Source organism: Manacus candei, unplaced genomic scaffold (genome assembly GCF_025592945.1).
Source record: "Manacus candei isolate 608988 ecotype Guabito, Panama unplaced genomic scaffold, ASM2559294v1 h1tg000126l, whole genome shotgun sequence".
Classification (NCBI taxonomy): Eukaryota; Metazoa; Chordata; class Aves; order Passeriformes; family Pipridae; genus Manacus; species Manacus candei.
This window is the reverse complement of record NW_026138174.1, coordinates 963768-1252125: the sequence shown is the minus strand read 5'-3', so window position 1 is coordinate 1252125 and position 288358 is coordinate 963768. Positions and strand designations below refer to the sequence as shown.

Below are 288358 nucleotides of genomic sequence, written 5' to 3'. Positions count from 1 at the left end.
GAAGCAAGTCATTTGCTAAGAAGAAAGCTACTGTGAAGTCATGAGCACCTTTTGGGTTGAAGTAAACTTTCTGGATTTGGTCATGAACTACTGAAAAAGTGCCCTTTTCACCCTCTTCTCTTTGAGCAAAATTTCCTTCCTTGCTCTCCAGCTTAACCACAGACACAAATCTCAACTACCAGAATCACCTTCCATATTCCAATAGAATATCTTTATACATTAAGAGAGTAGATTTATATTTGGGGGGGGGAAAAGTGCTAAAAAGTCCACATGCAGTTTCCAAGTTTCAGACACTAAGAGTATGACCTTCTGTGTCACGAGGAGTCAAATGGGGTGGGGGGCAAACCACAGTCACTGACCCCAGCTCTGCATCCCTCAACTGGGTTAGCTCTGATGAGCTTCATCTGATAGCCCAGTTTTGAATGCAAACAGCAGCTGAAAAACACTGGTGGAGCCCAGCCCACAGCAATACCGTGGGCCTACATTCCTAGCTCTTCCTCACACCCCCCTGAAAGCCTTCATCCTCCAAGGTCTGAAAGCCACCTGGTTTTCAGCAGCAGTGGCCGTGGAGGGCAGGCAGTTATCCAGGAAACAGCTCACACATGGAGAACCAACCCAGGCCATAATCCTCTGCAGCTTCCACGTGTCCCAGCTATTTGCTGCAGGGATACAGGGGGCTGGAGGAGCAGTGGGAGGGCTCCCAGGCTCACCAGGTGCCAAAACAGCTCCTCCAGCAAGTGCTGTGCTGCACACAGTTACCGGGACTCTTTGATTTCCACCTCTCGTTGCACATTCTTTTCCCCTTTAATTTCTCTCCCGCTCCCACGCGCCATGACCTTGGTGCAAAATGAACACTCTTAATCAAAAAGGAAAGACAAAAAACAAGTGCAGCCTGGTGCCACCACCTATAAGCTGCCCTGAATATATTACCTGTACGGTGCCAGACAGTGACGCTCCCAGCCACCCTGAGCGAAGTACAAACACTACCTCACACCAATGGCATGTGGGTAGGAACAAAAAAAACAACAACAGAATTCCTGTACACGTTACTTCAGTCTTGCAGACTTTCTTTTTTTTTTTTTCTTCATGTTATTTTGCCTCAACATGGGCATTAGAGGCACGCTCTTGATTTATTTTGTTATTTCTTCAGATAGGCGTGCAGTTTGTTGGCCGGCTCAGCTGCTTTCTAAAGCTCTTCACACACTTTAAAACAGCTGAACAGGTCTGCAAAATTGTAAGCAAGGCTCCCCTGCTGTTTTAAAACTTAGGAAATATTAGAAGATGGTAAACACCAGATCATGTCCTTGCCTTCCAGCTTCTGAGCTCCTGAGGTGCGTGCTATCAAATTGCTGAGCTTCCCTGTCATGCTCCCAAGGGCTGGAAAGTCATTTATCTTTTGTTTTAATCCTGCAGTTCCCCCTCTCCTCACCTCAGCAACCGGGTGGCAGACCTGCAGGTGGCTCTTGTTCTGTGAAGGAATTGCACAAGAGTTTAAAATACAGGTAGCTTTTTAAACACCAACCAAAGTAGTAGTAGTAACGTGTTTGGCCAGGTTTCAGGAAGATTATTTTCACAGCTTATCTAATGGAACGTGTGCCTCACTCACAAAGGCAGCTACTGGTTTTCCAGGGGTGGGGGCATTTAGCAGTAAAATGGCACCAAGAAACAGCTACTTTCCAGCTCCCCTGTCCTCATTTGCCAGCAGGACCAGGATCCCTTTGGAGAGAGTTTCAGCTTTCTGTAATTTAAAAAGCCAGAGCTGCAGTGGGTGAGTTTTCTGGGCTGCATTCAAGCTGTTGGTGCTGACGCCAATCCCCGTTGTGAAACAGGCCACCACAAACAACTCAAAAGCAGAAAAAACTTCAAGTTGTGCTGAAGCCTGCACAGTTCTTTGTGCAGATGGGCTCTGGCTGTGCGGCCCATGCAGGGCACCCACTCCATTCTCAGCATCCTCCAAGGGCTCCCTGGGAGGTGGCCGAGGTCTCACGGGTTGCTCCCACCTATGAAGAGGCCATGATTTATAACCTGGACCACACCAGCCAGGGACAAGGGACCTGCTATCACATTTCCATTCCTGGGGCACGCAGGCCCCACGCTTGCTGCTGTTTAGCTTTGCCTCTCGAGGATGTCGGGTAGTTTCAGGTTCAGAGCAGTAATAAATTTAAAGGAAAAAAAGCCACACTTTAATTACAAAAATACTCTTTTTTTTTTTTTTTTTTTTTTCTTCACATTTCTAGTTTTTTGTTTTTCAATGTATCAGTCTTTCAGGGATCATATTTTACCATGTCTCTCTGCTATTTCCCAAGCCAAGGTCTGGTCAATGAAACACAAGATCATAATGAAATAGCAGCACTTACGTGCTCAGAAATGCAAGAAGCCCTTTTTGCTGTGGTTTTGCTCTTATCCAATTTCAAAGATTCACTAGAAGACTTGTGAAACTAACCCACTCAAAGTGTGAATCAAAAGCTTGGTCTGAGCTCATAAGCTGTGCTTGGAGAGGAAATCTGTCAGCCCTCTATGCTGAGTCAAGTTATTAACCCACCCAAAACATATGTACAGGGAATTTAGGAAGCATCCACTTACTTCTTACCACGTCTCGCCTTGCTCCTGCCAGTCTGACACAGATCCTGGCTTCCACCCCCTCTTGTCTGCACCTCCCGTTTGTTTTTCTCTAACTCCTCTTTGCACTCTTGCTCTGGCGTGGAGGGGGGAATTCGGCTGCAAGACAGAGGCAGCCCAGTGCCCACATGCTTCTGAAGTTTAAGTGCTGGCCTTCTGCACCTTCTCCAGCCTCAGAAGCTCCCCAGACTCTCTACATAACCCCTAATTCTGCAATCAACCCACTTGTCCCCAGTACCTCGAGCCCACCACTCGATTACTCTCTCAGCCCCGACTCTCTGCCCTGCCTGCAACAAAGTCAGCACCTTCCTCTGGGACTCCCATTTTACTGTCATTGTCCAAGGCCAGAATTTGGGAGCAGTGGTGGGATTTGTCACCTGCAAAGCATTGATCTGGTTGCCTTGATAGAAATAAATTTTTTTTATAATGCAGGAAAAAAAAAAAAAAAAGAAAAGCGATAATTATAACTGGTCATCAAACCTCCACACTTCCTATGACTGGATGAAAACCCCCACACTCTTTTGGCCTAAATTATCACAATTGTGCAAAAAGTGCTTGTTATTACCAGTGCTTTCCTGAAAGGTCAACATTCAGGGGATGATTTTCTGTGTTTGGTTGAAAACCCACAAAGCATCTAAAATATTCTTTTCAAAGTTTTCATGTGAAAAAAAAAAAAACCACCAACAATCAGACTTTATTTTTTTCACTTTTCTTTCTTCTCCATCAAATGAGTTCCACATAGGGCCACATCACAATTATGAAGTCATGTTTTGGGGCAAAATTATTTGCTGTGAGTAAGGCAAGGCCAGACCTCCTGTTTTGTTTCTTACCAAGGAGCACAACACTCTGTACTGAGGGCAGACCACCACATCTGTGGTCCCAGATACATACAAGAACTTGAACAACTACCAAACAGAGCTGAGAAAAAGTTTTTTTAAGCATGATAAATAATAAAAGTGGAAATGGGAGAGATAGGTGTTATTTACATATTCAAATACTTACATATACTTACAAACATATACGTATGTCTATTACATATACAAATACTTGAATCTGGTTGACAAAATATATTTCAAACACATTTGAGGGGAAAATAAATTCAGGAAAGACATTGATATTTTAAAAGGTAGGCAATTTGTTAACTTGAGCATAGAGCTTTTGTTTCAAACTGTGTACATGTGAAATAGGAAAGGTGCAGGGGAAAACCTTGCCCTGAAGAAGGAACACAGTCTTTGGCCTGAACTTGTCTTTTGCTGACTCAGAACAAAGCAGAGTGTGTGGAGGGGTCACACTGGAGGAAAATAAACCCAGCCCCTGAAACATTTCACACTAGGATTTTGCTCTTGGGTTTGTTGGTTGTTTTATTTTTCTTCTTCTTTACTGCAGCTCAGCTACCAGATCAAGGATGCATCACTTACACGTTATTTATACTTTTGTAATTAATGGGTATGAGCATTATTAGTGACCTCTTGCATCATCACAACCGCATGCTTTCATATTTAAAGTGTATCCGACCAGGCAAAGAGAACGAGTTGTTTGTTGTAGCAACAGCTCTTTCATTTTTGCCGGGAAAACTCCTCGTGGCCTCCAGACACTGCATAAACCAGAGAAACCACCTTGGACGAGGGGAAGATGCTGATTCAGTTTCCTCCCCCCAGAGAATGAGAGGGTGAAAATATCCCGTGGTTATACGGGGAAAACACTAAATTAAACATCTTAAATGTCCGTTCAATTAGGCTTGAAGGAAGGTAGCTTAGTATTCGAGGATAATGGGAGCTGTTTACAAGGAGCTGTCAGTTATACAAGTATTCCCAGGCTGTTACACAGACCATTCCCCATTAATCACTCCGTTTTCCTTCAGCTAACTCTTGCGACCGCCCCACGCTAGTTTTTTAGCCCTAGACACACGCGTTCAGCCGCTGGCTGGTTAATCCCCTGTGTCCACGTTAGCTTCAGTGTTTCCTTATTGCCTTTTCCTGCTGCTCCCAGCGCCCCAGTGCTCGACACACCCTCAGACAGACTTCGCGACGACTGTCTGCTCCTGCTGCTGCTCCGGGTACTTCGCCTGTGCTTGTCCTCGCGGGAAGAATCCAGCCCCGACCGAAAAACGCACGAAAGCCTCGGACAACGACCCCTCCATTACTCAGTGTAAAGCACAAAGCAGCTCATCTGCCGCTCAGAGGTCCCAGCTCCCCCTCCTTCCCACCCGAGAGAGCTTGGCTTTCCGTGGGACTCCTCGGGCAAGAAGGGAGTCGATGCTGGAGATTGCTGTCAGAGATTGTGTGTTTGCCCAAAAAAAGGAGAAGAAGAGGGTTTGAAAACCTCCCCTCCTCGCCCTTACATTTATATTTTTTACAGAAGAGCAGGCCTGGGAAGGCGAGGGGGGTGGCACTCAGAAGTTTCCCAATTGTCACACTGGTGTGAGAACGCAGCCGAACTCCTCATCCAGCAGTGACCCACCTACCTCCAGGCAGAGAGGGAGATCTCATTAGATACATCTCACTGCTTTTTTTTTTTTTTTTAATTTTTTTTTTCCTTCTCTGAAAAGTGATCACAGCCTTAGTCAACTCGCCCGGGTGTTCAGAAGCCTTGAGTTGTGAAAGCTGTATTCTCACCTGCTTCTCTGGCTGTGCTGGATTTGCACCTTGCACTGCTTCTTTCTACCAGCAAAATCAGTAGTTTTGAGGAAATCTGTCACACCAAAGTGGGCTGATAAGCCATTGAGATGTTTAAAGGTGCCTGTTAAAGCTTTAAGGGAATAAAGTTGTTTCCAACAATTTTAACAGCAACAACAAAAAAAAAGTCTCTGACTGCAAGACCAGTGGGCTGGTGAACAACCAGATTTCTGTGAGACCCATTTTATAAATCTAATTTACCTTCACTTCTGTAAATCTCTCTTCCTTCGTTCTTTTGTTTTCTTGACAAAGGTTTTCTGATCCTAACAGAGCATTTGCTTTCAGGTGAACAAACATGCTGCAAGAATCGTGACAGCAACGCTCTGCTTGGGGTCAAAAGGAGGGAGCACAGGGGGAAAACAAGGTGAAACACCCACATTTGGGAGAGGAATCATGGCAACAAGGAAGAATTAAGCCTTAAGACTTATTTTTGCAATAAATGAAAGGAGAAAAGCAGACAAGTCAGGTGTTGGGCTGCAGAATGGACAGGCTGGACAGCTGGTGCACAGCCTGGCCAACCCCAGGGACAGGGTGGCAGCTCCCCTGTCTGGTTTCCAGAACATTCCCTTCTTTCTTGACAGCACAGCTGGATTCACCAAGCACCAACCTAAAAGTTATAAGGAGAAAAAAGCTCATGGCAGTACTGATCTGACCAGTTCACATCTTTGTCTGGAGGAACGTGCTGTTCTTCTGCTCAAATAAAGGATCTCTTTCACAGGAGTCTGTTGCAGCCAGCTCATACCAAGGATATCCAGCATCCACCCAACTCCAACAGAGTTCATGAGCTGAGAAATGTTGTTATTCAGCTATATAATAGTTCATGTGATACCAATAAAGTGCTACTGTGTAGTTTGGGATTTAGCAGCCAGGGTTTCCACATGCTCTGTGCTTGTAAGGGGGGTAATTTTTAATTGTTTCTTTTCAAATGAAGCTCATGAGTTGGTTTCTGAGGCAGTTTAGACTGAAGAGCTTTGATACAGATTCTGATAAGAGACTTCTTGTCACTGAGAAGTTTGAAAAGCTGAAAATTTCAGGGTTTCCGATGGAAATGCAAAAAGTTTCATGAAAAAAAGAAATGCAGCTCACTGTACCTGGAGGCTTTATGCACCTACCCCAATTATTCCAATTTAAAGCAAACTTCAGAGAGGGTTCTGCTTACCTTGGCAGAACAGTTGGTAATCTGAATTCTAATAAAGCTCCTCTGTCCCAGTCACTCAGACCTGTAAAGATGCTTGCTGATCTCCTCCCCATGGGGATTAATGCTGTCAGGTGACTGTGATCCTAAAAATGCAATGAAGAACAAAGCCTTGGGTGGTTGTTTTTGTTTCTCTTGCAGAGTGAAAATACCCCAGAGACAGCAGGCTGAAATTTCTTCTTCAACTTGCATCCCAGTAGAACTACCTTCTAAAATCGTCCACAGCAACCCTACCCTAGAAAAGTCTGGGCTGATGACAATATGGCTTCTTCAGGTGTCACCAAAAACCTAATTTATCCAGCAATTTATCTCATCACTGGCCAGGTGTCCTAAGAGAAGGGTCCCCATATTAGACTGAGACAGAAAAACAGCTGCATAAATACACCTGTTGTCCCTCGTCACCCACATGGTCTCCACAGAACTTTAATTTTCATATCAAAAGCCCCCTTTTCAGAAATGAACTGCTCGGTGGAGAATCACAGCATGTTTTCAAGTCACTTCCCCAGCTGAAGGACACTCGCTTGGGAGTATGATCATGAAGCATTTAGCTGCACTTTTGTGGTTTTGAATCCAATCCTGAGATTTTCAGAAGCATTTCTTTTCCATAGCTCCTCATCTTTTATATTCCCTCAGTATCCGTTAGCAAGGATACTGGCTAAAGCACAGTAGATGCCATCAGTGAGCAGCTATTCCTATGCAAAACTACCCAAATTCCTTTGGATCCAAGCAGTTTGATAGCTAAGACCTGGAAAGATTCACTGAGTAAGCATTCCAGCACCTGCTAGGTCTGATCTGGTGTTCTTCTAATAAGCCAAGCAGATGTGGCTCCACACTGACCACAGCAGGGAGCAGCTTGAGGGCCAAGGTCCACCCTCTGCCTGACCTTGGACCAATGTCATAGCAAAGGGGGAGAGTATGGATCTTCAGGAAATGATGAAAGTAAAATGATGAACTTTCCACAAACCAGGTTATTTTTGAGAACATTCATTCTTTATGTGTGTTACAGCTTCATCACAGGTCCCTGCAAAGCCCTGAGGGAATCCTCTGCTGTGTGAGGTCTGAGGATGAAATCTAGAGATCCCCTTCCAAGAAGTTCCAGATGTCCCCAGTGTGGGACAGCTGCTCCAGACATCAGTTCTCCTCAACAGGGCTGCCCACCACATATAAGGCAGGTCAGACACATTGGAGCAAACAAAACTTTACTTCTTTTAAGCTGAATTTGGTTTCATTGCCCTTCTCCAGACTTGTAGAGCCAAAACAATTTTCTCCCCTTTTCTAATTCCATTGCCATGTTTGTGCTTCAGGACCAAGAGGACTGAGAAAAAAAACAAAACCAGCTGGATTTTATTCTGGGCCTTTTATTCAGAGTAAGTTTTTCAGCATAAAACAAGCAAAAAAGTTCTGCTTGAGTCTTGCTCCATGTATTATGTACAATTCCCAGTCCTTCTTCCTCCAGCTTTGAGGCAAGGGCTGTTTTGTTCTCTGTGTTTGGGCAGCACGTGGAGTATCTGAAACTTACAATTTTAAAAATACAAATTCCAGGCACCTGAGGCAAACAACTGCAATCCATGCCCACGTGAGCACAGGCAACTGGCAAGTCCATAGTAAAACCAGCCAGGTTGGTTGGAAACTGGCCAGATGGCAGCTACTGCAAGCTAAAAGGATTAATTATTTGGGGATCATGCCTGGAGAGCAGGCGTGATGAATGCAATACATAATTCCTCGTCACAACTGTATGTCAGCACTGGGAAATAAGGAACAGCCTGTACCCTGGGATTCAGTCACAGCCATCTTTGGGCTAACTGAGGAATTTTTTTTATAAGACCCAGAAGATGAGAAAGGTCTCCTTTTTAGCCTGAAACTTTACATGTGAACGGCTATTGTTTAGCAGCCTTCGCTTTCCTGCAATTACATCGATGTCATGTGTTTTTATTTATTTTATTATGTGTTTCACAACTGTAGTGCTAATTAACTATTTTATTGGCTCTGTGTAATTAACCATGTCATGACCCAAATCCCTACAAGGCTGCTCTGGGTTTTTTCCCTCCCCTTTCAACTTATCAGACAAGACCCCGTAGCTGCTTTTTCTGACTGTGTGTTTCACAAGGTAGCCCCTACCGCTGCTGGCCAAAGAAAACTGCCAGCCGACCTCTGAGAGTTCCTAAAATTGTCCGGTCTAATTAAGAGCAGTTTGTGTAAGTGGAAAAATCCACTTAGGAGTTTGCTGCCAAATGTCCCCCGCAGGGCTCATCTGGGGTTGCCTCTTGTGCTGTGGCTCAAGGCGGGGGTTTGGTGCCCTTCTCCCACCGCCGCCTCCCGCGCGCGGCCGAGGCCGGAGTTGGGAGGGCTGCGATCCTCCCGGACGTGCCAAGTGGGGAAATTCCTCTGCACAGAGCAAAGAACACCTCTCCCTGGCTTTTGATCTACGTATCCTCGGTCCAGAGACAAAGGCAAAGCTCCGACACGGCTGGGCAGCGAGGTCCTGGCTGCGCTCCCGTCCGAGCGGCACCGGCGACAGCCTGTTTTTGACAGCTATGCATAAGCACAGTTATTTCTAGCACAGTTTCCCTGAGCTGTGCCAACAGAGAGACTTCTTTTTTTTTTTTTTTTACAAATATATTTTCAGACCCCGTGAAGCCAAAGTGTGCTATATTCTCCACCTAAACACGAGTATAGTGTTACAGACACTCTGGGCGAAGCTGTGGGGAGCTTCAGGATGAGCTGAGTTCTTGTAAGGCATTCCTACCATGATCTCTGGGGCTTTACCATCCAACCTGGGCTTAACTGCGCATGGTAAGAGCACAGACAGGGCTCCAGCCACTTTGGCCCTGCTGCCTGCACCCCTCCTTGTCCAAAATGCCACCTTGCTCCTCAGGTACTGGTATGATGGGAGCAAAAGCTGCATCTGAAGGAGATGTTTGCTGAACAGGACTTGGTGCACATGTTTGTTAAGCCTGTTCCTCCTCCATCAAACTGCCCTAAGTCACAGCAGTGCCCTGACAGGGCTGGACTGAGATGAAATGAAACAAATGGGGCTCTGTATCTGACCAGCTGGCTATGCTTGCCTTTCCTGACTGCCACCTCTGTTCCAAACACCTCAACTGCCAGAGCCCAGGACTCCAGTGCTGCTGCTCTGCTTCTGGGCTTGGTATGGACATCCCCCACCCTCATACAAACACCCCTTGAGGATTCTTGTGAAGGTACATCTCTTGGTGGAATAAAATGTCCTCTTTCAGTAAAGCTACATCCTTTTATCTGGACTTTGATGATCCTTGAGGGTCCCTCAGCATATTCTATGTTCCTATGATGTCATGATTTTTCAATGACACAAGGACACATCACTGGATGTCTGCCAGTTGCAGGAATTCTGCAGAACAGATCCAGCTTCAGCCACTGGATTGAAGGAATTTCTGACTGGTTCCATTTTTGTGAGATCTGAATGTGGGAGAACGGAGCCCATATTTACAGGATGCTTTTGCATCACTGAGAGTTTTCCCATGGAGGCCTTCCCTCAACCCTTCTAGCGCCGTGTCCCTTTATTTGTGTGTGACTTCTTTAGCTCTAATCTGCCAGTTTGCTGTCATGGAGCTGGAGCTAACACATAAATAAGGCGAATAAAACAGGGAGAGTCCTTTAATGCCTCTCTGCAGTGTTGCTCCTCAAAGCCAAACTAGATTTTAGGAGCTTGTCCGTGCCCATTGACGTTTTCTCACCTGAAACCATAATCTTCTCTTTGTGCTTTTCTGCTTTCCGTCACTTCCATAGCAACCAGTTGTGATGGCTCCGAGGATTATCGCTTCAGGAAGGAAATAAGCGGTGATGGAAGAAAGAAAAGACCTGTTTTTTGCTCTGATCCTGCTTTTATGATGGTGAAGCGAAATAAAGGATGTCCTTAGCCCTCAACCGATCTCCAAACAGTCCCCAAGCTGAAAGGGTAGCCACAAAGTTGGGTTTGTTTCCTCCTTTTCTGTGAGTCATTGTATTCAGTTCTAGCTGAGCCAAAGCAATCTGAGAAACACGTTCACCAAGAGCCTGCTCACCTTGCTTGGCTGACCTGTCCAGTTAAATCAGTTCATGCAATCAAGTTGACTTTCCTCGGAAAAGATCACTAGTCTGGCACTAATGCACCACAATGTATTTGTGCAAATTCCTGGGTAATAAAAACATTCTGAGGAAAGGACCTGGGTAATACATGCTCAGCAGTCACACCAGGAAGCCTGGGAAAGCAAACAGAGAAGCTTCCTGAGCTTTTGGCTGGAGCAAACCGACAGAAAAGTCCTTTAAGCAATAAAGTAATTGTATTAACTCAGGAGAGACTTTTAGAGATCACGAGGAACATCTCATTTCTCTCCAGTGCCTCAGTCAGATCAAGCATCCCAAATATCTGGAGTCATTAGGAACAACACAGAGGATTCTGCAGGGAAGAAGTTGTAGTGTGAGTCCAACAGGGACAGTCTGCCAGAAGAGTACGGACCAGCACAACTCCCTCAAAGTGCTGCAGGAGGATCAAGGGTAGCTGAAAGAGATGTGAGTAATCAGGTCCTGTGAAAAAAACATAGGGAGAGAGAGACCCTTCCCTGGAGGAGAAGGATGGGAAAGGGGAGAGAGCAATGGAAACCTGTAAGTCACCAGGGGGATGCTTTAGTCTCTGAGCCTCAGAATCAGCACTGCTGGTAGGGCTAATGTGACCAAGATACAGAGTCAAACAGGGACAAAACCTCCTCCTTCTCGACTGCCATCCCTCTGCTGCAGACGTGGCCCTGCAGGGCAGCAGCCTGACACACCTGGGTCTCCAAGTGGCTTGTGCCTCCCCTTGCAATACTGGGCACTGATCCCCACCAGGAGATCAGCACAAATGGCTCTTTGTGCTGCCCTTGTTGTCCTGAAAGGTCTCTGTAATTTTTATTATCGTTTTCTCGGAAGTGATGGTGTGTTCTGGAAAAATGCAGGTTATTTGAGGTGCTCAGTACACTGACTTTTTTTTTTGTCATCACAGATGCAGCGACAAATGAAATGGAAAACAAGCTCATTCCTTCAACAGAGTCCTGTTACTGGTAAGCCTGACTAATCACCCCCTGGCTGCAGTGGGCAGTGTGCTGGGGAAGGACCTCTGACATAGGAACAGCAGAGCCCATATCCTCTCCTCCTGGCTGCTGGAGATCGGGCAGCCCTCGGGGAGCTGTGCTCTGCCCACTCCAGGGGGAACACGCCAGGTCTTGGTCCTCCAAGCCTGCTGCCCACTCACAAAGAAGTTGCACTTGCACAGGCACAGCCTGGTGTATGTCATTAATGAATGCTTTCTGAAGGGCACAAAACATCTACCAGAGAGAAGTCTCATGATGGATCCATGTTCTGGTTCAGGGCTATGGAGGAGACTTGATTTTTTTTGTCTTTTCTTGGATGGAGGTGGTTTGTTGTAAGGACTTCCCTCCAGTGCTGGCCCCCTCAGCCACAGCCAGTCTGGCTTCAGGACTGTGGCATGCTCAGACAGGGCAGCAGGGCTGGCTCCCTCTCCCCCTTCAGCCTGCTTTCCCAGGGAAGGGCCCCCTGTTCCTGGTTCAGGGCACCTGTACCCTGCTGCATTCCCTGGGATCCCTGAGGAGCTGGGGGACTCGCTGGCAGCTGGTTCTGTGGTCCCCAGGAAGCCCCATCCTGCTGTCCTTTTGTGTCTACTCATGAGTTGGGGCAGTGGGAAGGGGTCACAGGTACACCACTCCACCACAGCCCTGTGCTGGCAGCTCTGAGCAAACTGGCTGAAGGCAAGAGGCTTTTTGGTGGGGAGTGAGAGGAGGGGAGCACGGTGGGCTGGTGCTGCAGCACCACTCGCGATTTCATTGCGACTCCTGGGTTTGACAGGAAAGTTCCAGCTCTGGTGTGTTCAGCAGAGGGCACAAGGTGCCTCCACTCTGGGCATCTGTGGGTTTGGGGCAGAGCTCCTAATGTGGGTCTGGCTGCTGTGCCCATTCACGTGTGGCTCTGGACAGGAGGTGTCACGCCTTCCCCACCACCCAAAGTGCTGCCAGACCAAGCTGACAGCAATGGGTTAGGAAAGGTGAGGTGAAGGTTTGTGCAGGTGACCTTGAAAAGCTGGAGAGAAAGCTATTTGCATGTGTACTTCAGGAAATATCACCAAGAAGTCTAAGGAAAGCTCTAATCTCAAGCTACCTTCAAGCCTGAAGTGATGACAAAGGGGAACTCAGAACCATGAAGAGGGTAACGTGCTGAACTAATACATATTCACCACCTCTCACGTGGAGGTTGCATCAATTAGATCTGCTTCATTCTTCATAGCCTGATCCAAGACAGGTCATGCATAGTCTTTTTCTTTTTGCTCAAGTCTGTGCTGTAGACCAGTGGTTACCAGTTCCATTTACCAGGCTGTGCTGCAGAGATTATTTAGCTGATGACTTTGGTGTGGTGTGTTATAAAGGAATTAGTTTCTTTGTGGACATGTGCACAGGTACATATAAAATTAATCTTTTTCTTGTTGAAAGCTTCTGAGACAAAACTATACTGGGATATGTTTAGCAGAAAACTCCAAAGGAACATTTTTCAGAGTTTGTTTTCCCTTTTTGCTAAACCTTTTTTTTTTCTTAAATTAAAAGGAAGACAAGATGAGAGAATAAGACAAAAATGGGGGAAAAAAAGGGACAACAAAAACTTGCTAGGATTAGTAGGTAGGAAAACCTACAGACTCAGGGCTGCAGGGTCACATAAAAGTGAGGCTGGAATGGAAATATTTAGGCTACATGGTCCCACAAAACCAGACCAGCTGGACAGAAACCTTCTGTATTTCAGGTCTGAAACAGTCTAAATCTGTGGTGAAAACTCCCCCAAGCCCCTCACCTCCACAACAGCTTTCTTTTACCATTCACTTTTCTCAGTCCCTTTGGTTACAAGATGGCAGAGACCTACAGAGCACAGGTGGAGAAACACAGAAAGCTTGTGGTGCATGCTGAGAAAAGAAACAAAGGAAAACACACACAAAAAAAGGCTGATGATGTATGAAGCCAATAACTAAAGCTTTTCACACAAACTTCTTCCTTAATTACTGTATTTAGCGCCACTGGCGTAATCAAGGACGTGGAGCTGTGACTGTTCAGTCAGTCGTGACAGACCCAGCACGGTATAACCTCATCCCCACTCCTCACTGCATTCCCTGAAGCCTTTCCAAAGGCATCCTTCATTCTCCAGCCCTGCAGCCTAGAAAATAAATTAAGGACGGATACTGAACTGTATCAGGATGCTCTGTGTGCTGAAACAACTACTGTCAATATGCCACATTACATCAAATACCTACAAGCCACACAAATCCCCAAAGCTAAAACTGACCTGGCAACCTTAACTATGACTATATTTCCGTATTACAATTCCTTGGGTAGCAGGTGTAGCTTAAAAGGTGCCCTCCTGGTCTCCTTTCTGCTGCTGTACACGCAGCTCCCTCCACCCAGCTGTGACCATCTCTGTGTTTGCCTCTCCCTGCTCTAAACTAACTTCGAAAAATGGCCTGGTTTAAAAATGTTTTTTAAAAAAATCTGTATTTTGGTTTGGTTTTCCTTCTTCCTTTTTTTTTTTTTTTGTAAGCTAAAACAATTTAGAGCTCTTGTTTCCAGCACGCTCGCCAAAAGCATTGGGCTGGTGCCCCAAAGGCTGTGGGAGTCACCTTTGGGAGCAGGAGTGGTGGTGAGCTGCTGGAGAAGGGAGGACACGGAATGCGCAGCAGGGATCAGAGTGTGAATTCCTATTCATCCATTCATTTCTATTCATCTGTTCCTACTCATTTGACTTAGAAAAGTCAAACCTTTGCACATCAAGGGCATGACTGTCCTCCAAGTGGAGGCCTTCTCCACCATTTTGACAACGTAAAATGTCTTCCAAGGAACAAGTAATGTTCCCGTTCCCTTTAAATTGAATGCTTTGGTTGCAGAGGGATTTAGTTCTGCAAAAACAAGGATCAGATAGTAGCTTTCATCATAACATGAAGTACTTGTGCTATGGATTAATGCCAAGTTCATGTTGTTTGGGAAACCCCAGTACTATTGCACTCCTTTTGATTTCCTGACTTCCTTGTGGCTCATCTTCCAACCTGAATTTTGCATTCTTTTCTCTCTTTCCCACCATTTAGTTGACACTAATGAAAGGCTGAAGCAGTAAATGTTAAAGAGAATTTCAGTAGAGCATTGAAATTCCTTACTAGTGGTCATTATTTTCCAATTTCCACTCAAATTTAACAGTCTCATTCTCAAATATCATTGCAGTCGCACTACATTCATGCCAGAGCTTAAAGGATTTGTTCAGCATGAAAATGAGGTGGAAAAACTGTATCTGTGCAGCTAATGCCTCCATCCTGCCCCCTCCAAAGTCCACAGACACCTCACCAGCCATCCCAGTTGAAGCTGGGCCTCACTCCCAAGAGAGGAGTGCGAGGTGATAAACACCAGGAAGGACAGGACTGGGCAGGGCCATCAAAAATAGGATAACAGGAATTAGCTGAATAAGTAAGGCATAAATGTCCTCTTTCTGCAGTCCTGTTCCTCATCAGTGCTCCACAGAAAGAGTAAGTAACTAAATTAAGCAGAAGAGCCTTTAGGAGGAATATGACGGGAAACGAAATAGTGGCAGCAAGGTCTGTTAGGTTCCGAAATGTCCCTCAAGGGAAGCAGCGGAGGCTTGAGTCATTTGAACAATAGACTGGACCAAGTGCTGGAAAATATACAGGAGGGAATAAATCTGCATTAGCAGAGGGACGTCTCGGATGACCTAATAGGCTGTTTCCATCCATAAATCTGGGATTCTACAGCAAGACCTCAGCCAGAAGAGGGCTGGGGCAACTTCACAAATGGATACACCCATATTATGAGTGACCACGCTGGCCTACGTGTTGCAGGAATGAAAACTCGTATTTTTGGAACATTTTAGTACAGAAACTGCTTTCCATCACCCATAGATTCGAGATCTGAATTTGTGCACCTCACCACACAGTCCATGTTCTATTTACAGGGCGAGGGAAGAGAGTTGGGACATCTGTGCCACTTAGTTGTTCTTCATAGCTAAAATACTTCATCTAGACCGAACTCACAGGCTTCTAGGGCCTTCCAGGTTCACTCTTTTCTTTTACAAGTGTTTGATTTTTGGGTGACTACATCTGGGATTTTTTGAGGGAAGGAAATACTCACAAGTCTACTGATCTTAACCAGGATCAACAAAATGTAGGTCTTTCTCCCTGCACTCCAAATTAAAATAATCATAATACAGAAGTAAATAAACAAGCTACAAAGATTAAATTACTTAAAAAAACAGGGATCATCTTGGTTTATAATAATGCACACAATCCACCTGATAGCTTTTAATACTCTTAGTATCAATGTCATCCCTTCAAGGATTTTAATTCTCAAAGAAACCATCTTCTTCTCACGAGTACAATATCATTATGAGGAAGCAGAGACCTGCTCCCCAAAAGGTGGGAGAGTTATCATTAGACATTCACTGCCTTACCTCCTTAAAAATAAAGCTCTTGTTCATACCCATGCATGCACACACCTGCATATCACTTCTGATGGCTCAACCAAAAGTCAATCCCCTAAACAGAAATGAGTGCTCAAATTCAACTATAACTTCTCTGAGTTCCTATTCCTGCTCTCCTTCACCTCTCCAAGGAAAAGGGATGGAGTGCCCCACTTCAAGCCTTTCTCTGCTCTGTGTCACCACCTCTCTTACCCTCCATCCATCTGAAAGCATTGGAAACCACTGGTACCAACAGCTGCCCATCACACTCCAGCAACAGGATCCATCCTGCCTGTGGTTCCTGCTCCCATCACTCACCCCTGCAGAGAGGGAAGAGCTCAGTGGTGGAGTCTACCAGGAAAAGTTTCCCTCATTGAGTCTTGAAAAGCCTTATCAACCCCTCATTACCGGGCAGGACTGACAATGCGCAATAATCAATGAGTCATTTAGGCAAAGAAAGAGCTCCTGAGAGTGCCATTATTAATGCTGGGAATATAATTTTGTGTGGTACCGAGAAATCGCACTAATTCAGGCTCTGAATGCAACACAGAGAGTTCAAAGCACACCATGTACCTGTGTATTTGGGCACAGAGGTGCACGTGTGCATTCCCTCTCCTGGTGACGCCTGTCAGCCAGGGGAAGGGAGGTGAGCTAGTCTGTACTGCTGTGCTTTGACTGGGCATGTCTAAAGCCATAATCACATCTGATCCCTCACCCTGCCCTGCCACACACCAGCCCTGACCAACATCCTGGAGTGGCAGCCGTTGTTTTCCCTTGCCACAGCCACCTCCTGCCACCAGAACACAAGCACCCGATTGCTCAGGCATCTCAAAACTCAGCCCTTCCCATTGGGCCTGATGGAACAGCAAAGTCTTCTGCAAGTGCTTAAAAAAACAGAGGTGGGCATTTAGCAATATCAGCAGCCCTTTGGAATTGCACCCTCACCTGCCTGGGTTACAATCCAGCTCCAAAAGTCCCACCTGTCTGCAATTTTGAGAGCTCTGGCCCTTAAAAAGGTGGTCCCATCTAGACCAGCCACCAGCTTGGCCCCAGGGGTGAGTGGCAGGAAGACAAGGTTGGGGAGCTCTCCCTGGCTCCTGTTGCGGCACAGGCCCTGCTTCTGGCACATGAGGATGTCAGGAAGCACACAGCTCGTCTCTGCAGAGAGAGGGAAGGCTCCTCTTTGACACTCCAGCCAAGTCCTATTCCGATGACGCAACTGGGTTTGAGCAGACAAGGGAGTGACTGGGATGGTCTTGACACGCAAGGTCTTCTGCAGAGTGCAATTAGGAGCTGCTGTGATTTCCTCATCAGCTTTGGTAACAGCTCAAGTGACAGGGGAAAAAACTGGTAACGCAGGAAGCTTTTATCCTTTAAGTGAGATTTCATTCCTCCAACGAACAATATGCACCTGAAAGTATGATCTCAGAGATCACAAACTCAGGTGAGAGCCAGCCCAGTTCACAAGGCAAGGCTTGGTGGTGGCATTAGAAGCTCATCAGACTCTCTGCAGTGAGCTTCAAAGCAGCCTAACTCCTGGACAAACATGCTGGACACCAGGAAAAAGCCAAATACTAACATACAGCAGGGGAAAAAATAACCCCTGGCCTGCCCATGTGGCTGTGACATGCAGAGCAGGCATTTGTGCCACCTCGAATTCAGCAGCCAGCAAAACCAGTGGGAGAGGTGCTACTGGGGTGCCTGGCTCTTGCTCTGCTCTGTGGAGAATCCATGTTTCAGGGCACATCCTGCCCTGAGGAACTGGTTAATCCTGCTGGCTCAAGGGCTGAATGCAGCCAGTGACTTGATTGCATTTACAGTGTTAAGCCAGTTATTGAATCTAATTAGTGGGGTCCTGCATGCAGAGAAGTGGATCCAGAGACCAGGAAGGTGCTTATGGGCTTTCAAAACAGAATCTGTGCTGAAGAATGACCAGGCATTGCTGCATCCCACAGTCCCCTGACAGGGAGCTGGACCTGGCAGAAAGTGCATTTCACACCTTGTCAATAACCCCAAAAAGTGCCAAGGTGGGCCTCTGTGCAGAAAAATGCCTCACTTCCTTTTGAGGACAAGCAGCAAGGTTGTGACAAAAGCCCTGTAGTCCCTGGCAATTTACCCTTGCTCCCAAAGGTCCAGCAGCAGGTACAACCTTGTAGCCCAGTTGCACCGACTCCTCCATCACAGGTTCCTCCTCCTGCTACCTGGGACCAACCCAGCATCTCCCACCACCTGTGCAGTTGGTGACAGGTTGACTGGCAGTAGAAGACACACCGGTATTAAAGGCACTAAAGCTGTCCAGAGAGCTGCTTCCACCAACAGTGGGCATGAGGGGGAGACCAGGATTCCTGTTTCCCTCCTGCAGCTCTGATGTTCATCTTCCCAGGCTGAAACACAGCATCTCCTCCCTTCCCTCTGGGGAGCACCTTGGACTCTGCTGAATGGGACCTCCTTCCAAGAAGCAAAGTGGGCCAAGTGGCCTCAAGTCACTGAAGTCATCAGTCCTGTCAGATCTCCTGTTCCTCTCTGCTTCCCACCACTCTCATGGGAACACAACCCACTGGGCCACATCCTTTGGATGCCTACGACTCATCAAGTCTATCTTTGGTGATTTACAATAAAGATCTGAGTAATTAAGAACCAAAGCCACATTTCCCTGTCAAAATCATTATGAAGACATAGCTGTAGCCTTTTAAAACCATCTTACCTCAACTAATCCATAGAGAAACCTTTCCTCCCTCCAGGGCAGAGAGACACCATTTCGCTTCTATATGTCATTGAATTCAAAGTGCATGGGGAGTTTTTAACCTCCCTAGCCCAAAATTGAGTACCCTGGGTTTTCTCAGACATACCAATAAAGGGAAAGCAGTAAGAGTCATATAAATATCTGTCAGATCTGTCCAGCATTGCAGTCAATTTGGTGTCTCCATGTCCTCGTTCCTGTTGTGCTCACTTTTCACAGCAGAGAGCAAAAATTTTCATGGAAAATGGATTTCAAAGGCATGTGCATAAGTGTTCCCAGAAATCTAATTTTGTATTTTCAATAAAATCATCTGCTACCATACAAGGGTTGAGCAGGAAAAACCCAAGAAGACACTTAGCTGACCACTGCACAACTACTTTTACTGGGTCCAAAGAACAGAATGTGTGAATATATCCCAGCAAATATAAGAGTAATCCTGTTAAGCAAGTAGAAAAAACCAGCTAATATCAAATGATTAATGACTTTCCTTTTTCGTTTTTTATTTTTTTCTGGCATGAACACGAAGGTTTAAAGCTCAGTTTTTGCAAGATGTTGCTTGCAGGAGATCTGTTTGGAAATCCAACAGGTGCCTGGGGATAATGGGTGTGAGAAGCCCTAAATACCCACCTGCCTATTGAGTGTGTAGACGAGCTCACCAAATGAGAACATCATGTTACCTTACCAGGAAATGGGAAAGAAGTGATCAGCAAGGATAGACAAAAAAAAAAGATACTTAGCTAGAATTTCTAAAATCCCTTCCAGCTCTCGAGTAAGATATTTTTCTTGTCACAGAATAAACCAAGGACTGTTAAAAAAAAACAAAACCAAAACAGTTGCCCAGGGTAGCGGAAAGGGACGTAAGACAGAAGAACTAAAAAAGCACCCCGGCATGATACAGGAAAAGCTCCATCAAAAATAATGAACCTAAATTCACTGCCTCAGTGGCTGAAGAAACAAAGGATGAGGTTGTGTGGCTCTGGAGGTTGGAGCCTTAATGTGCTGTTAATAATGTTTATATCATAAAGCAGCGTCGCTGCATTAGCTTTGATTTAGCAACCCCAGTTTACATCAGCTGAGGAAGAGATCCATAAATTCAACTCCACGTCTGTAAACACGGGGAAGGGAGAAAGGCTTGGTCATCCCTGCAGGGCACAACAAGGGGCCTGCTGGGCTGATCTGGGCACTCTCTGGTGCCCACCCATCTGTCACGGCTTTGTCACCTCTTTGAGGTTCAAAAGGGACACGTGGTCTGTGTGCTCAGCCTCTGGCCCTGCAGACCCATCCATTCACTCGTGGTGGTTCTGCTCCACTTCATGTCCCACTCCAGCTGCAGAGAGGACGAGCCTCAGAAACTCTCCGAAACTCCGGGTGTCAGTAGAAGAGATTTTAGGATAAAACAATAAAAAGTAATATTAGCATATTGCTGGGACCAGACGGTTTCACTCAAGAGCTCTGAGGGAACTCAGACTTGAAACTGCTGACCTATTCAGCACAATACCACAGCAGCTGTTGAAATGGCGAGGCACCACAGGAATGGAAGGTGGCAAATGTTACATTCATTCTTAAAAAGGGCTTTTAGAGGTCATCCAGAGACCTGTGGGCTGGAAAGCCAGGCAAGGCTTTTTGACAGAAAGTATAGCAAAGAGCAGAATAACTTAGATAGAATGGGAAAGAGCAGAGTTTGTTGAGTGAGAGCTCAGGCATTGCAAATCCATTCATGTCAAGATCTGAGCAACTCGACATACTCATAAAAAGTCCAGCTGCAACCAGGTAGAGATAAATCTCAGAAAACTGAATGACAGGATGGTGAAATAACCTATGAAATTTGCCAGCAGCAAATTAAAAGTGAGGAGAGTGAGAAATGCCAACCCAAGCCATACAAAAACCATCCAAGTTAACATCAGGCAGGAAGGAAACCTCAGTCACTGAGTTTGCTGAAAACTCCAGCTCAACAGGCATCAAAAAGGCAAAAAAGAGCCTTAAGAATGACTAGAGAATGATGAGAGAGTGAGAAAGTGACTCCTTCTGGGGTATGCTGACTCAAACACAGGGTGCAGCCCTGCATACACTGAGGAGGATGTAGAAGAACCCACGAAGACACAGAAGAGGTGGCACAGGAACATTTAATGGTTTCCGTAGGCTGGCAGGCTGACTACAGCAGAGTTCTTGGTCACCTCAACTGAGGAGGGATGTGAGAGAGATCCTGACAACTCATGAGCAGCCTGGAAGTGTGAACAGGAGATCATTACTTGTTGTGTCTTCTGTCACAAGGGAAAGGCAGCACAACCCAATCTGGATGTCTAATGCAAAGAAAAGGAAGCACTTCTTTCACACAACACAAAATTGAATTATGACACTTGTTGCCACAGGATGCTGTGAAGGCCAGAATTATAAAACAATTCCAAAAGGGGTTAGCCAAATTCTTGGAGGCTCGACCCATCTGCAGCTGTTAAACACAATGACCCAGATGCCAGTCAAAAATTCTCTCAACCACAGTCTGCTCTCTACTGAGCTGGTATTACCACAAAGGAATTGTGCTATGCTTGCCCTGTCCTCACACCCTTTACCTCAGAGTCTGCTGCAGAAATGAGCTGCCTGATTAGCTGGGCCCTCGGTCTGAGCCACTATCACTGCATAAGACATTGTATACGAAATGTTTATTAAGAAACTGGAATTTATTGCAGGTAATGATCACCTCACATGAAAGTTTTGCCTTTGGCAGGCGCTAATATCTGATGCCTTGGGAGAAATGCGTTTCTGTCCTAAAAATCTATCATGCCCCTGGCAGTCTATACCAAAGGCCAGCTCTTTCCTGATCTCCCACAGCTGCTCTGCTAAATCCATAAACCATGACAGTGGATTACCTTTATCATTGATTTAACTGTCACCACTAAAAGTAGTTAGCAGTCATGAAATAAGCCAGCAAGCGCATTTGAAGCAATGTCCTCCCGGGGCACATATTTCCTTTTATCAGTCTTAAATTAATTCTCCCTCGTTGCATGACGTGTGCCTTATTCTCACTTTGCAGGGTGAGTAAAAAGGAAGCACCCATCACTTCCCATCTCCTGCCCCATAATTTTGTACTCTCAGCCGCTCTTCCCTTCTGCTGCTTCTCCTTCCCAGCTGACACAGGCCGAGGTTACACAAGGGTGGCTTTTTCCACAAGGAATTCCTTTCCTCACTGAGGTGTGGCTGCTGTGCTGGACACAGCGAAGGAGAAGGTCGTGGATCTGGGGGTTGAGTTATGCATCAGCTGCCAGAGGGCAGGAGGTGAGAATCCCTTGCTCCCGTGCCTGGACCGCACTGGCACCAGAGTGCTCAGCTCGGTGTCTGTGTTCGGCTTTCTGAGTGCAAAAACAGCCTGTGTTTTTCATTACTGCCAGTCTGGCATCTTCTGCCAGCTCTAAGTATTTCCTTTTTTTAAAAAAAAAAAAAAAAAAAAGTTTTGATCATTCACTTCTGGGGTTGTGCTAAACTTGCCAGCATCTGTTCCATCTGAAAGGCAGGGAAAAAACACTGATCCTGGGCTGGGAAGGAAAGGAACTAGGTACCAAGTTGTAATGTGAGAAATGAAGCCAAGAAAAACAGCATCTTGAGAGATGTTAAAGACAAAAACAAACGCTGTAAACAGGAGCAGAGACAGATTTCAGAGGAAAGGCAGGAAGACAGTGACTAAAGCACTAAGAGTGAAACAGTGTACACATGGAAGCCGAGTCCAAAATCTCAGGGTTTCTTTGTCCTTGTTTTTCCTATCATTTCACAGAAATTATGATGCTGTCAGGATCCCTCTATACCCAAGGGTCAGTGATGTCAATGAAAGTTGGTGGAGCTGCATCCATTAAGAAGCAACTTTCTCAAATTTCTCAGAATTACTGGAGTTTAAAATAATGTCCTGAGAACCAAGTTGAAAACAGCAGTTGGGGTTATCCTTAAATGAGGTCATACTAAAGCCTAATAAAAGACAATTCAGAGTACCTCCATTTTAAGAGGTATTTATATTTTAAGAGTTGCAAAATTCCTAGCTTTGGATGGTCACATTGAAAACAAAACCCTGGAAAAACATGTGCATGACACTTTTTTACCTGTTCAAGAGTCCCGGCAAATGCACAGACAGCTCTACAAATTCTATCTCAGCAAACAACTCCTTTAGAAAGCAAAATAAGTAAATATTACTTCTGTTCCCCCCTAAGCTTTTATTTAGCTTTTTGGATTTACCTTTGCATCACTCTCCTTTCCTTCAAAATGTGGTAGGTGATTTGGAAATAAAAACATCAGAATAAGGATCAATTTTTTAAATTATTTTTTAATTTTTTTATTTTTATTTTTAAAAAACCCCACCATTGTTTGGTTGGAAGATTTTTTTTATTTTTTTCTGAGTTTTTGCCAGGTCAAATTAAAGCTTGCAAATCTTTGGGGGTCCCTTTGCAGGTGAAACCCTTCCTTGCCCCTCATTCTGAGTGCACAAGCTGAAATGCAAAGCCTTTTCAGTAGCTTTTTTAACTCTCGAGTTATATTTTACAAGAGAAAAGCCACTTCCCCCCCTCCCCCTTGAATCTCTCCCTCCCTCCCTCTCTCTTTCCCTTTGCTCTCTTGCAGTGACTGCCTTAATCTGGCTGGGGCCTCTCTCAGCTGAAGGTGACACGGAGGGAGTGCCCATCTGGTGACAACTAAACCGCGCTCGACCATCTCTGTTACTGCCGGCTTTTATAACCCGATTACCACAGACTTGGGTTAGATTCAGACAGATTGCCTACCAGCGAAAGGCTCAATATCCCATTATCAGATTTGTGAGCCTGCCATTCCTCTCCGTTTAGGACGTAAAAGAAAGTGTCAGGAACGTCCTACGGACCTCGGCTTTAAAAACCGGTCTTAACCGCGCGAGTTACGCGAGCGTCGCTCCACAGAACCACGTGCAGGACACAGGATTTTAAAACATTTTTTTTTTTTTTATTATTTAAATATTAAATAAAACACATCAACTAATCATTTTGGTGTACGCCTCTCATTTTAACATAAGAAATAAAACGATTGTTCGGTCATGATAAAAAATAAAATATACATCTCAATTAAACCAATCACGTAGTGTCTTTAAATACCCTATTGCATTGCAGTCTGCAGAACAGCACTGTCGAGATATCTACAAAAGAACCCAGACTTTTAAAATGACCTCTTTCTGCTCCAGCAATAATTCCAAAGAGGTTCTACAGCAATTGGAAAAGAAAAAAAAAAAATACTATGAAAGTAAAGTGCTTGTCATTGCTCAGGACAGGAAACTAAAGAATCTGTGGCCTTTAGATCCATGGCATTAAACAAAACACATATTGAAGAGGAAATTCTGTGGTTTAAGTACGTGTGCTACCCCTTGCAAAACTGAAGGCAAAGTTGCTGCTTTGTGACGAGCTGGTTTCTTCTTGCCCTCCTCCTCAGCCATCCCCATGCACTCTTTTTTTTTGGGTTGGGGTTTTTTGGAGGGGTTGTTTGTTTGTTTGTTTTAAACCCACACTACTAATGAGCATGAGACTTTGGTGTTTTCTCTGCTGCAAGGCACCACTCATTAACAGGAGTTCAACTCAACCAGTTTTCTCTCACTTTGAAGCTTCCAGACCATGGAGTAGCAGTGGCAAGCTGGGCATGCACCAATACAGACACACAGGTACAACACACAGATAAAGAGGTCGTTTATGGAGAGCCACAGACAGAGCCACATGACATCTTCAACCCTTCCTACTCCCACCAATTAACCTGGTCAGTCTTTGGCTTTTTTCTTAAAAAAAAAAAAAAAAAAAGAACAGAACAAAACAAAAAACCCCAAACAAAACAACAAAACAAACAAACAAAAAGGTCTCTATATTATTTGCAAATGCGTAATACTGCAGGTTGCATGAAGCCAAGGTAACTTGAAGGCACCCTGTGTCACACTAGAGAGATGGGTCCTTTAAGCATTTAGACAGAATGCAGCTATTTTCTGACATTCAGATGGCAGCTTCCAGCCAAGCTGGCTCACTGTCTGCTCACCTGCTTCCAAAGTTCGCACGCACTCCCTGACTCATTTCTGTAGGAGCACGGCCTGCTCTCCCCTTTATACCCAAGCAAAACTTCTATTGACACCAACAGAAGTCATGGTCTGCCTTGGAAGGGGAGCTGGGGTTTATACCAGAAACACAACATAAGCATATTACAAAATATAAAAAATAACTAGTGTTATATAGTTTTCTGCTTCCTATTTATATACATATACAGCATTAAAAACCATATGAAAAAACACCTATCTAATCCAAAACCTCGTTTTGCTAATATGCCAAAAACAAACCAACCAAAAACAAACACACCCAAAGATTGTGCTGTTTTACTCACTTTTTAATACAGTTTTGTTCAGAAAAAGCTGTACTCTGTTAGAGCAGAATTCTGTTCTAGCCTATTCCTTTTGTCTTTGTCAATATATAATTATAACCTCAATATTGCACATTTCCCCAAGAGTCAGTTCTGTTTGGACCCTGATAATGAAATGCATAAAAACATAATTAGCAGCTGAAATAACAATGTGCAGCACTAAGAAATACCCCTCAGGCAACTTCGTAGTCAACATCCAGGAGGGACTTTTTAAAAAGAAAACCCTTCCCATCACCCCACCGGTACTGCTGCTTCCCTCCTCAGTGCCTCTGCAAGAATATGAATAAACTTAGAGTTTATAAAAAGATTCCTAAAGATTATCCAGACCAACAAAATATATGCAAGTGTGCACGTGTGTATATGTAGACACACACCACTCCCAAACAAACATCCCTGCAAAAGACCAGGCATTATGCAATTTGGATCCTGATATCAAGGAATACATTTTCAATAGTTACTGCTTCTGTACTAATTAGAAGCGCATGTTAAGCTTTTCCAGCTGATGTATCAAGCAAGAAGTTCACAGTTTTCATTTAAAGTGTATGTATCTGGGAGGTGTGGAATGGGGATGTTGGTTCCTTTAAATAAAACGAGTGTTAACAGGAGGGAAAGAAAAAACAACAAATGGCAATGCTTCCATTTTTGTCTCCTATGAATGCATAATGCTGCATGCCACTGGTTTTCTGTTTATTTTCTTTAAAAGAGGTAATCATCTTCACAAACCCATAAATGAATATTGTGAAAAAGGGAGGCTCTGGTCCCTTCTTTGAAAAGCCTCTCCCTGCTGTGTCACCACTACTGACAGCTGCTAATCTTGCATAACAGCAGAGCTGTATTGGTCTGACTTGAGTACAGTACCGAAGAGTTCTTCCCCAATCACATCCCTCCCTGTCCCCACAAATGCCCCACCCATCTTCCCCATCATTATTTTTCCTTTAAAAAAAATTTCAGTTCCTATTCGTATTTGTTCAGTGCAAGAATAGTAGAAGCAAAAAAAAAAAACAAACAAACAAACAAAAAAGACATACATATTGCTTGTTTCAGTCCTATAAAGTTGCCAGCTTTCTGAGCCAGACAGCCTCTTCACATACTTCAAAATTTATTGCTTCTGAGAGTCACTCGTCCGCACGACGCCAGCCAGCCACGGAACAGCGGCGAAAAGTTCCTTCCCCACAGGAGCAGCCAGGGCTCTCATTTGACCAGGACGAACTTCCCAAGCTGGCTGGAAGTCAGGTCCTCCATCTCACAGTCCCCGTGCTGCAGAGCGACGGCGTCGTAGCCCGGGGACTGCACAGAGAAACTCTGCTGCTGGGAGAAGGTGGTGCCCACGGGGGAGGCGGTGCCGCTGATGTACAGGTGCGTGTCCAGGAGGTGAGCGGCCGAGGACACCGGGGAGACGCTCACCCCGAAGAAATGAGGTTGGAGCAGCTGGCTGCTGCCAGCAAAGGCCAGCTCAAAGGAGTTCTCTCTTTGCAGCTCCGACAGCAGGATGGAGTTGGACGCCTTGCAGGTACCTGGGCTCTCTGAGGAGGGGACGCCGTTCGCTGCAGGTGCCTGAGGAGTTTGGGGGCAAGCTGTCTGGAGTAGTTGGTGATGCTGGAACTGGAGCATTCTGAAAAAAAAAATACCAGGTGGAAGAGGTTAATTTACATTGCTAGGATGGTTTAATGCCCTTCTCCTCCGTTTCTTTCCCCTAACACTGACCATAATTTTCCCCTTTGTTTCCTTCTCTCTATCAAACCTCTCCTTTCCCAGTCAGTCCAATCAAATCAAGCTGCCCGTGCCAGGCCAACCTGTTTTCACTTGGCTTTTCCTCAGGCTGGAGGGGGCCACTATCAACAGAAAGTTTATCTAGTCACCATTTGGCCAGCTAATAATAGATGTTCCAGAGACAACGTATGCAGATAAACCGGAAGCTCAATTTTCCATCTTGCTTCTATGGGAATGAAGAGGTGCCACCACACATGACATTTGAGGCCACTGGAACTGTGCCTCCTTTGTGGCCTGTAACTTTTCCAAATTACAAGGTCTCACTTCCCTGCCATGAGAAAATTACAGGAGGAGGCAGAGAAGGAAAGAAATCATTCCCAAAACTAACAAAGAAAAACACAGCTTGCAATGGGGAGAGGCAGTGCTTTCCCCCCACAATACCAAATTGCTCCTGAATTCAGCAACCTCCAAATATTTGGACGTTGAGATTTTCTAAGTGGAATTGCACGTCCTGTGTTACGTAGCCAGGGCAGGAAGCCACAAAGGAAGCCAAGCAGTTTTACCTGCTGCCACACAGCAAAGGTGGAGGATAGGAATCCCCAGCGACCAAACCCCCAAACTCTTTGGCTTTACTCCTCCTCGCTTACCCCAAACCAAAGTAAACCCATCGAAAACAGGAAAGCTCCTCCCTCACCTCTGCTGCTGCAGCACCTCCTCCAGGAGGCTTCTCCCCTCTCTGCTGCTCCCACTGCTGCTGTACATGCAGGTGTTGGGCTGCGTGTGTTGGAAGGGGCTCATGCCACTCCTTGCTGCCCGAGAGGAGGAGGACTGACACACCTGCCGAGCAAAGCCTTTGATTTTATTCAAGCCGAGAAACCCCTTGGCTCGAGCGTTCTTCCGCAGCTGCTGCCTAAAAGCCTTCAAGCCTGTGGGACACGAGGAAAAGAAATGCACTTTAATCCCCCTCAGCATTTGCCTAGGAGCACACTTTACAGATCAGCCTTTCGAGAGGGCAGCTGCCTTCATGTGAGTGAGAACAGGGCTAGAGGAGACCATGACTCTTCAGTTCGCGTCCACCCCTCTGCCTGATGGTCAGGGCAGGATTTAGGTGACACAACAGGGGTTGGGACAGCTGCAGATGGACACACATGGCAAAGGAGAAACCTGACAGAAATCATGACGTTGTGCACTCCATATTTTAGGAGGAAGGTGGAGCCTGCCATCCCACTCACGGCAGCAGAAATATCTCCATGGGCAGGCTGAATCAGTATCTGAGAACCTTTCCTCTAGGCACCTCCCTCAGGGCACCCAACCTTCCTTCAGGGACCACGAATACAAGAGGCAGAACGTCCGGCCTCAGCGTAACACCGACACGGACAAGCAAGTATCCCTGCATCCTGCCCTTTCCTAGAGGCTGTTGGAAGGCTGCAATTCCCCAGCAACGAAGCAAGGAAGGCATTACCTTGAGTTAATGAGGTATCAGATGCTCGCCTTCCTTCTTGGAAGCTGACAGGCAGGAGAGAAGCACCTCCCATGCAGCCCTGGGCTTGTAACACCGGAGCGTCAGACTGGGAAGTTAGGAAGGGCGACGTCATCCTCACTGTGGCCGGGCTCCCCGTCATTACCTGACCTGCCAAACAGCTGCTCAGGGCCACTGAGCTGTCATTTGAAGATGAAGTAAGGCAGCTGTCTGAACTAGTTCCCTCTGTGGGGCTGGCAGAAGAGGAAATGACTATACCTACGGAGGGGAAGGAAGGAGAGAAAGAGCATTCCCAGGATGAGTACGGGAAGGAACGAACATGACATCAGAGCCTCCTGCCCACCTACACTGGCACTAATAAGCAGGTGCGAGCTGGAGAGGTGTCCAGTAACTCGTGTTGTTGCAGGGCTTGACTCCAGCAAGGGGTCATCAACAAATAACCTTAGTTTGGGCTCCTGTCCAGCTGGCAGGGCTCTGCCAGCAACTCCAGCCTCACCAGGCTATGCTGGATCAGGCACACAGTGTCTCTTGAGCAACACCAGGATTATTGTCTTGTGAACAGTTGTGCTGGTTTGGGTGGTTCACAGCGCCCGAGTATGTACCAAACACAGTTAATGATGAGTTTTTTGTTAAGTTCAGGCACTCCCTCCTCCCCTGGAACAACAGCGGGAGTAAGCAGACAAGGCTTTTGTCCTGCTTATGAGAATGCCCCCTGCTGAAGTGATTTAGATGAAACACAACAGCACAGCTTCTCTTCTTTAAGGGATATGCTTATCTGTGGGAAGACAGGACTGCGGAGGGCAGAGTACAGACCTCTTTTCTGGGCTTTCCTATCCCAGTCAAGGTAAAATCAGCACACACTCCCTGGGCATTTGGCCTCTATGGCATTCCTTCTCTGTTCTTTTCCTCTGCCTACGGACACCCTTCATCTCTCCCAGACTTACTTACATGGAGGGGCATGCTGGTAGAAATGGGTGGTCACTTCAGCCAGCGTGTGCCTCCTGCTGGTGTTGCTAGGGATGCGGATGGGGTGGTCATATGCCTTGATTTCATCCTCCAGCTCCTTCTCTTGCCTTACTTCTTCACTGATGGTGGTCTCCAGCAGGCTGTTGGGGGAGATGGAGCGGTTCCGGAAGAGCCCGTTGAAGTTGTTGTCCACAGGGAAGAACACAGGCTGAAAAACAGGGCAGATCACAGACTTAAGGGTGTTTTGCTTATTTCTGCACTACCTTTTAACACTCTTCACAGTCCTTCATGCCTTCAATAGGAGTATTGTCTGAGAGGCTACAGTGACACCAGGCCCAAATGCCAAACAAAAGATCGAAGGAAGAGAACAACAGTCACAACCCCTATTGTTTTGGATTAGCAGAACAATGGGAGGGGAGAAAAATAACACACAGTTTAGCTGAGAACACCAACCTGTAATGGATTGCTTATGTCACAGTCCATTTCTGCCTGCAAGGATGGCTGAATCAGGCTCTGAGGTTGCTGGTAAAGCAGAGATGATCGCAGGGTTTCGCTAGAGAGACTGTCCTGAGGCATCTGGAGAAAGAGAGTGGTGCACAGAAGCCATCACATACACTGCAGTTCCACGTGACTTTTGAGACATTAGAGGCTCCAAGAATTTCAGAGCCACCTTCCCTGCAAGCTTTTTCTTCCTACTTCCTATGAAAATTAACAAAGCTAATCCATCAATGCCAACACAAACACAGAACTCCTTCTGCTAAGTTAGGCAATTTAACTGGAAGTGCAATTTGAAAAGGCACCCAGACCACACTTCAAAGGGGGTGGGAGTGAGGAAAAGAAAAAGAATGTCAGAGAAACACACAAACTGACTCATGGAGTACTTCTGAGCATCCTACAGGTTATGTAACAAAGAAGTGTTACCGAGCCATGCCCAAGAGGACAAAAAATGAGAAGTCAAGTCTTCTGGTTCGTTAATGACCTGCACTGGAGGCAGACTATTCTTTGGCCCATGACCCACAGTCGCTTCTTAGGAAACAGGCCATTAGTATTCAATCAGCCTCTTGCTGAAGAACAGCAGGCTGTGTCCTGTCAGAGGGCACCAATACCAGGACTGGTTTTTCAAGAAGCCTGACAGTGACAACCTTGTACTTTCCCGTAGCGAGCAACAGAAAAAAAGCAGATCCAAAGGACACATCTTCCCAGTAAGCAAGTGCCTTTCCTCACCTCAACATTGCTGATCTCGGAGCTCCTGGGCCGTTGCTGGCGGCCGGTTGCCGGACGACTGGACAATTGGCTGCTCCGATACTCCTTGAGGCGCTCCAAGAGCAGGTAATAAATTGCGGCAAAATGGTTGTAGCTGCTGTTCTGCAGAGACTGGGAGACATTGAAAGGACCCTTTTGAGTTACAGGTCACTCAGGACACACAGGCAGCCAAAACTCGTCACTTGTGCCTCGTAACAGCACACTCAAAAATCAAGCAAAAATCCAGGAGGGCAGATTTTACTATGAAGATTTTACTATGCTGTGACACCAGATCAAGGCCAGTCACTGCATGACACACATATGACTGCACCACTGGAATTCTGGTAGTCACTGAAGATGTATCTACAGGGCAAGCACTTCTCACCTCCACAGTCCTCTGCCTGTCGATGCCAAGCGTTTGCATGATCCCAAGGACCTGTTCGTTGTAGTCACCCAGGTTGGAGTTGTAGTTTTGCATGGAGAAGGACAAGGACTGCTGCTGCTGAAGGGATGGGTCAGCTTGCATCCACTTGTGCTGCTTTATCTGGGAAATGGTTATCCGCTTGGTTGGGTCCACAACCAACATCCGCCGGATTAGTGTTTCACAGTCTGGATGACAAAGACAAACTCGTGAGCGAGGCGTAAAAACAACAGCCCAGCCCGGGGTCACTGCTAAGAACCCTTCCCAGCAACAGTGTGTGATGTCTATGAAAACACGAATTAAAGGTTTCTGAGCAGCTGATGCCTGGTCTGACCATCAGATATTCCAAACAGCACAAGAGATGTCCCCACATACACCACAAAAGCAACATGTCACCGCAGGAAATGAGGCTGTACTGGGTATTGGCACGTTTCAGGTGGCCTTGCACCTTGCACAAGAGCTAGTTTTGAGAGGATGCAAGTTTAATGTTGTTACATCCACATAAAATAGGTGGGAATTTAGTACAGAACCCCATCACATACAACTTCCTTATCCATATATACTGCTTACTCATTTATAACCAGGAAATCAAAGCTGTTCATGGCTATAAATGATAAAGGTCAGACTTCATAAGATGATTTTCACGTGAAGACAGAGGCGTGTTCACTTGTTTTGAAATCAAATCAGAGAGAGGTGATAATAATCTTCAGTTCCTTTTTCTCATCAGACTGTTGGGAGTGCTCAAGAAACGGTGCTAAGTCCCACTATTTCTGCTCTCCTTGGCAGCACAGTCACACTGGAATACACCCCTTCTGCATAGTTAAAATATCTTAGAACTACACCCATCTCAGCACTGCAGGCTAGCCTCATTAAAATCCTGTTTTCTCTCTTTTGTGAGTGATTATTTCTCCAGCTAGGATGTCAGGTATTTTTGTAATCCATAGGGATACTCTAAGAAAGGAAACGCCAGCCTTTTAGATGCACCATAAAGCAGATCCCAGAAAAGAAAACATGTGCAACCAGCCCCTCATCTCTAAGTGCTGCCCCACAGAAATCACTGGCTACATAAAGCAATTCCCAGCTGCAAACAGGGCAGCTATTCTTTTATTTGTAGGATCTGTTCTAACATTAAGGGTCTGGAAAAAAGCACCTTCGGACATGAAGTATGGGATGCGGAACCGCCCCTCCAGCACTCTTTGCCTCAGAGTTGGCAAATTGGGTCCATCAAAAGGCAGAGAACCGCAGACAAGGACATACAGTACCACCCCAAGGCTCTGTCAACAGAAAACAGCACAGCATATGAGTGACTCCAGGAAAAACAATGATTTTGGAAGCCCACAGACCCTCACGCAGTGTGAAATGCGGTTTCTGATGAATAGCAAGCTCACCCATATATCAAGGTGAGGTCCTTCATATTCTTTGCCTTCAAAAACTTCTGGAGCTGCATAGGGTGGGCTTCCACACCAAGTGGAGAGGGGCTCTCCCGACTTGTAGAAGTTTCCAAAGCCAAAGTCTGAAACAAAGGTAAAAGTCTGGGGTGAGACAACATTCAACCACATACTAATATTTCAGAAGTAGTAAAAGATGTAGAGAAAGGAATGGATGTGTTGTTTTGTTCTCTGCCTATTCATTTAAGCTACTTTCTTCTGTTTGGAAAGCATGTTCTGAGAAATATCAGCAACCTTTGTTTTATTTTCAGTTAGCATAAATACATTTACAGGATCATCCTAGGGATACTAAATTTGACTACATGCCTAGAGTTGTTTATAGAGTGTAATAGTAATATTTCTTATTACCTGCTAACTTGATATTCATGTTAGCATCTAGCAGAAGGTTCTCTGTTTTGAGATCCCTGTGCACTATGTGGTGGCTGTGACAATATTCCACTGCTGAAAGAATCTGCCAGAACTTCTTCCGCGCTTCACTTTCACTCAAGTGCCCATTGGAGGTCAGATGATCTGCAAGACAAAACCAAAGAGGCACAGGATTTAGAAACGCCTGGAGGAAATTTTTCATAATCCTGCAGGTGCTGTGCTTGCTGTTTGACAGCTGATAATGCCAACCCTGGGTTTTCAATCAGAATATATCTGTAACTCAGGAATTACGACAATAAAGCCAAGACTTCTAAATCTAAAGAACTGCTAGATCCAGCAGTGAGGACTTACCAAACATTTCTCCATTCTTTGCAAACTCAGTAACAATGTACAGCATATCCTTTGTCTCCATAACCTGTGAAGACACAAAAGGACATGATTTAAAAAACAGCAGAGGTCTGTAATTTCATTCATTTTTCTACGCGTATTCTCACACATATCAGTTCAATTTTTTAGTTGCTGCAGCAGCTGGTAGTAAAGGCAGCTAATTTTGCACCACGGTGTTCTCTCCAAGCACACTGGTAATGAAAAAGATAACAAATCAATCCTTATGTGCCTACACTACACAATGGCTTCTCAGGCCATTGTTCTTCTCACCATTACCATGCCACCTAATCTCCATACGGTAATAGATGAGCATTTCGATAATTCCACACACTTCCCTGAACTCCTCTTTTGCTAAATACTCACATACAGTTTTACACTTCATTTGATGTATTTTGAACGTGCAAAGAACACTTTATCTAAAGTTGTCTTTGTTTCAGGGCTAGTGGGGGCTCAGATCAGCAGAAATAGCTGCAACTTGGACAAATCAAGAAGGAAGATCAAATCCCCCGCTCCCGTTTGGAGTTGGCAGGGACACGTCCAGCCTCCTGTGCAAGTGACAACAGGCTGCTGTTTGTGTAACAGCAGTGCTTGATGCACATCAACAACTGTCAATGTATCAGCCAGAGTTCACCTATCAATCTAGTATTGACTTGCTTTGATATTTCACAATTTTCTCCTTTGGAGGAAAAAAAAAAAGAAGAACCAAAGCCTTAATGATGAATGAGAAGTGCTGAGCATTTCCAAATTCATCTTCAGTTACCACAGCACACCTTTCAAATGCTGCATTTCAGATTTTAAAAAAAACAACATTTCCCCGGAAACATTTCCCTCTTAAGGAGCAGATACTTTGTTTTGGAACCGGGAGGCTCACAACAGGTTAACAATCAAAAAGAAAAAGCGTCAATGCTACTTCAAAGGCTGTAATTTCCAGGGTCCTAACATGTAACCTTTTTCAAAGACTCTTGTCCTCCCCTCTCTGCAAGTACACACAGACACGAAATGAAAATAAACAAACAAGGAGCAAAGGAAGAGAGGTTCCCAGTTTAAAAAACTGAAGGAAAGTGTTCTGGGAAAGTTGCCAGCTGGATGAAATTAAGACGCGGTGCTGAAACTAAAACAATGATGAAATAATACAAGAACGCACACCCTACATTGGTATGTCATCTAATTCCATCCCTGCTTCTCAGCCTCCACCAAACAGGTGAAGCATCAGTTACAACAACAAAGAAAAGAAAACTTCACTGAAAAGAAATTATGGTCCACTACCAACGTCATTTGCTCCATCAAGTGAAGTGGTTCAACTAGATGGAATTTAACCTGCTTTTCTAAATGCTTCAAAATAGTATTTTCACCCACATCATTCCACTGAAATGAAATCAACTGAACTGTTAGAATGTTTCTGTATATCCTATGCTGCCCCATGGGCAGCCATGACGTCAGCTGTTAACACAGAACCACTTTTGTTATGATGGTTAATACTACAAATACAAACACTGCATGTGTGTCAAGGTCTTCAGAAATAATGCCTTGCCAAAGCACCTGCCTTACTGGCTCTTCAGCCTTACACGTTAATTAAACTTTTTTTTTTTTTAATTTCTTTTTAAGCTAACAAGCCCAACGGTAAGATCACAGCTGATAATAGTATTTACTACTCCACACAGACTTTCAGACCTGCTGCTTCATCCACATCCCCCTCTCTCCCCCCTGCCCTTCCAGACAGGTCCAGACAAGCTGATATCTCATCCCTGCTAACAGCACAGGCTTGGACTAGATGACCTTTAAAGGTCCCTTTCAACCCAAACTGTTCTATCATCTTCTTCTTAAATCCACACGGCATTATTTAAGATGATTAAGAGGAACTTACACCAAAGGCTAATTAGATCGAATATTTAGAATTTGCAAAGCAGTCCTCGTGATCCTTGTGATCCTGTTTTCTGCACAACACAATAATTTGCTCCTATGGTTAAAACCACCCATTAGTGCAGAAACTGAACAGCTCTACAACAAAATTCATGTTATGAAACTCTACAAGGTCATAGATATTTAAAATTCACTTTCAAAACTACACAAAGTGGAAAAGAATAACCAAACAGGTAATTTTTTAGTATATTCTAAGATATACCAACATTTACTGCCTTTTAATTTTTTTACTAATTTAATTCTTACATTAGAATTTCACTTAGAATTTCTACTTAGATTAATTAGGTTTAATTGTTGTTGGTTTAAATCCCTTCCACTTAAGGCAAACTCAACTTTTGTGCTTCCTTCTCTACCACCCTACACGAGTCTAAGCCTTCCTCTTATCAAAAGCACGTAACAAGTTCCAGTCTTCTAAACTATAAAAGCAGAGGAGATAGGAAAGGCAAGTTAATCATAGAAGTTCAGATAACCTGCTCCGCGATCCGAAACAAACATCAGCCTGGTTTAAACTGTAAATTTTACAGTGCATTTTGTCAAAAAGGCTGTCTAATGTACCAGGGTCTTGTTCAAAGAATGAAGAATTTTAAAATACCCCTCTCATTTCAAATGGTTTTCGAAAAATATTTCAATATGCGTTCTCTCTGCAAATATTAGATGTAAAATCATGTGCAAGAGAAGAGCACAAGTATATCTCATCTACGTGCTGCACTCCAAAGCTGAACTCTTACCTGATATAGCTTGATAATGTGGGGATGATTCAAAAGCTTCATTATCTGAACTTCTCTATAAATCTTCTCCAGATTGCTTGGGTCTAACCTTGTTTTGTCTATTATTTTTATTGCAACCTGCAGATTTAAAAACAACCCCAGGTATTACAAAATAGGTACTCTCACTGTCCAGATACCTTAAAAAAAAAAAAAAAAGAAAAAAGACACCCCCCGCACAGACACGCCACTTACAAAATCCAAGTAAAGTAGCTTTTAAAGTAGCTTTTTAAGTATGGACTTGACAAAGCTGATTCTGTTTTTCTGAACCACACAGAATTCCCGACACAGAACGTTTTCGTTTTTCTTTTCTACGTCAAAGGATTACACATAAGGTAGTGAACAGAACTGCAGAAATTAGCACTGGACAGGATTCTGCAAATCTTTTAATCCGTCCCATGCCAGTGAAAAACAGATTCCTCCAACAGAATATTTCCTACTGTGGTGACTGATACGATTTAAACATGCACTAGAAATATAGAAACGTCTGCACTACCCATTAATAAATTATTTCTGCGAATAACACCCCAAGTTCTTTGTTCTTGAACGAGAAAAAAACTAAACCCACAAAAAGTCTTTCGAAGACCCTTAATGTGTCGGGCTTTTCAGCAAACTGAGTGTGATTCAACGAAGCTACCGTAACACTCAGAAATGGGGTGTTTTCAGGTTGGTTTTTCACATATATTCTCGCTCGGTTTTAATTTTACACACAGCGGGAAAACTTGAAGATCCTCAGAGGAGGAGCCGCATCAGCCGCGGGTTCCGCAGCTCCGCGGAGCCGCCGCGCTCCCACCGCCATCCCCGGACCTCCAGCGCACTCACCTGCGTCTTGGTCACCCTGTGCCGGGCCAGCTTGACCACGGCGAAGTTGCCTTTCCCCAGGGTCCTCTCGATGTCGTAGAAGCCGACTCGCAGGGGCCGCTGCGCGGCCGCGGGCGCGGAGCCGTACTCTGACATGATCACCATGGCTCAGGGCGGGGGGCGCGGGCAGCGCTCGCCGCGCCTTTAGGACGGGAGCATCCGCGCTGCCCCGGGCTGCTCGCACCTGCACGGAACACGGCACGGCTCACACGGGCTGTCCCCGCCCCGGAGCCCCGTCCGAGCCGCCGGCAGTCCCGCTCTCGCCCGCCGGAGCGGCCGTACCTGGCGGTGCGGTGCGGGCGCGGTGCGATGCGCTGTGTGCGGCGCAGGGTGTGCGGGCGCGGGTGCGTGTGCGGGCGGGTGTGTGTTGTGAGCCTGTGAGCGTGTGTGTGTGTGTGTGTGTCTGTGTGTGTGTGTGTGTGTGTGCGCGCACCGGGGGGCAGGCGGCACCACGCGGGATGTCCCGGCCCCCCGCCCTTTCCCGGCGCCCTCCTCCATCCACGCACACCCCGCCTTCCCTGCCTCCCCGCCCGCCTCCTTCCCCCCGCCCACCGCCGAAAGCCGAGACGGGCCCATTGACGTCACTTTGACGCCAGAAGGACGCGGTCCCGGGCGCGGGGCTGAAGGGGAGCGAAGGCACCGGGACGTTGCCAGGGAACGGGCGGCGCTGACGCGGGCGCTGATGGAGCCGTCGCCCGGGAGACCCGGGGGGGCGGTGACGTCAGGGCGGAGGGAGGGAGGGATGGGGTGGGATGGGGTGAGGGGTGGGGGGGGTCGTCGGGGTCTCCTGCCCACCCCGCCCCATCCCATCCTCCCGCCGGGGTCGCTCCCCGCTCCCGACGGCGCGTCCCCGCAGCGCGGCTGCGACCACCGCGCCGGCCCGGCGACAGCACCTGGCCCTGGTGACCCCCGGTGACCCCCGGCGGGGGTGCCGGGTCCCGCTGTCCGCAGCTACAGAGGCAATCCCAGCCCCGTGTCTCGGGGACACCGACAGGGACAGTCCAGCTGGCGGGAGGAAAAGTGCGGCTGCAGAGCTGCGGGGGACATTTATCCCTAATCCCTGTGAACGCCCACCCTTCGCAGTAGTGCCGGCGGTGGGACACTGACCCGCCTTCCCCCGTGCAAGGACGGTTTCCCTGCCCGTGTTTTCCAGGGTATGATGGAGTGGGAAGGCTGCTGCCGACCAACCCTCAAGGGCTGAGGCCACCCCGGTGTGGGGACAGCAGCCCTCTGGGTCCACCAGCTGGGCACAGGCAGCAACACAAGTAATAATAAAGAGCCCATATGTTATCCTAGAATTATAGAATGCTTTGGGTTGGAAGGGACTGTAAAGATTATCTTGTTCCAAGCCCCCTGCCATAGGCAGGGACACCTTCGAAAGACCAGGTTGCTCAGAGCCCCATCCAACCGGGTCTTGAACACTTCCAGGGATGGGGCAGCCACAACTTCTCTGGGCAACCTGTTCCAGTGCCTTGCCACCCTCACAGTAAAGAATTTCTTTCAAATATCCAACCTGAACCGACTCTCTTTAAGTTTGAAGTCATTCCCTCTTGTCTCTCAGTCTTTACTTGGAGGAGAGGTGCTCCATCCCTCTAATGATCTTGGTGGCCTCCTCTGGGCTGCCTCCAGCAGTTCCAATATATATACATGCAGCCTTGTGATACTATTGCAACTTACTGCTACATTCAAAATATACCTGCAGTACTATTAGGTCTGGCTAGTCTGGAAGTGAGGCTTGGGAAGTTTCCCTTTGGCACACCAGGGCTGAAAGAAGTTGTTTGGGATTGAACCTCAGCATCCTGGAAGCTGAGACTCCTCTCAAGGTCAAATGTGAAGCAGCAGATGCACAGGGTTCAAACAGGCAGGTCTTCAGCCTTCACCCAGCAGGTGACTAAAATATTTGTACATTTGGAGTCAAATTCCAGTTTAGCCACAAAAATAAGTCTTGAATGATTCCAGCCACATCTGTTAATCTTCTGTATTACAGTCAGTCAAGGCTCTTTTCAGGCAGGTAATTCAGTCATCTGTTGGGTTTCTGACTGGAAAACTGTCCCTCTAAGTCTGAGCCCCTCGCCTGACTGTCACAGCCCGTGGCACACTGGGTAGTGACCCTTCTCTTCCACCCCAGGACACAAAATCTGGATTTGTCAGACTGCTTGAAATAAGGTGATGCTTTGGGTGGAAGAGATGTAGCTCTGCTTCACACCGAAGATTTCAAATCAATCAGTAAAAATCTCTTCAAAGAGAAGACTGAGAGGGGATCTCATCCATACATATAAATATCTCCAAGGTGGGTGTCAGAGGCTGATACCGGACTCTTTTCGGTGGTGCTCAGTGACAGGACGAGGAGCAATGGCCATAAAAAAAAACACAGGAAGTTTCACCTCAACATGAGGAATAACTTCTGTACATGGAGGGTGGCAGAGCACTGGAACAGGCTACGAGGGAGGTTTTGAATTCTCTCTCTCTGGAGACATTTCCAAACCCACTTGGATGTGTTCCTGTGTCACCTGCTCCAGGTGACCCTGCCTTGGACTGGATGATCTCCAGAGGTCCCTTCTGACCCTGACTATTTTGTGATTCTGTGATTGTTTTCACATGTTCGTGGTGGTCTCCTTAAGGCACATGGATGACTCCTAAACAGGCACCCACTAGGGGAGGAAAGTGACCTTTTTGTCAGCTTTTGTAAATTTAAAGATGGGATGAGGAAAATGTGGTGCTCTATATAAATCAAATACGTGAGCTGTGCGTCATCAATGCACTTGAGAGAGATCCATCAGGACGTTTTAGCGGAGCAAGCAGGACTTCCCCTGCTTCCCTATATATATACATACATATACGTGTATATATATATATATAACATTAACTCTTCTGCTTGTGATACCTGCTGTAATGTTAGTGCTAGTCCTTTGGCAGGCCAATTACACTACAGGCTCTTTCTCCTACAAACACAGAGAAATAACACCTGAAATTAACCCCCAAACTTCCTTAATACACAAAAATCACGCTGTCTCAATGCTTGTTTTCTGTGAGCAGTCAGGCTGCCAGTCTGCAGGGCTTGAATGGTTCTGGGAGAGGCAGTGGCTTGCAGAGCTGGTGGTCAGGAGCTGAAGGACAGGAGCTGCTTACATGGTGTGACCCAAGTCATGGGACTGCTATGGCATGTGCTGTAAAAGGGGTAATAGCACACAGCCAGCCCGGGCTATTGTAGCATTCAATTAGTGCTTACACAGTGCCTTGAATAACTCACATGAAAAGCTGACTTATTATTATTGTTATTATTAAGCTAACAGTATATTCTCTGTGGAGCTCGTGAGGAGAAGCTGACGCACAAACAGCACATACAGTAGCAGCTGCATGTGAACAGTGCCCCAGGAGTTATAAAGGAAAAAATTACCTTAATAATGGCTCCTCTGCTGTGGTGGGATTTTCCTCCCTTTAATTATAGTTGCTGCTTTCATTTGAAATTGATTAAGTGTTTTAGGATGGCAAACAGAGCTGGTCTTTTTGGAAAGAACGCTCAAAGACAGCCCCAGCTAGGAGTGCAACATTTTTATTTCTTTTTAAAGGACTCAGAATTTCTTTCTTCCCAAATGGGAAGAAGAGGACTGGATTTGGTGCTTGTGGACACCTGTGCCACAGGACTGCCTCGAGAGTGTAAGACCTCACCAGAGGAGAATCCACCATCCTGATTTTAATTAACTGCAGTAGATGGAAGAGGCAAGAAGGACTAGCAAGTGTTGCTGCCTGTGGAAGGTACTTAAAGTGACCTCTGTTGCAAGGGGACATTTAACGTCTGCAGTGAAGGAGAGAGCACCAAATTTTTAAGAGTTATAACACTTTTATGATTTGCTGAGAGTTAAAAGACCCCCTGCATCTATTATTCTCGGCAACCTTTTTGTATTCCTCTTCCATTTTCATTCATATGTGTCACAACAGCTTTCACCAGCACTGCACAATTTTGGTAGTGTCATATTTACATGGTTTTTCTACCACTTTCACTGTGAATACTATGGAGGAATCACAAACCTCTTACACAACCGTGTTCTGTCGCTTCACAGAGGTGCTTCTGTTGGGAAGGTTGAGGCTTCTGCAGTTTCTGCTTTAACATTTCTGCTGCCCTCTGGTGTTTCGGATATCCTGAACGAGGAATCACCTTGTATGATTCTGTGATATCCATGGTCGGGAGAGGTGTAATTACAGAGCTGGCTTGTACATAACCAGGGTAGAAGAGCGAGGAAAGTGAGGAGGACATTCCAAAGCATATCCACAACGATGTTCCTTTGATTTCTCTCGGAAGACGGAGAAGCTGGGAGGATACAGCTGCTCAGTTTTTCCATTGCAGCAGCAATGTGCTCCCTCCCTAAGGGTGGCATGATCTATGTATGGCAATATACATGGAGACTGATGCCTTCCAGAACTCATCTTGCAGATATTTCCAGCAATTCAATCCTTAGTCATTTCACTCAGCATTTTCTATCAGTTTCAAAACAAACTAACGACAATAGCAACTTTCTTCGCTTGGCAAAAAGAAAACAAAGCAAGAAGTGGAGTCATTCCTTTCTACCCATTTCACCCTCCACAGCTGAAGTCAGCCTGGATTGGTATGGCAGGTTTGCTGGGGCACTATTTACTGTACAGCTGTAGTTTTTTTCCCCGGGAAATAACAGTGTGATTGTTTTGAAAATCGTATTTGTTAGGCTATTTTACACAATTTAATTGAATAAAACCTTGCTGAAGTCAATAGTGTTGTTCCTGGTCACACCAAGTTAGACTCTGGCCTAGAAAAAAAGTAAAATGGGAGGTGTCACATTACAAAAAAAAAAAAATATAGTGACATTTGAAGTAAAGAAGATGAGATAACCAACTAAAATACTTGTAGGCTTATTTTAAAGACAAAAGCATTATCTTGAAAAAATGGTGCTTCTAATACAACTTCAAAGTGTCTTTGAATTGAAAAAATCCAGGCTGCCACTGCAATTTTGGCAAAAATACTTTAAAGCTAGCATGTCCTTACTGAAGTACCACAATGCTATGCAGAAATATATTTCAGACCACTGGAATGTCTTTGGTCATAATATTGCATCACAGTTACATAATTATGATCACAACAATGGTCTTTTGTCATTAAGGTTTATGACATTCCATAATTAACGAGACAATGACATTTCACTGACATAATACATTGAGCTTGTCTTGCAGAATAAAGGGACATAGACCTCCTCTTCACCATTTATCCTTATCTAGGGCTCAGAAATAGCTTTTTAAAGGGTCACCACCAGGTATGTTTGGGTTCTTTACTTGTCTACATATAATGTGTTACAAAATCTACTGTTAATACCAAGGCTCTGACTGTCTTTGTTTATATAAGGGGAAATACAAACACTGAACAAACAAGGTGGTCTGTGCCCTTGAGAGTGCCTCTGTTTTATTGTAATCATTTCCCTTCTGTGTTTGTCACTGTGATAGTGCTGGGGCACATGAACCTGACTGGCAACTGGCAACAAACACACAAAAAAGTTATGTAAAAAAGAGAAGTGGGATAGGTTATTTCCATTGCCCAGGGTAAATAAAATGCAGAAGCTGAACAACTAGCACTGAACAATGGCTTTTGAATTAGGGGTTTTTTTCCAATTGTTTAAGCTTAATGACCAAAGGTGGTGATAGTAGTAAAAGTGACTACAGACCTGTAATCCAACTGTGCCCATTTAAATTTAACTGAAAGTCATTTTGTTTACACCTCTTAAAACATCCACCTGCAAGATATCCTGTAAGGCAGAACATGTATTCTATCAAAATGTGTTGAGCAAAGAGGACCAAAAGCCTCTGGGGCTGAGTACATTAATCTTAAGTTACTTTTACTCTTGGCATATTAACCAGGTAGGCACCTTCCTGGAGCAGAACCACCTGGAAATCAGATGCTTACAGACAAATTTGGAAATGGCGTTTTTCCACCAAGACTGTACAATCCTCACAGACAAAAGAGACAACAGGTAAGGAAAAGATGTAATTTTCCCCATTTACTGTACCTCCTTTACTACTGGGAGGGCAGAAAGACTACAGGATGAAGTGTCTTGCCCATGGTAGTGATGCAGCAAGTCTGTGGCAGAGCTGTGAAACACATTTCTGTGTCCTGAGCTCTGGCAAAGTGCTTTAACTGCAAGGCCAACCTTCACACTGAAATTAAGTGAATAACGTTAATCTTACAGCTGGTGTAAGTACAGCTGTGTACATACAGGGTTTAACACAATTTATACAATAGGCAGCTCTTATATGTTGTTTTTTCACAGGCTGGGCTTTCTGGGCTTGTAATTTAATGTTAGCCCCCCCACTCCTGGCTGGAGTGTGGACAGAGAGGCAGGTCAAACGGAGTCAGCTGCTTTCTGCTGCTCCCAAAGCTTTGCCACTCTGTGCCAGCAGTTTCTTTTGAGAGCCTGTGTTGCTTCTCACTGCTCCCTGAAACATCCCACACACTGTAGTAGCTTGTGTGTTGCTTTGTTGTTTGGGGTTTTTTTTAGGCCACACCTGATCAGGGAGGTTTAGCAGTGTAGGATCAGTCGGAAGCTGGCAGCTTCCAAAGCGAAAAACAAATGCCGAGTAGACATCAGATATGAGAGCAGAGGTGGCAGGGAGGCATGTCCACGATCCGTTTGACAGGGGATTTGATTCCTGTGAAATTATCCTTCCCCTTCTCTGTGCCAGCGTCCTCCCTGCTGACTGCTGTGCACACGGCTGTAATCTGAACCTGTCAGTCCTCCCAGGGCCCCAGACAGAGATGAAGGTTGAAAGGGTCCCAAGACTGAAGAGGTTCTGGACAGGGTGAGAAGGAAACAACAAGTAGCAGGGAAGCAGTGCTGGAAACCCCTTGAAATGGCGAGGGAAGAAAACCCACTGACACCACTGTGGGAAGGCTGGTTGTGTAAAGAAGCGGTGCTGGGGTAGGGATGATCTGCCCTGCTTGGGTCCTGAGCTGTCACACAGGAGCTGGGACACTCAGTCATACCATTGTCACCCTATTGTCATCTCATTGTCCACGTCTAGTGGTTTCACAGGCTCTGGGCACCCCCAACCTGAGGCAGAGCTTGTGGGAACTCCACGTTGAAGCTACAAATTAGCCAAAACTCAAGGTCAAACTCTCTTGTGCCCCTTTTCCCTTACCTTGCCTTGGATCTTTTCTCTTTAGGATCCCTACAAAAAGGTTGGGGAAATTCTGCCAGCTGGATGGATGTGGTGGGAAACCAGCCTCCTTTCAACGAGCTTGGGAACCTTCCCATGAGCAGGCCAGGGGACTGAAGGCTGTTGCTCTTGTCTTTATGGCTGCTGGGGTTGCCGTGAGGTGTTCCCAGCTGTCCAAGACCTGCCAGTTGTTCTCCAGCCAGTGCAGATGGCCTCACTGGGGACTGGATGTCTGTTCCCGTGCTGGGCTGGAGGGACAATCTATGAGAGCAGGAAGGGAATTCAGCCTCGTTCCTTTAGGACTGACTGTCCTCGTGTCCCATTGCATTTTACAGGAGTGCTGTAGGATGTGGAGGTGCCCCGGCGGTGCAGCTGTGGGCGAGGTGGACGCGTGCCCAGCAGGAAGCGTCCTGAGACAATGGAATTCACTGCACACGTATGTTCTTTGCTGATGGCTGTGCTGGAAACAGTGACCCGAGTCTGGCAGTTTTGATGACCCCTCGCTCCAGCCTCCACACCCCTCCCCTCACTTGTGAGTGATTCATGCAGAAAGCTGCAAATCATTCCCCAGGGACAAAATGAATAAAGGCCCCCCTCACCTTTCCTCTCTATTCATGCATTAGTGCCTGAGATCCTCCATACTCTTGCTGCAGTTTGAGATGGAAAGGCAATTGCTTTCCCAGTGTCCCAAGTAATTCTTTCACCTGCTTGTGCCTGCCTGTACCTCTGCCAGGAAAGGGGGAATGCACGGGCTCCTTTGAAGAGGGTTTTAATGGCATTTGTCCACTGCATACCAAAAAACCTGGAGCTTCTCCCCTCCCCCTTCTCCTTCTCGACTTTGCTCACTCTGAAAGAAAACAGAAACAAAATAAAAGTTGCATTAACAGCACGGTGTTGGTGGTACAGTTATTCCGCAGGGAAAACCTGATATATCCACCTATTGTCTGAGCCACTACTAAGAGATCCTTAGTCAATGAGCAAGTTACGAAAACAGGTATCCTTCCTTAGAGATTGATGTGATATTTGCGTCTGATATTTCCTGCCATACAGCACAGATTGTTTGTGCCGATGGACAAGTGAGAAACGCGGCTTTCCAGAGGGGGGGAGAAGGACTGTTGCAACACACCTTTATTGTCCTCCCCTGGAACAGCGTATACGATTCGTTTTCCATCCATCCCTGCAAATACATTTCCTATAATTGCCGCTCTGTCAGATGCGCTGTAATCCGTCCCCTCCTACGTCAGCTGCATTGTTGTAACCCCCCTCCGATGTCAGGAGAGCTGTAATCCTCCTCTTGCGTTACATCAGGGCTGTGTCTCTGACATTTTCAGCTGCGTTCACCCAAAGTCAGGCAGAGCAGGGGCAGAGAGAGAACAAAACGCCACTTTCTGGACCATGAATGTGATGAGTTCTCCAGCATTTTGGGCGTGCACGTGGGTGTTTGGAAGTGAGGTCAAGCACATTTTACACACTCAGAAGCTGGCACTCTGCGGCCACACACCACACAAAGGTTCCTATTGGTGCTGAACATGAGAAGCTCAGCAGAATTTTTGTGTGGCACTGAATCATGCATCATACGTTCTTTTACACGCTGGTTCCACACACGGTCTGTGACGGAGGGGAAGACAATAAATAAAGTTTCAGAGAACAAAGGGTTAGCAGAACTCCTGCTTTGTAAGCCCCCAGCTGATGAAATGACTCCAGTGAAGCAGGAGTGGGGGAGGTGGGCTGGCTGGCAGTTTGTGAGTTGCACACCAAGACAACCCATTTCCAAATGTGCACACGCATGTTACGCTTCGTTCCTGGGGCTCAGCAAGACCCCACAAACAATAACACAAAGGAAATTTCTTACGTGCTGTTCTTGGCACAAGCCAACCCTGAGTTTCCGGGGAAGCAAAGTACAGGGCATATGGGATCTAAATATATGCAATCGTGGATGACAAGAAACATGGAAGAACTTTTTGGATGGAGTTGTTTGTTGACATCCTGAAAATATCTCTCACAAGATGGATAATGACAAGGCAACTCAAAACCAGATGGTTCTCCAGTGATGGTTTCACAAGAGCTTTAAGTTTGGGGTGGAGTGAGCAGTTTGTGCTACTGGGGCAGATTGATTGTGACTCCTCAAATAGGAAACCAGATGTTCATACTTCAGCTAGAAATGCTCCCCTTGTTACGCAGCTGATACAACTAGAGAGCACACAGCTTTGTCTCATATTCAGTAGGACATGTTATCTTCAAGCAGTTCTTCATGTTGCAGGCTCTTGATCATCTTTTGAGCTGGCTCAAGCTGTTTCCTTTCTGTCGATAGCCGTCACCTCTCAGAAGATCAGTGACATAGATCTCCTTTTCCTGCCTAATTTATGCTTTTCAGTTTGGCAGATGGTTCCCCAGTCTTGTAGTACATACCAGGGGAAAACTCTTACAACAAGATCTGCAATTGCTCATTGTTGTGGTTAAGATAGACTAGTGTCTTGGCTTAAAGAGATGCCTTTTTGGAAGATATTATAATTATGTGAGTATAGCAAGATCATATTCTATAGGTATTTATTTAAAGACTAACACTGCTAGATGCATAAAACATAGAGGATCACATTAGGAAGAGACCTAGTTACACAGAAATTCCCACTGAAAGCAAAGGTGAGAAAGTCAGTAACTGAACTCATCTGAAAGATTTATTTAGATGCTTCTATAGGAGCTGAAATCTGTGACATGGATTCCTCCAGCCAGCACGTTCCTACTTTGGCAAGTTACTCATGTCAGCAGGGCTTTTTGGGCTGGAAGCCTTTAAATTCTGTCATTTGTAATGTAAGGAGGAAGAGTGTGAAGGAGAACAAAATGGGTATTGATTTGCACTGGGTTCCAGTGCAAAACCCCTTCTGGTGGGTCTGTGTGAGAACACACATGTGCCTTACTCTAGCTGCAGATGACATATCCTCTCTGGGGCAATGATCTGGGATTGAGACAAATGGTGGTAATAAGATGTATAGTCTGGAAACCCTCCATTGGCATCTTCTTTACTTCACTGTGTGCCAGTAAAAACTAGTGTGACGGCCAAACCTTTCCACAGACCCACTTGTTAATAAGAGATACAAGATAAGGAATTCAATATATTTTCACGTTCACCCCTTTGACAGCATGGCATTATTCTGGTGGTTCGTAATATCAAATGGGAACCTGGAGTTCAAATTTATAACCTACTAGCAATATTGATAAATATTTTCCTCAGACAAAAAGTAAATTTCTCACTGAAGTCAAAGTGATAAGCCACAAAGGGATATGTGCATTCTCTGTTAGTGCTGGAAGGTACTTCTGATGTTTTTGGGGAAGCAGAATAAGCTGCCTTACAGAAAATGCATTGAATTGCAGTGTAGTTGGAACAAACTACAGGATGGAGCAACACTCATCACCACAAGTAGGATGGGGTTGTGGTGAGAACATCTATTACTGCATCTTCACAAGACAGAAAGGTATTCAGAATCTCTTTTTTTTGGTTCTTTTTCTTCTGTTTGTTTTTTTCCCCTGTTTTTTCCTTGAACAGGAGGCCTGTTAAATAGCACAGCAGCCACATGAGCACTTAGAGAGAATGCACTTGTGCAGCAACCTTTATGAAAAGGAAATATTGGTTTGGGCATCAGGATTTAGAAAAAAAAGCCGAGACCAAAAACCCAACGAGCAATGAATAGTAAAGGCATGAACAGAGTACAATTCACTGGGTGCCAGTCACTGGAGCCATTCGCTGAGGAATTTCCAATGATAACAAACTCCCATCTGAATTCTCTGCATCCAGCTTCATCAACAGACAGAAAGACAATTTCTCTTGCTCACATTATTGATGGCAAATTGTTTGCCTGGCATTAGAATAGAGCAGAGTGGAGTTATGTGTCTCATCTCTCCTGAAGAGCCTGGGATTTGGGTTCTCTGCTCACTGCATTGTGAGGAAAACCTGGGAATGCCTGAAGGTGAATTGAAGGACATTATCACTGCAGCTGGGTTGGTGAAAGTGAAATTATAGGAAACAGCGATACTGGACTGGCACTGCAGACTAGGGGGTGTCACAGGCTCCTGAGCAGAAAGAAACAGGAAAAAATTTGCTCCCCATCCTCAGAGAGTGATGAGGAGTAAAGAGATGTGCTATTTATGGTAGTAAAAGTGCACCTTCTCCTGACAAATTAGTCGAGTATCCACAAGAACTCATTAGTCTCAGTAGGACAGGTTTGCTCCAGCTGGAACGAGCACCCTGAACCACCAGCACATCTTTTCACCCAGGGCTTTGCTCTCAGGCCTACAATGTGTGAATAATGTGTGTGTGCAGGCACACACCTGTGTCTGGGGGAGGAATCCCCTCTAGATCATCTTGCTGCTGCACATGGAGACAACATGCCCAATGCCTGACATTACTTACCCCTGGCAGCCCGGGATGAAGGGTGAACCATCAGGAGGCAGGTGCAGACACCCCTTGTACAGAGGATTTCCACGTTTTGTCCATTCACATTTCCATTTGGAATGAACACTCGGGGGATATGTCCTTGCCAACTGCACTGTTGTATCATGATGTCCTGACACAGAGGGACCAGCAGCCCTGCACTGCCCAGGAAGGACAGGGAGACTTTGCAGAAGTATCGCCAGCATAGGCTGCTGGCCTTTACAGTCTCATTGGTGAATTGTTTTACATAAAAACCACTAGTGAACACAGTAAAAACACAGTGAGTGATAAGCCAGTTGTCCTAATAAACAAAGACAAAAAAGGCTGGGTTCTATCCTGGAGTAATGGCAGCAACTTTGTGTCACTGGAGTAGCATGAGAAAGCTGGAAGCTTGTGCTGGATACAGGGTGAGGAATAAGCTCGAGCAGGGAGCAACTGAGCTCTCCTGGGAAGGGAGGATATCTTACCAGGCCATGCCCCACTTCTGAAAGTGTGGGAACCAGCCATTCCCCCACCAGATCGGAAAAGATGAGGAAGGACATGCTCAGGGATGCAAGGGTGCTTTCTGCTGTGCTTCCTGAGCTCTGACCTGCCCTGCTCCAGAATCTCACCCTGATAACAGCCTGGCAGCATCACCATTCCATTGATTAGTGATCATCCCCTCACCTGTATCTCTCCCAGCCTGTGCTTGTTACCTGTCCAGGTAGGAAACAACACATGGGTATCTCCCCTACACCTCAGGCAGTTTTCCCCTGAGTTGGAAACACCCCAGGCCTCTTTGGCAGCCACGACTTTAGAACAAATGCATGAGATCCTCCCTGTGTTTCTACAACCTACAGCCCCCATGAATGACAGGAGGAGATCCTGTGTTTGTTCTTCAGAGTGGTGCCTTGGCTCTGGTCCCATCTAGGGGATTAGCTGGTGGGAGAGCAAGATCAAGCTCTCACCTAGAGAAAAACAAACCATATGCACTGGTATGTCTTGTTTAATAGGACCTGCTGGTGCACTGGCCACAAGCTTTGCTCTAGACACTGCCCCAGTGCAGTACAAGTGTGAGGGATGCTGCACCTGGTCAGCTTCTGCATCCGTCCCACCACTGCTGGACCACTGCTTGCAGTTTGGCTCAAGGCATCCTTGCCTTAGTGAGGGTTCATTTTGCCATACTCCAAGTTGGCTCCAACAGTGCATTCCTACCCACGACATGGATGGTTTCTCAGAATGGCATATTCCCCAAAAAAGATAGAAAGTAGGGAAAACAAAGCTTTAAAAGAAGGAAAATCCTCAGTGACCCCTGCTGGACACAGACACAGGTATTGCCCTTGGGCCTCCCACTCACTCAAGTGCCATTGGTATGTGTGTCTGGCTGAAGCCCTTGGAAGGGAAACAGCAGTAATTAGGCTAAAATAAAAAAAAATAAATATGTATATATATAAAAAATGGGAGAGAGTAAAAATTGCAACATTTCCTCCTCTTTCTGTGTGTGTTTCAGAGCTTTATGGAAGCCTGTATTTGTCCCTCCTCCTCAACTGTAAATTGCCCCTTGTTACAAGCTTTTCCCCTTCATCACCTTTTTATATCTGCCTTCATTTCCCCATCTGCAAAGCGTGTCATGGGTCTGATCCTCCTGGCACAGGTACAGCGTGTCTGTATGGCACTGAGAGAAGCTTGGACACATGTAAAGCACTACCACACACTGTTGGCACAGCCCCTCGCCACGGAGGTGAACAGAAAGGCTCCGTGGCTCCTCAGGTTTGCTCCACACAGCAGTTCTGCAGTCACACTGTGACAAAATTCCCTTCTACCACTTGCCAGCAAGCAGGTCCCTGCCTGCCCAGAAGCAGGGACCCACTCCAGAGGAACCTGTTCCCAGCAGCCTGGACCCTTCCCCTGCTGCCTGCTGTCTCTGCAGGCTCCATTTAGCTCCTGCCAAGACTAAGCACGGGAAGCTCTATGTACCTTGCCAGCTCCTTCTTCCAGGAAAAGATCTCATCCCTTCTCTCCAGGATCTCCTGACAGTAGAAGCCTTTACAGGCTGCATGTCTGAGCTGGGAGGAATCCTAAGCTTCCCTTCCTACCTTTTAAAACCAGCTCTGGATATCCAGGCAGGAGCAAACCAAACTGGCCATTTGTCCCATCCTCCATCCTCCCTCCCTGGTCACAAGGGCAGTCTAAGGGGAAGTGTTCCTCCCAGGGTTCCCAAATGGTTCATCTTTGTGTCTCCCAGTGGCTCCCCGGCTGATGCAGTTGATTATCCTTGAAAGACCTTGCAGCTGTCAAGTCTTTCACTGGGTCTGGAGCCAGGATAATTGGTGTGCTCCAGGTCCAAAATAGTTTAAGACAACTGCATCCTGTCCGCCCAAAAGTCACCCAGCAGGTTCTTGGGGACAGCCCCCAGCAGCTGCACAGGGTCTACGTGTGCTCTTTAACAGCTGTGTTTCAGAAGGGAAGAAGGGACTCCTGTAACATGGACAGTTGTCTCGACTTCCTTGGAAAGGAACAGCATGCTGACTGTCCTGGCCTGACTGCAAATGCCCTCAGCCAGTGCTAACTGTGCCAAAACCATAATTACCTCGTCTTCCTTGTTCTTCTGGCATCACCAAGAGCTGGTTTTTATGGGCAATAATAGCAGTGCTGCTTCTTTCCCTAACGAGCTCGTGTGAGCTGCTTCTGACGTCTCCATTTCTCCAATCCAAAGAAATCCCCTACCTGCTCTGTAATTGTGTGCTAACTGCCAGTTCACAAAGGCAGAATATTCTGCCTGATTTGAGGCCAATTGGATTTTGGCTGCAGCATCACCTGGTGTTCAGGGGTAATGGAAGAAGGTGCAATAGCCACCAGAAAACAGACTGTGGTGGTGTGGTCTCCAGTTCCCAAAGCTTCAGTGCCTTTCAGCGTAAGCAGCCCCACGCAGTCAGTGGATCAGTGCATCCTCATTATTCACCCTGTGAAAAATATGAAGTGTCTGCAAAGTCTGGCTGAGTGTGCACAAAGGATTTTGGCAAGTTCCGGTAGCGCTCCGGGTACCCCCACAGAGTGGATGTGGTGAGTCTGGAAAGGGTCGACTGCCCACCCACCACGTTGGATTTTCTGCTCAGTGACCAGCATTAAGTTGTGACTTCAATTAATCTATGCACAAAAAGAAAACAAGATTAAAAAAAAAAGGGGGGGGGGCTTTTGTGTCATGGGCACTTTTTTTTTTCTTCTCTAACCACTGTGATCCAGCATTCACCTCCCTCCTCTTCCAGTTCCTGGGGAAAGAGCCTTTATATCAAATGGTTGTGTCACCAAATGGATGTGTCTGCCAGGTCAGTAAACAGCAGTGACATACGGAGCTACAAACTGGCTGAGCTTCTGTTATAGCAACTATAGCTATAGCTATAGTTTGAACTAATGCAGGTAAAGAAAAGTATGAGCCCTCTGCTTCTACCATCACCCCCAGCATCAAAGGCCCTTCTGGCTCAAGGGACTGACACACGTCTGTGGGTGCAGACATCCTTTTTTACCCCTAATCCATGAAGGAGTAAGTTGTGAAGGAGACTGATTCATGAAGAAGACTTCCCTGACACACAGTCTTTGCAGAAGGAGCAAGCCCCTCCATCCTAGGTTGTGTGGAGGAACCCAGTGCAGTAAGTGAGCCCCAGGCAGTCACTTACAGGTTACTTGCATTAACAAGTGAAGAAGGGCACACAGACCTGCTAGTCCACGCTGCTTAGCTGCTGGCTCACTCTGTGGGTCTCTTTTGGTCTGCTCCAACCAGCTCTCAGCACGAGTCTGCTTGGAAGGGGCTTAATCCTGCACAGTGGAAAAATGAGTGAGCAAGTGCTGCACAAGATCACTTTGTGGCCTTTTTTTTTATTTTTTTTTTTTTTTGAGTGGCAGGATGTGAGTACCACAGGGGCTGTGGTGCTTTCTCTAGCTAAAAGCAGTGGGCAACTACACAGTTTTCAGGGTCTGGCCCCTAGGATCTGATGCACAGCCCAGAGAACATCTCTGATGATTCAGCAGACCCAGGACAGACTGCTAACTTCCCCCCTTCTGCACATGAGGCCTGTTTAATGTCTGCATTGTGTTAAACAGTGAAAATGAACACTCTTCTGATAATTGTTCTCAGGAAGGAGTAACATTATAGTCAAGGCATCCTGCAGAAACACCACGAGTCAAAGGAGAGGTAATTCCAAGACAATCTTGCTGTTAGCTGGGGTCCAAGCTGTGAAGATTTTGCACAGCTCTGAGGAAACAGAACCCAGTAGGACTGTAATGTTGAGTCTGTCATCCTTTATATTCCTTTTTTCTTCTACAAAGATGTTCCTGGTCTGAACCGCAGGCGAGGCTTATTGCATTGCCTGTGTTCACAGGGGTAGAAGTACCCTTTGGATACATGGCTTGCATCATTAGTCACAGACTTTGATCCTTCTGCTCCTATTTCCTCTGTGGCAAGGGCTCAATATTTTTCTTTCTGACACCACTCTGCAGGGCTCAGTCCTTTCACCACCACACTGAACAGCACTGCAATATTTTTGATAGCTCCTCAGGATTCCTGTGACCCAAGTGCAGATGGAGATGCCCAAAATATTCCAGTATGTATGTCTCAATAACATCCAAACATTGTTGAGCAATAAAATGCATCAGGGCTGGTGCAATATTCCTGAAGGACTGCAGAGCCCTCTCTGGGGGACAGACACGTGAAATGGGCAGATCTGTACCCTGTGCAAGCTTTGCTGGGGGGTTGGGCATGTCAGACAGATGGGCTGGGCACAAAGCCTTGTGCATTTAATCTGTCTCTCAGACCAGAAACTTCCTGTGCCATGGGTTGTGTCTCACAGGCAAAAAGTTAAGCTTGTCTTCAGTTCTTCGTAAATACCACATTAACAGCTGGCATTTCCAGTGGCCAGAACTTCAAAAGCACAAGCCAAGTAGTTGGAGTTCTTTGGGCATTGGCAGGAGGGCGCGGAGGTGTGATGGTGGAGATGCACAGGGACAGGATGAGAGGCAACAGAAATGAGTTGCAGAAGGTAAATTCTGATTAGCTATTAGAAAAAGATATTTCCCTGGGACAGTGGTCACACAGTGGACCAGAGTGACCAGAGATGCTGTGTAATTGCAGCCTTGGAGATACTCAGCTGGACAAGTCCTCGAGATGTTTGATCTATGTTGGCCATGCTTTGAGCAGGGGCTGGGACCAGATGTCATTCAAAGACCTGCGTGACCTGCACAGTAAGGGATTTTATGACTCTGTGGCCAGTGTGGGCCAAGTCACAGTGATTCAAGAAGGCACTCCAAGGATGGAGACTGAGCTAAATTCTTCTCTGTTTTATAACTCTTAAATGAGAAAGTGCAAAAATCATCTTTCTCACCTCAGGGACTGCGGGAAGTTAGTTACTCTGCATCAGAGACCCTCAGGACTGTATCTGCTATCACCTGTCTCTAAGCTACAACTTTATTAACTTAGGATTCCTTTTCTGGCTGAGAGTTTTTCCTCAAGAAACACGGTTCCAATCAGCCATGGAGCACACAGTTCCTGGTCAGCAGCTGACATTTTAGGGGGGAATGACAAAGCCACTGGGACCCAGCAGCAGCATTTTGTGGTCAGGGCACAGAGCTGATCTGTGGGACACCCGTCTGTCTCTCTCAGACCAAGCGGTGAAAATGAGATGTCCCACCACAGAAGGAAGTCTCTTAATTCCCAAGTCATCCTCACTTCGGCTCCTGGCTATTTAAAGAGCCTGTGGAAAGTGGAACAACTCCAGCAGGAGGGACTGAGAGCAGCCCGTTCCCAGGGAGCGCAGAGACGCGGTCAGGATGCTGCAGAGGAGGTTGGAGACGTGGGTTTCCCTCGAGGGGTGAAGCAGTTGGCTCTGCATCTCCCACATCCTGTGCCACAGCCCTCAGCTGGGACATGGAGGCACCAGCACCCCCACACCTCCTGCCCTGTGTCCTGCCACATCTGCAGCAGGATTTTGCTCTGTTTTGCTGCCAGAAGGATAAACCAGTGGGTACCTCCAGAAGGAAGGAAGCAGGGCCACAGTGATGCCTGGCACACCTTTACAAGAGAGCAAATAAGAGAGAGGGAGGTGAGCAGGATTTATGGCTGTGGCCTTGAGGCTTTCAGCACATCTTACTCTATATAGAGGGTAGTTTTCTTTGGCTAAATTGCAACACTGCAGTAACCTCCTGCACTCAGTAACAGAGGGCAGGGGTGTGCTTGTGTGCTTTGAAAAAAAAAATCCAGCATTACACTGGTGAGAATTATATATTTTAAAAAAAACATGTAGAAGAAAAGCAATAAAACAAGAACTAAACACAAGTGTTTTCTCAGGAATTGTCTGCTCTTTCCCTTTGGGTCAGTGTATTTGCCCAGCGCATAAACAACATTGCTCACACAACTCACAGGGAAATCTGACTGGCAGCACAGGCTGCCTGGGTGGGGAGATATTTTTGTCCTAAGGCCCAAAAGAGGAACAAGCAATACTGAACAGTGAGCATAGGTGAAATGCAAGCTGAAGGAAGCCAGCTCAGGGGCACTGTGGGGAAAATGGGCCAGTTGTTTGGCAGGCAAAAGCAAGGCCTCTTGTGGTCAGAGGGAGCAGCCTGGAGAGATGGGGAGTGGGAGGCAGGAGCAGGAGCCAGAGATGGACAGAGTGGAAGAAGAGATGAGCCTGTGGCGCTACCACGAGGAGAGGAAGAGTAGGAGGAAAGCTGAGCTGAAATGTGGGCAGAGGCTGCTCAGCCTGGAGTTTCAAATGTCAGGATGAAGAGCTTGACCAAACGTGGAAAGGAAGAGAGTGGGATGTCAGCGTAGGGGAGGGAAGGGACAGCTCCACTGGCACCACTGGGTGTTGTGGGGGGACCTGCTGTGCCCAGCACAGGGTGAGGCAGATGGAGAGGGGCAGGGAGGTGGCAGTGCAGGGCTCCCAGGGTGGTGGGAGACATCCTGACACCCCTGAGAGGCACTGGGTGCTGTGACAGTGGGAACAAACGGCCCTTTCAGGGACCTCCACAGTAAACAGGAAGGAGAAGATAAAGCTGCAGCCACAGAGGCCACTTGGTTTCAAGGGAGATTTCCTCCATCTTAGAAAGACCAGGGTGTGCTTGCGGTTAAAGAGCCAAGCCTGAGGGAAGTGCAGCCCATGGATGGAGGGGAGATCCTGCTGGCCCCTTGCAGGCAGGCCAGGGAGCATCAGGGTAGAGTGATGTGGAGGAGCGTGGGTGCAGCTCCCCACCTCGTCTGTCATGTTGGCAACTTCTCCGTGCTCTGGTCCTACTGCCACAAGCCTTCCTGATCTCACCCTGCCCCAGGAGGAGGACCCCCCTCAGCATTTTGAGATCAGCTTCACACATCCCAGCCACTAGAGGAGAAGGTTTCCCTGTGATGGGCTCTCCCAGGGAGCTACCACCATGATGCTGTGGCAGTGCCACTCACACTTTGGGCTGGCTTCCTCTGCTTGCTCAACTCCCATCTCATCCCACCCCATCTCACCCCCGTCCATTCCGTCCCACCCCACCCCACTTCATCTGATCCCATCTGCAGGAACATCTGCCTGTACCAAAGCAGCAACAATGTAAAGCAGATGTTGGAAAACAAAAACAGAAGGTGCACCATGAAAGCATCAACAGATAGGGGTGCAAACTCCCGACCCCAGGAAGCACATCTCCGTGGGGGCACATCTCCAATCCCGTCTCCCAGTGCCTCTGCGTGTGGAGCTGGGTGAGGTGCAGTGAACAAAACCACACGGAAACCACATTTTAAATGGTTTTGGAGAACTGTCACACAGGGGTTTTCTTTGAGTTCTCATCCAGATTTGTTCTCTGACACTGGCACTGGCAGCTGTCTGTCCTGGGCAGCACTGGCAGGGCAGACAGGGCTGTGGGTGCCTTCCTTGCTCCGCAGTGTAACCTGACCCGGTGTGCGTAGGAGAAGTCCTTGTCTGGCTGTACTGCTCTCACCCCTGCTGTCACCAAGCAGAGATAGTGGAGGGGAAGTGTTGGTTTTCCAGCACAGATTATTTTCCTAAGGATTCCTACCACTTGTGAGTCACTGGAGGTTTTTCCGCTGACTGCAAGGAATGAAATCCTATCCCTGAGATATTCAAAAAATGCGTGCAGTGGTCAGGAATGCCACTTGATCAGATTTTAGGACACTTTGGTTATAAGACAACTTTGATTAGAGTGAAGATACAGCTCAGTACAATTTAAAGGCTGCATCATTTCAGGTGAAACACACAGGAACAGCTTTCTCTGTCTAAAAGATGTGTAGTATCCCAAAACAAAGTGGTGACTTGGTACATGTTTAGCGCACTGGGCTTAATCCTTTTGTCCATGAGAAGCATTTGAAGTTGGTTTTCAGTGCTAGATGGCCATGATTCCACCATGAATTCCTTTCCCAGAGCTCACAGTGGGGTAATATCAGCCACAGCAGCACGGGCAGCACAGTCTGGTAGCAGAGAGTCCCTTCCTGCCAGCTTCCCAGATGTCAGCAGTCAGCCACTTCCATCCCTCACTGCCAGAATAGCAGGTCAAGATATTCTAAAGCAAATAGATACCAAGTAAAAGCAAAGTTCAGGGTTTTAAAGACCAGCAGTGTGCATGCAGCTGAAGAAATTCCCTGGGTGGTTACTGCACAGCTTCAAAATAGCCAGTCTGGGGGAAAGGGCTGCGTTTACCTACATATACCCATTTTCCTGCAAATAGAGTGCATTTTCTGGGCTTTCTTGAAAGGAGCCCTCCAGCCGGGCTCCTCTGAACCATCACATGGGAAGGATTTTCAAACTGCACTAATGTGCAGCGAGATGGAGACACTAAGTGCTGGTTTAGACATTCTAGAAAAGGTCAAAACCCTGTTTAACTTCCATTAATGTCACTCCAGTCCCTTTTGATAGTACTGAATAGCAAAGGGAAAAAGAGAAAGATAAAAACAAAAAATCTGAAAAGCTTTTTGAAAATACCACATTCCTAAAGAAGATAGCATTTGCTTTAGAGTGGCTTTAAAGGGAAAGAAAGTGTGAAAGAACAAACGTTTCTTCACTGATTCCCAGATTATGGGCTGGGCACTGGGATGACTGAGATGTGATTTAGTACTTGCTGGACGCTGATACCGAGTGCCCTTAGCACTGCTGATGTGGGTAAAAGAGATGGTTGGACACCAGTGTGTGGGGTGGAAGACATCCCCTGGTGCCCCTGCACCCCAGGAGCAGCACAGGGTAAGCAGACACAAAGTCAGGATCTGTGTTGCATAGCAGAGAGAAAGGAGGGAAAGGCCGTAAGATCCTGTCCAGAAGGAAGAAAAGCGGCATCAACAAGCTCAGAGAGACCATTTCTGTGATGCATAAATGTCACACTGGCTTTAAAACACTTGGTCAGCTTTGTCCAGCCAGCTCGGCTCTGGCAATAAACACACGGTTCTGCTTTTTAATGTGTTTCCCTCAAACGATGCTCTAGCAACAAAATGTGTTCAAAAAAAAGCTCAGCAGTTGCAGTTCAAGATTTATATTAACTTTTCAGAAAAACAAAACCTCGGAATCAAAACAAAAAGAGCCAGAAGGGACTGTGGGAAAGTTTTTCCTAGATAAACGCAAAGTTAGATTATTTTGCTCCTTCCACCCTGTCAGGGCTGTCGGGATGCCACCCAGAGAGGATGGAGGATGTGTGGTCTAATGACTAACAGGGCCAGAGGAGTCTGAGCCCAGACATTACCAACATACAACAGCACCTCAGGCAAATCACTAATTGCCTGTGACTTATTCCCGTTTATCCCGGGGGCAGCAGCTCACTCCCGGGAATGCGGTGAGCATTTAATCAATTAGGGCTTGATTGCTGCTTTGAAATCCTGGCTTCCAAAACATGCCGAGGTAATTGCAGAAAGTCCTTTATTATTCCCAGCAGCAGGGACCATGCCATGTTTGCACATATGGATCAGACCCTTCCCAAGCCTGGCTGGTTCCCCCTGCACATCTGGGTGACCTGCTGATGTGGTGGATCAATGCTAAACCAGGACGCTGCCCACCACCAGCTGGAGCTTGCTCTGAACCCCACCACATGGAGCTGTGTGAGGTGGAGCTCGGGCAAGCTGACCACAGGCAAGCAGAGAACTGTGGCAGTTGCTGCACTGATGACAGAGGACATCCCGTGTGCAACCCTATCCCCAAGGGATGGCACTGGAAGGGATCAGGAGACATGGCTGTGTTCCTGGGAGGAAGGAAGGGACTTGGCATGGGAATGGAGAGAGATGGAGATGGAGATGGAGATGATAGAGATGGAGATGGAATTGGTGCAGACTAAGGTGCCTGTGACCAATGGAAATATCAGTGGCCTTTAACTAAAGCCCCTGTTCTCCCTGCAGATGGATACTCAGCCGGAGGGTGAGCCAGAGGCAGCAGCGAGCTCTGAGCTGCCCTGTGCACCAGGCAGCACCCATCCCCTCAGCTCCCCAGTGGGAGAAGCAGGACCACACTCAGAGATCCTGTGGCTGCTGTCCCAGGCCACAGAGGAATGAGCCTGTGCCCCCTGCACAGTGCCTATGATGGGACACAGTGCAGCCATGGGGCTGGAGTGGGGTCATCCGTCAACTGTGTGGAAGGAAGCCAAGTGAAAATTTTTAGGCATCTTAGACAGAGAAGGAGGTTAACTTTCTTTGCTAGATAAGGCATTTTCCATCTAAGTAGGACATTTCAAAATGCCCTGTTCCCAAACAAGCCTCTCTGAGAAGGCTGAGCAAAAACAAATTGTCCGAAGCCGTTGGTTCAAGCTTCTCCTGCCTCCGCTTCGACCGTCCCTGGCTTCACTTCCCCCTTTGCCTTCTTTCAAGGAAGAGAGAAAAAAAAAATGTTGAAATTGGAAGTCTGCCAACGGGACTGAAATTTCGTTTTCCAGCAGCCTCAGTGGCCACACCAAACCCTGCAGGGCCCTAGTGCCCCGTGAGGGTGTGACCCGTGGGGACAGTCATGCGGCACCGCCGGGCTCTGCAGGGGAATGAGGGGCTCCTGGACGAGGCACCAAGTGGGGTGGCTTTTCTACCCACTCAAGGAGGAGTTGTGGAGACTGGGAGAACTATGGTAGGCACCCTCCTCTTCCTCTGGGGGTTGCTCAGTCTCAAGGGTGTTAGAAGTGAGAGGATGTCTCCGGAGGGGCTTGATTGTTTTTCCCCATTGGCTTCTTGCCATTTGCTGTTGAAATCAATGACCTTGGCTACATGGGACTGTTGCCCACCTTCAAAGCTAGCACCCAAATGCCCAGTGTGCCTGGGGCAGCCTCATTTTGGGAAGTGCCCAAGGAAGATGACCCCTTTATCTACTACAGAATGTCCTATGTTACCTTTTGCCATGGCTCACCATGTCCAGAGGAGACAACTGAGTTCAGAGCCCGTTCTGGTGACTCAGCCACATGGTCACCACGGCATCGAAGCGAGGAGCTGAACTTGTGGCAGAGGTCTTCAGGCCCAACAGCATCCATGCTCCACCACACATGCCTGAGGTCAGTGAAAATCAACCTTTCCTAGGAAACTGTTGATCCAGGAGAAAATTGTGCCTCCCAAGAGGAATAAAGCCTCACTCCTCGCAGGCAAGCTGAGGTGATGTGGGAGAGCTCAGGTGAAGCAAACACTCTGTGCTGCCAGTGGCTTCATGGCAGTAATACCTCTTAGGCTGTCACAAGGTGCCAAAAAACTGTGTGTGCCCTTGAAACACCATAAACGTCAGGGCCGGGCAAGATGCGTGAACGCAACGACTTCCCGTCTTGAAGCGCTGTCTTCCTGCCAATCCCTGTCCTGCTGACGTCTGACAAAAGCCTCGTCAGACAACCTCAGGTCTCAGCCTATGGTCAGTGGAGAACACACCTGCAGGGTGAGTGCCTGGTCACTCCATCGCCGCAGGCCTCAGAATATGCGAGTGCAGGAGCAGGGAGAAGCCAGACGAGATCTCCTGGAGAACTGCAACAGCTCTGCAGGGAGTGTGCAGCAGGGAAGTGCCATTGGTTCATGTTTCCTAATGAATGGTATTGCCACACGACTGAAAAAAGGAGAAGTGGAACCGTATAGAGGTTGTCTCAATACCTTCTCCCCGTTTCTCCTCTTCCCCAGCTCTCTCCAGCTCATCCCAGGTCCTGTCTGTTGGGATTCATTTATTTCTCCCTCTTACCAGGCTGTGGCTGCTACTGTTTCTCGTAGGGGAAGAGATATGTTTTAGGATGCCGTTTACTCCCTATTAGCTTTAGTAATGATTCCCCAAGGCACAGAGGAACTTTCTCCAGTAACACTCTTTATTCCAGCAGCTGAGTCAGGACACCTTCACAGCCACGATCAGCACCAGGACCCACCCGAGGGCATCCCTCTGCTGTGACCATTTTATGCCATTCCCTCACCCTCAACAGACCTGTGTCTTGCCAGGCCTGGGGGTGCCTGGGAGGTGGCTGTGTTGTCCTACCTTGGGGAGAGGCACAGCTCCTGCATGGGGGTGGAGGTAGCTGGATTGCCTGGAAAACAGCTGGGAGTTTGAACTTCTTCAAAAGACTGACTTCTTCTGAGAGCTCCAGGCAATCCTCACGTGCTCCAAAGCCCCTCCAACGCTGTCTGTCACGGGGGGTGATGCAGCCTGGTCATATTTAACGTGATCCAGTAAGCAAAGGGGAAAAATAGTATAGCTATGAGTACCTCTGACAAAAATGTCCCAGTGTGACTGCAGGCCTTTGTTTCTCATTCCCTTCCCTCTCTTGTAGCTCTGTGCTAGAAAACTATCCCACCTTTTCTGTTTCCTCCTAAAGGATTGCTAGATACCTCTGTGAAGAGAGGATTTTGGGGATTCTTCTCGTGGAAGAATCCTTTCACTTTTAGGGGCATACCACAAGCACAAACAGACATGCCATATATATATACATATATATATATATATATATATATATAACATAATTGTGCACTCAGCTACCCTTTTCTTTCACCTGTAAGCTCACTTCTTCCACACAGTGCCTCCTCCTACAGCTCTCCTTTAACCCAGCTCACTGTCTCCATGGGGCTTCCTTCACCAGGATACAGTGAGACTGAGCTGAAATGCCTTCAAAAGCCTTTAAGGAGTATCACTCTGCAGTCTGTGGGGTGAAAGAGCCCAAGTCCTGGCTTGTCATCCTCCCATGTAGGTGGCAGACAACAGAGGTTCAAAAAAGTGGTGATGAAAAGCTCCCTCGCAAACTCCAGTGCAGTGAATTACGTTATTTTCCATCGGGAAAGGTGCTGCCAGCCTGCTAACAGTGGGAGAGGACATTTACCACCCACAGGACCACCCATGGGGCTGCCACCCCGTGTTGGAGGCGTCCTCTCCCAGTTGGCACTGAAAGTCATGTCCTGCCCCCTTGGATAACCCAGCTGGGATGGGCCAAGTTCCACTGTGATCCCACCAGGAGATACTGCAGGGAGGAGCCCGCGCTGGGAAGAGGCTGTGTTTCCACAGTGCCCAAGTCAGCACTATAAAGCCACTCCTCAGGGAAGATTAATAATTTAGGAATAAACTGGAGCCTCTATTGTGTTCTGAGGAGGCTGTTTTATTTACTTATCACGACAATGTCTGAGCCCCTTCCGGTAACACAGTCAGATATCTGATGGACATTTGGCACGTTCTCTTGTCCTGTCCCCAAAAAGAGAAGCCCAATTGCTTGGACAGCAGGAGGCACTTGCTCAGGTGCTGTACCCCATGACTCAGATAATGAGTTAATCCTATCAAGGGCATTCAGAGTAGGGTCTAATGTAGTCATGAACAGGGGCCGCTCATGGTCCATTGAAAGCTTAGGAACACAAACTCTCAAAGAAAGAAGCCTTGTCAACCGATTTGGTATCTCTCTCTGCAAACTCAGATTCATTGAATCCACATAGACCACTGGGACCCATTTATCCTCTTTAGTTTTCCTCAGTGATTCCTGGAACTGTTCTGGGATAGCTTTTCCTGGGCAAGCCTGTGTGCCAGCACCCCTGTCCCAGAGTACACATGTGACCTCAGTTCATCCATTTTGGTTGAGGTACCCAGGAGTAAACACTGTGCTTTAAGTTCACGGTTGTCACCAACACCAGATAGATTTTCTGTGAAAAATAAGAGTGTCCTGAAAATGTTGGTGGTTGTCTCAATTTGCAGCAAAGGTGTAATAACACACAGCACAGTTCAGGAGCAAGATCAAGCTCTGAACACAGGTGCAGAATAAGATTAAGAGAGAGATGTGCTTACCTTCCTGTTAGCTAAACTGAGGGGCTGCAACTCCTACGGGAAGTGCTTAACAAGAAAGGAAAGAGTGATTGAAATCCAATTGAATCTGCATGAGGCATCTTTCATGAAACCAGCACGCTGAGACATCCCTTCTGAGAAGCCTTGAAATGGGATGACCTGAAACTGGCTGGTTTACAGGAATACACAGTGCATAGCAGTCTCTCCACTAGCTGGATGGAGGGAACAGCTTAGTCACTGTTAGGGGAACCATTCACAGAGAGATGAAACCTTCACCTCCTGTTGCAACAGAGGAGCTGTTGCTTTTTCCTTGCCTACCATTTATGTCACCACTTGTGCGTGGCAGGAGACTCTCCCCCACTTCCCAACGTGCTTTCCATGCCACTGAGTCACACCATTGGTGTCCCTGCGGGGAGGTGCCCAAAAATTAACATCTCACGGGGCACGTTGCAAGTACCTTGGCTGAGCAGCCACTGTGGCACAAGAGAGTAGGTATCCATGGGTAGATGTTTGAGTAACTCCGCAGTCTCTTACTGAAACTGCAGCTCTTTACAAGAAGCACAAAAGTCCTCCGGGGGCTTGACTCAGTGGCCATGAGGTAAATGCCTTTCATCAGAGGCCAGCTGAAAAGTTCCCTGAAATCAAAGGATACTCATGCTGATCCCAGTGGGTTTTTATCCAGAGGTTAAGGGTGTGGGGTTAGGTTTGCAGAGGGGTTAAGATGTTACTTCTGAGTGGGAGTTAAGGGTGGGTCCCTCCTGTCAAAGTCCTCCTGGCAGCAGCACCCTTGTGCCCAAGGTCTTCAGAATTGAGACCTCTGTGTGAAGGGATTCAAACCCTCATTTCCCACCCCATGTGGCACAGGGTTGGAAGAGATGATCTCACTCCCTCGTGCTGAAGCTGTTCCACTTGACACAGATAAATTAAGTATTGATGCAAGTATTGATTACTGTTGTGCTGCGTATTGGAAAACTTATCCTTGTCCTTTCGTGGATGTTTTTCCATCTCACTATAATTAGATGCCCAGGCAGATACTCGTCCCCCTGAGGAGGTGAGGCTGGGTTTTCACCACGTCCTGTAGGTCTAGCCTAGGGCTGCAGACGCTGGCTTGTGTTTGAGACAGTTTGAAGAGCACAGTGAGTGCAAAGGAGGAGGAGATCCTCCGAGAGGCTTACTGTGCATTGGAAATCACTGGCTGGGACTGGGAACACCTCAAGTAGGATGTTTCTAAGGAAAAGATGCAGTCTGCAGGCACCTTTTGGAAAACACCTTAATGCTTTTGCATTTTGGAAGCTCTTCGTGTGCAGGATGCAAACAAAGTAGAGTCAGAGAGTCCTACAAATACTAAAGCCCTGAAACCAGAGCAGAGCAAAACAGTTCCTCCCACTTTGTGGTTTGATCTATGTTCTTTTCAGATTTTGCTCTGAATCACAAGGTTAATGCAGGTCTTACAGCAGAGAGCCATTTTCAGTAGAAACTGAGTAGTTTCAGTTAAAGTGACATACAAATGCAATGGTTTCATATCTATGAGGTAAAATGAAAAGGAAATGCATTTTTGGTCAAAATAGCTGCTGGATCTTTTGACCAAAAGCAGATTTTCCAGTGAGGCTGCTGTTAAGGTACACCTGCATCAGAGGTGAATCTGCCTGGGCTACTCCTGAAGCATAGCAACAATCTGTCCTGCAGTTCTGACCTGGTGTAGTTGGTAATCTCTGGGCTTTTTGACATAAGTCATGGTGCTGTGTCCCAGTGTTGTTCACTGGCATAGGGGACATTGCCTCAGAAATAGGAAGCAAACAATGGTACAGCCAAATGCTACTCACAGTTAGAGAAAATAGAACTTAAATAGAACAGGTTTTTTGTAACATCATGTAAACTAAAGCTCCGTTGTCTGTCAACAAAGTCATCCCTGAGTAATGGCTGGCACCAAGGGAGACAACCCTTACATTTTGCAGTTTATCAGCCTCTCTGTAGGGTGAATATTTGCACAAGATAAAACTTTTTTCTTTCCTTTTTTTTTTTTAACCTTTCCCGAAATCAACTGAGAAATGCATGATTTCTCACTAAAACCAACACAACATTCTGCAATTCTGCCAGAATCAATAGATTCCAGCAACGCCTTTGATGTGGAGATGTGTTAGTGAAGCAAACTCACTGCAGTCTGGTTTTAATGCTTTCGGTGCGTGCACTCTCATCAGAGGAGAGTGGAGAGAGGGAGATGAAACAAGAACACAAAACGCATTTTACATGACACCTTCTCCCACCCAGAAGCAGAGAAGCACTTAAACCTCACAGTTCCTGTCTGGGTAGTGCTCCTGTCAACAGCTTAAAGCAACATTGCCTAAAGTGGCATTTATCTTTGGGGCTCTCTATCAGATTCCTTTCTGATTTTGTTACGTGCGCCTTCCTCGCCGTTTATGCCATACATGGTTAAAGGGAATCTTTGTTGCTTCTCCACAGGTTACAGCAAGGTCAGGACTGAGCACTGTACATCCTTTCGTGTTGTAAATGTTGGACACTTAATCCCAAAGGCTCTGTCTCGGAGGTGCAAATGCACCTACAAGGGTACCTTCTCTCCAGTCCGCACATAATGTTACCTCCGCGCGCCAAACCCGGCAGCCACGTGGGATTCCAGGCAGAAGTGAGCCAGTTTCTCCCTGCTTTAGGTTTATGTTTAAAGAACTGGCGAGAACTGATTTATCCTTGAGCTGACCTATCTCTGGGAGTTCTGAGACAGGCTAAACAACCAGACCCTGGAGTGACGGGGATGGTGGTCCCAGCTCTGGCCAAGGGCCACACAAGATGCCCTTGCCAACCCACAGCCCTGCTCCAGTTCCCCCAAGCTGTAAAGGTTTGTCTCGTTTGCTGGACATCTTGAGAACAGTCCCACAGCACTTACACATAATTCATTTGCAGTTCATTAAAACAGGAAGGCAAATCTCTGCTGCCTTTGGCTTGTCAGTTGGTGAGTGTCGGCTTACCTGAGGTGGTAGAGGGAGGTGATGTGATTTAGGTGTTCAATAGTTTCTTCAGCCCAGCCCATCAGACAAAAATCAGGGCCTTGGTGAGCAACACAAACCATTTCATTGCAGGTGGTTGCAGGCTAGGCCTCCCTTCACTCTTCTGTCCCAAGGAGCATCACAGCAGTAGCTGAGGATGCCAGCCTGCCTGAGGAAGGACTTGGGAAAGATGGAGCAAACCCACCCTTTATGCCAGCACACATGGAGCTGAGTCTGTGTGGTGAGTTCATCCTCAGAAAACCTTCTGTCCTCCACCACTGAGAGGCAGAAAGCCAAAGAAGCAAAGAGCAGGACAGGTGGTAGCTTTCTTTCATCATAGAATGGTTTGGGTTGGAAGGGACCTTAAAGATCAGCCAGTTCCAACCCCCCTGCCATGGGCAGGGACACCTTACACTAGACCAGGTTGTTGCAAGCCCCTTTCAACATGGCCTTGAAGGGATCCTTCCAGGGATGAGGAATCCACAACTTCTCTGGACAATATGTTCCAGTGATTCACCACCCTCAGAGTAAAAATTTCTTCCTAATATCTCATCTAATCCTAGTCTCCATACAAAAACTCAGGATACCAATGAATTGTCACAATGGGGGAACTGAATCTAGTTTTTGGGGCAGCAACTAGACTTGTGATCCTCCAGTTGAGAAGGTGGAGGAATAACCCATGTCAACAGCAGATCTGAAGAAAGAAATTCAGAGAAAAGGAAAACACCATGCTTGGTCAAAAGCCTACATGTTCCTCAGCCCTCAGAGCTTCTCCATCTCCTTGAGGGACCATGAGAGCTTGATTGAGATTCCTCCAGCTGCAGGAGAGGAGGTGACCAGGGAGCACTTTAAATACCTCCAACACCAGTTCTGGTTTGTATCTCTTGAGGTTCAGAAGCAGTCTGACAGAAACAGAAGGCTAAGTTGCTGTTTGTGGCACACAAAGAGATGTTTGAGAGGAGAAACGTCTCTGCAATGGATGAGTCTGCTGTAAAAGTCATCCCTAGATTTTTGGGAATTTCTGGCAGTTGAATCCCTTCTGTACCAGAGCTGTCTGAGCAAGGCTGAGTGCAAAGTCACACACCTCTATCTCAGACAGATGCCTGTAAATCTGATACAGAAGGCAAAATTAACACCAGGCTAACTGAATTAACTTTAATGAAGTCACTTCTTATTTTCGCCTGTGCACACAGGAGAAAAATGAAGACCTGTAATATCTACTTTACCATGTCATGGTTTTGTAACACTGGAGAAGATGAATATGCAGTAAACCAGGGACAAATGTCTGTGAACAACTTGATGGATAAATGGTTGCATTCTGGGCTGGTTTACAGTGTATGTCAAGAGACACAGCACTGCCATGGGTGTTGTGATACACATTTCATACTCACACCAGAGTAAGGAGAAGCAAACAATGTCCAACACCATTGGCCAAACATCAAATGAGCTCAGACATTCCTGCTCCAAACCTGATTGCAGAGGATAACATTTCCAGAAATTCTAGTTATTCACCCCTGTGCAGTAAGTTTCAAAATAGAATAGAACCATTAAGGTTGGAAAAGACCTGCAAGATCGTCAAGTCTAACCTTTGACTGATCACCACCTTGTCAACCAAACTGTAGCACTAAGTGCCACGTCATTTCTTGAACACTTGCAGGGATAAATCTTGTATGAGCCATTGAAATCTGTCAGTGGGCAGCTGACAGGCTCTAACAACATGGGATGACTGTTATTTTGCATTTAACAAATGGGTAACTGCTAATCCACACACGTCATGGGGAGGAATAGCAGCCTTTCCCCTACCTCAGGAGTCTCCAGGGTTTTTCTCCGTCCTTTAAATGTCTGTATGGACACTGATGTGCCTCTGTGGGTGTGCAGTCGTGCCTCTCCACAGAGTGGGACACTCAGTGAGACACGTCTTCATTGAAGACAGGGTCACTTCTGAAGGGGTTGGGTTGTTTTAATCCCTCCCTGACCACAGCAAACATTTAAGGACTGTGAGAACTTCCTTTGTTACTCATGTGCCTGGTAAGGACACACTTCTGAAATAATAACTGCAAGGGATAATAACCCCTAACAGCTGACAGCTTTGCCCCACCAACACTCTTTCCTTCTGTTCTGCTGGGGCAGTCCTGCTCTGGGCACGTTTTGGCACTTTGGCTTTAGCTGCTTCACCCTCCAGAAAAGCCAAGACACTGTTCTATTGCAAAGCCCTGTGCGTGCCTGTGGGTGCACAGCTGAGGGAGACTTCCTTCTGGTGGGAACTCGGAGCAGGATGGGTGCAGGAGCTGCACAGCCACGTGATCAGGGCTTGTAGGCAGGAGGAGAGCGGTGGGAATCAATAAACAGAACAGGGGCATGAATGCACATATCCATGCTCCCTGGAAATCCCCTGGCTGCCAGTACAGCCTGCCTAGGGAAGAGTTAAAAGCAGAGCTCTGGGAAGTTTGGCCAGATGACTTCCTGATGGAGTTTATACAAGTGTAGCGTGCGCAAGGACGTATGTGCCTACGTGCCACTTCTCCCGGAGCAGCCTGGCCTGAGCAGAGGGAGGAAAAAAAATAATGAAAACATCACAGATGGGTCCAGGCTGAAAACAACAATCTGATGAATGTGCAGGGTCATCACATGCCTCTCATTACAAACCTGCCAGACAAATCTGTGTGGTGCCTCCTCTGCTATGTGGCCCCTTTGCCACAGAACAAGGGGGCAGGGGCAGGGGTGAGGCAGGGCAGGGAGGAGACAGAAGAGGACATTAGTGCCAGGAATTCACAGTATCCCAAACCAGATGACAGTTGTTCAGCTCTAAGGACATTCCCAGCATCCAGGGAAATAATGCAGTCATCTGCAGTCACTGGAATTCCAGGGTGAAGCAGGGGTGATGCAGAGTTGATGCCAGGGTGATGCCAGGGAGATTCCAGGTGATGCCAGGGTGGTGCCTGTAAGTGCAATCAGGAGGTGTGATGGTGTGCAGCTCCACACATACGCATGTATTGGTCTCATAAGACTTACCCTGGATAAAAGTATCAGTGAAACACTAACACAAGCTTGTTTGCATGGATTGTACAAACCTGGGCAGGAACCTTGTACTCAAACTGTCCCCTCTTCCCTGCCATGTGGTGTCTAGATGGCAAACCCTCAGGGTTACCTTAATACACTCACATGCACGTCCTACTGTGGAGCTGTGACATCCAGAGCTGCTAATCCTGAGGGAAATGGGCTTGTCTGTGCACAGGAACTTAATTCTGACTGCCTTAATTCTTCCAGGGAAGGATTTGCAAAGGTGGCTGATAAAGGCTTGTTCTGCCATGTGCTGAGGGGGAGCCCTCTGGCCTCCTAAAAGAGAGGAGTGGGGACAAATCAAGGACCATGCAGAGTGGTCTGATTGACCTTCTCTAGACAGAGAAGGCAAACTCCGTATTACTTTCATACGGAGTAAATCAACCTTCCTCTCAATTATGTCATTGCTCTAGAGCACATTTGCCTCCTCCTCCTTCAGAGTAGGATGAGAGGGCACCATCTACGCAAGGATTAAGCACCAGTCCCTTTAGGGATGCTTAGTCAGTGAATCCGTGCTGCTCATTACATACTTTCAACCTGCTGTCATTTGATAATCTTGTGGAAGGGTTTCCAAATTTGTGCCGTCTCAGAAATTCCTGCTTGTTCGTTGCAGCTGTGCTCAGAGGGGATGCTCTGTGCACAGCGAGACCACGGCTGATTTCATCAGGAGGTCAAAAGGAAGGTCTTCTAAAGTGCTACTGTTACAAACCCCACCTGCATTCTCAAGAGTCAAGCCTGGTTGCTTGCAGAGTCATCATTAGCACCAATGGGTAAAAAGCTGCAGATAGAAATTACACAAGGTAAAGCAACAATAAATCAAAGCAAGCAAGCAAACAAACAACCCTTTTCCCAATAGTTGAGCTGACTTTGGAAAGTAAGACTTGAAAATAGTGGAAACTGGTCATATAGGTAAAATAAGCATTTTATTAATTGATTTCTTTTAGATCAGAATGCTAACACTGAATACTCTCATTTGACCATCCAGATTTCAAAAGTCATCTTATTTTATTCACCCTGCCCCTCTTAATTTTTTTTAATTGATTCCAAAAACTTATCTTTGACTGGAGCCAAAACAAATCCTAAATTTCCGAGTGCAATTTTTGGAAGGCAATTTTAAGTTTTTACTTGCTTTGTCCCTCTTCTGGATATTCTTATCTTTACATTTCTATCCAAGATCTCAATAATTTCTCATTAGAGAAACATCTTGTTTCTCTAATGCCCAGAGCAAAAGAAACCTGTGGTGTTCCAATCCACAGTGCAGGTAAGGGAATTAAAAGGAAGATGTGTTACATTTTGCACTGGTAGCAAGAAGCCTGCTGAGATGAGAAGCCAGGGAGTTGAGTTTTGCAGTGGCAGATTCAGAGCTTTATTTTCTACCTCTTTGCATTTCACCCTCTCTACAGACTACCACAGGCTCAAGCCTGGATGAGTAGTATTAGGATGAAGCAAGATAGTGGAAAAGAAGTGATTTCGTCTCGATGCAAGCATTTCACACTGGATTGTCTCCCACTTGAGCTGATGTGTTAAACAGAGCTGTTTACCAGTGTGTGGTATACTTAATTTACACTGGGTACACAGCCTGCATTGCACAGCAGCCAGAAGTGTCCCTGCTCCTGGATCTCTGCCTGAACACAACCTGAGAGCACAGAGCGTGGTTCAGACTCCCTACCTGAACGACAGACATCTAATGCCAGCCACTACAGTAATGCCCCTGTCTGGATGGGGAGGACAGGCAGCACAAAACAATGTGTGGATTCATACCAGATTTATCCCAAAACCAAAGAATCAAATCCATCCTTCCTGAGAAACAAGCTCCCTTTTCAAAAGAAGAAGAGTAATTTAAGGTCAAATACTTCCATCCCAAGCAACATAAAATGAAGAATAGCAGAATTTGGTTGGCATCCTGCGTGGTTTATGGTTTACCAGCGGTGCCTTGGTCTGGGGGAAGAATGCAATGTCCTGCCTGCACATTGCAGAGGCCAGCAAAGCCCTGTCGCAACACCGCCCGGCAGCTGAGTGACACCAGGTCACATTACATGGGAGCATGCCACACAGAAAAGGTCATACCCTGGGCTCCAGCCCAGCCTGTCCCACTTGGAAAGCAGGTTCTGTGCTGGGCACTGACTGTCTTGTTCTGGAAAATGCCTGCACAGGCTCAGCTTCTGCCACCCGAGCCGCCGACAGTGGCTGATGCCAGTCAGGGAAGCTCTGAGCACGCACAGGTGGCAGGGAATAAAAAAAGAAGCCTAAAGGGAGGGGTTGTTTCTTAGAAAGAAAAGAGGAGCAGGCCATTCCTAGTCTGCCCAGGCAGCACAGGGTGTTTCACAAACAGACCTACATGAACTGAAGTGGCTGCCGAGAGCTGCCCAAAAATGAGCTTGACCCTCTTAGCACAACTACAACTGACAGCCTCCCTTGCAGGACAACTTCTCCCTCTTTTTCTTCCTTTTGGGGTATGTCCTGAGCCTCTGCAAGCTAAACATAGACCCACAGGGGCTGGCAGATACCATCAATGCCTGGCATTGCCTCCATAGCTGTAACCTGTCACATCTGTGGCCTCCCCAGGATTTGCTGTGTGTTACTGTGTTATGAAGCCTGTGTTGTAAACCTGTGTTACTGTGTTATAAATCCTTTGCTTTTTAACTTCTTTATGACTTCTCCCTGTCCCTCGCCCATCCATAATCCACTTTGCAGCAACAGAAGTGAGGCTGGTTTCTGCCCAGCTCCATGAACCCCTGGGGAATGGTGAGCAATGTGGCCCCCAAAGTGTGTCTGCAGGGCACAGGCCAGCATTACCAACCCATAATGGTCTCACACAGCCCTGAAGTGAAAATCAACCTTCTCAGGCAGGAACTGTGCTTGATTTCACATGAGATATACTGGCACACTCTGGCACCTTCTGCAGCCACTGTCACTGGTGGCTGAACTGGTGTTCCCTGGTGGCGCTGAACTGTCCTTGCTCTCCCTACCATCCAACCATCAGTATCCAGAGGAGTGTGTCTCCAACCTCAGAGGGACTCTGCCCTGCCTGATTTGTTAGTTTTGTACCACCAGAGTGTTACTGAGGGATTGCATCCAAACTAGGCTCTGGCTTATCCCCACTGGGTAAAATCCCTACCGGTTTGGATTCTTGTAGACCTGGTGGTCTTGCAGGTTGAAAAGGGAAGCATATCCTCAATTTCCCTAGTTTTGGGGGCATAACAAGGCTTGTGTGGCCAGCAATGGGGTCTGGCACATCCAAGGAGTGGTGTGGTTTAGTGCTCAAGCTGTAACATTCAAAACTTGGCTTAGGGCAGGTGAAAGAAATGTAGCCACTAAACCACTTGGCACTGCCCATCTTTAAAAATGCCCCGTGGCTTCCTCCCCCACACAGGGTGCAAGATGGGCATTTGTACCTGGTAGTCAGTGAGGCAGAGGGGGAGGCACTTGAGCTTCTCACAAGGGCACATTTCTCACCCAACTCCCCCCACCCAAGGGGTGTTGCCCTCTCAGACTGCCAGGCTCAGTGAACAAGCCATTAAGGGAACATGGTGCTGGGACCGTAAAATGAGATATCAGCTCTACATGGGCCACACAATCCAGCACCTGCCTCCACACACGAGCACCTTCCACATCCCCTCCCATCCTTCCTCATGCAGCCGCTGTGGCCAGCACAGCATCCGCACCCCAGCATCCCAAAAACACCTGCCTTCCCCCTACAGACATTTGGTCTGGGACACTTGGCTCAGAGCTTAGGCTGCTTGAGCTGGGCTGCAGACAAAGTCCTGCCCCTACTGAATTCAATGGCAGCTTTACCTTTGGTTTAAATGCGGAGTAAATTTTGCCCTCTATGGTGATAACTTGCTGAGCCCACATCCATTCTCATGCCCATCCTACTCTGACAAGCAATTTTTTTCATGCCTCACTTTCCCCCTCTGTATCTAAAAGGAAGCCCAAGTTGAAAATGCACCTTCCCCTTCCTTATGAAGTTCTTTGATACAGAGATCTAAAACACAACATAAGAGCCAACACTGACCTTCACTTTCCTTTACCGTGACCAGACGCATTTAGTGCCTATTTATGGCAATCTGGTCATTAGCACTATAAGAACAAATTCAGCAGAAAGAAAGCTTTAAACCACAGAATTGGGGTGTGCCTGGCTGTCAGAACACTATTGTACGCTTTCCTCCTTGCCCTATCAAAAGACAAAAGCTGCATTTGATGAGTGAAGACACAGAAACCAGAATAGCAACAGGAGCTCCTCCTGCAAAAAAAAAGGAATTCCATATTTCCCGAACCCCACATTTCTCCTTTCCTCCACAGTGTTTGGTCCCCTTGGACCTCTCCACAAGGGGATCAGAGCAAGATTTTTTTTCCCCAGTTTTCAGTTCACCTCTTGCAGTGAACTCAAGTCAGACCTGGGCTAAGCTATTCCAGCAGTGTCAGAATAGCTTCTGACATGAGCATTTTCTTTTTTTTTTTTTCTGTTTTCAGATAAACAAAGGAGCAGACAGATGATGTGAGATGTGGACAGTCTCTTTGTCAGGCAGGGAGCTGCTGCCACTTGCTGGCATCCCGTTATGTACAAGTGAAAAGGTTCTTCCTTCTGCATTTCTTCCCATGGAAGGTTTCAAGGGTGAAAACACATTGAAAGGAGGTGATGCACCTCCTCCTGAGTCCAGAGGAATTTTTCATTTATGGTTTCAGGTTCCCTCATAGCTCTCTTAGCACCCATGGGGCCTTGCTAGTGCACATTTCCTTTCATTTTCTCCCTGTGCCTCTTCCTGGATCAGGGCTGCTCAGTTCTAGCTCTAGAGCCAGGGGAAGACCAGATGCCTTTGCCTCACTGAAACCCAGAGACAGTGAGAACACCTGAGTTAACCAGATCTTTCACAGTTCTCCTTCTGAACTAAAATCAGGCTGGAACAGAGCATTCATGTTCAAATGTGGACAACACTGAGATTGCCTCAGGGAGAAAAAGAACCTGAGAATCCCATTGTGAAAACATAATGCCCTGATAGCTTAGTTTTAGCGAAAAGAATTGGGACAGCAGGTTGATGTTCCTTGAAAACACATGCACAGGCACCCACTGTATGTACTTGTATGTACATTTTATTTATATATATATATATTTATGATAGAAATGAAAATCCATACCTTCCTCAAAGAGGCACTAGGGTGGGCAATTAGATACAGCAAGGGGGAAAATATAAGAGACTAGATCTTACCAAGAGAGCTCTTTACTCCAGGTGCCAGATCCTGTGCATGTTTGGAAGATGCTGCACAGTCCAAAAGGACCTCTTCTGGCCCCCACATTTCCTGGAAGAGGAGGCTTGGGGATATTTTATGGTTGACACAAATAAGCTGTGAGGAGGGGATTCATGACTTCCAGATAATGCACCACAAAGTGACTGGGGAACACCTTTCTGCCTGGGAGGTGAAACTGCTGTGGACCACATAAATGCACAGGAACTCCATCCTTAGAAAGCTCTGCTTGCTTGTTGACCATCACTTCAGCTGGAGATGAGATAAAGCTTAATTAATGCAGTCCAGTTATGCTTTCGAGGTTAAATTCTTGACACACAGATAAAAATTATTACAGAAAGTCACTGGCTTACTCCAGCAGAAGTCAAGGGAAGAGAGAACATTTTAACTGCTGACTCAAAGGGGCCTTTTTACAAAACAAACCTTATTAATGAGTTGCTGTTGGCTCCTTGCTCACAGCCTCCATTGCTTGGCAGACCAGTATCACCCTGGGAAAACCCAAAGAAACAATCTCTCAAACATGCCCTTTTGTGACCACAAATATCTATTTTCTGCATTCATTTGCAAATATTCTGCAACATGTAGTCAGAAAGAGATCAAGTGGATGTACTCAATGATCTTAAAGGTCTTTTTCAACCTAAGTGATTCTATAATTTTAGGATTCTGTGTTGGAGTTGGCCTTTTATCATTGGGAAAATGTCAACTCATTTACATGTATGTCCACAGAATAACAGTGACTTTGCAAATGCCTTACCAGAAACCTTCAGGGCCATGGTGTCCTACAAATACATATCAACAGCAGACTCACGCACAAAAATCTTACCAAAACCTTCCAAGCAGATTCTGATCAAAAAAGTAACCCATTATGAGCCCTTCTTGTCTTTCACCTGACCTACAAGCACAATGCTGTCCTCTGAGTCACAGCAAATAATTCTTTTTTCTGTTATACTGATCAACCAAGCTCCCAATGAACCCAGAATCCAACTATTTCCAAAGCCTTTTTATGAGTCAAATTTCTACCTGCTTATATCCCTACAGCTGCCAAAATTTTGCATGGCTAAGTGGCAGCCAAATGGAAAAGAAATGGACTGAAATAGGGATGGTGACCGAGGGAGAGAATAATACTCAGCAGTGGGGATGACCACCTCAAGCTCCTCAAAACACCTCTGGAAACAGGACTAAATAACGAAAAAGGACCTTCAAGTTTGAAACACCTCAAGTTTATGAATGGAAGTAGCAATACAAGGGAGAGGAAGGGAGCTGGTGTAAGTGAAGGGAGAAGCAGTTTGCTGAGCCCTTCCCCAGAGAAAGCAAAGCCCAGAACTCAGAGATGAGGACAGTGAGGCAGAAAGGAGAAGAGCAAAAGGAGAGGCTGTGTCCAGAGCTATGGCCACAACGTCAATGGGAGCAAGGCCAAAATGACACTAAATCTGCAGAAGCGTCATCAAAATAGCATCCCCCTGACCGAAGCACCACGAGTCTGAGGGTCAGCTACGGGCCAGCTACTGCAGCCGAGTCAGGCGGTTCCCGGGGGACGTGTTCCAGCACATCCAGCTGACCTGGCTCTGGCTCCATCTCCTGCTGTCGCGCCCAGTGCTGTGTCAAACCATCCAACTGGCCCACAGCGCCTTTCAGCGGGACAAGGGGATCGCTGGAAGAGCATGTCTGGTGCAGCCTGAGCCAGGGGCCATGTACAGAGTGCCTGACAAACTAGCCCTGCTCTTACCCTGCTGCATTTGTAGCCAGGGAGCCGAATGTGTCCCTCCAGGCCGTGAGGTCTCCCAAGGAAAAGGAGAGGTTGAGAAGAGGAAGGAGTTCAAACCAACCCAAGGATGCTGCCTGTGGAGCTGGCCAAGGGAGCAGAAAGGGGAAATGGGGAGAAATAATGATCAGTCTTGTGACCGTTTTGTGATCAGTGTAATGATCAGATTTGGTTTACATGTGGAAGAGAAGAAATGGAAAGGGAGGTAAGTTATAGGTATATAACATATATAGATATGCTAGGATTGCAAATAGTCATTTCCATTTTTCCTCTATAACACACACACACACACTCTCTTTCTGCCTGTTTTCCTAGGGAAACAAAACACTCCCACCCCCTCCCCCTGACTTTAATAACTTTTGAACTTATTGGTCAGTTCTGATTAAATTTACTAGGAGCCAATGATGTCAAAGTCGACTTCATTCCTGTGAGAGTTTGTCAAGCCAGACAAGGAAGAGAATTTTTCCTATTTGAGGGACTAATATAAACTCACCATTTACCAAGAAACAGAGAACCCATGGCTGCACAAGCCTCTGCAGGGGTGAGGAAGAAAGAGGATGAGGGAGGTGTCCAAACACCAGTAATAGGTCTGACCAAGCTCATATGGTTGTGGACTTTGAGGTCAGTCAAGCATCAGACACACTGTCATGCTGGTCTGTGTGTTTGGGACACCTTCTACTTGCAATGGCATGAAACGAGCTCTCCTTTTGCTCGTAAGTAGGATAAATTATCTTCTTTGCCTGGTCAGAGCAACTCTTGTGGGAATGAAATCATCTTTGATATCCTTGCCTCTCATTGCCTGCCCTTTGTCCCTGGGGGCAGAGCCCTTTCCTGCCTCAGAAGCACGAGTGAGTGGAAGGCCATTCGACATGGGTGCTCTTCTCCTGCTTTTTTTGTTCGATACAGGCACTGCCAAAAACCAACCTGCACAAACCACCGGAATAGGAAAGGAAAGCGTAACAGAATGATCATATGCCTGGTAGGAGGCCAAATGCTAACAGCACACAACCTGTATGGGTTTGTTAACCTGCTAAAGGAGCAGCACATTCATGCACAGCTTCTTGCCATGACAGGTCAGTAAAGATTTATTCACCAGGTCTGCGGCAAAAAGGGTAGGAAATGCTGGCTGGACACTGCTGGGAGGCTGGGGAAAAGCACAGTAAACAGCAGCAAACCCTTGTGCTGGTGGTGACCATAAGTGCTTTGGTGCTTTTGCTCTTGCTGAAAGCTCCAGTGGTGGCTATAAATCTTTTGCTGTCGCTTGCGGTGGATATTTACTAATGACAGCATCAGCACGTCTCGTACCAGTTGTGGGTCCTCGGGATAGCCTAGCAAAGGAGCAGAAATAGTTTTGCAACCAAGGCAGGTTCAAGGAATGAATGCCTCAGCACTGCTCTGGCAGCAGTGCTGGGAAGCCAAGGATCACAATACAGAAAACAAGGATGTTAATTCTGCCTAAATAACAGACCGCGTTTCCTCCACCCGGCTGTTCTAGGGAGCTAATTACACACATTCCCAAATCAAAGAAATATGAAACAGTCTGCAAACGACTGCAATGTTGATGTGTTGGCAGTCCAAACCATGACATATGGTCCTTCACTTTGCATCCCAGAGAACAGGCTCATGAGCAACGCTCGTTACGCAAAATTATGTCGTAAATAACAGAAAGAGGCTGATTTTAGAAACGTATTTGAGGTAGCCTCCCTCCTTAGCCCCACGAGAAGACAGTCAGTGTTTCATCAGAGCTGCTGCCAGCCTGGTGATAGGTTCCCAAATGTACCTCCCTTGAGGGGGAAGGAAGGTGAATCATATCCAGGCAGGATCCCGACTCAGTCAATACCCACACACAAACTTTGCTAGGACAGCACTCAGGTTGCAAAGTCAAGATTTCGGCACCAACACTCTCTGAGCACCACGTGCACCTGCGTGTGCCACCAGCTCTGATTTGGGAGTGCTCCACTGTGCTCGTCAGCAGGATCTGGACTTCAAAATTCATCACCTGGACCTCCACCATGGACCTCACGGGATAAGGGATGCCTGCACAGACCACCTGTAGGCCAGGAGGGGAGTGGGGTGAGACATGAGCACCTCAAAGGTTTCCAGACCCGCAGCAGCCACGTGGAGGTTTGTCGATCTGTGGTCCCAGCCGAGGAGGTGAGCGTCACTCCCCGTGGCACAGGGTTTGGGCCATTCCTCAAAAATTAGACTCTCCTCCCTCCTCCTCCTCCTCCTTCATGCTGCCCTTGCCTGAGCATTTCCTCTTCCTCCACTGCAGCAGTGCCTCGCTTCCTACCTTTACAACCTGACCTGCTGCCACCACCCCACCTTGGCCCCTGCTCAGCCCCCCAGTTCATTCTCTGTCCCCCATGGACACCCTGGTGCTGCCCAGCAGAACCCTTGAGGACCAGACCAGAGCTCCTGCCTGGTAAGCACAGAAGTGATTTTTCCCTCTGCAAAGGTTAAGGACAGAGCTGATTTGTTTTCTCATTACCCTTGGGACTACAAAACTCAGCTGCACAGAGCAGCATCCCTGCACTGAGCACCTCAAGGCACTGAGATCAAGATTTTGGCCCAGAAGGCAGGTAACCCTGGCTCCCCTGCCTGCATGCTCAAACCACACTCCTCCTGCCCCCTCAGGACCACAGGGCAGCAGGAACAGGCAAGGAGGGTGACCTGCACCACTCCTCCCTTAAGGTCTTCATTTTGGGCTTGTAATCCTGGGCAATGGATTATTTTTATGTGCACAACACATGATCTGGACACAAATCATTTGCTGGGGAGTTAATTAGTCCAGGAAAGGCTAAAGGGGCATGGTACCTTTGCACTTACCTGCCTTACTGCACACTGAAATCCCAAAGTCTGGCATGCCAAGGGCCACTGGTTGCCCTCCTCTCACCCTGCCTGTGTTTGTCCTTCAAATGGGCAAATATAACTCAGTTAATGGCATAGAGGAAAGCCTGGAGAGGCCACAGGAGCATTGTGCCTCTTGGGAAGGAGACAGCAGATAAACAGGATCAAGGAATTTTGCATAGCTCAACCTGCCAGTTTCTGTAAAAAGGAAATGTAGGCAGTGCCTGCAGCCCTGATTCAGAGGAGAAGCCTTTGAAATGCCTGCCAGGCAAAACGTGTTAAGATACAAACTGCTTTTCCTCCATAACAGGGCAGAGTGCAGGGAATAGCCCTCCCTCTGTGGAGCCCACCCTGCGCCAGGCACAGTTTGTGGAGCTCAGTTGGATGGCAGGAGCTCTGGGAGCCAGGCAAAGCCATCCTGATCCTGCATCACAGGCTGGTGCTGGTGCTGGGATTCAAACAGGGAAGTCCCCTGCAAGATATTCTGTTATGGACCAGACAGAAGGATTCCACTGAGAATTTTTCCCAGGAAAATCTTGATTTTTTTTCACCTCTCTTTGCTGTTGTTGTTGTTGAAAAGTGCTGAAAATGAAAATATTTGAAAGGGAGTAGGAAAGGGCTAGATTTGGGATTTTCTTTAGAGAAAGTGTCTGGATTTTTCAGGTTAGTTCTGACACCTGGTCTCACAGCAGCAGGTGTATTCTGCTGTGGCTAGGTCTTTGCCCTGCAGGAATATGATAAGAGAGGGGCCACCCTGACATCACATAACTCTGCCCTCAGCAGTCTTGCTCCTCAGGAAGAGAGGACAATGCCTGTAATTTGCCTCTGCTCTGGGACAAGAGAAGCTGCCAGTGTGTCTCCCCAAAACCAGAGTCCTTAATATCCTCTCCTCTATCCTGGTCACAGCACCAGAGGATAAACACTGATTTTTGTGAGCTCTCTGTGAGCAAGCACACAGTGAAGCCTGTGAGGGCTCTACTCATTAAGCCAAAGAGGAAGATATTGGGAGAAAGGGCAGGAGGAAGATATTGGGAGAAGGGGCAGGAACACTGTAAAAATAAGTTGCTGCTGTGGGATCAGCTCCATGGAGCACCAACCCAGCTCGTATGGTGTCACTGGGTGCCCTGTTGGTGCTCTCACTGGTGGCTCTGCCTTTTTGCCCCTCAGGTTTGGAAGGGAATGGTGCCTTGAAAGCACAGAGCCAGGTTTGGGCATTTTAGTGCAGCTGGGGAGAGGGGGGAGATGAAAATCAGAGCAGAAACCAGCACAGCCTAAGCACTCCCAGTTTTGCACAGCCATAGGGGAGCTCTGACAGGAACAACAGCAGCATCCACCATCCCAGCTGGAGGACAAGCAGCCTCTTACACAGAGCCAGAAATCCTCAGCAGAGACCTGGGGCAGGCACGTGGGGACAGCAGCTGGCACAAAATGATGGAGCTGGCCCAGGGTTATCAAGGCAGGACCAACCCCCTTCTTGGAAACATGGACAAAAGGATGCCCACAGGAGCTGTGCAGCAGGATGTGTGTCCCCTGGGATGGGAATGAGACAACCCATACAAGGAGTGGTGGTATGAGGTGTTGGAGATTTCCTGAGTGCCCAGGGTGCTCATACAGGGTTTGGCCTTGTCAAGTGAGGGAAGTGGGGCAGCCCTTGGGCAGCTTCCAGCCATGGAAAATGAGGCTTGTGTTCCTCAACGGGAGCTCCAGGTTGGGCAACCCGGTCCCATCTTTGCAAGAAGGTTGAATCTGCAGCTTTTGCACCTACAGGGCCAAATCAAACCCCAGCATATATAACCACAAAAAATGTTGCATTACTGGAGTAGCCATTTCTAACCAAGTCCAGCTAAAATGAAGAAAAATCTAAGCTTTTCTTTATTTTTTACTTTTAGGGTTTCTTTTTAAATTATTTATTTGCAGGTAGAGATTCAGAAAAGCTTTTTTCAAAGTTGGTCTGGACAACATTCTGTTAAAACTTACTCTTCTCCTGCACAAGTGTCACCCACCACTAGCAAGTTATAAAGAGTTAAGTGAGGAGTCATGTCTGGTTTTCCCGCATCTCATCTGAATTTTGTCTCTTTCACGTGGTATTATATTTGTTCTATCCCTCAGGGTACTCCCATCCTTGGATGAGGTTTTAGTGTGGCTGTTGAATCCTGTTTGGATGGACTTCCAGGCAGACCCAGACAGCTGAAGGCTTGTCTGCAGGGCACATGAGAGGGGACCATTTTGGAGCAGGCACGGGGAGAAGCTGCTTCTTCAGGCAAGGTCTGACATGTGAAGGGTTATTTCCAAAGCAGCCCACCCCTTCCCAATCTCCTGGGCCTGGAGGGCTGTGAGCAGCCTGCTTTGCTGGCCCACTCCACAGAGCCCTGTGTCCTTCCAATTGCCCAGGTTCACAGTCCAGCCATTGCAGACCTGCTGGCTCTCAGGAGCCAGCAAGCACAACACCAAATCATCAGGGGTTGGCAGCACCCAGGCCAGGAGGAAAGTGGAAGACCTGGGGTGGAGAAAGAGAAAGGGGTGATCCTGAGAAGAAACTCAACTACCTCTACTAGTCTTTCTCTCTCAGGTACACTGTATATCGAGTTACATCGTGGCTTAAGACTTTAGAGACAGGCAAGAGAAGATGTAAGTTTGGAAGATTTGTCAAAGAAAAGTTTTAAAAAAAATCAAATATCCCACAGCAGTCCAAAGTAATAGCTCAGCTGCTAAAAAAGGTGGAATTAAATAGGTCAAGCTGTAGAGCTGTGCTACTTTATTGCAGCTAAAGGAACTAGCTTCTCATCTGCTAGGCTGTTTCACCACTTGCTGTTCCAAGGATCCATCTCTCTGCTAGTAATGATGTCAAATAAATCTCCACTAAAATGTAAAAATGTTTATGATGATACTTACTGACCCGTTCCTTTATTAAATGAGGACAATAGGATGATGCCTTGATATTTACTAATGGGTTACTCCCATCTAACCTTTTCTTATTCATCCAGATCATCTGTTTTCATTTCATCATTCAATGGCTGCCAATAAAATTAAGTCAATTAAATTAAAGGTCTATTATGTTCTTTCATATCAGGCTGAGGCCTGTTTTCTTTCCCCAGTCAATACTCTGAGAAGATTTTTGATAGGGCAGCTGGGAAATCTGGAGCAGATTCTCCTCTGCTGGAAATTGGTTTAGTTTTTCAAAAATCAATGGAGTAGCATCAGCTTACCCCAGCTGAGGGCCTGGACCCTGATGTGTAGGAATAAGCCTCAAGCCTATCTTTGGGCCAAGATTCATATCTGGAATCACTCCCTCATGCAATCTCAAAGACCTTGTCTACTTATCAAAGTGTTAGAAGTTCCTTATAATATATGTGGTGCAGTTACACCATCATCTCCTCCCTACAGAAATATTCCAGTATAAAAATGGCCTTTTATATTTGACTTTAAATGTGAGCTATTCCCAAGAGGCGTCAGTGAAATCAATAAAAGACTCTAATGTCACATAGTGGTGTCTGCATGAAGCTGTCTGCTTTGGTTTTGTGATATAAAACAGTTTATTTTATTTTTTTTTCCAGTGTAGACAAGACTTTAATATCTCATTCTGTGATCATTTAAATAAGAAAGCAAACAGAGGAGCAATGTTCTCCATCCAAACAAAATCCCAAGCTCTAGCCTTGAAATGCCATTCAAGTATCTCAAGAACTAGTGGTGGATATTACATTATTTATATACATTTATTCCTCTGCCTTACTGCTTTGGGAAGAGCTGAACATGACCCCAACAGGGGATATGGAAATGAGGGGAGATCCACTGATTCAAATATCCCCAGCATGACTCATGGCTGGTGTGGTCCCCAGTTCTGCCTTATTTTCTGTTATTTCAGTTTCTCTGGCATGTCTGATAAAAACAGGACAGGGAATGGCCTCTCCTGTGGTGGAGCAGGATGGATGTCTCCAGTCAGCCAGTGGGAGATGCTGGGATTGCAGCCAGGGGCTCCGACCCATCCAAGGGAACACAAGATGTACAAATCCACTCGCACCTCCTAAGCAGTTGCAATTGGGAGATAAGCCATTAGTGGCACTGGGAGCACAGCTTGGCAAGGTTTGGGGGCTGCGGTGTGAGACCAGGCTCTCAGCTTCTCAGGAAGCCTTGGACTGCAACTTCCAGCAGCAGGACTTGTGGCCTGCCTTGGTGGAAACCCTGCACTGCGGCAAACACAGCGGGATGTGGGGATGGGGGAATTCCTTTTCCAGGTACAGGTGATGGCAACTGCTTGTGCAAAAGGCCGTGTGCTGGCACGTGGTCATGGAAGAGAGGGGAAGCTGCCAGAGAGCTGAGGACAACCATGAGGAGACTTTCCAAAAGGTGTTGGGCTCCATCCCACAGAATCCTGGTGGAGTGAAGGACACCAACTGGAACTGCAGAAATGGTTTTCTTCAGTTCTGTCTCATTGGGTGGGGATGAGACCTGCCTCTCTACAGTCCAAAACAACAGTAAGACAAAGGGTATTGTATCTGTCTTAAAGGCTCACGTTGCCCCAAGACACATTTTTCTTCTTGAGTTTTAGTGTCTTGTCCCTAATAATAAAGAAGGATTGCAGATCTTTTCTGTAAAATTCTAATAGGACTAGCAAAAATGTCAGAAATAAACCCAACCAAGACAACATCACCTAGCTCAGGTGACAATCTTGAATTGCTTTTTTCAACTTAAAAGTGGTGAACCTCCCTTAATGCCCCAAATGCTTTGTCAGAAGTCATCTGTAAATTGTTAAGTCATCATATCTGTGCTGCTGCTATATTTGAAACTCCAGCCCTCTGTTAGCAATCATCTCAAAGTGCACAAGTAGAAAGTGTTTTGACAGTCTTCCTCCAAACTTGGTGGCAAGGTTAGCACAATCCCCACCAAACTTAGACAAACTGTGCTGTGAAAGGAAGGCAAACAAAGATCTGGAAGAGTCCCTTCACAGAGGTTGAGAGAAGAGACAATGTTTACCCAAAAATCGTAAAGCAAACTTGGGAATTAACACTGAACAGCTTTGTGGGTATGTCCAAGTGAGAGACTTTGTAAGCAAAGCTTTATTTGACTCTCTGCTGTCACAAATTCAAACTGTGAAACCTCTTCTAACCCTAATTAACCCAAAATGTTTGACATCTTACGAAAGCTTTGAAGCACAGAAGGGCTTTCTATTAGCCAAACCTACAGCACAGTCCAGAAGTTCAAACTTCAAAGTTTTTCAATTTGCATCAGGCATTGTGTAAACTACAAGGCAAGCTCACACAACAGCCAGCAACCTGTTTGGCTCCTAGAGTGCATTTCTCCAGGATAAAAACCTTAAAGCGATCTACAAATTTCTAACTGTATGTAGAAAAACCTCTTTTCAGACCCAAGGGGCATGAATATGAATACAAGAGACATGGTCGCATTGTGAAAAGGCAAGGCAGAAATATCCCTTGCATGGTGTTGCAAGTGGGATAGGATAAGAGTTCAGGGTCAGACCTTCCTCTGAGCTAATCCCTTTGTCACTGAGCAAGGGATGGACCTGAGATATCCTAAAGTTTCTTGCCACAGCAGTCCCTGCTCAGTCTAGAGACTGGCTAAGGGTAGAAAGTTTAACACTCTGTTTCCTCAAAGAATCCTGTCATTCATTTATGGGTTTCCAGCTCTAAGTGGTCCCTGAAACGATGCAAACAAGATTTGGTTGCCCATTTCCTCTTAATGACCCTGCTGTGTGCAGTTCCATCAGCTCTGTGCAGAGCTAATTTCTGCTGAACAATCACAGCTCAGCTGCTGGAAACCCACATGCCATCCATTTCAAGAATTGTAAAGGTGAACTTCCTCCTGGGAGATCCACACCCCTCCTGTAACTGTCAAATTAATGGAATTACGTCGGGGTAAAAGTGATGCAAATGAAGAGAACACTTACTTGGCAATTTATGTGCTGTGTCAGGAAAATGTTATCACTTCTGACCTGTCAGGGGTATTCTCTGTTTACTGATGCCTTTGTAAACACAGCAGTCATTTTGATGAAATCCTTATGTAATGATTACATCAGGAGAGTTACACCACTGAAAAAAAAAAAATCACAGCATTTTCCATCTCTGCTGCACATTAGATACCAGCAATAATGATTTCCATGGCGTTATCCTTGTGCAGAACTGAAGCAGAAGAGTTCAGATTCCTGCATTTTTGTCAAGGCAATGCATAGGTTTAGTTACTTCCAGTCATTCACACTTAAACAGCATCTTGAGGTGCTTTTACTACATGACAGCAAAGCAAGCAGTGTTAGTCACAGCGGGGCCACGAGTCACTAGTACTTCTCATCAGGTGAATGCTGAGAGCCACAGCCAGGAGAGCTTGGTGTTGGTGAAAGAGGAAGGGAAGGGGATGCTTACACCTGATGTGCTCACAGAAGGAACAGGAGTAGCAGTAGAATGACTTTTCCATATCCAGACATGCATCACCACTGTGACTCACTGAATCATTCACAATGGTGGGTTTTAACAGGAAGGAGGAGAATAAAAGCAAGAATAAACTTGCTGAACAAGATAAGTTTGTATGCAGCAACCTTTGCGATTCACCTACCTTTTCCTTAAAGGCACCTTTCCATCAGCCAAGCAGCACCCCATATTTCCTGAGGAAAGGTCTTGCACGGTATCCCTGGCCTCTCCACTTGGTTCTCTTCAGGCTGGAGCTGCCAAGAAGGTCAGCTGCCTATCTGAAGAGATCTGCCTTGGCTGGTCTCCTCCCCAGGCTCAGTCTGGGCCCTGCTGCATCTGGCTGTGGGCACCTCTGTGTGGGGAAGGGAGCACAATCCCTGAAGGTTTTCCCCTGGAACAGCAGAAAAAAACCCAGGAGCTCTCAGCAGGAAGGCACAACTGTAAGAAAAGAGAGTGATGAGATAATACATGGGTGGTGGTGGGCGTCAGTGAGAGAGAAGAGCAGTCATTTGTCACTCTGATTTATTGAGCAGGGATTATTTACAACCATATCCACAGTGCAGTGATGGAGCTGTGGCTTTCATGGGGGTGATGTGTCTGAGTTCAGTTCTAACTGCCTGGGGGTTCCCAGCTCACAGGTCCTGGCTTTCCTTTCCTGCCAGGTAGACATGACACCTGGAGTGCTTTTTGCTCCCCTCCCCTTGTTTGCCAATGGGAAGAGGAATTTCATTGCGTTAATCTGGGAGCAAAAGCCAAGAGAACAAAGAGTAAATATTGCAGGACTGGCAAAAATCACAAGAGCTGGCAGCACTGCCTGGAGTTTGTCTCTTTGTTACCCATTCTAGAATAATTGAGAGAGACTTAACCAACCCACTGGCATAGACAGGGACACACGGTGCCTTGTAAAACTCAGGGCAGAGAACAGAACGCAAACACATAATTTCAGTGTGAGAGTCTTGTGGATCTAGTCTCTCTGTGTGAATGCCCTTATTCCCTGCTGTGTCCCCAAAATCCTGTGGATTTCAGCACAAACAGGTACTCTTTGAGCCTTCTACCAAACTGCAGGGGAAACAAAGTCTAAATGACAGGTACATGCACATGAATTAAGAAAAAGAGTTTATTAACTGCAGGCAGTCGCCAAGTCAGTGTGTTTAGACTGAATCCAGTAAATGCTGCAGACCAGCTTTGATTCCCACTGCTCCTGGCATTTCAGTGGCAAGAAGCATTTTGTGGTATAAACTTATCCTTAGTTCACTCTTGGTTCTCCAAGACTCTCCTGGGACTTGTTTGATATAACGTGATTGTCTCGATGTCACCACAGTAAGGACCTGTGAGCCACATCCTGCGTTCCTCAGGCATCTGGCACTTTCAGGACTACAGAAATATCCACTCCAAGGCTAACAACTCTAACAAAAAGTTAAATATGCCCTTTCAGAAAAACACCACAGTTGGAGGCTTCAAGTTTTCTCTGAGGTCCGAAACTTTGAAACCAGTTCCCCATAGGGAGTCATGGTTTCAAGGAGGGCAACAGTTTGCATTGTTAAAAATGTCAAGACAAGCAAGTTTCCAGGGAATCCCATTTCTGCCTGCTGAAGGACAGCTGTCTTAACCGGGCACTGGTCAGACCTTTCCCCAAGGAAGCACACCAAGCCTAACATCCTCCAGCATCCAAGTCTCCTCTCTTTCACTCCAGTTTGGGTTAGAAAGCATTGGAAGAGGCTTGACTGATGTAAAACTGGAGGAAACAAGATATTCTTAGGCACAGTGGTAATGGTAACATGGTATCTTTCCAGGACAGAAATAGGGCAATTTGTTTCGGCAAGAACCAGTAACAACAGCACCAAAGATCCTGGCAAAACGGGAGTGAGAGCCATCGGGCAGAGGTGATTAAAATACAGCATAAACCAAGACAACTCCAACAATGTTGTGGGTGAACAGAATAGGTTTTTCTCTGTCTACACATAGACACACATCTATCTATACAGATACACACAAATATATGCATTCAGGTAGAAGCATTATTCAAAGAGGGGTTAATTTTAAGCTGATGATGCCCATTAGTGCAAGGCGAAAGCAGGAGTTTGGAAGCACTTGGAAGAGTTTCCTTTTGTGGGTGTAGAGCTGCTAAGTTGCAGTGTAGAGGCAGCAATGACTTTCTTTCAGGGAGACTGTGCAGCACAGCCCCAGAAGGAAGGCTGGTGCCTCCACTTCCCCACATACCTTTCATCACGAGTCAGAGCTAGGCTGCAAGGAGGATTTGCTGCCTTATCACCTCCTCCTCCTGCACCTCTCATTGGAGTTTACATCAGCCTGGATCCAGCCTGGCTCATTTAAACAAAGCCATCAAAGAAAATATCCCTGTGTTTTCCGAAGGGATTTGGAGAGCCCAGCACAGCAAACAGCCGTGTAAAACTCACTCGCCTGACAAGCACAATATCCCTGATGTAAACCAAAAAAAACCCATGCCAAGGGAAAGCTTAATAGTCACCTGGAAAAAACATTAACTTGAGTTACATCTATTTTTCTAATGGCATATTGTGCATGTAACAAAACACCCACAAATAATTTTGGGACCAGGGATGTTGCCCCTTCTAATTGTTTTCATCATGGGGGCCGACAGGGCTCTTACGTGCGCTTTTGACTGCCACGGTGAAATATGTGTTCCCTGTTTGTTCTTGTTCTGCCTCTGCAGGAAATCAGAGACTCTGGCTTCCTGTAGGCTACAGATGCTTTATTCTTTGTATTCCCCAAATAGGAAGTCCTGGGGTCATTCTGCCAAATATATGGAAACTTAATTTCATTTCAACACAGGATTAATCACTAGGAAGTGTCAGGACATTGATGGTCTGATAACAAGACAGTTACAGCAGAAAACCTTTTATGGGCACCAGGGTTAAAGCATTTGGCAGCAGACATGAAGCTTTAAGTCTCTGCATCCAATGGGGAAGGAAGGCAACCTGATGAGAATTAACGCCGGCAATTGTGATAGCGGTGTTTTCTTAATGCCCTGTAAACCTCACCAAACTTTTAAGCCTTTTTATATTTTAAGAGGAAGGTAGATGATTGTATTTGATGACTAACCCCTGTTTTTGATGACTAAGCTCTGTGTTTTCACTCTACAAATCAAAACAGTCTGTGATAAAGTTCCTCTCCTTGCCACAGCCTGGCAATGGCACAGCTCCACTCAGTTGAAGGAAAGGCTTCCGATGCGCACCCTTGGAATCACAGAATCATTAAGGTTGGAAAAGACCTTTAAAATCATCAAGTCCAGCCATTAACCCAGACCTGCCAAATCCACCACTAAGCCATGTCCCTACAAACCACATCTACACATTTTTTTAACACTTACAGGGATAGTGGTTCCACCACTTTCTTGGGCAGCCTGTTCCAATGCCTAACCACTCTTCCACAGCAAGGAAATTCTTCCTCATATCCAATCTAAATTTCCTCTGGCACAACTTGAGGCCACTTCCTCTCACCCTGTCACTTGTTACCTGGAAGTCACAGCCACTGCATGTCAGAGGGGTTCAGATTTCTGAGGCTAATGGAACACTGGAAAACCCAATTGCTAAATTCAAGTCCAGGAGCAATTAAATGGAGTTCCAAGCGTGCTCAGACTATCTGTTTTAAGCACTTTTTAAACACAGACAACACCACACTGCTGTGGGGTTAACAATTATTATTATCCCCATTATAAAGGTGAGAAAAATGAAGTACAAACACTGAGAGTTTGATCTGTGCCCATGGAGTTAGGCTTTTCATCAGCACCCAGGGACTGACAGCATCAGTCATAGAATTAAAGAATCATAGAATGGTTTGGGTTGAAACAGACCTTAAAGATCAACCAGTTCCAACCTCCCCTGCCATGGGCAGGTACACCTTCCATTAGACCAGGTTGCTCACAGCCCCATCCAACCTGGCCTTGAACACTTCCAGGGATGGGACACCCACAACTTCTCAGGGACTTCCAGGTCTTTCTTGAATATAATGTCACCTCCTACCGTAGGGGAAGAGATCTGTCTAAATCATAGGACTTTGTGAGGACAGCATGCTTCTAAAAACATCATCAGTTCAGCATTTTCTACAATGAGTAAATAGGGAGTGAGGAATCTTTACAGAAAGGAAGATGCCCTTCACAGAGACCAGCAGGCCTGTGGTGCCCTGCCCAAACTGCTCTTGTGCTATGTACAAATGGAGCTAGCAACCCCTCACTTTTAAAAACACACTGCAGCGAATGTTTCAATTTCTACCCTTTTTTGAGCTCATGTGACATCTGCTATGGAAAAGCTGTCAGATCAGCCTATTGTGCTTCACATGCGTCCTCCACCTCTACTGTCTGAAGCAGAAGATGAGAAAAACTGGGTGTGTAGAGGGATTCCCTCTGCCCACCACATGAGATCACCCAGCTGCCACTAAGCTTCCCACGCCAGCAGAGCTGAGAGGCTCACCACGGTCCTGAGCAACCTCACAGGCCATTTCACCAGGCAAGTCCAAAATGTCCCTCGATGAACAAGACTCTAATATCAACACCGTGCCCTCAGGATAAACTGTGGGATGCACAACTGAAGGAGAGGGAAGCCTTGGGGCAAGACTGCACCACTTTTCTGCCTTAACTCAGCTCTGCAAAGCTCCCCTTTCCTTGTAATTAATCCCTGTCTCATTCAGTGAGGTAGTGTGGACATTCACCTAAATCCGTTAATAAGCCGAGGGATTTGAGCATGAGTTTAATATTAAACTCACTGTTAAATGTTCTGCTGAATAGAAATAGAGCCAGAAATTGGCTTATGTGCTTTGCTGAATAAGAACAGCTTGCAGCAGTTCAGCATCAGTGATGAAGGGAGATTACTCTGTGAGAATGATTCACTTCACTCAAGCCCAGACAACCCGGAGCTCCACAAGCCAGATCCCACCCTGCTTGTAAAGGGACTTGAGAACACGAGAGGCTGGAACTGAGCAAGGATGCATATGATGAGTGCTGCCACAAGACACCCAGGATGTGAAAATAACAAATGCAAAAAAAGGTTCACTGCAGAGCATTTCTCCCTTGGGGGTGTTCACAAACCTGCAGAAACGCTGCATGAAGAGAGTGGTGACCTTATCGAACTGATGTACAGCAACTGAGCCAAACCACCAGCAGTTCAGTCAGCTCCACTTAGCAGCTCTTGTGTACACTACAAAGCCTTTACCAGCAGCTAAGATGGCTGATTTATGTCAGCAGACTCAGCTTATATTTGGAAGGGGGCGATTTGGAAGATTTATCTTAATGTCCTCCCTGAACAAAAGGAGCTGTGTTCTTCTGCTGGTCTAAATTCCGCTTACTCTGCTTGCTTTCTTGATCCATCCTACCTGGTTTGGGAAATAATGTCTTTTCCCCAGAAAAAATTCAGAACACCAGCTTGATCGATGCAGTGGCAAACACACATAAAGAGGTGAGTCTAGGAGAAATGAAAAATAAAGGTGACAAGAGGCAGGAAATTTGGGACAAAAAACAGGCAAGGAACAGCTTCCCAGTGGTAAATCATTTTTGTTACAGGCAAAACCCAAAGGAAAAAAAAACTAAACAGCTTATCACAGAAACAGTCATGCTAAAAGCCTGTCACAGACTGAGTTTACATTAGCAGATTAAAAAAAAGACACGAAGAAAGGCATAAAATGTTGCCCTGAAGGACATGCCCTTTACAGAAATGGCTAGGCTTTGAAGGAGAGAGTAATTGGGGATGAGAAAGAAGCTGAGAAACCTAGATCATAGAATCAAAGAATAGTTTAGGCTGGAAAAGACATTGAAGATCATCGAGTCCAACTGTAAACCAAACACTGCCTGGTCCATCACTAAACCATGTCCCTAAGCACTTCATTATCACATCTTTTAAATACCTCTAGGAATGGTGACTCCATCACTTCCCTGAGCAGTCTGTCCCAATGCTTGACAGCCCTTTCCATGAAGAAATATTTTCTAATACCCAGTCTAAGCCTCCCCTTGTGCAACTTGAGGCCATTTCGTCTTGTCCTATCCCTTGTTACTTGGAAGAAGAGACCCCACCTGGCTACAGCCTCCTTCCAGGGAGTTGTAGAGAGTGATAAGGTCCCCCTGAGCCTCCTTTACTCCAATCTAAAGACCCCCAGCTCCCTCAGCCACTCCTCACCACTGGGCTTGTTGAACCTCATGCTCTTGGCCCCAACCCATCGATCCAGCCTGTCCAGATCCCTCTGCAGAGCCTTCCTGCCCTCCAGCAGATCAACACTCCCCCCCAACTTGGTGTCGTCTGCAAACTGACTGAGGGTGCCTCAATCCCCTTATCTGGATCATCAATAAGGGTATAAAACAGGACTGACCCCCTGACTGAGCCTTGGGGGACACCACTCATGACTGGCTGCCAACGGGATGTCACTCTATTCCCCACCACTCTCTGGACCCGGCCATCCAGCCAGTTCTTAACTCAGCAAAGAGAACACCTGTCCAGGCCATGAGCAGCCAGTTTCTCCAGGAAAATGATGGGGGAAATGGTGTCAAAGTCTTTACTAAAGTCCAGCAAAGACAATATCCACAGCCTTTCCCTCACCCTCTAAGCGGGTCACCTGCTCACAGAAGTAGATCAGGTTTGTCAAGCAGGGCCTGCCTTTCACAAACCCATGCTGGCTAGACCTGATCCCCTGGTTGTCCTGCATGTGCCACGTGATGGCAGTTGAGATAATTTGCTCCATGACCTTCCCCAGCACCAAGGTCAGGCTGACAGGCCTGTTTTTCCCAGGATCCTCCTTCTTGTAGCTGGGCATCACATTTACTGAGTTCCAGTTGACTGGGACCTCCCCAGTTAACCAGGACTGCTGGTAAATGTTGGAAACTGGCTTGATGCAAACTCCCTCAGTACCCTTGGATGGATCCTGCATAGACTTGTGCATGTCTAAGTGGTGTAGTAGGTTGCTGATGATTTCCCTTTGGATTGTGGGGTCTTCATGCTGCTCTCTGTCCTTGTCTTCCACCTCAGGGGACTGGGTACCCAGAGAACAGTTGGTCTTACTACTAAAAACTGAGGCATAGAAGGCATTAAGTACCTCAGCCTTTTCCTCATCCTTTGTCATTGGATATTTCCCCCCACCTCCAATAAAGGTAGGAGATTCTCCTTAGCCCTCCCTTGGTTGCTAATGTATTTATAGAAACAATTTTTACTGTATTTCTAGCAGTAGACAGATTAAGTTCTATGTGGGCTTTGGCCTTTCTGATTTTCTCCCTGCATAATCTCAGAACATCCTTGTAACCCTCCTGAGTCACCTGCCCCTTCTTCAAAAGGTTAAATGCTCTTTTTTTTCACGAGTTTCAGTCAGAGCTCTCTGTCCAGCCAGGCAGGTCCTCCTCCCCCTCTGGTTTGTCTTTTGGCACATGGGGATGGCCTGTTCCTGCTGCACCTTTAGGATTTCCTTCTGAAGAATCTCCAGCATTCCCAGACCTCTTTGCCCTTCAGGGTGGCCTCCCAAGTAATTCTATCAAGCAGGTTCCTAAATAGGCCAAGGCCAGTCCAAAGTGGCAGTTCTGCTGGCCCCACTCCTTATTTCTCAAGGAACTGAAAACTCTACCATATTGTGTTTAAAGGATCCTGCTGAAATTTGTTGAGATATCTGTTTCAGTATTTAAATTCTGAACTGGAACAGCCCCAAAAAATTGAACAACATTGTTTCTTCGAGCGAAAGGTTTCACCAGAAGCCCTGTGAAGATTTATGGTGTGCGTATGTGGGGGGTACAGCCCCTGGGGGAGGGTGTGAGTGGGTTCCAGTTGACCTCTGAGCCAGCCAGTTTGAGCTGTGGCAAACAGAGGTCTCCTGAGCACAGGAGCTGGCACCAGTGAGGCACCTTCAGGGCCAGACCAAGCCCCAAGGGAGGGCTGTTCTTGCAATGCCACCAATATCTTTGTGCAGCTGTGCAGAGCTGGGATCAGGGAAAGGGGCAAAGAGGCCAGCAGGGGATATACTGAGAAAAAGACGACCAGCAAGCAAGAATTGCATTTCATGGAAAAAAGAAAAAAAAAAAAAAGAAAAAAAGGATTTCGACACTTCTTCCCCACCCCATGTCACAGCAGGAATTCGATTTTCCATAGCCCCATGAGGAGAGGAGAGAGGAAAAGGGAGTGGGAGAAAGGACAAGGGGGAAATGTGGAGAAAGCTGGGGAGAAGCACCTCAGTATCAGGCAGCTCAGGGTGGGGTAAAGCCAGCATGCCTGAGGTCAGACGTGGGGAGCACTTAGTCCTCTGCATGGCTGTTCATTTCCTCACTGTTTAAAAAAACACGTTTATTTACAGGACCTCTCAGGGAAGGGAAATTCTGTGAATCAGCGTCTGACTATTAGTTGCTGACCCAGATGAAGGCACCAGCAACTCGGAGTGCCCCTTTCACGTCGGCTCCCCAGGCATCCTGTGAGCTGTGTGCCATTAGATCCGACCTCACCTGACCCTGCAGCACTGTCATGTTGACACTGCGCTAGTAATGCCTCTGACAGAACTTAGCTGGCCTTGGGGGCCTCTGCTTCCTGCCCTGAAACTCTTCATTCGAGGTCCTCAGTTTGCTGAAGTGCAAAATTTTTCAGCTTTGTGATAGAAAATTCTTCAAAAATCAGGTGTTTTCTTTCTGTGCTCCACTATCTTCGGAGCTTCTCACAGCAATCAGGTTAGAATTATAGCATCACAGAATGGCCTGGGTTGGAAGGTTTTGCTTTTCTGCCATGGCCACTGGAGTCCTGAGACCTCCTTCTCCTCCTACTTGTTCTCCTCCTCTTCCTTCAGAGGCAGCTCCAAAGAAAGGAAGGCCAGCCACTCTTGGAGGCTGGAGATACATGTACTTAAAACCCCTTGGTTTTCCCACCTCTCCAAGAAAGGAAAGGACATCACAGTCCCTCAGTCCTCCAGGGCCTGCCCCTTCACCTTGTTCCCACAGCCCTCTGCTTGTGAGCCCATCTGTAGGGTTGGGGACCCTGAGGGTTCCTTTCTCAGGCTGCCTCTGCTCAGAGGTCTTGGAGCTCAGAAATACCTGGGATGAGCTGCACAGGAGGAGGGAATCATACCAAGCGTCTTTCAGAGTGGAGCTGGGCTCCTTTGAAGAGTCTGAGACCCCAAATCAGAAACTGGTTGTTACTATCACAGGTGAAATGCCTCCAAACATCCCATACCAGCATCCTTGCAGTTATCATTGGAGAGGTCCAATGTGGAAAATGGAGGTGGAAGATGGATAGGGAACAGGACACGCTCCTATTCCATGTCATCCAAAGACTTTTCTTTCAGTGGTATGTGAATACAGTCCAGGTATCCATCAGCTGGCAAAACTCAGTTACCCAAGTAAAATGGAAAGTTATAGGATGTTTTGCCAGAAAAAAAAAAAAAAGAAGGAAAACTTAGGTTCAAGTGGCAACAAATAATTCAAGCAGTAACATCAACTACATTTCAGCAACTTGTTGGTTATTCAGCAGTTTTGGTGCTATTTTTATTAGCTGTAGAGGATGGAGAGGTTATATGATCCTATCCAGGCAACACAGTTAAACACAGCAAACCAGCCTTTTCTGTGGCTTAATTACATGGCCTTGATCCAAACTCCACAGAAGTCAATAAGAATCCTTGCCACTGACTTTAAAGATTTTGTATGACTGAATACTCCCAGCTGGGCTTTAATGGGTAAAGAAGACCAACATTTAAGCTGCAAAATAGAGGATATAATCCATACAGAAGGAAAGCTGCAGAAATACTTCCATGGCACAGGCAACTGTCCTTGATGAGAAAAAGGAGATTCTGAACTAATGGGAGAGTTTTAGTGTTTGCACCTTCAATTTTTGATTATGGATTTGGGATTTACATTAATAATAAACACAGAGGACCAAAATGCATGTCTGTGCATCTGGGAGAGGTAGAGCATGTTGACATCCAGAACTTGTTTTCTTATTATGTCAAATGTTGATTTGGTTGAAATGAACGAAAATACTTCCACAGGCTTCAGCCAGACAGTAATTTAGTTTTTTCCTGGAAAGGGCTGGCCCTACAGAAGGAGCACTATAGCACACTCAGGACTGACTGAGTCCTTTTTATAGCTGCTTCTTATTTATAAGCAAAAGTACTTACACTAATGTTGCAAAAACAAATAGTCTAATGTTATTACATTTTAAGGGCACATTAACTTGACAGAGCAGCCAAGTTTGTTGACTAAAGTGATTTACACAACTCTAAGGCCACTAAATAAGTATTTCTCAATGTCTCAGCAGCAGCTCAAGGGAGTAGAAGCTAAAAATGCCACAGCTCAACAAACAGTTCTGTGTTCTGCTGTTGATAAGTACATCATGTTTCTTTGCAAATAAGACTTTAAGGGACTGCTTTAAGGAAAAAAAAAAGGAACCAAAAAAAAACCAACAAACAAGCCATAGTTAAATAAATAACACAAAATTTCTAAGTACATACTGTCCTCTTTCCCTCCTTCCATTTCCCTCATATAACTCCATCACAACAACCCCAAAAATCGTCTGCAGTTTGCCCAGGATTCCCTAATGACCTTCAAACTGGCTGCTGACTGGCCAAGGGGAAACCCCAAGGGTGGCCTGTTCAACACAACAGCCCTTTGCTTGGCAGGGAGAGGAAATTCCAGCTGTCACTATACTCCATTTACACAAGCTGATCATCCAAGGGGCACAGGTTGCCCAAGAGATGCTGAATGTCCTCCACCAGCAAGTGTTTTGGAGGGAGGTGACTGCATTCAGCACCACACAGACAGGGTCAGCACCTCAAGGGGTGTCAGCTCTAAGAGCACAAAGCCCCCACCTGGTCTTGGGGCCTTATCCATGATTCCAGTCACAGATCCCTGGAATAAATCCCTGTAAAAGGTCACCATTGATTCAGAGTTCAGTCAGGATCTCTACATAGCTCACCAAAGGGAAATGTCCAAGTGCATTGCCAAGGAAGCCATACAGAGTGGAGATAATTCCCTTACAAATCAGGCAAGGGAGTGGTAAAACAAGCGGCTGGAAACTGAATTCAGGAAAATGGTGTTCCAGCAGATGTCCAATACTGAGGGTAATCAGTCAAGGGATTTGCTACCAAGGCACACTGTGCAGCCCCAGTTGCTTGATGCCTTTACATCTAGACTGACAAAACTTCCATAAGAGACATCATTCGACCAAAAGCTCTTGTGCTTTGTATTTGGAACTGGAGGAGAAAATTCAAAGTCTTCCATAATACAAAGGTCAAGCAAGGTGATCATAGAATCACAGAATGATCACAGAATCACAGAATGGCCTGGGTTGGAAGGGACCTTAAAGATCTACCAGTTCCAACCCCCCTGCCATGGGTGGGGACACCTTCCACTAGATCAGGTTGCTCAGAGCCCCATCCAACCTGGCCTTGAACACTTCCAGGGATGGGGCATCCACGACATCTCTGGGCAACCTGTTCCAGCCATGAAGGATTTAAAAAGATTGAAGACTACAAATGCAATAATTTAAAAGATTTGAAAAGTTTTTGTCTCTGCCAACAGTGTTGAAGAAGCAGAATGGGAAACTGTGCTCTGCAGCTGGGCCACAGACAGGGAAAAAACGAGGCAGCACTACACTGTGCTGCCTGTTTTGGCAATTTCTATGGCTGTGGTGTCCAAACAACAGAGATCCTCACTGGTGTGTTGACTTCCAGCAGGACTAGCGAAGCATGAACACAGCCAGATTTCACAGCTACAGAAAGAGATGAGAACCAGTGGTTTGTGTCATCCAGCCACATAAAACATAAATATGTCCTAATGGAGGCATGCAAAGTACTTGTCTTACTTCCTCTCCTAAGCCAGCTGAAAATACGTTTTGCTGTTGCAGTAAAAATGGCCAAACCGCTGAACGTCACATTCCAGGAATACATCTTCCATCATATGTAGCCCTCCTATTCCCCTGGGTTTCCTTCTCTTCCCTGTAAGGTAGCAAGAAAGCTTTGCTGTAAAGAGACAGAAGTCTTGCAGACTTGATTCTCACTCATGTCCTTACCATGCATATTCATCACACACCTCTCTCCTGCATAAAAGGACTGCTGGTCTTTTGCCTGCCATACGATCATTTGCCAGAAATTATTTCAAATAGAGCAGATCCCGTTACTTAGAAATGTTTTCTGATAATTATATTCTCTCATCCTGAGCCAAAGTGGTACAACATCTGTGCTCAAACTGTTGCTGCCTGAGCCCCGTTTTCCCTCTGAATATGTGGTGAACAGTGAAAGACAGAGAAGGAAAACACCCCTTGGAGAAACATTGGCAGCATCTTTATGATGCAGGGAGAAGTCCAGGAGCTGAACTCTCCTTATGTAAACAGCAATAGGGGATAAGGCAGTGCTGTTGAAATCAGCGTGTCACCTTATTTCAACATCAAACTAAAGCTTGATGTGAAAGTTCAGTCAGAGCTGAATCTGGCTCCACAATTTATGGTGTTTTTTGTAACTGAGGAGCCAGCAGGATAATAAAATGTCTCGGATACCTCTTTAATCTGGATCGTTTACATCCAAAATTACATTTAACTTTTGGAGGACGGGAAGGAGGGAGAGTCACAGTTTGAACCAGGTTTTATTGGTTGCATAGGGAACTGCCTTTTGGATGCCTGTCCTGGGGAACAAGACATGGAGAGAGGCTCCAGAGCAGGGATGAACTCTGGCCTTGGAGGCCAGGGGGGATGCAGGAGATGAGTGTGGAGGGAAAAATATGTCCATACAGAAGGGCAAAGGTACTCGGAATTTCCCAAAAAATGTATGCTACAGGGTAGGAGGTTCAAATGAGGAAGGCTCAGGCCAAGCTTGGCACAGGAGACAGCTCGACCCACTGCGCTGCCCCAGAGGGAGACAGGAATGCATCCACAGGCGACACACAGGGTCTGCACAGCTCAGCTCCCTCCCCTGCTCCCTCCTGCTGTGCCCGAGGCCACTGCATCTCTTCTGCAAAGGGTACAGCCCAAAACCCAGGGACCAATCTTCAAAACTGTGAGAGCATGTAACCCTTGCTTCCAGAGAGGCTGCTGAGGGGTCAGCAGGGCACAGGGGGCACTGAACACCCCCAGGCATTCAGCATCTGGCTACTGAGCCACACAGAGCCCCTGATGTAAAGGTCACTGTTATTTTTGGTTCACTAGTGACTGGGCTGAAAACTGCTTCAGTACAGAATTATATCCAAATCATCTTCAGTTCAGGGTTGGGAGGGAGCAAACAAAATCTCAGTAAATTGCTAACTTCCCCTGTGGGACACACAGCTTTGCACTTGGGTTTTTAAATATCAATTTGCAAGTTATCTGTAATAAAAACATACACTTACACAAATATGCGTATAAAACTCACGACACTTTCTTCAGTGTAGCACAAAGTGGTCTCATGTCCCTTCAGGCAGAGCACTGAAATTCTTCTCATGGCCAGATGGTATACCCTGCCTTTCTCTGCTGATGTGTGGAGAAAGCAGTGGAAGTTTGTACTTGCTCAAGAGCTGGATCCCCTTGGGAACTGTCGAGGGAATTGTGCTGCCCACCTCACGCAGGGTCAGCAGGGGATGGACCTGCCAGGGGTGAGGTGAGGGCAGGTGGCCCCAAGACAGGAGTGCTGCTGTGTTTCACACGAAAAAAGCGAGGCTGTTACCCAGAGGGTGCTGTAGCTGAAGTATTTGGGTGCAGTATCAGGTCTGGCACATCCCAAAGCAGCCACAGGTCCCCACACAGATGTGCTGTGGGTGGTACAGGTACAATGGGTGCGCTTAGACCAAAACTGCACCCACCCACAGCTGCCATGTGGAGTGGTTTGGTTCCTTGGGATGTTGACAAGAGCTAATGAGGCTCTGCTTTATCCGCTTGCGTTTGCTTGGTCTTGGTTATCCAGTGCCAAAATCTTCTCCAGGACACCGTGACAAATACCTTGTCTAATGGCTCCTCCTGAAAAGCCAGGGTTTCCTGCGTCATCACCAGACAGTCTAGGAGGCAGATCCGAGTGATTCAAACAGCGAGCAAATGCCAGAAAGGGGATGATTTCACTGCATTATTGAACACATATTGGACAGATAAGCCTAGCAACAGGGACCCTGTCTGCATGCTGACTCCCAACAATCAGCCACTGCTGCGTCTCCCTGTCACTCAACCGCATGAATAAATAAACGAACTCCTATAGCTTTTCTGCAATAAGCGGAATATTAGCAGCGGCTCTCAAAACGACCTTTATCAAGGGAAGCAGCATTTATACTGGAGAAATTTATCTAAAAATAAATGATTATCACTCGTGTATACATAGAAATACCAAGGGCAAGATACGACTTTCTATAATGCGAAATGACTCATTTTCCCCCCTGAAGTTTTAGTGAGTGTGGAAGATATGTACTTCTAAGAGTGAATCACTCCAAATGGCCACTGGGTGATTGGCTGGGTCTGAACTAATCTCGGGCAGGAGATCTGACGCAGGGACCGAGGGCTGTGGGTTTTGGAATGCCTCGGCTAGTTGCAGGGCAAGGACGGCAGACATTAGCACTCAGTTGTCACTTGCAAATCTCAAATTGCTTTGACAGGTGGCAGATTGCGGGAGGTGAATGGCTACAGCTTCCAGGGGAACACTTCTTTTCACGGAAAGTGGGATGAGGCCAAGGGAACGGCCCATATTTCTTCCTTTTTTATATGTGCTTGCGTGCACCCTCACACATAAATTGCTGTGAAAAACAGAGCACCTCTTCTATGGATCAGTCAACTAACCTCAACCCTCATTTATACTTGCTAACTCAACCTCTAAGTAAGAGTTCAAGCTTTCTGGAATTGTAGCTGAATTTCTAGCCTCCAGAGCAAGCCCAAAAATATTCTGGTGAGTTATCCTCAAACTTTGTCAGCACTAGAGAATTCAACGACTCTGCAGATATTCATGGGGGTGTGTGGAGCCTCCTCTCACTGGGTTCAAACCACTCCTGGAACAATCAGTGACCACAGTAGGATGCCTAAAGGATTTATTTTTTTTCAGTCACCCCAGTGAGGTTTGTCCTCTGTGTCATTCCCAGTTGTGGATGCTGATCAGCAGCCCAAGAGATGGCACGGGCCCTGAGGAGGGGTGGCATTCCCTCTCTTCCTGCATGCAGCCAGCCTGGCCAGTATATTAGTTGTGACAGCACCAGGGGAAGAGCTTTCTTCTCTCTTCCCAGTGGCATAAATGGAAATTGAGGGTGGCAGGACTGAGGAGGAATGGCTGCAGTGTGCTAACTAGGCACACAGCAAATCCCTGACTCACTTAGGAGTGCCTTCCCTAGGGCATAGGCATTACACATACATAAATATCAGCTTCATGCTGGAGACATGTCCAGAGGAGGGAAGTGAAAGAGAAGAAAGACATGACTTTACAGATTAGCTCACAGCTTTTTGCAGTCTCCCTTTAAACCATGATTAGAGCAGTCTGATTGCTGAGGGGGGCAAGATCCCCAGGAATCTCTGGCTTCCAGAGGAACCCTGCAGCCTCCATAAGCAATGTGAGTACAGCTGTACTTGGTGATAGCAAATGCCAGCCATGCAATGTGTCACACAGTTAGAACGGGCTGAAAGAGCAGTGGATCAATGCCTTGGAAATGGCTGCACATGGAAACTCGTGCTCTACAATCCTCTACACCCAGATCCCAGCACCAGCCCAGCGCCTGACGCGTGTGCAGGTTCCTCACACTCCCTGAACTCAGAGGCCCACACAGGCTTTAAACCTTGCTGAGGGACTGGGTGTCTTTCATTTTCCACTCCCAGAGGGAGCAGTCAACACAGCTCGCCCTGTGTTTTATAGGGAACTTGGTGAAAAATGGTTATGCTGGGATAAAAGCTTTGCTGTGGCTATAAGGCAAAATGAAAATCAAACCAAACCAACTCAAGGAAAACTTGTTATGAAGACATGTTTCCTCAGGTGACAGAGCAGCCAGGCAAAAGGTCTTTCAGACAATAGGAGAAACCTCATTTGACTAACACAGTCTGCCAGAAAAGATGAAATCCTGGAAGAATTTTGACAATGAGAGGGACATGTGGATATTTCCAGTACAGCCACAGAGATTCTGTGTGACTTTAGTATAACCAAAGTGGTTTAACTCCCCCTTTGAACTCTAACTTTTTCCTTCCTACAAAGGCAGGGAGATGACAGGAACACCTGCAATTCCTCCCACTCCTAAGGGGCATCAGTAAGGCTAAAACACGGGACAAGTAGGGATTTTAAGCAGCTGTTATTTGCTAAAAACACTCATTTCCACTTTGCTAATTATTCTCATACCTACTTGGATGACTATAAATTTGTACATGATTATGAAACAAGAAGAGGGATGCAGCTGTAGTTCATCCTGTATGCAAACCCTTTGCACAGCAAGGATGGAGTCAGCCCTTCTCCCTGCAAGAGCTGTGCAGCTGCACAGCCACAGCCAGCTGCTTCTACAGTAGGGAAAAGGGTTGGGATCTCTTAGCCAGCCTCACACAGGAGTTAAACAGGAGTGTAAGCCACTCATTATTTTGCTGCCATGGAGTTTTCCAGTTGTACTTCTCAGTCCCATGGTACCTGATGGCCAAAGCTACAAGGAAATGTCAAACTAACCATAGGAACCTTCAAAATATTGATATATTTGCATCTTACCTTCTTGAGAACAGCCTCAAAAATCCCATATAAAACCCTCAAATTAGTGGAGTCCTCAATAGCTAGTAACTCATATGGTTTCTAATGAAATTAAGGTTTCTGGGTCCTTCCGGGACAAATTTAAACTGTTCTGCTTTTACACTGATGCAGCTTCTCTAGAGGGAGAGATACTGTATAAAAACCCAGACGAGCTGGCTGCAAATCCCACTGCACCCTGGCTCTCTGTAATTTCAGAAACACTGGGTAAGCGTTAACTACAGTTTGCATTTTCCACCAGAGGACATTCAGAGGACGATTATACCAGTGACTGAGAACAGCTCATAAACTACACAGGTGAGATCTATAACCTTTTGCACAGGTGAGGCAGGAGACTTGAACTTAACGTGCATATTTAACAGAGACAGGTTTCCTTTCTTATCAGAGGTCACAGTTGATACCTGAAGAGCAAACTCTTTCATGAAGAATTTTGCTAAATGTCCCACTTTCAATGGCTGAGATTCTCCTTCGGAGAATAATTAAGTATGCAATATACGGTCTAAAACAGCCAGGAAAGAGGTTGAAAATGTAGAAAATTGAAAGGAAATTATTTCAAACTGGAGTGCTCTGGAAACTAAGTTATAAATGCTTTTGAGAACCTGCATTTATTACTTGCAATAAATAACTTTTCTTCCAAACACGCCTTTGTGTGAGAGATTAGCAGTGCAAGTGGAGCATATTTCTGCTGTGCAGAAGTTACTTATTTTAGAATAATGGACGTCACAAATTGGCCCTGCATAGCAACACTCATTGGAAAAAGATCACAGCTCCACTTAACACAAAAGTGCAATCTTGAAGCCCATTGAAACTGAAGTCTCTTCACAGGGCAAACACTGAAGTAGCTCCTCATTTGCGTAAAGCCGGACAATTGTTCCACTTCCATACACAAAAAATTGCTTAGATATCTGCTATGCATGGGGAAAGGCTCATTAATCACATTACAGCAAGTGAACATCCCAAGGTTAAATCCCACTGCTGTGGAGGACTTCAGTGGTTTATAAAGTCATCTAAATGGGATTTATATCTACAAATCTTCACGGTGCGATGAAGATTTGGAGCTTACCTTAAACTCGAGGCACTTTTTTTATTTTGCCCCTGCAAGAAAAGCACGGCTCTGAAAAACAAATTTAGATACATAAGGTCTGATTCTCCACTACATTAAGCCTGTTTCACAGCTGTGTCACTGCAGTGAAAATCAACCGAGTAGTACTGGTGAAAAAAAAAAACAAACAACATAATGATGGTGAGAACTAGCCCAGGCTCTTTTAAAGGCTGCTCATGCAGCCATTCCCTCAGGTATTCTTCAAGTCCCTTTGGATAGCTGCTGTGTGACAGGAGGATGTAGGGGGAAAAAAGGCTGTGAGATGGCAAACCTTTCCACCCTCGTTTGCTTGTTTTATGGCATTCCTCTCTTGCTGCCTTTGCATCATAACTCTGCTTTCCTTCAAGGAAAGGAAAACAATGAGACCTAGATTTATCCTCACTAAACAAGATGCCTTTCCTCACAGTTGTTTTTTTTTCTGTGAGAAGCAATTACACCTGATTTCATTCCAGTGCTGCTGACTGCCCAGGAGGATGGCTGGGAGCACGGGATGTTATCCAGCACAGCTCTAATGGGACCAAGGGGATGGTGCTGATTTACACCCACAGAGGATCTGTCTCAGGAGCTTTGCCATCAGGCATGTTATTTCATTTGTGGAGTCTCCACTGGCAGGCACTAAGTTCCCCCTCAGAAATCAGTCAAAACTGCTCAAAATCTCACAGACCACTTCAAAGTCACCTTGAAATCGCCTGTGAGTGAAAAGGGGGCAGCTCCTCTGCTTGTCACCAGTCACATGTGCCCCTGACAGTGCCCACTGCATCCCAACCAGCCCACACCAGTTTTCCCACACACTCCTCTACAACACCCTGTGTGGGGTCAGATCCACTCTGTCCCAGACAGAGCCAGCTGACAAGTCACACGTGTTGGGCTTTCTCCTCATTCATCACCCCAAAAGCTGTTCTTATGTGGCTGGGCCCCAGACACAGGAAGTCTGAGCTGCTGTTTAAATTTGCTACAGACTCCCTGCACGAGATTAGGGAAGACAGTTGAGCCCTCTGGCTCTCAGCTGCTCTTTTCCCATGCTGACACCACAGCTTGTCCTCTCGTCCACCCTCTCCCTGGTTCATCTGCTTTTGGGGACACAGGGTTTTTTATTTGGCACCTCTGGTAGGACCTGCCCCATCCCAATTCACAGTGTGAAACTCCATTCAGAGCTTAAAAAGCAAAGGTGAGTTGCACACCTGTGCCTATATTCTGTTTTCCAGAGTTTGGGTATAATGAGGCCAAGTGGCAGGAGAGCAGAAGGGGTGTTGGGACTCTGCCCAGTGCCAACAGGCCGAGTTGAGAGCTGTGGAGGAGGTTGGCACAAGACAGTTGTCAGCAAGGAATTACCTAAGTCAGGGGAGAATCCGAGGAAAAGAAGGTGTGCACAAACCTGCTTAAAAGAGGGTAGGCCACAGCTGTGGCCATGTCTCTGGAGAACTGGGAAGGGGAACGAGGTAGGATGACTGAGCAAAATCCTGTGGAAGAGTCGAGAGCCCTGTAGGCACAGAGCAGTGCAAACACCAGCTTGAATTTTTCACACCTCTCTGATTTAGCTGAGAAATGTTATCCCTCCGAAGCACTTTGTGTCACACGGCTGCAGTGCTCTTTTGCCCGGGACAGAGTGCTCCAAGCCCAGATTTGCCACCTCCTGGGCACACGGCCCTGCAGCTGGGGCTGTGCCCATGCTGGACACTGCCCTGAGAAGTGGGAGCAGGGGTCCCTGTGCTGAGGGTGGGTCTCTGATCACATCTCCAGCAGGCTCTGCTGCAGCTGCGATGTGTGAGCACGGCTGGCACAGCTAAACCACCCTTCCTTAGATTAACAACCCAGGCAGCTGTCGTATCATCCATCCCAGCCCTGGGGTCAGACCCTTTTAATTTTAGCAGCCTCACATGCCTTCGGGGCTACTTACGAGGTTAGAAACGGGGGGTTCCCAAGTGAAAGCTGTGGGCAGCCAGACCCACCCTGAGCTTCTTCATTCCAGAGGTGACGCAGCTATAACTGGACATCAGCAGCTGGAAGGCACAGAGGGCTCCATGAGGCAGCCAGGAGGCATCTGCCTGGGGTTTCTGATTTGGTTTCCCTGTGGAGGTAAAAGTGAAGTGCCATGACTCCCAGTAAAATGACAAAGCACAAAGATGAACTGCAGGGATTCAGCCAGTGACAAGGTAATGAATGAGGTAGGGAGGAAACTCTGCGTGGAGGACTCTTCTGGTAATCTGCAGCTGAATGAATTATGCCTCCCAAAAACACACCCAGGCTGACCACTGACATCGGGGTGGGCTTGAGATTCTCTGCAATGTCCAACAGAGTACAAGATTCAGCACCAGTCTGAGGGGATGTGGGGCCAGGTAAAGGAATGAGATTAATAAATCACACATTGGGAATAAAACAGGGTAAAAAGTTAACTTTGTCAGTGGTGTGGCCAGAAGGAAACACAGGTAAACACAGTTTCTAATTCAGACACTTCCTTCCCTCAAGTACGAGGAAGCAGCCAGACAGGCGAGTTTACCCCACTCCTTCCTTACCATCTCCCACCAAGCTACACTGTATTGAACAGCCAGCTCCAGCACTTTTAAAGCACTATACAATCCTTTCTAACCCCTCTGTAAACAAAAGAGCCTTCTATCCTAAGGACAGCCAGCTGGAGACACCCAGGCCATGTCCATAACAGTGCATCAGATGTGTCAAGATCCGTCCTCTGGCACTAAGGCCAGCCACCATGAGATACTCCTCTTCCAGACTAGTGAACTTCCTTATCTGCCAAAACAAGGCAGTTTCATCTCAAATGTCTACCAAGAATGGTCTCGAGGCCCTGCTGACTTCCAAGCCACGCCTGGGAAACATCTGAAGGACCACAGATGTGCTTTGGATAGTATAGATGACTCAATCTTAATGTCTGGGAATGTGCCCTGACATCATTTAATTAAGTTGCAGAGAAGTAGCTTGAGGTGCTGAAGTACTGCAGTTCCAGCCAAAACCAGGGGACAGTTTCAGGCAGCCCCTGGCAGCCAGTCCTTCAGTGGTTTGAGCATCCCAGCACACAAGAACAAAGCAGCTTTCTAAAGATGTGTAAACATCAGTGCCCCTGGAGCATGTCTTGGATGTCTCTTATCTCCTACTGGAGGATGGTGTGGGAGGGAAACATCCTTTCTCACATCCCCATTGCACCCTGGTTCCCACACAGAGGAAACCTGAGAGCACAAGCTGAGCTAGACCCGTGTCACAGCAGAAAATGTAGGTGCAGCTACAGTGACCCAGAAGAAGAAATGGGAAACATCCTCCTCTCCTCACAGACTCCAAAGAGCTCTACCTCGCCCTGCCTCTTGCCCCAGCTTTCTGGCCAGTCATCTTCTGTGGCTGGGCCGTGGAGTCAACCCTGAGCTTAATTGCAGAGATGACAGCAAGCAAACTCCCTAATTAATGTCAGCCACGTCAGCCTGCTCAGCAGGGAGCTGCACACATGCCATGCATTTTTGACATCCCTCCGTAAACACTGGTGATGAAACATGATAAAGAATGCCAAATGTTTAGCGCTGATAGGATGCCCAGACAGGTCTCAGTGCCTCTGGCAGACAAGGGAGAGGGTGAGCTCCTTTTCTTTGCCATCACAATAACCCAGCAGTCTCACTAGAATCGTATCTGCAAGATCTCAGAACTAAGCAGGATGTCCTGTTCATAAATCAAATCCCAGCAGACCTCTCTCTCTCGACAGGCTTTTCCCTTCCTGGACTGGACTTTCTGGAAACTTAACATTTGAAATTCTAATCCTGCAAACATTTTACGTATGTTTTCCTACCTAGAGGCCCCATTATTGAGGTTAAATCTATGCACAAATGTTGACAGGACAGTCCCGTGCTTGGAACAGATTTTGTAATGTTTCTTCTCAGCAAGTTACCGATTTCTAAAGAAGTATCTGTATTTTTCCACATGACCTCATAACTCTGGGGCAGAAAGAGAACTGTATACACCCACTGAGTGACTTTATAATCAGTTGTCTTAGCTGCCTTGCCCTGCACCACATTTGGGATGTGCCCTATGGAGCACCTCAGATATTTTTTGCTCAAGTCAGTTGCACTTCCCTCCCTATTATTTAAGCAATAATAGCTGATGGGGAGGGTATTTCCTGAGAGTCATCTGGAGAAAATGAGGTCCCTGCCTGGGGCCCATAATTCAGCGAGGAATGTACCGCCAGGATGTAAGTCCCACCCTGTCCCCCTGCGCTGGGCCCATCATGTTACAGCAAGTGGCTGCTTAATTTGGGGTTTTCAGGTGCAAAAAATACGTCAGACCTACATTTGCGTTCTCTTCGGTGAGCTGGTGAGCTGCTTCTCAGGTTTCCAGAGTGACTGGTGATTTTGGAGGCACAGAGAGATGCTCCACTTCCACAAAAAGGGAAACTTTGCCCCGAAGGGTCAATGAATCACGGGATGTCAGGCTGCAGAAGGGTAGCAGTACAACAGGCACTATGTGCAATATACAACAGACATTAGATACACAGTGGATGTAGGATTGTTCTCGTGTGCCATGTATTGATTGCTGGGGTTTCCACAGGACACACAGGAAGGCTCCATGAGCAGTGGGGGCTGCACTCTGCACTTGGAAATAGGGACAGTTCTGCTTTAAATAGGGACAAATTTACCAGTCCAACTACACACTCGGAGCCACTGCTGTGAGCCATAAACTACCATCCATAAGCAGGGTTTCTGGCTATACTGAATTCCCAGAAAGCTGCACAGCAATCAGAGCACACAGAGGAATCTGTGTAATTATTTTATACCAGCATTTCTTTGACTGATGTGTTTTTTTGCTTTTCACAGAACCTTTTCTTGCTTAAAATTGCTAGGAGAACAGGGCTTATTTCTTCTCAGCAGTTATATATATATACACACACATACACATGCATATACATACACGGGTATGTATTTTCTATTTTCTTTTTTCCTAACAGAGAAAGAAGAAATTAAAAGAAGCCATGTGGATTTTTAAAACCTTGGATTCAAATCTGGAAACACAGCAGTAGTGGATAAGCTGGGGAGAGTTTTATTAGCTTTATTCGTGTGAACTGTGAGAAAGAGAAAATATTTTTGCAGATCTGTACCTGTACAAAGAATGTAGAACAGCTCCAGCAGCCTGCAGAACTCATTGCCACAGGATAGGAACCTGTTCCCTGTCTGTGTAGGATTGATGTGGAGTATTTGGAGCTATGGGATATTCTCTAAAATCACTGGTTGCTGCTGCAAATTAGCACACTTCTCCTAACTTTACCAGAGAGATGTTGCCAACAGGTGAGGTTTCAGCTGCAAAAGGTTCCTATGGACACAGGGACACCAGGACTGACAGGCCATGGTTTCACAATACAAAGCCATCAGCAGCAATGCTGGCTCAGACAATTAACACTGCCCTCCCTTCTTGTCCCCTGAGCCATCCCCTCACACTACCCAGCACCGTATTCTGAGGCACCACACTTTGAACTGGCTTAGGAAATGGATCCAGCAGAAAAGTTATTAGGAAAAACCCACAGCAAAAAATCCTTGGGTTTTGACCCAGTTTAGATGCCTCACCTGCTTGAGAACAGTGGCCAAAAGCAGGTGAGCAGCACGAGAGAAGGCAGCTGAGCCCCAGTGCCAGGCAGAGGTGAAGAGCTGAGGGTATCCTCTGCTGCAGGAGCTGTGCTGCCAAAGATGCCACAGGGCAAAAGCACAGCCTGGCCGAGCTCCCCTGGCTCACCATGACCGGGGCAGCTGCATATGATGCCTCTCCTGAATGCCCTTCCAGCCCACAACCACCTGTGTCTCAGGGATTTCCTGATCCAGCTGCCACGTCCATAACCCTTCTGGTGACGCTCAGTGGATTCTCCTCCACAAACTCGTCTAAGCTCCTCCTGGATCCACACAAGCTTCCTTAGCACCTACAACACCACCATAAGGGAGAGAGCTGCTCCATCACCAGGTCGTGGGATGGAACCACACAGCTGTGTGGCAGAGGAGTGCCCAGGCAGGAAATGTGTTCCTCCTGGAGGATTCAGCAAGGCCCTGCTGAGGGCAACGTGGCACAGACTATGGGTCAGTCTGGTACCCCCACTGGGCACGATGGTGGGGGGTTTTATGGGACAGGAGAGGTGTTGCAGCGCTTTCTCCAGCCAGAGCACAAGGCAGTGGCCAAGGAATGTTTGGTAAAAGCCAACGGGCCAGCTCATGCTCCAGAGTACAGATCAGAGCAAACAACGGGGGTCAGGAACAAGTGTTCCATCCCCCTCCTCCTCCTCACAAGAAAAGTACCTATTCTCCAGACTTTCAGCACTTTCCTTGAGAGCATCTGCTCTGCTGGAGACATGACTCTGGCCTGTGGGTTGTGATTTTGCCTGATACAGCTGCTGCTGTCTTTGCACAGTCCCCACCACAGTGGAAACAACCTGCCTGTGGAAGACACAATTCTCGCTGTTTCTTTAGTGCTGATCGATTGCACATTTTGGGTGGGAATGTCTGGATTGCTGCTGATGTGAGTTATGGCAGAGTGTCAGGTCATTAAACATCCAGAAGGTTTCAACTCCCTGCACCTGCCACTTGAACAGCAAATCCTGGCATTTCACATTTCCACTGGACAAAACTTTAAGCCCTTTACAGAAGCTGAATTTTCAAAGAGACCAAATCCCCGTGCATGGCAAAACCAGCAGCATTTCTATATGCACTTCAGTTTGTCTCTCTTTATTTGAAATTGCATCTACACCCTAGAATGGCTGAAACACTGGATGTACAAATCAGTTGAAACTGAGTCACTGGGCTTGATAAAAGCAAACAGACGTCATCATAACGGGAGTGAAGCCCCACTTCAAGCCTCAACCATCCTGCTGAGTTACAAGATTAATTAGAGGAATGTATGAAACTGAAATGAATAAAGCAACCATTAAACATGCTGCTAATATTTAAAGAAACTTGGCCAAAAAGAAAAACTAGCTAGAGGACTAATGTTTAAACTGTAAAATGTAAATTTGCAGTGTTAACTTACTCCAGAATGAACAAACAAATATTTTAAGCAGGAAAGAAAAAAAATGCACATACTTTCAGCAAACATTGACATCTTCTCACACTGGGGAAATTCTTGTCGTGCTTAACCCAACTGTGACACAATGCTTTGTAATAATTATCCATTGCCGAAGCTTATCTGGGCTTGCTGACAGCCTGGTGTTCCTGTAGCACATAAAGGAGTGCATATTTCACCCCATTTATCTTGGACACCAAGCGTATTTAATCCATCCACCGCCCTAGGAGGCCCAAGTGCCTGTGTGCTCAGCATAAACCAAAACACTCGGGTGCTTCGAATGACTCACTTGGGGCTACAGTCAGTCTTTGTGGAGCTGACAAATCTATCAACTCGGACACCTAAAGTAGGGCAGCATGAGTATTTACTAAATATCCATCTCAGGAGCCGAGGGTTTGGTTCCCCACTTCCAGTTTCACCACCGGGAAAGCCCCTGTAAGTGACTTCCCACAAATACTCCAAAAATTACCTGGACAGGAGTCAGGGTTTCTTTTAAATCTGAAAATCTGTGCTGCCTCATAAGCTCCAGTGCTGCTGGAAAGTGTAGTCTGTGCTGAGACTGGGGAAGAGGAAGGGTGGATGGAGATGGTGAGGACAAAGCCTCTTATCTGGGGAGTTGTGACACAATGCTAGGCCCTGCTTTCATACTCCCAGGGAAAAGCAGAGGAGATTTTGTCTTAAAACCACCTTCACAGTCCATTAAGAATTGTGCCAGTGCCCACAGCCCCTTTCATAGCAGGGACACCCCATCTTTCTGGAATGGACCAATATGAGCCACAGGAGAAGATTTTACTGGCAAAATCATGCTGTGCACTGAAGCTGTGGTGACACCAATATTCTGACTCTCAAAGATGCTCTTCAGGGCAGCTGGAAGACTTTTTCTAGATCGAATTAAAATGTGTCAGTGACCACAAAATACGTGGTACAAAGAGCCAGGCAGATGCTGATGTTCCAGTAAAACATGGAAGTCTGGTTTATGTGTAGTTACTGATGCAACAGACTTGATTCAAGCTTTACCTGTTTCTGCTCTTTTCTGTTCAGAGTGTGTTTACATCAGGTTACATTAGTGGGCCTGTCTTTTGTACTGATGTAAAGAAGGGATACCACCTCCCACTCACCACAGTTCCTTTTATTGGGAATAGCAGTTAGAAAGTATTATTTATCCCTAGAGAAAAAAAAACCCAACTGTTATAAAATCTCAGCAGTAGAACCTGAAGGTCTTTAGTTATGCCTCGAGCTATGGTCTGTAGTCAAAAAATTGAAGAATATTATTGAACAAGTCAGCTGATGCATGGGGAACAATGAGGAGACAGGGAAGAGAGTAAGGAAGATAAGCAGCCATGTTATACTCTTCTCAGTTTCAACAGATCCACATGTTCAAGCCTCAGAATGCAATTTTCATGCTGTCTCTAGGCATAAGGATAACTGCTTTCAGGAGCTACTTTGTGTGTTAAACAAATATGACATTTACAGATTGTTTTCTCTCAGTATTTATTTGTTATGTCCTGAGCTAATGACCTTAAAATTTGCTCTCTCTGATGGCGCTGGTGTGAGACGATTTCCAAAAAGCATGAAACTGCAATAAACTGTCAAGTTTGCACAGGTGCATTAGAGATTAAGAGATCAGCCACAGAGCCATTAAGATCTGTGGCAAAACGCCCAATGGGACCAAGATCAAACCTTGAGAGTGTTTTTAAAAATGTCATCATTAGGAGAGAGATGCCTTGCCCCGCAATCCCAGGAGCTCAACACGATGCTGGATTTTAACCATACCCTTCTGCAGCTGCCAGAATTTCCTATTCTTCTCAAAATAGATGAAGGAAATATTAATTCTTCTGGAGCGAGGATCAGTGGCACATTTCCACTGAGATGTTGGTATCCACTACAGAAGCCTTGAAATTCTTTCTCACCTGCAGGAAGAGGCTACCTTACAGTTGCAAGAAACCCATTCACACTCATTGCACAGGGATATATTTTTACCTACTATGAAAGACTCTGAGGAGCCAGGTCTTGGGAAAAATCACACTGGCCACCAAAAGGTGGTTTTCTCTCTGTGCAGACACATGAGCTTCATCCTTACCCTACTACCTTTCCTGCATGGAAGGACTCTGCCCCAGGGAACTTCTGCTAATGCTGTGGCCAAGGGCCAGGGTGATCCCCTGAGGTGCTGGTCTGCACAGAGAAGGTGAGAAAAGAAAATAAGCAGTGTTCAAAATCTCCCACTGCTTTCCCTGATCTTTTCCTGGAAGGACAGGCAAGCTTCATTTTAACTGCCTGGGAAAGAGCTCCAGAGCATCCCAACTCCAGGAGCCTCCAGGCTTGCAAGGGCAAATGAAGAATCCTTGGCAGAGCAGGAATGCAGGCACAGATTTGCTAAGCAGTGCTCACCCGTGGGGTTGACTCTGCATACGTGATAGGTAAGAAGCAGAGTGTTTGTAATGGCTTGGGAATGCCTTCTCTGGAAAATTACATCATTGATGCTGAGGTTACATTTTGCTTCAGTTCTCTGTTGGCAAAATCCCATTTCTGTCCTTTGGTGCTGTTAGTTTTGCTCTATATCATAAGTCTTAGCCCACAAAGGACAACAAAGAATAAAACCTAATCCGACTTTTTTTTCCACCCCAAACTTTCCACGTTGCTTTTCTCAAGAGAAAACCTGGGATGTTCAAAGAAACTCTCACCCTGTTGAGCACATACATTCAGTTAGCTGTCCAAATATTTTTGTAAGATAGAAAAGCCAAGCAGGAGGCAGAAAAGACCAGACCTGAGGGCACACATGCTTAGCAAGCTGAGTCACCCCCGAAACCCAGCCAGCTGCCTGCACACAGCTCCTCTGCTGCCCAACTGCAAACTAGTTCTGGCCTTGTGCAGAAAATTTGCTAAACAAGACATAATAGGTGCTAATTCTGTAGCATTTTATTGTCAGTGCTGTTGTCCCCATCTCCTGCCACTGTGGCACAGGAGCTGAAGCCCTGCAGTTGACAGTGTTATCTGCGTGATACTGAGGGTGCTCTCTGCATGCCCATCACACAAGTCCAAATCAGATCAGCATCAGGTCTAGCACTGCTGACAAGAGACATCTCTATCCCAGCCAACACAGCAGTTTCCAGACTTTTTTCAATACAAAGGCCCAAACACATTTTCTAGTGCTTAATGGCCAGGAGAGGAAAGAGCAGAACAGAGGGAGGTGCCTGTCTTCACAGAAAGGAGTGAAAAGGGCAAGAAATGGAAAAAGATTCCCATCATCAGACAACTATGAGAACTTCTTCCCCATCCCTGTTGTTGCATCCTTGGCCTTGGTTGCTATTCTGAATTCAAGGACAGTGAGATTTTCAAGATAAAAAAACCCAAAGCATCCCCTGCAGGGCAGAGGAAGGAAGGGAACCACTGCGAGCCCTTGGGACAGGGTCTGGATAAACAGAAACTCGCAGCACCTACCTGTCTGCCTGCCTTCCTCTCTGCAGGCTGTGGCCATGGGGCAGACAGAAGGCATCCTGCCACAGCTGGGCAGCTCCTGGTGCCCTGGCTCTGCTGCTCTAGACAGGCCAGGTAACTTTATGCAGCACTCGGGTCACTGCTACTGCTGTTCTCCCTTCTCAGTTCTGCTCTATCCCCTGCTGCAATCCCACACTCACTGCTGATGTAGAGAAGCTGAAATATCAGTCTAGTGGGTTAAGACAGGATTTGCAGCCCCTGCAGTAGAGGGGAACATCACTGAAATTCCCCTGCTGTCAGTTTATCAGAAATACTGCCCAAAGGGACCAGCAGCTCAGAGGGATGGGGAGGCTGCTCCGAGACCTTGTGAAAGGAAGGAAGGGATTTCTTGAGACCCGACAGGGAGATGAGGGCTGCAGGGGCAGCACTAAAACGTGCTGTGTTTGAAGGCTGCCTGGGAGATGTGCTGATCCAGAGGCAGAACAATACTGCAGACTCCAGCAGCTTCTCCAGGCTCCTGCTAGCAGCAGGAAGAAAATACATGGGACATTTTCCAGTTTCTAAGACACACTCCAAGTCTTAGGTTGCCTGCTCCCTGACCATACCTTTTGCTTTCCAAGGAAGTTGAGCTCCTCAAGAATGAACAGATTCAATATTCCAAAAGCATCCTGGCCTGACCCCTCCAAGGGAGGGAAGGGAGTCAGGTCTGCCTGTGCTGTGGTACAATCAAGTGGACACAAGGGCCTCCCCAAAGCCTGGCCCACAAACAGCAGGCAGTGCAGCCACAAACAGTGCTTCTGCTCTGGGAGAGAGTTCCCCAGGGAACAGACCAACCTCTTTGCCCTGCTCCAAAGATGAGCTTTCCTTGACAAACTCCTGCTTCCTCCCCCCCTCACTTCCTTTCTCTCTTCCTCTGTAAATGGAATCTCCTTCTTTCTACGTCACTGTGCTTAAGGGTTGAATCCTTGAAGCAAGTTTCTTTTTTTCTCTTCCTCTTGGTGCCAGAATGCCCTTTGTCCTTTTGTCTTCCCTCAAGATATCCAGAAAGGATTGCTTCATGCTCATTTAGCATTTTACCTTCTCATTTAGGATCTTAGGATCCAATTTAATTTATGTGAGCTCTCCCGGGCTCACTCTCCTTTTGGCATCCACATAATGCTTTCATAGCATGAGCCCAAGAGAGTTTACACAAATTCAGACTGCTGTGTGCAAGCTGGGCTGCAGATGGGCAGGAACAGCATGCCCAGGGCCTTCTTTTCCACTGAGTTCTCTGTAACCTGGCAGGAGCAACATCTCCTGGGCTGGAAAGGACTTGCAGAACCTTGCAAAGATGGGTCCTCTTGGAAGCTTTCACAATTTTCCCTCAGTACCACGGGTGGACTATCAGGTCAGTACAGGCCATGTCACAGCTACACAACCAAATCCAGAGCCAGTGGGAGGCTGGGAGCAGGAGCTTAGGGATCCTCAATACCTCTGGCTCCTTATTCTCCTTCCCTCTGACACCCAGTACTCGGAAAGCAGTACTAGCCAAGCAAGATGAGAGCCTCCTCCTATCTGCCAGACACTTTAGTCACTGATCACAAAGACTTTTCCAATCAAAATAAAAGTGGTCAGACTAAGGCAGGAAGGAGGAGAGTTATCAGGAAAAGAGAACCAAAGCAAAAATCTAATTTGGAAGACTGAACCTTCCAGCATACTCCCTCTGAAATCAGGAATGCTCCAACAGAAACTCAGCCCCTGAGTTCATGTGGCTTACCGGGGTACACAGGGAGTCTGTGACTACACAGGGAACTGAATCCACATCCCCTGAGTCCCAGACAAGCCCAGCAGCTATACCCTCATCCTGCAGGGCTGCATCTCCAGCCCCAGCAGGAACCATGGAGACAACATCTCCTGGCCACCAATGGAGCACAAGCTGTATGATCCTGTGCCCACAGAAACTGAAAGGCAGGTCTAAGAAACTAAAATTTAGTAGCAGCAGAGCACTTCAGTGGAAATGCTTAGTTTGTGTAGTAATCATTGCTTTTTTGTGGCATTACAGCAGTGCCTTAGAAACATTTTCCTGCCCTTTCCTCTGTGCTTTTCTTGTGGCAGCGAAAACCTTTCATCAGTGAGAAGGTTGCCGGTGGGCCACCCCCTGCTGCAGACAGCCAGTACAGTAGTAGCTTCTTATCACTTCAGAACCCTCCATTATAATTAAAAATTAATGGCAAATGCACTTTCTCCCTTTCTCAGTCCTGAAAAATGTGAATCATTCCGGGGACAAAAGCTTGTGGGATACCAAACGCTTTCCGTTAGAGGCTCAGTGCGTCGCTCCGCGGCAGCTCCCGCATCAGCCTCGCTGTGCTCTCATGCCTGTAATGTGCCCTTGAAACCTCCCCTCTCCCCACGCCACTGACAGCAGCACTATTGTTTTTAGCAGCCCAGCTTTTCAGCTGACTGCAGGATCCCCAGAGGCCATCCCCTTTTTCCTGACTGTGCTCCAGGTTGCCGTCTGTGCCGTTTGGTCCCTCGGCATTTACAGCCAAGAGGGCACCTCCTTTCCCTTGGCTTCCTCCCCTGAGATCTGTCTGCTGCCAGATGAGCTGCCTGGGCACTGGAGACGCTGGCTGTGCCTGACAAGCAATCTCTGAAGGTTTCCAGGGCAGTATTACACGCTGTCAGCTTTGTTAGAGCTGAAAGCTCGGCAGTGAATCAGGACTGCACAGGACACCATTGCTAGAGAGGTTTCCTGAAGGGGCTTCGTTACTGGAACACGGGTGAGTCACCACACTCAGCTGCTCTTGTCTCCAAGAAATTAAGCTGCTGCTGCACCAGGGTACTGGGGATGTTCATGAAAATCATCCTGAAGGAAAAAAAACAGTTGCTGCAACACAAAGAAGAGAAAGGATGTTTGGGAAGAAGAGCCATCGCTGTCGGTGGCTTCTTGCTGCTGAACAATTTCGGAGTGCATGCAGAGCTCTGTGTCTCTTTGTGTCAGGCATGGGAAGTGTCCACTGCCTTTTCCAAAATCCTAGCACCACTTTCTGGCACAGGCAAGGCCCTGGTGCTTTTGGTCATCCCTCCAAAGTAAGGCAGCTCTGGACACTCATTCAGGTCCACGTATCCCAGTGCCCCCCAGCTGAGCAGAAACATGCTGCCCCACAGCTGAGCACTGCCCAAATCCCAACCATGTCTGTCCCCAGCCCTCCAGTCACATCCTCAGAGACTTCACTCCCTCTCACCACTGGCTCCCAGCCCACTCTCAGTCAGCAGGGGCCAGCCACAGCCTGGGGTCAGGAGTGCCTGGCTGCTGGCTGGGGCTTCCCAGGGCTCTGTTGGGTGATTATGGCTTGTCTAACCCTCTTCCATGGCCACTCATGCTGTGGAAGCAAGAGATGTTTGCCTTGAAAAGCTCCAGACAGCCCACACACGACACGGCCCTTTTGCCAGAAAACCTCCCTGATGTTTCCTCCCAGTGCCATCATCAGCTGTGTGGAGGAGCTGCCCCTGCTGTGCCAAAGCTGTCTGGCACCTGCTCAGCCCAGCCCTGGGGCACCTGCCCAGCCCAGTCACGTTTAAAAGCAGCTGAGGAGGCAGAAGAAGACAGAGTGAAGTCCTGTGGGTCCTTGAAGGCACACGTGACAGTTCCTTGCTGTCATCCCACAGCTCCCTCCAGGCCCAGCCTGCTGGGGCTCCCTCCCCCTCCACCAGTTCTGTGGAAACTCCCCTTTCAGCAGAAGCTGCCTTTCCACCCACCCAAAATCAGTCCCTTCCCCATTCACTGCACTCCTCATGCCAGGAAGCCCCACTGGGAGCTCCACAGCCCTGTGGGTAGGAAAGGCACTGCCTCGAGGGGTCCCAGTCCTGCCTGCCCTCAGCACCCCAGAGCTCTGCTCCCTGCTTGGACTGGCCTGGGGACCCAGCCCCCATGTCTCTCTTCCCTTGCCATCACCATGGCATCACCTCATCGTTCTTCCTCCTCTAATCCAATGTTCTGGCACATGCCTTGGAGTACTGACACAGATCCAGACTCCCACCACAGGGACTTGGAGGACTTCTCACCCCATCAGGATGCCCTGACTGTCCCTGGGCTTTGGACGCCCACCATCCTCTCTTCCCCAAGCCAGCAGGTACCAGAAACCTACAGCCTGAAAAAGTGCTCCTGAAGACCTTGTGCTGCACTGAAGGCCCCACCCAGCCCTACAACAGCTGTGAAAACACCAGGAGCCACAACAGCATGTCCTCTGGTAATGCTGCAGCACACCGCTGAGCAGCCAGGGGCTGGTTGCATTCACCAGCTTTCACACACACCATGGCTAAGCCAAAATGCCCTTGTGGTTGCCCCGTCTCTGGAAGTGTTCAAGAGCAGGCTGGATGGGGTTCTGAGAAACCTGGTCTAGTGGAAAGTGTCCCTACCCATAGTAAGGGGCTTGGAACAAGATGATCTTTGAGGTCCCTTCCAACCCAAGCCATTCTGTTAACCTATGAAATTTATTCTGGACACCATAGACCCTGCTCAGGAGGAAGGGGTGCAGATCCAAGAACTGGGCTTTTTTTTCTACATTCTTCATTTCCTGTTCTATGCTAGTACAGGGTGGCTGTTGCACTTTATTTGACCCTGGCGGTGATACAACCACAGAATCAAGGAGGTACTATCTCTGCAGAGAGCTTCAAGCAGCTCACTTGCTCTCCCAACACCCAACCCATTCTCCTGCCTCAGTTCAAAGCAAGACTCAGGTGGCATGAAAGCTTCTTAGGCAGCTCAGTCAGACCTGACCTGCTCCATCCACCTGGCAGAACCCCCCCTCCAGGTCACACAACACCTCACCCCACGCTGAGGCTCACACCAGCCTTGTCCTCAGGGATTGCTGCCTCTCCTGACTGCAGCCCAACAGCACAGAAAGTGAAAACCATGTGCATTCAGAAGAACTCAGCACCTGGCATTTGGAGTGCTTTAACTGCTGTCGCGCCCACAGTAAAAATTATAGTCCCATAAATTACACGTGTAACTACAGTTTGGTCAAAGTCTTTTCAGGGTTTCCGACCGAGCAAGTTACAGGTTGTAAAGGTCATCATAAAGCACTGGAGAAGTTAAAATCTGTATTAACCACAGGAGTTCTCTAACGACTTTTTATCAGCTGTAACTTGTAGCTCACGTATACGAGAAGCAACCTGCAGTTGCCGAAGTTCCTGCACACAAACCAGGAAAATTACAGAACAACACAGGCATGGCCAGATGGAGCTGCAAATGAGATGCTGTGAAGAGAAAGAAAAGGGGCAGCTGTGCTTTGCATATATCTTAACTTGTAGTACAAGCCTTGGGCAGGGGTAACAGAGGAAACAGAGGTTCCCAGTAAAATTCCTTTCTCCTGCATCCTTGCAGGACTGGAGGCTGTAGGGGAGATGAATCATACAATATTGCAAGACTTGTAAAATCTTATCAATTCTGAAGTCCAATTTGTGCTAATCAGTGCATATCACAAGTGCAAGTGATAACTCAAAGGAGCAGTTGAATGGTGCAACCAGCTGAAGTTGAATCATCTGAAAAGTTCACTTGTGGCCACAGGACCAAATCGCCACCGCTTTCCATTATTCCTCCCATTTTTCCTTAAGAGGGACTTACTTCCCTCTCTTCAACAACCATAACTGGGCAACTGGTTGCTGTTCCCATCCAAAATCTCACAGTGCTCTTTGGAGATGCCAGGCCACTCATGCACAGGGCACAGAGCCACAGGGGGAGCTCTGCCTTCACACTGGGCCTTACTTTCTTCTGCTGAGCTTTTCCAGTTTCTTTTCAGCCGGCCAAACATTGACCTGAGACACCACACAAAGAACTGGTGGGGCAAAACACTACATAGCTAAATTTCTTAAGTTACAGGAAAAAAGTTTAGGGGATCCTAATTTATTTTCCTTTTGCATCTGATTTATTGCCAGCATCAAATGTGAAGAGCCAGTACCTCCCAGGAGCATCAGCATGGACATCATTTCAGTGCTCTGTATATAGACTGAAAGGAGCCAAGGTCAATTTTAATCATGCAGATAAAACTGTGAGTAAACCCTTTCTTCTAAGAGTTTACAAAACAGATTTTTCATCTTTTGAGATAGCTCAGCATGAGAGTTATATGGGTATAAATCTGGAGTAACTCTGATAATCTCAAAGGAACACCAAACTCACGTTTTCTCCTTCACTGAAGGTCTGAGATTGTGCAACAGAGGAAACAGTAATGCTAGACTAACTCTGGACTTTGAACACAGCTACTGAAACCAGAGCTTTGCCAGTGTGAACCCCCTTCACTCCTATGAGATAGTAATGCAGTTAATCAATTACTACACAGAAGAATCCCAACTTTTCAACAGGATCTAGAAAAAGCAACACTCCAAAGCCGGTATTTCCCAAAGCACAGGCTGAAATCTTGATTTCAAATGGGTAAAACTTCCTAATGGTCCATAGTTTCAGACTGGAGCAAAGTAAAAGCTGAGATTTACACTGCATGTGTTGACCAGTCTTTAACTGCAGCAGCCCTTTGTAGTGTCATATTGTGTCCTGTGTGCCACCCATTGTTCAACTTCATACATAAAGCTTTGACATGCTCTGAGTTTTCAGAGCTTCTGTATCTAGAGACTTTCTTTTATTCATAACCTGTCAAAAAAAATTATGTCTTTCAGGGGAGAGGAAGATTCAAAGGAGATCCACAGCTATTTAACAGCCTAATTTCTAGCACTAACCACATGAAGACAAATTAAGCCTTTAAATACTCTTCTCCTCTGAACAGGGATTTCTTGAGCTTATCAGCACACAAGATAATGGCTCATGGTACAATCTGCCACTAGTAATATCCATCTTATTTCACTAAAACATTTAAATATGAGACACTTTGATGATATTTCAACATTCTGAAATGTTAAGGGTTAATTAAGGCTTATCCCTGACTTCTATCCACTCACCTTCAGCATAGTTTGACTCCAGTGACACTTTTCTTCTCCAACCCAAAAACTATTATGAATTTGCTTCCTTGTAATAACAAGTTGTCCTCCCCAAATGTTGTCTTTTTTCTTTTCCATAAACCCACATAAAGAATAAAAACTATAACATTAATTGTGAACTTTTTCTTATTTATCAGTCTTGTATAAGGATACACTTGGTACAGAAAAAAGACTTTCTCAAGGTCAGTGGATCGTTTGACTCTGAAGAAAAAGTCCTGGCAAGCTACACCTGAAAATAAATTCACCTGGGAGACACTGAAAGACTCATCATCAGACCTCAGCAGCTTGCTGGGGAAAAACTGTGGTGTCTGAAATCACCTATTTCAGCACAGCTTTAAGTGCTGACCATGCAGTGGGCACACAATTAAAATGAACAGTCGTGATGGTTCTGTTTCCTGGTTTCACATGGAAATGAGGTGCAATTGCACTGCCAGTCCCTCTCATAACATTGGATTTGTCAGTGGCCCATCACCCCAGCTTACTAACCTGGCCATCCACACTGACCCTTGTGTGGACTTGGTTTCAGGTTGGGAAGGGCAGGGAAATTTTCAAGAAATATCTCAAGGCCACAGGACGCGAGGCTTCATCATCTCTTCTGTTCACAGAATTACTTTTTTCTTTTTCTGTTATTTACTGGCTTCCAAAAGTTTGATGAAAGACCTTTGTGAGCAGATAGCAATTAAATGGAAAGTGGATGCCCTTCAGTGTTTCTTAAAATTGAACACTTTCATGAGTTGATATTCCAGGAAATTACCAATTATCATTTTGATCCCTTTAGGATTAAACTCTAGGAGGATTAACTAGGATAGCAAGATAAGAAAACAAATCCAAAGAAATCATGCTTTACAGAAGATTTAAAGCCTTCCAAAAACCTGCACTTGGTAAGTTCAATGTAGTGTTTAATCAGACACGGCAGAACCCCAAGCAACCCGCTCATGTGTGTGAGATCTCTATCTTAATCTTCATCTTACAGCCCCAAATCAGACTGCTACCATCTGTAGCATTTGAGCCAAGTAATTTTAAGCTGATTTGTTACATTTCTAACTCTGAACACTCATCATTCTGCAAACAGTCTAATGGGAGATGCCCTATACTTTAACTTACACATTTTACATTGGTCTTCCTCCAAAGCTGTCTGTCAGTCACAATATTTAAATCCTAAGTGTTTTCTATGTACTTGAACTTCACATTGTATTTTGTTAATACATTTGTTCCCAGCTGAGGTGCAATAACTTTAGTGTGGAAAAAGGTGCTACCTCAGCATTGCACTTCTCATTTGCTGTTCCCTTGAACAGCCTCACCTAACTGGTCCTGGTTTTGTCATCACAGAAATGGATGCTATTTTTTTCTTAAAAAATTGTGAATTCCACCAATGCCAAGTACACAAGTGTTTGCCTTTACCCCTGAGGCAAGAAAGCTCTACTCAGAAGCTCTAACAAACACCACAGTTGAGAGAGGAAGTGATGCTGCTCACGACAGAGCAGCAGTTCATTTCAGTCTCTTCTCAAAACACAACTACCATGGGCAACAGCAACTTATTTCCTTTCTCAGGACTTTTCTAAAAACAACAGCTCAGTTTCTAGCATGCCTGGCAGCCACAGACCTGGGCAACTTGTAGGTAAGAGTGGATCTGAATACAAATTTTGAAACCAGAATCCATTACATGCTACAGAATTTCAGTTTTCTTTTATTAGAATAGCAAAAGAGAGGTGAGAAATAACAACAATAAAAGTGGAAGTGGGGTCCATTCTGACACAGAAGAGTTATGAAAGGCAGCAAAGTTTTCCTCCCAGTACAATAATTCTTCAGGATGGACTAAAAGGATTTTTATCACTGCCATAAACTATGTATTATCAGTGAATGAGAAGACTCTTTTACTCCCTCCAGACAGCAAATTGACAACATAACCTAGACCATTTTGGAAACCCATTATCAACAAAATCCTACTCAAAGAAATTAAGTCTGTCCCATCTCTACCAGATCCCCTAAGATTATATTTGGGCAGCTAAAACCCAACATGTTTTCTCAAGTGTTATTTCAGTTGGGTTACCTAATTTCCAAAAAGGATTTTGTCAGAGGAACTACAGGCAGTGGTCTCTTTTTCAGTCAAGCCCATCTCCAACAACTCTTGCAGCACAAAAATATAGGAGAGACGTTAGCAGTTGGTGTCACAAAGCCCTTCTACGCTTCGTACTCAAATATTTTAAGATCTTCAAGTAGTTCTTTTGCAAGTGCTTGCAGATCTGCATTGCGGCTCTTTGACAGGGCCAGGATGCGCTGGAATGGCAGAGTATCCCTCATCTCGGGAGCTGTCCTGGCCAAGACTTCTGGCTCCAGGATCACCGACTGCAGGAGCCTCAGAGCATGAAGGCAAACTTCTGTGTCCGGGTCTAAAAGCAGGAAACAAAAACATCCAGGGTTTGTTAGGAGTCCAAAAAGGCAGCATTAAAGGTCTACAGTGCCATTCCTCGTGACCCACCAGGCGGACAGGGAATAACCCAAGGGTCATAATTCCCAGCTGGCATTTGGTGCTGGCTGGTTGGCTCTGAGAGCAACCTGAAAACAACATCTTGATCCTCTCTCAGCAGCCTCTGCTCAGCACTGTTTGGGAGGGAGAGATAACCAGGAACCTTTCCCTTGTTTTTCAAATGTTGAAAATACTATAAAGCAGGGAATTTATCTACTTGGATTTATCCAATCAGTACCCAGGATGTACTGTTGGATGGAATCCAATTTAAGAGCAGAACAAGCTACATCCCATGATTATTCAAACTTAAAAAACAAACAGACCAAGGAATCAAATCTGCAGTAAATCATCAGGCTTTTCTTTCATTCCTTTTTCTGCGAGCCTTCGGATTTCTTCAAAGCTCAATAAAATATTAATCTTCATAAAACTTTTTAGTAACCATGTATCAACCTTCCAAGTGTTTAATTCAGTCTACACAAAACTGAAATGGGTACTGGAGCTAAGCACTGCTGCTCAGGAATGCAAGCAAAGACCTTTGACTGACTTAAGCCAGGAAGACGTGCAATAACTCCACTGCTAAGAACACAGGATGCATTTTTAATTAACTGAAACATTAGGAGCATTATATTTTAATCATTCACAACAGTCCATTTGCATTTAGTGGTTTACAGCTTTATCAAAAGCACGTGGGAGAAAGACTTCTCTATTCTGTGTATTCCAAATGAAAATGCCTAATATATTTTTATGGTTGAAGTAGTTATTTGCCCCATGTGCCCTGCATTTTTAATGTGTTTTTCATTAGCATACCTAGTCTTCAGCACGCTTTAGATAAAGCATTGTGCAGAAACACTGAGAAAATTAATTCAGATCCCTTTGTGCACAAAATCACCAGAGAGGCCAAAATCTCACTGAAGGAGCACAAATGCAGTGCAGTGATAAACCACTCTGCACTGAGGGTGAAGGAAGCATTTGTTGGGCTGAGGTGAGTTCTTTCCTTTCCTGGCTTATTTAATACCTAACACTGGTGACCTGAAAAAGGACTGAGGAGAGTTATTCATTAAAGCACAAGGGTTGAAAGCACCCAGGGGGCAGAGAACAGAATGTGATGGACAGTGAAGAAGACTATGGCTTTAAGTATGACTGCTAAGATGGGGATTTTTAAGTAATTCCCAGTAGCACGTGGCTGAAGTACAATATTAAAGATTGTGACATCTGATCTACACCCACAAACCAGGCACTCTCTCTCTCTTCCTCCATTTTCCATCATAAACGGAAAAAATCAAACCCCTAAGAAAGGAATTCTGCTTTCTTTTGGAAAACCATCAATAAAACCCCAATGATTAGTGCTGCACACCCCACAGAAGTGGGCACACCCATGGTACAGCCACTCCTATTGCTGACACCCAGGCTGAAGGCTCCAAAGAGTCTCTTTCCATCATCATCTCCAGCATGATGTGACTTTCTGAGTGATAAGCAGCCACAGCCCATGGAGAAATGCTGCAGCTCAGCCTCAGAGACAGCAACACTTTATGTCCAATTTTCTGGGCAGCAACACTTCAGTGAATCCTTTTAAAAAAACACTTGGGTGCAAGTTTTGGCTTTCAGACTTATTCTGAACTAATCAAAATATGACTAAAAGCCTCAAATTCATTCTCTCATTCCTTCCATTTTTGTCTCCATACCTGTCACAGTTTTTTCAGTTTTTAATGCCTATTTTTTTGCCACATATAATGTTCAAACTCTGCACACACCACCTGCCCCCTTTTTCTGTACTTAGAATTCTATGTTTATTCACCAGAAATAGCAGCCACAAACTAAAGCCCCAGAAGAAAGAAGCTTTGGGGAGTGAAATTTATGTAGTTCATTACAATGTTACTCCTTGTGACATTATTCCTCCACAAAATAAAGCCATTAATACTTGTAATGGTTTGCAGTACTGCTGGGAAGCTTCATATATGTAAGATGAAAAGAGCTTTTTTATTAATACTGTTACAGGCATCGATGTTACTGTAGAAAGTAAAGAATTGATCAGGGAAGAAGCGTTAGAAGGGGAGCCAACAAAAGTGAGGATTTGTAGGAGATCAGGAAATGATTTCCAGCTTGACAAGCAAGGACATTTTCCAGTAAGAGCAAAGAGGTTCTAGGAAGAACCTCCAGCAGCAGCCAGGGAAGCTCAATGGCTTGAGTCACTCAAATGAAGAACAGATCAGGCACGTGGGCACACAGCAAAGGAAGGAAATGATCGTGCACCAGAGGATGACTTAATACACATTTAACCTCAGATTGCCATTGTTTTGAATGTATTCTGAGATGTTCCCAGTTAAATAAATACATATGCCTTAAAATACACTCCCTTAGGATTACATGTGGTTTTGAGAATACTACTTATTACGGATAATCATGTTTCCTAAGAGGATTTTTAAAAAAAAAAAAAAAAGCAAACCAAAGAATCCTTTCGTTTGTCTCCAATATCATTAGGGACTTTTTCTAAAAGCCCTGTCTACAGAGCACTCAGGAAAATGCAAGGAATCTTCATTATTCAGCATTATATTTATCTCAATAGCTTCCAGATTTAGTCATTTCTACACTAGCTGAGTAACATTTTGTTTGTACAAGATCAAAAAAAAAAAAATCCTTTTAGCTGTAATCACATCACTGCATCACATCCTCCCAACAACCAGCACACGCATCTCCAGTTAAAATTTCAAAACTACAGCCGTTATTTCTGGGGAAGAGGGGGAGAAATCAAGCTGCTTGCCTCAGCCAGGGATCACAAGCGTAGCACAAACCTGCCACCACCACAAGATGCTGATGTAATTTTACCAAGGTGTTGAAACTGCTGGAGTTTGCTGACGTCCTGCCAGCTCTACCCTTTGATGTCACTGGCTGTCACTCACTGACAAAAGTACCCGATGGCGTGGACAGATTTTAGTCACATCTGTCATTAGCGCCAAGCTCTCAGATGAACCGTTCCCCGCAGCAGGGTTTAGGTAATGGCATTACATCAGTGCTGAACAGCTTAACCACAGTTGCCTCTGAGCTGTGTGAACTCAATTTACACGTGGCCACACCACTCCCTGGCCACCTGAATGCAAGGTTTATGGCCAGCAGGCTGTTTACAGCTATATCTGTGCACAAGAGCAGAGGAGTTCACAAGGCCAAGTGCAAGGTTCTGCACACGGGTCAGGGCAATTCCAGGCACAAATACAAGCAGGGGGATGAATGGATTGAGAGCAGCCCCGAGGAAAAGGACTTGGGGGTGCTGGTGGATGAGAGACTGGAAATGCCCCAGGCATGTGCACCGGCAGCCCAGAAACCAATGGTGTCCTGGGCTGCATCCAAAGCAGTGTGGGCAGCAGGTGAAGGGGGGATTCTGCCCCTCTGCTCTGTCCTCTGTCCTCGTGAGACCCCATCTGCAGCGCTGCATCCAGCTCTGGGATCCCCAAAATAAAGAGGACGTGGACCTGTTGAAGTGAGACCAGAGTAGGGACATAAAGATGATCAGAAGGCTGGAGCACCTCTGCTATAAAGACAGGCTGAGCTGGAGCTGTTGAACCTGGAGAAGAGAAGGCTCTGTGGAGACCTTAGAGCCCCTTCCAGCACCTAAAGGGGCTACAAGAGAGCTGGACAAGGACCTTGTACAAGGGCATGTAGTGATAGGACAAGGGGCAATGGCTTTAAACTGGAAGAGGGTAGGGTTAGATTTAATATTAGGAAGAAATTCTTTGTGTGTGTTGTAAGGCACTGGCACAGTTTGCCCAGAGAAGTTGTGGCTGCCCCATCTCTAGAAGTGCTCAAAGCCAGGCTGGATGGGGCTCTGAGCAACCTGGTGTAGGTGGAAGGCGTCCCTGCCCATAGGAGGGGGGTTGGAACTGGATGTTAAGGTCCCTTCCAATTCAAACCATTCTGTGATTTTACAATTTCAAAAGCTTCCCACCACTGCTGTAGGTGTCATTCAACTCATTTACTGTCTGATTCCAGCAGGAAGGGGGGATCTGCCATTCAGCCTTTCTTTTTTATGAGCCTGTCACACTTATCTGTGTTCACAGAATATATCTAACACAGACAGCCAGGGCCACAGCTTCCCCCAGGTGAGATCCCTTTGCTTTGCCAATGCTGAAGCAGCACCTGCAGCAGCAGAGAGTTTCCCAGGCATTTTTGTACTGCTGATAGGTCTGAAGAGATAAGAAATGTTGCAGTAAAGATGCTCTGTGGGGAAGGAGCAGGGAGAAAAATAACAGGCTGAAACGTGGCAGAAAAATAACAGACTGAGCTTTGCTGCTGCGATTCCTACAGACACAAATGCCCTTTCTCTCTGCAAAATATTTGCCCCAGCTCCTGTGTGACAGCTGGGTTTCCTTCAGTCTCCTCCCTGGCCAGGTGCCTGCTCTCACGTGGAGCTCAGCTAACAAGAATTCCCCACTCTCCTGTAAGGACAGCCACGCTGCACCCAGCTGGAGTTCCATCCAGGCAAGTAGCTGAGTATGGAAAAGGACAAGCATTCAGCAAGACTCCCCCTGGCCTCTCCTCCAGCCTCTCAGCTCACTGTGGCTCGGGGCCTTCCTGCGTCAGAGCTGACATCTTCACATTTACAAAAAGGGATGTGATTTAAAGGGCAAGAAGGCAATCCCCTTCTTAAGATTCATTGCATAGTCCGAAGGGTATGAGAGTGTTGAGCACTTGAAAGACTGGAAACCTGAGGTTTTGATTTATGAAGGAAAATTTGTTTTAATACAGACATCAGTTTATAAATATGAGGGTTCTGTTTGTCCAGATGTCTTTTAAATAACATGCTGCCATGAAAATAACCCGAATTTTCAAAAACTCTCACAACCATAATGAATTCAGGCAGAAGAGCAAGGCATTAGAAGCCTCCAGGGTTAGTCATGAAAAGCAAATATTGAAGGGTGCAGGCAGCAAAATGAGAATGTGCTTCATACAAGCATTTATAATAGAGACCATCATTTGCAAGGAATTTGGATAAACAAGGTTAGATTTCCATGTGGAACTGTGGTGGAGGAAACTCAAGGGCAAGATCTAAAATTAGTCATACATCTCTTTTTGTCTTCTGTTTAATGAAGTACCTGGAGCAATTTCCCAGCTATAGACCAGAAATGTCACCGACATAGTGACTCTGAATTCCACACTTTCTCACGTATCTGAAGATTTTTTAAACTGCATTCAAGGAAAAGGAAAGTGGGGAAAAGAAAACAAAATAAAGATGCACAACAATTAAAAAAATACAACTAACAAAAAACTGCACCCAAATGAACAAAGTAGAGAAGAGCCTAGACTCCTTTTCTCCAGCACTCATTTATTGGTAGATGTTCTGCATGATCACAAATGAAAAATCTGGTCTTTATTATTAATACGTGAGCTGACTGTGTCTTCTTCTTCTTCAAAAGATCCTTGGCAAAGTCCCAGTCTACCTCTTTGGGAATTACAGGACAGAAGTCTTATTGCATCTATAGATGGAAAGCACCAGAAAAAAACCCTGACAAATCCCAGGTGGATTTCTACCCAAAATGATAAAGCTTCTTTTTCTGCTGCCGAGAATGGGGCTTCTTTAAATCTGAAAGTTATGTGAAACCTTCAGTCAAGACATCAACACAGGGACAGCAGCTGATGGAGGAAACTAAAGCTGCCTGTTTTCTCCAAGATGGGAGCAGCTGCTCTGCAAACAAATGGTGCTCCACGAAAAGAGAACTCTGTTGATGCCACAAGCTGCTCCATGGACAGAAATCTGAGTCATCATTCATGTGTTTTATGCTGGCACCAGGCTGGGAAGATGTAAGGAGTCATAGCTGATACCTACATAGAGGATATTCTTCAGTGATCAGTGTTGCTTATTAAAGGGTGCCCATCTTTTAGACAGTTTTTAAAAGGCAGAAAAAAACAGAAGAAAAAGATAGCCCACTTCATAAAGTGCTAAAACTACAGAGATCTGCATTACCTTCAAAAAGTGTGCAAAACATTTGGTTTTCTCCTGTGATCAGTACAGCCTCCAGCAGAAAGAGCTATTAAGAGTTCTTGTTAGTGAACATGAAGCCAGCTCATCCACATTTTCCAAAGACAGTAGGACAGTTTGCTGTTCACATTCTTACTCCACTAGAAGCCTTCATTAGATTTTTTTCTTCCTTTCTCTTCAGTCCATGTATTCAACGTCAAGGCATGTCTCTGTCTCTTCAAAAAGCCTGCAAGACAACTTGAATCAAATCCCTCTTTGCTTCAGACACAACAAGGGGAAATAAAGAATATCGAGTCAATTATTTGCTCTCTAAGCTCAGTGGGAAGGACATTCTTCTTGGGGGGACAAGGATGGGCAGTCTGAGAATTCCAAGAAGGAATTTGAGGGATTTATCAGCTGCGTACAAGGCAATGGGAGAAAAATGGGTCTGATGTATCTGCTGAGGTCACAGACACTTGTAGACCGATGATGGAAAAGCAAACAGGATGATTCTCTGGAAATGAAAAAAAAAATTAAGCAAAGGATGATTTCTGGGGCCTCTCTTAGTGGGAATGCTGATAAAAGCGTACAAAACTGTGGAAAGCTGAGTCATCTCATAAGCCTTAATCAAAACACTCTTTGAAGAAGCTTCCTGCAGGCAGGCAGCATGTACAGGATACTCTGCCAGCACAGTGTAGAGCTCTGCTCCTGCGTGGAAAAAACAAGATCTTATGCTCTGACAGCTCCAGGTGTTTATAAGCTGAATCATGGTCAGCAGAGGCTGAAGATGCTGGCCAGGGAAACAAGACTGGGAGGAAGTTACTGAATTTTGCAAGTTGAAACATTCAGAAACAGATTAATCCTAGAGAAAGCTACGGAGATCCCATGCAAAACGATGGGAACAAGGCTGGGTCTTGGACCTGACCTCTTATCTGATATACTGACTAATCACCTCTCTCTCCCTTGACAGTAAACAGACTTCCTCCAAAGTCAGGAATCTGAACCAGCAGAAGTGGCTTATCTGAGAATCTCCCTCTTTTGTTGTAACTGGAGAACTTTATTATCAGAAAGTGAAGGAATAAGCCATGCCTGTCTTTCCTTTCTACAACCCAGCCACACCTAATTAACACTTCCAAATTGCAGAGAAGCCTTTCCATTTCTTATTTGCATTAGGAGCTGCAAATTAATTACAACTGTGCCCCAATTTTCATCCTCTTGTGTGACCTAAGAGCCCTTTTCAGACAACTGACTGCATCAAATGATTATCTCGTTTCATCACAACATTTAGAAGGGCATCTTTAGGAACTCAGACAGGATTCTGGAGGGTGTTTTGGATTGGTATTTTTTGACAGAACAGCTTATGAATATATTAGCCAACATGAAGTAAAAGGAAAACCTGGACTAACTTATGTTAAATTTCTAAGCACAGCTGAACAAAGGACGACATATTTGATGTTCTCCGAGGATATAATTTTTCTCAAAATATATTTAAAAATTCTATAGAGCTGGTGTTTTCCCTTACAAGGATTACTTAATTTCCTGAGACCTCAGAAGAGAGAGCCTGTGGCATTCCACAGCAGGAAATTATTTGATGAAAAGCATGAGTAGCTACATTTTCTGTAAAATAGTTATGGGAACTGTGAGCAGTACAAGTACCTTCCACTTTACCAACCCAAACCAAAGCTTCAGTATCAAAATAATTTCTTCAAAAAGCAGAAGCAGCCCCTCTCACTCCAGCTGCTGTTAGTATTTTACCAGTTGGATTTTAGCAGGGTTTTGCATTGCAGCACAGAGAGACAATTAACCTCCCCAGCCCTACGAACTGCACACCAAAATCTTCCCACAAAAACCTGAGAAAGTCAAGACAGAGCAACTCCAGCAGCTGTTCCTAGGCAGGAGAGGGTCACAGCTCTGTCCTCACTGCTGTCCTTGCTGTCCCTCATGAGCTGTGCACACACTGGCAACGTCAGTCTCTGCTGGCTCCTGCTCAGGGATTTCCAGCCTCCCAAAGAGCAGAGCCTGGATGTCACTCACGTACCTAACAGAGGCAACACGAGTCCTTGATGTCCTTCAAGTCCTGCACTGGCCAAAGACAGTTGGGAATAGCACTCAAGCCCTGCAAACCCAAATCCTATGAGAGCACAGGGCCTCTCCTCAGCTCCAAAAGGGTCACTTTTGCAATGGGTCAGTGTAATTACAGAGTTGGTTTCTTTCCCCAAAACGTGTACATTTTCCTTTGTTAAATGCTAGTGGACTGATACGTTGTTTCCCCTCAGGGTTCATTTCAAAGTTGGTATGTGAAGATACAGGTGGCTTTTTTTTTAATCCACTTCATCAAATTTCTCCATTCCCTATTTTTTAATTCTACCACCCACAAATTTTATATTAATGGAATGTTACATACAATGCCAAAAGTTTTGTGGGAAGTGCACACCTCCCTCCAGCTATTTGCCCTTTTTGTTTACTTTTAATCTGTCACAAGCTAATCAGGTTACAGACATAAATTTCTGGTTTGTTATTTGCAACACCTATTGCAACTCTACGAAACCCAGAAAGCCACAATTCAAAAGGTTTTTAGAGCAACTTACCATTCAACAGCCACCAAAGCAAGGGAATAAAACCTGGACTTTCACTGATGTACTTCAAGCCTTTCAAGTTGATGCTCACATTGTAAAGTGACATTAGCATTAGCCTAGAATTGAAAGAAAAAAGATGTGAGGGCCTTTGATTTCTTTGCATGTTTTAGCATTTTTTGCCACTTGTGTCAGGCACGTACTGATGCAGAAGCCCGTGCTAATAATTTATATTTTGGTAAAGGAGAAAAGTTTCAAATCATATATAAGCAATGTTGTGCTTGTTTCTACTGTTTCTACTGCTAAATCATGTATTCCAAACACATGGAAAAATATGCTTTTCACACAGCCCCTGCAGCTCTTGGCTTCCAGAACACAAGCCCTGACAAAGGAGCACAGTCATAACTCCCTACAAGCAGGCAGACTGGAAATGCTCAATAAACCAGTATCTTATAATGGCAATGTTAACATTTCTTGAGAAGGTCTTTCACCCTTAATCTGTCTGACATTTGCAGTTAGAAATAAAGTGACGCAAAAAGGTACTGCTGTGTTTGTGTTTTTGTGTCACTTGTTTGCTTTGTGCAGACAAAAGGGACTGGTGGTGGTTTTCCAGGGAAGAGCTGAGGTTTTGGAGTGTTGGGAGATGACATAACCCACCTCACAAGCCAGTGCAGTAGCATATTAATATCTAATAGCATACCTAATCAAACACACTCTCCTGGGCACAACATAGAAGCATTTCCAGGCCCTTTATACCACCTTCATCTCTAGTACCTGCACATTTTAGTAAGTATTTTTGGCAATAATTATTGCAAAAGTGCTTATTGAAGCAAACCCGACACACATAATTATGGGATGAACAATACTTTCTGGTTTGGGTTTTTTTTTTAACATGGAGGGTGCCTTAATCATGCACTTCATAATCTTCCTATTTAGGCAAGCCAAATTTAATTAACATCTTGTACTACTGTATCTGTCAATCCTTTCTTTAAAATCTATAAAAGCACAGCTAAAGCCCCTTCTTGTCTGTCTAATACATGGGATTAGTACATAAAACGTGCTAATATCTACCAAAGTACATATTTCTTCTGGCTACTTTCAACAGCTACATAAGCAAAGTTAAATGTTCTTAACTATTTAATTATAGCAATGAATAATTACGTGACTAACATTTACAAATGTTGACCAAACCCTACAGCAATGAGAAGAAAACCTGAAGTCTTTCACACCCCTGCTATTTCAGAAAGGCAAGGACACCCATGAGATTCCAGTCCCAGCACTCATGTTGATGCCTTGGATGTATTTATTCCATACGACTACAATGGATATCATGGCAGTTTTGGAATAAATCATAGGTTCTCCATGTATTTTTTTAATTTATATATTTGTACAAGAAAAACACAGGATTGCTAGAACTACATAAGAGAATTCCTCTTTATCAGCTTGCTCTGATACTACTGTGTGTAGAATTAGAGTCACAGTTTCCCCTGATTTGTCACACAGCAATGAAAAACATTTTTTTAAAATAAAAGCTAGAAAACAATTGTAAAACCTCAAAACTAAGCAGAGGCAAACCATATCCTTTAAAATAATAAGCCAAATATTCTCTTTAACTGATTAAATTACAAGGTGATGTCCTGCCATGTAACACCATGGTGTTTTTGAGAAAAATACATTGCATTTCCAAAATAATGAACATTTTCAGCTGTGAGGTGTAGTTTTAAAAATGTGCCTGTCTGTGTGTATATGTATATAAGTGTATGTGTAAACATTATTTATGATAATTCCAGAGTCCATCTTCACATAATTTAGAAATTGCACTACAATTTCTGGTAATTATCACATCCTTATCTCACAACTGTCCTTCATTTTGTCCTGCCTTATGTTCCTTATGGTAGGGAGAAAAGGGAGTTCTACTGACATATCTGCTTATGAAAATGTAGATTAAGGTTAATAAGCAGCTAAAGAAACTCAGAGGCAGAGAGCAATTTAAAAACAAATCAACCAATTCCCCAAACCCTTCTTTGCTGGGCTGGGAGATTGTAAAACTCCCCAAAAGGACAAGAAAACAAATCCAGTGTTAGTAACAGGTTTTTAGAACTGAATAGTGACAAGACACACAGGGAGCTCATGGAAAAAAAGGAACCTGATCATGGACATGAAAGGCAAACACAGAGGAAACATTTTGCACCAAAAGATTTGAGCAAATTAGGCTCCCTTGTTCAATGACAAGGCCATGAAGAAACATCCTTTCTGGCATTTGCTCTAATGTTAGAATACAGCAATTTTCTTATCACATGACAAGTTCAGAGCAAGAAAAGAAAATGTTAGTTCCGTGGAATATCAGAAAACTTTATCACTGCACTGAATTCAAGCTATTGTAACATATGCTTAACATTTCTCATTTATCAACTACCTTGTGCAACCTCTTTTCCAAGCTTCCCTCCATTTGTTAGCCTAAGAATCTGGCCTGTGTTGAATCCCTGGTCCCTGCTGAATCCCTCACAGGATTGTTTATGTTATGTATATTTTACCAGCAGTGCTGTATGGCAGCCAAGTTTATATCACCATGTGTAATTCTTCTGCAAGGCAGGCAGATTTTGAAATATAATTAAAACCAACCCAAAACATAAATTCAAAAGAAAGGACCTCAAAATCCAATTACATCATCCAATTACATTAATACAAACTGAAATGATAAAGAATAGTTTAACTGGACCCATATGCACATATTCACTTGAAATTGAGTGTGTGTTTGTGAGTGTGTGTAGGAATACTTTCCCTTCTCTCAAAGTCCTTTTTTTTTTAATTTACAGGTTCTGAAACAGTATAGGTTCTCTTTTCATGGATGGTTTATTGTTTGCTTTCTTCTGTTTCATTTTACACAAATTACCTTTTCTTTCTTAAGTGGAGGTTCTCATACAAATATTTCCATTGAGGCTTAAAAAAAACCCAACACCTACTGTTGACCTTCAAGCCCAACACTTGGGAAACACAGCAATTAACTGATCAAGCCACTACCTACAGCACAGGCTGTTCAGCTTTCCCCTCAATACCCAAAAGGGAAAGACAAACACCTCCAGAGGGCAACTTGGAGGTTGCCCCCCCCCACATGAGCAATCACCTGACAGCACCATCTCCTTCCACTGACTGTGGGAAGAAGCCCAGGCAGTCAGCAGATGTTTGACATCTCCCTTTCTGATAGCTGGGGTTAGGCCAGATAAAACCTCTCCAGAGTGAAGACTGAGCCTGATTCCGTGCCTATCCCATACAACCTGCCTAAATGTGTGCAAGGACGTGGTCAGGTTACTGTGGCTGCTGTTTGTCAGCAGAGCTGTGACAGCTGGCTGGGGTATGAATTGTTTGTGCATGTGTGTGTGTGTGTGTGTGTGTGTGTGCCTCATTTATGAAAAAACATCACAGTGGCTTAAACCACCTTCCTGACCAAATGAACTAGGTGTACAGGACCAGTGCCCACAGTTTAGCAGATGAGCCACTCATTAAGCCAAGGTAATTTGCTCAGTCAAGGCCATATACCCTCAGCTTGTAACATGTCTGTGGAAAAGGCAAAGAAAGTAATTTATTTAATCTCTTCACCAGCTGAAAACTACTTTCCAGGATCCGAACTGTGTTACACAGCCTTGCCTTTAATGCTGTATCATGAGGCCCCTTTAAAAGGAATTATCTAACTTTTAACAAACTTTAGTTTGTAACCCTTACAAACTAAAAGGTGTGGTGAGTCTGGCTACTGAGTAGCCTAAAATAATTTTATTTTTGCTCTTAGCAGATTCATAACTCACTTTCTTCACAAAGCAGATGTGGCATTTTACAGTCTTCATACTGGAAGGGAACAAATCTGAGTCCACATTTCCCACATATTCTGTTTTCAAATTCACATCTTCTTTATCTGACACTCAACTCACGACCCCCTCCCAAGGTAGAAGGGGCATCCCCGCTCATCTTTACAATATTACGGTGTTTAAGAAACTTCCAAAGAGACAAAAAAACTGGATAAAGCCTTGTAGCCAACCCTAGTATAGCTGCAAGGAATGCTACCAGGAAAAGAGCTTCCAAAAATTATGTTTCCTCTCCAGGAAGGGAATGATGGGAAAGTGGGAAAACTACTGTAATCACTGTGACCTACACTGCAAGATAATGCATTTCACTTGAAAGGGAAAAACAAGAAGTCATCATACACTTTAAATTTGTTACAGAGTCCTGGCTTCATGTCTCCCAGGAGGTGCATCATCGTGTCCAGTAATTCCTGACTTGAGCTAACCAAGAACTCACGGCCACACGCCAGCGCGGCCACATCTGTGAGAGAGCACAAAACAGCACCATAAAAACCACGTTTCAAACAAAGGTTTATGATAATTATCAGGACTGCTAAAAAGATATGCTGCTGTGAGGAATGAACTATGGCATTTATGTAAACTTCAAACTACGTTCACATGTATAGCAAATACTGAAGCGGCAAGTTACACCGGTAGAGCTCCTTCCTAATTCTACTTTGGTAATTAAAACATTTATTCAGAATGGCCAGTGTCCTAATAGCAACACAGGGAATTATGAAACAAAAGGCTCTATTCACCTGCAAATAACGTGGAACTGAAGCAAAGCTGACCATTACAGGTTCCACTTCAAAGAAACGAGATTGCAGATTGTTTTACAATTGCTCGATTCAATATCCTCGGCACATTACACAACCAAAGCTCTTTTCCCACCTCTCTGCAATTGTGGCATTATTCTAGCACAAACCAGAAAACAAAATTATTTCCAACTACTGCTCCAAAGCAGACTTGCCATTGGTATTTTTCCCTTACACCTGCCCCATACTTTAGGGCATCCTTATGTGCAAGAGGTGTCTTCCAGCAGCCCGAGCTCCTTCGCGCTGTGCAATTGGCCAAACCTCCTCCAAAACCATGGAGCAGAAGTGTGAGTAACTAGTGACAGAACCTGGTAACCAGGTACCTGGTACAGCAGATTAAACAGGTTCCTGTTCCTGATTCCTCCTCAGATAGAACCCAAATTTCCCCTCCCCACCTCTCTCCCACTCAGCCTTTAAACACTTTCTTTTTTCAGACTTTACTTTTGCTATTCATTTTTTTTCTCCCCCCAGTGAAGCAGTTTGAGAGAATTGGATTCCTCCTCGGTACAGTGGCATAATGCATCACATATTGATTTTATCACAATCTTTAATGGCACTGCAACAGCTAAAAATCACACATTCAGAAAAGTTATTCGTGCAAGATTCACTTATTTGTATAAATAACCACAGCTTCATCTATCTTGCATCATGCCATCAGTGGCATTTCGATGGTTACACAGTTCCACAAAAATGCAGATGATGCATCAACCCTATTTCTCACAGCCTTCCAAGCCAAGGGGCGTCATACTGTGACAGATTTGTGGCTTTCTACTTATTTTCTGGCCCTAAAAACAAATACTTCGCACAAAAGTCAGGTTTATTACCTTTTACTTTTCTCAGGACAGCAAAGGTATGGTCCATCTGACAGCAACAAAATATTTAAGCAGTTTCAAAATACTTAGTCCATACCTTAAGCTGGGGCTGATCTACTCACATCATCTGCAATCCATACATCTTGAGGGTGTTGGCATTACTGGCAATTCAGAAAGCAAATTGCTTGACATTTACAAACAAAGGTGAGCATGCAAGACCAGCAGAATGGTCCTTGTTTCACTCCTGATTAAACAGATGTATTAGGTAATTTCAGAACTCAATGGCTCTTACCCACCTAATCCTTAACAACGTCACAGACAGCACAGAGCCTCACAGAAGTGGCAGTAACAAAACCTGCTAGAACTCTAAAAGAACACTGACTAAATACTTCACTTTGAAAAGCTCTATTTACGGCAGCTTCTTTGAGGCAATATAGATTCCCAGTACACGTGGATTGCTGTTCTGAGGGATAACATGAACTTACTTGTCACAATCCCTGCCAAGGCTAATACAAACTGATTTTCATCAGAATCCAAATCCTGCTGTTTCATGTCTTCACTTAATGACTTCACAAAGCTCTCCATGGTCTGGGCAGTGATTGTGAAAAACTTTCCTGCTTTACTCTGCAAGCACGGGGGAGAAAAAAGGTTACACACACTACAGCAACTGTAATTATTAGATGCTACAGTAAAATCGGGCCATCTTCCAAATTATTAACACATCCAGTTACTCAAAAAAATGACAAAAAATACCAGGTATTTTTATCAAACTAAATGATGTTCGATCCCCTAAATTTGAAACAATTACATCAGAAGAAAATAGGAAATGCAATGGTGCATTTACTTATAAAACTAAAGCACTGCATATTTACCTCCTAAACTTGCAATAATATATATCAACCAGCAGAATTAAAGCTTATTTTCAAAAGTGAGAATATATCTCTTGGCCTTGCAGTAGCTGCACCAGGTGTTTCACATTTACATGAGCTATTACAGCAGCTTTTGTCAAAACCAGCTGAAGATGGAGACTTAACATGAAATTCCTAAGAAAACCAACAAAGTACCCAGAGAAAAAGATAAGAAGTGAAAGGCAGAAGTGCTTTAAAAAGGGAAATGGAGGTCTCTCTTGGGTCACAGGTTGAATTCAAGCCACCAATGTCACGTGAGAAAGATAATCATCACAAACAGGAGCACACAAACAGGAGTACAGGCTGTAGTTGTGTTACAGTCTTTTCCTCTCAGCTGGAATACTGCTTCATTTCCATGTCTCAGCTGAGGAAGCAGCCACTTGGTACAAAGCTCATGGCAGGTCAAAGAGCTTGGCCAGAGGTGCAGACAGAGTCCAGAAAGAAGGATGAAAAGATCTGTTTCTGTTTATTGGTAATTCTGACCAGTAAAACATTGTTGGAACACTACTTCACACAGAGTATGAAGGTTTTCATAACCAAAACAGTGTAGTAGAGAGCCTATAATGCTGGGTTTCCCAGTGTCCTTATTAATTTTTCCATTTGTTTCATGAAACAGCTGAAACTCTTAGTCATTTCCAGCAGTGATCCAGTGGAACAGTTCAGGAAATGCCTGAACGTTTATTCCTTTTTCTAAAGCCAGTGAAAATTTTAATACCTTTTCAAAATTACTGCTTTCACAATACATGCAAAGCTACTGATAACATTTATTTATTCCTCCCCTGCTGCACATTCACCACATCAAAGACATTCAGTTGCTGTGGGGTGACTCCAGGAGGAACAGGGCACAAAAAGCAGGCTCAGCCAACACTCAGTATCTTCTGAAGTGATGCTGTGGTCCCAGAATAACAGCAATGAAGGGATCATGGGCAAAGAGGATGGAAACAACTGCATTTCTGCATGTGCTGGATGTAGTTTTTATACTTATATGGACACCACACCTCAAAGATGGTAATTTTAACACAAGCAGTGACCACAGTTCAATAAGCAGAAGGTGCAAGAGGAAATGAAGAGAGCCTACTATGAAAATATATATTCACACGGGAACATAAGAGAGTAGTAAGCACACTGAGTAGTTGTTATTTTGCACAGAAAACAAGGAAAACCTTCTCTGCTGATCTCCTGAGGTGCCACTGGTGTCGTCTCTGCTGAACCTCTTGTCCAAACAGCCATTACTTCACTAGTGCTGAGGTCCAAGGAGCTGCAGCACAGACCCATCAGGTTTATAAATAGCAAACGCTGCATACTCTGCACAGTGTCTTATTAGCTTGACAGTATTTTCATGAGACTGAAGAATGTCTCACCCACAGACATTGAGATAAGGGTGGTTCTGAGAGCAGCCATGAAGGTGCTTGAGCTCAGATGGTGCATGAACCCTTTGCTGTCCATGTAACTGCTGCATGAAACCATCAGTTAATATGAGAAATTGCCACCATAAAGTCATTTGTCACCACAGCAGACAACTGAGGTAGCAGAACACCTTGTAGAATCCCAGATCTCTCAAGCTGAAGCAAGCCTTAGTGTCATTCTGAAATCAAACCTTCAGGCTGCATTTCCCTGCGAGAACCTCGTCATATCTGGTTGAAGCTTTTTGAATGACATCTAAAACAATGTCATGGGAATTAATTTACTACTTTTTTGGCACATGCAGGTAGGAAACCTTGAGAACTCTCTCTCATGCTGCTTCTCTGGATGTTTCTTCAAGTTCTCTCTAGGAACATTACACATGGGCAGAAACGGCCCCCAGTGCCTTGAAAACTTAGTTGTGTCACATTTCAAATCTGCTGCCTGAGTTTTGATTTTCCCAGCCCATATGGACACAAATGGTGTACTGATCACTGACACCATTTCAGTCCATTTGCATTACAGGACTGTAAGAAAGACCTACTTCTGTATTGCTCCAAATACCAAAAAAAAAGCTTGGGCATTGTTCCCTAAGGCATGAAATGATTCTGAACTGATGCCACCTTCCCGACGCACTTAAACATCAGCATCCATTTTAAAGCACTCTTGGTATTCTCATCCTTTTCTGTAGTTCATGGCACCTTCTCAGGGGAGGGGGAAGATGCTACAGGCTGTGAAACTTGTCCCAAAATAACCCAAATCAAAAACTCTGTATGACAAATTTCCCATCATCTTTTAATGACCTGACTCATTGCCAGTTATAATCTGTGGCTGACACAATGCCACACAATCCATTTATGTTTTCCTAGTAGTCTTGTTGCAAACCCAGGCTTGTTTTTTACCACGTTATGTGCACCATCACAAGAAAACGAAGCCCAGAAAAGGTTGCCATGAGCTTCACCAGAAGTACAGCAGTTCAACGAGCTCTAATGTTTGCTGGAACTGACTACAGGAGAACTATTTTGCATTTCAAACCAACCTAAACCCCAAAGTATTGCATCTTCAAAGTTATGCTTTTTATATTTATACAAATCTTCAGGTAACAGTTTTGTTTTTACCTAATTCTACTGAATTTTAATACCTAAGAATGCTTTCAACAACCTGCCTTTTGTTGTAAAATTTATCTGCTTTATATAGTGTTTTAGGAGACTTTTTTTCCTTAGTTACTGCTGCTGCTTGGATCTTGACTCACCAGAAGTTATCACCAAAAGGCATCATTGTACAGCTTTCTAATGTCCAGTATTGTTGTAATTGTATTTTGGTGCATCCAAATTAGAATACCTCTTACAAACACACTACTTTACAACTTACTATAATGAACTAATCCTATTCACTCAGCTGCTCACCATGCTACTGAAAAATCAAGCCAGAAGAAATTGTGGCTTCAGTTCACTCAGATTAAATACAGCAATTCCTTCTCATGTTGGCTGTGTCAGGAATGAAAATCGTATTTTTATCAGGCTTGTTCCTCTGATCCCTCCTAATTCCATCAGCTCCACTTGGCAGTGAAACTGTGTTAGTTGTAATATTACCACTGTCATCAACTGTTGTTGTTTTGGGGTTTGGGTTGGGTTTTTTTGTTTTTTTTTAAATAATCTACCTGTCCAGATTTAACAATGAAGATTTAATCAGATCCCCTAGCAGCAAGGCTCTCTTAAATTTCCAAGAGTTATGCAAGTATTAAGGCAGCACAAACACTTAAAGTAAGTTGAGAATCGATGGATCTGTCTTCCTTCCATGGAAATAGCTCCTCCAAGCTCCCTACAGGCATGGAAACTCCTGCATATGCCCAGGAATTATTTTCTCCTTCTGTTAGCTCGTGAAGATATTTACATTGTGCTGGCTGTAGCCTTGCTTCCAGTTTAACTGTGTGTGGTGGAAAACAGACAACCCTTGTTTGGAAATGTGAGAATTAATTACTGCATTTATTCATAACACTTCATAACTCCAAAAATTCTTAAATGAGAATGGATGAACATGCAAACCAGAAAACATTCTTGCTGTCCAAAGAGTTTCTGAAACATATCCTGAAAGTGTGACACCCAGCAAGGTCCTTATTTTAAAGGCCTGACAGCATTACCAGGGGTCAGCATTCACCTGCCATACTTACTCCTCCTAGAATGGTTTTCACAGCCTCCTCGTTGCTGGACACCCCCCACAGCAAGGTGCAAACAGCAGCCCCCATCTCTGTGCAATACTCTGCCTGCTGCAGGAGCTGCTGCTTGGCCTCATTCAGCTGCTGCCGCAGGTCCAGTTTCTCCTGGAATAGCACAAGGAAATTTTGGTTGCACTTCCTATCAGCCACAAGTTTCCAGTCTAAGGGACAGAACAAGACATCATGGCCATATCTGAAATGGAGGGACACCCAGAGCAGTGGCAGACACGTACCTTCTCCCCTGAGCTGTGTCTAAGCAGCCAGGACATTGTGGAGGCTGACAGTAACCAGAAGCCTGTCCACAAGGTCAAACCAAGTGACCCCCTGAGACTGAGTGGCACCCAGAGAAGCCTGATAGGAGAGTCATCTCCTCCTGAGCAAACAGCTCCATGTCTCCTCAGGAGAGAGGGGATTTCAGCATCAGGGGACAGTCTTCCCTGATACCTTACAAGAGATACTGGAAACATCTGACAGGAAGGGAGGGTTGCTCTGTTTTTCAAAATTCCTTTAGCCAATATGGCTAGATATCTAGGACAAATACTGTTGTCTCCTCCAAATTTTTTCTATTGGCATATTCCTGATCAGCAAAGTAACACAGAGTCCCTGGAAAAACATATCTAAGGTTTGAAGTTTGGAGAGCCTTTCATATCAAGAAAGCTGAGGCACCACTGTGCATCCATCAGGTTGGATGGGGCTCTGAGCCACTGGTCTAGAGGAAGGTGTCCCTGCCCAAGGCAAGAGGACTGGAACTGAATGATCTTAAAGGTCCCTTGCAACCCAAACCATTCTGTGATTTTATGATTCTATCATCACCTAAGTGTTTCAATTTGGCAGTACTTTTTCCCAATCACATGAGAAGCTGGCTGGAAGAGTATCCTGAGACCGGGTATGATTCCAGGTCTCACTGCCTTCCAACCAACTGCCACAGGGGTAGTGAAGCTGCTGCACTTCTCAGCTTAGAGCCAGCACAGACAGGGAGAGCCAGGCAGGGATTCTGCAGTCTGTGGTTTCTCAGGGTGGGTGGGAGCTCCCTGCTATCTCCAAGTAGGGTGGTATTAGACAGTGCTGCATGGAAAGACAAAGGCCAGTCAAGAAAAATTATGCTAATTCACATATTAGAAGAGAGAAAGAAAGAAAGAGGGAGAGATTTGCAGATCACACAACATCAAAAGAACAGAAGGATCTTACTCTGCCCACTTTACAGACATGGGATTTTCAGATTCACCAGGGAAAACACCTTCCTCAGCCCAGCCTCCCCAGCGTGTTTGGATATCAGGATGTGAGAAATGAGAAGGAATCTTTTCTGTGTAGACTTTGAAAGCACCTAAACAAAACAAGACTTTCAACCATATATTGTCATCAAGATTTTAAAATCGTTGTCTTGTAATTTTGGGGGTTCACCTCAATGGTTTGTGAGAGGGTTTGGAAAGAACAGAAAAGCAAACTCACCTGAAAATGTTTGTAATGTGATATCAACCAGCACAAAGCTGCCTGTTCTCTGTCTGTCAGCAATTACCTGCTGAGCCCCCTGATCACACCTGACAGCCTGATTTGTGCTGCTTTATCGTGCTGCTAATGGAACACGCAGGCGAGGATTTGTAAAGTTCAAATTAAATTTATCGAGTAGATTTCTGTGCATATTTACTCTCTGGAGTCCCTTTCACCTTACAGATTAACACATGCAAAAGACTGACACTTGCTGGTGATTTCAAAGGCACAGTCTCCCAGGAAAAGTATCTTATTTCTTAATATTTTGATCGTTTTTAAGTAAATTGGCCAAATTCTGTCTTTTACATGACTCATTGCCAGGCCTATCAGCTTTTCTGCAACCATATGAATCAACAAAATGTCCACAGGCATCTTCCTACCTAATCCCTATATTCTCCCTGTCTTTCCCACACTGTCTTTTTCTTAGAAAATGTATCTTTAATACATTTTATTTGCATTTTGCATTTGGATGCTAACAGTGAATAGTAAGACATAAAACCCAGTAAATACCAAAGCTAGATCCCCCAACAAGGACGTAAAGCCAGCACAAGAAATGCCAGAATTTTTAATAGATCAAAACCAGCAACAGAACAAAGATGTGAGGCAAGGGAAACAAAATAGTACATTCAAGAGCCAGGAAAATAAACAGAGCCTGCAAAAGCAAATAACCAACTGGAAGCAACACTCCTGAGAGTTCACAGCACAACCCAATCCCTGTGCTGTGCAACACCACCATCTTCAGGAAAGGGTCAAGGCACAAGAACACAGCAGTGCCCAAGTATGGAACTACAAAAGGACAGACAAAGAAGACATCACCCAAGAATAACATGTGCACTTCAAGTTTTGCTCAGGTTCAGAAAGCACAGCAACTCCCTGATCAGTGATCCAGCTCTGCACAGACATTTTGGAAGGCAAAAATGTTGATTTATGATGGTCTCAGAAAAGGACACTGCTCAACCAGAAAATGCATTTACTTTATGTTTGTTTCAGTGAATCATTCCTTTTCCTTCAGAAGATAAATATTTAGGAAATAATTCAGAAACTTTATGGAAGGATGCCTATAGCAGAACAGCAACCAAATGAAAAACACCAGGCAAGTGATTAACAGGACTAAAAATCACATATATACACACACCATCTTCTTGTAACCTGAAGAGCTAAAGGACTTCACATCATAAGCACAATCTGCTCATACCTTCCTGGCATATAACAACCCATTGTCTAAATGCTATACTGCACAACAGCAAAGACATGAAGAGCTTTGATCAGGAACACCAAAACAACTACTCTATCCATGCTTTAAGTAAAACTCATCCAAAAGAAAACACAAACCCAAACCACCTGCCGTTTATTTTGTAGTGTTAACAAGATTAATGGGTGGGACCCACTTCATTAATATCTAAAGCAGCAACAGTAAATCTTACAGGGATTTTGCCCTGGATGGTTACACAACTGAGGATGTGGGTGCACAGCAAAATTGTGTATCTATTGCTGAACTGCAATAGCTACCCCTGCTTTGAAGGAATATCCAGACAGACAACTATTCCATCATACCAAACTTCATTCCAGAATGGCTTCTCCATGCAGAAGTTCACTAAAACTATACATCCAAACTCTGCATTTATTCCTTTTCAAAAATGAAATAATTTCTGCAGATTCATCTATCTCTGTGCAATCTCAGCTGTAGAACTCCAACAACACCAGCTTCTGCTGAAGATGGCTCCAAGGAAATGAACTTTTGCAGCAAATAATCACCACTGATTCTCATAGACACCCATTTGAACCCCGATTGCTTCACAGAAGACCCACAATCAGAGAAGTCACTGTCTTTGTTATTCCTTCATTGTTCAGAATCTCCTCTCTCATAATCACTAAATACAATATTGACAGAGCAAAAGGAGCCCTGTAATTGCTCTTTGATTCGCAGATGTACATGGCAATTGGATCAATATGTGCACTGAGAAAGACTACTAACACCAAAAAAAAAGGGTGCATAGCTCACAGAAAGCCAAAGAGAGGCTGGTTTCATTCTGTACATTGCATTGCTTAAATTATCTTCTATTGTCCTCTTTGAAAATACATTATAGTTACATTAAAGTCAAAAGAACTGATTCTGTGAAGTACATTTTCATACCAGCTATACCACAACCTTCCCAAATACCCAACATTTTACTTCGGCGTGTTCGTATAAACCAAATGCTTGGTTTTTAATGTCACATACACCAAAACAAACCCTGCCAAGAACCTGTGTTTTGACCCCATACAACCACACCCCACGTAGTATGGACTGTGAGAGACTCATGCAGGTACACAGGAGTTTTGTACCTCAGTGGTTCCTCTGTTTGTACACTTTGACTACTTTTTGGGACTGCATCCCACTGTATTTTGCCTAGGTACAATACTGACTCTTTTGCTTGGAAATACCAAAAGGGGAAAAAGCCATCAGCTATGAACTTTCAGGTTCATAATTTCCTCACCACCTGACTATATGGATAGAAATCCCAGACTGCTTTTCATGTTCATGTCACAGAATAAATCCTCAGTCTGAAGAGCAATCATTACTGCTTTTATCATTAAAACTCAAGCACAGAGATACCAATATTATGGCAGCAAATCTACCTTCTTCTCTCTCATGCAATCTGCCTGGGCCGTTTCCAGACGGGCTTTGAAGTGTTCACAATCCATTCTCAGCTGCTGAACTTCCTCCTCCTTTTTCTCCAGGTCTGTGACAGGATAAAATCAAGATAAACGAAGTGACACGTTATGACCAAGGGGGCTGCACTAAGGAAAAGAGAATCCACCAAGTGCAGCTTTCCCGAGGTGCTGTGGCTGTTTGCTTGTGCGAGATCACCTCCCCGTGGCTAAACCGGGATCTCACGATTTGCCACATCACAACACTTCTGAGCAAGTAAATGAACATGTTTCTGATATAAAATTGGGAGAGACTGAAAGAATCACATCCAGCTGTAAAATACAGCGTGCTGATAAGGTTTGTTAGAATTTACTAATTTTTCTGCTTTGTTTTAATGATGGTTTTCATGAAAATTCAGCGGGTGGAATTTCACTCAATTCAGTGAGTATACTGAAAACCTAAGAAAAATACCAAGATCATTCAAAAGTGTGTGTTTCAATATATAACATAAAACTTCTATAAACAGTAAGAATGAAATGCAACTCTTCAAAATATTTTAAATTAATGTTTATGAAGTATTATAAGTAACCTATTCTACTGAAAGATGTCCCTGCCCACAGCAGAGGGTTGGAACTGGATGATTTTTAAGATCCTTTCCAACACAAACTGTTCCGTGATTTTATAAACTATTTAAACTTTATGTCAGTTATAAGCAGAATTTATGATTCTCTTAAAAAAGTTAATTTTTTTACATTATCAGAAATACATTCCAATTTAGACACTTTATTATAGTGAAGAGAAATCAAGTTAAAAGTCTATTTCACCATCATGGTGCCAGTTTTAAAAAAAAATCACTTTGAGGGATATTTTTAACAATAGTTGTGTATTGTATTTTACTTTAAATCCCATAGTCCTGGATGATTAGTATTTATACTGCAATAAAGGAAATACGCTTAAGTAGTTCCAAAAAGTAATGTCCAAAAAGCACCTATTGTAATTTTGGTTAGCTTAAAAAGAAAAGAACAAGTTACAGCCCATTTTGAGCACCATACACTTGATCTTGACAGTTTGGTCTATGGCTTAATGCTTCACATACTTCCCCTTACACGTGGTCAATATTTTTTAATGTAGTTACCAAAAATCATAAAAAGACAACATCACTAAAAAATTATCCAAAAAGTGTGTGTCCCATTCACCTCTGACTATTTGGGTGTGAGTCTTAAGTAGCTGACAGAAAGATGTCTTGAGCCTGAGTGAACCTGCTTATCCATAGCAGCCAAGAACCTGTTTATTCTGGTCAGGTACATCCAGTAAAAGTCTCTTGTCCCTTCAACGAAACAAGCTCTCCTGAAAGAGAAGAATCACTTCCAGCCTTTGAGAGGATGGAATCCAACCTGAATCCAGCCAGAAGACATACAAAGGTGCCACATCCTTCGCTGTCACACTTAAAAGGTCCTGGAACAAAACCTGAGCCAGAAGGGGAACAATATTAACTACTGAGTGTTAACACAATGTAACCTTTATTTTTAAAAGTCCTTCAGATAAAAAAGGATATGTCAACATCCTCTAAGGTATCGTGATGTTTTATGTCGAAGGAAGAAAGAAGGATAATACTGGAAGCTGCTGAAAAGAGCCCTACTTGTCTGTGCCTCATTCCTGGAAACTCCCCTACTATGCCCAGTCAGCCCTCCCAGCTGCACCTTTGCTCTGAAGAGAAAGGAGCAGCTTTCACTATCAGCTTGGGTGAGCAAACAAATAAGAAATGGAATTCTTACACAAAGAGGAAATATGTAACTTTGCCATTGCAGTGGTAAATCAAGCTCTGGGAAGAAGTGGCATTTGCTCCTGAGACAGACAGAGACTCAACAGTAGAACAAGACATTGGGCACAAGAAAGAAGAGGAGGCCACATTTCAGGTGTGAAGTAGACTCATTCTCATCCATGCAAGAGATTTTCTGGACCAGAGATCGAATCTCAAAGCTCTGGGACGTGGAGAACATAGTACAATTAGGATGAATGCTGACAAGTGATGGAATTCCAATTCTTCTGATCCAAAAGCTGGATCTAGGTTAAATGCTATTTTTAACACTTCCCTGGTGGACTGAGTTCACAGAATCACAGAATAGTCAGGGTTGGAAGGTTCCTCAGGAGACCATCCAGCTTAATCCCCTGCCAAGGCAGGGTGACCTGGAGCAGGTGACACAGGAACATGTCCAGGTGCGTTTGGAATGTCTCCAGAGAGGGAGACTCCACCAGCTCCCTGGAAAACCTGTTCCAGTGCTCTGTGACACCCTCCAAAAAACTTCTTCCTCATGTTGAGGTAGAAACTTCTTGTGTTTTAGTTTATGGCCATTGCTCCTCACCCTGCCGCTGGGAACCACTGGAAAGACTTTGGCACCATCCTTATGTTCCACTAAACATAACAAAGAAAGATTTTTGGAACTGGTTTTTCTAAGTTTCCTGGAGCCAAACACTCTCCCTGAGGAGGGTAGCCAGAACAAAACACACCCTTTTTTTTTCTAAATGAACAATTACCCTGACAAAAGCCTTAATGAAGACCCTGACACCAGCCTGAAAAGTAGGTGCTGGCTGCACCAAGCACTGCCAGCTCAGATCTCAGACACCACTCAAGGGAAGCTCCGATAGGAAATGGGTATCCTACTGACCCAGACACACCAGTAAAACATGCAAAGATCTCAAGGTTTCTTCAAGCTATTCAAACTCCATCTGTGTCACAACCAAATGGGCCAGAGGTGTTGAAAGTCTCTGACTATAATCTGTAGTTCTTGAGGAACATGAGACTTTGCAAGAAGAGGAGGAACTTTGTGTTTACAGTGCTTAGAAAACTGCAACAGCTGATCAAAATCTGTGGAGAGATGTACAAATCACACATTAGGCTTCTGCAAGAACAACATGAAAAACATCTCCAGGAGCTGCCAGGACTCCTGCAAGCTTCACATGCCACACCAAGAGACTGTATGTAATAAATAGCACCATTCTGAGAGTGAAGGCTGCTTGTGTCCCTCTTATATCCAGCCTTTTGTGATCTGTATGCTCCAAAGCCTGCTTTTGTCTTATGGCATGATGCAGAGGTAGGAGCAGATTGGAGCAGCAAAAATCACCACTTGACTTGTCCAGCTGCAGGGGCAAACAATGGCCAGAGCCTGAACAAATATTAAATGACCTCATTAACTGCAAGAGAAAACTCTGCTGTGACAATATACTCTGTAGAGTTCAAAGGCTGACTCAGCCTCAGGTCCTCCCCCCGAGGACCCAGAGAATGCTGGCCAGACAGCAGAACATTTAAGGAAGTCTTAAAATCCCCATGTTGATTCCACAAACCTGCTGCTTGAAGACCCTGACAGTGTCTCCTTCATGTTTGGCACAAGGAGTGTAAGAAGGACCAGTGAGAGAAATAAGCAGTTAAAAGAAGGATCTGACTTAGTTGAGGATCCTGAACACTTAATGCAACTGGAAACAAGGTCTTGATGCCTTGCAACACCACAAAAAGAACATTTCCAGATCCTACATCTCTGCTTGTGACATGGATGACATGTCAACTATCAGTAGGAGAGGTGGTGCAGCCTTCCCATCTTTGTTAGGATTTGATGGCACGGAAGAATCTTTCCAAAATGTGGATCATTGAGACAGCTGGAAGCTCTGCCCCAATGTTACTTGGTCAGAAACAGGCCTGGGGGCTCTATCTTACTCTTTCCTAACTAGCTGTAGCAAACTAATTTTCCATTTATCACTTGATATTCTAGAAGAGACAACACTCCATGTAATCTGTCTCACTGCTTGTCCTGTGTCTTTTCAGGCAAAACCAACTCCTAGGATAACAGCTGAATTGTACAGCTGCATGGAAGCCACAGGCCAGGGATGGAGCTGACTCCAATTTGGTCCTGATGGCATGTTAGGAATGGTGTAATTGTTAAAAAATTAATGCACAGAGAAACATAACACTGAGAAACTGCTTGTGCAGACAGCAGTAAAAACACTTTTATTATAGTCTTCAACTTTTTTTTAATTAATAATATTTATAGTAATAAAAATATGCACACTAAAAAACAAGATAGGCCAAATACAATGACGTTCTCTTCCTTTAACTTTTTATCCACTGCTATTTACCATCATTTTAAGTTTTTATTTTTCTGTGCAAAGTAACTTTTTGAAAACTAGCATGCTTTCACCTTCTCTCAAACAGAAAACATTTCTTTCCTGATACAGCTCCCCTTACAGCCTCAACTAAGTATGCTTTTACCCGCAATAAAATATTTTTAAAGATTAATTTGACATGTCTGATTATTTCTAATGCAGTCTGTAATTTCCTTCACTACAAACACATTAATTTGCTGAAGCAGCCACTGGACAGCAGAGTTTAATCTGGAATAACTCCACAAACTCTACAACTATTTGTAGGGGTACAGCAGTTTGTTCTAAGTAGCTTGGGCAGAAACTGTAAGAGACTGTAACATGGTACTACTCACTTGATTCAATAGCATCCAGTTTCTGGAGTGTCCCCAGGATATCTCCATTCACTATTTTGGGTAAGAAATCCCGCAGTTGCATAACCTCAGTTGTCAGCCTTTCCAAATCCCTTCTTCTAACTTTAACAAATTCCTCTTTGGTCTCAGCCTTCTGAAACAAAACATCAAAACAAAACAAAAACAAAGAAACCGAGAACCAAACAGAGACGCTGTTACAGCCTTGCGGTGCTTTTCTGCTTGAATATTTTTTCTGTGACAAAAATATTCCTCTGTGTGACAAAATTTCAGAAATTCATAACCTTTTAAAAGAGAATAGTCCAGTAATTAAACCCAAAAGTCTTTGAGATGGACCCTTTGCTGTAATCTAATTTTTGCCATTCTGGCCTAAAGTAAGTCATATTACCTCTCTGTGTCTGTTTCTTCACCCAAAATGTGTGCAATGCACCCCAGAGTGCTGCAAAAATTAACACATAGACATTTTAAAACGTGAGCAGCCATGCATGTGCCAAGCTGTTGTTTCACAACTGTTGCAAAATATGATAACTCAGTTTTTTAATTAATTCAAATATTTGCAAGATCCTCAGTCCTAAATTACAACAACTCTTCCGGAGGAAATTGCACTCTGTCAAATGAATTTAGCTTCTGTGAAGAGCAAAAATTATTTGCAACCCAATCCCACATAAATAATTTAAACCTGAGGCAAGACAGAAAATGTTTACCGGTTTCCTCTTCTGCCAAGCTATTGCTTTAAAATAATTTTAATTCCATATTCCAATGGAATGTGTGTTAATCTTAAAGTTACAGAGCAATTTTTGTACCAAAAAACTCCTAAATTCTGATGTACATGCACATGCACACCGCTGGATCTTAAAAAGGCTGCCACATACACTGACATAAAATAGGTTTTAACGTGTTTTGACTAGAACATCAATCACATAAGCTTTCACAAAGCAAGATTATAACATATCTTAGTACTGTTTTGTACTTGATTGAGAATTAGACAAACGGAGGTCATCCTTTCCAACCATTCCCTATAATTCTGTCTTTCTGCTTCCCTACTTCCTGAGGTTAAACTTTTCCTTTCAGTTTTGCTTCCTACTCTATTTCTTTCCCAGCTCTCTTTCAAAGCCAGACAGTTTTGGTTCACAACAGGTCGGTCCCACCTTTCCTGATTCAGAGATATCAAAACTGCAATGAAAATATGGAAGACTTTGCTTTCAGCTGGAATGACATGCTCTAAGCTGCACTTAGGAAGTGCCTGTGGCAAAGGGAGTACTGTCAAGCACAACCACGTGACGTGACCCAAGAAAAATGCAACTCATTTATGTCTCATGAAAGCATGGAATAAGCACATGGCAACGGGACTTTATAGAGGAAAACCATCTGCATGTCAGCAACCAGGAAGGACAGAGACAATTCAGTACTGCTCGGAATTAGGGAGCACAATTTTGTGCTTGAAAGCATAGAAGTAGCTCTGTTCACTTGCAACAGCTAAACTCAGACAAAATACATTGTGAAGTACTGGGATGGACATATGAAATATATGGCAAGGAGAATATTCTGATTTTCAGTTCCCACTGTAAGCAAACATCTTTGCAGTGCTGCAGCTACAATGGACAAGTTTTATTTTCTCTGCTTAAGCAGCTACTCAGCATCTCCCTGCACTACAAGTGCGTGTTAAAAGCAAACACAGACAACGGGAGAGTTTTGTGCCCAGTTCTTACAGTAACACAGGTGCCTGGATGTAGATTTGACTCCAGTCCTCTCAGAGCTCTTCCACGAGGGCCAAGCCACCCAGTTACGCACCTGAGGTCACAACCTGCGTGGTGTGAATCCGGTGAAGGGAATCCCCCTTCCCTGTCTGGCAGTGGGATCTGAACAGGGAAGGGAATCCCCTTTCCCCACCTGGCAGTGGGATCTGAACAGATCCCAGCTGGCGATGAATACCCGGCATGGAATCGCTGCCAGCCCTTTCTCCACTCACCCCCCGCCACCCCAGGGTGCCACTGGCACCGCTCCACAGCCCTCACCGCGCTCCCCTCTCCCCGCGGCCCCTCAGGGCCCCGCAAGGCCCAGGACGCCACAAACCCCTCATCGGGACACCCCACAGCGAACTCCGGGCCGGGCTCAGCCCCATGCTCCGGGCGGGCCGCTCGCGATACCTGCGCGTCGCCAGCGAGGCCGGCGCAGCGCCACATCGCGACAGAGGCGACAGCGGGGACAGAGCGGCCTGCGGGGGGCGGGAGGGACTGAGGGAGGGACGGACTGAGGGCGGGACGGGCCGCGCCGTGGCCACACCCGCTTCGCACTTAGTGGGCGGGGTCGGGGTGTGGGCTGGGCGTGGTCTCCAGCCAGGCTCCGCCCCCAGTCCCGGCCGGAGCGGCCCAGGGAAACACCGGGACAACACCGGGACAACGCCGGGATAACACCGGGATAACACCGGGAAGCCGGGAGCGGGAGCCCGGCCCTGCTGCGTTGTCGCTGTGTTGACGGCTCCAGCGGGTGACATTATCGAGCGTACCTGCAGTAAATTCGCGGAAGACACCGAGTTGAGCTTGTTGGGAGTGTTGATCTGCTGGGTCTGCAGAGGGATCTGGACAGGCTGGATCGATGGGCCGTGGACAGTGGTATGAGGTTCAGCAAGGTGAAGTGCCGGGTCCTGCACTTGGGTCTCAACAACCCCCCTGCAATGCTACAGGCTGGGGGAAGAGAGGATGGAAAGCTGCTAGGTGGGAAAGGGCCTGGGGATGGTGGTCATCAGTCAGCAGAACGTGAGCCAGCATGTGTGCCCAGGTGGCCAAAAAGGCCAGTGGCATCCCGGCCTGTATAAGCGTGACCAGCAGGAGCAGCGCAGTGATTGTGCTCGGCAGTGGTGAGGCCACACCTCGAGCTCTATCCAGTTCTGGCCCTCTCAATTCAGGAACAACACTGAGGAGCTGGAGCAAGTCCAGTGAAGGGCAACGGGAGCTGGTGAAGGGTCTGGAGAGCAGAAGTCTGATGAGGAGCGGCTGAGGGAGCTGGGGGTGTTTAACCTGGAGAAAAGGAGGCTCAGGGAGGACCTTGTGGCTCTCTACAACTCCCTGACAGGAGGGTGTAGCCAGGTGGGGGGTCGATCTCTTCTCCCAGTCAGCCAGCGACAGGATGAAAGGACACAGCCTTAAGCTGGGCCAGGGAAAGCATAGGTTGGACATTAGGAAGAATTTTTTCAGAGAAAAGGTGATTAAACATTGGAATGCGCTGCCCAGGGAGGTGCTGGGGTCACCGTCCTTGGAGGTGCTCAAGAAACGGCTGCACGTGGCTCTTCAGTGTCCGGCTGACAAGGTGTTGGATCAGTCACAGGTTGAACTCGATGACTTCAGAGGTCTCTTCCAACCTAAATGATCCTGTGGGGTCCCGGGAGCCCCAGGACCTCCCGTGTCCCCGCCCCGCTGAGCTCCCGCACCGACGGCGGAGTCCCTCCCACGGCGCTCCCGGGGCATTCCCGGCGCCCATCCCGGCGCTCCGCCTTCCCCGCGGTGACGGCAGAGCGCGGTGCCCGTGACGGCATCAGGCGGAGCCCGGCGCGGCGCGGGCAGGACGGGCCCGGCCGGGACGGGCCGGGACAGCCACGGGACGAGGCTGGATAGGGACGGGACGGGGACGGGGACAGGGACAGGGACAGGGACAGGGACACGGACAGGGACACGGCCCGGCCATGGCTCCCGCCGCCCTGCAGCCGCCCGAGGTCCAGTTCGCGCAGCGCTTGGCCGCCAACGAGAAGCGCATCCGGGACCGCGCCCTCAAAAAGCTGCGGGGCTACATCGGAGTGCGGACCCAGCGCCCCGCCGGTACGGCTCGGGGGGGACCGGGACAGGGATAAGGATCTGGGACAGGGGTCTGGGACCGGCCCCGGCGCCGTCTGGGCAAGGGGGGAGCGGCGGCCCCGGCGGGCGGACGGGATGGGGAGGGAACCACGTGCGTGCGGAGGGCCGAGACCCGCCTCCTGTGGGGTTCTTTTCGTTGTTATTCTTCCCTTTTTTTTTTTTTTTAAATTTATTTATTTATTTATTTTTCCTTTTTTTTTTTTTTACTTTTACGCGTGTATCTCATCAGTAAGAAGTATTCCCCCCGCTGCTGCCGCAAGCTCCCCCAGCATCCCCCGGCTGCCCTTAGAGAAGCGGAACGACTCGTGTTTCCTCGCCCCCTGAAGTGTCTCCGGGCACTGGAGAGGCTGGAGGGCTCGGGGAAGATCCCCTTGGACCGCGGGAGGGTCTTGCTGGCAGCATTAATATTCCCGGGATGGGAGCGGGGTGGCTCATGTGCTCCCGTTCGCAGGAACAGGATGTAAATGCGCTGAACTGATCCAGGCTGGAAACAGCCCCGTATGTGCAGCATAAAGTTTTATTTTCAATTTTTTCTGTGAGGTGGTGGCTGCCTGCTTCCATGAGTCGTGTTCAGGAGCATTGGAGGGAATTGAGGAAAGCTCAGGAGTGTTTCAGCACTTGTATAATTGCTGTTGATTCTGTGTTACCCGTCTGGGTTACTCATTACCTCCACATTCATGGTATCAAAAGCTTTTTTTCCTAAGTTTTTCCAAAAATCCTACTTGGAGCTGTGTACTGGCACCTTAGATCCAAGAGTTCAGTGATGTCCCTGGAGACAGTTTGAATCTGGCAATGCAGTCTGAAGCTGCCTGCACCTGAAAGTGCCTCCTGTGCACTCTTTCCACATGGTTGCAGGTTATATCATATAATAGATATAGATTAGATATACATATAGATAGATTATATTATATAATCTATCTATCTATAAAAGTATATATAACATATATAATATATAAATAAATAATTGTCATTTTCTATGTAAAAAATATATTTATAAGCTATTTTATACATTATTTAATTATATATATATATTTAAATTATATATTACTACATAGTGTGTCTATGTTTTATATATTGGTATATATTATACATATTATATTATTTATATAAGTATTTTATCTTTATATATATATATTATACTTTCATATTTTATATTCATATATTTTATAAGCTTATGAGGTCAGTCATAGCACTGTGTGAAGTCATGGATCCAGCTCAGTAAACCTTCCTGTTGAAGTGATCAGGAGCACAGTGCAGAGATTTTCAAGGGATCTTGGGCATCTCCAGTGTTTCTGGACTGCTGTTTCCAGCACAATATGGTGTAAGCTGGACACGATGAGGAAGGGAATCTGGTCATGAGCATTTTCAGAGCACTGAGTCTGACCTCATAACATTTCCTGCAGCATTTGGGAAACTTACAGAGGTTTATGCATCCACACCCCTTTGGCTTGGGGAATTAGCCTAGACCTGATCTTGTGATCTAAACTGCACCTGGAATGCTGGTTCAATTCCTTGAAAAGACACTGAGGAACAGATATTGTTTCTTCCCTACACAAATAGTATTTGACCCATTAGCCACAGAGGGAAGGGCACACAGAACAACCTTACAGGGTCAGGCCAGGGAGCCAAACAGCCCATTATCCCATTTCTGACAGTTATCCAAGACCTAAGGATAGCCTGGGGACTAGTACAAGCAAGTGTACATCATATACCTCCCAAGTACTTTCTGACCCTCTAGCTGTTTTTAGCTCTGGAGACTTCCTAAGCTGTTCATGGCTTCTCTGTGTTCAGCAGTGCTCTGTGCATCCCGCTGCAAAGTGCAGATTCCTTTGAGTTTGTGGAAGCAGCCACAGGATGGACAGGAATGCCCTAACTGAGGGAAGAGGCTGCAGGTGCAGCTACTCCCTTAAGACATTATGAACCCACCACTGGGAAACTGCTCAGTTGGGATGTGAACATTTTGCACGTTAAAATCAGCACACCATGACACGCAAATGAGTAGGAAACAAAGGTGACTTATTTCCAGAGCTCTTAGATTTACTTACTGTCAAGTACTAGTCAAACTCATAGTATTGAAGTAAAGGTTTACTTCTTTGGGCTTGGAGAGAAAGCATGGTCAGGAGAGAGAATTTTTTAAAATTTATTTACTAATTAGCAGCCTTATATCCATCCAGCATTCTGAGAGGATGAGACTCACAGCCCAGGTAAGATGCCCTAACGTGAGGAGTTGAGAACGTGCTGAGTTTTGAGGGAAGTGCTGGAGTTCACCTGATGTTCACCTCAGTCAGGTGTTTCATAGGTAGGACTGCTCAGAGTGGTCTCTGCTGGGGAAGCTTCTCCAGAGAGCCAGAGCTCTTAATTTCCAGCGAGAAATTAAACTCTGTGGAATGCACAGAACTACTGAAGTCATCATGTGTGCAGGTGAGCTTGGATGAGCACCTTATTCCTTGGAAGAGATCCTTTTTGGCTTTTCTTTTTCTTGTTAGCTGCCTTGAAGGAGAAGAGCATGCTGTACTCTGCCACTAAAAATAGGAGGGTGTGTTTATAAAGGAATTGATGGAAGAATAGTAAAGGGAAATAACTTAGTAAAAGAGGAAAGATTGCTGGGTGGTTTTCTGTCTGATAGAGCTGCACTTACTTGGGCCCAGATCTAGAAGGCATTTACATAGTTTCCACTGAAATGTGACTGTGTGGATCTCATCCTTGGAGACTACCTAGAATAGGAAAAATTGCAATAATTTTAATGGTAGCAATGTCAAAGCAGCCTAAATGCCAAACAGAAATGCTGACGAGGCTTGCATTAAAGTATCAGTGAGAGTAACATTACTAATCCAAACCCCCACACTGGGGGACAGGGACAGAGTTACAATCATGCCCTAAATCCAAAATCTCTCTCAAAGTAGCTTTAAGGTAAAGAAGGCCTTCAGTTTTGTGCACTGTGGTTGCTAATAACAGTACATTCAGATTTAAAGTAACCTTGCTTGAATGATTATTGTTTTCCAGCTGTGGCTGGGGATGGCACATAAAGTTGAAAAACAGAAAACACAATCTTGAAACTACTTTTTGAGTGAGTAGGATAAGAAATTTGTTCTGAAACCTTTTGGCTAAAATCCTATGTCAAATGGACACAGGACTGCCCAGGACACTTTAAAAAGCCCTTTATGTATGAAAAGCAACCTCATGGAAAGTGTGTTTTATTCACCAAGAGGTTTGTCCAGCCCTGGAACAGGCTGCCCAGGGCTGTGGTGGAGTCCCCCTCTCTGAAGGGATTTAAAAGATATGTAGATGTGGCACTGGGGGACATGGGGGCCTTGGCAGTGCTGGGTTAATGGTTGGACTTGATGATCTTAGAGGGCTTTTCCAACCTAAATGATCCTATGATTCAGTTCTATGAACTCCTGAGCCATCTCTATGGGCAGCAAATGACTGTCCCATGTCTCTGTAGGGTTAATGCTGCGTGTGAGGTTCAGCCTGCTTCTTACCAATATGTGTATAGCATATAATTCTGGTAAGAAATCTTCTTAATTTTATTATTTCAATATTTTGAAATATATTAAAATATTAATATTTCAAATTTTAACATTTCAATATTTAATTTTAATAAATAATGAACTAAATTGTTTCATATTTAATCTTACCATTACTGTCAAATCTAAGTTAAATTTATAATTAATGCTTAATATTACTGAACTTGTTGCTTCCTGCATAGCATTTTGCATATTTCCCTCTCTCAGCTCTACTTCCTTTCTTTTTAACTAAACACAACTGCAGACAATTCAACTAATGTGTTTGTAGTTTTTTTTTGTCTAAGTGATGCAGGACTGAGAATTGCTTTCAAATGAGTTGGTCCAAGGAGGAGATGCACAATTTAGATCTAGCACTGGGTCTCAGGCTTTTTGATTGGGAGACCCCTGAAAGTTTGTCAAAAGTGACAGTGATCTTTTTGGAAGAGATTTGAGCTCACTGAAGATGATTACCTTTCTAAAGTGATTTTCTTGCAATTACTTGGGAGTACTTAATAGGTCATAGTTTGAAAATAGCTGTAGTAGGTCATTGTAGCTGGCTTGTAACAATATACTGTTATAATTTTACCTCTCAGGAACATAGCTGATGTCATGAAAGATCCAGTTTTTGAGCAGCTATTCCTGACAGTAGAATTTTATTTCCCATGTAATACTTTCCTTCTTTGATATGGGAATTTAACTAGACTTTTTATACTGTCAATAGTGAAAATATTACTTGCTAAATATTGTTATTAAAATTCAAGTGTTACTACATCTCAAGACTAACTGTATTGGAAGTATTTTCATTACAGTTGCTGAGGGTTTTTGATTTACAGTTTCATACAGAAATAAATGTGTTGATTGCTAGAAGTTTATTCTATCAGAACAGGCCCCTAGTAAGGAATAAAATTATTGGTAAAGTGGGAATTTACATAAAAAAAACCAAACAAACCAAAAAGCCATATCAGTTATGTTTGAGGATTTGCACCTCTCTTGCAAAAATAGTTATGATGCCCTCATTAAAAATGTCTTTTAGACTTGGTGCTAAAAATATGCCAGAGAGATTTATCAGAATTATCTTGGTATTCATCTCACCTGTGGTTTCTTTGAAATCTTTTTTACTTTGGCACCAGGTGGAATCACAAGTTGCCTTCTAATTAGTGTGTTTACAGAAGCAACCAACATTTACCCAAGGGATACAACAAAACCAGAGAAGAAAGAAGGGGAACTGCATGAAAATATTTTCGTGAAAATGGGGGGCTTTTTTTTCATTTCATTCCAACTTCTTCTATACTGTAGGTGGCTTCAGCCAGGAAGAACTGCTGAAAATATGGAAGGGCCTCTTCTATTGTATGTGGATGCAGGATAAACCTCTGCTACAGGTATAGTAACTGTTTGTATATTTGCTTGAGTGTGTCTGGTTTTGGAGTCCCAGCTCTCAGTAACTTCATCAGTTTTCAGATCACTTGTCTGTCTGAACATTTATCTCACACACAGCACAGAACAGCTCCACAAAGACCTGTCTGAGAAGAGTGCCCCTAAAGTTTTATATCATTTGTTAATTCAAATACACGGGATTTTCCTCCTGCTAGTTTAATTTTGTCTGCTGTCAGAAAGATGATTTGTGCAGAGATCTGGTGAAATGGACAGGTTTTGATACCCCTGAAACTTCTCTTCCAACTGACCTAATCCCAGTGGAAGGGTAACTGCAATACTAAAGCAGCTGTTGAGAGAATATTTTTCATTTTGAGGGATGTTTCATGAAATTTTTACTTCCTGTTTTTTCTAGTTGTGTCTTTAGTGAGGAGACCAAGCTCTGACATGTGCTACACTAACTATATTTATTTACTTTTAGGAGGAACTTGCAGCAAATATCTCACAGCTTATGCATGTGTTTCAAAATACAGAAGCTCGTAAGTACTATTTAATTATTTAATGCTTTATTAAGGTACTTTAATTTTTGGTGATTTTTTAGGCCACTACCACAGTGCCAGAATATAGTCAGAGAGATAGGGATGCTCTTTGGTTTTTTCCTTTCCTTTTTGTCCAGCTGGTGTGTGTGATTGCATTAAGGGAAGCATGAAATGCAGTTTGTTTGTGGCTGTTGCAGAGGAAGAGTTGTATCTCCAGTGTGATAAGGGGGAGACTTTGCAGGATGGATAGCAAAACAAACTTCTTCCCTTGCTTCTCCATTCTGCACAGACTGTTCTGTGTATTTCCTGCTCAAAACCAACCTTGTTTCATGATTGTTAAGCCTCTAATAATTCAAAATGCACTTGAAATACAATGCTCAGTCAGTGCTAAAACTTGCATGGATAGAAAAGGGTGCAGAATGGATATTTTGCTCTCACTTGTTTGATGTCATGAAAGATCCAGTTTTTGAGCAACTCTTACTGACACTAAAATTTTATTTTCCATGAAATACTTTCCTTCTGTGATGTGTGAATCTGACCAGAATTTTTATGCTGTTCATACTGAAAATATTATTTGCTAAATGTTTTTGTTAAAATTCAGGTATTACTACATCTCAAGACTAACTGTATTGGAAGCATTTTCCTTATAGTTGCTGAGGGTTTTTGATTTACAGTTTCATGCAGAAATAAATGTGTTGGTTGCTAGAACTTTATCCTATCAAAACAAGCCCCTAGTAAGGAATAAAACTATTGGGAAAGTGGAACTTTGCTTAAAAAAAAAAAAAAACAAAACACAAAATGGATACAAAGCAGTCCCATAATTAAACTTTATAAGTAGATGTGTGTCTTTTCTTGTGCTGTTCTCAGGTTTAATTGACTTCTTATACCAGTCTCAAGCATGTCTTTCCATAGCTCCGTCTCTGTCACTGGGCACTTCCCTAGGGAACTGCGTCCCTTTCTCACATGGAAGGGATTTCCTGAGATTCTTTCAGGTTAGCAGGATAACTTGTTGTGCCAGACATGCAGGTATTTTTCCCCTCACTCTCTCCCAGGACACCTGTTCCTCCAGACATTTTGGCAGACGATGAGCCGTGAGTGGACCGGGATAGACAGCCTGCGCCTCGACAAGTACTACATGGTAATAGCACAGCTAAAATATAAATCTGTGTTTTACCTAACAAGTTTTTCTCCCAGAAGAGATGTGGTGGTGGTGGTGTGCTGGAAGGTAGCTTTGCCTGAATGTGCATTTATGTATTTTGTAAGACAAGACAAGGGACCATCTTCATGACCCATTGCAAAAGATACTTGTTTTAAAGGCTGACACTCACCACTGCAAATCTAAAAGCCATTGCAGTTTATACAGTGCTCAAGTGCTTTCTTGTCTGCCTTTATAACATAGTGATTATTCTCATAGTATTTATATTCCATATACAAATCAATCTCAATTATGTACCAACATAATTATTTAGATCAGACTGCTTAAAGACTTCTTTATGGCTCTGTATAAAGTAATTGTAACTAGAGCTTTAATTTTCTACCATTAAAGTATCCACTGTAGTACATTCAGCTGTCTGAATTCATTCTATAGGAAACAGTATATTAAAACAAGCAGTAAAATCAGTGAAAGAAGAATCTTAAAAGACCTGCTTTTGTAAGGAACAAAATCCCATTAATCTTTGTCTTTGAAAAAAGTTAATTGCAGCACATTCACTGCTGATTTTTGTTTCACAGTGTTAGCAGATACCAGTTATTTCAGTAAGTGAAGTGTTTTGAGCCAGCTGAATGTAGCTATTTTACATATGACTGTCTCTTAGTGCAAGTTTCAAGTTAATTAAATTACTATTGTTGTCATCTGTCCCATGTTGTTCCTTCAGTTGAAGCTGTGAGTTTTCTTAGATTTGGCAGCACTTATGGAGAAATCAGAGTGATGGAGCAAGAGGAAGCTGATAGAGGAAATGGTCATGGATGTTTCTGTGCTTAGTATATGAAAATAGTTTGTTGACTTCTGAGCTTCACAGCATCCTTCTGTTGCTTTACATGATAGACCAGCCTCTCAAAATGTTCATGAGGCAGCTTCCACCTTCTTGCTACAAAGAAGTTTACTAAGAAGTCTGTTCTTGTTTCATTGACAATGACTCCTTTGCCTGTTTTCACGAGCATGTATAACAAACTTTGTACTTTGCAGCTGATGCGTCTGATTTTGAGACAATCCTTTGAAGTGCTGAAAAGAAATGAATGGGATGAAAGGTAAGGAGATTCCTGAATGGAGTTGCATCATAAAGAAGTCACCCAATTTACCTTAAATCCAATATATTTTCATTTAAATAGATCCTTTGTTTCCATAGCTGGCTCTGTTACGGAGTCTTAACATTAAGGTTTATTTGTTCTTCAGATCACTTACGTAGTTTAGAAACAGTCAGGTGTTACATTTCTTCTTCTTCAACTTAGATACAGTATTTAGTGTATTTAATTTTCTGACTTAGCCAGAAGAACTGTCAATACAATATCATCTGCAGAGAGATTAGACAGGGAACCTTCATCCCAGAAAATATGGAAAAGGATTTTGTTCGTTTGTTTGTTTATGTTGTTTTTCTGATTGGTTGTGACTTTTTTTATTTTTATTTTACTGTGTTTAATCATGGTGACTTCTCTTTTGATAAGGCAGAACTCCTTAACTGTAAACTATCTTCCTGTTTATTCTGTACATCAGTGATTTGGATTGTATTATACTCTATCCAAAGGCAAATAATTGCAGTCACTTGCCCTATCTAGAGCTCTTGTGCCACTTCTAAGCCTTCTGTCTTTAAACTGATGGAGAGATTTAAGCCTTTTAATTGAAAGTGCTTGATAATCACTTGTTAAGGTTATCCTTTCTCTCTCTTGCCTTCTGAAATGTGGAATGCATCCAGGCATGTTTTTGTGGAAGAACAAAGGAATGCAAAGCTGAAGTGCCCCACATTCCTCCTGTTCCACCTTAATTTTGCATTGAGTAAATGCAAAAGGTTGAAGAGATGAAAATGTTCCTTGACAGGAGCAGAAGGTGTGGGAGGGGGTTTGATACAGCCAAAGCCTTTTTTCCCCACACAGAGACATGATCACCCAAACTGATCTCTGACAAGGTTTCTTATGGCTTTGGCTTCCATTTTTCCAGTACCACTGGAAGGATGGCCTGAAGGCTGTTCACCACCAGTGCAGGCAGTGTGGGAAGAGAATCTCATGATTCCTTTCTTTGCAGAGTGAGGGAGCTCAAGAACTGCCTTTCCCTCCTAAATGGAACCTAGAAGCTGCCTGGCATGTCTTTCATTTCTCTTTTCTTTTAAAATGCTTTTGAAAGAAGGTGTATTAAACTGAAATAATCTTTGTGGATTTGGATGCTTTGAATTCTCTTTGGGACTGGAAACGTTTGTTCTGGGCAAAATTGTAGGAAGCGCCAAAGAACGCCACGGGAGAAATCTTGGAATATAAATAGCTTCACTTTCCTGAAAGATAGCAATGATAGGCCTTGGGGAAAAGAAAAGAAAAAAAAAACACACAAAAGAAATGGGAAAAAGTCACAATTGCTGCTCAGCTGCAGCAATAAGAGCATGTCTCTGAGCAGTGTCACTCCAGCAGTATTTGTTGGTACCCCAGAAGTGAATAACTGAGCCACAGAGCTACTCATACACATCTCAGTCAGTTCTGGCTTGAACTATTGGAATGGTGACTTTTTTATGCCTAGTTTAGCTCTCACTCTGTTCTTCAGTGTAACTGTTTTGCTCTAAGGGACAGTGAATAACATGATTTAACAAAAGCAAAGTCTGCACAGTTTAAATGAGTTTGAGAAGGTTCAGTATTAAATTTAGTCCTTGGGTGTTGACCAAAATGGAGATTGTCTCATGGACTTCTCTTCCTTTCCTATCATCATGTCTAACTGTAAAGGAAAATTACTGGCATCTCTGGCTATGTAGAAGACCTGTATCTAGAAACTGGGTCTCATTTGTGCCTCTATAGGTAGATTCTAGAAAAAAGGAAAGTGGAGGCATGTTACTTAGAATTTTACTGCACTGACTGTAGAATCCTTCCCCTCACAGACCCAAGTGAATGAATTCTCTTTATTGTTATTTCCTTCTTTCTTTTATTCACTTCCCTCTATTTACCACCACTGGCAACTTCTATCTGAACAAGTTATGTTCTTTCACGTTCTCTTCCCTTTCTTTCCAGATACCCTTTCTCTTCCCTTATCTATGTTCACCTCAACTTCCCACCTACAACTTTCTCTTATTCGTCATTAACAAGGGCAATTTTAATTATTCACAATAATGCCAGACCCAGCTTTAGCAGTGGCACAGTTCCACCTTCAAATGGAAGGGTACAAGGTGCTGCCCATCAAGGATGGATGCATGTGACAGCTGCTCAAATGGCAGAATTCCTCCTCCTATCCATCAATAACATGGCATAATAACCTTCAGCCAAAATTAAGGTGTGAATTCTAAAACAGTGATTTTCATTGTAGCAAACTGAGTTGAGTGGATTGTCTGATGCTGCAAAATCATCTCAATCGTAAGGAGTTCTGATCTTTTTCAAAGTTTGCTTTAAGATGTGAAAATTGACCTCTGGATTTATTTCTCATGAATGTTGGATATCTGTCCAGAACTGTAAAGAGCTGGTAAAGCTGTGAATGACTAGAGTTTGTTTTCAAGGCAAATAAAGCATGAGCAATTGAATATGAATATCTTCTTTTTTTTTCTCTTTTCTTTTTTTTTTTTTAGTCTAGTTGAACCATTGCTGCAACTACTAATGAAAGAAGTTATGGACCCAGACAGCAATTCTCCCACTGGGATAAAGTTACATTTCATTGATATCTATCTGGATGAATTGGCTAAAGTTGGTGCAAAGGAGGTTAGAAAATATGTTGTCATTTTCTTCCTGGTTAACGTTAACCACAGCATGCAACATTTTAGAAGAAATGTCATTTTTGCATCATGTATTTTTTAACAGTTTTAATTGTAACCCAGACACATTGAGTAAGCATGAAGAAAGTGACTTACTACAAGTTATGCTTTTACTTTTATTCATGTCTTTGACAGTGAGGATATGGTAGTTTCTCTCAAGTTCCTGAGTACTGCAATGCTGCTCCAAATTGAGGTTGGAAATAGCAATAGAAAAGTTAGACCAGTCTCATTTGTTTGTTTCAACAGAAGGGACTTAGTGTCTTCTCCCTTGTGTGAACATGTTTTCCAGTCTTTGCTTTTGCAAAACCCGACATCAAGCCTGCTCTTGGCTCATTGTGTAACACTTAAATAGAGGAAGAAAGTGAGCTTTCAAAGCTGTCTGATATTTCCTTACTGTTGCCTGTGCATTGTGCAGTTTACCCTCCACATCCAGTTGTTGGGTTTGCTGGTGACAATCTGTCTTGTTCTGCTGTATGTTGCTGTTGCAGTTGCCCTTAATTTTGGCTGATGTTCCAGTTTTGCAGCAACTGGAAGCCTGTTACTGCAGCTGTTGCTGCTGAACATCTTCCAAAGAGCATTTCTCCTGTCCCTGCACTCTGCCTGCAGCCCCACACTCATCCCAGACTCCTGCTCAGTTACCTTCCCTTGTCTCTGGCCTCTGATACTTCTCCTAGCAATGGGCAAAGCTGTTAGCAATTTTCCATTTGTATTCCTTGCAGCATTGCAAGCAATCCTGCCTGCAGCTTTTGTGCTTCTGGGTTGTGGAGCGTGAGAGAAAAGATCTCTGCAACAGAGAAGTGCCTGTACTTGGAGCCCAAATCATTTCTGCAGCTCCACAGACACAAAACTGTAGCTAAGCCTCAGGAGTTAGTCCCCTCGACCATTTGAAACCACAGATGATGCTCATGAATTGAATTCAGGGAAGGATATTTATCTTTAGCACTACTGGAGCTGACAGGGTTTTGGTCCAAGGAGTCCAGTTAAGAGACATCCAGATCTTATTCTTGTCTGCTACAGACCTTCTTTGTGAAAGTGCATGAAATTATTCAAGCTCTCTCTGCTTTATGTTTCCATAATTAAAATAAGAAGCTTTGTTATATTTTTGTACTCAGCAGAATAAAATCTGCAGGACAGTCACTGTTTTTATAATACTTCCAGGGAATATCAGGGAATTAATAGTAGCAGTGGTAACAAAAAGTCCCTAAATACTCCTGTCAGTTGGACTTAGTATACTGAAAGACTTTGTTAAAGAAGATCCCCCAAACACCAAATATTCAGGGAATTTGGGTGTGCACATACAATATTTATTGTACTCACTACTTTTTTCTTTCTCATCATGCAGCTCACAGCAGACCAGAATCTCAAGTTCATTGAACCTTTCTGCAGACTTGCTGCCAAATCAAAGGAGTAAGTTTAATGAAAAGACAAATATTTTTTAAGAATTTAGAAAATCTGCATTTACCACTCCACATGGTAATAAATGGATTGAAGAAGAGTCTTAACCTCAGAATGTAGAGAAAGAAGGTTATTTTAGCAGCCATGTGCACAGTCATTTGAAGATAACTTGTTTATCAAAGGTGTAGGTAATCATGGATTTATAACGACTATAACCAACCTCTGTTGGTTAATATATCTAGTTATTTTATTTTTTTAACATGCATAGAGCAGCTGAGCTGGTTGTCTTCTTTGTTGTTGCAATGTATTATAGAGCAACATATAAGCAGTGAAAATTAAGAGAGGGACATCAGCATCCTGTTTGGACTGAAGGACTTCTGTTTAAGGAGTCACATGTTCAGTTCCCTCATCTGAAGAGCTAGGTGTTCTTCCACTTCTTTCTCTGTGTCCCTCAAGTTTCCACTCTTTCAATGTGAGAGGGGAGGGTGTTTACACTCCTGCCTTTCAGCTCTGTCCCTGCTCTCTCCTCCCACAGTCGGTGTTTGCTGCACGCTGTCGCCACCGGAATCTTTGAGCTGATTGTGGATCAGTCCCCCTTTGCCATCGAGGACCTGATGAAAGAACTGGGCAGCAACAGTGATGATGAGGAGGATGTTTCTGAAGAAGACAAACAGGAAAAGGAGGAGGTGCCTAAAACCAAAGGTGAGGAGGAGGTTCTAAGTTGCCCTGGTAAGACTTGATAGGATTGAAAAATCTGCTTCTGAAAAATACATTTCTGCTCTGTTCAGGGTGTTGTAAGGATAATTGTGTTTTCCTGTCTTCCCTCCAAATGTGCTTAACAAAGCTTGCACTTTTGGATTTACTATCTCAAACAAACTAAGCATTAATACTCAGTCTTTTTTCTATAATTGCAGACAGATGTTTTTCAAGAAAATCAGTGCAGAGCTCTGAAAAAACAAAGCATATTAATAAAAAGGCTGATAATGGGATTGGGACTGTTCTTCAGGTTTGTGGCTTCTTTGCTCTGTTATTTATACTCCTCTCCTTTTTTTCCATCCCTTTCAAAAGGTACAAAAATAAAGGGCATTAATGGATAAATATTACAAAATTTTAATTCCCTTCTGATTTAATGTAAGGTGATGTTAATGTAATGTGTACTCTGTGAGTTGTAGTAAAATAAATCCAAGTCTAAATTCTAAATAATTCTTTCCTCTCTCCCATGCCTTCTGTTTTCTGCCTCTCCCTGTTTCAAGAGTTAAATGCCAAGTCACTGTGGGTGGTGAAGCAATCAGCTCTAAGTTTCATTGACAATAAGGGCAAAAGTAATGGATGATGGGACACATAGGAGCGAGAATAGTATACTACAATTTGGGTTTTCTAGACCCAGTGCAGTGTAGTGTTTTTGACAGATCCACCCATCAAACACACATGCAGGTAGATACACTTCATGCTTCTGTGGCTTTCAAGCAAGAATTAGGACATGACACACTTTAAATCTGACATTAAGCTAAATATTTATGGGAGTTTTGAAGTAGGTTGAGCAAGAAATAAGGTTAAGAACATCTGAGACAGTGATACTGAGTTCAGCTGTTCTGTTAATGAAGCAACAATCTGGAAAAGTCAGTATATATGTGTGAAGGGGGCGTAAACTTCAACAGAGAAAAATATTTTGGGTTTAAAAGAAGTGGCTGAACTACCAATACTTGAGGTATTGGTAGCATGAGTTGCATTGGGTTATCTTGCATGAATAAACTTGTTGTTGTACTTCCCTTCTGACAGTTTGATTACAAGGCTGTTGCTGACAAACTCTTTGAATTGGCGAGCAAGAAAAACACACCTTCCCGGAACAGAAAACGTCTGTACAAGCTGGTCAAAAAGTGAGTTCTGTGGAAATACACCTTGCATGTGCCACCCTGTCCTAAACAACTGTCACTTTGCTTTCTGTCCACCCTCGGTTGTCCCAGTGACAATGTCACGAGAGCAGGTCACAGTCCTGGATGATGTGCATGAGCTGCCTGAAGCCTTTGCTGCTGTTCCTCACTGGTGCAGCTGCAGCCAGCTGAGGTTTTGTCTGCACAGGGTGGGTTTGTGCTGCAGGATGTGACATCAGGTTGTGTGTGATGCAAGGCACAGATACAGAAGTGTTAAGTTGCTGTTTTCTCAGTGCTTTCAGTGGTTTGGTTTGAGTTTGGGGATTTCTGAGGCAGGTCTCTTCTGAATGGGCTCTTCCTGTGCAGAATATGTTGTTCCTGTTTTGACAAAATCATAGTAAGTCCAGTGATACTGTTCTGCTACTGTTATTATTGGTACTAAACCAGTAATACTGATTTGTTTTTTCTTTTCTCCCTCCCTCCCCACCTTCAGGTTCCAGGACTTAGCAGAAGGTAAGGACAGAGACAGTAATTAAACACCAGACAGAGACAGTAGTTTCTTTCCATTAAAGAATATATAATGTTCCCATACTATGTGTATTGGAAATATTTTTTTCTTTTTTTTTAATATGTATTTCAAGAATATTATTTTAGGGGGTTGTGGTTTTTTTTTAAATCTCTTTAAGATACATTACATGTTTTTGGTGAGATGGTCAAATCCCCCTCACAATTCGAGCAACCCCATACTTTGTCCTTAAATGAAAGATGATTGATTTTACTTAAACAAATAGGAATCCATCGAGTGATTTTCCTTCAGGTTGAGTGGTGAAAAAGGAGTTGTTTTTTCTTTCTGTGGGAGTTCTGCTGTGTATGAACAGCACAGCTGTTCACAGAAATAAAACTATTAGTTTTCTGATACCTTATCCTTCCTCAACAGGAATCTTCCCCCAAGATATTCCTGAAGATGTTTCTACAGATGAAGACGACGATGACGAATTCAGCAGGCGAAGGCGAAAGAAAAAAGCTGTCAAGCCTTGGAAGAAAAGCGAGTTGGAAAAAGTAAAAGGTAAGGCAAGATCAACATTTGGAAGAGAGACAATCTGCAGTGTCTTGAGCAGTTTGGCCAAGTGTCAGATACAAGCTGTTCTGAAGAAGGCAACACTTGTTCAGAATGTGCTGATTCGTATCCTGTTGCGATGAAGGTTAAATGTGAAAATAAGTTCTCTTTGAAAGTGGTGGGAATTCTCTGACCAATTTTGAGGCAAGCATTACCTCAAAAATTTCTATCAAAAGCAGAACTGGAAGCAGTTGTTTGCACTGCTCCTTTGAGCAGTTGCATTTAACGCAGGAAAACAGAAACATGTCAGTCTTAAAACAGGATGACTTAGAATATAAGAATTTGGGGGTGTTTCTTGAAAGGTGAAGAGGGTTAGTGAGAACAAGGTGCAAGTATCTGTAGCATCATGGCTTGTACTGATATGACACATGCCCAGCCATGCCCAGAAATATCCAACCAAACTATTGAACCCCTGAGTTGCCCTTCTGATGGGCTGGACAGGTGGGTAATAACAACTCTTTCTAGAAATACTGCTATAAAAAATAGGGTTGCCACAGGGAATGATTGGCAGAATGTTAATTAGGACAGATGTCAGTGGACTGCAGTGTCCTGACCAGGCGTAACAGTAAAACTGTTATGTGGATTGATAGCAGGAAAATGGTACACCTGTTTCAAAAGAAAGGAAAAAGAGCAAAAACAGGATAGAATTAACTTGTTGTAAGTACCTTTGTGTTTCACATCTGTGTTATATGGTATTCTTTTTGTGATGGATTTAGAGGATAAAGAAGAGCTGTCAAGTGTGAAGATGCCATCAGTTCCCCAGAAGAAGAGGAAAAAAAGGAAGAAGAGGGACAGCCCAAATGCTGATCCTGGAACAGCTGATGGAAACTGTGAGAAGGGAATAGCTGAAACATCTGGATCTAATGTTTCTAGCCAGGAAAAGGTGCCAGAAAATATCAAGGAGAGGAAGAAAAAGAAATTGCTACTAAATGAGGCCAATGAGACCACAAATGTAGCAACTGACACCAGAGAAAATCACAGTATCTCTGCACAGAACAGTCCAACCGATGGAGAACAGAGTAAAAAGAGTCAGCTGAAGAAAATGAATCCAAAAGTACAGAACGTTCCTGTGAAACCAGCGTGTCAGAATGGACCAGCTAATGCCAGTGCAGCAGAGGGTGTCAGCCCATCTGTCACACCCTTAACTCCTAAGGCTGTGAAGAAGAAACAGAAGGCAGGGGCTGTCCTGGTGAATGGGGATCCCCTCCTGCAGCAAAGTGACAGGAAACCCAACAAGGAGGGATTGCTGGGGACCCTGCCAAGAAATGCAGGGTCTGAATCTGTGCCCTCCGGGAAGGTCACATTGAAGACAAAGACAAAGCTCGTTGGCTTGGAAGGGATGAAAGTCTCCAGTCAGAATGCAGCAACCTTGAAAAAGAAGAGAAAAGTGAAAGAGGTGCTAAACTCTGTCGAAGCCAACGGGATTCTGGAGACTGCGTGCAAGAAAAGCAGGAAGGGGGTACGTACATCTCATTCTTTTCTCTGCCTTCTTCGTGAGCTGCCAGGCTCAATTTCAAATTTGGCTTTAGCTTTCTGAGTGTGGGGCTCAATGGGCTGAATGCTGATGTCATCGTGCATTGTCACCAAAAAGAGCTCAATTCCCTAGAAATCCACAGTCTCATGCCCTCCTGTGCAATGACACTAAAACCTGTGCCAGATACTCAGCCTGAAGAACCCATCTAGCTGAAATTTGGGATGTTACAGGATGGAGTTGTTTTCTTTTTCTTTTTTTTTTTGTCTTTTGGTTGGTTTTTTTTTTGGTCCCTGGGTTAATTATTCTTTTGCATTGTGTCTCTGGTTGGTCTCACAGCATGTTCACGAAGGGCATATTTTGGCAAAACAATGAGAAATCGGAAGGTGGAGCATCCTTTTTGCAGCAGCAGCACACACTTAGATTAGTATAAACTCCTTGTGAAATTGCCCACAGCAATTCCAGGAGTGGCTTCTTTTGCTCACTCACTTCCCCATCTTAAACAAACTGATAGGGCTGTCTGGGGAAGGCATTTGGGGAAAGATGGAACAGAGGATGTGATCCTATGACCTTTAATGTCATCACTGCCTGTATGATCATATTCATGAGCAGTCCAGTTTCTTATAAAGACAATGTTTTTTTCATTAGGAAGGTCTGATTGTAGTCTGGTTCAAAAATGTATTCATTGCAGTTTGGAAACAACCTATTTTTCTCCCCTGCCTCTACCTCCCACCCCTGTTTTCTTCTTGGCAATAAGTAGAATAAGGTTGATTTTTCTCAGTGATTTGAGAGTCAAAAAGCACTTTTCACTGTATATTTTTGATAGTGTGGCTAAAAGAGAGAGTGCAGGGGTTGTCCCCTCCCCTACCACTGAAGCTCTTTTTAACTGCTCACTTTCCATGTGCATATTCACCCTAACACTTTTAGGGGTTCAGTTACATTCCTGGAAGTCTTGCTGGCAGTCTCACCTTAGTGGAAAGAAGATTAATAAAACATAAATGAGATTCTGAATACAAAACAACTCCATCTTCCTCTGACTTAAAAGTGCATGTTTCTAGCCCATCAGCTCACCTCTGACTTAAAACTGTAGGATTAGTTAAGTAATGCAGCCTGGTAAATGAAGTTGGTATAACTCCTCAGCCCTTCAAGGGAGAAAAAATGCATCTTGAAACATTGTTTAAATAGTAATAAAATAGCTTTGGCATTTTCTGGTTTTTGATAGTAAAGTACTGAGCAGGAAGAACCAAAAACATCCCCACTGTGCAAACTGCATTTCTTTCACTGCAGGGCTTCCAAAGCAGGAACCATTGGCTTTGTCTCCTGTGGTCTAAATATTCTATGTTGCATACCTTGTCTTTGTCTATAAAAATGTGATTTCTAAGAAAATATGATTATGCCACCCCCATCTATTTCCATAAAACTTTACTGCAATTGACCAACAGGCTCCAAGACCTGAAATAGATTCAAGACAAAAAGTTCCTGGAAACTTCAAGGAAATGAGTTGTTGGCACAAATTAACGTAGGCACTGAGGGGAAAAGCAGCAGCACAACCCCAGTCCAGGTGGTTGTGTGTGTTGAGTGGGAGCAGGGGAGGTGGAGAGTAGGAGAGATGTTTGGGAGTCAGGAAGAGAGTGAGAGTATTGGGATAAGAAACAGGAGGGCAGGGTAAAGCTAAAATGCACAAATGTGGAGGAAATAAAGCTTTGCTAATTTTGCTTTCGTTGCTTGAGAAATAACATGTTGTTTTATTTCCTGGTTTTAGTTACATAATCCTGGCCTTGTGCCCAGTAATGAGGGGCATGTTTTGATTCTCGATTTCAAGGGCAACACACAACTCCAAAGAATTAGCTTCAAATCCTGAGAGAGAGGAGGAGGAGGAGAAGGGGAAAAAACAGACAAGATCAGCATTATTTCACAGGTGTATCCAGATTTCAGGAAGCTAAAAGTCTTGTGATTTTTCACTTTATTGAAAGCACAAGTGATTTTCAAATCAAAAGAGGCCATATCCCCTGGACATTTTCCACAGCTTGTCAGTGAACTGCTTTTGGAATTTCACATCTGTAGGTTGATGTAAAGCATAACTGTGGACTGTAGTCCACAGTTATCTGACTGGTCCACAGTCTGCAGACAGCAGGTTAGAAAGCTCTGCCAGTACAGGCCCTAAGAATTACCTTCTGCTGGAGGGAAGAATTACTTTAAATGCCACAAGGGTATGAATTTGAGGCAGCAAACTAGAAGCAATACACAATAGCTGGATTTCTGAGAGTGTAAAGACTTCATACTCCGCTTTATTTTTTTCTCCAGAGTCTCCATCTTAGCCCAAAGCTGGGTTTGTCCATTGGTTGTGTATCTTATGCATCTAGAGGTACCACAGAATAGTTTTTGCTTCTGCTCAAGGGAAGAAAATCACTTGTGTACAGGAGAGCTGGATCAATTATAAGGCAGCCTCATCCACATGGAGAAAACCTTGTTTGTTTGCACTCTGATGGGCCTGGCAAATCTGTTACTAGTTCTTCCGTCTGTGCTTTGCACTGAGAGTTTCCTATTTCTGTACAGAGCTTGCCTTAAATTTCTGCTTTCAGTCGTGCTAATTGCAAAATTTTGTCTTAAGAGTTGACCATGATGATGAGCCAGTGTGCTAGGTGTAGTTAATTGCAGTACTGTTGTACTGAAGCATTTTTCCCTTTCCCTCACAGGAAAGCAGTGATGCTCTGTCACCATTAAAGAAAAAGAAAGCAAAACCAGGAAGTGATTTTGTAAAATTTGAGAAAACAACTTTAGCAAAGGGAGTGTTCTTCAGGAAGGCCAGAAGCGCCATCTCTTCCACCAGGACATCCTTGCAGGTGAGGTGATCTCACAGAGGGACAGGCACAAGTCTCTTGCCAAGAGACCTGCCCCACCAAAGGGTGTGACCTCACTTGTGCTGTCTTTTCCACTCTTACCATGAGCAGATAAAACTGGAAATGCTGTTGCATTTTCCTGTAGACAGAGTCACATATGGCTCCAGAGTTTCAGAAAATGAGTTGTAGGCACCTCTAAAACCTCTTCTTCCCTCCCCTCTGCTTTTAAAAGTACCTTCTTGTTGAACACCCACCATTCTGAGTCTGCTCATTTTGCAAGAAAGCAAAAGCATAAACTGACTTTCAGTCTTGCAGAGGGACTTTGAGCCTCCATTTCTTCCCATTTGTGGAGATTTTAACAGCACAGGGCTTCAAAAGACTGCCCTCTTTTCTGAACCTTTTTAACATGTAATATCTTTTAAAGGCCTCTCAGCACTTTGAGGCCTGAGTGCAGTGGGGCCACTCTATTTAATACACAAATATGTTCTTATTTGTTGTTGAATTATGTAATGACATTAAGGAGAGTATGTTATTTCTCCACAAATGGAGTATGTTTGCTTTTGGCTAGAAAAACAGTGCTATCTCAGCAGGGTCAGTGCAAGAGGATTGGGGCAGTTCCAAACCAGATGAAGGAAGTAGGCTGCTTTACACTGGTGGGATGCAGGTAAAAGAACTCATAGCATTGCCTCAGAAATCTTATTTTATTTCATGTCTCCATTTTGTTTTATAGCTGAACAAGCTGCAGTCACCCAGCTGCAAAAAAGTCACATTTGGCTTGAATAAAAACATGACTGCTGGTGAGTCTGATATATCTGTGGGTGTCCACAGTCTCTCTTGTGGCTGAGGGAGGGGGAAGCTTCATGCACTCACACACACCTAGAGAACACCTCTAGAACAGGATGATTCTGATCCCTTTTTTGTTGCAATAATTGTCTATAGTTTACAAACCCTCCTCAAGTTCCTTTTCAGAGGAGATGGGAAAGTTTAGGACATTCAGCCCAACAGCTAGACTTGAACAATTCCAGGGTGCTGCATTACTGACCTGCAGAAGGAGCCTCATAAAAGGAAAACTGCAGCAGAGTGATGGAGTCGCCTTCCTGAGCTGCCTGTTTGCAGGGCACCTCTGAGGGAAACACGTGGGTTTCACAGCTTTCATTGCTCACTTGTTTCCCAGGACAAAGGGTGCTGATATGCTGATAAGATCAGACTTGAACATGGCAAAGTTTCCTTTTTATCTTGGCTGCCTGTGGTTTATTGATGGTCACGAGTAGATAAATGTAACTTCCCTTCTGTAAGCAGTGTTTTCCCTGTTTAATAAATGTCTTGCTCCATAGCATAGAATTGTATTCCATGTATTCATTTAGCTAATTTTCAACTCACTGAGGTGTGCAGTAAATCAAGTTTAAATTGAGAACAGTATATTTAAATATATGTCTTTATGTTAATACAACACAGCTGCACAAAATGAAAGATAAGTGCCTCTCTGCTGGCAGAAGGGATGACCTTGAGACACTAGAGCAGTGCTGTTCAGCAGTCAGAGCAGAGACATTTCTTAGCCATCATCATATTTTAAACTCAGGAGTAGTGTTCTTCAGGATAGCTGGAACACTTGTGTCTCAGGAGTAGGCCCAGGGTCTCTGGTGGTCTGTGGAACCATGGGAATGGTTCACAGCCTCTCAGTGGATTGCAGCAGACCCTGTTCTCCAAGGGACTCTGCTAAGAGATGTGCTTCACCACCATCTCTTTGTTTCCTCTGCAGCCTTACGCTTCTGATCCTTAGTGGAATTAAGGCTCTAGGGCAGACTTAAAGGGCTGGGCAGTTTCACAGTTGTTTGATGGGCCCGGTTATTCCAGGAGCTGCATTTCTTCTAACTTGTTGGCTTGTTTCTCAACAGAATTTAAAAAGACTGACAAAAGTATATTAGTGAGCCCAGAAGGACCCTCCCGTGTGGCTTTCAATCCTGAACAGAAACCTCGTCATGGGGTGCTGAAGTCACCCACAGTTACCCCAGCAAGAGAACCCCAGATGAAGAAACCATTTACTATGTCAGCTAAGAAGAGACCAACTGCTGTGGACTTCTTTTAAACCAACAGATGTGGCCTACTTTTGTACAGGACATTTTGCTAAGCTAGAATGTTCTCTGGAGGTATTTTGAACTTCTTTATTTTTTTAAGTTAAATACAAATTGTATATACAAAATTCTGATTGTGACCTGGGTCATTGCTATTTTGAAACCACTTCAGCTGTATCTTGAAATACTTGTTTTGTCTATTTGCATAAAAGAAGCAAAATCCAGTCTCTGCTCAGGTTTGGTCTACAAAAAGTATGGTCTCTGCCCATGTCATTCCCAAGAGACTTGTCCATTTAATTAAGGAATGTTCAGGGTTTGATTGTTCCAGTGATTTTTTATTTTTTTGAGCCAGTGTAAGACAACTTGCACTTCATGCTGTTAAACTGTCTTTCATTGGATAGGGCTTAAAAAGGAAAAAGGCAATGTAGATTTTAAGCCTACGTGTGTTCATTATTTTAAAATTTTACTCTGTCATTTTTCGTGTGTCACCCTTGGCATCCTGTTAATTCTTCTGGAAATAATGATTACCTCATGTCTCTGTTTCATAACAGCTGGACTTGAGTAGCTTTACAGGTAGCAAGCAAGCTTTCCCTGGGATAAGAAATGCCTCGCTGCTCAAGTGGTCACTGCTGCAAGTAAACCTTCACAGCTGGTTGCCTGCTGAGTTGGGGACAGCCACCACATTATTTTCAGTAACACAAGTGCCAAAGCTGGCTTGTGCCTGTCACATTGTAAGCTGGCTTCTTCCCTCCACTGTAACTGAAATCGTGCTCTTGCGCAGGAGAAATCTTTGATATTTCCAGGTCTTTCTCCCCACCCCCACTGTTGCCTTTCCCGAAGGTCTGACAGGACTCCTGTTTTTCTGCTTTAGCAGCTGGTGTGTCACCACATGGTGCCAGAACTCAGATCTCATTCAGTGAATGAGCCTCTGGTTGTACTGAAGCGAGCTAGATCCGTGCAGTGCATCTTTGGGTAGGGACACACGTCTCTCTGAAATCTTTGGTGCTTTCTCAGTACAGGTGAAACTTTAAAGCCCAGGCAGCTTAGTTTTGGTTTTGATGCAGAACCAGAAGAATTCTGTCTGCAGTGTTTCCTGGCTTTAAGTTTTTATTCGTGTCTTTTATCACTACCCTGCATGTTTTGTTTTTTTCTTTGCTTCTTTGGTAAAGAATGAGGTGCCTTTCCATGAGAGACCATTAATGTTCTCTTTGGAGGAACAGTGAGGAAAGGGAGAGCAAATGGAAAATAAAAACTCTTTTGATATGATTGGAAGACTTGAAATTTTATTTGGAAGTTTTCCTAATGCAAATGAGGCAAAGGCTTTGCAGCAGATCTCTACATTAGAGCTCAGCTTGAAAGCACAACCTGGTGCCAGAGCAAAGCTGTTTCTGAAGCTTCCCCTCAGTTACTTCTGGAATTCCGTAAGAGAGAGGGTGGACCTGCTTCATTACCTTGTCATATAGTAACTGGATTATCAGTTAAATAAACTGATAAATGTTTATTTAGCTATTTCAGTCAGCAGAATTACATTTTGTGTCATATTTGCATACTTCAATACTGTTTTTTACCAGTCCTTGGTGTTGACTGTCCTCTGCCAGACAACTCCTCTTAAGCAAGTGGATTGAAACTGTTCTTTTGTAGCTTATCTAGAATTGCTTCAAAATACTGGTGTACTTGCAGATTGCTGGTTGGTCTCAGCTGCTCAATTCTTATCCATCCCAGTTCTTGCACTAAGTTTGCAACAGTCCATGGTTTGTGGTACTGCCAGAAAGTCACTTTGCTCTTGTCTTTTCTCATTTACAGTGAAGGACTGAATTTCATTTGGTTTTGGTTTTGTTTTAGGCTATATTTGTTTGACTGATCAATAAAGAACTCTGGAGAATACACTGATAAAATTAATGATACTTGTTTGAGCAAGTATTGCTCATTTATGTTTTAAAAAATTCTCATTGTATATTAGCATAATGGATTTGGTTTTTTTAAACAAGGTGATGGTAAGTAGGGTGTGACAGCCTGTTCAATATGTTGTACTGTTATTTTGTACTGTGGGTGAAAAGTCTGTTGTGGAATATGCATAAAAGCATTTGTATGTGCATGGTTGTTAATGCCTTAGGTTGAAGATGCCACATTCCTCCAAGGATACAGATGCAAACAATCAGTCAGTGGGTCTGGTGTGCACAGAACAATCCAGAATCAGGACACACTGGGGTTTGGTTTAGGTTTGTCTGGTTTTGGTTTGGTTTGGTTTTAATACATATAACTTATTATGCAAATGTATTTAATGGTTGTCTGGATCTTTTTCTGTTGATCCATTGAACCTGTTGCTTGTACAAATATTTCGTTGCCCACGGTGTTAAATGGAGAGGCCGGAAATGGCAGTCAGATTTTGATCTATAATTTTAGTGATGTGATTGCTTGTTGGGATTCATCTTTAATCCATCTGTGCCATGAAACTGGTGGAATGTTTTGTAAATATTACATATATAGTGTGTATTGTCTTCAGTGGTGTCTGGAATTTCATTCAGTACAACTTTACCAACAAAACTCACTGTCAGTGCCGTTTGATTGGGTTAAATTGAATACAAATAACCCAAAATATTTGGATAGTGACAATTCCAATAAACACTGAAGACAAAAACAAATGTGAAAGAAATGTAACATCTGGGATATCCACTGCACAGACACAATGGTACTGTAAGGAGAGATGTATTGATGGGAAAAAAGAAAGGAAAAACTCATCCAATCTGTTTGATGTTGCTTCATAGAGTTTTTTTTCATAGTGTTATTCCATCTTTCCAGCTGCCAGCTATGCTCTGAGTCACAACTAATGTGACATAACTTTTAAAGGACAGTATTTTGTAATGATTGTCTCTGCATTTTGTTACGAATCTGATCAACTTTCTCAAACTCTTAATAGTTGATAATTCTTTATAGCTTTGAGAGAACTCAAAAGCACAAAATGAATTCAGCAAGGCAAAAATGTGAAGTTGTATTTAAATTATTGGATATGCAAGGTCTTTTATAGTCTATGAAAGCTATGAGACTTGGAAAGCATCAAACGCCTTTTGTCATTTATTACCTGTGCTTAGATTTAATTATAGGCAGAAAAATATCATTTTGTGTACCTCTGCAAGAGCACTGTTAATAGAAATACAGTGTCTAAGCATTGACATCATTTAATCTAGACCAATAAACCGTATTTTTTGTGGACATTGTATGTTGGCTAAATCTGTAAATTTGGGAAATGGGAGGATAGCATCTGGGGGGCCACTTGAAAGTACAAAAAAAGATGTTCTTGCCCATGTGCACCTGCTCCTTCTCTTTTTATTTTATTTTTATGGTGTAAAAAGCCAAAACTAATGAAGACTCAGACACATTAGGAGTAGGTTTGCAATAGGATATACCTGTTCATACACCTTGAACTGCTCCCCATAGAGAGCAGCACCTAAAAGATTGCTCAGGAGAGGCAAGTAGATCACACACTGTCATTGCTTGACGATAAAAATTGGTAATTGGAGTGATAACATGGCAAGATGTGTACTGCAGAGGGCCAAAGCAGGTAAGAGATGGACACTCTGAAAGCTGTTGGCCTGTTTGTTACCATCAGCATGCCCCATGGAGTTATGTATAGAGAGGAATCCCACAGAGAGCTGCATCCCCACCTCAGGTGCTGACAGGTTCTGCACCTGCTCAGGATCAATTACAAAAATTAATCAGGGTCTCCTGACAGGCACAGAATTTTCAGAAATGCAGAAATAATTATTCAGACAAAGAAAACTGATCTATCCACACCGGTGGCACTAGTGAAGTTAAAACTTAAACCTCCAGATAAAATGGGAACAGATTTCCTTCAGAACACAGTCCTGTAAAAGAGGCCGGCCCGGAGCCTGTGCAGCGTCCTGAGGGAGCGACAGGGTGTGGCTTCATCCATGGACATGTTAATAAAAGATGCTGATTTTCTAATCATGGTCATCTCTGCCTGATCCATCTTGGGAGGAAGGCACCAGAAATTTGAAACCCGATGGCTGCACAGTTGCTGTGGCCAAGTCTGTGTCACTGGTAAAGACATTCCAGAGCCCTGGTCCCAAGGCCGAGCCCTGAGGGACACCCCTCATCCATGGCCTCCCCCTGGACAAGGAGCCACTGGCTACAACTCTGGCTGCATCCCTGCATCCAATTGCTCATCCCTCGAGTAGCCCACCCTCCAAACCCACAGCTCTCCATGTGGAGATCAGGATGTCGTGTGGGACCGTGTCAAAAGCCTCCCAGGGGTCTGGGCACACCAGGGCCTGCAGGTCTGGTGGCTGGTCTGGAGGACCACGGGCAGTCTCTGCAAGAGGAGCATCATGCACCTCTCACTCCCAAGGCACAAGAGTCTGCACAGGCAGCAGCTTCTCCTGCCTTGTGGGAGCGGGTGAAGGCAGCAGGGGCAGAGAGCCGCGGGCCCTGCCCCACACAGCCCCTGCTGCCCCCTCAGCCCATGGCCTTGACACCTGGAAGCCCTCAGGGCTCGGTGGGAGGGAGCAGTGGTGGAGGGTAGTGCTGCCAGTGCCAGAGACTTAGGAGGAGCCTTGGTCTAGGAGAAGGAAGACGTGTGGAAATGCTACATGGACCAAGAGCTTTCCCAGTGGGAAGATGAGAGATTGGGGCTAGCACGCTGCTGAATGTAATACTCAGCACAAAAATATGCATGCGGGGTCAGAAAGATAAAGAATTAAACTGAACTGATGAAAAGAGTTCAAGATCTTCTTAATGACAAAAAGCCAGACTTCTCTAAATCCAACAATATTTCTTAGAATTTCCTTCTGCTGTTGAATGTTTAAGTTCAATGAAGGCTTGATCAGGCTCCAGCCTGGACCCTTGATCTTGCTTAAAGGAGGATACAATACTAAATTAGCTCTCTGTGAGGAAATGTTGCTCTTTACTAAGTAATGGGGATGTGGAGAGAATCCCTGATTAAATCCTACCTTGTTGAGACAGATCTGTGAAAAAACCTGGACGTGCCAACAGTTAGGCTCTTCAGGGAGGTGAATTCCAGTCTCAGTTTAGGGAGCAGATCTTATTCCAGTCTTGACCCATCTTTTCACAGGCTTTGCCACTGTGGTAAGCATCTTGGAGACATCTGCTATAAAATGAAGGCTGAAACTGTAAACACTTGTATAATCCAATAATGTGTACTTGCCTCTGCAGAATATTGTCAAGTGCTCAAGCCTTTCCCTGCCATTAATCCCTTTGAAAGAAAGGACAGGAATCATTCAAGATGTCTGCACTGCCTTCCAATAGCCTGTCAGAGAGCAGAGAGTGCCCACTGTTTCTTCCTTAGAAATCTACTCAGGAGCCCTTTATTGCAAGAGAGGAAGAAATTGCTCTTTGTTGATCACAAGCTGCAAAATTGGCCACTGAGGGCCTGAGCTCCACGGAGTTGCTTGCCAAGAGTAGAAAACATTGTGTTGCACTGTAAAGCCAGACACAGGAATTTGCAGTTGGCCACTGGCATGTTCAGGGCTTGCACATGATACAGAAATTTTTGCTGATTATTTCTAACCAGCTGTGGACAATGATGTCAACTGCCCAAGGAACTTACAACTGCTGCTGATAGTATTGCACAGCTCAAGTATCTGCCAGGACCAGATGGCTACTTTTTAATTTTTACCCATTTATCTCACGCAATCTTCACATCTTTTTTTATCAGTTTCCTTCATTTAATTATAGAGATTGTTAGTTATCCTGGAGAAAAATCTTGTTCCTAAAGAAGAATCTCTAGTGTTTTTCACTATGTTGTGCCAGTAATTTTTCTGTAAAAAGTTCTTTCTTCTTCAATCCCAGAATACCAAATTTACAAAGATGAAAAGTCCTCATAAGAAATAATCTTGCATGAAGCATCTTGCATTAATTTAGGTGGGGGACTGAGTCCAAAAAAATGTTCTGGTTTCTGGCCCTCCCTTTCCAGAAGTGTAAATTCAGATTCTATTTCACGCACGCAACTGTTTTGCTCACGTTATGGTAATGGTCTGTAGTTGGGTTCTCATTTTATCCCTCTTGCTTTTCCTAGAGTTTTGGGGGACTTCCTTTGGATTCCTGCTGTTTGCTGAGAGGATCTTAACCTGGGTTCCAGAAAGGAACTGATCATTACTCACACTCCAAGAATGGAACCTCATGATTGGTGTTCATCCAAATTTTTGCAACTTTGGCTATTTGTGTGAATTACAGTTCTCTGTATGTGTGTGTATGTGTGTGTGTGTGTGCGTGCTTTTAGGCTTCTCTTTTCTCTATTTTTTTTAGAGACCTTTTGGGTGCTAAACCAATGCTGTACCAGTAAATGGTAAATCTAGCAAACTCAGGATCACTTTGAAACTCCTGATGAAATTTTGAAAGTCTGGTATGAAATCTTGGTCCCACTAATGTCTGCTAACTTCATCCTACCGTTATGTTTTTGTACTAAGGAGGAAAATCCAGGAGACTTTCAGAACTACATAGGTTAGACTTCGCTACTGGTCACAATGGTCAAAACTACAGGAGGGAGGAGAATTGTCCTCTAATAACAAAGAAAAGCAAGAGCAAATTAGAAAGGAATTTCCACCCTGGGACAGAACTAGCCCCTCTCAGACTCCTGAAATCTGTCCTCTATTATTACTGCTATTTTGCTTATTAGGGAAGTTAGAATAACTGGAAAAATTAAGTAGCTCATTTCTGAACTTAGTGTATTTCATTCAGGTTTTCAATTCAAAGCTTAATTTAAAGTAGAAAATGTTTTTGTAGCCACTGAAGGAAAAAACCAAAATGAAATCACCATTGCCCAGGTAACAGGACTAGAAAAAGACATGGTATTAGTCTTAGCATGTACACCCTGCAGCTTGAACTCAAATGCAAATCTGTTCTGTTTCCAGCACAGCAGTGGCCTGGCTTCCCACTGCTTTGTGTGCACATTTCCCCAGGGAATGAGGGAATAAGCTATGTAGTTTTGCCAAGCCGTTATCCCTGAGCAGTGGGAGCTGAAGCAAGTGACTCATGACTGCAAGACGACGGCATGTGATGCAAGACACGCACAGGACAAACTGCTGAGAGATGCAGTTCATGGCTGAGAGGTTTATTCCCACTGCCAGGAAGGGCCTTGCTCTTTTCCAGCTGTTATCATGTTTTATAAAAAAAAATATGCAGTGTGTGGCGTTTCTGACCCAAAATCTAAGTCAAACAATTTTCAAGGTTAAATATCAAAAACCAGGTATGAAGTGTCCATGAAATTGAATTATTAAAAAATAGGGAAATATCACCAATTTCTTCACACTTTCCCCAAAGATACCTTAAAAACAAAGCAAAACAAAAACATTTATATTAATTTTTCTAAAGCTGTTATCATGACACATGTTGTACTGTATTGCCCTGTAACTCCATCTCCTATGCCTTTGTTTGCATCTCCTATCCCCTCTGGTCTGCTGCTGGAAATAAACTGGTTGGCAAACAGATAGTTGCACTTACTCTGATACCCTTTAATGCTGGTGAATGGTTATTCAAGGACAAATAGGGTTAAATGGCATTAAACTACTAAACTAATGAGTTGCTTTTCTCCAATATTACGTAGTGGATACTAAGTGCAATAGAACTGCATCCTGGGGGTGCAAACACGAGTATTCAGGACAAAACTGCAAGCTGATCTGAAGCACTTCAGCTCCCTTAGCCAAGCAAAGGAGGCTTCCTGGCTTTCTTTAGCTTAAATAATTCTGTTAAATGGACACTGGAACCTAAACATGCACCAGACATCAGCACCGGCCAAAATATTTGTGTGTAGTCAGTGGGAATTGTACCAGCATAAGGAGTGCTTTAGCTTAGAATTATCTTCACAGCAGAGTGGTCTTGCATGTTTTTTATAAAAAGGTGTGTTTTAGGTTGAGGATGTATTTCAGGCGATGAGGATCAAGAATGCCATGCTATACAGTGCTGTTCAGCTGCAGCAACTTGTGACAGCAATATGGCATTTTAAACAGAACTTTGTTATCACTGGCCTGTCTCTCAGCTTGACACCCAGCCCCTTGGATGACACCCCAGAAGCACTTCCAACAATGGACGTGAGGATTGCAAGACTGGGCCTGATATTTGGAGGTAAAAATGCTCAAAATATATGGGGATTTGTCAAATAAGTGAAAGAGAACAGGTTCGAGTCAGAGGTGTAAGTGAATAGATAGCCCACTTGATCTTCTGATCATCCCTTAATTTTGACAATTCCTGACAAAGTTAATCATTTTAATACAGGCCAAGTGAAAATTTGGCACAAAACAAGGACAACGGTCCCCTCCTACATCAAATGTTGCTAACAGCTTATGGTTACTATCACAATCATAAATTGGTGCTTTACAATCTGTCTTAGCAAACATTGAACTGACAAGCAAAAATCAGTGTCTTAAAATACAGATGGTCTTCTGATCGAGGAATGCACAATTGGATGCTGTCTAGATGTTAGCAAAGCCTTTGACACTGTTTCCTACAGAATTCTTCTGGAAAAACTGGCTGGTCATGGCTTGAACAGGTGTACTCTTCAGTGGTGCTGGGGAAGGGGCTGGAGCACAAGTCTGGTGAGGAGCAGCTGAGGGAGCTGGGGGTGTTTAGCTTGGAAAAAAAGTGTCTTGGCCAAGACCTCACTGACCTCTACAACTACCTGAAAGGAGGCTGTGGCCAGGTGGGGAGTCAGTCTCTTCTCCCAAGTAACAAGCAACAGGACAAGAGGAAACGGCCTCAATTTGTGACAGGGGAGGTTCAGGTGGGACATAGGAGAAATTTCTTCACTGAAAAGGTTGTCAAGCACTGGAACAGGCTGCTTGTGGCTGTCACCATCCCTGGAGGTATCTAAGAAACGTGATGTGGTGCTTAGGGACATGGTTTAGTGGTGGACTTGGCAGTGCTGGGTTAATAGCTGGGCTCAGTGATCTTAAAGGTCTTTTCCAGCCTAAGCAATTCTGTGATTCTATTTATTACTCTCTGCTGGTCCAATTCTGCTGCCTTGAAGACTTTTTGAGGAGAGGGTATTGATACTACTTTTACATAACTGTCACCTTTTATTTTCTGTCAATGTCTACAATGATTTAGAGAATCCATATGCAACGTACAAAATCTGATTTAAGACCTTCTCTCTGTGCATCTTTTATCAAGCTCAGTGTGTCATATTCTTGGCAGCTCCATATCTTTTCTATTGTGCTGAAATAGAAAATCTGGGCTTCAGGAGACCTTGGTAGTTCAAGTCTGTTCCCCATTCCAAGACAAATTTAAATACACCTATCAATATTTATAAAATAGTTCTTCCAGTTGCTATGAAAAAACAAACAAACTGAAGATAAAACCTCATCAATCTTCCCAAGCAATCTCCTCCTGCGTGTTTCATAATCCTTTGCAAAATGGCACCAAACCCTCCATCATGGACACTGGTTTATTCCCTTCTGCTCCCTCACAGCCCTGTGTTATATGTATTTGTAGGCTGCTAAAAGAGTTGAGTTTTCATTAATATAAAGAAAACATTTCATCCTATGTTGTGTGTCCTGAGCTTTAGATCCTTCTTATGGCCTCTCCTATTGTGCCATTTTTTCATTTTGAATGAAATGCCATTCCAAAAACTTGGCAGTACTTCACCAGAGACCCAACCAGTGCTCAGTATGCTGCAAGGATGAGTTCATGTCTGGCAGACTATGGTGTTGTTTATGCAGTCCAAAAGGTGATTATCTTTATTGCAATATTGTGACATTGTTGATCCATGTTAAGCTTGTTATTCGCCATAATCTCGCAATTTCTTCATGCGTGGTGAGCTCAAATTCCAAAGGGTAACAACACAGACACAGGAAGGCAGCAGCCTGTGCAACAAATGGCCCATAAGGATGTTTGTCCTGTCTGCCCAGAAGCAAAGAAGGCAAGTAAAGATGTGTATCTTCCAGAACTGCAGGCTGGATGCCTGTCATGTGCATTATTGCCTCAGGTCTGCCGTGGGGTGATTTGCTCTGTGGTTACTGACAGGCTGAGCAGAGCAGTGGGGGAGATGTGAGCAGGATTTCAACAAGTTATAGAAGGAGGGCACAGGAGGAACAAGGAACATTTGTGGAAGAAACGTTGCCAGTTGTCGACAAACTGTGGTCTTTTTAACTATCCTCTCTCTTGATCAACTGATGATGATCTTCTACTCAAAATTCACCATTTCCAGCAAATAGTCTGCTCTGACCAAGGAGATCTGATTTGAGTGGTCAGGTTACCTTAAAAAAAAACACCATAAAACTCCATGCACAGTCCACTGACAGGGCAGGAGCTCGAAAGGTATCATCACAGTGCTACTGCAGCAGCTGTAGTAGGAAGCCCAGGACAGTTTCTCTATTGCCTGCACTTGATCTACCCTGCCCTGCCTTTTTCTTTTTTCCCAATGAAGCTTTTTGTCACCCATTGAATGGTTATTTGCTCCTCAAACAGTCTTAGTAATCCCCCGATTTGGAGGAGTACCTGGGAGTTATTTTTTTGAGAACAGAATAGCAGGATGCATGATCACTATGGAATCAAAGCTTCACTTTTTCCTGGTACACAGAGTCTTTTATTATGAGGAAGAGGACTGATTTCTTAAAGAATAAATAGGGAAAAGCCTTTAAAAAAAACACTGCTCAGAAACTGTGCACACTTTCAGATGAGCTGCTTTCTGGAAGGGAAGGCAAATTGTTTTCTAGCCTTTGCTTTGCTTGTGGCAACTTTTTTAGTATATGGATGTACAGATTCCCCCATAGTTGGAAAAACATTGGCACTTGATACTGCTAAGTCACCCCCTTGATTACTTTTGTGTGTGCAGGTTCTACTCCTCAATTCATTAAAAATACTTCAATTTTTACAGCTTAGAGTACAAAGGGAGGCTTCAGATTTTCCTCTGGGAAAAGCATAAAGTTTTCTAGGAGTACTTGCCTTTGTTGGACCTTTCAGAACATTAGGAAGAAAACAGCAATCTTGCATAGAGTGGATTTTTCCACTTGCTTGGAGAAACAGCATGTGGTATGGGAGCAAGCAAGAGAACTTTATCCCAGGAGAACAAGGATAGGATAACAGGAAATGGCCTCAAGTTGTGCCAAGGGACGTTTAGATTGGATATCAGGAAAAATTTCTCCACCAAAAGGGTTGTCAAGCACTGGAACAGGCTGCCCAGGGAAGTGGTGGAGTCACCACCCCTGGAAGTATTTAAAAGACATGTAGATGTAGCACTTACAGACACAGTTTAGTGGTGGATTTGGCAGTGCTGGTTTAATAGCTGGACTTCATGACCTTACAGGTCTTTTACAATCCTGTAATTGATACCCATGCTGCAGTTTCCTTGCTCAGGTGTACAAGCAGTCTGGGGAAAATACAACTGGTATAGGCACTATGGAGACAAACCATTAATGCCACTATACAACTGCCTTAACTGAGGCCCAGTCTCACCTGACAACACTGTGGAACACACAAGACGGATCTTGAGTTATTCCCAAAAGGAACCTAAGCCAGTATGTGTGTATCATAGGCTTACAAGGTCAAAGTGGAGCATGAAGCCCTATTAGTGAGGAAGGGAGGAAACACAGGAAAAAAGGACAAGATCTGTATTCCAACAATTGCCCTCCAAGCTAGAGGAGCAGGAGTATAACATGATGCAGATCCCTCATTGTTTTGGCCCTATACACCATGGAGATGCACTGATTTCTGCAGTTCAAGAAATGCATAAATTTATAGGTGGTGAAGCAACTGTTAGTAGTTAGGCCAGAGTAGAATAAGCCCGAAGTTTTTTAACTGGAGTGATGACTGAAAAGAGGACAGCATGTTCCCTCATTTTCCAACAGATTACTTATGATGAGGAAAATACTCTTTCACCTTGCTGAGAAATAATCACGCTATTTCAAGAGTCTATTCAAAGCTATCCACAAACAAGAACAAGAGGCATCAGGCGTCATTTCTTATTGTGATCTGTGACGGTCAATAATGACAAATGGCCAGAGAAAGATGAAACTCTCAAACACACCATCAAGACCTGTCTCAGCAGAGTCTTGATATATTGTAGCACTTGCCAGCCAACACATATATCTTCTTTTACTCTTTGGCAGCCCTCTGAAGGGGTTTTTTTTTGAGTCAATAACACACAATTGCACTCACTTCAGAACTCGACTGCGAGGGTGGTGCTCTGTCAGGGCACCCACAGCTTGGGCTTAAACACCTCCATGAATGGTGACTCCACCACCTCCTTGGGCAGCCTATTCCAATGTCTGACCACCCTGACAGCGAAAAATTTTTTTCTATCTAATCTGAACATCCACTATCTCAGCTTAAGGCCATTTCCTCTGGTCCTCTCCCTGTGGGCATGAGCACAAGAGACTGACCCCCACCTCACTGCAACCTCCTTCCAGGTGGAAAAAGCTCATTTACCATGTCCAGTTTGGGCTCCTCAGGACAACAGAGACGTGGAGCTCCTGGAGATAGTCTAGCAGAGGGCTGTGAGGATGGCTGGGGGACTGGGGCATCTTTCTTATGAATAAAGGCTGAGAGAGCTGGGCCTGTTTAGCCTGGAGAAGAGATGACTGACAGGGGACTTCATTAATGTGTATATATAACCAAAGGGTGAGTGTCAGAGGACAGACCAGGCCCTGCTCGGTCGTTCCAAGCAATAGGTCAGGAGGCAATGGGCAGAAACTGATGCCCAAGAAGTTCCACCCGAACACGAAGAAGAACTTCTTCCCTGTGCAGTGGAACAGATTGCCCAGAGAGGGTGTAGAGTCTCCCTCACTGGAGACATTCCAGAACCGCCTGGACACCACCCGCTGCCGCGTGCTCTGGGATGGCCCTCCACGAGCAGGGAGGTTGGGACAGACGACCCGCCACGGTCTCTTTCCAACCCGACCCATCCCGGTGACTCCCCAAGCGCCGGGGCGAGGCGCTCACCCTTCCCGCTGCCCCCGCCGTGCCCAGCAGGGTCCGGGGCCGTGTCCGCGCTCGGTGCCCGGTGTCGCCGGTGCCACCGCCGGGCGGGGCGGCCGCTGGGGCGCGTGACCGGTGACGCCGCGGGGGAGGCGGCGGCGGGACCCGCGGCGAGAGCGCGGGGGGCGGATCTGCGGTGGGCGCCGGGCAGCGACCACCGCGGGGGGAGCCGCGCGGTGCCCCCGCCTCCTCCCTGCCTTCCTCCCTGCCGCGGGGGGAGCGCGTGTGTGTGACAGGCGGGCAGGGAGGGCGAGCGCGTCACGCCGCCCGCGCTCCGCCCCCCGCTCCTGCTCCTGCTGCCGGCGCCGCCGCCGCCAGCTCGGCCCGGCGCGGGCGGGAGGGCGGGCGGCGCAGCCATGGAGCCCGAGTGCCGGGTGCTCTCCATCCAGAGCCACGTCGTGCGCGGCTACGTGGGCAACAAGGCGGCCACCTTCCCCCTGCAGGTGAGCGGGCGCGGGCCTGCCCCCCTCCTCCTTCTCCTCCTCCTTCTCCTCCTTCTCTTCCTCCTGCGGCGCTGCCGCTGTTCCCCTGCGCGGAGCCGGGCGGGCGGTGTGATGGCAGCGCTGCCCGCCGCGCTCCGGCGCCCGGGCGGCCCCTGCCAAGTCGGGGTAAGGTCAGGGCACGGCGGAGCGGTGCCCTCCCCGCTCGCCGCGGGGACCGTCCCGGGGCTCCGCGCACCCCGCGGCCGCTGCGGCCGCGCTCCCGTTAACGCAGGTCCTGCTCCGTGCCGTGGCACGGCGAGCGGGATTAGCAGGGGAGGCGGTGGTGCCGGTGGCTTTGCTCGGCTCACGGTGGGGCAGAGGCGGGACCGCAGGCGCATCCAGCCCGGGCTCCTGCCCCTTCAGGGACGGTGGTCGCGGTGTCCCGCGCCGGGGTCTGGGGGCACCGGTGTCCTTGTGCTGGCACAGAGCTCAGCCCCGTTACTCCTTGGAGGCGGGGTGGGACGGCACCCCTGGGTTTCTGAGGGTCTTGGGAGGCTGTGGTGGAGTGCAAGGACTTGGCTGTGCCAGAGGAACTGGCCCAGGGCTGGAGGGTGTAATTGGATCTCGGCCTTCATGGCTGTCATGTGCTGGCTTCGGAGGTGCTTTCTTGGACCTGGCTGGTGGTGGGAAAACACTGGGTGAGCCTTTGCAGATCGCACTGTTGGCTCCTGTGAAGGGTCTGTATCCTAAAGGGCTAATTTGGGGCCTTCGCCATCTGGAGGTCTTTGTTCCTTGAGGGCGTGTGTCCCTAGGAAGCTCTCTAAGAACCTCACTGCCAGAACACGGTGTGTTGTGACATTGGTTGTCTTGGTACGTGCTTAACAAACGATGGTGTAACTCACTTGACGAGACAGGAGACATGGTGTACTCTCGTAAACGATGCACGTGAGGCCAGGCCTGCAGCAAGCCAGTGTCACACCCCGGTGTCACCACCCAGTTATAGTGTAACTAAGTCTCTTGAAAATTAGTACCTGGTGAAGGGTGATGTATATTTGTAATCTGAGTATTGTGGAAAAATCTGTGTATGTGGAGCCCCGGGCTTGAAAGGTTGTCATGATCTACAGGACAAGTGTCCCTTCTTTCCTAACAGAGTGATCCTGAAATTGTACTTCCCCCTTCTATTTCTGTGTAGCAGAAGAACACACAGTAATACTTGTTCCAGAAATCTCCGGTCTCCAACTGTTGTCTCCATTTTAATTCTCTGTCCAAGGTTCTCTCTACTTTTCTGTAACTCAACCTTTCTGTGACATATGAGCCTCTGTGTGGGTGACCCATATGACTTGGCAAATGGGTTCCAGTAAAGTGTCTTTAGCTCCTTGACTGTGATAGTATAAAATACTACCAGAGTTTAAAAAATCCTGTTGATGTTGTAGCTGGCTTGTGTTTAGGAGGCAGTAAAATTCCTCAGAGTACAGCATAAGAAGTTTCTGGGGTGGGTGGAAAAGAAATTCACTTGAGGCACAGCCAATCTACTACTAAAGGCTGCACTTGAAAATCCTATGCAGGCAACCCTTAATGAAGTTGTGCATGCTGGAAAGTTATGTAAACCCTTGTTTTGCTAGAAGATCAGATGTAGCAAGGTGCCATCAAGTGAAACTTTCCCCTTTTTTTTATGTTTTCTTGAAACAAGGAAAGGAATTACAAACCTGAGTCTTTCTCTTTTGTTTTTTTTTTATATGTAGATAAAATGGTACCTGGTGCTGTTCTTGAGGATGGGGGCAAGTGTGGCATGCTTATTTCCCATTCTCTTTTTTTTATTTTGGTATTCTGAACCAATAAAGGTTAAGTGAGGCTTCCTTCTGAGCTCACCAGTATTGAGTTTGCAAGGCAGGATGTGTGTCTATGTGCTTGTGAGGCCTGATGGGGTGAAATCCTGACACAACAGTTCAGGAATCTGTATTTGGACAGCAGCATCCAAATAGAAAACCAGACATGGTTTCATCTGCTGTTTGCAGACTTCTGCAAAAGCATCAGTCGTGTGTAAATGGCTCATTCTTTGGTGGAAATCTGTGACATTATTATTTATTAGCAATAGCCAGCAATTTGCACAGCAGAGAATTCCTTAATGTCTTTTTTTTTTTTTTTAACCAGTTGGTTTTGTCAGAATTCCATTACACTAAAAGCTAAAGTATTTTAAAAGGAGGTATGTGGAAAGACTTCCTCTGTGGAGTTTATGGTAAACACTTTCTATATGGCAAACACAGCAAAACAAGAGTTATATATTAGAGCAGCTGCAATAATGAAAGTAATAGTCTGAATGGGAAATGTTAGAACCCTTTACACCATTTCAGGTTGAAGTACATTTAAGTAATTGGAGAATCTAGATTAACTAATAGGTCATAGAGGAAATGTACACCTGGGGTTGCCAGAAAATGAACTGTCCTCACCTCTGCTTTGAATTCTGCCTTGTCAAGAATTTAAATAGTTTTTGCTTGCATGGTTTAACTATCTCCTAAAAAAGTTCTGAAGGTGGTTCAGAATAATTTTTAAGCCAGTCATTAGTTATTTCACAGTCATATAACCTGAGCAGCTTCTGGTATCAGGAAGTGGTTCAGGATTATCCAGCATTTAAGAGAGGAAGAGCAGTAGGTTGTACATTAACTTGGGGGGTTTCCACTGTTAGTCAGATAAATTCTTTTAAAACACCAAAAAATGTTTCTTCTACTTGACTAAGAGTTGTCCTAGTTTTTATGATATAAAATAAAAATGTATGTTTTCACCATGCCGTTCAACATTACTTTTATAATATGTGGTTTCTTCCTTAGAGTCACCTCTTATTTGTTAATTTTAAATATAATTTTAGGTTACCTTTCCTGCCTCACCTTCTAGATAGATAGAATGTGGCAGTAAGTAAAAATGGAGCAGTACTGGAAAACAGAGAGTTACAGTCCTTCTCAAACCACAGAGAATACACAAGGACAGGCTGATTTGTGTTCTGCAGAGGTACTTTTCATTCTGACCATCAGGAAAATTTTGGTAGGTGGATGAATTTAAGATTCATGTACCTCACCCATCATTATATCAGCTCTTGGGAATGAGTGTGTCAGTCTGTATGTTCGTGGGGCCTCCATGAGCTTCCAAGAAAGAGTTTTGAAAGTATAAGGAAGAGGCAGGAGAAAGTCTGAGACAGTTTTACTTGGGCACTGGACATTTGTTTGCCACTGGACTAGTTTATACCCCTGTCTGCAAGCCAGGGGTAAGAGAATGTTGATCTCTGCTTATGTCTTGGTAACGGTGAGATCTAGAGAGTTCTGTACTTCCTGTTCTTACTGATAATGGTAATGGAACATGAATATGTTTTGTTGATTTTTTTTTTTTTTGTTTGCCTTAACACTCAGAATTTGAGAAAACCATGTCTCTGTTTTGAGTATTTAAATCTTGACTTCCTTTTATATCTGATTACCTTGAAGATGGAGCTAAAAGCATGGACAAATACCCTCAACTATTTGGGTCTGGAGAGTGAAATTACCTGTTCTGAACTGTAGAACAACACCATAAACAGTTTCTACAATACAGGATAAAATGACCTTTTGAAATCTGTTAAATTATTTTATTTTATTTTGAATATTTTTTTACCTGCTAAATGGAAATAGTTGTCCGGGTATTAATAAGGGCAGATGAATCTCAGTCTTAGGCTAGTTCTCAGTAATTATCTTCTCCAAAGAAAACCTTAAGTCTACATTTTTATCTCTTTCTTAATTGTAAAATAAAACATGGGAAAACGACTTAGGTCAGCTCAGACTATAATTTCTTTGATATTTACAGATAGTCTTGAACTGCACTATCCAGCCAAGAGATTATAATTTACTTTCATATGCTGAGAGCAAAACCAGTATCAGTAGATCTTTGCTAATCATCTGCTGCCTTCGCAAAAAAGTTCTAAGATTTTTTTAAATTTATTTTGTTGAACAGAGTAGTAAAATGGATTAAGTATTTTGCAGAAAGATAAAGTGTATCTCTTAAACAAAATGATTGCTTTTTCTGTTTTTCAAACCCAGCTTCTATTGTGTTAATAACATGAGTCAGAAGAAGGATGAATCAATCAAAAGTCTTTTCAGAGTAACAATAAGAAATGCTCCTACTGGGTAGCCCTTATTTTTGTTACAGATCAAAGGCTGAAAAAGCCTAACCTTAAACAAAAAGTAAATACAAAGATAAAAGAATGTATTTTCTCTTTGTAATAGCCAAAGATTGTCCTAAATTACATATCTGAAACAGGAATTATTGCTCTAAAATCGAACTTCAAATGAAGCTTGCAGAAGCATGGTTTTTTTCCTTACCTTTGTTTTTGTTCTTTTAGGAAAGGTAAATAAGGGGTGGATGAATTAAAACAAAACAAAACAAAACCCCACCCAAACAAAAACATTAAAAAAAAAATCAGGACCCCTCTGGGAAGGTTTGTTCATAGCTGTATAAATAGCATTTACTTATTATGTGGATGTCAGTACATGTAGCTACAAAATGAATACCAGTGAATACCTTGCTCGAGGTGAAGTCCCAAAAAAGACTTGTAATCCAGAAGGTCCTTACAAGGTGGTTCTCCACCTGGCAGTCTGGATTTCTAGGGAAAGGCTTTACCAGAACTTTCCAGAAGTGTTTGTCCAGATTAACCCACCTATGAAGGAAGGATGGCTCTGGCTGTCTACGAGCTCAGGTGAGAACTTGGAACTTCTCTGAGAAGATTGGAGGAGATGGACTTTCCACCTGCATGGGAAGCTGGAAGCCAAGGCAAGTGGGATAGGACTGAGGACAAGAAAGTAGATTATTCCTCAAAAGACAATTAAAAAAAAAAGAAAGGGGGTGTGTGTTGCTTTCAGCCCTTAATATTGCTTGGAGACAGACGAGACTGAGGCTTCTGAGGTCTCACTTTTATGTAATAGTAGGAGTTTATGTTTGTGCAGAACTCTAAACTAAAAGAGGCCTCAAATTTCTCTTCGAACTTTTAATGGAATCTTTTCAGCTACTAATGCAAAATAATCAGTTTGAAAAATTAGAGTAATTTCAACCTGCCTAAAAGATGTGCAGCTGGGACTGCAGATGTGCTGTGGACTCTGAATGACTGAGCAGAGTCTCTAATAAACAGAGAGCCAGACTGACTGAACCATCCTCATCCAAGGTCAAGTCTGAGTGTGTGACTGTAGGATTCATAACTGTTCCTTCAAGTCACTTGGTAGTGGCAACTTGTTAAATAAGCCTTTGTCATGAAAATACAAAAAATGCAGTCATGAAAATACAGAAATGCTGATTGTATAGAACAGTTGAAGAGCTGCAAAAAGCATCTTAAGATGCATTAAAAGTTACTTGGCAGTGTGTATGGGGCCAGTTGACCAGTTGGCATTTTGGGCTTTTTAAAAAGGTGATGATCAATGTTTACAGTGGTTGATGATTATGATCATTTGCTAACTTTTTCATAGTACATTGTGAAAATTTGAGCTGTACAGATGCATATGGTGCTACTTGACGTGATAGTTACACTGGAGAGTGTGTAGTGACATGTAGTGAACACAGAGTAGTGCTTTTTTTTTGACACAAATGTAGTCTTTTTGTCTACCATAACACAGCAAAGTGAAAAGATTAAGGAGTATTCCATTTGGTGTCTAGAGGTATGTGCAAATATTTGATTTCAGAGCAAGCAAAAATGCTTTACCCTGATTCACCCACTGTCTTTGGGGGAAAAAAATGAGTTGTCAAGAAATTGCAAATCTTATTAAAAGACTGGAAAACCTTGCCTAAAGGTGGATTTGCACTGTTTGTGTGGAGAATATAATGTACTCAGAGACTCAGTAGCAAGTGTTTACTTGCTTAAGGCATTTTCATATTAGGAATGGCCTTATTTTCTATCTTTAAGTCTTAGATTTTTTTTTCTGCTCCAGATGAGATATTCTCCAGTTGGGAGAATATTTTTTTTGTCTATTAACAAACAAGGAGAGATAAAAGAGACAATAGGGATCAGATTTTTTGGGGAAAAAAAGCTGCAAGTGAATTTCATATTAATATGTACTAAAATGTATTAAAAATAAAAGCATAATTTGAAATAATAAAATGCGTCTTTAATTACATATATGAGGATTGTGCAAAGGTACACCTGAGAAAAATAGGGGACAGACAAAGCCACTGATAGTTCTCCAAAATCTCCCTTTAAGTCAAATGTTGTTTTTTACTTTTCACTTTTTCTATATATATCCAAAAAATGATGGTCACCCTTCCTTGAAAAGCATATTTAGTCATTTTAGATAAGGGATACAGCATTATCCATGGCTGACTGAACACATACCAGGCAGGTATTTTTAGCCTCTTTAGGCTGAAAACATGCAAGTGGAAGTTCCACTTGAGTTGCTTGTGTTGTATGGAAAACAGGCTGGAGTTGGTGAAGCAAATTAATGTGAGGAGCTGGACATTAGTCCTGGAACATAAAATGTCCATTCTTCTGAAATTACTATATGTGATAGAGTGTGCAGCTCCACAGTAATATATACAGGGGAGAAAAAATGATGAGCACAATGGTTGAAACATGCCAAGGAGGTCTGTGTTGATAGATAATATGAGCCCCAGCAGAAGCCAGACTAGTTCATCGTGTTGTGCTGTAGCTAAAAAAATATTACTGGGCTGAACTACCTGAAATTTTTTCAAGCCTTTGTTGAGAACTGGAATTTTTTGGTACTAATTCATCCATGACACCTCTGAGCTCCAGTTCCCTTAACATCTGGAACAATTATCCATAGAACAGGTGAGAGAACTGCGATGCCAAAACCTTTTAGGTGGTTCATTTAAAAACAAAACAAACCTCGCTTCACCCTCTGTCATCCTCTGTAAATTTTGAGCATATGGACTAGTTTGGGCCGAGTAGAAATCCTTCCATGGTGATTTAACTTGGCTGTCTTGGGAATGCAGAGCACCTCTTGCCAGCTGGATGTGTGGGATTGAGGGGGTGCTGGAGCACACACTGGAAAATGGAAAGTCTCTCCCCTGTGGCAAAGCAAAAGCTGGAGAGAGCTGCTTTCTGATCTGTGGAGGCAGTGGTTCCCAAAAACAGCAGTAAGTGGTTTTCCTGACCTGAAGAACCTTTCCAGTCTGATCACAGCTGTTCCAGTTCTCTCCACTGAGGGGTCCAGTCACGTTTTACCTCCCAGAAGAGGATGTGTGTGTAAATGTGAAGCAAGGATGACACAGCTATCAATGACATTAATGAGTTGAAGGGAGCAATCCGTGACAAGTCTTCAGGAACAGCATTCATTGGGTCATCTTACTGGAAACTGCCAAGGAAGTGAAGTTCTGGTCTATCCCACAGTGAATACAGCAACATTTTTTCTCTTGCCAGATTGACAGCCCATAAAGCCAAGTGTGTTATCTTTCATACTCCCCTTAATAGTTCTCTGCTTTATTGTTAACACTAAATTACTTGATATCTTCCTGAATTCTACCATGTTTCATCATGTCTGCTATACATGGTAATTCTGTCCCCATCTTCTCTAAGCAAAAAGAAGTTATAACAGAAAAAAAATGTTGGCTAAATTCTCAAAATTTGATACTGTTTTTGAAGAATTATACACCAGAGCTTCTGGTCATGTATTTAGTAAAGTTGAGCCTAAATCTAATAAATTTAAATATACATATTTTTTATAAATCTGTTTGTGGTATTTGCTTTGGGTGATGAGTACTACTAAGCACCGTTAGGCTGATGGAAAACCCATTTTTCCATCCACCTAGCTCTTCACTGTGGTTATTTTCAGTGTTTTGGCAGGATACAGCCCCTGTCTCACAGGACTGGGCACCACATTACGTGTGGAAACCATCAGACATTCTGAGTAGCTAAAGATGAAAAAACAAGTTTAAAAAACAATTAAAACTGAGGCCAGCAGGGACAGTATTTCCTGCAGCAGAGTAGTTGTTTGTTTTTTCTGTTTGTGGACCAGCACAAGCTACAACCTGTGTCACAGCTCATTCCTTTTGTAGATAAATACCGCCTGTAGCTTTATTTTGGGGGCAGTTGTTTCTGTTCTCACTGTAGTTAATGGCAGTAACATTGTGCCTCTACTCAGTCATGCAACAACCAAAACAATGCTTGTTTAAACTTAGTTTTTAAATTTGAGAAGTTTTATATTGTCTCCTGTGCTCTGGGGTGCAGTTTAACAATCTGCTGGTTTCAGTGGAGATGCCAGATTGAGAAACACTTGCTCTGTCCTTACCACTGACAGCTGGTCCTTCCACCTGCACTGTTTTGTGTCCACTTCCATGCTCCAAGGAAAGTCATTTTGTGAGGCCATGTGGTAAATGGCTCTGAGAAGCATTCCAGGTTTATTAAGGACTTGACAAAGAGAGAAAAGGAGAAAATGTGTGTTTATTTTGGGAGCTGGTTTCCTCACCCAGTTCCCTAGTACAGCCCCACACACAGCTCTTTTGGCACGACTGAGGTGCCAGACCAGGAGCAAGCCTCAGGCTCCTGCACCTGGCACCTGCTGAAGAAATCATTCCTCAAAGTGTGCTGTTATCTAAGACATCTGCTTATTCTGAAGGAATTGGTGAGACATCTATGTGTTCTCTAGAAGCTTCATTCTTTCCCTGTGGTGGCCTTGTTGTGATCTTTACATAATGTGTCACCTCTTTCAGGGACCTGTTTCTGTTTTTACAAGTATCTGTTATTGTACAGTTTACCATTGGTAGCAGAGTGGAATCTATTCAATAGTCTACCTAAGAAGTCCAAATAAAGCCCATGTGCTGGATAAAACAAATCTCTCTCCTGTAGGATGACTCCACCTGAGATGTACAAAACGTTCCTGCCACATCTTGCTAATGAACTGGTGGTTAGAGGGACCTATCTAGCCACAATATGAACAGCAGGACTAAAAGTAAAATAAAAATCAGAGGAAAAGAATGTGTTGTGGGATCCTGCCCCCCATTTCATTCACTAAAATAAAAGTAGATTAATTCCATGCCTGTTGGACCTATCGCTGCTATGTCTGCCTCTTCTAATCAGTGTTTGTAAACTTCCTCATGTAGCACTGTAGGATTCCAGCTGGCAGAGTTTGCAGTGACAGTATGGTGTTTTTGTCAAATTACATCCAAGTGTAGAAGGAAGAAACATGAAGATGACGAATCTGAAATCCGTGGCGAGCCTGCAGATTTTATAACTCTTCAGAAGAATTTGTGAACTGCAACTTCTCCATCTGAAATCAGTGTCTGAAGTCACTTTTGCCTGACAGCAAAAGTGTATTTCCTAGGTGGAAGGCAGACAGACTCCCACAGCACCACCTCATTCTCCTGGTTTTATGTTTGTCCTTTAGTGGGAAGAGTGAAGGGGGAAGCAGAAGCTGTTACTCCTTGTCTTTCACTCGCCTTAGTCTTCCTAAATTGGTGTCCTGCAGATCCATCACTTGATCCCACCCCAGATGGCAGGAATGGCCTCCTGCCCATAGGAAGGTCAATAGAGCAGCTATACCACAAATCTTTTGACTCTACAGTCGGGTCTCTCCTGAACAAAACTGTTGTGGTGCAGGGAATAATGCTGGAAGAGCATGTGTGTCTTGCAGGCACAAGAGGCGGTTTGTTTGAGTAGCCTGTGGAAAAACAAGGAATTTCTTAGTGCTGAACAAAATGGCTTAGAGGGAATTTTGATAAACACATATACTTTATGTCATCTTCTTAGTTTGCATTAAATGGTTAGCAGTGCATACCAATCAGACTGCCCAGGTGCAAAGTAAAACTGAGTGACCTGGTGGTATGGGCTCTGAAACATTCCTCTGTCTCCAAAGCTTATTTGGAAGAGCATCTTTAAGGCACTCTCGGATAATCTTGAATTTGACCTGATTATTTTTCAGATAAGTACTTAAATTGCAAGCCTTTTCAGAAAAGTCAAGAAATAAACTATTTGAGAACATATTCACTGCAGTCTCAGGCTGTTCTAGTTTTTTCTGTTCAGATGGTCACGACATTACAGCTAGATCAGCCCATCTGCAAATTCTCCGTGAGTCCCAATTTTGCCAGAGCACTTTGACAAAAATTGCAGTCTGCTCTGACAGAAGAGAGAGGCACTTGTTTTCTGCTTCAGTCTTTAATATGTCCTCTGTGGTGTCTAGTGCTGAATCCAGCTTGGAAATCCTGAAAATGGGTATGGGGTTGATCAAAGATGAAAAGGGAATGTCACTCAAGAAACAGGCATTACGCTACCTGAGGTGATCATCTTGTCCTGGTTTTGCTGATTTGGGACTAGTTGGTTTGGGGCCTGAGAACTGGCCCTGGAGGAACAAAGAAGCATCAAAGCAATGTGGCTGCAGCATGTATGAAACACCCCAGTCTCCTCCCCACTTGGCTTCTTCTCATGTAAAATCGTAGAATATCCTGAGTTGGAAGCATTGTCAAAGTCCAACTCCTGGCCCTGCACAGGACATCCCAAGAATCCCACCATATGCCTGAGAGTATTGTCCAAACTCTTCTTGAGCTCTGTCAGGCCTGGGGCTGGGACCAGTTCCCTGGGGAGCCTGTTCCAGTGCCCAGTCACCCTCTAGGTGAAGAACCTTTCTGTAATATCCAACCTAAACCCCCCTGAGGCAACTTCAGGCTATTCCCTTGTGTCCTGTCCCTGGTCCTCACAGAGCAGAGCTCAGTGCCTGCCTCTCCTCTTCCCCTCCCGAGGAAGGTGTAACTGCAGTAAGGTCTCCCCTCAGTCTCCTCAGGGCTGAACAACCCCAGTTCCCTCAGCTGCTCCTTACAGGCTTACCCTCCAGACCCTTCACCATCCTCATAGCCCTCCTTTTGACGCTCTCTAATAGCTTAATATCCTTCTTACACTGTGATGCCCTTTTCTCAAGGTCATCTGGTGTATGATTTTATTGTATGCTTTGTAATTGTCTATTTCTAACCTCAGAATTTGAAGTGGTCTGTTTGGTACCTGACTCTGGATTAATGAATCACCAACAGTATGTCCAGCATCCCCATTCCTAGTTTATTTGCTCCAGTATTTTTATCCTGGCACAATATCCCCAATATCTTAATGATTTTTCTTTGCAGTGCCTTGTCAAATGCTGCACTAAGATACAGCTGTATTATGTATACTCAGTTCTCTTTAGCTACTTGGTATGGTTTATTAAAAGCTCAGAAAGAGAAAAAAGAGATTGGGTTAGTCAATAGCAGTTTCAGTTCAGTTTATCAACCCACGCCAGCAATTATGCCTGCTTCACTAATTGTCAGGACATGCCTTTTCTTTTTCCCAAGTTCCTTTTTCTCAAATTGAATTTGTGTTCTAATTTTCTGCACCCAGTACAATGTATGTTTTTCAGTTCAGCAGCAAATGGAAGGAGTTGCAATTAAAGTGAAAGAGCTGGCACACGGTGAGAAGTGCAAGCTGCAACTGGGAAATTTTTCTCCCATTCCAAATTAGTTTGATTACAGAAATTCAGCCTTTTGAAATATGTTTCTTTGTCGTGTCCAGAGGAATACAGTGGAGCAGTGGTGTTCACTGGAACTATAGTGATGAGATAAAGTTCCAAATTGTAGTACATTAATGCAAACAGCTTGTAATACAATGGATACATTCATGGCCTGACATGGAGACTTCCTTATTGGAAAGTATTACTGCTATTACCTAGCAAAAAAACCCCCCAAAACTCAATCACCTCTTTTGATAGGGTAATTTTAACAGTGGCAGTAAAGTTAATTCTGTTAATGATTTTCAATTAAGCTTGGGTTTAATATATATATATAAAATTGGAAGGAATAGAATGAGTTTGATTTATGTGATACAGTTATTTTTTTAGACAAATACAGGAATTCCAGCTTATTCAGTTTGTGAATTGTATACACGCTCTGCTCAGAGTCAGCAATTTTGGGTCTTACCACAAGATTTCTTGAAAATGCCTCATAAATTGTGTCTGATTTATTATCTGTAACCCCTTTGGTTTATATATGTCTTTGTGCTATAAAAATTTGTACTCTGACTGAGGCATCTGTCCGTGTTACGTTGCTATAAGAGTAATTTTCTAGTTGATGTAGGGCCTACCATATGTGTGTCCTGTTAATAGCAATAAAGCCAGCTGTGATCTAAATGTGGATGAGGAGGGAGGTCCTCTGAAGAAAATACAGGATCATGTAGTGGGACTCTTCAAGCCTTCGACTGGTTTTGTGTTGCCATCACAACCTCTCAGATAAGGCCCTCTGGAGTTAACCAGATGTGCCTTTGCAGCCCTGAGCCAGCCTGTTTTGCTTTCAGTACAGACTTTGTGGTCCTGGTGAGCTGCTGGTTGATATTTTTAGATGCTTTCCCCTTGCATGGGGCACCAATCCCTCTCTGTTAGTTTGCCTGTCTACTATTAACTTCTGTTTTTTCCCCCAGATGTGTTTGTTCAAGTGCATTATGCCAGTGCACCTTGTTGCTGAATTTACTAATGTTAATTGTATTTGTGGAGGCAGAGGAATAAGACTCCGATTAAGCAATTATTAAGTATTCATTAATTAAAATTGACAATCATAGGATATTTGTTGGGATAAACCTCACATAAAAAAATGGTGTGAGGGGATATATTTGTATTTTGCGTGTATATATTTGAGATGCAGGGTTTGCTCTTAAGTACTCATTTATTTTTTAAAATGCTGCTGTGTGCTTTAAGTGACACAAATCAAAGCACTTCCTTGCTGCTTGGAAAATTTGACTGACTCTCGAAACTGAGGACTTTTTTTTCTTTCTGTAGAGCCTTGTGGCTTGTCATGTGCTGCCATATTTGAAAATTAAACACAACTTCACAAGATGTTTGAGGGACTGGAGCACCTCTCTTACGAGGAAAGGCTGAGGGAGCTGGGGCTGTTCAGCCTCCAGAGGAGACACTGAGAGGGGACCTCCCCCAGGTCTGTAGGGTCTGCAGGGAGGGGGCAGAGGATGGACCAGGCTCTTCTCAGCAATGGGACAAGAGGAACAGGCAGGAATTGATGCCCAGGAAGTTACACCTGGACAGGAGGAAGAACTTTGCTGTGCAGTGACCGAGCACTGAACAGATTGTCCAGAGAGGGTGTGGAGTCTCCCTCACTGGAGATATTCCAGAACCCTCTGGACACAATCCTGTGCCATGTGCTCTGGGATGACCCTGCATGAGCAGGGAGGTGGGACCAGATGACCCACTGTGGTCCCTTTCAGTCTGACCCACTCTGTGATCCTTGTGCTTTAGAACTTCCATATCTTGATCACGAGTGCAGCTCTGTGAGAAATCTTTCCATAGCATAACTGCTTGTTTTTACCAGGAGAATGAAATGCATACACTGAAAAGGTTTGAGGGTAGTATAGTCTTTTAGAACTGATTTAAAACAACATCCTAATATCTGTCATGGTTCTTTGCTGCTCATGCTCTCCTGAAGGATGTATTTGTCTGTAGAGGGATTCACTCTAGAGTTCAGAGGGAGGTTTCAGTGGGGTGTACGTCAGCATCTGAGCAAGTTGCAATAAAGATAAGCCTGACTATCACTTCTAATCTGCCTGGATTTCCTGACTTCATGAACCATTCCCATGCATAACAGTTTAGTAACGGAGAAGGAAAGCAGCTGAAATTAATGGTTGTTTCTGAAAATATATTTGCATGTTGATCTTGCCCAATAAAGGAAAACAAATCAGTAGCACAGTTGAGTTTACATACCTGAATCCTTGTTTTGGATTCTGCACAGAATTCACTGTGTTGACTTTTTAAGGTCTGTCTGGGTGGTTTTGATTCACTTGTTTCACTTAACCTTCTTGGTTTTTTAAATATTTACTGCTACTTTGCTCTAACTCGTCAGTCTGTTACCATCTGTTGGCACAAAGGACAGGACATGGTTCATTCATGGTTCCACATTCATCCTGGCTTGGATGGCTCATATCTGAATGTTAATTAGAAACAGAGTCATCCTTTTTCCATGAAAATTTTACTTACAAAGTGAGTATCTTGCTACAAAACAGAAGAAATACGAAGAAGTGTTATAATACAAGGCTGCATTTATTTCAGGAAGAGTGAGATGCATGACGGTCAAATCCTCCTTCCAAAAGTGGAATCTCAAAAGTTTTCTTCTCCTGGTTAGCAGAATCTTTTTCCTTCTTAGACAGTGCCCTTTTCTTGTCAAACTGCTTTTCCCTTGGAGATAAATCTACCTTTTAGACATGCAAACAAACAAATGATATAGCAAGATTTTCACCTGTGGGACATTTGTAGCTCAGATCTGAATGTGAAGTTCTAATTATGCATACAGGAAAGAAGGTACCTTGTGTTCACAATAAAAGAATTTATATGAAAGACTGGCTGAGCTTGATTTCCAGCTTCAGCCTCTGATACTTTCTATGGATTTGTGATCTACTTTGTGGACTCAGCTCAGAAAATTGTTTTTGATGTGTTCTGGTATGGTAAAGCTAACATTTTCTAAAATTAAGAACTTTGAAGGAACTGGAGGGTTTGGATGGAGGTCTTGGCTTTATTCCATGAAATATAGATAGCAACCTGTGAACATGTATCAGGAACATAAATACTATGGAAGAAACGTGTATATAGTTTACACAGTCTGGTTTTATACCACCTTTTTGTTTCCTTACATTGCCTTTTTTTTTCCACTCTGCCTTTTACTTCTTCCAGATTTTTCCTCTAACCTAAGCTGCAGTACTGCTTTGTGGTTTTAGTTTCAAACCTTAAAATGAAAATGCCGCTGGAGGCACAAAGCCAGTGCCCAGAGAGGGCAATATGTACAGGCCATGTTGTAGAATGGAGAGGTGTTTTTAATTGAATTTCATTCTTGCAGAACGAGGTCATTGTTCTCTAAGGTTGCCTAAATTAAATACAAATTAAAACATTCCGTTTAAATCGGTCCACTGGTCATTTAAGAGCAAAGGACTTATTATCTTTACTGTCAAAGCTGGCATAGTTAATAGTGTAAACATACCCTGCCACCGGGATTTAACCTTAGAACCACAACTTTAGGGTGCCACAGGTGGTGATATTTTGTGTGATTTTACACGTGGAAATCTTCAGTGGGTAAAGTTGAGCTTTATGTATGTCATGGTATCACTGATGATGGGGTGACCCAGGCTGGAGGGGACCTCCTGAAGTCCCAGTCCAGCTTTTGGCTCAAAGATTGGGCAGCACTAAGTTCAGCTCAGGCTGCTCAGGGCTTTGTCCTCATGGGTCTTGAAAACCTGCAAGGACAGTAATTCCATAGCATCTCTCTCAGCCCCCTCTAAACCTCTTTTCTCTACATATGTACAGATAATGCAATGGCAGCCGAATTTTTGTTTGTTTCTAATGTTTAGTACCCAGGAAACCAATAAAAGTTCAGTTCAGAAATTCATGTAATCACAGTGACAGTTTTTCTCACACACTTAGGAGATATAAGATACTTATTTGGTTATTTTTCTAAAAAAAACCCCAAACACCTTTCCCCCCTTTGACACCTCCCTAAACTGCATCCAAGCAAGGAAAAAGAATTTCTTGAGTACTATAAAGTGTGTGATACTTTTGAAAATTTACCTTTTTTCCCCTGCAGGAGCATAGTAAAGCTGCAATACAAATGTTAAACAGGAGCAGTTCAATAATAGCTTTTCACATTTCTCAAAGTAAACAAAATTATTAAATGAGAATTTATATTAATATTTACCCTAAGGCAGAGCTAATCTTTGAAGTGAACAGTTTTCTGTCTCAAGTGGTGTTAACAATCAGATACCAAATAGTATTAGGAGGTACAAATGAGTACTTTTATTTATCTCGAGACCATTGGTACATAATGTAGATTACACAAATATAAACATAAAGCTTAGCAATCATTAAAACTGGATTTGAGATGTTGCACTTGCTTCAAAGTCTCCCTGTTCATTTCTCTATTGCTTAGCTACTGGTTTGTTTCAGTGTTTGTATATTGAGATGTTTTCTGGAAGGAAGAGAGGCTGTAAATTTTAAACAAAGCTCTAATTAGTGTGGTAACACAGTGGCAGAGTCCAAAGAGTTGCATTATTAGAGGTGAACCCTAACTGAGATCATGCTATTTATGTAACTTGCCCAACTTAAGACATTTTCTGTCTGTCTGGGTCATTAGGTTGTTCTTCTAGTAAAACAACTGGTATCACATGTAAAATTTGAATCCTAAAGGGGGACCCATTTCTTGGCTTTTTATTTGTGGCTTAAGTTTAAATTCTTCTGTCCTTTTAGATAAAACTGGTTGGTCCTGTTTTCAAAAAAGAACCGACACTTAGAGGTTGTCAGCGTATTCTGAAGTCTCTTCCTTTCTGTTGTGTTGATTTTTCCCTTGAACATTTACTAGTTTGGAGAGGTGCATTCAGATAATTCTCTAGACCAGGTGCCTGCCCAGGTGATGCACCTTCTCTTTACAAGGCTGGGATAGCACTGTCTGCACTGTGGGAAGAACTGGATGATGTTTGTCCCTTTCCTTCAGTTATTTGTGATGAAGAGCTCAGCCCAACTTCATCTCAAACATAATGTTGGCAGGTGTGCTTCATGCTGGCTGTTTCTTCTAATGCATTCTGCTCTGGTGTGTGTATTTTGATTTAATCTTCCAAATATTTTTCTGAAATGTGTCATTCACATCTGCCAGCCATGCCTTCCAAATACAAGACTCCTCCAGTTTTGATGGTTAGTGATTTAATTTTAGAAGTTTAACAGTTCTGCCTCCTTGCTCGAAGATACTTAAAAAATACATTAAATTTGCCCGTTTTCCTCTGAGATTTCAATTGCAGTAAATGTCACTGTATGATGTGATATAGGCAATTTTAATTTGTGTCTTAAGAAGAACAGTGTTTGACACGTACTTAGACTGGAGGCTGAGAGATTTGGGACGAACTTAGTCATCTTTTTCCTTTGAAGAGCTCTTATCATCCTTACCCAAACTGGTGATGGCTTTAGATTTGCCCAAGATTTGCAGTCCTGTGGGCTAATGATGCTTACACAGAATGACAGCAGAGGGGGAGAGCGTGGAAACCTGGAATTGTTCTCTGCTGTAGGGCCTGCAGGAGACCAGATCATCCAAATCAGGGGATGGTTGTAGTGTAGGTGATGTGCATCCCTGGCAGCTGGAGCCCTTGGACACTTGCAGAGTGTCTGATGTCACCTACATTTCTAAAACCAGAGGCAGCAATATCCCCACAGGACACTTGCTGTAGGGAGCAGGGGAAGTAGCACGGGTGTGGACTATTTCAAGATGGTATAGAGAAGCAATAAATCAAGTATTATTGTGCATTTCTTAGTAAGCTCAGTCCTGACACTGATCAAATATGCTCTGAAGGCACTTCTGCTATAAGCAAAATAATCAAAATCCAAGCGAGGTGAATTTCTCAGTTTATTTACACAGAAGTACAAGGAACACAAGCAAGAAACTTTATATATATTGACTTTAGTCCTCTTTTGAATTTTTACTTTCTAGTAATTTTCCTAAGAAAATGTGGGTTTTTACTGGCTTATGACATTAGAAAAAAATGTTGATATTCAACCAAAGGCGTATATTTTCTGACATATGTTCTTTTGTGTGCAAATATGAGAGGCTGACTTTTTTTTATATATTGTTTATCTGATTCAATACATTTACCCTATCTTAGTTTTCTAGTATGGTTTATCTGATTCAACACATTTACTCTATCTCAGTTTTCTAAGTCTGTACATAAGAAACCCCATGTATTTCTAATTAGGTAGTTAACTTAGAACAAAGATTTATTTAACCTCTGGTTTGAGTAGAAATTCTTAATTAATTGGAAAAAAATCCAAACCTTAAAATCACTTCTTTTAGTTAGCTCTGCCCCAGGAATTAAAAGGAGTTAAATTACATGTATTAAAAAGGTTTAACAAGGCATCTTTTGAACACAGCTTCCCTTGTAAGCAGGGAAAGTATTCATCATCAGAAACTCTCTCTGATGTGTGCAATCCTTTAGCTGTGCAAGGATGACATTTACTAATACTGGTTTTTAAACATTGATTGAAGGAGAAAACATTTCCTTATCCACTATAAATGATCTGGTTGTTAAAATGAACTACACAAACCAAAATAAAGAGTTTTCTCTGCAGCCCCAGAAGAGGTGATTGCTGTCAAAAGCTGCTTTCAACATGTCAATATACCCTGTTTTCAGGTCTTCTTCTGGTGACTAAATTCCATGAGACTTTTCAATGAACTTCTCCCTGGTAGCAAGCATGACCTGGCTTAACATGACTTCAACATTTTTTTTGATTATTCTACTACTTTATACTGGCCTAGGCCTTAACATCTGTTGGTCTTCTTTCAAAGGTAGTACTAAATAGGGAGTTTAACTGTACATAGTTTTTAAATAACATTTTGTATATTTTAATCCTCTGTTTTTATAAGAATCTTTATAAAAGGCAATGCTTTGGAGTAACTGTGGCTTATTTTGAGGCTTGAATGAGGTGTGTTAGATTTTAGTCGTATGTGTTTATTCAAGAAAAAAAACTTCAGAGCAAATTAGAAACTGTGACAGAGTAAACTAACACCAGTGATTGTTCTGGAGACCTTTAAAGGCTTTTTAGCCTATCTTCCACCAGTGAAAAAAAGTGAGAATATCCAGCTCCCTTGCAGAATTTGAGTTGTCTGTGGCTTTTCATCAACTATTCAAAGCATTTTCTTTAGTACCAAGTGCACAGCTAAGCTAACCTTGCACCTGGCTGTCTGCAGAAGAGGTGGCCTCACTTGTATTTTCCCTTCTGCTGGTTAAAGCAGATTAACTGGCCAAAACAAACCAAAAGTCCCTAATCCTACAGAAAATCTTGTTGAGAAATCAAATGATAGCTAGTGCTGGTGGAGAGAATAGAGAAGGACTGCTCTTTTTGGTGGCCATCATCTGGGACAGTGCTTACCTGTGTTGTAGAACTGCCCTCCCTTCAGCAGCTGTGCCTGCTCTCCTTCCCTAAACCCCTGTGTGAACCTGATTAGTTAGTAAATCACAGTGAGTGTGTTCTGTGATGTCAGGTATTAAATAGTTGAAGAGACGTGATCTGAAATGGATTAATTCACAATTGTTACCAAAACATTTGAAGGAAGTAAGAACTACTTAGGTCTGTTCATTGCGGGGAGGGAAGTTGAATACGGGGTGACAGTCTGATTAGAGGTCATATTATCATTTATTTCTTTGAAGAGCATGTGCAAACATCAAGGTTAAGGTCATTACAGTATGGTCATGTTCTCACCCCTTTTAATTCCTGGGCCTTTAAAATAAAATCCACCAAGGTAAAACAAGAACCTAGGCAAGGAGTAGAAGCTGGGGTTAATTTGAACTAGAACAGGTTGAGGCAACCCTCCATTCTGTCTGTCATTATCAAAGGATTAATTTGCTTTCTGGGGTGGAATGAACAGAAACCTTTATTAAATACTGAAATAAGAATTCTGTGAAGACCTGTGTGGACTCTGAGCTGTGAAATGACAGAAGTGTAGCACCTGCAGGGAGGAGTGATCTGTCGCAGCACATACATCCTTCTTGTAGCAGCACAAGGATTGGAATAAGGGGCTTATCACGGAGAAAGTACATGCACAGGGAAAGCCTGACGTCTGGCACATACACCCAGAGGTTTTTAATGTGTGTGAAGGGGTTGCCTTCATGCTGAAAAGGGAGAGTCGTGAGTCTCGGTGAAAAAAACGTGACTGAAAAAGCTTTGTTTCTTCACTCACCCCTCCCAGCAAATTGCCTGAAAGAGGATCATACACAGTGGTGCATCATTCCTTTTATCTCCCAGTATGACTCACTGAGCCATACATAGCAGCTCGTCTTTTGAAGAGATTTCTTACTCAGAGAAAGCTGGATGTGGAAACAAATATTCAGCGTCAGACTGTTAATGTCACTTTTGCATTAGAATTCCTTCCATGAGAGTTAAAAATGGCTTGGCCAGCAATGCCTGTATTAAGCAGGTATTGTGAGGTTAAAAATCCTCATTAGTTTTCTCCTGATTCAATGCTGTTATTTTTATAATATAATTTATAATAATATTCATATATTTTCGGGCAACAGGAATGTTGATTGCATTAGCAAATTCTTGGATATTTTAATATTTGGATTGCTGGTAATGCAAGGTACCAGGTGGCTTTTGGAACATGCTTTAGGCCTTTTTTACTCTGTGTTTTTAAGAGCTTTCTCCCTTTTCTGCCCAATCATGCCCCAAATAAGTTCTCTGGCATTTCTTTCTATTCATTTTCAGCTGTTAAGAAACTGATTGTGACATCCAAGTATGGCTTGTAGCATTGATTCCCTTTAAGATTCTTCTGTCCTCCTTTTATAAAAAATTTGCTTTCTGGAATACCAACAGCATCCTCCCTCCATATTTTGCATTAATTTAGTACCTGAGAGATATTTTCTTGCCAAGAAAGGTTCTCTTCAGGGTTTCAGTGATTGCTGCTGGACCAGCCCATCCATCCTTATCCCCAGATGAACTCCAGCCTGAGGATCCAGAGCTCTGTTTTCCTGGTGCTGTTGCCAGCGGCACTTTTGTTCCATGTTGGTTGCTGTAGTAAAGCACTTTGCTGTTTGTTTATGTTGCATGTTTGTTGACTCAGCTTTCAAGATTTTTAAATATGCACTGGAAACTGAGAGTACTTCCTTGTGTTTTGTGACACTGGTAACGTATTAATGAAGCTCTGTTAGTAAAAGAAGTATCCCTGTGTTCTATTACAGGTTTTGGGATTTGAAGTTGATACGGTGAACTCTGTCCAGTTTTCAAACCACACAGGTAAAATTTTACAGATACTACTCCACAGTCACTCAGCTCTGCTCAACACGTGGCTCACCTCATCCCATGGCAGTGGAGAGGAGATTGGCCTTTTGTTTTCACTCACATTTTCAAGATATAGCACGAAAATGTAATTTTCATGTTCTGAAAGTCTCTCTGAAGTCTGGATTTGGGAGTAGGGCATGATATGAGGTGGTAGTGTCCTGATCTGCCCTTCAGAGTGTGAGTTTCTCTTTGTTAGGTAGTAATCTAATTAACTCAGACAGTGAAACAACACAAATAAGGCCATTTACACAGCCAGGCCTGTGAATGGGGGAGTCTTCAGAATGGTTTTCTGTGCATTATGGCCCTATGACAGTCATAATCACATTACCAACCCAAACATCAGAGAATACTGAGGTAGACTCAATGTTTCCTATCTTTGTGTGCCTACCCAGATGGCTAGCAAGTATCCTAAAATTTGGAGGGAGGAAGGGTGTTAATACATTTGGGTGTATTTTTATTTTATTTTATTTATATGATGCACTCAAATAATACTTTCAGACTTATTAATATTCAGAGTGCTAGAGAACTTTTACCTTTTGAAAGAAAGATGAAATTTATGTTTATTTTAGCAATACCTTTCACCCACAAAGGAGCTCCAAGTGACTTGCTGTTTCTGGATCAAAAGAGACACATTTACTGTCTTGGTGGTGATGGATTATTTGAGGGGAGATCTACTCTAGATAAAGACATTCCACAGGTGTCTTAAGAAGCAAAACCAGACTTTAACATCTTGAAAAAGAGCAAAATTTGTTTCTGACACACACACACAAAAAACCCCAAACAAACAAAGAAACAAACAAAAGAAAAAACCCAAACAAACAAAAAAACAACAAACAAAAAACACAAAATAATAAAAAAAAAAAAACAAACCAACCAAACAAAAAAACCCCCCACAAATGTTGAGGTACTTTCCTAGTATCTCACAGGAACAGGTGTGTTAATAAACTGCTCATTTTTGGAACAGAGAGCAGACAAGGAAGCCTCTGTCTTCTCTCACTGTGTTGAGCTCCATGCAGCTTTCAAGAGATTATAAGATGCCTATCATGGAAGGAATGTAGTGTCAACCTGGGAAGAAGAAATTAATGTTTCAAAAGTAGCTTGAAAGCCATCTCTGCTTGTTAAGGAAAGGCACAAAAGAGGTAATAATTAAACAAGGGGGTGGGTGCCTTTTTTGGCTCAGTCAAAAAGCTGCTTATTTTGCTCGTACCCTTTGGCACAGTACAAAGGTTCTGTCATGTTTTTCAGAGGTACTTAGGTGTAACTTCCATTTCTTTAATGTGTTTAGGTTTGGAGTTTGGGATTTTCTGTTGTTTGGTGTTGGGAGCTGGGTAAAACTCCTGTGATCTTCCAGAAATTAAGCAATTTTTTCATGTTAAATAACTTGGCTCTTAAGGTGCATGAGCACATGTTGTTTGTTGGCTTTCAGTTTCAAGATTAAATCAGCTTTACAGGGCATTAAAAGAGCTTAGAAGAAGTTTTACTGACCATGAACTGAATGTGTCTGAAGGTAGGAAAATTACATTACCAATAGGATGAGCAGGTTCTTAAAACAGAAAAGAAAGAAACAGCTGGAGAAAGGTTACCAGTGTTTCATTCAAGGTTTGGCAGACAGTGGAGATAGTAGAAGGGTAGTAGATAGTAGTGGATAATAGAAGGGTCTTCCCCCAAAAGAAGACCTAAATGAACATCCTAAACCCAAAAATGTCTCAAAGGTCACAAGTCTGTAAAATATAAACACCAGGAATTACTCCTGGTGTTTAGCAGTGACATTATTTCTTTTTTTCTTTTTTCCTGTAATCTTGATTGTCTTAGAAAATGCGTTTAAAACAAAATCCCAGAGGTTGCCACACAATCTCATGGCTTTGGGAAGCAGAACTTGGGTCTGGAGGGGTGCTGCAATACACAAGCACTGTGTGCTGGATGAATGGGTGAAGGCAACTTGATTTTCCTATAAAAACAAAATCTTATGAGAACCCTTTCTGGCATCCTCATTAAAGCTGAAGGACAAATTCCTCCTTCAAAATCTAGGTGTGAACTGTAATTTCTGAAAGAATGCCACATACCAGAGGAGCACAGGTAGAAAAGTCTGTGAGGTTCTGGACATGATGTTCTTTCTTTCCTTCTTTTCCTGTTTTTAAACTTGGTCCTGGCAGCAAAAGATAAAATGCAGAGAGAATTTATGACTAACAGACTTTCTTGGGTGAATCATTATTGCTCTTTTTTTGCCCTGTCTTTAAATTAGTAAGCTACCACGGGCAACTTTCTGCTGACTCCTGCTCAGAAAATTCAGCTTTCTTTAGTCTCTGATAATCCTGAAATTTGGAAAATGTGCTTTAAATCAGTCCCCCTGGGAGAACAGTTTGTCATGTTGCTTCGTGAGGATCTTTTGTGATTAGAGTGACTCACACTTGAATGGCATCGTGCTTCATGTACAAATAAAAGAAGCTGTCATGCAGCCTACAAAGACTGTGCTTTTTATTCTATTTTACTGTACTGTTTGCAGAAGCATCTCATTGTCTGATGTGCAAAAATTAAAATCTAGATTTTTTTTTTAATTCTGTTGTTGATATTTTGGGGTGCATTTTTAATTCCTCAGGGATTTTCATTTTTGTTTTTCATTGGTAGGTTACCAGCAAGCATATAATATGCTTACTTTGCTGTCCAAATCCTACCTTTGAAACTGCTCTGGAACAAAGAGCCCAGGGGTTTTTTTTCTGCTCCTTTTTATTTCTAAGCACTTTTGACTTCCACTTAGTGGGTGTGTAGTGGGTGGTTGGGTTGGCTGGTAGGTCTAATACGTGATAAATTATAATTATGTCTTGATGTGATTCCTCATAGTCTGCCACCCATATGCAGTCACTCACACCTGTGTGTGCAGGGGCAAAAAGAAAAGATCTCCACTCATGCCTGACACTGCTAGTATTTTACTCCCACACTGCCCAGCTGTAAAAAATCCAGTGGGGAATTTGGTACAGTATTTCTGTTTTTGTTGAAGGCCTCCTGGTAGCTAAAGATTAGTCATGTGTTTAGACCAGGTTGTCTGCTGGAGTTTACATGTGAATTTTGTAATTCCAACCAGACTGCCTGTCCATCATGTGCCTTAAACACTAGATCTTTCTTCCTTTTTCCCATGTGAAATACTTGGGTAGTGAAGCCACTTGGAATAGTTTTGCAGGGAGCACCACAGGAGGAACTCAAACCTCAGAACAGAGTGTTCTGGGTTGGAAAACAAAGAAATCTTACACGCCTTGCTGTACCGAAATGGTAGCTTATTTTTTGTTTTGCTGTGTTGCTTGGTTGGGGTTTTTTGTCCCTTCTGATATGCTTGGGACTTTTATTTTCTTTCTTCCTTGTTTTTGGAAGTAATTAAGAGGATTATAAATACATTCCAAAGGAGAAAAAAAGTACTAGTAGAGGAAGGCAAGACAAAAAAGTGTGTAAATTCATCTTGGGTATAGTATTAGCTACCTCTCTGGGTTGTGGTTTTGTTATTTTTTTTTCTTTTTCATACAGATGAACCAAGATATTTCCCTGGAGACTGATGAATACATATGTCCTTTTAGAGGGATAAGTGACATAAGTCAGGATATCTTACCTGTTTTTCATTCCCTTATGTGCTAAAACCAAATACATAATTGCAATAAAAGGTCGTATCACAGATAAGCAGAAGGAGTATAAAGTCATTTGAATGCTTATGCTCTTCTGTGTGTTTAAAATTATTTACAGATCTGGGAGATTAATGCAGTTAGTCTGAGCCAAGTGGTCTTTTGGAGAGCTGGATCATGATTTGCAATGTTCTCTGTTCTCTCAGTCCAGCACTGAGGGGAATTATTTGGTGGTTTTGCACATAAAACAAGGAAGACTCAGGGAAGACCCCTTTCAAGATAGTCCCTCTTCCTGAGACCCCAACTTATCCATTCTGCAGTTAGTGAAACACTTTTTGAACATGAGTAACTGGCTTTTTCTTCTGTCCCTCTACAGAAGCTGATTTTTGGTTGTATATTCCACGAGGAGAGCAGGATAAATGCAGGGTTTGCACCTTGTTCATCATGTTACATGACATTAACCTGGGGAAAGGGCTCAGGGTGATTTCCATTTTGCTGCCAGTTTTGATTTTGTTTGTTTATTCTTGCTCCAGCATAATTCAGTTCCTAGTGAAATCACAGTTCTCTGCAGATCCAGTGAAGGCATTCACCTTTTTTTTCTGTCTGAATAGCTGGGGCTTCCCTGAGAGCTTCCCTAGGGTTTTGTTTTTCCTCTGGCTGTTGTGTGATTAGACTTTAGGTCGTATTACACTTTACCACGTAGTAAAAAGGCTCCTTTAGAACCTTTGGAAGTCATTGCTACAGAGTTCAATGTCCCTGCCCCGTGTGGGTGAGTTACCAATTCCTGAGCTAAGCTGGGCTGCTGCCCAATATTGTGTTTCCATATTTACTTCTCCCCCTCAGTGGAGGGATCAGTGTGACATGAACCCCGTGCATTGAGTATTTAAGGCAGCTTGGTACAGACAGCTTGACACAGCCAGGTGAACTCTTAGTTAAATGGTGAATTTGTAGGGATGCCTCCTGAGAGTATCTGGATTGTCTGGGCAATCTATCATATTTACATTTATGGCCACATGTGAGGCAAAAATCTGCGCTTTTGCCAGCAGATCTTGCTTCTGGGTGAAAAGTGCACCCAGTTTCATTCATGGCCACAGTGGAAGGACCCTGTTGTGTCTCTGTACTGGCTTTGCAGTGCTACAGAGATTCAAGGAAGAGGAGAGGACAGATGATTTCTCTCTGGCACTGCAGATGTGACAGAACAAACATCTGCATATGTGTTAATTAACCAGCTACTGGGGTTAGGTGTAGTCAAGGGTTCCTCATACGCTCGGGGTGCCTGAAGAACTAGAGGTGTGCCTGGGTGTTGGCTGTTGCAGTTTTGAATATCACTGTATTTTGCAATGAAACCACAGGCCTAACACACGGAAATCCCCCACTTTGTCCATTTCTTCACAGGGACTTTGTGGGAGGCATTTGCCTGGGAGAGAGTGGTGGTGGCTGATGTGAGTCAGGCCCCCAGCCAGCTGGCAGCGAGTCGTGTTTTAGAGGCTTGGCCTTTGTGAGCTGAGGAGAACAAAATGATCCATCTGCTCACCATACTGTGGGTGTATTTGCATTCATAAGAAGGAAAACTGAAAAATGTGCTTAGACTAAGCTCCAGGCACCTTTTGGCAGTTACTCTAATAACACAGTTTAGAGTGATAATCAAAACCAACAGTTTTTATCACAGAATTTCCTAACTGCAAGAGCAGAAGTTATCACACAAGGGTGGTATGGAAGAAGATACATGATTTTAACATTTCACTTTTCCTAATTCCAGTTAATAAAAAGATAAGCTTTTTAACAACCTCTGATTTTATGGAAGTTGGAAGAGTTAAACTGTGGGTGCTTCATCTAAAATCCTGGAGGAAGCTCCATTCTTACCTACAGGGAAGGGATTGGTGCCACCTGGATGGGCAGCAGGCTTTGACAACAAGGTGCAAGGTGCATTTACATTTTTCAATAAATATTTAGAGTCTGTTAAGGGAAATTATTTTTGTTTTCCTTGAAATTGGCTTCCATGAAGCTTGGTCCACTGTTTCAGCTTCTCCCAAGTAACTTCACATTCCATCCGCTTCTCGGCTGAGAATATTGGCTTGTAATTCTTCGAGATCATTCAAGGATAAGAGTGTATGGATATTATTTGTCTGTTTATAGTGTCTTTCTGCTACTCATTTCCTCCTCCAGGATTCTCAGTACTAAAGCTGTGCTATTTTGGGAAGAAAATCTGTCGGATGACATTATATGTCTATTCGTTACATGCGGGTCCCAGCAAGCACCACATCTGATGGGGTGCAGCAGTGCTGCATATCTGGGTATGGACAGATCCACAAACCTGTTAAGCTTGTCATCTAACTGTCAATTTTGTCTTTTTTAATATAGTATAAAATAACAAAGATATGTTGTGCTGACACCCTCCTCCAGTGAAGCCTAAAACATATGTTTGTCACCCTCCGCACAGGAAAGGGGTAGTTGCAAAGGCTCCATGGGAAATCTTGCAGGAGCTTGTGTGTTCTCAGCTTGATTTGCTGGTAAATGGACAGTCTCAAATTGCAGTGTAGTCATTCTTAGGGAGACAGAAGCACTAAGAAGAAGCTGAGCACATCAACTGTTCTGCTGACAGCAGCTTTCATTCGGCAACAGCATTTTACAGAAGAGGTGGAAATGCTTTTTGATGCTGATAATTGATGTGGTCCCTGCATGTGTATAATGTGTGATCTGAAATAGAAAATCCAGCTCTTGAGAAAAATTATCTGGCATTTGCTTTGCAGGTTATGCCCACTGGAAGGGTCAGGTGTTGAATTCAGATGAGCTTCATGAACTATATGAAGGACTGAAGCTGAACAAGGTCAACCGCTACGATTATGTACTCACAGGTAAGATGAGCTGGTTCCCTGGAGTTCTCACGAGATGTAAACAGAACTAAAGAAATATAAACCATATCCCTCCTTATTGCAAACCAAGCAATTAAAATTTCCCTCCTTTGGTTCCTCCTGCAATTTCACCTGTATATTATTGTCTCAACTGCTCGTGCTGTTTAATTTGGAACAGCCAGAGCTCTCCAGCCTGCAGGTTGTAACTGGGTGGGTAAATTGATCCCCTTGTATAATTTACAGACTTGTACAGGCCAGTCATGTGCAGGCATACTTAATGTTTTGGGAGTGCCTCTACTGGAAAAAAAAGGATGAGGAATGTCAGAGTATTATTTTAAAATTTGTTAGGAAGACATGAGTTTAACCCTTGCTCCTAAATCTGCAGCACTGACACTCTGTGCTACTGCAGCATGATTTTATACACAGTTGTATGTCCTTGATTTTTTTGCTTGATCTTTCAGGCATAGTGCTTGGACATGGAGCAAAGTATAAGCAGGGTTGGATTTTGGGGTTGACTCTGTCATGTCTTCATTTTTTGCTCTTGTTACTATGTAGGTCATCTGAGTGAATACAGTCCTGCAGTGTCTTCCTTTTCTAGCACTAAGTACAAAGTGTTTATAAATACAGGCAAAAAGAACTTCTTGTAAAACATTTTCTGGAAATGAGAGATTCTAATTGCAGTTTTTATTAAAGATTGCTTCTCAATTCCTGCTTCTCAAAAGTAGGTTACCGATCAGGTTTCACCTCAGTAAGAGTTGTGCCTCTGGTTTAGATTACAGTATCATTTCTTTATAGCAGTGAACAGTCACTTTTTAAAGGTAAGCAGAAATATATAACCAGATTTAATTGATTTCATGGCTTTCACATGTAAGGAAGTTCTTTATATACAGGGAAAATTGGAAACTTTTAAGTGTATGGATTATAACTCCACAGCAGTCATTCTGGCTGGAAGGGTATGACATGTCTGAAGAGTTATTGTCAGGGCTTTTTCAAGGAATATCTCCAAAGTAAAGGAGACTAAATAGAAAGTAGATTGAACTAAGGTTAAGAAATTAATTTTGGCATAAAGGAGTTCTCTGTGATTGAGAAATAGATGAACACCCTTTTTTTCCTTGAAAGAACTCTCTCAGAGGACATTTCCAGGAAGAACACATTGTATTGCAGGAATTTTCAGGAGATGCTAGTATGCAAAAATTCTAAATAGTGTTTGAGTATTCTTTTAGCTGAAATGTTCCTTTTTTATTTTACTTCCAACTCTTGGAAGAGACCTCTACACCCTTTCTATCACAGTCTTGTACTGCCAAAATGGATGTAAGAGATGAAAAGTGGAAGAATGAGAAACAGAAATCTTCAGCAAAAGAAAAGAAATTTCGGAGAAAAAGGGAATCTTTATTAACATGCCTTTTAAAAAAGGATTTGTGGGTAGATGGATCAGTGTGTTGTTCAAGTTTGTTTTAAAATCTTATTTGCTGTAGACATTTTCAGCATGGACAAAAAGAAGGCATGGGTAGAAATGTCAGTAATTTCTTAATATCCAGTAATACTTCCAGTGTTTTATTCTGCAGCTGCACTGTGACTGAACTTAAAATTCAGGGCCAAAAGTCAGATTTTTCTTTTCAAACAGGAACAGCCATTCACTATAGTGGACAACTACTTTGTACCTCCAACAACCTGGATATGATTATTTACACACTGAAAACAAGTTGATTTCTCAACGGACAGGATTTTATTGTTAATTGTATGTCTGGTGACTGTAGATATCTTGGCTGGGATGGAAGTTATTGTCTTTAGGCCACTTAGACAGAGTAACACTGTTAACTTTTGTGACTGTTGGTATTTGTAGATCTTCATATACTTGTTTCATTTACAGTAAAAGACTCAAGGTAAGAGATAAACTCCAGTTCAGTGTAATTGTTTTAAACACCTCTGTCAATAATGTTAACCAAGCTGTGTATTTTTTTTTTCAGCCAGTCTATAACAAAAATCTTTGCTTGACTCTTTTTCCTGATGATCAGCATTTCATAGATGTAAGGCAAAGCATTTTGGCCAAAAATCTTGGAAACTTTTTCCATTTCTCTGCAACATCTAAGAATTGATTAATTTTGTGAGTTTAAAAAAAAAAAATCTCCAAAAGGCACTTTTAAATATTTTAGTAGAGTGGACATTTCCAAGCTGAAGGTTTGAAGATACTACCTGACTCAAAATAATAGTATTGAATGAACTAAAATAAATTCAAATAAAATTGTTAATTTATAAATGCTGCAAATGAAGTTAATATATAAATATATAAATTAAGAAACATCTATAAAATAAAGAAATTAATTATTAAATAAGAATATTGTGGTGCTAGCAGTGTGATTAAGTCCTTAAAATATAGTAAAATTTATTTCCATTTTTTTTCACTGCTAAGCCTAAAAAACAGAAATTTTATTGGTACTTTGGCCATTGCTCCAAAATATTCAAAATTAAAACTCCATTGCATTAGTATGCTAGACTTTATCAGCGCAAACATTAATAATAATAATTAAAAAATTGCTTTAAAACAGAGTATGAGAAAAGTATATGGAAATTAAAATATTTACTACATCATAAATAATACTTATTAGACTGCTGTTTTGATGAAAAGGAAAGATTTTTTTCCTTTTAACCTGACCTTTGTTTATATATGTTCAAGCATTTTGAAATTGTATGAGCCATTCATATATAACATATTTAGTAAATGGATTCTTAAGGTTATATTTGTAGTTGTCTGAATTTGTTTCCCACCTATTTTTCCTGAATGAACTACTAAAAAGCCTTTGTTTTAAAAATGCATTTATCCAAAGAATGAGAAGTATGCAGCATTCCTATCCAAAACTAAAAACAGAAGAAGTGTTCATGAAAATAGACTTCACAAATGTCTTTCTTTTTATTTTTTTCCCCAAAGGGTATACAAGAGACACATCATTTCTTGCAATGGTGGTGGATATTGTCCAGGAGTTGAAGCAACAGAATTCCAACCTTGTATATGGTAAGGAAGTGCATTATAATCCTTTCTGTTTCATCACTGCGTTTTTATTAATTTTATTCACTTTACTGTTTTAGGATGACAGCACTGCTCTGATGTTACACAGCATTTCACAACCATCTTCTCCACTGATCTGGGGGCTCTTTGAGGCTCCAGTGGTGTTTCATTTCAGCTTTAAGTGTTGAGGGACTTGGCTTTTTATCTTTCTGATTTTATGCCTTTCAGTATGTTTCTTGCCTTATGCTGTCCAAGGGAGAATGTGCCTTGAGGACTGACTGTCTGTATCCAAGAAAGGATAAAAATCCCAGCCAGCTGCTGCTGGTGGTAGCTCAGAGGCTGCATGTGCCTGAAGCCTCTCCCTGACTTCCCAGTCAGTCAAAAGCAGGACAGACTCTCCCGTGTTGCCCTGCCATGGCTTCATGTAACATCCCATAAATGTCTTACTTTGCCTTGTAAGCTTCATGATTTACCTTCAACTCCAAGTCTTTTTTTAGCTCTGGTGCCTTCTGCTAAAATGTGGGAGCAACAGGCTCTAGCAACTGTCCTCATTAACATGTCATGTCAGGCTTAAACCTGTGGGAAAAAAATTCTCCTCTTTCCTTCCTGAATCTCTTTTGGGACATTTGAACATAACCAGTGTAGGCTTGAATTGAGCAAACGTTTAGAGTGACAGGGCAAGCTCAGGGAGGATTTAGTGGGATAAAAAGCTGTGAATTATGGTTTTTAGCTGTCATCTTCAGGTTCAGTAAACTGTGTGGTCAGGAAGCATTTAGAAAGATTGGCAGGATTTGCAGGTGTCTACTGCTGATGACTTAAAATTAACAAAGCACAGTGCTCATTCAGGAAAATGTAGCAGAGAGATCTTCACTGGGTTTTGTTACTTTTTAGTCTTTATTAACACTGTTGCATTGTCAGATTCTCCAGAGCCTTGTATGAAAACTAAGGACTGTTGGAATATGAGTAGAAAGGAGCATCTCACTGTATAGAAAAGGAAGAGGTCAGATGTGGAGATCACAGCTAGGCTTCTAAGACCCTTTATATTTAATAAATAGATTATAATGTAAGGAAAATACTTTTAAAATGTAAAACAAATTACCCTCTTTTTATTCATAGAAAAACTTCCTTAAATACTGATTGGATTTGTATTTCTTTTTTATCTTGCTAAAGGCTCTTTTAATATAATGAGCAATGTTCCTTTTTGAAGTACACTGTGGCTATTTCCATGCTCTGAAACTGAGGACACTTGGAATACATTGTTAATGCTGCTGATGATACAGAACCCATCCCAAACACATGTTAATATTACTACACCAAATATGAATTCATGTACTTTGGCATGGATTTTCTTACTGTTTCATTATAATACACTTTTTATTTAATATACACTCAACATTTTGGTGTGTACATTTGGCATGTATTTTTTTACACTGAAGTAGAAATGGGACTCTTTTCAGAGCTATTAGCTTCTCCCACATTTCTTCCCAACTGTACTACCATTCCAGAGTTTAGGGTTGGGGAGTGAAGGGGAGGGCTCTTTGTGTTCTTCATAACAAAAGGCCCTTTACTCCCAGCACTCAGATCCTCTCATCCTCATCATCTTCAGACATAACAACATGGAAGCAGGCAGGAGAGGGTGATCCCAACTTGATAACTGTTTAAGACATGGCCTACTCTTTCAGGATTGGCAGCCACCAGTTACAAATTTCAGGCTGAGTGTACTGCAAGAGCTGTGAAATTATATAAGCTGTTACCTAGAATTTTTCCCTTCAACCAGGGTCTCTATAACTGTACCCCATTTCTAAACCTAAATTTATTCTATTACAGTGTGTGATCCAGTGATGGGTGATAAATGGAATGGAGAAGGCTCTATGGTTAGTATTCATCTGTTTGGATTCTCTGTGCAGTGAATGTTTGTTTTATAAAGATGTGTGAAGATTTATTAATTTTTAAACACCCAAACTAAGCTACTTTACCTAAGTGTGGCTTTGAATCCCAGTAAGAAAGTTTGTGCTTTAATTTCTTGTATTTGAATGAGTTTAGTATGTGGGAGGAATGACAGCTGCATAGCCCTGGGATTATTTCAGGCTCTCTGCTGAGACAACAGAGGGAATACAGACCATGTCTGCAGGAAAATATCCCGATACTCTACCTCCCTGTGTCACTGGAGTTCTCTCATCTTCTGTCAGGAGCTCTGTTTTGGCTGGTAGCCTGGCTGGCATTGTCAGCTGTCTTGTGAATTGACACAGCACTGGAACCTAAATGAAGATAAGTTATTTTGTGTGGGATCCAACAGCTGTTAGGATTGGGCTGTGATCAGTGATGGAAAAGCTCCATGTGCCAATACCAGGCTGCATACTGACAAACATTCATTTTTGATCAAAACTAGCAAATAATTTCAGTAAAAAGGCAGTGAGGAGGGAGGGTTGCTGTCCCACATCACAGATCCTCCTGACAGCATTTGACACTGTTTCTTCTTCCCTAGTATGTGCCCAAGGATCTCCTCCCGGTCTACAGGGACAAAGTTGTACCTGTTGCAGATATAATTACTCCTAACCAGTTTGAAGCTGAGTAAGTACTTATTTCCTTTTCTAGCCAAATAAACTTGGGGACAAAATCAGGGAAGGCCGATACCCCATTATTTTATTTGTCTCACTATAGTGCCTTATGTAGGTATGTTTTGGGGTTTGGTTTTTAGCTGTTACTTTCAAGTGGTGCTTTTCAGACAACCTCAGATGTTCCATACTGAAATCAATAAAAAATCTGGAAGTTATGTGAGGAAAAGATTTCTCTTGTTTTCTCCAGTCTCTCATTTTCATGATTACTTCTTGTTATCCCCAGAGCCCTGTATCTAGGACAGGTTGAAAAAATACCTTCCCTATCCTTACCCATTACTATGGAAACTTTTATTATATGTTAGAATATTAAAACTGAGATAGTTGGGTTCAACCCCCCAAAACTAGGTTCAGAAATACCACCATGTCAACATCTCATAGGAGCTAAGAATTTAAATGCCTGCTGCTTGTCCTGTCCACATAGGACTGTGACTCTTTGGTCAGGAAATAATCTGTTGTGATCCATCACAGGCTGTGCCCCTGAGGGGAGGGAGCAGCTACATGGGAGATGGAGAGAAGACACTTGTAAGGGAATTTTTGTGGTACAGGGATCTCTAGAGGAGGCAGGTTAGGGCTGGTGTGAGTCCTCTGCAGAAGCACTATGTGTCTGTGCACGTAACCTTTAAAGACAGCGGTCTGGTCCAGCAGACCGTGAAGCTACAGAAGGTTTAGGCCTGTTTGGTGCAGTCCAAGCTTTCCTCCTTTCAAAGGATAAACAAAGCAGTCACTGCCTGTAGTACTTGTGCTCTTTTAAGATTTCTGTTTCATTCTCAGGTTACTCACGGGCAGGAAGATTTACACCGAAAAAGATGCTGTAGAGGTAAGTAGGGAAAGGGTAGGGTGTGTAAGATCTCGTTCTGCATTCCTGCCTGCAGTGCTGCAGTTTGCAGTTTGTCTTTAACCTTGAAGTCACTTTAGCCTCCATCCTTTCTTTCTGTATGTCAAAAAAGTTCATGCACTCCAGGCACAAAACATTTCCTATTTTAGTGTCAGACTTCAACAGAAACTTCCAGAAAGAGCTACAGATAAAGCCATTACCTTGGTAATGAGTAGATCTCTGTGAGGTTGCTTTCCTGCAGTGTAAGAAGAGAGGCAGCAGCACATGTGGCAAGTACCCAGACACTTATCAATGCTGTGGAAATGCTTTGGTTGGGGTGAAAACCTCGGGTGACCCTGGGCATCAGGAACCTGCTCAGGTCTCTCTGTTTGCTGTCCATGTGTGAGTCGTGCAGCAGCAAGGCTGAGTGTGAGGACAGCTTTTCCTCCTTCTCCCAGACAAATCCACAGCATTGACAGCTGCTGTCATTGCCATACAGAGATGATAGATAGCCTGCAAAAATATTGCATCGAGGTGTAAAGATTTACCCTTCCATACAAACTGAAGAAAATAAAAAACTGCAGGGCTTGGTGGTGAAGGACAAAATAGGAATGTGGTTTTATTGATGTCTTGAGAAGGGCTGAGCTCTTTGTTTTGTTGACTAGTCAAGTGCTTTCATAATGGACTGATGTTATTCCTTCCAGTTTGGTTTTGAACTTCAAAAGAACACAAAATCTCTAAGCAAACAGCAGCTGCAGTGGCACCCTGGAGAGTAGCTGGGGGTCTGTCAGCCCAAATGTTTGTTGTTTTTTTGCTGTAGCGACATCAGACAACATGGGTTGCTTGCCATTGATTCACTGCAGGAAGCATCTAAAAAGATCTCAGCTGTTTTAGTTCTCACCTTCCCCCCTCCCCAGTTTTACAACCCCCAGTTTTACATTACCCCACTGTGCTGGGTGAGGGTGATGAGCTGTGCTTTATGCCACTAACTGCAACTCAGTTCTTCTGTTCTCATCCTCACCAGTGGACCCACGGCCTTGAGGAGAACACAATTAGCTGGGCAGCCACTGGTTTTAGATTTGCATGTTTCAGCTGCAAACACAAGTTGCATGTGCTGAACAGTTGTGCAAGTTAGTTTTCTGACTGTTTGGTGTGATAGCATTTATTTGTGATGGGGTTTAAAAAAAATCTCTTCCAAAGAGGTGGAATTATATTTAGGAGTGGAAGCATTTTTAAAATAGTTGCTTGCAGGATATTATATTTTAATCTATCTGTCTCCCCAGCTGCATATCATATATAGTCTGTCCTTCTGAGTAATAATCTATGCTGGAATTTGTCCCCTTTTGAGGTGGTAGGAATTCTGGCATCAACTTCCATGGTGACATGCTTTCATTTCTTCAACAAGACTAGTGATGACAGTATAGCCATCTAACATAAAATTAAATATGATGTAATATTAATGTAGTCCTACGACTAGAAATAGTGGAGATTAGGTTCTTGGTGAATTGTGACTGAGAAATGAAATTTAGTTTAATACTATTTCACAGTTGATTATGTCAGTGTATGCTGGTGGATTTATTGCTTCTTTAAAACCCGACTGATGTCTGTGCAAAGAGGTCTGACAGTTGAAGAAACCTGGAGGCTTAGACAAGAAAGAAAAGCAATAGAGAATTAAAAAATAGCAGAAATAAATTCGTCTGCTCATGAGTCATAGCTAGCCTGAGAGGATTTTTAGTTAAACTCTACTGAGAGAATTAATATTTTATCTGTGTTTTATGCTAAACTCATTACTGAAGTCATTCTTTCTTCTGTGAAATCAAAATCACTTCTTTCTGTAGTAACCATTTGTGATGTCAGAAGTAGAGTATTTATGAGTTTAAGTGAGGAACACAGAGTGAAAATACACATGCAAAGGTATATAATTTGCAAGTGTAATTTGGAGGTTGAAACAGAATGAGAAAGGAATATTGAGACAGACACACTTGAACCTCTGATTTAACTTTTAAAAATTTTGCTAACTCTTAAAGTAGTAGCTAAATAAGATTTCAGGACCTGGATTTGTTGGGTTTCTAACAACTGTTTCAAGATGCCAGCTCAGGTGAACATGTCTGTGTATTTGTTCTCCTGTTCTTTTGATGATACGTTCTGAAAACATGATGCAGGCAAAAAATCTGATCACAGCTGAAACAGAGTGTTCTTTTCAGAGGAGCATCCAAAGATAACACAAACAGAGACGTTTGTATATTTTAACAAGTGTGTACATTTAAGTGTGGATGTTTTGATTCCCCTATATCAAAGTAATGCCCCTAATTCAAGTGAATTATTTGAGCAGAAACTGTTTTTTCTCTTTACAAAACATGCCAAAATAAGGTGCTGGTCAAAAATCCTAAGTATGATGCGAAGTTTATCCATAACTGCAGTCACTGATTCCTGCCTTTTTGTACATGGAAAGGTAATGGATATGCTCCATGCCATGGGACCAGAGACTGTGGTGATCACAAGCTCAGATCTACAGGCACCTCTGGGAAATGACTACTTAATTGCTCTGGGAAGCCACAGAAAAAGTAAGTCATGAACTCCTCCCTTGACTGTGCTTTCGTTTAACTTGTCTCTTGATGAAGTAATTTGTCACCCCCATCTGTGGTGCATGGAAGGAGTGTAGATCCCTAAGGGAACAGCTTTTCCTACAGTAATGTCAAGGAGTGGTAAGACTGGGGCTGCTCCCTGAGGGAACACAAGCTGGGAGCTGTGTGTGATCACAGCACAGGCAGAACACCCACAAGACTCAGACCCACTGTATCTGAATAAGGTGAGCAGGACAGGTCCCATTGAGAGGCCAGTGGTCATCAGAGGAAGGTGAGACAAGCCAGGTCTGAGATTAATCTGGAAAATCCAAACATTAAGTCAGGACAGCAGGGCTGAACACAGGAATACCTACAACAGAGCTCAGGCAAGGGTGCTTGTGCCCAGGCCTGAGCTTCTCTGCAGCTCCTGGGCAGAGGGTGCAGGGTGGAGGATGTCCTGGGTGAGTTTTATCAGGGCTCTTACAGCCCCTAGTAGTGGCCCTGAGAGTAGTGGTGATATAAAACAGGAACTTGGAATGTTTTGAATACTTTTCTGAAAAGTTACAGTGTACTGTTAGCAGACTGTTCCTCCCCTCATAGGTTATAAAATATGCTCCTCTTCCTTCTTTATATCCCCCTTTATTCCATCACCAAGATTCACTATGTTTCAGACTGTCACACAGTGTTTCCACCTGAGAAGGGCACAGTTTTGAGGAATGAAAAATGAAGGTGCTATCTACCTCCTCCCTCTTAAATGAAGTATGTAGAGTATATAAGTTGTAAATGCTACCCCAAGTTGGCCAAGTTTTTGAAGGTTGTACCTTTTAAAACCCCTCTCTTTTAAAGTACAAAGTTTACAATACTCCTTAGCAGCTTTACACTCCAAACAACAGAAGAATTCAAATCTGATGATCACTTTTAAAATTATTTCTTTTTAAATTCTAGTAAATGCTATTGTGTTAGTTGCTGGGTCTGTTACTTAACTGTCTATTTGTGTTATAGCTAAAGCAGATGGTACCAGGATAACACAAAGAATTCGAATGGAGTCTCCTAAAGTGGATGCTGTCTTTGTTGGAACAGGAGATCTGTTTGCTGCTATGCTTCTGGCATGGACACACAAGCATCCAAACAATTTGAAGGTGTGGGAGAAGTTACTCATCTCTCTGCAAGTTTAGACCGTGTTTCTTCTGGGTTTTTTATGACTTTTAATCTATGACATTATTTAAAGACTGTCTTCTGTTTTGGCTTTTTTTCCTCACCTCAGAGGAAAAAAACCCAGAATTTCCCTTTTACCAAAAGGAGCATCAAACAGTTGCATTTGCATTTCAGTTGGATTGATTTTGTAATTTTTCCAAATAAGATGATGTTCTCTCTAGAGAGAGAGACTGCATGCATGCTTGTAATTACATTTTTTTATCTTCATGTCATAATAAGCACTGAAAACAATTTCTCAGATCTATTTTTCTGTTCCTTTCCCTTAAGGATATAGAGTCCTCGATATGAGTATATGGTTTCTAATACCTGTTCTGGGAGAATTAGCTCAGTTGGTTAGAGAATTAAGTCAAAAATTTTTTCCCCCAAACTCTACATTACATAGTTGTCATCCTGCTTGTGTCATCAGTCATGTTTGCCTTTTAATAGCCGTGTTTTTGAAATAATAGTAATATTAAACTAGGCAGCTGAAGTTTTACTAAAACCTGAATATGTTATGTTGATGCAGGTGGCATGTGAAAAGACTGTGTCAGCCATGCAGCATGTTCTGCAAAGGACCATTAAGAGTGCAAAAGGTAATTCATTCAGACCTTGTTCCCGTGTTCTGTCTGCATTTGCATCAGAAGAAACATTCAGAGAGCTTTGTGGGTTTCCTGACTAAAGGCAACCCTCAGTGCAGAGGCAGCCAGAGAATTTACAGGATGAGAGCTTGTTAGTCTTGTCTGCATGTTCCTGACTGTGTCCTCCAAGCCTATCTTTGACAACAGCTGACTGAAGATGTCACTGTTTAGCTTGTAGTGGGACCGCAGTCGTGCTGACTGTGCTTGACTCAGCTCTGCAAAACAGAGGCAGAAGAACATGAGGAAATGCAGAGTTTGATGTGCAAGAGGGCTTCTGCTTTAAGTGTAGCTCACTCACTTTCCCCTTGAGTGTGTGTGTTTAGTATTGAGAGGGGTTTATCAGCAAATAATAATTTCTTTGCTGGGTTGGCCATGTGAGGAGTGATTTTTTTCAGCTTCTGTCCCCTTGGACTTCCCATGTCTTTCAATTCTAAGGAAATCCAGATGGGATCTCTGGGTTCTCAGAGCATGTCTGTGTCACTTTCTAATTAACAGCAGAGCCTTATTTTTTGCCTGGAGAGAGGTGCTGAACAAGGATTATAGAAAATCACAGTGCCGACCTGGATCTTGTACCTTGGAAGCCTTTAGCAGGGGGTTGTAAGGGAAATTGGGGAAGGGAAGGGAGGAAGGTAGAGAAAATTGTGGGATAAGAGAAAAATGCAACTTGTTTCTTTTTATATTTCTGTTTTTAATGACGTTCTGATGTCATCTTTTTAGCACAAGCTGGAGAAGGAAACAAACCAAACTCAGCCCAGCTGGAACTGAGAATGGTCCAAAGCAAAAAGGACATAGAAAACCCAGAGATCATAGTGAAAGCCACCGTGTTATAAAGGCTGTACGTCTCCAATAACGCACAATGTATTGATGTCCTCATTTCTTTCCTGTAAATTGTAATATTTGCCTTAGATCTGTGACAGAAACCTGACTTTCATGAAATAGTGCCCAGCATAGGCAGATATCCACTCTCAAACATATGTGCTGGCCTTGCTCAGTTTAAAAAACAAAACAGTTAGTGTGCATTTGAGCATATTCCAGGTATCAAAATGGCTGTCGGATTCACTTAGTCTGCGTAACGACCCAGGGCAAGAGAGAACAATGTTCCTGCCTTGCTGAAGACTTTAGATGTGAATTTGCTAATGGAATGCTTGACTGACTGGAAAATGTATTTCAGGATGGCCTCTAGTGCCAACGGAGCTGGCTCCATGCTCCCTTTTCCTGGAGATACCTGGTTACCTACTCAGGTATTCGGTATCTCAGCTGCTATGAGACTAAGCAGGGTTAAAGCTACACACAAAGTTCTGGCTGTGTGTAGGAGTACTTTGAAGATGTTTGGCATGTTCAGTAGTCTGAAGTGACCTTGAGGTGTCATTCATGTTGCTGATTTCTGCTCCTGCTTCTGGCCTGTGAACAGCTGCACAGTTTGGGACTGGCTGCTTATTTCTTAGGTCTGTGGGTGCCCACATGATTTTCTTCCAAAAGCTGCTCCAGAAACACCTTCATTAATAAGATAATACTTTTTTTATTCAGTAGCACTGGTTAGGAGTTTGTAGTTCTACCTCCAAGGTCAGGTTTGATTCTCTGTTTTTTAACTAAGGACAAACATTCTGTTAAGGACAAAAGAGAAAGCAGCTCTTACTCTGAAAGGTGGCTGCCCTGGTCTGTACTTAAAAACTACACAGAGCACTTCCACAGTAGTAAGCACTGTAGACAGGCTTATCAATGAAGCAATGTGGGAAAAGTATTATTTTTGGTTTTAGTGAGTTACATGTGTTTACCAAATGCAGCAAAACAGAAAATTACCTTGTTCATAATGTAAGTCTCTGCAGCCAATTAGAGATGACAGAAATGCATTGTTATTAGTAATGCATCTTAATTTCAAAATTCTTCTTCATATAGCTTCACAATGGGATTTTTAATAATATCAGTGTCAATACATCACAGCCACATCCCGAACCACTGGGACAGACATGCAGATGAGATCTGTATGGGACCCATGTTCTTGATGTCTGGTCTGCTGTTCACGTTCAGTTGATGAGCTTTGTTTGTCTCAGACTGCATAAAGGGATTAAAATTGCATTTCTGATTGCAGGAACATGAAGAAAAGTTGCATTAGAGGAAAATTTTTCTTGATTACCTGAGTAGGCTGAGGAAACTCACTCTTGGGTATCTCCCAGATACCTTTCCTTCATCTTCCTCCTCACATCTGCCTAACTGATAGTCTTCATTTATCCCATCATTGTCATGAATTTCTGCCATTGTAAAAGTTAATTTTTTTCACCTAGTAGAAGACTATTTTATTCTTGATGTAAATTTTTAGCTGAATAGGTTTTCTTTAATAGAATAGTTATCATAATTAATAAGTTTCTGAAACCTCTAATTTTTAATATCTTTGAAGCAAATGAAATTTAAGAGGAATGTGTTTTGCAGTAAATATAAGAGCCAAACTTCAGGCTTTCACTCTCAACAACCAGTATTAATTTTATTTCCTCTCATGCGTTTGACATAAAAATGGAAAAAAAATCATATGACTCGAGAATTTTAAGGGAAAAAAACCCATCAGAAATTATCTACAAAATGTGACTCTACTGCCACCGTTTTTAGTAATCACTGTAATGAAATAACTTTCTAGCAATAATAATTTTGGTGATGTGAACAGTTGCTGAAATTAGCAGTCATTAACAGAGATGTGAGCTCCTGGCTGATGTGCAACATGTAAAAATATGTGAACTACCTTAAGAGTGTGTATAAATATTGATGGGAAGCAGTGAAGAAGGAGCCAGACTCTTCTCAGTGGTGCCCAACAAAGGGATAACAGGCAGTGGGCACAAACTGAAATTCAGGAAAATCCATTTAAAACATTAAAAAAACCATAATTGACTGTGAGGGTGATCAAACACTGGCACAGGTTGCCCAGAGAAGTGGTGGAGTCTCCATCCTTGGAGATACTCAAATGCTGACTGAACATGGCCCTGAGCAACCTGCTGCACTTGGACCAGATGGTCTCCAGAGGTCCCTTCCAACCTCAGCCATCCTGTGATCCTGTGAAGCACAACAAACTGCCTTTCTTTGCAGTGCTGTGTTTTTAAATCGATGCAAATATTTTTTTTCTCCCTGCCACACACAAACTTCCAGATGGGCCAGAAAATAGCTCGTATTAATATTTTGCCCCCTTCTCAGATAAGCTGCTGCTTGCTTGGGCAGTTGTGCCAGGAAGACAGTTAACTTTTTTGAGATAATTGCTTTCAGCAAAGATATTTAAATACTGTAGCTAGTGGTGCATTTCAACAGTTGAACACTAAAAGGATTTTAACTGTTTCTAACATTGATTAACCAAGTATTGTGTGCCATATTCCAGACATAACTATGAGCTTATTTATCTTTTAAAATCATAGTATTTCATGTGGAAGTGTATAATCCCTACTATCCTCTTGGGAAGAAGGGATCAACATACTGAACTTCCCCTACCTGTACATACCATGGTCGATGCCCTTTTAGTAAGTGTGGGACAGCAGGATTTTTTTTTGCAACTAGAATAAATAGACCTTCACAAGAGGATTGAGAGAAAAACATGGATCAGTTCAGTAATTCACACCTTCCTTAGAATCTGTGACATATCCATGTTAACAACAACAACAAAAGAATATTAATACTAATATGCTCAATTTGCAAAATTCCTATTTCACAGTAGCTGGATCCTGTAGCAGTGGGCTGCTGGCTTCATCTGCTTAAGAGTCCCTGGGGGTTGCTCAAGTGATATCTGTTTTAAACTCCTGCTGACCTGGTCTAAATTAGGTCAGGTTTATGTCTTCGCTGAAGAATTGGGCTTAACATCTCTTGCCAGGAACAAACATCAGAAATTATCTGTAAATATAATCTGTAGCTAACATTTTGTAGCCACAGCAGGCCAACAGTTATTTTTAAATGCCAAGGTATACATACTTTATACTTGGATGCATTTTTATTTGTTCAGAGTGGCACAGAGCCTGTGTGCAGAACAGATCTTCAGACTCAGCTCAGTCCTGTGTTTTATTCCCTCCTCCTGCATATAATACCTGTATCTTTTTCTGAGTTCCTGCTGTCTGTCTGGTGCAGCTGGAAAGTGTCTCAGTATCAGACAGCTGCCCACTATTTATTTGAGGGCTCGGAGGAGACTTTTCAAGGTTGTCTGATCCACTTGCAAACCTTTAGTTAAAGATAAATGGTTAATCTAAACTAGCCTAGCTCCTAATTGATTACAGAACAAGCACTTTAGCCCAGAGAGTAAAGTCTGTAACCAATGGATAATCTTCCATGACCGTCCTAAGAGCATGAAAGGTGTCTGTAACCCAGAGTGCAGCACTCAGCAGTTTGGGACTGGTGACTTCACGTGTCCGTGTGAGGTCAGTGGCACAGGACATCCCTCATGCTGCAGTACCTGTGAGCATGGGAGAGGTGAATGCTTTGTGTTTGTGTCCAGTCACCTCCTTTCGTTCTGCTTACTGGAACTAACTGTGTGATGGGTCCCCCTTTTTTCCTGGAATGGTTCACAGTGCATGTGCTCAGCCATTTTGATTACTCCAAGCACACTCACTCGTTTGCAGAGCCATGGTGCAGGAGAGACCAAAAGTTGTTTACAAACCATCTACTCTATTTTGGGCTCGGATTAGTCTCTACAGGAAAATTCCCATGTCTTTGGGAGACGTGCATAAAGACATTGTGCTTAAATCAGTGTTGTTCCCACTCGATACAAACATCTAAGAAATCTGCAGTATGAATTGTTGATGTTTGTTTGCTGATTTTTATCATAAGAGGGGAGAATTCTATAATTAATGTGTTAAGCAAAAGAATCAGAGGACCAAGGTTTCCAGCTACTCATACTGCCTTTTGAGTATCTTAACTGTGTCTTGATTGGATGGTGTTAATTTGTTGTCTGAGACTGTTATGGTGATTGTATTGATTGATTTTATTTTAAAATATGTGGCAAGGAAGATTGTAATAAAAGCATCTACGTTTAATATACTGTGCACACACAAATTGTTAGATCCTGTTTTTAAATACGTTAATCATTTCAGAATCGAACAGCACAAGAATGGTTTTATAGTCTTGCTGAATAAAGTGGATGTAATTAAATATTTCCTTAGTTATGTCCTAGTATAGAGGAAGGGTAGTTAATGGAAGAGCACACATTTGTGCCCTGTAATCATCTTACTGTAAGATATGGATATGGAAGTAACATCTTTGTTGTCTTATTTTTTATTTTTTTTTAAAGTTTCATGGGAAGACAACTACTGGCATTCTGCACGACTCTCTTGCATTCCTCTTACTTGTATATGTAGGAACTTATTGTGTTGTGCTCTTTATTCCTGCAAACAAGGTGAAAAGAGGGGCTTGGAGTAAGAACCATAAGTCATTCTGAGATCTGTTTCTTGTCCAGAATGTAGCTGCACTCCCCTTCACTGAATTTTTACCTCACTATGTGGATTGGAGCATACAGGACTATACAGTGGGAAACGGTTGTTCCTCAGGTGCTTCTGTCAGCACCCAGCAGTGTCCCTGCAAGAGGGAGAGAGCAGGGATCCAGGTTAGTGAGAGCACTGGTCATTGGAGAAGGTGCATTTAGCTCCACTGGAGAATTTTGGTTTATACTTATACTAAAGAACCACCCCTCCTGAGTAAAGGTCTTTGCCCACTTAAAGAGTACTTTTAAGGGCTGAGGCGTGTTACAAATTTTGGTCGCTCTGGTACTAAAAAATTGGAAACACAACCCCTTCTTTTATATCCCATTGCAGCCTTACTGGCTTAATGACCACTCCTGTTAGAATCCCAGGAAAAGATATTCAGAGAGCTGTTTTTCATGAAAGACATTTACTTCTGGTAAGTGAGAGCCTGCTGAACAGTTCTGTAGCTTTCTAAAGCTCATCCATTAAAGACATATATCAGCCATGGAAACTAAGCTTTGAGATGATCAATCACAGCCCCAACTCTTCTCTTTTAAGTAAGTGAGTAAACCAGCGAGTTTATACCTGCATGCAGGAGCAGATTTCAGGTGAATCCATGAGGTTCAATCACACACTGGAGGAAGGGCATTGAATGCAGAGTTCAAGGGAGCTGCTATTTTGTCTGCAGAGTTTCAGGAGAGACCAAGCTGGTTCTCACCATTTTCCAGGAGGGAGGAACGTGGTGTGGCATTCCAACAGCCAAAGAAGGCTCCTGTCTGCCTCACCAGGAAACCAGTGCCACCAGTTTGGTGCTTTTGCTGCTCCAGCAGCAGTGGGCCTGGCAAATGGGATGCTCCTAAGTATGCATGCATTCCTGACTTAGTGCCTCCACAGTGCAAACAAAGGTAATAAACCCCCAATCTGCAGAGCAGTGAATAAGGCAGCACATTATTCAGAGAGAGAAAACCAGCAATATGAGAAGGCTGTGCCATATGTTACCACTGAAATCACACTTACCTATTGCCCTCGTGGTTGCATTGCTGTTTAGAAAAACTCTGTGTGTAGAAGAGTGTAATATATGTACTCTGTGTGTGTGTGTGTGTGTGTGTGTATGTTGAAGCTTTATTTGCAATGTGGTTAGGCGTGGGAAACAGAATTTTGGGGGGCTGGCTGAGTAGGCCTTCAGGATGTGAGCAGAAGGTCTTAAAGAGATATATTTTTATAGACTGTGCTGAAGCTTTGGGTCCCAGCCACACATAGCCTTTTCTTCCAGAGAAGTAAAATGGTTTGGAAAGAAAGTCAGGTGGCTGTAATACAGTAGGGATAGTACAACCCCACCAGCCCTGGACAAACTGAATAACTTAATAAAAGATGCCTTTTTAAGTAATATTTTTTTAGTGCTGAATTGTTAAACAAAGAAATATTTATGAGCAAACTTTCTATGTACTTAAAGTTTGTGTGGTGCTTTGTACTGACTAGGTGGACCTGTTATATGTTTACACATCTTAATGATTGTCCTCGAGGCGTATGTAGTAATTCAGTGACTTTTATGCCAGAAAAACAATGAAGTTCTGTGTAATATAGCAAATGATTTAATTTCTACTGAAATTGTAGGCTTTTTAGTGTTTGTGTACTTTTCTGGTTGGCAGTTATGAGTTGTATCCCTCTTGCAGTGAGGCTTCTACGCTTGATTGTAGAGAGAGGCAATAGGATGGTAGATACCATTGTTTATAAAGAAAACCCTAAATATTGCTACCTTATCCATTTTAAAAATCAGGTGAGCTTTGTGGCGTAAGCCTGAAATTTAGATTTTTGCATTGGAATAAAGTCTCAAATACATCTATGATAGGTTAACAATTGGTGATGGATTTGTGTAGTTAATTAAATAAGACTGGGAGGTCTTAAAAGTATTTAATAAATGTACAAGCCAGGAGACTGGAACAAAACTGGATTGTTCTAACTGTATGGACCTGACTAAGCTAACTCATAGCTCGTGCTGGACGTGTGCACAGACAGATGAGTAGCCTAAAGGGGAGAAAGTAAAGATTTTTTCCTTGTAGTTTGCCAGTTGTAATAATGTGAAGAATTTTAGTTGGGTGTTCTGAGTTCAAATGCATAAATACCTTTCAGAAGAGTTGAGTTACCGATAAAATCCCGTTCAGTCAAAAGGCAAAGCTGTTCGCGTGGTTGAAAACCAGAACGTGATTTTTATATCTTGCTAGACTTAACTGAGTCTTTGTTTCTCATGGCTGGCAGACCAGCACTAAAGCACAACTGTCCAGATATATTTATTTTTTTGATCTCCCTAGAAAGTGCAAGGTCTGCAACATAAAGGAGTTTTCTGAGCAGGGCCCTCTGCTAAACGTTGCACTCCTGCCACAACAGTTGGTGATCTGGGAAAAACTGAGCATCACTTACTGTGTCCCTTTTAAGAAACATGGCAGCATCCTCACCACCCTTCTGAATAAATCACTACTGCAAAAAGTAGAGGAGAATTTATCACAAGTTTTTCTCTCAAGCGTTCCCGAGTTCTGGATGCGTTAAAAGAGAGGTACTTCTGCTTTGCCAAGTCAGCAGGAAAAATGTCACTGGTTTGAATAATGTATCATAGAGAGAGGTTGTGGCAAGGAACAACTCTGTTGTGTGTGCTTCACTGTGCCTGGCTTTTTCTCCCCTGGGAGTCTGGGGGTGCAGTATCCCCATGGTGGTGGTGGCAGAGTGACTGTTTGCCTGCATCCTCCCTCCGGGGAAACGCGGAGGAGTTTATTCCGAGATGAGGTCGGTGTGAAGTTGTTGGGCTGGTTGTTTCACAGGGCTGTACCAAAGCTGTGCTTTAGCACAACTCTGTGTGCACTCTAAAGCTTGTGATGTACAGTGTGCTGCTTTCCTGGCCACGGTGTAATCTCCTTATACTTCTTCTATAGGCCATGGAGAACCAAGAGACTCTGAAAGTGCATTATTCAGATTACTCAGGCTAGGCTCTTGTTTTTAAGAAGAGAAAGGTAGAGAATTATCAGCTGCTGTGATATATCTAACTTACCCAGCTCAGCTACACCCAGAAACTGTGCCCTCACATTCCTCTGCCATCACCTGTCCTGGCCTTGGTATTTGCCTGTCCCCTTAACAAGCGAAGTGAAAGAACTAAAACCAATGGGGAATTTATCCAGTCAAAACCCCTGAGGTTTTAATCTCCTTTAGTTCCCTTAACTTTCTCATCCTGGGAACAGATAAGTGCTTCTGCTGCTGCTGGGGAGGCGCTGGGACGATGCTGCTGCTCAAAATAGGGGAGAATGGGGTTGCCTCTTTCCCTGGCAGTGAGATGCTGGGTAAGCAGGGCCTAATTGCAGAGCTGCACTGCTAGTGGGAAAGAAAAGAAATCTTCTGTGAGCTAAGTACTTGAAAGAGGAGCTGCAGATTTAGTTGGTGTTCTCAATCCAGCCCCATTCCCTGTAGGGCAAAAACATTATAGCACTAAAAGATTTGGCGTGGCTGTTCTTAATGACCTGTGTGATGCTTGTGCTTAGCAGAGTAGAAAATGGCACTGAATAAAGCAGTGCTCTAACTAGGGAATATAATAGGAAGATCCAGGTGGAGAAAGCTTCAAGTCTGCTTTCACAGCACTTGCATGGTGTCAGAGTTGTCCAGGTCCAGCTCTTTAAATTTCTTTAAATAAAGAAGAAATCACATTAATAAGTCAACAGATAAATAAGGGAACTCACCTGTGAATTTACGTGGCATTAGCATTTATTTTTGTCTGCAGATGTTTAAATCTTTCCACACCAAAGGTCTCTGGTTCATAAGGGGTTTTCAGAAGAGGCCTTGCCAAGGGGTGTGACAGAGCCTGTCACAGCTGCCTGGGAGCACAGTGGGCTTCTTGTGACACACCTGTGACAGATGGCATTGGGGTGCCACCTGCAGACAGGCACTCCTGTCCCTGCATTTGGTACAGCACAGGTATTCACGTGCATAAGAGGTGCTGAATGTGGATACCTGCCCTTGCTAGGGAAGGAAACCGTAGGGCTTGTTGCTGGAGCTGCAGTGATGGAAGGAAACACTGGAGAATTCATCACCATCCAGTGATTTTGACATTTGCTGTTAGTGTTTGTTGGTGCAGTGTGTCCCTTTCAGTGTTGTTTTCTTTCTGGAAGATGGGAGGATGACAGCCTGTGTGCTGTTTTAATGTGCTTTTAACTGGCTGAGTGCGAAACACAAATCAAGATTTTAAAAGTGGAGGGGAGGGATAGCTGTGAATTTGCCTAGGACCTAAGTGAGTAGAGGAACTTTGAGATTTGTCTCTAATTCAGAAATAACTCAGTATTGACCAAAGGAGTGCCATGTCTTCAGTAGCACCTGGAAGAGGCCAATATTTAGGGTTTTTGCCCAAAGCACATTTAGCCCTGCTCTACTGTTTAGTGAAAACGCCCAGTGCAGATGCCACCAGAGCCTCATCTCGTGGAGTAATGCTGTAATAAAGAATGTGGTTTTCTTGTGCAAGTCTTAACCTCTTCTTATGAAAATAACACACAACTCAGTATTTTCATGGTGTACAAGTGAAATGTAATTTTTTTTTTCAATAAAATACATTTCCTTTCCTAAATGTGGGTCTGTTTGGTTTTTCCCCCTTGGTGGTGTTTCAGCTCTAATTGAGCTTTGGCCTTTTGTGTCTCCTCCTTACATATATAAACCACAGCTCTGTACTCTTCCTGAGAAGCCTGACCTCATTTCCAGAGATCATACAATTTCTTTTTCCTCTTGAGCTCCACAAGGACTTCCCTCTTTAGCCAAGCTGGCTTGCTCCACGTGCTTGACTCAAAACACAGTGGAATCACCTGCTCCTGTGCTTCTAAAAGGTGATTCTTAAAGCCTGACCAGCACTTGTGGACTCCCTAAGTGCTCAAAAGCAGATTCTGAGGGTACTGTATTATAAACAGCTCCCTGCATAGCTTAAAGTTTTCTCTCCTGAAGTCCAGGGTAGCAACTCTGCTCTCCTTTTTTCTCATTACACTGAAAATTTTATAGTCAGATTGATGTGGCCAAGGCAGCCACCTACCATCACATCCCACACAAAGTCCTCCTCTTTCCACAAACAGCAAGTCTAGGAGAGCAGCTTTTGGAGTTGTCTCAACTGTCTGTGTTAAGAAGTTATGTTCTACAAACTTCAGGAATTTCCAAGAGCTGCTCATCTCAGCACTATGGTGTTCCCAGCTGATGTCTGGGAAGTTGAAATCTTCCACAAGGATGAGGTCTATTAGTCCAGAAATTTCTCCTAATTGCCAATCTTACTGCAGGTTTTAATATGAATATATGAAAGTGCAACTTTATTAAAGTTCAATGGCAAGGTTGACTATTACTTACTACGTGCATGAAGCACACATAAGAAAATCAGATTAGAATCAATTTAGGATGATTTACACAGAGATCGGAGATACAAAAGGGCAAAGGATATGGATACAAAAATATAAGGGTAAAGAAGAGCTGAGCAGCACTTAATCATTGACTAATATAACATTTATGAAGTGGTTCAATAGGATTAGCTACAATTATAGCAGTGACTTAATTACAGATTCACAATAACAACATTCATACCATAATCTATATTTATGTATCTATCTATCTATCTATTTATCTACATCTATATGTGTGCAAAGGTACCTCTCAAAAATTCCCCTGAAGTTCAGGGACACAGGTTGGATCCTTTAATATTTCTCAAGAGGCCTGGATTGCCCCTGGAGTGTGGGGGGAGGTGGATATCAGCCTAGGCCTCGTCAGTGATGGTCTTTGGAGTACCCACATTTGAGTGTCATCAAGCTCCAAGAGACATCCCACTTAGTGGGAGATGCTGGCACAGCTGTTGTGGTCCAGGAGAGCTCAAAGGGCGTCACACTGTTTGTGGGGTCACAAAGTGATTTGACTTCAGTCACCAGCAAGTTTCCATCCTCAGATCGGTAATTACCGGAGCTTCCAAAACATTCAGAAATTGTTTTCAAAACCCCAGTACCAATGGTGCTGTTCCACTTGGGCTATGATTCAGATAGGGGATGTTCCAAGGCTGTCTGAGATTGACACCCTTGTTCCCCACCTTAGTCAAGCAGCTGATGTCCCTGTTACTGTCAGTGTTGTTCCCACATGTATCATGCAAGAGCGCCTGGTATGGTCAGGGACACTTCACAGAATCATAGAATGGTTTGGGTTGGAAGCCCAACAGGTACAGTCAGGGCTTGTCAGGAGCTCCTGATATTAGAGGAGGCCCAAGGTCCCAGAGGGATGCACCACCACAAGCCTTGTTGTCCTCAAAGGTGGGTGCTGTCCCAGCTGGGGCTCTCTCCTGTCGTGAGCAGCAGCCCTTTCACATTTTTCTTGTCCTTCTCTGCAATTTGCTTTGGGGAAGAATGGAACACATACAAAATAAGGAGAGGCTTTGAAAGAGTGGCACCTCCCCCTGGGGAAATCTAGCAGAGCCTCCAGCAGGTCTCTCTGCTACATCCTCTCTCCTCTTCCAGTCCCACCTGCCACCCTCTCCAGCAATACAATCTGGGGGGTCCTGGGGGGACATGCCATCCTCCAGGGGATCTGTGTGGCTGATGAGAGACACGTGGCTCTCACATGTCCCAAAAAAAAAAGAGTGTTCCCTGCAAAAAGGTGCATTTCGTGCATGCACAGGAGGTCACTGGGGCAGGCAAGCCTTCCCCTGAGTCAGCTGGCAGCCCAGAGAGCTGAGGATCAGGTGACAAAGGCTGCTCTTGCTGCCTCCCTTGTGGGTCTGAATGCTGCTGTCATGGAATAGAGACAGAGCATCACTCACCGTCTGAGTGGACTGCAGGGGGGGCAGGCGGTGCAGCTGTGACAGGCAGCGAGAGGGAACAAAGGGAAAGGAGGAAAAGATTCGGGAGGTAGGTGTGACTCCGGGGAGTATTTTTGGATGTAACCCCGCTTCTGAACGGGGAGTTTAACTGCTGCAGAAAGGCCATGTTCTGCCTTTGAGCTCTGTGTGTCCTATTCATGCCCCGGGAGCGCTGGATCAAAGGAGCTGGAGTCCTCACATTCCTGTTCCAGCCATGGACCGTGACTGCCCAAAGCCGAGCCCTCTCCTCGGAGCAGGCTGGTTATCCCTGTCATACAGACATGGGGGACTTTTTTCCCTAAGTAGGGTTATTTGCAGACACAACAGAAGATTGTTGCAGGCCACATAACCAAGAGGAATTTTAAGGAAATAATAAAAGCTACTACCCCCTCTACATCCCCTCACCCCCCTTTTATTCCAAAGACTAGACTGAATAATAAGCAAAGAAGTCTGAAAAATGAACAGAAGGGTAACACACAGCAACTGGCAGCCTTTTCATTTGAGCTGAATTATGAGTCAGGTCTGGTGAACGGCTTCAGGAGGGCTGGAAAGACATGGCATTATTCATAACACTCATTAGCTGCCTGGTAGGACAGAGGCAATTAAATCCCCTGCTTTCAGTAATACATTAACTGCAGGGAAGGCAGAGAGAAATATAACATCCCCCTTCCACTGGTACCCAGCATTTCACAGCTGGGTCCCAGTGCTGCAGGTAATGGTATGGCACCAACTCATTCAGGTACCTTCAGCTTGGGCTTCTACAGCTTGGATTTTTAGGCTGTGCTGTTGATCCAGCAAATCTGCCTGAGTGCAAGAAAACAACTTTACTAAAGGTTAAGCTTTGTGTTTAATATTTAAACGAAGGTTTGCTAAATTAGCACTACAAAAGAACGGGTGCCCTTGTCAGTGAGAGCAAACACACCAAAATAACCTGAGGCCCACTTTTAGAGGTCACCAATGTTATTCCCTGGAAATTAATAATTCTTGAGAGTTATTGAGGCTTTTTTATCCCCTTGGCACAATTCAGGTTTTGCAGCTTCAGAGCAAGCAGACGGTTAAGCAGCACTGGCTGCCACAGAGATTCCTCGGATGGGTGACATGGGCAGGGAGAGATGAGGTTTTCAGGTGTGGGGTGAATTTTCCAAGTCCTCTGCCAGTTAAATCCACATGGTTCAAAGCAGCTGAGGGTGCAACTGTGCAGCAGTGGAGGTGGATCCAGTGCAGGGCACCTCACTAAACCCTGCACCTCAGCCCAGAGCCCTGCCTTCAGCTGGCAAAGAAGCCCATGATGAGCTGTTTCAGGGAGCTGATCCTGCTGGAAACCACAGCTAGCAAAAAAAGGGATTGCTTTTCAGCTGGATCAGTTCCCTGACCCACCATGATGCTAAGAGCAGCACAGTCCTTAAAGAGCAGGGGTAAGTGGGTGGAAGGAGGGACTGCCCAGCATCCTGGTGCTAGTGGGGACCAACACATCACACCAGGTGCCCCAGATATCACAGCCAGAACGGTGCTGCTGAGCTGTGCAACTTCTACCTGACCTCATGCCAGAGCCCCTTCCTGGCTTCCACTCAGGAAAGACCCTTCACCTCCTTGCTCCCTTCACCACCGTGGCTGAAATCAACCCACAGATGAGCAGCACATGTGAGAATCCAGACTAGCGATGTGCTTTGAAGATGGAAAATTTATCAGAAATCACCCTCCCACCAGGTGCAGAGAGATGTTTGTTTGTTTGTTGCAGTCAAAACAGTCAGCATGGCTACAGAGGTCTTTAAACAAACCCGTCAGAGATATTTAAGAAATTGCTTGGGACCTAATCCTCAAAGCACCTGAGACTCAGGTGGATAAAGACTATTCTCAACACCTGGCTGAGCCCTTAACAACTCATTAAGGTTGCCTCCATTTGCTGGGAGGCCTTGGTGGTCAACTTTCAGCATAAAGGCTCTTTCTGCAGTAATTCTGGCATTTTCTGTAAAGACAGATAGTGACCCTTGCTTCATAAAGGCAGATAAATGAGGTTGAGAAGTGGGTTGTTCCTGCCTTTCCCTTGGGACCAGGGACATGGTGATTTTGGAATGATTCTGGAGGAGGGAGGTGACTTGTTCTGCCAGTGCTGCCTTTGGGCAATGTTGTGAGAGAGCCTGGGTGGAGCTGACTTACCCCCCCAGGGACCTTCTTATTGCCTGTTAAATGGCTTCCTGCAGAGCAGAGTAAGGCATGAAATAATAATGATGCAATAGCTGGGAAATAGTGCAGCTGCTGATTTATTAGCTAAGTAGGAAATGTTTGACTTCACCTTTGCCATGGTGAAGTGCTCTGGTCGGGGTCAAAATCTGGGCTAACCGGCCCCTGCAAGGCACCTGGCAGGTGAATGGATTCCCTGTTTTTGTCCCAGTGCCCCAGGGAGAGCCTGGGGAGAGAAGCAAGGATTTGAAAGCTTCCACATAAAGGAAATGTAATTGTTAAAGATTTTGTTTATTTATTTAGAAGTGACAGATATTTATTTGACATTTACCAGTAACAACTAATTCAGTGACTTGCAGTTTTGCTTTGCAGCAGCAGCCCCTGCCTCTCTTGCTCCTCCAGCAAAAAGAGACACCCTGTCCTGATCCGGTGGTTTCGTGAAGGTAACATTTGTGTGATCTTACACAGCCAATGTCACCTCTATGTGTCCTTGGTTTTGTGCCAGTAGACAGGGATTAATATTTCTCTGTCCTAAAGGAGAGCTATGGGGTAAACGTACTTCTCTGCAGCACATTTGAACTTCACAGAGATGAGGGGTTTCCAAGCAGGTGAGCCTACATAAGTGGGATGGATTCATGGTGTCAAGGTATGCTTGGGGTACTATCCTTCACCCTCTTAATTTTGGAGCCCAAGAGCAAGTCTGATATCCGTTTTCTTAAGGAAATCCTGGCTTTGCTCGCTGTTTGTGATTTCGTAGTACAGTTGTTTGGACATTATCCTCCTACCTTCAGTCCATGAAGGAAAAAAAGCCCCTCTAACCCCTCAATGCTCTTGTGACACTTAAATCCAGCACCTGTGGGTCAGAGTTTACTCCATCCCTTTATATTACATCCAGAGTAATTTGGAGGGTTAGTCACAGCAGCATTGCTTCAGGGGACTTGGAAGAGTCAGTGATTGCTCCTCAGTAGGCAGGATGGAGCTGGGTATGTGCTCCCTGTCTGCTGTAGGACAGGAGGTGCCAAGCAGGTCCCAGCTCTTTGGGTTTGGTGGCAGGGCCATGCAGATCCACGACAAGCCCTTGGGCTGGGGCTGCTTGTCCCTTCCTCCTGGTGACTGGGCATGCTGCAGGATATGTTGGGAGGCTGTTCCTCATCTGTTTCCCTCTTCCATCCCTCCCTGCCCTGGACCACACCTGCCCATGTTGGTGTGGGGCTTAGGCTGTCAACCTCTGCAGGTCCACATGCCCTTGCCAGCAAGGATACTCACCTCCCCCGGGAGCTGAGGCAGCTCTCAGGAGTTTGACTTTCTGTTCAGCTGCTGAAGGGGCAGATGGGGACCTCTGCTCAATTCTTGTTGACTGAGATGTCTGTCAACAGGCAGCAGGTGAGATAAAAACACGGAAAAAGTGAGTTCAACCTGCTGTGGAGATGCTGTGGACAGAGGCTTTAGCTGAGCCACCAACCACATGGACACCTCGCTACCTCTGTGCAGCTCGGCCCTTGCAGTGCTGGGGATGGCACAAGCAAATGGAGTGGCTCATGCTGCCCTGCCAAAAGAAGAGGGGGAAGATCAAATGAGCCTCCAGCTGTTGGCTGCCTCTACCTGAACATCATGGAGCTGTGGCCCTGGTTTGGTTTCTCCTAGGCTGGGTTGAGTCCTGCTGCCATCATTAATGTCACAATGATGCTCCCAAGGCAACACCTTGGCCTGATGAGGTCAAAGGCAGTGATTCCTTTCCCTGAGGACCAAATTTTTGTATCACCCTGAAAGCCCTTGTGTTTTGGAAGTAGTTAGACTACAGACCAAGCTGCGTACTTTTACTGCAATTTATTTATTGTTTAATTTTCATTAATCTCTGGTGAATGCACTTTTTAAGGGAACATGTGCAAGTGATAAATTCTTTACATTTTTGTGCATGAGGGAGAATCATTACTGACTGGGCCTGCTTTACTCTCCAGACTTACCATTGGAAGAACAGACTAATTGTGTTGATCTGACACTGATAAACTCTTCATGTCTTTTGGAGGTCTCCTGACAGAGAACAGAGAGGAGGTGGGAATATCAAAGAGTTCTAACCAGCTGACTGAGGAAATTGCCCAAGACTATACAAAATGAATCTAAAATTTGTCACTGTAATAGAGATGCAGAAAAACAGGACAAATCAAAGTAAACTAAAAGGCTCCCATCCTTTTGAGAAAACTCCCTTGAGTCTCTCTGCCAAATATGACCTTGGTGTGTAAAGCATGCACTTAGCTGTCTGAAGCTTCAGCCCACATGAGAAATCCCAATGCTCCTGTGGCAGTCCAGGAACACACATCTCTCTCTAGGGTGCTGTGTAGTCAAGAATTTTGAGTTGTTGTTCAGCAATTAATGAACTTTATCATAAAGTGCTGACTTTGAGGACACAGAATGGTCCTGTGTGCTGTTCTGAGCACAGGAGCTGCAGTGTAGCATGAAGGTGCTGGGGAGAAAGTGAGCAGTTGGCTCTTAGAAAGCCCTGTTACCCTTTTTGCATCCCTAAGTGACATTTTTAATTAACTGCTACACAGACTGTGGGGGCTTGCAAAAGGCTGAGAGAGAAGAACTGCAAAGTGGTTTTGATTTTAAAATTAAGAGACTCATAAACCAAGGCATTAACTCATGACCTCAACGATTATAAATTGATTTTGGACTTGATTCATTAATTAAACAACTGGGGTTTTCTTCATCTTTTTCATGAAGGCTCTTACCCCACCTCAGAACTGTGGGGTCAGCCTGGAAAAATAATTTATTTTTTAGCCTGGGGAGGGAAGATGGAGCAACCAGAAACCATCCTAATGTGCACTGTCTTGCCAATGCCCGTGCACGTGGGGGAAACCCCCAGTGCTGCCTCTTGGAAGTGTTGTGGCTGCAGCCAGCAAGTTCTGCTCAGGTGCTGCAATAACACTGCCCAGATGACGCCTGTTCTCTCACTGCCCACTCAAATTTTTAAGGTTTTCAAACGCTGTTTCCTTCCAGCCTTGGGACTGGAGCTCTCTCACCTCGTTGAGCTCTTGTGTGCTCCGAGGTGGTGGGAGTGTTTTGTCTCATGCTTGAGCCAGGAATGGGTTAAACAATAACATGGGAAACTGAAGCCCAGCAATTCTAAAAGAAGGGCAGAATTGTTCACATCACAGAGAACTTGGGGAGCTGATAGGTATAATTTGGTTATTAGCACCTGGACCTGCTGTGCTGCAGAGCATCATGAACCCCAGACAGCTCTCACTTTAAACTTTATTTTAAAGCATAAATATTTTAACAGTGGTATCCTATCCACAAACTGTCCTGGCTCGGTTTTTCTGCCCTACCTGCTGAAACTCTTTCCAGGCAGATTTTCTGCTGTTTTACACCTACTGATGGGAGCTTGTGTGGCTCCATGTTGCTCTGGGCCAGTAAGTAGCTGTAGCTGTCTACAGTTGGCACCACTGGTATGGTGAATGACAGTTGTATTTGGGGTCAAAATCCTCCTTTAGACAACCAGCTGGTGCTGGCCATAGACCCTCCAGGACAGGGGAAGTTGCACAACTGTAGGGCCCTTGATGACAGTCCCAGCAGTCTAGATTTGCAGTAGGGGACAGTGTGTTTAAAGCAAGGATCAGAGAAGGCAATGGGAGCCAGCAGGTTTGTGTGGTGGTGCATTTTCCCCACCTCCTTGGGGCCACTCTACCACCTCAGGAATTCCTGTTAGGCCTTGGTCTTTGTGGTGAAGCATTCCTTGGCTGTACCAGGAACCCCTATTGCATGGCTAAGATGAAGGACGAGAATGGGAACAGTCAGTATTTCACTGAACTCAGAGGGAATTGTTAACAGCTTTTATCTTTATATATTTATCCCTTTATACATGTATTTCTCTCTTTTTTTCCTGTATGTGTGTGCGTGTGTTAATTGATTTAACTCCCCACAGGAAGTACAGTATAAATATTGAGATCTCAGATCTGTAATTAAATCACTATTGTGGCTGTAGTAAATTCTGTTGACTCACTCTATAAATGTTTAGCTGATGATTAAGTGCTGCTAAATCCTTTAGATATAAACTGTTGACAAAGTCTAAGACTCAACCTAGCTCACCTAAACTCTATCAGGAGCTTAGAAAGCAAGAAGGTCTGCTCTTATGAACAGGAGGGTTGCCCTTTCCCTTTTGCATCCTCAGTCTCCGTGTAAATCATTCTAAATTGATTTTAACTCAAATTTCCTTTGTATGCTTGACGAGTGTAGTAAGTAATAGAGCGAAACTTGACATTGAATCGTTTAAGTTGAACTTCTACAAATTCATATTTAAGCTACTTTTGCTAATACCTTTGATAGTCAATCTTTGAGCAACCCAAACCCACTCATTCACAACAAATTGTCAGAGTCAGTAGGATGGCAAGTGATATCACTGATCACTTACAAAGGCATGGAGTAAGTCCCAGTCCCAAACCCTCAGAAGAGTGGGATTGTGATAACTGGCATGATTGGAAAGCTGTGGAAGAAGAGCCAAAGGTGGCCAGGGACCACATAAAGGAGGGAAAGGGAATTACTTGTAAAATGTTAGGCAGCTACTTAACAGCTGCTTGTCAGTTTATGAAGAATGATAATAAAAGGGAACAGGACCTAAAGGAAGAACTAGAAGGCGGGAAAGCAGCTGAGTTAATTGCTGCCTTTGAAAACTGAGCAGTTGCAGAAACAGTTACAGGAAGAAAAGGAGAAAAAACAAAAGCTGGAAGAAAAGTTTGCATCTCCTGAAGAATGGGATGGAAACATATGGGGTGACCCCAACAATAACAAACTGGGGGAAGACTATTCTTTCAAATCCCCCTGAATATGGAGGCAAACTGACTATAAAACCAGAAGAAACTGATGGACCTCAGGATGGATCAGGATGCACCCGAAAGAAAACCTCACTTGATCAGATTCAGATGGTTCATTTGCAAGAGCACTGTGGCCATAAGCCAGGAGAGACTGAGGTGGAATATTTATAATGTGTATGTCTAACTGGAGGAGACAGAATCATACTAAATGGTGAAGAAGCCAAAAGATTTTGAGGTCCAGGTGTCTTTTTAAATTCTGGCCCCAAGTCCCCAAATGATTCCCCACTTAATAACAAGTAGAGTGGCATACAGGGCTGGTGGAATGGATAAACTGGAGAGCCTCTGCCAATGCACATTAGATCCTTGAGTGAGCTCTCCACAGCTGTTTAAAAAGCTGCCTGTATCCAGACCATGCATGAGCACAGCCCTCTTGATGTTCCCATTTTGGCAAATGTCACGCTAAAAACGTTAATTAACGGAGCCCCTGCTGTACTCAAACCTTATCTCATTGCAAAACGAGATGAAATTAGGAGAGACACTCACTTCAATTCCCTGTTTGCACAAGGGATGTTGATGGTGACCAGGAAGAAGCCATAGAGTGCACAGATATCCCTACCTGGGCAACATCAATGCATGACATCAATAAATCGTGGGCAAGAAATGGGATGGGGTTGTCTGCCTAGTAAAACCAAAAATACAGGTTGTAAAGTCAAGCAAATTAAACAATCAGCCCAACATAGTTCCCAGGAACAGGGATTCCCTGGTGCCAACTCAGGTGGAGAGAGCTGTGTAATCATGCATGAGCATTAGGCATTCCAAGAGCTGTAATTCAGCCAGCGTTATCCAGAGTCACAATGACAGCACTCAGAGAGAAAACACTCCAAACAGACACCACAACAACTCTGAGAGGGAATGATAATGCTTTCCTTCCCCAAAATTCAAGATAAAAAAATTACAATTTGGCTTGTCTGTCCATCCAGCAAGTGGAATTCTATCAATAGATAGACAGTAATGGCCCACACATGTTTTGGTTCCAGTCAGTCCTCAACAACAATTAATGAAATCTCTAATGGATATGAGAGCACAAAGTTCAGTACTAACCCAACAGGACTCTGAGAAGCCGAGTGTACAACCTGGACAGCAGGAAGCCAAAGTGAACAGAGCAAACAGAGCAAGAGTTATTTACCAAGCTGCAAAAGTTAGTTTATGTGCTCCCGGGTGAGAAGCAAATGTCTTCTACTCACTTTGCAGTTAAAAATCACAATGAAAATATGTTGGTTTTTGATGTTTTGAGTGGCTGAAGCTGGCACCCATTGGATGGCAGAGCCTGCTCTTTTTGTTCAAATGTTGACCCTGACCTTAAAATAAACCAGGAGGCTGCAGTGCTTGTGCTCTGCACAGCACCAGCACTCCCCAATTCAGAGATAACCACAGTAACCAGTTTCTGCTTCAGTGCAAAATACTCTTTCTGAAGGCATAGCTGATTTGGAGAAAAGACAAACCATCTCCCCCATACAACTCACCAGTTTGACCATTTGAAAACCAAACAGGAGATGATGATTAACAATTTATTACTGCACTTGAATGCCAACCTGCACGAGAAACTCCTCTTCATCTGCCTGATCTACCTGTTCCCTGTTTGAGGCTCCACAAGATCATTGGATTTTATTATCAACACTACCCTGGCTCTGTGGACAGCTGGGACTTGTGCCACCCAAAGCAGGGAAGCTGATGAGGGGGCCTGAGGCTGTGGGATCTGTGTTTGCTTCTTTATCATCTTTTATGGTATATGTGGTAGCAAAAAACTCCAATCCAATGCTCAGCACAAACTTTCCCTCCTTCATGAAATTTCCCAGGTTCATTACCTTGTCCAGTAATAGCCCCCAATGACATAATAACACCCCAGTAGGGTACCAACAGTATTAGACAGTGCCACAGAAACGGGTAAAAAATTTGAAAACCGTGTTTCCTGTGTTTTGCTTTGATCTGTCAGTAGAGAGCAGTGTTAATGCTGTTATTTGTTCTTGTACTGTTGATATATTTTGAATTTTTATATTCCTACTATTTACTCAGATAAAAATCCGATTTTTTTACGTTTCTACTCTCCCATTCCCACCCTCCAGCTTTACCAAGGGAAATGTGTATGTTGATGCAGGGAAATGAAACCCTGTCACCAAGCAAGTGCCCACTGCAGGTACTCCAGCCTCAGAGGAGTCCCTGGCTTCTCTCCTTGTGCCACCACCTTTGCCTGTTGAGGATGCATTTGCTGTCAGCCACTGGTAATTCCTCTAAGAGCATTTTGTTCTCCTTGAGTCCCCCCCCTCCCCCAGTTTACTGTAATTCTTTAATGCTTTCCTGAAGTTTATTATTTGATCTTTTCCACAGGCTCCTCTCTGTGTCCAGGGACTCATCACTCTACTTCAAATTCAGTGATATTTATTTGCCTTCCCTCCTCTCCCTGCTTTGCACCAACATGGAAAACAGAGAAAAGCTTTGTGAGCTGCTATTTTTTCCCCCGTTGTAATTTTGAGTTAAAAAATATCCTCAGAGCAAAGCAATGGCAATTTCTAATTTAGTAATAATTTCCTAAAGGAAAAAACAGTAATTAGTGCTCTTAGACGTTATTTTTTTCAATCTATTTAATTATTGTTAGCTGGGTTACTTGAAGACCTCATTAACTAAGCATCTGGTCTTAAAGATGCAGTTCTTAAGGTCTCAGATGCTTCCTGCAATTATCTAGCCATGACTGGGAACTTATTAACATATAGAAATAATTAGTGCAAGACAAGTAAATTCCTTCTGTTCTGTAAAGCCTGAATGATTAATATGTTACCTGGGTAAAGGACCACAGGATAGGAGCACTCCCTGTCTGCTGTGGGACAGTCATTACTATTTTCTCATTCCCTAACATAACTCTGTGCCACAACTCAGACAGGCTCCCAACATCTTCCAATGCAAGATTAGCTGCTTTCTTCAAATCTTCTAAAATCTAGGCATTTTAAACACCTTTCCCTCAGATCTCAAACACATATAATGGATGAGGAGCTTATTTTCTGGAGTCTAAACCAATTCATGTCACCCCTTCATAGCAGCTTGGAGAAGATGGGACAGTGTTGGCTATATTGAGGAATTCAAGGTCAGTTTTAGTTCCTGCTTTTCCATTCTCTCTCCTTTGAACAGAGTTTGTGAAATACCCAATTCTCCTGGCTGCCTTGCAAGCAAAAGGCCCTTTCTCAGCCTTGTCCCTCTACACATTGAGATCCTTATGTCACACTGTCATAGAGCCTTGACCCACCTTTAGCACCAACCCTCACAAATGGCCCTGTTTCCTCTTCTGATTTTATCACACTCCTCAGGGTGAGCCTGGCACTGAAACCTCCCAGTCTTTCCTAACCAGCATCTCCAAGCTGTCCTTCCCAACATCTCCCTTACTCTTTCCACACAGAGCAATTCCTATGAGGAAGAGCTCAGCCTCATCAGCACTCAGAGGCAGCAGGATGGCACCTCCTTGGAGGCAGCAGTGCCCTTGACTGCCTGTGCTGCCCATGGAAAGGTGCAGCCACAACAACTCTGATGTGAAGAGCTCACCCTGGGCAGCCTGGGGCACTCTCTCCCATTTCCCCCATGGTTTGCTACTCTATCGTGGTTCCTCCCATGCCAACCCTCCCCCAAAACTTTGAATTCTGGTAGTCTCTGGTACTGCTGTCCACCTCTCTCAGATCTACACTGTGCCTGCAGACAGTGTGAGGTCTGCAGCTCGTTGGCATTTCAAGTCTCGTATTTTGCATTGCTGTTGCCAATCCGAGGGGCTGGGAAGTGCTGTGAGACTTCTGGCACCCTGAACGTTGCTCACAGGCTTTCAAGCAAGAAAGCCCACGGTAACCTGAGCAGACACAGCCCAGCTGTCAGTGCCTGCACACCTTCAGCAAGCTGGGGCTTCATCTTTAGAAGTAGAGTCTCTAATTACCTCCTGCCACTTGTTATCTGGTAAGTCCCTTTCTCACCTTTCTCACCTGTTTCTCTGAAGTGTAATTTTGGGGAGTATAGTGAGAGACCATTCTGACATGCCAGGGACTGTTTGACCCTAAATTAATTAAAAGTATTTTCAGCTCTACCTCCGTTTTAGCAGCTTTCCAATATACTTTAACGACCTACACCCTCTAATGATCATTTCACTCAAGATTTAATTTACTAGAGGAGCTTCATTCAGAATACTATTATGGACAGAGAAGAACAGCTTTTAATCAGGGCTGTTCATTAGCAGCAGCAATCAGCGTGGCAGGTAGCACAGGCCACCACTCTGCCTCTTGATGCATGTGCTCATTAACAGGGGAGAGTTTAGACCCTTTGTCTTCAGAGTGTTGTTACAGGCAGGATAGCTTCTCAACTTGGAATTCAAACACTGTTATCCAGGGCTTACTGGGCAAACTAGGTCTGGTCCTCATGGTGGGCTTAGTTAAGGCAAATGTTGAAAAATCTAATGCTTTGTGTAGTGGTTTTTTTTCCACTGAATATTTTTCAGATGTTGGCATGTGTATGTATGTGCATGTGAGGATGTGAAAAGGAGTTTGAGGGAGGTTGAACAAGCTTTTGTGACCCAAAGAACAGGCCACCTGGGAGGGGCCAGGATGCTGGCTAGAGGGTATTTAGCATGGCTATCAGGAAAAACTCGATGATTTCTCCACCAAAGCAGGACTTTGTGTGGTTTTGTTAACAAATAAGCTGATGTCAAAGTCATCTGACGCTGGTCTCCCTCTCTTCTCACACCTAGAATAACCTGAGCTCCTCATTTGGTCCTAAAGGAAAGCAGATGAAAAAAGACTGGAGCCCAGCAGTGGTCTGCTTTCCTCAGTGGTGAAGCTCCAAGCCTTTCATATGGTGTCTGTCAGATAAATGAGGCAGGGACAGTGACATATCCTTCTTGTGGGGAGCCAAGAGCCCTGAGGCATTCAGGAGGGGCTCTTGAGCCAGCTGAGGATGGTGACTACCACTCACTAATTCAGAGTTCAGCTGGTGGAAAGGCTGCCTCCTACAAAAAAATTTATCTTTTCCAACCAAAGGTTGCTTCCTCCCCCACAAGTCTGCAGGAGATTTTTTTTTCAACCTGCTCTAAACTTGTACTGTGAAAGCACAGACTGGGCACTGTGTGCCTGCGGGGGGACAAAGGGAATCCAGGTGTCACTGGAAATTTTCTTACCTTATAAGAAATTACCTGGACTTAAATACCCAGTGGTGCTGCCATGAGATCTGTTTAAACTAAAGCTTTTCTCAGAAGAGCTCATTTTTTACCCCAGGCACTTTGAAATGAGAGGATTAAAGTAAAAGGGTTTGTTACTGAGACGTACATAAAATAAAGAGTGCTTTCATATCAAGTTTCACGGCACATCAGCTGCTTTGCAAGAGATATGTTGGTTGTCCTTTTTTTTTCTAGTAAGAGCCTTGATGACCTAGATGTGACTCCATGAAGAGGAGATGTCTCATCCCGTTCCCTCTGGCATCCCTACACCTCAGGGAAGCAGCTCTGCTCCACCACAGGGCGACCCACAGCTCATCTGCCGACACAGCCCTGTGTCTTCAGTGGATCCAAAACCAGCTTTCTTTTTATATCCTCTCCTTCCACAGTCTTGATAGAGGCCTGCCAACCTCAAGAGTTTTGTTTACCTGCCAGAAACTGCCTGTCCCTGCCAAGTTACCCACAATGAGCTCCAGAGGATCAGCCTGCCAGCCCTGCCTCGGTCACAGTAGCAGAGGGGCAGTGCTGCAAAAACCTGGCAGCTTTCACAACAGGGTAGCTTCAAAGTGCCTTTTTCTGTGACCTCTGGTAGGTTCAATAACAGGTCTTCCCATTAAAGTGCCCAAAACAGTATTTTTCTTGTTAGATGTTTTCTTTAAAAGCCCAGCCCGTGCCTTGTCTCTCAGAGCAAACCATAAAACCATGGATGGCTGCTCAATGGGAGGTGCAAAGGCTTCATCTAGGCTGCTTCCACCCCTACGACTCCATCCTTCTCCCCTTCTATTCCACAGTGGCTACTCAAGCTGCCAAAACTGCAGTGCTCAATGCTGTGCCCAGACCTGCTCTGCATAACTCCTGAAGAGTGGTATTTCCAAAAACTCACAGAAAACAGAGGTGCTTTTAGGTTGCTAAAGGTTGGCTGGTTTGGTTTTTTTTTTCCCTACCTGGAAGTGAAATATTGGTGCTATTATAATCTGGCGTGGAAATCTGCCATTAGATTTAGTGGGGCCAGGATGCTGAGCTATATTTTAATATAGTTGAGGTATTTCAATGTACAAAACAATTTTTCTTTTGGAGGAGAGCTGGCTAAATGAAACAAAACAAAGATTACCACCACTAAAAATGTCTATGACGTTTACTGATTGCTCACTACATCCCTGCAGCTTTGGACTGGTTAAGGAGAGGTACCAAATCTGTATTATTCTCTATAAGTTCTGTAAGATTTAAGTCACCTGTATAAATGCCTCTCATATTTCCTAGGATGGTGTCCATGTGCAGGGCTCTAGATCCCTCTTGATTCTTGCCATGTAACACTTGTATTGATTTCAGTGTTTTTATTTTCAGTATGTGCACATATCTAGGAGGTGAAACTTGTAACTGTCCTTACCAAGCAGAGAGTAGGTAAGTGTGTTTACTGTAAAATATTGTCTAGATAACTGTAGTAAAACATAATGCAAAGCATGTTAAAGTTCTGTGCAATGGGCAAAATTATTATGATACATATACATTACATTTCACATGTAGTTTAAAATGTGAACTGCTCCTGTGTGTGTATGTGGTGCACATTGGACAGCTGGGCTTTCAAATGTACTGTAGCTATGAGCTGGTGTCAGATGTTGTATCCTATTCTTATAAATTCACCTTCAGCGCTGGTAAGCAGTAACCAAAACACAAGGTAACTAAGATTAAAAACATACATCAGGAGAGATTTTTTGCAACACATTTAAAAGAAGAAAAAAATAATGCCGAAACAAAAGGGAAAATCAATCAGCCTTTCAAAAAACATCCACTAATTTCTGTGTCAGTAGAAGCACCTTCTTGTTTCCTGGAGAAGGGAATTTCTCTAGTGCCTTGATCAGGAAAGTCTGCATGAGTGTCTGTAGCCACAGCTCCACGGTGTTCCCACATAACTGACTTGTTTCAATGGATGCAGCTCTAAATAATGAAAGATCAAGACTGACTGATGAGGTACAGGAATCTTTATATATAATTAACTGAGAAAGTTCTACAAAATATAAGAATGAATTATTTTCTGATACTACTTCCCATTACTAAAACACTTAGCAAGGTGAAGTGCATTTCAAGCGGCTTCTGGAAAGTTCCTCTGCTAGTGTTGGAAAAAACCCACCAGGGCTCTCCTGACTGCCCAAAGGAAACCTGGGGCCTGATTCCCTGGAGCAACAGCAAGCTCCAGCAGCTGAGGTTCTTGCAAACCAGCAGCAAACAAGGCAGTATGAGAAAATAACCTGTTTATTGAAGTTTCTGTGTGATTCTTCTTTTTAACCCCAGGTAAGAAGTCAAGGAACGTGTGAGCAGAGAGAGTGAGTCACCCTCATTGACCTTGGTGGTTCTCATCCATCCTTTGGGATGCTCATTGTTCTTGCACTGAAGGAAAGGCTGCACGGGTGCTGCTCTCCCCTCATATAAGGGATGTGGTTTTCCAGAGCTATTCCTCTGACACTTTTTCCCAGCATTAGAATCAATGGAGTAGCTGCAGGTGAAGATGCCTGGAGAAATTTAAAAGCTAGGACTGAAGAGGAGGGTTGCTTTAATGTGTTTAAAGTTGCTTTTTTTTTTTCTCATGAAACCTCGAGGTCAAGGAAACAATTATTTGGTATCAGGTGTTTCCCTGCTGTGCCCCTCAGTGGGCAGCAAGCTGGAGAAGTAAGGTTGTTTTTTCATCAGCATAGTGTTCAGCAAGCATTGAACCAAGCATTGATTAAAATAGCTGCAAGTTATTTTCCACACATCCTTTCTCCAGTCTTGGACACACACTGGCTTTCTATAAATGAATGAGCTCTTCTCTCTGTCCTGCCAGGATGCCACGGCTGCACAGAGGGAGTCAGGTCATGGAACCCTTTTATTCATCTGTGACTGCCAGGTTTTGGCTGGTTCCTTGGGAAATGATATTGTCTTATAAGAAGCACGTGTCACCTATACACTTCCTATGGCTGTGCTGGTTTTGGCTGAGGTAGAGTTAATTTTCTTCACAGTAGCTGCTGTGGGTCTGTGTTTGGGGTTTGTGCTGGAAAATGTGGATAACACAGGGATGTTTTAGTTATTGCTGAGCAACACTGGCACAGAGCCAAGGCCTGTTCTGCCCCTCACCCCAGTGATGGGGCTGGGGGTACACAAGGATTTGGGAGCCAGGACCCAGAGGATAGCCCTCACCATATGGCATCATGCTTAACATGCAGAGCCGGGGCAAGAAGGAGGAAGTGGGGGATGTTTGGAGTGATGTCGTTTCTCTTCCCGAGTCACTGTTAAGTGTGGTGGATCCCTGCTGTCCTGGGGATGGCTGAACACCTGTCTGCCCATGGGAAGTGGGGAATGAATTCTGCATTTTGCTTTGCTGGTGTGCACAGCTTTTGCTTTACTTGTTAAACTGCCTTTGTCTCAACCCATGAGTTTTCTCACTGATACCCCTCTGATTCTCTCCCCCATCCTCATGTGGGATATGGCTGTGTGGGGCTGAGTTTCTGGCTACAACAGACTCCCCCAGCTCCTCTTTACTGTGACTCTCATGCCTGGTAAGCCAGACACAGCTGAAGCCACCCTCAACACTTAAATCCCAGGAGCAGCACACACTGCCAGCCAATGGCCTTATGGTGTAGCACACAATCTTTTGTAAACTGCTGAATACAACATTTAAAAATCGGGAGGAAAAACACAGGAGTATTATCTTTTTTGTCCTCACAGTGCCTAGGGATTTTTTGCCCAAGGGGTGCCCACCTTCCAGCTCCTCTCTCTCCTATCCAACTTTTGTAGGCATTTGGGCAGGGCTCCCACCTCGATGTACTTGACAAGTGGGTTCCTAAAAAGTGACCTCCTTGTCTGCATTTCTCTGTCCTCCCTCAGTGGTCACTGGTAAATTCCAAATCGTTGTTTTTTTCTTTCTTTTCCTCCTGCCCTCTCTTCTACATCCTGATGCAGCACAGAGAGCTCAGGACAGGGCACCAGTCACATACAATTACCATTCCTTGCTGTTCATTGTAGATTGGTGACAGGGCATTTATAATGGACAAGAGAAAAGAAGGGAGAAAATAAGGGAACAAGAAAAAGATGGAAAGCACAGACTGGGGCTTTGACTGTACTGTCTGTGGGGAATCTGGGAACATCCTTTCAGAAGAAGCCATTTTCTGAAGGGGAGAAACTGCACAGGTGAGTGAGAGTGCCTACTTGCAGGAGTAGTACTCATTTAATTTGACAAACCTTTTATTTTTAGGAATTTTCAGATGTAGGAGGTAGGAAGAAGAGGTGTATTGCATGTGCTGATAAGAAGGGTTTCAGTATCTTCACAGTGTGATTTTTAACAGCTAAGGACAACATTATGGTCATGTCACACAATCCAGACAGATCTAGGCAACCACTGTGTGTGGCATATAATTAATCATCACTAAATTTAGGGCGGCTTCTGGAATTGAGGTTGAAGCCTGTGGTCAGGCTGTGGGATCCACCCTCGTGGGGCTGGAGAAGTAAATAACACCCAAGGCAGGGAGAAGAAACTGAGACCCAGTGGAGGGGCACTACTGGGCTGTCAGCCTGCCTGGATGCAGGGACAGACCACAGAAGATTCCTGCTGCAGATGCTGGACATGCGTGTTTGCATCCCTTGGAGGGCCACAGAATCAGTCCCTCGGTGACAGTCCTCCAGCCAGAGCTCCTGAACATCACCAACATGTTGCTAAAAGTCACTTGTGCTCTAGTAAAATGTATTTTCTTGGCTCTTTGTCCTTCTGGGGCATTCTCTCTCCTCATTTTGTCTTATTTTTTTCCCCTAGATTAGTTGATTTGCCACAGGTTTGCTCTGGGGGAAAAAAAAAAAAGCTGAAAGCAAAAGCTGTTTGTTTCAGAGTCAGATAACTGGACAAAAAAACCCAGCTTGTCTCAATCTTTAGGAAGGTTGAATGCAACATTCAAGCAACCAAGTGAGAAGGACAGTAAGTGAGGTATGTGGAGATGATGGGCAAATGATTTCTCACTTTTTTTTCCCTTTCTTTTTAAGTGTTGAAATGCACATGGAATATGAACACAGAAGGAATGTCTCCAGAAATGATATTAGGGAATTTGAGATGGGCACAGGTATATTTAATAACGAATGAAAATTCGTGCTCTTACTTATGCTTTTTCTTGGGAATTAAGATGAGAAGGCATCTGCAGGAATAGCTGGAGTACAGAAAACACTGGTAATATGTTGAAGCAAATTAATGCAGGCACGGAATAAGAAGGCATTGGATTTCAAAATTTTATAGTTGATGTCATGGCTTCATTTCATGTTTTCTATCCCCTGAGTCACTCCAATTTTTCAAACACTATAAAATAAAAAATCCTCCAAATCTGTGCAAAGTCTACTTCAATGTGGGGAAGATGAAGGAAAGAAAAGGAATGAGAAAGGGAAAATAAAAAGGCCTGGGATAACATCCAGAACTATTTGGCTACGGGATTCTCCATCTGCCAAGAGAAGAAGAATGTCTTTCTGAAGTGAATAGCATACAAAATGCTGAATGAAGTGAGCATAAGAGGCTCTATTGAATTAACAATTATTTGGTGAAAGGAGTCAGATTTTTCTGGGGTGAAGTGAGATGAAATGCTAAAAAAGCCTGTTGCCAAATATTACATCTGGAGAACTGCTGCTGCATATTTTGTGGTGATCTTTACTCATTTTCATTCCATTAAGGTTTCCTGGGAAGCTGCCACCTGCTGTGAAGACTGGGATGCTACCCCCAACACTGACTTTAAAGAGAAGATGAATTCCAATGCTCACAGTCAGGTTTTGGGGTGCTCTGGACACTGTAGGTAGGAGAGAAAAAGCAGTTGTCCTCATAGTCAAAATACTGTTGTTGCAGTCCTTTTTATCCTCCAAGGTGTGTGGGACAAGGTGCTGCTGAGGAACTGGTTTTGACAGGTCTGTAGGTATTTATGTGCAAACTTCCCACCCTAGTGAAAATGAACATTGCCCAAAAAAAGTGAAAATACCCTATATCACACAGTCTACAGCGAGGCTCATTGCCTTTGAGATACAGAAGTCATTTCTGGAGATGCAAAACTCAGAAGAAGCAAGTTATGTTTCTTCTTGGAAAATGTGCTGCCCCTAATCAGCATCTGCTGCTTCTCTCCAAGGAACAAGGATGCTCATAAGATGACACTGCACACCAGGCTTTTATTCATAAAACTCTGCACTGCTTTCAGTTGTGTCTCAAGATGCTTTCCAACTCTCGGCCTGGGCTTACGGATAAGGAAGAAATTCCTACCTTTCCCAGAGCTGTCTTTAGTTTTATTTTAGCAAAGAAGCTTCGACCATTGCCTCACGGCAGCTACCCTGGTCCCAACACACCATTTCTGGGGCTGCACCAGGAGGATTGTGCGAGGAAGGGAGAAGGGAAACAGGGAGACAAGGAGATTTCTGGAGCAGCTGCCTTGGCGTGGCTCCCCCTCAGCTGTGCCTGGCAGCCCTCAGATGGGCTCAGCCACGGACAGCCAGGACTGGAGAGCAGGGTCTGAGCCAAAACCAAGGGGACAGGTCTCTTCCTTTGCACTGCAGGGTTTGGAGAAAGCATCCTTTATCCCAGAAAAGTATTGGAATGAAATATGCCCACCGCTAACAGGGCCAAGCAGAGCAAAGGATGCAGGATTTGTGACGCTGTGCTCTGGCTGAAACATGAAGGCTGCGTGGCAGGACTGTTGTAATTGGTGCACTCTTGAAAATTCAGATGATATAAATAGCCAAAATGGAGCTTGAAGTGGAGGGGACGTCAGAGTTGGGATTCTTTTTGCTGCTACTTGTGATGAATAGACTGCTAATTAGTCTGGAAAAACAATATTATTTGGCCAGATAGTTCAATAATTGCACCATACTGCTTTACTTTTATTTACCCCCATATAAAAGTCTCCTTCTCCCTCTTTTCTCTGATTCCTGATTTGCTGGTGTGGCTTAGATGCCTATTCCAGGTGGAGGACGTGTCTAATTTACTTGCCCCAGGCTTGTCTCCTGTGCCCCAACTGGGTTTTCCCCTTGTCTGTGTTCTGCATGGAACAAGTGCTGTGTGTCACTTGGAGTGACTTTAATGGAAGAAAAGTAGAACTGGGAATTAATTTATAGTCTGACTGTGTGCTCTGTGCAGGGTCTGCATGGGAAAGGACTTCATTAAGCAGCAGGAGGTGGTTATACTGGTGTCTCAGAGATAAAGAAAGCCTGGTGACCCACCCCTCCCCAGGCACACAGTGAACGTGAGATGACCTTGTCCCTTGTGTTGGCAGGATTGACTCACCCAACCATTATGAAATTTTTGCTTTACATTCCCTTCACAGCCACAGCTATGATGCAAAGCTCTGAGACTTAAAAATATATATACTTTTTTTTTTTTTTTAATCGGCCTCCTGATTTTTACATCCTGAAAGGGTTGTAACATTTTTTTCCAGGCTTTCATCATTAATTTCAGTAAAGTGAAGTTTTGGCCAGTCCCTGGCTTCTCTCTTTTCCTATTTTGTGTTTTGTCCTCTTCCAGGCTTCGTGGTGCTTCCCACCTGATAAGTGTTACTGATGGACTCTCAAAAGTAAGTACTAAGAGCCATAAGGTGCCTCAATCAACTCCCTTGGAGGTCCCAGAACTGCTTTCTCTTCTTCTAGTCCAGCTTCTCTTCCCTCTGCCAGCACATTCATTGTGTTACCCGCTGATTCCACTTAATCTTTTTTACTATTGTATTAGAGTAATGCAATAAAAGGGCAAAGTAAAATCAATAACAAGGTATTCACAACCCATCAGTGAATCAGATGAGAGTCTCGGCAAGACAGTGAATAAAGCATTTAACAGACTGTATGAGATTCTTCTCTTGAATTAAAAACTAATGAGAAATAATAACTGGAGGGCTCTAAATTATCTGTACTTACGTCTGGCCATAAAAAGGAAGATGCAAAGGAGTTTCTTTACAAGGCACTTGGGAGGAGGGTGGTTTGGGAAGGAAAATTAAATACCTTCCTACAATTAAACAATGCCCTCAGCACCTGAGCTGGGACAGCCCCTCTTGGGGGTGGAAATTCACCCCAGAAGAGAGGCCAGCCCAAAAGCCTGGAGCAAGTGCTGCTACTCAAGGTCTCCAGGAGATGTCTTAACACATTCCTTCTGTGCTGACAGGAAGGAGCAGCCTGTCCCTCTGCACCCAAAACCATGATTGTGCTGTGGGTCACAGGGTTCTGGAGCTCTGTGCTGGGACCCTCCAGGGAGTGTTTTTCGCTCACAGAGGTATTTCTGTCATGGGATGGGTGGGTTGGGAAGATGTCAGCTCAGCTCAGCTCCTTTATTTCCTCCCCTTCCTTCTTCTTTCTCCTCTGTCTCTTTTTTACTCTATAAAAGACAGTAATTTCATAAGCTGTGAAGGTCCCACAAGTGTCTGGACCTGAAGGAAGAATCACTTCATTATTGGAGGGCGAAAAAAGTGTTAAGGTGCAGGTTCAGCTCCATTCTCTCCATAGGAAAGTGTCTTATTGCCAATTTTTGATTTTTTTTAACGGATTTTTTTTTTTGAGTCACGATGCTTGCTGGGAGACATTATCTAATCTCAGCAGTTTATAAAAACACATCCTTTCATGTGTTTTTTTCTTCCCCCCTCATCCCTCCTCACAACGCGGAATTGTTCCCAGGAAACACGCACAAATCCGTTGCACGGTTTGCAAAGCCTCTCTTGCCAAAAACGAACTCGACAACGAGCAGATAATTGGTCTGCCAAGAGATGTGTTTGCTGTCCCTTTCTCATCCATCCTCTGTGTGTGACCACAGGGCACCACCTGGCTGCGGGGACGATGTGCTCTCGGCTGGGTGCGACGTAACAACCACGGCAAGGCCAGATCTGAGCTGCTGGTGCTGCTCCACCTGAGCAGAGCAACCACAGCACTCCTTGTGGTCCAACCACCCCGAGTGCTCGATGACTTTCTCAGGGCCTTTCCCACCCCACGCTGAGTTTGATCAAGACGGATAATTTGAAGAGCTTTGTGTGCCCGCAGTACACCGACGCACAAAAAGGCCTGCGCTCCTCACAGTTTGCAAACTTCGAGGAGGGGGAGGCTGGCATTGTAATGTTGTGTTGATTCATCCCACTTGGCAGTGGGCTTGGGGTCAGTGGGAGGGTCACCGCTATGGTTGTGACATGAGAAGTGAATAATGTGAGTAACCCGCTAATGACGGCGGGGCAGCAGGGCTGACACACGGGAGAGGAGCGACAGATGGTGCACAAAGCAAGGGGAGAAAGTAATCTGTTAAAATCTGTGGGGTTTGTCATGTGAGGGTAAATAATATGTTCTCGCCCCGGGGCAACGAGTTCTGGCAGGGTAACAAGTGATGTGTGATCGTGTCCCTGGTGTTAAATGGGGTTTCTCGGATGTTTAATACTTTTTATTTTTCAGTGGCCCGACTTCAGGGTGATTTTCTGTCTGAGCAAGCACTGTGACTCCTGTTTAGGATGATGACCTGTCAAAGCATCAGCTCTCTGGCTCTGCTTGTGTCTCTGCCATGCAGCTGCTGGTTTTCATAGGCTCTGCTGCTGGAAGCCCAAACACTGGGGATACAGCTGCACTTTTTTAGCTGCTTTTCATTAGTGGTCCATTTTAAGTGGTTTTCTTGTTTTTCTTCTTGATGTGACTGATTTTGCCCAGTTCTGTGCTACTAATTAATAAGTAAGAGCACAAAACTGTAACAGTTCACACTGCAGGAGCCAGGGACTGGCAGAATGATCTCCAGCTTTTTTTAGACATCAGTGAGCAAACATCCTGTAGCTCTCTTGATTTACTTGAAGATCTTTCCTGACCATATACAGTGCTCAATTACATCCTTATCTGGGAAAAAATAACAGCAGCAACTAAAAAAGATAGGGCTGAAGCTGATTAATTTAATGAGGTAGACATTAAGGAGCAGTCATGAATAAAAAAACCCCAAACGTTGATCATCAAAGCCAAGAACAGATATGTGCTGGCTTTTCTGTAAAGCTGGAAGTCTAAAATTTAAATGGCTCGAGGCTTTTAAATTATGATACTGATGCAATGGACATACCAGAAACTCAGAAGATAAGCTGAGCCATGGGATAGCACAATTGCAGGCTGCAACAGATAAAGAAATTGCAGATTATGTTATGACACTCTGTGAAAAAAATAACTTGGAGCCAAACCAGGTAACTAAGTAATCTGTGGCACACAGGTAACGAAAAATCCCTGTGTTTTGAAGTGCTGTGCCTAAGAAGGAAGACAGAGGGATGTTGTCAGCCACCTGGCCAGGCTGGTGACCTTGGCTGCAAAATGGCAAGGGCGATGAGAAAGCATGAAATGGCAGAAAACACAGGAGATTGGAGGTCTCAGTGATGTCCTGCAGCGTGGGTGAAAGTTATGAAAAAGTATGAGGCAGCTATTATATTTGCAGATGCCATAAATAAGTGCTTGTTGCAGCAGCTGGGCAGGGAACACAGCTGAGAAAAAACAGAGCCTGGTTTTGACCCGAGCCATGAGCAGAGCATTGCTGTGGACAAGTGTCACCAAAGCATTTTAGCACAGTGATCACGGTGCACTTGCAGCACGTCCACAGGAGCAAAAAACACCCCAAAACCCCACCAAGACCACAGTGTACAGCTTCAGAAAGGACAGAAATGTACAGATGAGAAAGCTTCTTAGAAATCAACAGCACAGTTAAAAAAAGTTAAGTGCTTGCAGGTGTCATGGACACTTTTAAAGACATCGAAAATTCATAGTAGGGATAAATTATGTGTTGGGAAAACGACTTTGAAAGTTGGCACAGGTGAAGAACAAAATAAAGGAAACCACAGGAAAAATACATTTTGCAGAATAGAGGGGAAGGTACAAATGAGAAAAATAGAAGAGAATACACGTTCTGGGAAAGGAAGTGTAAAACCATAACAAAGCAATAGGTAATAAAAAGGATCTTGGTAGCAGCACATTAAATGCGTGTCAGTGATAATAGGAACATTTTCAAACATGTCAGAAACAGAAAGTCACAGGCAGAAACTCAGGATAGCTGATAAATGATCAAAGTGTAAAAGAAAGGCAAAGCAATATCAGGAATGCCAAACAGATTATTTGTATTGGTGTTTGTTCCAATTCAGGAGTTCAATGGAATTGCCATGCTGAAAACTTTAATTGGACAAGTCTGGTGAAAGGTCTCAAACTAAGTGACATTAAAAGCCTTTTTAAAACAAACCACTAAAACAGATAACAACAGATCAACAGGACCAGATGGCACTCGCACAGGAGTTTCAGAGCAGCCTGATATGAAATTGCCAAACTATTAACTGTGGTGAATAACCTACTGCTTAAATTGGCTTTGCTTAAATTAGCCTCAAGGTCAGAGGAAGCAGGACATGTGATGTCCACTTCTGAACAGGTGTCTAGAAGAACCCAAGGAACTACATATTCATAAACCTGATTTTAATTTAAGGGGCATTTGTGAGAAGCATTATGAAAAAGAGAATTAGGGGACATATGGAGAAATACAATATAATGGAGAAGAGTCAGCACAGCCTGGAAACCACAGCTCATAAATCTGTTGTTAGGGTTGTTTTCTTTTTGAGAATCAGCATGCACGTAGATCAAGTTGATCCAGTAGACTCAGTGTACTTGGATTCCTCAAAGCTTCTGGTAAAGTATCTTCCTTAAATAAACTAAGTTTTCATAAGGATGAAGGCTGTCTTATAGGTTAGCAACTAGTTAAAAGACAAGAAGCTAAGGGCAGGAATACTTGTCAGTCTGCACAACAGGACAAGGTCACCACTCAGGGTCACTCAGGGACGTGTGGTGGCCACGGGGCAGCCAAAAGTACTCATGAATGACCTGAAAAATTGTTGTCATTGGAGGTGATAAAATTGCCCCACAACATTCAGTGACTTGCAGTAATCAAAATCAAAACTGATTGTGAAGAGTTACAGGAAGATCTCACAGTACTGAATAGCTTGAGAATAAAATAGTGGATGACAGACAGTGCTATCAAGTGCAGAGGAGTAGACTTAATTTTAGTGCACATAACTTTACATGCACAGTGGTGGGCCCTGAAGAATTACCACTGAAGAAAACCATCTTGGAGTTCAAAAGGCTTTCAGCTAAACCCACAGCAGTTGTCAAAATGGTAAATGGATAATTAGAAACCAGCAGGAAAGAAATGAGGGAATAAAGTGGGATGTTTTGCCATTCTGTAGACCTGTGGTGCACCATCATTTTGAAAGGTTCATGTTGCCCCGCTCACATCATCACAGGAAAGATGTAAAGAGAACCAGAAAAGACAGAGAAAAGGTGCCAAAGCTGGTGAGAGCTGTGAAGCAATTGCTGTACAAGTAGAAATGAAAAAGACAGGGCAGTTCAGTCTAACAGAGGCAACAGGAGAGAGAGGAGATATGACAGGACTATGTAAAATCAAACACACCACGGAGGAAGTGAATAAGGAGTGATTACTTGCTCTGCCTGTACTTGGCAGCTGCTGAATCATTCCAATGCTGCTGGCAATCCTCATAGAGATGTGAGTTAGTCAGCCCTTTGCTCTGAACAAGCGTGAGCAGCCACTCACATCCCTGCACTCAGGGAGCATCCCAGCCAGATGGACTTTACACCATCATTCCCTGAAGGACCACAAAGGTCATTTATATTTTTATTTTTCTCTTCTTTTTTTTTTCCCTCTCCTTGCAATTCAGTGGTGCTTTAACTGGGACTGTTGTGAGGAGCACTGTGACTACCACGAAGTTGTGATTCACAGGGTCACCACTGATCTGCCTGCATATTTTCAGCACGTTTTTCTGCCCAGGAAAGAGAGAACACATTTTCTAAGGAAGAGACTCTAACTGCCTGAAGTAATTCCATTACAATATTTGCTGACAACTGTCTCCAGAATAGGAGATAATTTTGTTTATTCTGTTAAGGTTCAGTGGTTTATGACCCTTATTAAGCAAGAACACTAATCTGAAATCCTGTGTAAAGCAGAGAGTCTGATGGCATTTGAGGCCATTAAACGCTATCTTGTGTAGTCACAAAATCAGTGTTTCTTTTTTGATGGTTTGGGGTTTTTTTTGTGCTGCAGGTTTTTTTTCCACTCAGTAACATTTTATTTGTGCTGCTTCGATCTCCTGGAATCAGATGAAGGTTTCCATATTGGCAGGGATGAAGCATTGCTGTGTAAACAAAACAGACATTTGAGCAACCTGGTCTAGTGAAAGGTGTCCCTGCCCATGGCAGGGGGTTGGAACTGGATGATCTTTAAGGTCCCTTCCAACCTAAACCATTCTGTGACTCTGTGACATCCGTCCCTTCTCTGCCCTGATTTCTCTTCACTCTGAGAAGTGCCGTACTCATTCAGTGCTCTGCTCATATAAGCACGACTCTGTGGGGAGTAGGGCTCTGTTCAGCTCAAGGAAAGCCACACTTGAGTCATTCAGTACTGAAAACATTTAGGAGGAGTCGTGTCCAGGTCCAAACACAAATTTTCAGGCACTGACTGGAGCTCACGCTTTCTGATGAGACTAATCTCGGGCACAGAGTGTGCCAGCATGATGAGAGGAGTTAACAGCAGTCAGAAACAGATGGGTTCCCAAGCTGCACTGCAGGTTATCATTTTAACCAAGTTTGGTTTGAATTCTTAAATTTCAGTGCTGCCTCTTAAGGGCTCTGTGAGTCCAGACGTATCCAGGGTAAAAACTGTGGGGTGCCCAGAAACAAAAATAAGTCTGACAAAGAGACTTTCCTCCGGTAATTCTATGCGTGGTTTTAGCCACGGTGATTTTTGTTGTTTGTTTGTTTTTCCCCCAGAGCACTTATGGAACTGGTGTATTACTATGATAGGAAATCAGCAAAGCTGATATGCAATAAGAACTAGAGGGCCTTAAATCTAATATGCAAAACCATAGAGAACTGTCAAAGAAAAGTGGTTGTAAGGAGAAGGGAGAAAAAAGTCAGTTTCAGATGAGGTTTAAAGCCATTATTCACAGCTTTGTGTAGCCCAGATCTTTTTTTTTTTCTTCACAGCAAATACCAACACCCTTATAAGAGTACAGAAAAATCTCTTTAGTATGTTCATGGACAAGAATCTTTAGAGCTTTGCAAAACTCACAGATGGTAAACCCCTGTTTTTCACTACAGTTCATTACAGGAGGACTACAGACCAAAGGTGGAATTGTTTCTGCTCCTACCATCCTAAAGTAACCTTTCTGTCCTTCTGTTGCACCTTCAGATGATGACCAAGGAAATTAATATTGAGGAAGCAGGGCTTTTTCCAGCCTCAGTGACCCCCAGAAGATGCACTTCTAGGCCTGGCAAGGGTATGACCTGAGTCTGGAGAAAAAAAAGTCTCTGTAAATGAGTCAAGAATTAGAGTTGTTTGGAAAAAGAACAACTAGGATGGTGCTGTTTATGGTGGTGCCATGTATCCACTTGTAAGATGAGCACAGGAAGATAATATGTACTCTGCAACAGGGCAGAAAGCACAGCAGTGAGAATGATGCCATGCACGAAGCCAAATCACCCTAGGGATGCAGGGATGTGTTAGAATAACTTCTGGGCTTCACTAGAAAAGATCCAAGGAATAATTATCACCTGGATCAAGCTAATGGTCTCTCTAGCATTGTCTGGATTAATACTACTGAGAACTATTGCTAACCTGCCAGATTAAAGTATGTTCTGGCAAGTGAAAATCAACCTATTATTTCCCACACAGCTACTGAACCAATTAAATGTGTGGATGCACTGAAGTTTTGATTTGGTGAAAAATAAGAATATTATAATGCACTGGTTTTAGAAATTAAATTTGGAACCAGTGATTTCTTCAAATTAAATGGAAGGAATATCAGGCATATCAACAATGCTTTTGATTGTAATACTTTTAATAATAATAATAATACTTTTTAAAATACTTTTTGATTTAAAAGGGCCAACCTTTGTGAAGCTGGCTGTTGTGATGTGCTTGAAAGCTTAATTGCAGAGTGAGATTTGAAAGTTTTTTGCATCTTTTATTAAATGACAACGTGGACTTTGGATCCAATAAAAGGAGGAAGGATGTTTGGGAAAAGGCCGAGGTAATCAGGAGAGAATAGGAGCCCAGGACAAACATTAAGAGTAAAGAGACATAAAGACTTGAGATTAATGAAATGCAGGAAGAAAGTGAAAATTGCCAAGAATCAAGGTGAGATAGATGTTGCAAAAGATGTTGATAGAAATAGTAAAAAACCCCAAGCAAACAACAAACCAGCCAAACAAAGCCCAGCAAAAGCAATATTAAAAAATTCTGGCATCAGGAAGGTGAAGAAGTGGGGCTGTCACGTGGTGAAGGCAGGATGGAAATAAATACAGCCAGTTTGTCACCAAAATGAAACTAATATTTTGCTTCTGTTTTTAGCAGAACCAGTGAGGTACACAAAGAAAGAATAAATCAGGGTGACTAGGGGGAATGGGAGCAGAAGACTGTAATTTCTCAGATGAAAGCAAACTAGAAGTTGCTCAGCATGCTTATTTCCAAGAAATGTTGGGAACAGTGGTGTCTGAGGTAGGTGAAGAAATTACACACAAACTCTGAACATTCCACCTCAAGGCAAAGGCAAAGCAAAGTTTCCTCTGATGGTGATGAGAGCTGTGGCAGCCAAGTACTCATTTTCTTCAGAGAAGTTTATGTGGCTTGCAGAGATTCTTTCTGAGCAATATTTTAATAGTCTTCATGTCCAAACTGTGAAATGGCCAAATTGTATAAATCAGTGGTCTCAGACAAGGCTACTGCTTGGTGTTAAAACATGTCAAGATTGAAAGGGTTGGGCTTATTTTTAAGTGAAATAAAACATGCATGCACCAATGTGTTTCAGTAAGTGGAAAAAAGTGAGGAAAAAGGAAACAGGCTGGAAATGAAAGAATCCTGTCCAGGTGCTTGTTTGGTTTTTTGCTGTTTTGTTTTGTTGTTGTTGGTTTGGAGTCTGTTTGTTTGTAGTTGGTTTTATGTTTTGGGTTTTTTTTTCCCAGAGGGTGAAGAAGCCTTTTAATTAAAATATATTGGGCAACACCACTATGAGTCTCCAGTGAGAGAAAACTGATTTGGATTGCAAATTAGTGTGGGATATTCTGTTGCTCTATGCAGCACATGGAGAGGAGTGAGGCAGAGCATGTTTGTGTTCTGGCTCTTTAAAGTCACTTATCCTCTGCTGTATAGATTTTCTGCAGATCAGCTGTGATTTCTGAAATAGCAAAGCTATCAACAACTCAGCTGCAGAAAACATTCTGTCCAGACTTCTCCCATTTAGCATCCAAATGTTTCTTGGCAGTTAAAGAAAAAAATGAAACAAAAAACAACCCCCCAGACACAGAAGACACGTCTCTCATTGTATCAGCAAGCCCACATTGTGCCTCTGATATTCTGAATAAGCAGGTTCCTTTTGTGTGGGTTTGCTAACACATGGTATAAAACAGTTGCAAGAAATAATATATCCATGCTATTTTTCCAGAAATGTGAGTGTTGAAAAGATGATTCTGTCTTTCATGGCTTAGAGAAGTTCTCACCTTCTGAAAATTGCCGGAGAAGCCAAAGATTTTTTTTTTCCTTCCTTCCATACAGCATGAATAACACGTGAGGGAAAAAGAGCTCAGTTTAGCCAGAAGCACAGTAGCTACCACAGATGACTGCATGGCCCAGAGTGATAATATGGATTATGAGAACTTTATTGTATAGCTGAGGTGTTCCATAATTTACACAGGTTCAGATAAAAGTAGGTAGAACTGCCTTCAGCTTGTGGAGGCATTAGCTTTAACACCTTGGCCAAGTTGAACCCTGGCTGTACCCTTTCTTGATAATACATATCAACATTTCCTTCTGAAGTTATGTACTTCACACATATAAAAATATTTTAGATTAAATATGAAAGTTGCCATTTTTGGGGGGAAAGCCTATCATTATTGTGGTAGAAATATTCCACTTCCACTGAGCAGGGACAGGAATTTTCAAAACCAGAACTTGCTCCTACAAAGCCCCTGGCAAGTAAAGCCATAAACCAATTCTTTTTGCTGACTACTGTGGACTGTAAGTTTGCACTCACCCAGCCTTTTCCCTAACCAGAGTGCTCACATTTCTGCAAGCTCATGCTGGTTGAAAACCAAGCAGATGATTTATTATTTGTCTCTTCTTACCAGTAGGTAAAGAAGGGACATTGATGGGTTCAATCCTACACAGCCACCAAAGCAAGTCTGGGAAAAAACGTGGGATCACATCAGGAGGCTTTTTCCCTGCTCTTAATATTTTTATTTACAAGAAGCTGCAGCACAGATATAAAGCTTCAAATCCCCCAGCAGGAACACAAATAAGGATTGGCATAGGTGATTTTCTGCCTAGGTTTTGGCTCAGATCCTCACTGGGCAGCAAGAGGAACCCTTATCTTAAGTTTACAGGTAGGGCAGAAACTGTGCAGGGTCTCAGGCTGGTCATGGATGTCTTCAAGAGGATGGGGAAGAACAGGGAGACAGAGCAGTTCTCTCAGTGAGAGGAGAGATGTGGTTCATTCTGGATCATCCTAAAGGAGGAGGGGAGAGGGGCAGAGCTGTGAAGAACCCTGGGAGCTGTGGGTCACTCCGGTGAGCAGCTGGGCAGGGCACAGTGGGTCCAGGGTGGGGAGATGGGGAGATCTCCCACTTTCTTAGGCTGCTGAATAAGTTATATTTCTCTAAAAAGAGTCTATGCAGCAGTAGGGGAAGATGTTGGAAAATTCTTTTAGCTTTAGCACAATAGGGTTTGATTCCTGTATCTGCAGTTAATGCTCAGTTTTGTACCTTACAATGCTTGGTACAATTGCCAGAGATTAATGTGGCTTTGTGTTAACTCCCTACATCTGTGACTAATAAGTCTTGTGCAAGTTAGTGCTTCCTTATTTACCTGTGTCAGAGATTAATATGTACTACCAGATGTCTTAGTTTTGACAATAAAGATAGAGTGCAGGAGAGCAAAGAATGATAAGAGAAGTGCATCATGACCTGACCACATATTTGAGATATTCTCAAGGAGAAAAGATTCATTAGAAGATCCAGAACCACAGCCAAATAAGTCTACAAAAAAATCAGCATAAATGCATGTATTCAGGAAATTAATAAATATATAATAGAAATGTAGTGCATATGTATTAGTTTCATGCCTATAACCTGCTCTGTTAGGCTGATGGGTGTGCATGTTATGTAGAGAGACACCCCATGTACCCAGCATGATGGATAAAGCAATGTTGGCTTTCTATCTTAACAAACTGGTTGGAGAGTTTATTTCCTGGTTTTTGGTGACAGTTTCAATCATTTCTGAGCTCTGCTGAATGCCTTCATCCTGCTCCAGCTATGCCATGGCTCTGCTTTAACATGATAAAGGCACTTTCGTGCCTTGCATTAAAATATGGGAAGATGCCCAGCAAGATGGTAGTTGTCTCTCTAATGGCTCTGAACCTCAACTTCCTGAAGAACAGGGAAGAGCCACTGAATCTGGCATTACTTTGTACCTATTAAGTGGAGGAAAATGACTGATAATCCCATAAATGGTGTTCATGTCATATATAACATGGAGATATTGGGATATTGGAGTTGACATTAAGCATTAGGAAGAATCAGGTCAAAACAGAGTAGGCACTGAACATAAGAAGAGACTCTGCAGGAAGTGCTTGTTTTGAAAGGAAGTTTTCAGAGGGGTTTGACAGGTCACAGCCTGATGCTTCAGACGTCTTGGCAGAATTCTGGCTTCTTGCCATTGTTTTTTTTTTTTTTTTGCTGCCATCACCAGATGAAGGCAGGAATGGGAAATGCTTAGGAGAAAAGGATCACTTACCTCATGGCTGTGATAATTCCCAAGCACAGTGGTCTATAGCTGAGGTCAAGGAGAAGAATAGGGGACGTGGAACACCCATTCCAATAAAGCAGCAGAAGGAAGAGAAAGAGAAAACCTGGGAGATTAGAGAGATGGACTTGGAAAGCTGCCAACCTTTAAACCCTTTCCACCTATTCAGCTACTGCAGTTATAGATAAAGTGCAAATAAAAAAAATCAGCTGGTAAGTGCAGTCTTTTAGGAGAAAATAAAACTACAAGTGACAGGACTAGCTGGTGAATAGACTGTCTCTCAGAGTTATGAACCTTTTTATTTGTTTGTCTTTACGCTTCCAGGTGCAGTAAACTAGAGCAGCAGACCTCAAAGTGAGGACTGGAGGATCTCACTGTTTTTTTGTTTTGTTTTGGTTTGATTTTTTTAAATTTAAGGGATTTGAAATTGTTAAAATTTAAGGGATTTTATACTAAACAAAAGTTATTTCACTCAGACTGGTTCTTGGCCAGATTTTACCCTCTACACTCACAGCCTGTTTACAGTCATGCAGAGGGAGGCAGATCCGTGTGCTCAAGCAGTCTGGCCAAGGACCACGTGTGTAACGTGGAGAATAACAGACACAGGCTCCTCTTCACTGGTGATAGCAAATTGGGTTTGGATGGGCCTTTTATACCTGTTAGAAGCCAGCAGTTGTGGTATCACCCTTTTGCCTCAGAATTTTGCTTAGTTTATCCTTCGTGAATGTTAGCAAAATCTGCTGTGCTTTGTCTGTGCTTCCACATTTGTGGATTCTTAGAGGTGCCACCAGGATGAATGGCCCATGCAACATCCTGTAATCTTGTTGCCTTGCTCGTGTGGGATCTGTTGTTGAGGAATCAGCCCAGCTATGGTTTTATCTGAGCACAGACCTGATCTTGGCATAAACACCTTCACTAGTGTATCACAGCTGTCAGTTTGTCCTTGGGTACTGGCAGAGGCTGCTCTTTTAACCCTTGTTTCACCAGGTTTTTTTCCTGGTGATTTCAAAACAACATTTCCATTCATGCTTCATTCTGACCAGCCTTATTTCTGTTACAAAGGAGTAACTTTTGCTTCGTGGCAGATGTACTAATATATATTTGGCTTTCCTACCACCTCCCAGCAGATGTTTTAAGAAGTCCCTGGGCATTTTTTTGCTTTTCTTTTTTTGTTTGTGTGTTTTGATGGTTCACTGGTTGATTTTTTTTCACCGGGTCAAGGGGAATCACCTCAATTTTAATCAGTGATTGCAGTGGCTCTGTAAATCAAGCTCCCCAAGTGTGCCCACACAGCCTTTCTGGAGATAGTGTGAGGTGAGTTTGCTCGTGCCCTGAGCTGTAGTGATGAGTCTGAGGTCAAGCTCAGTCTCTCAGTCAAGCTTATTATCTTGGACACAGCACAATGCTGATGAAGGCTCTGCAGCATCTTGTGCTTGTTTGTCTGCCTTTGTGCACAAGCTCCTTGGGGGAAATAGCCTTTGAAAACAGGCAGGAATGCAGCTGCCTTTCTTCTCCCCTAAGGGATAGTACAGGGTTTGCAACAGGACAGCTGAAGTGATGAATTTTCATATCTTTTCAGTGACTGAGATGTGTTGTTGTGTCATTGCCTTTGTCAGAAAGAGCTTTGCTGTAGTTTTACGTGGAAGGGGCAGATGGGCTCTGCCAGCTGCTTCTGAACAGGGCTCCTTTGCCCCCTACCTCTCACAGCTAAGGGGCTTGTAGCAGTGCAGGGGTGCTTGCAGCTCAGAGACACCTTCATTTTCCCTTCTTATTTGGAGGAATTGACCAGTGCCAGCATTAGGCTGGCTTTTGCCTCCCTGAGTCTGAGGGTTAAGCCCCTGCCTACATTCAGGGCATATCTGACGAAGGCTCCTTAGTGGTGGTGCTGCCATGAACTCTCTTGCTCCTGTGCCTACCCCATTTTGCCTTTTCTCTTTCTTTTCTTCCTTTCTTTTTTTTATTTTTTTTTTTATTTTCCTGCAGTCAGATCAGCTTCCAGTTTCTGTCCCTCACAGGACTGTGAGGATGCTTGACTCAGCCCTGCCTGAGGGGCTGTTACAAGAGGACAGACATCACAAGAGAGAGATGAGGGCAGCTCTACTGGGGAGTGCTGAGCCAGCTTAAAGCACTTCTGCTATTTACTGGGCAACCAAAGCCTCAGGGGTCTGGCAGTTTTGGTATGGACACTAAAACTTTAAAGCAGACAGGAGAAAGAAGGCCAGAAAGATTGGCTACATAATGTCATGTGAGCTTGGGCTTTGGCATTGCAGTTGTATCTCCATAACTGCAAAACCTCTTGTGCTTTCTCATCTCCTAAAGACCATGAGATTGCATTGTGTCACTCCTCCCCCAAAATGGACCAGTTTCATCCAAATTTGAGAGATGAGATGGAGACACGGAGATACTGAAGTTCCCACGTGTGTCCTCCTCTGGGAAAGGCTGCAGTCTGTGCTGGCAGTCACTGGTTTTGTTTGACCTGTGGAACAGCCAGTTGGCAGGTGCATCCTGCCCAAGCAGGGTGGATTGGGACTGGCCACAACACAAACCACCTCTGACTTACTATGTGGGAAGAGGCTGGAGGCAGGATGTGCACATCCACGGGATGCAGGAATGAGTAGATGTGAGGGGGGGGCTGGAGAAATTACAGGAAAAGGGTGAATTGCAGGACACATAAAGAAGGTTGAAGGGGATATTGTATGAAGTGCAGAGTTGTAGGATGCAAGACCACAGAAAAGCAAGGTTTCTCAGCTCTGCTTCTCACAGAGAAGTATTTATTTTCCTTAATGTCAGCTCAGGGAGCTGCAGCTACACAGCCAGTACCTCATTAAGAGTTATGACTCAGAGGCACAGCAAAATTGAGGTATTTGGTCTCTAACATTTCTAAGGTTTGTCTACATGTGTGAAGGCACCATTCTAGCTCTTGGAGTGTAATGCTTGTCTTGCTTGCAGTAGGATGGCAGGTTTGGAGCTGCATAGAAGTTACTGCATTTTCATCTTTCTTAGGAGACTTGCTATATTAGGAAAAAGAGATTGACTTGTCAGGGCTTGTGCAGGACAGTGTGGCTATAGAACTACCACTAACACACTTTCACAAGAAGGGAGTGATGAGATTCTGGCATTTCTGAAGAGCACAAATTATATTAATTTTTTCCCTGCTCTGCTTTCCACCATCTTCTTAGCTGTTCAGCTCTCAGTGCCCTTTTCAACTGATGAGTCAGCAAAGCATATATCCTGTGGGCTTTTTTACTTTCCTTTTGGCTCCTCAGAGGAGATGTGCCTAGGCAGAGTCAAAGCCCTGGTGCCTGTGAACAAAGTCTGTGCCTTCCTCAGCTTTGTTCTCAGGATACCCCTTCTCTCTGCTGCTCTTCTTGCTGGGACAGAAAGAAGCAGAGTTGCCTCCTCTGTGCTGAAGGCACTTCTACCTTCTCCAGGGGCTGTTGGATTGGTGTTGCCAAAGCTCCTTTTCACGAGTGTCTCCATGATTGGAGCTCTACATGCTCTGTGAAGAAACACTTCTGCTTGGTGGCTGCAGGGAAGGTCAAGATGAGAGGGAACTGGAATCCTCTTTGCTTGTGAGGCAGGAATTGTTCACTGACAGCCAGAGGAAGGTTGACTCCCCCTGTCAAAGATGGTGAAGGTGATATGACCACCTTTATATTCAGCGCAGGACATGGGCAGCAGGAGACTTTGTACTCCCCAGAATACTTAGGAAAGGAGGCATTCACATACTTTTAACATGGCAAACAGGCAGGTTCTTCCTGCAAGGACTGTGAGTGTCACTGTGGGTTGTTACCCAGCCTCCATTCAAATGTTTCCGCTGTTGATACTCATTTTCTTCAATGAGTTATTTTTTCACTATTAAGCATTACAAATTAATGCTGCAGTTTTGGACATGAGAGACCTGCTGAGTGTTACAGTCAGGTTTTCTGTAGCCTGAAGTTTCTTGCAGCCAAGAAATATTACAAATGTGTATGACACGATACATTGCCTGCGGAGATCATCTGGTCTGCAGGTATCAAAAATATTTACATTTCTTATTGCCACTCTTGTGTTTTTGTGACACCCTTCTCAATCTTTGTAGCCTTACAGCAATTACTGCCACTGCTTTTGAGTTGAGGCTAATGAAATTCTTGTGGTGGCCTCCACCACCCGTAACTCACCACGAAATTATGCTGCACATTTATGGAGTTATCTTATCTTTTCTGTAAATAAGAAGCAGAATTCAGAATGTGCATGTATAATTAACCAAGCTAGTGGAACTAACTCATTAGAAAAAGCAAAAAGCAATTAACCTGCCACAGAAATTACTTTAATGCGAAATGACTTCAATGCAAAACCGGCAAAGTGTGGAAATAGAATCTTGCTAATTACTTCTGCAGTCCTTGCAGTTCATCACGATTTCCCAGTTTGTAACTCAAATTTGGGAATATCTGCAATGGGTAACAACAGGAAGTCGTCATTGTAGGTAGGGAAAAGGTCAATGTACATAATCCTGACATCCATCAGCTTTGCAGTTGGATAACATCGGTGCCCTCTGGAGTCCTCTGGTTTCAGAAGTCCTTTGGTGTCTCTTGGCATGGAGATGACCTGTGCTACCTTCTTGGGACATTTTATTTGTAGACTCAGTGCAAGATCTAATTTTTAACTAACAAAGTCACATATGATTTTTACTGTCAGTATATTACAAAACCTCCTTCTTAACACAGCAGTGTGACTGAGGGGAGGCTTGTTTCCTGGGCATCGGAGATAAGACACCAGATGTGCTTGTGGGAAGAGTCCACTTTTTTAGAAGTAGGTCCATGTGCAGCTTAAACAAAACCAAGACTTGTGACCTTTGAGCATAAAACCAAAAGTTAAGCCAAGGTTTGCTTATATTTTTTGCTTGATAGAGGTTGTGTTGAGGTAATATCTCTGGAAAAGAGAAAACACCAACAATATCACACTTTAGATATTTTGAATTGTTTTCCTTTCAATCAGCTCCACAAAGTCAGTGTAGAGTTATTACTGACTGCTGTGAAGTCAAGGCTGCACCTGAGAAATGTATCCAGATCATCAGCTTTCTGCAGTAACTAGTTAGACTAAATAAAAATACATGTTCTCCGCCCTTTTAAACCTGTGTATTTTAAGCCACTTTACAAAGGAGGAAAATAGTATACAGTTATAGCAAAATAAAAGAAAAACTAGACCTACAACAGTGAAATATTTTATATACATGTTTCCTTTTCTCTTGTGTCCATATTTGAAAAGCAAAGCAAGGGAATTCTCTGGAGAGCCTTGAAGAAAAGCCAATTTCAAAGCAGAGCCCTCCATGTGGATCTACTGGGGTGTAGACAGTGCAACCCATATTATCTTCAGAGGAAATGTCAGAGCAACCCCTTCACAGCTATCTAGCCCTCCCAGTTAAACCCTCTGCAAGACTATGCATAAGCAACCTTATGCCAGGAATGTTAAACTGTGATGTGTGACTCTGCAATCCAACAACAGGCTCACACGAATATTATGAAATTATTGTTTACGTTGCAGTAATTCCCAGGTACTCCAGTCGAGAGCAGAGCCCCCATAGTGCTGCTCAATTGTAGATTGAAGTTCAATTTAGTCCCTGGAGAGCGGCTTTCTAAAGCTAAAAAGAAGAGTCTCTGCTGGTGTACAGAAGGAAGTTTAATTGGCTTCTGCTTGGGTGTGCTGCATTGCCCCAGCTGAGGGCACAGCCCAAAGGAGCTGGGACAGAAGGGGGATAAATGCCAAGGGCTTTGGCTGCTTGTACACACAGTCCATGTGTGTGTAAATACCTTTAATTATGTCACAGCTGTGACATCCCACCTCACTCACCTGTTCCTCTGTGTCCACTTTGAACGCCCCTTCTGAGGGTTTGGACCAGTTAACCTTTAAAGGCCCCTTCCAGCCCAAACTGTTCTATGATTCTCCAGCTACCCCCAGTGTGTTCATTGATTAATTTCTCTTTATCTATATGCTCAGCTCCCAAATTCACATTCTTCTACCGAGGCCTCCTCCAAACAAGTCTCTGTCCCTTGCCTACAGTGGGAACCCTCTCCAGCTGACCCCTTTCCCACCAGAGCTCCTTCCAGCAGGGGTGTTGTGGCAGCTGGGGCAGTGGTTCCCATCTCCCTAGGGAAGTAGTGCTCCTACCCTAACAGCAGCATTGCTTTAGGGGCTCAGAAACCATGTTCTGCTCCAGGGTTGGTGCCTGGGGCAAGGTTTGGAGCAGTGAGCAGAGAGAAACTTGCCCTCACCACCATGGATTGCTGTAGATCACCTATTAATTCTGCTGAATGAAAAGCAAATACAGTATTGCTCCACAGGCTCTCACCCTGGGAATCACAGCATTTCTAATTGAAACAGAATAAAGGAAATACAAGGGGAGTTTGACTTAACTTTTTTTTCCCCCTCAAATTACAGAGAGCTCAGACATGATTGCTTACACAAGCAGTAACCCCACTGTTTAAATGACAAGTTAAAGCTCCAGGGGTCAGCAGTCAGGGCTGCTTAGAAGTACCACAGTGCTTGGTTTTGATTAATGTGAGTTCTGCAAACGGAGCTGGTAGAAGTGTCTTATTCCCTGTTCTCTCCTTGGCTGTTGTATAATGCTGTAAGGTGATTGGTTTGTTACAGTCCTAGGAGATGAGAAAAAAGATCGGGTAAGAAAATATCCCAAAATACATAAGACTTCACTAGGGTAGAAAATGAGCTTTAGTCTGATACAATGGGTAGAAATGTTCCTTCTCGAAATCTGACTGCCATCACATTTTTGTCTGAATTTGTAGTTTTTATCTTCCTAGGTGACTCAACAGCAGCTTCACTACTGTCCCATAGCAAAATCCTAGTGATGTTTTTAGCACTGCTGCTTGCATGCTGTGGCTCACAAGAGCTGTTCCACTGGTGTTTTTCACAATCAAAGCTAAAAATCATTCTCTCCAAAGAGACAAAGACATTGTTAGATAGGAAGAGTTTTTATTAAGCAATGGCTATTCATGTTGTTTTGTTTCCTCCTTTTTTCTTTTTTTTTTTTTTTTTTTTTCATTCTAGGAGGCTCATTTGGAGAAACAGCTTCCTCTTTTGTGTACAATTTCCCTGGGAGCAAATCAATGCATTCAATTTGATTTTAAACCTTGATGTATGATCAATAGTGCTTCAAGCCTGGAAGCAAATCTCATGGCAAGTGACTTCAACCTGAGATTTCAATCTGAGTATCCCTAAAATTCAGATGTGAAATCCCCTTCCCAAAAAAAACCTGAGAGCAATTTGCTTTTGACCAAAATGATATTAAGAAGAGGGCTATATATGTTAGTTAGGAGAGGCCAAACTCTGCTTCTGTTCTTAAAAGCTGCAAAAATAAGGTGTAGAAATAACCCAAGGAGTGCTCTCCATGCATTTGTAGTCCTACAGGGAAGGGAGCCTACAAGAAAGATGGAGACTATTTACAAGGGCATGGAGTGACAGGACAAGGAGGGGGATGGTTTTAGACTGAAAAAGAGTAGATTTAGATTAGATATTAGGAAAAAAATTCTTCCCTGTGAGGGTTGTGAGGCCCTGGCACAGGCTGCCCAGAGAAGCTGTGACTGCCCCATCCCTGGAAGCATTCAAGGCTGGGTTGGATGGAGCTCTGAGCAACCTGGGCTAGTGGAAGGTGTCCCTGCCCACAGCAAGAGGTTGAAACTGGATGATCTTCCAACCCAAACCATTCTATGATTCTCTAACTCTGCATGTGGAGATACACTTCACATGCCAGGGATGGCCAAGCATATTTGTCCACACCCTTGGCCTCCAGACAGCAGTGTGCTTCTACGTGCTTTGAATGGAGAGGAAGAATAGGGGCAGAAAACTCCTTTTATTGGATCTCTGCTGATTTTTTTAAAAATTAAGGCAGATCCCAAATAGGTTCACACTTTGTGTGACCAGTCCATTGCTATTAATACATCTTGCTGTGTGAATGCATCATCCACATTACTCACTACTGGAGGCTAGAGATGTGTTCACTTATCCTGGGACTGGATTAAGCTACTGGCCAGACTTTGCTGAAACATTTCTTCTTTTTCTAAACCACCAGATGTGGGCTTTTAGAATTCTCTTCACCCTTTGTCCAATTTCATACATTCTCTTGGTACTCACATCATGGTCTGTTTAGCCCAGACTGTCAATTCGTGGCTGGTGGAAATCTGGAAGCAATTCTTGCTTAGTGTAAAGTACCAGGCTTACATCCAAGATTTGATGGATGTGACAGGTAATTTCAGCTGCAGATACTTCCCTATGTCTTTTGAATGACTTAAGTTTCTTTCTGGTTAGGTATACTTGAGAAAAATCTCTCCAGAACATTATAGTTTTACCAGTGGTGCTCTGCATAGCTCTGGGCTTTTCTCACACACATTTGGGATTTCAAAGGGAGGATTTAATGAGGATGCCCTAGTAAGGGGATGCCAATATTTTGACAAGCAGTTCCCACAAAAATGTACTCCTTTAACCTGTGACACCCCCTGCTAAGCACCTTGAAAAGGTGAGTTTGCACAAAACAGGGATTTGCAAATTAGAAACCACATGGAGTTTTGACTATGTAGGGTGAGCATCTCTATAACACAATCCACCTTCCCAAAAATCTTGTTGGAAACACGTTTTTTGGGGGAAAACCTCAATTAAAAAACCCCAAAAGCAAAACAACAACAACCCCCCAACCAACCAACCAACCAACCAAAAAACAAAAACCCAACAAAACAACCAAACATAGCTTTTGGTTTTTTTTTCAATTTTAAGATTGTCAAAAGTAGGAAATTTGTCATACCTATGGCTACAGCTTTCTAATAGATTGCCAGAAATGGGAAATTCAACATTAGTACAGCTTGGTAATGGTTATTTATCCTCACATTTCAGCTATACAACTGGACTCTCCTGTTTGGTAGATAGAAGGGCTCTCACTTATCAGATTTCTGTTCCCATGTAGATCGATAATTACAGCCTATCATATAATTATCACTCACTCCTTATTAAGCTAAACAGGCTGAGCTGCTTAAGAAATCCCAAACCTCATTAATTACCCAGTCATCAAGTGCTGCTGTACAGGAAAATAGACATTCTTCTTGTCATGTCTTTGGCACCTTGATTAACTTCCTCTTCAGATATAATTTTTTGCTAAACTGAGGCTTTTCTGGTGGTTCTTCTTTGCCATTAGTTGTTACCATGTTGCCCTCCTGAACAATTCAGTTAGATTTACTTTCTTTGGGGACAGGTTCTCCTTCTGCACTGGTTTCTGTCAACATACAAGCTGGAGCATCAAAACTGAATTCCTCAGTCCACATCACACTTGCCAGCTGTGCATCACTTCCAGAGCTTGTGGCTGTCTATGCTCCTGTTCCTAATTCAGAAACTACTTTCATTCAGCAGCCTCCAAATTCCTCAGAAGTCCTGACATTTCCTGAGTGTCATGTGAGGCTGTGATGCTCATGCTGGTGTGCACCTGCACAAGTGAATGGTCTGTGTGATCTGAGTTGCACCACGAGGCTCAGCCCCAGCAGAAGAAGAGCTGGACTTCTGTGGTCCCTGTGTTTGTTTTGGGCAGGATGTTGGTTTCCTTATTCATAGAGTGAACTTTGCAACACATATGGCCTTTCTTGGGTAGTCAGATTGCTGTTTTGAAAGCTGACTTGATTATCTCAAGGTCTCCATTGAGCAATCACCAATAGTTTTATCCCATACCACCCTCCCCTCTTTTTGATTAAATGTCCCATCAGTTATTACTTGATTACTAATAATGACTTCTGGCTGTGCAGAATTCCCCATCTTCCCACAGCTTATGGGCCCCTGGCCACCCCCACCACACAAAACATCATCTTGTCCCCTTGGTTGCCAGGGCCACCTCCCTGCCTTCTTTTCTCCATGACTTGATCTTCTCTGCTTTGAATCTGGGAGGACATTGATGCTTAGAAATTGCCCTTCCATTTAATATGGACTTTATTTTAACTAGTGGGTGAATTCAGGCAACTGGTGAAAAAACTGCCATATACTGTGTGCACTTACTGTAAATATTTTTGCATCTTTTCTGATCTATTGCAGAATGTAACACTGCCATGGAAAGTGTTTAGTGTATACAAAATGGAGAAGAAATAAAGGAGGACAAGAGGGAAAACTGAGGTATTTTCTCTGGAGATAGCTGTAATACAGAGCTCCTTGGAGCTGTCCCCTACATGGCCTGTGCTGTGTCATGGCCATGTGCACAGCAGAGATTCCAGCTGCCACTGACACAGCTGCACCATCGCAGCCAAATCAGAGCCCTGATTGCATCAGTCTCACTTAATTCTATTTCTTGATTTAGGGGAAGAGGAAACAACATGAACATGATGCTCCCTTCCTCTTTCTGACAAGGCAATTACACTGAACTAATCTTTCTCAAGACCTGTCTTAATTGTTTCTGGTTTTCTGCAGTATGTTTGGCTGTGTTGCTGGGTTTTGTTTTGTTTTGGTTTTTCCTGAGAGAAGCTGCCCTTAAACCCTTGACTTAATAATTTCATCCTACTTTGAATGGCAGGTTTTGCAAGCAGCAGCTATAAGCTTTAATGCTGGAAAGGGAATAGTTATGTGTATCTATCTATTATGATCATAAATGCTTATGATCTTCAGACAGTGGGCATAAAAAACCCTTTAAATCAAGGTTACAGATATTTCCTCTTAAGTTGGTGACATTTAAAAGCATTTAAAAAAAGCATTTAAAACTTCTCTCTTCTGTGTCATCCCATGCTGGTGGCAAGAAATCCTCTTCCCAGGTACAGCACTTGATAGTCCAACATTGCTGGTGAAGCTTTGAAAACCTATCCAACAACCCAAACCCCAGGCACCCCAGCCTGCTGCACCTCCTAACTGTGGTCAGTGCCAAGGTTCTTATTTCTTTAATAGGTGTTGAACCGGGCTCAAAAGGACCAAGTTTGAGCAAAAAACACCTCCATGCAGATATCCACTGTGAAAAGGTGTCTGTACCCCCCCTTCCCAATAAACAAGGTCTGTCTGTACCCACACTGCTGGGTGACACAAGCCAGTTATCAGCAGCTAGAAATGCATCAGTACACTGAACATCCTTGAGTGAATTTAGGATTGCCTTTCTATTTAACTAGTGAGCTTGCCACACTGGGGAGACATGGGAGAATTTACTTTAAAGCCACTCAAAAGGCACAGGAGACATTTTTTTTTTTTTCAGGCACAGATGCCGCACTGTATTTTATAATCAAATAATTAACACCCACTAAAACCTGGAAAGACTACCTACCTCTAACCAAGCTCAGAGATAGGTAAATAAACATCAAGATGTTTGTGTGCATCATTCACTGATTTAATTTAATTCACAGCAGAACCCAGGAGTCTTGAGCAATTAAAACCAAGGAAAAATTACAGAAAGCACAGTAGATTTATTTTTAAAGTCTCCAAAGAGTTGCTGAAAACTTCGCCTTTCTTAAATATGTCTTAAATTTAGAGCAAGGTAAATAACCCATACTCATAACAGACTGCCTTGGGATCTTTTTACCTTCTTGTTTCTCCCTCTTGGCATAATTTGAGCCAGTCTCATTCCTCCTAATGAGCTGTCTCCCAGTTGGAAATGGCAACTTCTACAGTTTTTTTTTCCAAAAACCCATGTTCAGACTGTCTTATTAAACACTCTAATCCTCAGTACTTGTTCTATAAACTGCCTGGTGGATGGAATATATTGTAAGGAGGCAATATCTTGCTGATTGTAAAACAAAAAAAGAAAATCAGAATATTAGTTTCTGCTCTCTACCTTTGCCATACTTTCAGCAGTTAGTCCCACAGGTAGAAAACTGGTCTGCACACCATGCAAGAGAAGCAGGTTGATAAAGGATGGGTTGATACACGTGCCTGTATCCTATCTTTACATTTCACCAGGCAGCTTTTTAAAAGCTGTGCTGCTAGGAATATTCATGTGTCAAACTCTGTATGAGAAAAAAAGCCCCTTCTTTTAGGCAAAAGTTTTTCATGGATTGGAAATTATAATTTTGAATTCAAATTTTGAATCCACAGTCACTGCAATCGTGATTTAAGGCATAGTTGGATATTCACTGATTTATGTAATCAATCTCAAGCTTTTTTTTTTTTTTGTCTTTCATCTTTTTGCTATTTTCATTTGGAGAAGTTGATTATTATTGCATTAAAACTACTGAAACAGGTCATTTTGTAATCATGTATAATTATACACTATGTCATACATCTTTCTTGCAAACAGGATCTGTGTATATATTTACTAAAATAATTACCTATTTTAGCATACCTTTATCCAAATACTTCATTTTTCATTCCTAATGAACTGAGTGATATAATGTCAGTAAAAAAATGAAGTTTAATTTGCTACTAATTTGTGCCAAGCACTTTTGATAAAGAACAAAAAAAATATGTGGGAAGTCAATATTTCATATTCTTGATTTATTTGCTGTAGAACCTTCTCTGGTACCTGTCTTCATTTCAACTATTAGACAAATTAAAAACTTCAGAAAGTATTTTTCAGATATTCTAATTGCTCAAATAATTGGACTTCATATTTTAAGAATTTGCCAAGACTTTGTTCAGTCACTTGATAAGAAAATCTTTCAACTACACTTATTCTAGTACTGAACAGCTGTTGGTTTAATATTTTGCATGTGGTTCTTTTTTTCTGCTTCATGTTTTGATGATACTAACTTTTTATGAAATGATTTTGAGATGGCAATGCAATAGCAGCAAAATCAGAGTACAAGGCTTCTTCTACTTTTTAAGGGTCATACAGTCAGTGAGACAAATTTGGGAATTTCAGCTCTTGGTGTCACTGAAGGCAGCAAATTCGAAAGATGCTTTGTTGAAGACATCTATATTTTTAGGCTTGTTTCAGATATAACCACATTCTCTTTATTGCAGTCTATCAGTCAGTAGTTAATGCATTTTTGGTGACCTCCTCCCATCAGTGACAAATGGATTTGGTGCAAGAATGCTAAAACTTGACACAGATACAGTTAAAAGAGAAATTTACAATACAAGTACCGACATTCATTGTTTAAATGCACCATAAAGAAATGGCATATTACTCTTTCTTGATGAATGGCCATAATGTACACTGCAAGGCACTGGTACGATACAAGATGCATAATTCAAGCAATATTGTCATTTTTCTTCCCCTCCAGATCTTAATTGAAATTAATTAGTGCACACACTTCAGAGCTGTCTCCAGTTTCTCACTTCCAAGCACCCATTCAGGGGGCACTGAGTGCTGGTAGCTGTTGTGTGGGAATTAGTGTCTGGGGTTAATCCCTATCCCCTGGCTCTACCTGCATCCTCATTTGGCACAGGCAAGTGTCTGGAATTGCCCAGGGGCACCAGCCATTGCACTTCTCACTGTGACATGGGAATCCCACAGTTTCTGGTGGGAAGCCCCATGATATCCAAGCCTGCAAAAAATCTGTAAATACCAGGACTCCCGAGGCTCTACTGCCTGCAGGAACATGTACAAGCTGTGTCTCATCCCAAAAGCCATTGGGGAATATGCATTATTATTGTTGTTGTTGTTGATTATGGTGATATTAATGGTATTATTATTTATATTATTGATATTGTTCTTTATAATATTAATATTGTTCTTTATAGTATTAATATTGTTATTGTCTTGCCCAGGACTGTGTTTCAGAAAAACAAATTCCAGTACTCCAGTGCAGTACAGCACTGCTGAATCCAAGGCACCATACAAGGCTTCTGTGCCCTTAGTGATGGTTAATTTGGCCCCTTATCCTGGAGAACACATGAAATGGTACATTTGTGTGTATCTCTGAAATCTGGTGGTTTCAGGAGCTTAGTTTCCTTTTAGAGGTCTTTGGTGAGGCCAGTGCAGAAGGATTGAGGTGTTGGACAGTGATATTTGTCATGCAGCTTCTTGCTAGAAATCTTCTCCATTCTTCAAGTGATAATTTGATGGATCCTGACTTATAAAAAGCGCTGTACAAAAAAGGTCTCTGCTCTTAGACTGTGTGCCTTGCAGATGTGCTACAGAAGAGAAATGTCTTTTGCTTCTTGCAGTGCCCTTATTAGTATCTCCTGGCAAATATCAAAATGCCACGTCAAAGCTACAACTTCCAGCATCCCTTCCAGAGTGTAAATACACAGAGGTCTTCTGGAAGATCTGCACATACCCACTAATCCCTTTGATTTGATTCAGTTTGTAATGCAGAGCGATTTCCTGGGATGGTTTCAGCTGGCCTCCTGTTCCCTTCTGCCTGTCCTTTCTCACACAGTGATTGACATGATGTTACTAGGGAAGTCAACTCTTAGCCATGATGCTGCTCTACTCAAAATCTATTGCCTCTGTGTTGCTTTGGATTTGCTTGGGTTGAGCTCTGAAATATTAATTATGCCTTTACCAATAGATTATTTATAGCAAGTATTTTATAAACAAGTTATCAGCATGTACTTTTTCCCTCCCCGTCTTGACAAGGGTGGTTAGTAGTTCCTCAGATTCAGCCTCTGGTTTACAATGGGAAGTGTTTCTTCCATGAATCCTCTAAATACTGACTTCTATATATGATTTCATAGCAGTGTAAGTCTCACTGTGAAGTCAGTCACAGTTTTTGCACTTGGATTAATGGATATCCTACTTCTAACCAGAAAATGTTTGCGTTAAGGAGCACTTCCTAATCTAGACTGCAGACTAACAGACCCACACCTAGTTTGCTATAATGATCTCTTCATTCTCAGTGAATATATGGGAGCAAGTACAATGATAACAGGGTTTTGCAGCCCCAGTCTCCCAACTGAAACCTGGGGAGCACCTGCTGTGGATTTCCTTTGCAGCAGATTCCTTTACTTGGGCATTCGATTACTGTGTCATACACTTGCAAACACTTCATTAATTCCTGGTTCTTTCAAATATGGTTTTTGCTGGTTTGTTGTTTTTTTTTTCAGCTGAGAGCAGAGACAGTCTGCTTCATATGCTGATGCACTTGGATCTGCCTCAGAGACTCCCCATCAGTAATTGCTGCTTTTCTCTTCTGACACAAATGCATCCAAACATTTCCTCCCAACTGCAGATATGCTAAAGCACTGCTGATGACACCAAATCTGCTGTACCCTGCTATCATTTCCATCTCTGGCAAATCCAGGTTGTAACATGGCTGTGGAACTGGCGTTTCTCAGAACTTGTGTTTTGTGAATGTGGATTTTGAAGCAGCAATACATCAGCTGTGGGGTTTCTAAGGCTGTGTGAATTATAGATTCCTTTCATGCTCTTGTGGGGAGGGATGTCCACTGGCTCCTTTCTCTTCTCCACTTAGCCTCAGAAATGTGACAATTACAATGAAATCTGCAATAAAATATGGTATGTATTCTAATCTGCACAGAAATTCACTGGTATTATGAAAACCAGACATCAGTAGCAGATGTACAGACCAAACAGACAGTGTGACATTCAGTTTTCATTTCATGGTCTTGAGAAAATTACTCACGTGTAAAGATTAACACAAAAAGACTACAAAACCATACAAAAATAAGCCTGACTAGCAGAAATGTTGCCACAACCTGCATACTAGTTCCCACCTGAGTTTGGGGGCTTATCTAATACCTTTAGCCTATGACATTAACTGATGGCACAAATAGGGTCTGGTTTTCCTCTTGGGTGTATTGACATAATGCCAGTCTGACTCCACTAGCATCACCAAACCACACCTGAGAAACCAAGGAGTCAGCTCCATAAATCAGGGATTGTATATGATGATGACAGATAATATTGGACAATCATCTCTGGCCTCATTCATATATTAATAAATCAACAGAGATATATGGCACAGACTGCACTACCACTAAATCTTTGTCCTTTTAATAACATGTTTATTGAGTTTCAGGCTGGCAAAGCTATGGGTTACTCCAGAAAAGCATTTTAAGTGTATCAAAAGCACAGTGGGAAAGCACATCCCCTTTCCATGTAACAGCAGCTCACTGAACTGCAAATGCTTCCAAAGCCAGGAAAAAGCAACTTCTTCCACGCAGAGGTAAGAAATCAAGTTTTCATCTATATTAGGGACCTGGCACACTGCAGTCTTTTATCTTTTAGTGGTTTACATGTTTATACATAACGAGGCAGCCTGCCAGCAGCTCTGGCCAAAACCAGCAGCGGCGGCTGAGTGGGCAGGTTTTGGTGGAGAAGCACACGAAACAGGTACGTAGGTTTGTCAACATCCAGTTGTAAATCCAGGGGCACTGCCTGCAGTGCTGACCACCACTATAAACACAGCAAAAGTGAGTGGTGTGTGAGTGCTGCTAGACACAGAGAGCAGCAGTGGACAGGGAAGCTCTCCTAATGCATTCCCAAAGCTGAGGAATCTCATTTGCATTCACGTCTTGGCCCACATCCACCACTCAGGCAATGCAAAGGAAAATCAATTGACTAAGCTCCCAGAATTACTTTAAAGATTCAAATAATGTCAAATCAGTTTCCTACGTCTATAGTGACTATCAGGAAATGCAGAATTAAGAATCCCCGGTAAACTCAACTTCGGCAGAGTTCAAAAAGTGTTTGGACAATGCTCTCAGGCACATGCTGGGATTCTTGGGGGGTCCTGTGCAGGGCCAGGAGTTGGGCTCAATGATCTTGATGGATCCCTTCCAATTCAGCATATTCTATGATTCTATGATTCTGTTTCCTTGATCATATGTGTTCAGTAGGGTTTCGTTATCCCATCCTTTGTAACAAACGTGGATAGAGCCTTCCTAAATCTTCGTTCACAAAGCCTAGCCATGATTATCCCATCCTACTTCTTTGTATAGATGTCCTTTAAAGGTGAACTCAGTCTTTTTCACACTGTGGTCTGGGTACTGTGCACTACTCAAAATCTGTCAGAAGGCAGTTGATGGAACAGGACACTAAAACTCAGGATCAGACGCATCCTTCCATATATGCAAGCAAGAAAATCAGTTCATTAAAGGAAGCCAAGTTCAGAGATAATCAAAGCTGAACCTAAGGCTTTCTCTTTGTAAATGAAAACCACTGTGGGTGCACTACAAGATCCCTTAATTTTACCTGGTTATGTAGCCTTTGGACCAGATAAATGAGCACTGGGCTAAAGGATCTCCAGGGTCCCTTCCAGACCTACACGTCTGCAGCCACACAACACAGCATGTACTGGATTCACTTCACCTGACCCTCAACATGGACAGTAGAGATGTTTACACTCACTGGGCTGCCTGAGCTATCAGTGGGAAACAGGCCTGGCAAGGACAGCAAGTCTTGCTCGGGCTTCTGAAAATAAACTGCTAAGAGAGGGGGTGAATACAAACTGCTAAGAGGGGTTAAACCAAATTAGTGTTTATCCAGCATTTCTTCAGATTTGGTTATATATAGGACAGTGATTCTGCTTTCCTTGTACAGAAAAACTCCCACTAACATTAATGGGTACTTTTTTTCCTTTAAAAGATATACAAAATACAGCCCTTACGCTACAGGGAAAAATATGCAATTTCAGTATAAATCAAGAGTGTGTGGTTCAGCTCCAAGTGCCTTGTGAGAAGAACAGAACTAAAATTCACCTCAGGGCGTCCAAAGATAACAAATGCAATTTTGAGAGGAAGTGTGAGGATCTTTAATTACAGCAAAATGTGTGTTGTGCGTTCGTGTTGCGCGAGGTTTTGTTCTTTGCTGAGCAACATGACCTATTTCCCAGCATCATGTGATTTTTGTATTGGAAAGACTCTTCTGTAAAGAAGTAGAATTAATTTTCCAGTGGAAGAGGGACAAAACTGATTTTCCTCAATTCTGCCCAATAAAACAGCATAATGTTGCATTTCTTTTTATTTATTTATTTAAACTCCATCACCCTTTTGAGAGGTACAGATGTGTAAAGCACACGCTTTACATGCTTATCTGTTCCTGGCAATATGTGGTTTCATTAAGTGTTCATTCAAAAAAATGTACAAGGCATCAGGAAAATCCAAAATAAACTACATTTGGATTTAATATGATTTAAAGTCCATTTCCCACCACAATGGCAGTTAAGCACTTAGACATCTAAAGTGCACAAGAGGAATTTAGGCTGCTTTCCATACCTCCCAACTCACAGTAGTGCCTAAGTTTTCTGCTTAAATTTCACTTAGTTGCCTGGAGTTTTTCCAAGTATGCACATGGAGATGAAAATCTAAGGATGTCACCTCAGGCTAAAATCATCTGGCATTCCTAAAACAGGAATTCCTGTGTCCCAGTCTCATAAGCAACTCTGTCTCTCAGACTTTTTCAGTTCATTCCTAATTGAGCCAACACTAACTCTGAGAGGAGAGAGAAAAAATAACAAGCATATATATAATGGAGGCATCTGGAAGTGAACTGTTTATACAAGCTCAACAGCTTTTGAAAAGCTGGGCCCTTGAAGTGTACACAGGCACTCCAAATCAGCAGTCCCTTCTGAAATGCCTGCTATATATGTATTTTTAGCTTGCAGCTTCTTTGTTTCTAGTCATTTCTTCTACCATACTGGAAGTGTTTGTAATTATGGTGGTAGGGACTTTTTTTTTTAATGCTTGTGTAACTCAAAACCGACCAAATGAAAGGCGGCTACACTTTCCCAAAGGGGAAAAAAAAAAACCAGTTTCACGCATTAAGAAATTTCAGCTCTAACAGCAATTAATTTTCAGACAACTGGTGTTCGTGGTACAGGTTTCTGTTCACTTGTCATTATCAACAGCACAACACTACTGAGAACACAGCAAAGCAGAGAACAGCGCAGCGATGATCGTGAGGCGATGCCGAACATTTGGTGAGCTAAGCGGATATTCAGTTGGGTTGGATTTAAAGCATTAACCACTTCGGGAGATGAATTCTGGCTTTCTGCGTCTTTTGTATCGCGTGCACACTAATGCATTGTGTCAGCATGTGGTTTTCTGTTAAGACCTCAGATTAATTAGAGCTTAAATTTAGGACAGGATGTGTCAGCACTAGAAAAATTACAGTGCTGTTGCTATGTCGTGCTTTCACATATGTGCAAAGGCTGTGTATCTGCACTTGCCAGAGCACCCCTGAATTTTCAAGGGGAGGTGAGACCTGGGCAGTGTCAGCTTCAGGTCTTCTTGACCTTCCAGCAGCTCATGCAGGACCTGCTGTCCCAACATGCGAATTGTTG

At 43.9% G+C, this 288358-nt stretch overlaps 4 protein-coding genes and 2 long non-coding RNA genes across 16 annotated transcripts; 3 read left to right on the top strand and 3 right to left on the bottom strand.

The window, feature by feature from the left end:
* Positions 1-24510: 24510 nt before the first annotated feature.
* SIK1 (salt inducible kinase 1) lies at positions 24511-37195 on the bottom strand. 2 transcript variants are annotated; one of them, XM_051770800.1, is made up of 14 exons: positions 36971-37195; positions 36650-36872; positions 35792-35908; positions 33108-33171; positions 32739-32900; positions 32331-32455; positions 32093-32216; positions 30907-31130; positions 30504-30653; positions 29733-29855; positions 29262-29487; positions 28296-28571; positions 27528-27759; positions 24511-26735 (listed from the first exon to the last, which is right to left on the bottom strand). In XM_051770800.1, exons 2-14 carry the CDS (start codon positions 36791-36793, stop codon positions 26315-26317), a joined length of 2388 nt encoding a protein of 795 aa, XP_051626760.1. In that variant the 5' UTR covers positions 36794-36872; positions 36971-37195; the 3' UTR covers positions 24511-26314. The 2 variants fall into 2 exon arrangements, with proteins under 2 accessions (XP_051626760.1, XP_051626759.1); XM_051770799.1 differs by having other exon boundaries at positions 36650-37195.
* A 4605-nt stretch (positions 37196-41800) lies between these two features.
* On the top strand, positions 41801-43826 carry LOC127462338 (uncharacterized). The gene is made up of 3 exons (XR_007900415.1): positions 41801-41974; positions 42569-42681; positions 43450-43826. It is a non-coding gene; the product is annotated as an uncharacterized LOC127462338 (long non-coding RNA).
* A 36844-nt stretch (positions 43827-80670) lies between these two features.
* LOC127462358 (uncharacterized) lies at positions 80671-85539 on the bottom strand. Of its 2 annotated transcripts, none has more exons than XR_007900422.1 (3): positions 84959-85521; positions 84300-84441; positions 80671-80894 (listed from the first exon to the last, which is right to left on the bottom strand). It is a non-coding gene; the product is annotated as an uncharacterized LOC127462358 (long non-coding RNA). The 2 variants fall into 2 exon arrangements; XR_007900423.1 differs by lacking the exon at positions 80671-80894 and adding an exon at positions 82233-82851 and having other exon boundaries at positions 84959-85539.
* Positions 85540-121639: 36100 nt separating this feature from the next.
* HSF2BP (heat shock transcription factor 2 binding protein) lies at positions 121640-151851 on the bottom strand. Of its 7 annotated transcripts, none has more exons than XM_051770904.1 (9): positions 151706-151850; positions 149544-149694; positions 145044-145147; positions 140892-141041; positions 136898-137036; positions 135149-135266; positions 130968-131071; positions 130418-130495; positions 127727-128626 (listed from the first exon to the last, which is right to left on the bottom strand). In XM_051770904.1, the coding sequence occupies exons 1-9, from the start codon at positions 151739-151741 to the stop codon at positions 128541-128543; spliced, it is 966 nt and encodes a 321-aa protein (XP_051626864.1). In that variant the 5' UTR covers positions 151742-151850; the 3' UTR covers positions 127727-128540. The 7 variants fall into 7 exon arrangements, with proteins under 7 accessions (XP_051626860.1, XP_051626861.1, XP_051626865.1 ...); XM_051770902.1 differs by having other exon boundaries at positions 128517-128893; positions 151706-151851; XM_051770900.1 differs by lacking the exons at positions 127727-128626; positions 130418-130495 and adding an exon at positions 121640-122355 and having other exon boundaries at positions 151706-151844.
* Positions 151852-151986: 135 nt separating this feature from the next.
* Positions 151987-177729, top strand: RRP1B (ribosomal RNA processing 1B). Of its 3 annotated transcripts, XM_051770890.1 has the most exons (17): positions 152225-153370; positions 156852-156914; positions 158209-158291; positions 158765-158822; positions 159875-159960; positions 161008-161069; positions 163571-163700; positions 165096-165160; positions 165684-165850; positions 166063-166154; positions 166928-167025; positions 167513-167532; positions 167957-168085; positions 168853-169595; positions 172304-172450; positions 173178-173244; positions 174343-177729. In XM_051770890.1, the coding sequence occupies exons 1-17, from the start codon at positions 153238-153240 to the stop codon at positions 174531-174533; spliced, it is 2334 nt and encodes a 777-aa protein (XP_051626850.1). In that variant the 5' UTR covers positions 152225-153237; the 3' UTR covers positions 174534-177729. The 3 variants fall into 3 exon arrangements, with proteins under 3 accessions (XP_051626852.1, XP_051626850.1, XP_051626851.1); XM_051770892.1 differs by lacking the exons at positions 152225-153370; positions 156852-156914 and adding an exon at positions 151987-152187; XM_051770891.1 differs by lacking the exon at positions 156852-156914 and having other exon boundaries at positions 152227-153370.
* A 9870-nt stretch (positions 177730-187599) lies between these two features.
* PDXK (pyridoxal kinase) lies at positions 187600-234937 on the top strand. Its single transcript, XM_051770908.1, has 11 exons — positions 187600-187907; positions 208555-208609; positions 215010-215114; positions 218038-218121; positions 219943-219989; positions 220601-220686; positions 221505-221550; positions 224000-224111; positions 225114-225250; positions 225832-225898; positions 226661-234937. Exons 1-11 carry the CDS (start codon positions 187821-187823, stop codon positions 226771-226773), a joined length of 939 nt encoding a protein of 312 aa, XP_051626868.1. The 5' UTR covers positions 187600-187820; the 3' UTR covers positions 226774-234937.
* The last annotated feature ends 53421 nt before the right edge of the window (positions 234938-288358 follow it).

Excerpts from the sequence above, each read along its gene's own strand:
- SIK1 (XM_051770799.1), bottom strand. The coding sequence starts at position 36,793 with ATGGTGATCATGTCAGAGTACGGCTCCGCGCCCGCGGCCGCGCAGCGG. Across the intron at positions 33,172-35,791 it reads ACATTATCAAGCTATATCAG|GTTATGGAGACAAAGGATAT; the intron begins GTAAGAGTTCAG and ends GTGTCTTCACAG. Across the intron at positions 32,456-32,738 it reads CATGAATATCAAGTTAGCAG|ACTTTGGCTTTGGAAACTTC; the intron begins GTAATAAGAAAT and ends CCTTTGTTTCAG.
- HSF2BP (XM_051770900.1), bottom strand. The coding sequence starts at position 151,741 with ATGTGGCGCTGCGCCGGCCTCGCTGGCGACGCGCAG. Across the intron at positions 145,148-149,543 it reads ACTGGATGCTATTGAATCAA|ACCTGGAGAAAAAGGAGGAG; the intron begins GTGAGTAGTACC and ends ATCCTGTCACAG. Across the intron at positions 131,072-135,148 it reads CTCTGTAACAAATTTAAAGT|GCTAATGCTAATGTCACTTT; the intron begins GTATGATGACTT and ends TTTCAATTCTAG.
- RRP1B (XM_051770890.1), top strand. The coding sequence starts at position 153,238 with ATGGCTCCCGCCGCCCTGCAGCCGCCCGAGGTCCAGTTCGCGCAGCGC. Across the intron at positions 159,961-161,007 it reads GCCTCGACAAGTACTACATG|CTGATGCGTCTGATTTTGAG; the intron begins GTAATAGCACAG and ends TGTACTTTGCAG. Across the intron at positions 161,070-163,570 it reads AGAAATGAATGGGATGAAAG|TCTAGTTGAACCATTGCTGC; the intron begins GTAAGGAGATTC and ends TTTTTTTTTTAG.
- PDXK (XM_051770908.1), top strand. The coding sequence starts at position 187,821 with ATGGAGCCCGAGTGCCGGGTGCTCTCCATCCAGAGCCACGTCGTGCGC. Across the intron at positions 208,610-215,009 it reads CCAGTTTTCAAACCACACAG|GTTATGCCCACTGGAAGGGT; the intron begins GTAAAATTTTAC and ends TTTGCTTTGCAG. Across the intron at positions 221,551-223,999 it reads CCGAAAAAGATGCTGTAGAG|GTAATGGATATGCTCCATGC; the intron begins GTAAGTAGGGAA and ends GTACATGGAAAG.